At 41.6% G+C, this 243,793-nt stretch overlaps 1 protein-coding gene and 1 pseudogene across 2 annotated transcripts; one reads left to right on the top strand and one right to left on the bottom strand.

Moving 5' to 3' along the window:
* Positions 1-235: 235 nt before the first annotated feature.
* kcnh4b (potassium voltage-gated channel, subfamily H (eag-related), member 4b) lies at positions 236-220,006 on the top strand. 2 transcript variants are annotated; one of them, XM_073071488.1, is made up of 17 exons: positions 236-618; positions 85,614-85,847; positions 95,000-95,131; positions 104,908-105,038; positions 113,060-113,089; positions 115,936-116,179; positions 122,862-123,019; positions 128,538-128,745; positions 132,518-132,712; positions 133,053-133,252; positions 143,096-143,345; positions 154,185-154,399; positions 164,642-164,680; positions 169,712-170,073; positions 178,815-178,921; positions 205,102-205,178; positions 216,947-220,006. In XM_073071488.1, the coding sequence occupies exons 1-17, from the start codon at positions 543-545 to the stop codon at positions 217,919-217,921; spliced, it is 3,633 nt and encodes a 1,210-aa protein (XP_072927589.1). In that variant the 5' UTR covers positions 236-542; the 3' UTR covers positions 217,922-220,006. The 2 variants fall into 2 exon arrangements, with proteins under 2 accessions (XP_072927589.1, XP_072927590.1); XM_073071489.1 differs by lacking the exon at positions 113,060-113,089.
* On the bottom strand, positions 138,230-139,604 carry LOC140741589 (eukaryotic translation initiation factor 4E transporter pseudogene; annotated as a pseudogene).
* Positions 220,007-243,793: the final 23,787 nt, after the last annotated feature.

Raw genomic sequence — 243,793 nt, 5'->3', positions numbered from 1 at the left:
AAATAACATTCAGCGTTAAGAAACTTAAAAAATGTCCTTTGTCTGAAAATAAATCTCCCTTGATTTTCTTTAATATTTCTCTTCATATGTTAAGTGTGGAAAGACTGGGGGAAGGAAGGGGAGGGGAAACGGCTCCGAATGGTGCAGCGTACCCCCAATAGGAGACGTGGTAGCATAGTCCCCAATGAGTCACATTGCCACCGTGCGATGTGTGTGCTTCGGGACTGCTGGAAGGAGTGCGAAAGGTTGCAGTTCTCTGATGGACCGAGACAAGTACTTCGTAGGCGATGCAGCTGTGACAGATGGATACTAGGAGGGCTTTAAATTGTTACGCCGAGGGGCAACAAATGATTAACTGCAACGGTGGATGTGGAAGAGCATGTGATGTGGTCCCACAGATGCACTGAGAGAGCTGTGCCCAGAAGACTGTGATAGCTTACGGCGTGGATCCACGGAAAGTTAGGCTGCCGATTCTGGCGAACTTCGCTCGCTTACAATGGCTTAGTTTTAAAGTGAAGAACTGCAATCACCGAGGGGGAAAAATGCCTATTATGAAAGGCTTGTTGGCGCCTCAGAATACCTTTTTGGACACCATAGCAACGCGGTTTGATGGAACACGTAAGTGCGAGATAGAAGCAAAAGGATTGTCCATCTTTGCGCTGTTTTGGGTATTAGTTTAACTTCGTAAAATGCAATGGAATTATCCCGACTGTGTAGCGAGGGGGGTGGGGGGGACTCGAGAACGGTCCTCATTTCCCAGGTTTTATTCCGTTCTTTGCTTGAAGTTTCGGGTGTTCATGTACATTAGGGTATCTGGTAACATGCAAATAGTATTATTTCAGATGGAATCTCGACTGTGTGTGTGTGTGTGTGTGTGTGTGTGTGTGTGTGTGTGTGTGTGTGTGTGTGTGTGTGTGTGTGTGTGTGTGTGTGTGTGTGTGTGTGTGTGTGTGTGTGTGTGTGTGTGTGTGTGTGTCTAAAATAACACACTGTCCTCAGAAAATGGAAAAAAAAATAAACTGTCTTTGTTTGTTAGTTGTTTTGCTCCCCGGGGAAGCAAGAGTACGGTAAACATCTCAAAGGTCTGGGCTCTGGGAGCGTGCGTTTCCTAAGTTACATTTTCTAGGGATCTTTCGCATTTAATCAAAACAAAACACCGGATAATTACAATCCCATCCCCCACAAAATATCACAGAACACTTAATGGGAGTGTTGGATTGAATCAATTATATCTCCCCACCACTAAGGATCTCCCCAACGGAGCTGCCAGTCGGGTGTGAGGGTCGAGGGAAGGCTGGCGTGTGCACAGGTAACTCCGTTCTTCACCAAGCTGTTCCTTGAGTTTGATCTTGCATCTTCAATCCACTATGGAGAGTTGAGCTATTTTTCAGTACCATGGACAACATAAACTCCTTATAAGGCATACAGAAGACCTGCCCCGTTTAAGCGCACACAAATAGCTTAATTAACTATAATACTCTATCTTAAATTACTCTCTATTTGCAAGAGTTGTGTTCCACATCCTCTTAATCTTATTTTAACACAATTAACCTCAACTCTCATTTTTACACAAGCATAATGAAAATTGCAATGACTCAAAAACTCCAATTAAAATCACTTAAACTAACAAGACCCCAGTTGTGGTAATATACAATAGTACAAAGAAGATATCAAAGATTATAACATGGATACAATAAAAGGCGCATAACGTTTTTTTTTTATTTCCCACATGACGAAATTTTGTGGTTCTACTCAGGACTTCTTGTACTTGAGAATATCGATGTTTGCATGGAAGAGGAAGACAGTGAGTGTTCCGAGCTGGTGAGGAAGTATTTAGCATAAATTAAATTTTACTCAGGCTTCGGACTGAAATAATTTATTTCCTCATTCCACGAAGGTTGACTCCAAATTAGGTTTTAGTTGTTGAGGGGGAGGCAGGGACGGTGGGGGGGTGGGTGGGGTGGTGGTGTTGGGTCAGGGGAGCTTCCTCCAGAATCCATTTGGATTAGGGATTATTTTTAGGCAGATTCGTAAACCTTCTGGAAATGATAGGACGGAGGAGATCTTTTGCCTCATTATGTTTTATTTCTGGAGCTCGTCTAATGGGTTCTCCTGGTATTCTTACTAAGAATTAACACATTGCTTTATTTCCCAGTTTTTCTCTCTCTCTCGACATTGGCTACATTTAGAATGTGGCTCTATTCATTTGAACTGCTCCTTGGGATCCACAAGGAGTGGGTTCAGGCTTTTTTTGGGAACACCATTACTAGCAAAGCCTCATTGACTTGATTTTATTGGCTTAGCCATGTTATGATAACCAAGCATCTTGTAAATTAAATAACATAGTCTCGAATATTTTATAAACCGAGAATCCATTTCAAGTGCCATTTGGGAAGATCTTGGTGGCTTCAGAATTAATAGTAACACTATCATAGAATGGTTATACATGTGCTCATACCTATGTGTACTTAATTTTTTTCCCTTGCATGTACTTAGTTAAACATCTGGAAAGAAAAATATGGAGCTCCATACAGGTAGGGGTGCGGGTGTATGCAGGAAGAGAGGGCTACCTGTTGGTCAATGTACTTTGGACAAAGGGCAAAGGTGTGGAATCAGGGAATGAATATGATCTAACTGAATAGTGCAAGCTAGAACTGATTGTAGATATCAGAAAGGGTAAGACAAGAGAACATACACCAATCTTCATTGAGAGATCAGAAGTGGAGAGAGTGAGCAATTTCAAGTTACTGGGTGTCAATATCACTGAGGATCTAATCTGGAGCAAACATATAATGCAGCTACAAAGAAGGCACAACAGCAGCTATATTTCATTAGGAGTATGAGGAGGTTTGGTTTTTCAGCAAAAGCACTCGCAAACTTTTACAGATGTACCATGGGGAGCTCTAACTGGCTGCATCACCATCTGGAATGGGGTCGGGGGCGGGGGGACTACTGCACAGAATTGAAATAAGCGGCAGAGGTTTGTAAACTTAGTCAGCACCATCATGGGCACTAGCCTCCATAGTATCCAGGACAACATCAAGGAATAATCCTTCAAAAAGGCGGTGGCCATCATTAAGGACCCCCCGCCCCCCATCACCCAGGTCATGTCTTGCTCTGATTGCGACCATCAGGAAGGAGGTACAGGAGCATGAAGACACACACTCAACAATTCAGGAGCTGCTTCTTCCCCTCTGCCATCCAATTTCTGAATAGGCACTGAACCCATGAACAATACTTCGCTACTTTTTATTTCTATTTTTGTACTACTTACTTAATTTACCTATTTTAAATTCATATATACTTACTGTAATTCACAGTGTTTTTATATTAATATGCAGTGCTGCCACAAGGACAACACATTTCACGATATTTGCTAGTGATATTAAATCTGATTCTGAAATGTTCTTTATTTGGTCATTTTCAAAATAATGCTGAACTACGCAACATGGTTTACTAAAGGTCCAACCACTGAGACAGGTTGGGTTCTTCAGCCGTCTGTTCAGTTACATTCTAGAGTTTTTGAGTTCTTTTACTCGCCAGTCAATGACAGGACACAGTAGTTAAATTATATGACCTGCACTGAAGTCATAAAGTACCATCCTTCATAGTCACTGAATAGTATGGTGCACCTTGATGTGGGTAAGTACTTATCCAAATATAGAGCTTGTAACAGCAGAGAAATAGATTAGAACTGGAGTTAATTACATCAATGTATTTAAAGTCACTCTGGGCACACAGTCTTACCTTTATCATTGTGCATTGTATTTCAGAAAGTTGACTTGGATAATTAGAATAGACAGACCCTAGAAAATTAATTAAAATATTATCAAATTGTCCTTTAAATTTCACTTACTGAATAGGTACGCTCTCCCATTTTGCAGTAGAATTTTCACAGGCTCTGAAAAACGAAGTGTCAATTACGTGAGGCAATTTATCAAAAGAACAATAGGAGATCTTGTTAACATTTAACGTGAAAATAACCCAGATTAGTCTGTCAATGTACTTCCCACTGCATCAAAATAAAGATATTTTTATTGTTCATTCAGTGACCATTTCATAATTTAACTATTTACCTCAGAACTGATTCCCATACAATCCCATTACCTTTGATAGAAATCACTTGAACAAGATACACAGAAAGGTAGTACAGACATAAATATAGCCAGTAGATTGGAAAGCAGATGATTGGCTTTTAACCTGCTAGTGTGGCATTTTCAGTACAGTACAGGCCCTGTGACCCACAGTGTTGTGCCAACCTTTGAAACCTATTCCAAGATCAATCTGGCCTTTCTGTCCCACATAGCCCTCCATTTTTCTTTCATCCAAGTGCCTATTTAGGAGTCTCGTAAATCCCCCTAATTATCTGCCTTTATCACCACCCCTGACAGCACATTCCATGCACTTACCACTTTGTGTAAAAGCAAACCTACCCAATCACACTTATAGGAACTACTGATTTACATTAAGCAATGGTTACCCTAAATCTCAAACTTTACCAACTTCCATTTCTTCACCTTGAAAATCCTCAATTTTAAATCCTAACCTACCAAACCTATGCAATATTTTATAGTCCAAAATCCAATACATGGTCTCAGCTCTACACTCCCTTGTGTTCCTTTCTTTCCTTAACCCCAGCTCCATTCTGCTAACAGCACCACAGACCATCAGCACTGTTCCTTTGTTTCCCCAGTATTCTCCATTTTATTATTCCTTAGCTATATATCCACATTTCTGTTAACTTCTCAATCTCCTACCACTTATAGTTTGCTTTCCCAACAACAACAACAACAACAGGTATTTAACACATTTAACATTGTTAAACAGCCCAGGGTGTTTTGTGGGAGTAATGTTTAACACAGCACAACCTAGGGGGGGATATATGTACTGGCGACCAAATGCTTTGTCAAAATGTAGGTATTAAAGAGCATCTTGTAGAGAAGGGAATTTGAAAGTGTAGGTCTCAGGCAGCTGCAAGTACAGAGGAAGTGGAATCCAAAGCTGGAAGTAAATTTATTATCAAAGTACATATATGCCACCATATACTACCTTGACATTCATTTTCTTGCAGGCATTCACAGTAGAACAAATAAATATAATAGAATCAACAAAAAAACTACACTCCAAATCATTCAAGAAATGACAATATTATCCTCTCGGAAGTGTGCGGTGTGGCTCAGGCTGAGAATTTACAAACTTCAAAAAAAAATTCAACTCTTTATGAGACTCATTGATAATTACAGTTAGGCTTATCAATAGCAAAGCTCTTGTTATTCAGTTGAAGGTAGCTCTGCAAATCAATGTGTAAAAGAATAGGGCAGTCTTTATACTGATGATGTAAGAAGCTTACCAGTGCTCAATACTGGGATACCACAATGTTCTTAAGTGATGGCTCAGTCACTTTGCACCCAAAATCTTTGGACTCAGGCAAGTGAGTTTTCCTATGAGAAGAGCATATACATACCCAATTGGGGCAGCATGGTGGCTCAGCTGTTAGAGCCATTGTCTCAGAGCTCGAGTGATTCAGGTTCAATCCTGACCTCCGGTGCCGTCTGTGTGGAATTCGTATGTTCTCCCGGTGACTCTATGGGTTTCCTCCAGATGCTCTGATTTCTTCCCATAACCCAAAGAGCTTTAGGTTGGGAACTTAATTGGCAATTGTAAATTGTCCCTAGTGTGTGAGTCAGTGCTAGAATCTAGACAGAACTGATCGGAATGTGGAGAGAATAAAATGGGTTTACTATAGTTGGGTCATGTGCTGAAGGGTCTATTTTCAAGCTGTGTGACTGACTCCATGGACTAAATAAACAAATCATATTATAACTAGGATCGCAAATTCACACAAAGTATTGAGCTGAATTTTCTGTTCAGTTGTAAAGGTTTGGCACTACATACTGATATGCAAGAAAAAGATGATTGAGCAAAATACTTTTTATCATGGTAAATACAATAATATATTATTTGAAAGCAAGAATATGTTATATTTCTTACAGTGGCATAAATACTAATTGGGCTTTCCCAGACTGACATAGGTTCAGTACTTTTAATAGTGGGCCTGTGATTTCTTGCAACAGAGGGGCCATCAAACTGATTAAGCTGCCAGTTAGGTGAAAAATTGACTCTGACAACAATGAAGAAAGTAAAAAATAATGCTATTTTTACATTTTTTAATATTTTACAGACATGAAAAATGTTACATCATAACTGGAATTAAGTTAAAAGCTTAAATAACAAAATCAATTTAAAGCATGGAAATCTGAAAATTAACCCTATGGGAATGGCCATCTTTTAAAAAAGAAATTGAGGCATAAATGTTGTTAGATATGATCACCAGTAATCATGTCCATTGCATCTCAAAAAGCAAGCATTGACATTAATAAGTCTGTAATAAGGGAAAAATTAAAATTCATGTCAAATTGCTGTTTGTTGATCAATTCTGCAGAAGGTGCTGGGGTTATTCTATGGTCAAGCAAGATATCGCAATGAGTAAATTAAGGATTTAACTGCTCATGCAGATGCCAATAATAGGGTTTTCAGTTTCAGAAAATAATGATGATGAATGCTGATTATTTTACCACTATCAAAATTGTCAATTCTGGATGTTAGGTTTCCATGATTCAGAATCAGAATAACAAAAATTAAGTTTCTTTCCCTTGTGTCTAACCTCCAATATTGATCTTCCTATTACTTGTATAATCTCTTTTTGCTGTACTGTTGCAGGGAAACCTTTTACAACGTTGTAGTGTGATCACATCTTCTGACCATGTTAAATTACAAAAAAGCGTAGCTTAACTTTCTATCTCTTCATAAGGTTATAATTACTTTTCTGTAATTTGACAACAAAGCAGTACAGGGAAGGTTAAGGTCAATAGTGCAGGTATATCCCATGCCACTGGTCCGTTAATGACCCAGTAGACAGGTGTACACCTCTGCTACCTCAAATCATGTTTTTTCCTTGACAACAACTTGATAAATATGCAGTAAAATGAACAGAAGCTACAATTAGTAAGAAAATACAGTAAATGTGACATGTCAGATCAGTTGTTTACTGTCAGAACTAGTTATTATTTGAATCAGAACTGACTGTACTTCCTATTATGTTTTGCTCATCAATAGATACAGAGTTGCCTTCTAACTAAACAATGTATTGTAAAAGCTCTTTAATTCTTTCTTAGAACGAGAAATTTAATTTATTTCAGCCTTTAATAACATAATTGGATTTCTTTTGCTGAAAAATACTTTGCTCAGTAGAGGGTCAGCCTAATTCAAATGCCTGTCTTTTTCAAGGCTGTGGGACACAATGGCAAAACGAAATAGAATGAACTTACCTTGGTCACAAGCACGAAACAGTCACTGTGGTATTGATCCCCTGGTATTCAATACTACTAAACACTTTACATCCCATTTTTGAGGAAGTTGGTGACACTATAATTCTCGTTTAGGTTCATCAACCAAACATAAATTTCTAATTACATTGTATCCATAAGACAATAAGATATAGGAGCAGAATCAGGCCATTGAGTTTGCTCTGCATTCCATCACGGCTGATCATTTTTCAACCCCATTCTCCTATCTTTTCTTGAAAACCCTTAACCCGCCTACCAATCAAAGAATTAACAAAATTTTCCTTAAATACACCCAGTCCACTCTGGCAATGTACTTTTAATGTCCAGGTTCATCACACTCAAGCTGAAGAAATTCTTCCTTATTCAAAGTAACGTCCCTTTATTCTGAGATCCCTCAGATCTTGGGCTCTCTAATAGAAAACATAGAAAAACACAGAAAACCTACAACTCAATACAGGCCTTTCGGCCCCCAAAGTTGAGCTGAACATGTCCCTACCTTAGAAATTACTAGGCTTACCTATAGCATTCTATTTTACTAAGCTCCATTTACCTATCTAAAAGCCTCTTAAAAGAACCTATCGCATCTGCCTCTACGACCATTGCCGGCAGTCCATTCCATGCACTCACCACGCTCTGAGTAAAAAACGTACCCCTGACATCTCCTCTGTACCTACTCCCCAGCACCTTAAACCTGTGTCCTCTTGTGGCAACCATTTCAGCCCTGGGAAAAAGCCTCTGACTATCCACATGATCAATGCCTCTCATCATCTTGTACACCTCTATCAGGTCACCTCTCATCCTCCGTCACTCCAAGGAGAAAAGGCCGAGTTCACTCAACCTATTCTCATAAGGCATGCTCCCCAATCCAGGCAACATCCTTGTAAATCTCCTCTGCACCCTTTCTATGGTTTCCACATCCTTCCTGTAGTGAGGCGACCAGAACTGAGCACAGTACTCCAAGTGGGGTCTGACCAGGGTCTTATATAGCTGCAACATTACTTCTCAGCTCATAAATTCAATTCCACGATTGATGAAGGTCAATGCACCGTATGCCTTCTTAACCACAGAGTCAACTTGCGCAGTTGCTTTGCATGTCCTATGGACTCAGACCCCAGGATCCCTCTGATCCTCCACACTGCCAAGAATCTTACCATTAATACTATATTCTATCATCATATTTGACCTACCAAAATGAACCACTTCACACTTATCTGGGTTGAACTCCATCTGCCACTTCTCAGCCCAGTTTTGCATCCTATCAATGTCCCGCTGTAACCTCTGACAGCCCTTCACACTATCCACAACACCTCTGACCTTTGCGTCATCAGCAAACTTACTAACCCATCCCTCCACTTCCTCATCCAGGTCATTTATAAAAATCACGAAGAGTAAGGGTCCCAGAACAGATCCCTGAGGCACTCCACTGGTGACCGACCTCCATGCAGAATATGACCCGTCTACAACCACTCTTTGCCTTCTGTGGGCAAGCCAGTTCTGGATCCACAAAGCAATGTCTCCTTGGATCCCATGCCTCCTTACTTTCTTAGTAAGCCTTGCATGGTGTACCTTATCAAATGCCTTGCTATAATCCATATACACTACATCTACTGCTCTTCCTTCATAATGGAAACTTCCTCTCTATGTCCACACTACCTAGGGCTTTCTGTATCTGGTAGGTTTCACTGAGATCAAGATGAAAGTGGAATTTACAGATCCTGTATAGTCACAATTGCCTAGAATTTGGACGACTTATTGCTTAATAAATTCAGCACCAAACGATCAAATTCCATCTTATAAATTGTGTTAGAGATCATTTCTCGGTGAAATCACATCAGTCATAAAATTGGCAAGTCATTTGTGTTTGCAATCTGTGCTAGCTTGCCTGACCTTTACATGGAATTTGATGTACTCCTCGTGATGTTATTGTTCATGCAATGCCTGCTTCTGCTGGTACCAACACAGATAGCAACTCATAGCTCCACACAATGACAATTGTGTAGCAGTTGCAGTAAAATCAGGAGCCCTCAGGTTCCACTTTGCAATTCTTCTTGATAACTCATTGGTGAAGGAATCCCTGATCCAGGTATTGAAATGGTTTGGTACAACTGTTTTTAACATCTTGCGGTTAATCCTGGCATATCTTCTTCTTCAAGTAATGTTTAATGGCGGTTGGCAGACTGATGTAAGGTGCAGTACCGCCACCCACTGAGCATCATTCAAGCACACCAAATACTTTTCCAAAAATTCTTCCACCGCCATCCCTTTCACATTTGTGTCAGTACAACCCCACATAGTACTATGAGCATTAAAATTCCCTGACCATTTGCTAACAAACTTCTTTCATTCCACTGTAGGATTTTAAAGAAGAAAAGAGAATGAAAAAGAAAGAACAAAACCATTAACAACCCTTCACTGATCGTTAGCTAACAAACTTTGAGCACTTCATTGTAGGGAAAAAAAGAAAAGACGAAATAAGGAAAAGAAAAAACATTAACAATCCTTTGATGCCTAAATATTATTTACCCCCTCATTGTAAAGCATCATTAATAACTTCAATCCACCAGTATGTTATCTGTTCTTACTTCACCATGAAGACCTTTTAAATGTTTAACATCCACAACTACCCCCCAACTAAACTACTTTTAACTTGGTCCATGGATACACTTAGAGGCACTTCTGTGATTACTCCACTGTCATTTAATGTAATTCCATTGTGTTACTTTCATTCCTCACACAGCTTTTAATCCCAAATGTTGCTTATGTCGCTTACTACCTTTACAAAACACTAAAAGTGTCCCATCTTTTAAAGATTTTGTGCCCACAATATCTGCTAATGCTTTATTCAAATTCTTAGTTCATCTAATTGGATTGAAATCAGAAACAGGTCCACGTTCAAAGCTAAGCAATACCTTAAGCTTCTCCTTCCGTCTTTTATTTAAATCCTGTCTACTGCCTTCGTCACTGGACGATAAGCCACTGCAATCCTCAATCAGATAATTATTTTTCCATTTCCCAGAAACCTGCCATTCACCTTCCTCTGTACAACTCTTAACACCCAATACCACTTCCTGTTTCCCACGTCTGTCTTCTCTGTCACTTCCTGCCATTTCGACCCACCCACCTGAGGGAAAACTCCGAACAGCAGGCACAGTCCTTTTCTTGATGGACCCTGATGTATCTTTTGAGGATAGGAAATTTATTTTTGCATTGCTCTATTGTGTGGTGATTTTCACACATAATGGAGACAAATGGAGTCACTTCCTGTTAGGCTGTTCTTAAAGTGACTATGGCTACCTTAGCACACAAACTTCCCTCTTCTCTCCTCATATTTATCTCCTTGATAAAGACTTTTGTATCTTTGAGTAATACTGGAATTCTCTCCCAATGCCCTGCAGGCTCCCTCTCACCCACTTCCAGTTGCAAAGGAGAGTGTGCCTTTAAGGGTCTGCTTTAGCGGATGCCTCTGGTAGTAAATCAAATAACACCATTTCAAGGTTCTTTATGACCAATTTTCCAGTATTTTTTTTGCAAGGGTCACAATTCAATATTAGATCTTCACAGAATAGCAGCTTAGCACACCAAAAATAGTTAAAACTCAATTTTGATGCCGTTTCTGATGCAGCTTGGCAATCAATCTGTGCTGAGGTTACAGTAAGATGAGTCCACTGTTCAGATTCTATTAAGGAAACGGCAGAGGTTATCCAGAGGTGTGTAGCTCCTTGCAGAATGCGCCAAGAGATATGATTTCCATTTCTGTGAAAGAAACACAAATGGTAAAATGTTATAGATCTTGTCAGTGCTGAAAAGAGCAAATTAAGAGCGTGCAAATAATAAAGCAATGATTGAGTGACACCGAGTTTGAATCTGAATCAGGTTTAATATCATTGGCATATGTCGTGAAATTTGTTGTCTTTGTGGCAGCAGAACAACGAAATACATAATAGAAAATAACTGAATTACAGTAAGTCTATATATTAAATAGTTAAGTTAAATAAGTAGTGCAAAAATAGAAAACAAAAGTAGTGAGATAGTGTTCATGAGTTCAAAGTCCATTTAGGAATTGGATGGCAGAGGGGAAGAAGCTGTTCCTGAATTGCTGAGTGTGTGCCTTCAGGCTTCTGTACCTCTTCCCTGATGGTAACAGTGAGAAGAGGGCATGTCCTGGGTGATGTAGGTCCTTAATGATGGACACCTCCTTGTTAAGGCATCTCTCCTTAAATATGTCCTGGATACTATGGAGACCAGTGCCCATAATGGAGCTAACTAAGTTCATAACTCTCTGTAGCTTATTTTGATCCTGTGCAGAAGCTCCCCTCCCCCCCAATCCCATGCCAGTTGGTGATGCAGTCAGTTATAGCTCACCATGGTACTTCTATAGAAATTTGCAAGAGTTTTACTTGACAAACCAAATTTCCTCAAACTCCTAATAAAATTTAGCTGCTGTTGTGCCTTCTTTGTTGCTGCATCAATATGTTTGCTCCAGGCTAGATCCTCAGAGATGTTGACACCCAGGAACTTGAAATTGTTCACTCTCTCCACTTCTGACCCCTCTCTGAGGACTGGTGCGTGTTCCCTCATCTTACCCTTTCTGAAGTCCACAATCAATTCTTTGGTCTTACTGATGTTGAGCGCAAGTTGTTGATGCAACACCACTCAACAAGCTGATATATCTTGCTCCTGTACGCCCTCTCGTCACCATCTGAACTTCTGCCAACAATAGTTGCATCATCAGCAAATTTATAGATGGCATTTTGAGCTGTGCCTAGCCACACAATCATGGGTGTAGAGAGAGTAGAGCAGTGGGCTAAGCACACATCCTGTGGTGCACCAGTGTTGATCGTCAGAGAGGTGAAGATATTATTTCCGATCCTCATAGATTGTGGTCTTCCGGTTAGGAAGTCATGGATCCAGTTGCTGAGACAAGTACAGATGCCCAGGTTCAGGATCTTTTAGTTCAGAACTGTAGGAATTATTGTGTTAAACACTGAGCTGTAGTTAATAAACAACATTCTGACATAGGTATTATAAAATGAATGATGGCAGGAAAAAGACGTCTCCATTTTAGGAACTTTGGTAAAAGATTGAATTTCAATAGGATAATTTTAAAGCACCCAGTGTGAGGAAGAACAGGGACTTATTGTGTTAGTAAGTTGTAATATACAGTAGATAACACAATCTTGCTGCAGGTGTTGCAAAATAAAGTGAACACCTGGTTTTAATTAGAGCCTTGGAGATTAAGCAGAAAAAGTAAGTTAAAATGGAGTTGAATTTAGGAAACTGCTAATTATCAATCGTGTGTAATTGAGATTTTAAGAAGAGAAGATATAAAGAATGTTTCCAATAGCTGAAGGATCAATAATTAGAGGGTAGAGGTTTCATATGATTGATGAGCAAGGAAAAACAGTTTTTCCTGGTAAGGGGTCAAGAATGAATGGCAATTCTTGATGACTGATATATATTTAAATATAGCCTTCAAAGAGGAATAAGATGATTATTTGCAAGGAGTTATCAGGAAAGAATACTGATAACTAGAATTGCCCACTGTGTTGTTCTTATTCATTATTCTGAGTTTAATTTAAGTCATAAATTCATACTTCCATCATAGCATAGAAGAAAGTCACTTGGTTCATTGAGTCCTTGTTAGCCTTCTGTAGAGTAATGAAATCCATCCATATTTTCAGCTCTGTCTGTGTAACTTTGCAAGTCTGTTTCTCTCAAGTGTCTATCCAAAAATATTAAACTAGATGCACATTGAGAAGGTTCAATATGAAGTTGTAAGAGACAACCTTGCAGTTGTGATAAAACTTATGCAATATTCAAAATAGAAGTCAACAAGCAGAAAAATGAAGTGTTTTTCTGTCAATATAAGAAGCAGCATAAAGAGATTGTAATCAAGAATTCACAACAAGTTACTGAAGAATGGGTAGTTGCAATGAACAGAATCTATTTCAGGCCAATAACATTTCATTATTTCTGAAGAAAGGACTTTAAGCTAAAGCCTGAACATTGGTTTATCCTCCTCAATTGCTTCCTGACTTGCTGTACATTTTAAGTATCTTCTATTTTGATTTCAAATTTTCAATATCAACAGCAGTGGATATAATTGGATGGAAGATCTAGTAGAATACAGACGTTAGATGGGAAGTGTGGCTCAATGAGTAACTACACCATCTGTTATGGCTCTGAGCCCAGCAAATGAGGAGGTCCCATATTCAGTGCCAACGTGGTGATAATGGATTATAATTAATCTCAATAACATGGGAAATGAAGGGGAAAAAATAAACAGCCTCTGATCACTATTCAGTGACACCCCCCCCCCAAAAGTATGGATGTGAAAATTACAGTCATTTCCCCCGCTGCTCCTTTGCACTGCTTGCACTTATTTTACAGGCCAAAGCATGAAAAATAATAATGCAATGGAAGCAGGCAGCTTGTACCTTATCCTGAATTATTACCAATTAGTCAAAATAAGTGAAAGAGAAATTTAAAATGAAGGTGAAAGTGTAGTTAACAAAGAAAGCTACAGAAAATATTACTTCAAATGTTCTGAGCCAAATGGAAGGCTGTTGCTGGGGATTATTAATTACCAGGAATGGGTGTTGAACAACTGAACTAAGACTGAAATGAATGTGTAATTAATAGTCTATATAAAAAGTGCATTAGCAGAAGAGGATGATAATTACAGAGGGATTTTAGTAAGGCTGAGATAAAATACAAAATAGGAGCAAATAATTCCATGGAACTAATGTGTGGTTCCCAAGAGGACAGAGACTAGAGAGAACAAGAGGACTTAACATTTTGCAATCGGTCCAAGGAAATGAGGAATTGTAGATGTGAGGAGAAGATTCAATTGTCAGGAATTATAAGGCAATTAGATCTAATTTTGCTATGTATATCCAGACCACCAGCATTCTCAGCTGGTTGGGTAACTTTTAGGCAGGCTAGCAGTGTATTGCAGCTGGATCTGCCCCTGTAATTGTCTTGTGGTGGCAGCTTGTACAGTCGCAGGGGCTGAAACTTCAGAGGGGGGACCTCCAGCATGAACCACGGTCTGAAGCTGGTTGTGTTTCCTCCCGTAGTGCTGTGGATCACTGAGCATGGACTGTGAAGCATGTCTGGAGTTTTCGAACTGTCGTCGTCAATCATAAAATAAAATAAATATCGAAACTAACTTAGCCCAGAACACACTCTTACTACTCAAGCATTTCTTTTACTTTACTTGTGTACAAGGAGAACAGCATGGCCACCCACACCATTCTGACATCTGAATAGAACAGAATTGGCTTATCAGTTACGGATATTGCCTATCTGGTAAGTTGTATATGTTTGAATTCCTTATTTGCAAGATCAATCGCCATACACAATTGAGGTGTTAAAAGTCAATCAGAATGTCAAGCTGACAACCGATGATATTTTGAAGTTAGTAAAGTAATTGTCCCTTAGTCTTTGGGTATATTTCACATCCTTCCATTATTCCTATCTCCAGCACCCCTACTGTACACGTATAAAGGGAAGCTGTGTTCTTCTAGTTTGATTACACACTGCCACAGTCATTCTCACTTATCTGTCTGCAATGGGCAAGATTGACTCCAGCAGTCTCATTTCAAAAGATTCCCCCTTGTTTGGGTTTGACTGCACATCACCCCAGTCATTCTTCTTTGGATGCTGTCTTTAATCCTTACTGTAACTTCCACACTCCCTTCTCTTTGTCGTTTGCAGGACAACATAAATTTTCCTGAATTTCAACAGTGCAGGGTCTCTGAAGCTCCATGACAGTTTCATCAGGGATAATTGGCTGTTGACATCAGGAACATACGGGTAACACTCTTGGCTAATAATGGCACAAGAAACCACTTGTTTTAGACAACAGAAAGTCTAGTGGTGGTTGATTTTGAAAAGCCAGCATTTCAGCAGCAGTGTCATTGATGGCCTGGCTCGTATCATGTAGCATTAAGAGGCTGTGTTAGTAGCCAGTTTCTCCAGCATTGCTGAGGCCATGTTAATGCTTTTATGAGCCAGCCTGGCAGGTTCCCAGAACAGGAACACTACAATACAGAAACACTCAGTCTCCATGGTACTTTGATGCCAGCCCCACACAGTACGCTGTAGGTAGAGAAGGAGAGAGAGAGAGAGAGGGCAGGCGGTACATCTATGGTACTACATAGTCCAGATAACAACAACCCCTTTGGTTCAGGTGAAAGATCCCATTTCAGAAGGGGGGCCCTGTCAGCCAGTGTTAGGGCTGACAACCATGTACCCAGTAAGTATTGTTAATGGGAATCAGCTGGTCACCAGTAGTATACACATGGCATGTACTGTTACCCCAGTCTAGTCCCATCCCTTGATGGATACAGTAACATACTTCGCTCCTCACCTCATGAAGCAACTTTGGAGCGGTGGTGGGGGTGGAGGGAAAGTGCTTATGCAACTGTAGGTTGATACCATCCCTCAAAACAGTTGCATTGGCGAGTCATTCCTATGGAGAGTGCAGTCCCGTGGCTCCCTTTACAGTTCTAATTTTGCTAACAAAGTACGCCACAAAATCAAATTCATTACGGTTCAGGGGTAGAATCACATTGTCAAACCACCTTCTGAATGTGTAGGCCCTCTCTTGAGCAGACACAATAACCTGACCAATTAGTATGTGACACATATTCATTAGTAAGGGGAAGAAAAGTGTGAACGGTAGTGGTGTGTGAGATACTTCTGCATTTAGGTGGAAAATAGATGTCCACATTACCCCAAATTTATAATGCATAGTGATTACTTAAGGTGGTAAATAGCAAAGATCAAGAGTTCAGTCCATCAGTCCTTATCATAAAAGTTCTTCTGGCCATCTGTTCCTCTCCGGTGGCATTAATGTCTACATGTGAGGCGTGTCTCCACGTTGGCTTTACTTTGACCTTTAAAACAGTTTATGTAATCAATAATACTTGGAACGGGCCTTCCCAGAGGGGCTGCAGACAGTTCTCTTGTCAGTAGGCTCTCACTCGTGGTGGGTCTGACACTCTGCAGCAAGCATGATCTGTTGAGCATCAAATACCTGTTGATTGAAACGTTAAGAGCTTATGTTAGTGCTACACAATAATGCAACGTGCTTTCACTCATAATGTGAGCGTCCATCAGTTTAATTAAAGAGGGAGGGGTGGCTGGTAAGAGCACAGGACATTCCAAAACTATCTCATGTGGAGAGAGGCCTGTTATGCATTTCAGAGTGCAGCGCTTTGTCCTGAGGGCCAGTGGAAGCAGCTCTGGTCATTTGAGCTTGGTTTAGTTGTGCAGTTTAGTTAACTGCACTTCAGGCCCCCGTTCTGTCTTTCAGCTGCCCCGTAAGACTGAGGGTGGTAAGGGCAGGTGAAGTGAGGCTTTCGTCAACTCATATGACTTTACCTGTAAAGTGAGGACCGATATCACTTGAGATTGTCTTGGGGATCCCAAACCTAGGAATAAATTCTCGTAATAAAAATTATCAACAGTTACGGCATCATTTCTCTGAGTTGGATAAACTTTTACCCATGGAGGTAAAGAACAAAATAACAAGTGCGTAATCACAACCCATACATTTCAGTAGCTGCATAAAGTCCATTGGAGATGCACAAGTAACCTCCAAAGGGAGGGCTCAGCATTGGCAGATACCGGCAGAGTCCTTCGGGATCAGGTCTCTGGCAGATCATACAGTTGCTGCTACTTTTCTTGCTATGGCCGAGGATCGCTCATTTTCAATTGCACCCAGCCTCCTCTATACTGTAGTTTAGCACATAGTGTGCTTTAGTCCATAAAGTTCTTTCAGCTTCTGACACACACTGGTCCATCAGAACAATTTGGAAAGCATTGGCTGCCTGGTCACACAGGAGTGCTACGTGGCCATAAAGCTCTGCTGTTGCTGCCTTGGCAAAGGAGTCAGCTCCTTTCTTCTGTCTAGTTATTTCATCCTTCCTGTTAATATGAGCCACGTAGTTTATAACAGCAATTGCAGTAAGTAACTTAAAAGCATAAAAAGGTTGATATTTAGTTCTCCATGTTTTATCGAAGTTCCGGTGACAAACCCATGTAGGTTCCTTAATTCTCCATTGTCAGGAGCTACTCCTAAGGTATAATGAGATACAATCTAATTCTTTACAGCATCACTGGCTGCATGGATGTGGGCTTTTGTGAAGTTAAAAAGGTTCAGCTGCCTGAGCAGGACGGAAGGGATGATGGTAGCTGGGCCGCCTCAGCTGTTGTATGAGATGCACACAACACATTTCCACCAGGATTTTCCACTAAAGTGTTTCCCAGTATCAGACTGGGAGGAAAAACCATCAAAGAAAAAATATTACATGCAGGTTTACAACAGGCAGAATTAAAACTGTACAAGTTCTTAAGTACAGTCCTGGAACGGATTGTTTAAACTGCGTAGTCTATGGAGCTGCTGACAGTGGAGGCAGAAACTTAACAAAGTTGCCTTGGCCCGAGGGCATCTTCAAGCCCAGTGGTCAGGCTGTCCGCAAACACAAACATACCCCTCACGGACATCCCCATGTTTACCCCTACCATGTCCACCATCCCAGTTCCATGTTTGTTGGATCAAAGAACTAGAACCTATATGTTCAGAACATCATTATCTAAACAATTACGCTGTTCAAAAGATGAATTACCAGTTACAAGTGGGTCACATGAGCAACATGTGTATAAAGCAGGTAATGTTAAAACCGAAGTTTACAGTGAAATTTTAAGCAGAAGTTAACCAAACTGTGGTCTAGTCAATTTGGTTAAATATAAAACAAACAGAACAGCTATTGCAATACCTTTAAAACAATGTACAGTATTATCCAGAGGCTATAGTGGAGCAGCCGGAATGTCTCAGACAAGTATTGTCCCAATTCCACTTAACACCTTTAACCCTTTGATGTTGTAATTGCTTTTGGCAATATTGCAAAATATTCGCAATTTTATTTAACTCTCTCAGCTCACACAAGTAACTACATACTTTTCTTTAAGCCAGGTTGTGATTCATTTATAATAGCATTTACTAAGATATGCATCCCTGCTTCTAGAAGCAATTCAGAATACTTTTGAAAACATTTACACATGCGTTCTACATATTTATTAACATCAGTCTCCTGTCCAACACTGCATTCTATGCCAATGTACAGTGCGAGGGAAACATTTTCTTAAGGGCTCCTACTAGATCAGTTCAAGGTATATTTAAATCAATATTTCACTCATCCACCCTGTCTCCCATCTCCTGTAGTGCAATTGGGAACACACGTCTGTGTCTGTGGCACCGGCTGACACTGAGATTCAAGAGGTTTGAGCCTTGTTGAAACCGTGCCTTGGGAAGGCAGGGGTACAGCATCTGGTTCATCATCAGACTCTGGTGCCAATTGTTACCTTTCAAACTCTGAGATAGACTGCATTATCCTTTGTCAGTTCTTTCTGTGTCTTTTCCTTTAACTTTTGCTCACTTTCCCTGCATTTTACAGGATTCGTTTGACTGCTTTTGCATTTCCCATCTCTAGTGAACAATCACAGGCTCCTGACATTTTCCTTTCTCTAACAACATCTGCACACACTCACTTAGTCCCTTCCACTCATACAATATACTTCTCAAACGCTTAATGCTTTCTGGTACAAGCATGCATGCTACTGGAGAATTTCAGAAGTCCAGGACAAGGAACTTTCAGACTACCATTCGTGCATGCACACACACAGACACACAGGCAGACACACACTTTTCAGAATTCCTTTTTTTAACAACACACTTACTGAATTTTCCTGTACTTTATGCGGGAGTCAACCCAGACCACTGCAACACCTCATGCAGAACATCTCCCAGACTACGGCAACACCTCAAATGGGACACCACCCAGACCTTGTAAACCTTGTGCGGGACACGATCTGGACCATGGCAACGCTGCAACTTTCCTATGTTAGTGACTAAGGTGTTGGTGACATTTGTGATCCAGCAACAGACTCCGTTCCTTGCTCAAAAATGAGCAGCCTAGGATTCAGGACTGATTGGCTACTGGGGCTGAATTCCTTTCTCTCATTTAACAAAGTCAAGGGTTAGCCAACTTGGTGGTATCTCCAATTAACTGTTGTCACTGATAATAAATAAAATAACTAAACTAACGGGGCCTGAAACGGACACACACTCTTACAACTCAAACATTCTTTTTATTTTACTTGCGCACAAGGAGACCAGCATGGCCCCTGTCACCCACACTGTTCTGACACCTGAATAGAAAACTGCTATTGTTATACAGAATTAACTCATTAGTTACAGATATTGACCATTTGGTAAATTGTATATACTTAAATTCCTTACTTGCACAATCGATTGCCATTCACAATAGAGGTGTTACAGTTAATCAAAACTTCCATCTGACAACAGACTATATTTTGAAGTTAGTAAAGCAAGTTCCTTACTTGTTGGGTGTGTTTCACATCTTTCCGTTATTTCCCTATCTCATCTGTCTCCTGCACCCCCTGTTGTATAAAGGGTTGCTATGTTTGAGGAAGACCTTTCTAGAGAAGTCTCACTACAGAAGCCTCACGCATCTGCCACAGTCACCCCAGCCTATCTCATCTGTAGTAAGCAGAGGTGCCTCCGGTGGTCTCCTTTCAAAGGTCTCATTTGATTTCAACTGCCCCAAGCTATGAATGCCTGGCTGTTGCCTTTAAACCTTGCCTTACCTCAACTTCCACACCGGAGGTCTTTCCTCCCATGGTGCTATGATTGAGAATTGATCACTGATCAATCTAGGGCTTTCCCCATCTGCGTGATTCAGCCCCTGAGTGAGTGAAATATTTACCCTGTCTTCCCACACCAATCCTTGTAACACAGGGACAGCAATCCCTTGGTCTTGATAATTTTCAGCTTATTCAAGCACTAATTAAAAAACGTCTGTGGTGTTTACATGCAACTTGATGTTGACACAATGAAGCCCATAATTGTTAATATTTATCTTAGATAAATATTTTTGTTGTCACACTCACATGACAGTGATGTGTGATATGGCATTCACATTATTAAGCTGATGTGTAAAAGAAAGGGAAGGTTTGACAAACTTACTTACACAAATTCAAGACATTAATAAATTTAATGTGCCAATTAAATGGTTATTTCCACTGGTCGGTGATCAGGCACTTTGTGGGTGTGACTTTAAACTGGAGCAGACAACAATTAATGGTGTTTGCCTCATACACCTGGGTTCTCCTCTAGGGATAATTGTAATACACATGAGAATGAGTCCACTTTGTGTGTGTGTTGTTTTCTTTTTCTAAACAAATCCTGGTTCAATGATTATTCCCTTGTCCCTTCTCACCTCTCCACTCTCATGGAACACATTTTGACATACTTGGAAAGTAACACTGTTATTACGCAGTTGCTGTGCGAGACTTTCCATTTGAGGGAACACCTCTGACAAGGGGAGGGGCAGATGGGATTTGCTGAGGAAGGAAGAGAAAATGATGTTCAGTTCAGCACATGGATCCTCCCAAACTCTGGCTCACCTTCTTCCCTAAAGTGAACCCCAGCTATCCACAATCTGAAATAGCTGCACAGGAGATGAAAATTGACTCTGCAGTGCATGAGAAACTGATGATCCTTAGAAAATAGAACAATGCAGCACCCTTCAGTCCTGATGTTGTGCAGTCCTTTTAAACTACACCAAAATCAATCTAAACCTCCATTTTTCTTTCATCCATGTGCCAATCTAAAAGTCTCTTTAATGTGTCTCTACCACAGCACATTCCAGGCACCCAGCACTCTGTGTAAAAAAAACCCTATCTCTGACATCCCCTCCCTATGCTTTCCTCCAAGTACCTTAAAATTGCCCCCTCGTATAAGCGATGTTTTACCCGGGGAAAAGAACTGCTGTCCACTCAATCATCTTGTCACCTCTCACCCTCCTTCACTAGAAAGAGAAAAGCTTCAGCTCACTCAACCTTTCCTATAAGACAGTGGTGAACTACATATACCTGTCTGGACACGCCCCCCCCCCCCCCCCTGCTGACTGCTCCTGTGGCTCCTCCCACAAAGGCGATTGGGGCCTGAGCCCTGGCCTCAGTCTCCAGGATGTAGCATGGTGGTCAATTGCTGCTTGTTCTTTCTTCCAGTCAATAAAAGCCTATATCTCGCCTCACGTCTCAGAGAGTTATTGATGGTGCATCAAAGACATGCTCTCATGCAGGCAGCATCCTGGCAAATCTCCGCGTCCTCTCTTCCGATCCTGCTTCTGATCCCCGTGAGCATGCACGATCTGCAAGTAAATAGCAGGCTCTTGTTTAATGTACATGTAATTTATGTTCATGTCCTGTCCCCTGCATCCCTGAACAAGGCTCCTGGTGTCTAGCACTGAATTAAGAAAAATGATTATTTTGATATGTGTACGCATATGGGCATATTTTTATGTAGAATAATAGAATTGTTATGGCACAGCAGGAGCCCACTGAATCTATGCCAACCTTCCTAGAAGAGCCTATTTAATCCCATTCTCCAGTTGTTCCCCATAACCAGGTAGATTATTTTCCTTCAAGCATTCACCCAGTTCTCTTTAAGCTTTTCTTGAATACTTTTCCACCAAGCTTACAGCCAGTGAGTCCTAGATCATCACCACTTTCAGCATTACAAAGGAACTTCAGAAAAAGTAATTATATACTTTCCCACCAAAGATGGGGATTTCTGGGGATGGGTGTCAATGTGTGTGGGGCGGGGGTATTTCCTTAAGTTGTTAACAATTAAAAAGAAATCTACAGATGCTGGAAATCTGAAATAAAACAAAATGCTGGAAACATTCAGCAGATCAGGCAGCATTTCTGGAAGGAAAAATAGAGGTAATTTTTTGACTTAAGAACCAGGGAGGAGAGAGAATAACTTAGTTACAAGCTAATGGAGATTTTTAAAACTTGGAAGGTTTTGATAATGTTTTGATGAAGGTGCTGGTGCCACAGCCTCACAGTGTGAGAGACCCAGGTATGTGGAGTTTGCACATTCTCCCTTTGACTGCATGGTTTTTGTCCGGGTGCCCTGGTTTCCTCCCACATCCCAAAGACAAGCAAGCTGATCTGTTAATTGAACACTGCAGTTGCCCCTAACGTGCAGGTGAGTGGTAAAGTCTAGGGGGATCTGTTGGGGATATAGGGGGATTTAAAAAAAGTAGAATGTAGTATTGCTGTAAAATTGATAGTTGATGGTTAGCACAGATTCAATGGGCTAAAGGGCCTGATTCCATACTGTATTTCTGTATGACTCAGTGAGATGTTGCCTTACCTGCTGAATGTTTCCAGCATTTTCTGTTTTTATCTTTTAGCTATTTTTTGCTGGCCCCATTCCAACTACCGCATAGCCGTTAGGAAACTTCTGGTTAAAAGCCAGAAGGATTTCAGGATCCTTGTCCTTGGTTGCTCTTTGGATGTATAATGGCTTGCTATGGCAACTGCTCTGCCTGTGACCACAAGAAACTGCAGAGAGTTGTGGACATGGCTCAGCACATCGCAGGAATCTAAGGTTTCTTCTCCACTCTCCAATCACACAGAAGATGCAGAAGTCTGAAAGCATGTACCACATGTCTCAAGGACAGATTCTATCCCATTATTATCAGACTCCTGAACAGACCTTTTGTACAATAAGATGGACTCCTGGCCTTATGATCTACCCCGTTATGATCTTGCACTTTATTTTTACCGGTTCTGCGCGTTTTCAGTAGCTTTTACACTCAATTCTGCATTATTATTGTTTTACCTTGTTCTAGCTCAATGCACTGTGTAATGACTTGATCTGTATGAGCAGCATGATAAACTTTTCACTGTATCTTGGTACATGTGACAATAATAAACCAACACCTTGATTACTGCTGTTAAAAATGTGCATGATTATCAGCCACCAGTTGTATTCATGTCTGCACTTTTGGCTCCAGTAACGTAGCTCAGTGGCCAACAATACACATGCATATAGAGCTGGCAAAAAGGTGACGTTTCTACTGAGTTATTGCCTTTAATCGCCAACCAAGGGCTTGAATGCCCTTCAGCTAAAAGGGACACTTTCCATTGCCATTAGTTACATTAAAAGAAGAACCTTTTTAATTCTACTTCCTATTCCCATTCCGACAATTTGGTCTGTAGCCTCCTTTACTGCCTCAATGAGGCCACTCTCAAGTTGGAGCAGCAACACCTCATATTCCATCTGGATAAGCATCTAACCTGAGAATTGATTGCTTTAACTTTTGATTATTTCTCCTCTGTCCCCTTTCTCTCTTTTTCCATTCCCCAGTCTGGCTCTCCACCACCCCTTCTCTTTTCCTTACCTGCCCATCACCTCACTCTGGTGCCCCTCCTCCTTCCCTTTCTCCCATGGTCCACTCTCCTCTCCTATCAGATTCCTTCTTTTTCAGTCCTTTACCTCTTCCATCTATCACCTCCCAGCTTCTTCTTCCTTCCTTTCCAATCCTGATGAAGAGCCTCGGTCCAAAATATCTACTGCTCCATAGATGCTGTCTGATCTGTTGAGTTCCTCCCATTGGAGAACAAATTATTCTCAAAATTACCTACTGAATTTATTGAGAAAAGGTGAAAATAGCCAAAACGTGTTATTAATTCAAAGATGACCGTTCACTGTTATTGACTGTGTGCCCCTCTGGTTTTATGCTTTTGACTTATTCTGGACTGCCACTAATGGCATTAGCCATTAACTCCAGTGAACTGCCCCTTCAATCCTAAAGCAAGCGGAGCATTGCATAGATACTCTGAGACTTAAGAGAATTGCTTGTGATAAAGAGCTGCATAATTTGCAGAGGTGCAGGTGATTATAGATTACGTGCATTTAGCCCTCATGAAGCTGCAGTGCCCATGTGACCCAAAGACTCTGTGAACTTTCAGGCCACTTGTACCATCAATCCTGGATGGTTCAACGAAGTAACCACTTCGCTACCTGTTCTCCAGGTGGCTGTAATGTATTCGATAGTTTGTTATCCAGCCGTCTTTGTTCCACAAAGACAGGTATCAATTATATGTCTTGAATTATTGTTTCTGGGTTATAGCATCTCATCCAATTACTGGATGAAAACTGAGTACACCCAAATAATAATACATGATGCCACAGGTGTTAGTTTGGTATGTATGCAGCAATGTAAAGTCCAGCGTTTTCCTAAGTTTGGATATTATTTTAAACATAAAGTCTTTTTCTGAGTTTGGATAGCCATTTTGTGGCTTCTGGCGATGTTTCATGGACCTCTGTACTATTTTTTGTACAGGAACAGAATGTCTGAATTGTTTCTCTGATTTTACGCTTGAAGCTCTCCACCAGTTTGCAGATGTGTAGATCCATCCTGGGACATCCTACTGAGGATTGTTGGCCACACTGTAGCTCTAATGAGACAGAAGACTGGGAACAACGCACAAGTGTCTACTTTATAGAGGACTTGGAATCTTGAGGGAAGTGGCAGCAGAGATTGTGATATGTTATAACCTACCAAAATTCCCTGGATTCTGGAGAAGTGACAGAAGGTTGAAAGTTACAAGTTACAATTTGAGAACAAAGGAAAGTGGAAAGCAGGAAGCTAAGCCAATTAAAATACCGTAATATCCAAACGTAGGAAAAGTGCCGGACCATTATTAAGGAGATAACCACAGGGGATTTATAAAATCAAGTGGAGTTTTATGAAACAGAAATAATATCTGAAAATTTGGTAGAGTTCTTTGTGGATATAACAACCAAGGTTGATAAAGGAGAATCAGTAGATGAAGTATATTTGAATTTCCAGAAAATATTTGCCTCAGTGCCAGATAAGCAGTTACTACAAAAGAGCCACAGGGTAAGGGGCGTAGATAATGTATTGGTCAATTAACAGAAAATAGTAAGACAGGAAAATAATACATTTTTGCACTGGCAAACAGTAATTGAAAGGGTGCCATAGTGTCCATGCTGTCTCCATAACTTACTAACAATCCATATTAATAACATGGATGGAGGAGCTGATTAGACCCTAACCAAATTTGCTCATGATACTGTGGGTTAAAGATCTGTGAGGCGGATACAAAGAGCTTGCAAAGGGATATAGATAAAGAGAGAGGTAAGAATTAAGCAGATGGAGTTTAAATCCATGAAAATGTGAGGGCTTTACTTTGAAAGGATGAATGGAAAAAAATATTGTTTAAATAGAGTGCATGAAACCCAAATACCATAAGCAATTGGAAACCTAATAAACAGACCTATGAAGTATAACAATAGGGACACTCTGGTGTAACTTTAGAGGGCTGTGATTAGTCTGTACCTGCAGTACTTTTGTCTTCATATTTAAGAAATGATATACATAGGAAGAGAAGCTAAGGAGGTTGGGCCTATCTTATTCTAGCTTTACAGAAGGAGAGGAGGTCTTACTGGAAGTGAGTGCTGGGAGGTTACTTTCCATAAGTGGGGATATCTTGAATTACACAGCATAGTTATAGGATAAGGAGCTGCCCATTATGACAGGTTCAAGGAAGAAATTCCTCTCTCAGATGATTGCTACTTCTTAGAATTCTCTATCCGAAAGATTTGTGGAATTGTGGCTGAGATATTTGAAGCACAAGAGTCAAAGCGTATAGAGAGCAAGCGAGAAAGTGATGTTGAGGTCATGGCTGGAGGAGCCATGATCTCAGCACACCAGACTCGAGGAGCTGATTTCCACTTTCTGCTCCTGTTCTTACGACTTCCCAAGGCAGATTCTCAGCATCTTTATGTCACAGGTGCTGAAAAAGCTTGTTCTACATGAATAGATTATAGGTGGCTTCTGTGCAAAAGGAAAGAACTTGGATCAGCTTTATTTGTCACGTACAGCATATTAAAACATCGAAACATACTGTACAGTGAAATGTGTGATAATCAGCGCAGTCCAAGAATGTGCTGGGGGCAGCCCACAAATAATGCCGTGCTTTCAGCACCGACATAGCATGCCCACAACTTACTAACCCGTACGTCTTTAGAATGTGGGAGGAAGAAACTGGAACGCCCGAAGGAAACCATATGGTCATGGGGAGAACGTACAAACTTCTTCCAGACAGCATTGTGATCCCAGAATAACAAAAAACTTATATGAAGTCTCCCACTTATTTTTTTAAGTCAGAACAAACTACACCAGCACATGGCTCTGTGCAATCCAGTTTCTAGGCACTCAATTTGTCATTGGTTCATTTGTTTTCCCTTGGTTGCCATGAATTAGCTTGCAAAGTGTTCAGTGGAGGTGCCTGAAACTTTGACAGATGTCTCCTCACTTTTTTCTCTACACCAGGATTGTGCTGAGAAATTGCTACTAGTTTGACAATGCGATGCTGTCATTACAGCTGTAAAGTGCAGGTCAGTAAGAGGGTTTGACAGGAAGGATGCCGAGAGGCCCTTTCCCTGAACTTGAGCCTAGGAGCGGAGGCACTGCCCCGGGTAAAGGACTGGCTGCTGAAGATGAAGAAAGGAAAAAAAAATCTTCGTAAAGAGATCTGTAAGTCTTTGGCATTCCCCACCATGAAGGACACAGGATATTCAGTTGTAGAGTACGTTACTTAGGGAATCATAAGAAATAATGGTTGAGGAGGATGGTGATGTGGTTGAGAATCAGTTGCAATCTTGTTGAATGATGGAACAGGCTAGAAGTACAATGTAATCTACTCCATTATAGTCTACTGCTTCCTCCTTCAAATTCAGCAGGGCACTTGTCTATTTTGCATTCATAAAGCTAATCCCAGAAATAGATCCGGGGCTTGAAGCATAAAAGCACTGATCAGGCTCCTGGCACGACGTGAAGAGTAACCCCACAAGTTATGCCACATTAACAAGTAACCATGGTAGCAAATACAGCAGAGTTTGAGTTCGGCTTCAAAAAATAAATTGGTTCAGGAAGTCTAAAAATGCTATAAAGATCATCACAATTCATTGAAATACTTAGGATTCTACATGAAACAGTTAGTCCACTGCTTACAATGTTATATCTTTGGGGCTGAAAAGTACCCTAAAACATTTCACCCAAGTGGAACGGCATATTCCTGTTTCTGTTTATAGTCCTAAGTAGTGTGCTGTATAAGTGTCAGCATCATGACTGCTGTTGCTGCCTTAACGTTCCACAAACAATAGATCATACTCTCACAATACTGTGCTCTTAAATCACATCTATCTAAAGAATAATGGCAGAAAACATCAAAGCAGAATTACCCACCAAAACAATACCATGCATAAATCAACTAATGTGTAATAGTAAGCTTTTGATTTCTCACAGGTGCTGGTGCCTTCATCTGACATGGTAAGTAGTTGCTATCTGTGTGCCTCTGATCCTGGTAACGTTTAGCATCCCTGACACACTCTCCCTCTGCAGGTCTGGAAAAGCAACAGGAGTTGCGCTGCCAAAATGTTATTTTTAAATATGGGTCTCATCTGCAAGTGCTGGGAACCTGAATAAATCTGAGTAGAGTACTGAGAACCTGAAAGTTCACTGTGTCGGGCAAAGTAGGGGGGAGGGGGCCTCCGTTAATGATGGAGGGAAGAAGGGCCTTCCAACATGGTGCATAATTGAAGTCCCACTTGAGACAATAATGGTGAGCTTCCGAGCCCTGCTGCCGCCTGTCTCCAAGCAGAATTTGCACTGCTTGGTTATATTTAGCTTTCTGAGCATTAGGTAATGATAGAACACTTTGTGTCGCATGAGAATTTCTTCTAAATTGTGTGTTTCAGTCTGGAATTTTCACTGGTAGGAAGTAAATATTGGTAATTTGAAAGTGACTCCCAGCGGGCTTTAATAGCTTTAAGACATTTCAGAAAACAGCAGCCTGCTCTGTTGGGGGCTGTAGAGGTCGTGGACTTGGCTCTTCAATTTTAACCAGCACAGTATGCTGAGTGTGTTAACAAATGACTGAATCTGAATGGTACACTGATTCCAGTAAGCATATGTCACAAATACTACAAGGTATCTGTGTAAGATGTTGAAGCTGACCTTAAACCTAGAGTCAAATGGTCAGCATGGACGATTAGATGTAACAAAATCCTACTTAGATTAAGACTAAATTATCATTTTGTTAAATTTTTTGAGCCACAATTACCCCATTTTTAATTAACAAGGTCCATAAAAATTATAGGTTATAGGTTGAGTTGCTTTTTTCACTAAAAGATGTAACATGACATCAAAGGTTGACTTGACTCTTTCCAGCCTCCTCCACGTCGTCTATCAAGTGAAAGAATATCACAGGAATACAACAGATAATAAAAAAAAATCTTCACAATATCACAGTGACACTCTAAATACCCCTTTTAAGGATAGCATTATCACAGCGGACAAATTTCAAACTGAATTGCGGCAATTATCTTTCCCTCCATAGATCTGCTTTCCAGCATCATCAAAGCGTCTTGCTCATAATTAGTGCCATGCGTTAATTGTTGCAATTGTTGATACTGTGCCGGCCATAGAGAAGTTTTCAGTGAGCTCCACACAGAGCAAAAAGCAATCGCTGGGTCAAAGCCCCAGCAAGGGTTTTGACCTCCTGTGTGTGAATCTTATTACAGTGGGGAGAACTAAAAGCATTTTATTTTGATGGAGTTGAGAAGGTCAGACATATCTCCACGATTTTTAGGTGTTGATTCAGACCACATTTTATCAGAATAATTGGGGGCATTTTGTATAGATATATTTAACTGTTTCACAACTGAGTGGTTTTAATGGACGCAACAGAAGATAGCTGAGGTGAGAAACTATGTTTCCTATTCTGAATAGCAAGGCTTATAAGTGTTGCTAATTCTAACCAATGAAGAATTAACAATGCATTTTGAAAGAGGAATTTAAAGAGAACAATCATGATTTATTTAAAAAAACACACATCTGAGCGAATTTTCTAATCCATTAGTGAGCACATCAATGCATCTATATATTTTTGACAATGCCTTTTTATGTGTATTTTAGAAATTTAAACATTAATATTTTGTGCCAAAGTGTTTAAAGTATTCAATGCAGTAACTAAGATGCGTTTTAAAAGATAAATTCCAATAATTCATAATAGAGCTCTACAGTTTAGCGATTAAGAAGCTTTGTACTCCACTCATTTCAATTGTATTTAACAGAAACCTTGTATGGTCATGTGAAATGGGGATCCCAATTAAATTCACCCAAGTGCAATGATAATATTATTAGAATGAAACAATAAACAAGTTTTCCAGGTATTTATTTGGCTTATCTCTAAGAGAGGTTATAAAGAAACTCTGGAATGCTTCTTACCAGAAGGTTAACTGGCAGGGACAGAATCCTTAACAGATAAACTGGAAGGATAATGGCCCTACCAGTGCATGTGGTATTAATGCTTCACTTGAGCTTCCTCTTACCTTTCTTCATCTAAATATACTAACGTATCTTCTATTACCCTCTCTGTCATGTTGTTGTCCAACCTTCCTTTAATTACTTTACAACTGTTTTTCTCAGCACTCCCCGTTTTGTTGCGTTCCACATTCTTGACCATAAGACACAGGAGCAGTATGAGGCCATTCAGCCCATCGAGTCTGCTCCGCCATTCCATCGTGGTTTATTTATTATTCCCTTCAACACTATTCTCCTACCTATTCCATATAACCTTTGACACCCTTACTAATCAAGAACCTATCAACCTCCGCTTTAAATAGTCCCAATGACTTGGCCTCCACAGCCATCTGTGGAAATGATTTCCACAGATTCACCAGTCTCTGGCTAAAGAACTTCTTCCTCTATTCTAAAGGTGTGTCCTTGTATTCTGAGGCTGTGCCCTCTGGTCTGAGATTCACATTCATATAGGAAACATCTTCTCCACATCCTCTCTGTCTAGGCCTTTCTGTATTATCATTCTTTGAATTACCATTAGATTACCTTGCTATCTATTTTATTATTGTGCTCTTTGGTTATACTGCTCCTCATGTGCAGAACCATTCTATTTGCATCTACTTTGTCAAAAGCTTCCATAGTTTTAAAGACCTCTATACACTTGATATTTGGTTTTCTTTCCTACCCTGTTCTGATGAAGAGCCTTTAATTTTGAACATTAACTCTGCAGTTTTTTTAAATTTTCACATGTATTATAGAGTCATAGCCACAGAAACAGCATAATTAGGCTTTACAATTCAACTGCCAGGACTTAAGAACTTTTTTTTTTTTTTAAAGCTATTATTAATGCTTTTTGAGTTAGTGATTTAGATGCATATCATATTATTACTGAGTTAAGTATTGTATGTAATGAGTTTTTGCTACAACAAGTGTATGGGACATTGGAAAAAATGTTGAATTTCCCCATGGGGATGAATAAAGTATCTATCTATCTATCTATCTATCTATCTATCTATCTATCTATCTAATTAGGCCTTGCATAGCCCTTGCCCATTACCATACAGCACAGACATGGGCTCTACAGCCCAAATTGTTCACGCTGACCAAATTATCTACTTTAGCTAGTTCTATTTCCCTGTATTTGACCCATATCTCTTTAAGCCTTTCCTATCCATGTACCTGTCCAAACACACCAATCTCTATGTAAAACCATTGCCCCTTAGCCTCCTTCTAAACCTTACACTTCACACTTTAAATCTGCACACTCTAGTTTCATATTCCTCCATCCTTGGAAAAGACTGTGACCATAGCTTTATCTATGCCCTTCATAATTTTATTAACTTCTGTAAGGTCACCCCACAGTCTCCTACGCTCCTGGGAGAAAAGTCCCAGACTATCCAGTCTCTCGTATTGGCACAAGCAGTCCCAGTAATAGTTCACTCATCAGCCTTCTTTTCTCAAGAGAAGAGGTACTCAAATCACTTCCTCCGTCCCTGATAAACTTGTCCTCACCTTTTTGGTATAATCTTTGCAAATCCTCTCTGCACTCCCTTTGATGTCTCATTATCCTTTCCATAATGTGATAAATAGAACTGTGTCAGCAATTTAAGCACAGTTTGATCAAGTTTTTATACCATAACTTCCTTTGCTTTAAGTTCTGTCCTTCCAGACATAAATCTGAGTGTTTGTCTGAATCTTTTTTTAAACAACTTTTCTAATCTACGACAAGACTTTTGGTGATGAGTTGATAGCACACGGATATAAAAAGAATGTGTTTAAATGATTGACTGACCTTTATTCTTATCTGCATTCTTAGATGCAGGCCTATTCAATGTACCTAAATATGCAGAATCTTCCAAATCTCCACATAATAATGTGAGCAAATGGGCTGCTACATTTTACATTCATTTTCTTGAAAAAAAAATCATCATAAACATGCCTTTAGGGAAAACTGTGCCATATTACTCGACAGATCATTTTTTATTCTCACCTATTGCAAGAGGCTAAGAGAAACAAAAACTTGATTTACTTTTAGTATAAATGCAAAACGGTTAGTATTTAGCTGGAGGTTTGCATAACCCATAAAGTGGGCAAAATTATGGAAACCAGATTATTGAATGGATGATATATTTAGTCTGAATCTGTAGTGAAAATTTGGGAGCTTGGAATCCAGTTGGCGAGCTGAGGGTCACTACATTTTCCTCGCTTTGAAGAAAAGGTCATGAAGTTCATCGGTACACCTGGCTCCTTGAATATTTCCATCAACCAAGTAACCATTAAATTTCTTTTTCAATCTAGGATTATCGTTGTCAGGATGGTGAGTAGTTAATGCATTTTCCAACAAAGTTGTTTTTTATTGGCTATTCTCAGCTATACTGCTTGTGAATACCAGCTACATTGCTGTCAGGTTTTGGCCAGGCTTGAAAACTGAACCTTAACACCTTATGCCATAAGCTTGGAGTTTCAAAGTTCAAAGTGCATTTTTATCAAAGTATGTGCACATTATATACAACTTACAAGCAGCCACGAAACAAAGAAACCCAATAGAACCCATAAAAAAGAAGACCATCAAACACTCAATGTGCAGAGAAAAAAGACAAATCATGCAAATGATAAACGCAAGCATTCTGAACTGCAGTGCACAGAGACTCCGTCCCCAGACCCCTAGTTCAGCGCAGAGCCGAGCCGCGAGCTGAACTGGTCCGTCCCTCGCCTTGGGCCCGGATGTCCTGACCTTTTCAATCTTTATAGTCACTGAATAACTTCAGCATGCAAGGAGGTAATCTGGTCCATCAAACATTAGACCAGTAACACCAAGGTACAGGACCACAATCTGTAAGGTCTGGCATCTCCCCTAACAAAATGCTGGAGAAACTCAGCAGGTCAGGCAGCATCTATGGAGAGGAATAAACAGTCGATGTTTTGAGCCAAGACCCTTCATCAGAGCTGGAGAGGTGGGGGAAGAGGCCAGAATATGGTGGGGGAGGGGAAAGAGTACAAGATGAGGGGTAAGCTGGATGGGTGAGGGAGGGGGGTATGAAGTGAGAGGTTGGGAGGCAATAGTGGAAGAGGTAAAAGACTGAAGAAGAAAGAATCTGATAGGAGAAGACAGTGAACCATGGGAGTAAGGGAAGGAGGAGGGGCACCAGAAGAGCAGGTGAGGAGAAGAGAAGGGGTCAGAATGAGGAATGGAAGAAGAGAGAAGGGGTGAGGGAGAAATTACCAGATTAATGTAATTGATGTACATGCCATCAAGTTGGAGGCAACCCAGATATTGCTCCTCCAAACTGAGAGTTGTCTCATTCTGACCGCAGAGGAAGCCATGGACCGACGTGTTTGGACAGGGAATGGGAAATAGAATTAAAATGAGTGACCACCTGGGAAATCCTGCCTTTTTTTTGGCAGACAGAGTGAAGGTGCTCAACAAAGTGGTCCCCCAGTCTACGTTGGGTCTCACCGATGTAGAGGGGGCACCCCAGGAGCTCCGGATACAATAGATAACCCTGACAGACTCACAGGTAAAGTGTCGCCTCCCCTGGAGGAACAGTTTGGGGCCTGAATTCTGGTGAGGAAGGAGGTGTAGGAGCAGGATTCCCCCCCCCCCCCCCACCGTGCCATGACTGGCAAGCCAGGGAATCATCCTGTTTTCAAAGAGGCTTACAAGAAGGACACTCAGGCATTTGTGAAAATGAATTGCCAGGCCAATAAAGTTGCAACACAGGATCACATGTGTGCTGACAGTGAAAACAAGCGGGATGCAATAAACAGTGAAGCAATCTCCCGATCAATGGATCAGATTGAAGCTCTGTGGTCATGGTTGGGGGTAATTAAACAGCTAATGGGAAGAGGAAGCACTGAGTATATTTCCATCCTCAACATCTGTGACTCATAAAAATAAGGGTGAAACATCCTTAATGGACAGGGCCCTGAAGAGTATTGTGGAACAGTGAGACCTTGGGATGTAGATACATGGTTCCCAGAAAGTGGTGTTGCAGGCAGACAAGATCGTGAAGAAGTGTATCGCACGCTTGGTTTCATCAGTTGTGCCACTGCATGCAAGAGTTGGGAAATTGTGTTCCGGTTTACGAGATGTTAGTGAGACCGTACTTTGTGTCCCCGTACTATAGGAAGGATACGATTTAGCTGAAGTCGATCTGCTCTCAGTCATCAGCAAGTAGCGAAACGTGTGACTGACAATGCAGTCCGGCAGCAAGTGCTCACTTATATGCCCAGTTGGAGTTCTGCCAGGGACACCTTATCACAGCTTGGTCCAAATATGAATCAAAGAGCTAGATTCCAGAGGTGCGATCAAAGTGATTGCTTTTGACATCAAGGCAACATTTAACCAGCACGGTTGCATAGCGGCTAATGTAACGCTTTACTGCACCAGCATGACTGGGGTTTGATTCCTGCCGCTGTCTATAAGGAAATTATATATTCTCCCTCTGACTGAATGGGCTTTGCCCCGGGTGTTCCGGTTTCCTCCCACCTTCCAAAAAGACATACGGTTAGGGTTCATGAGTTGTGGGCTTGCTATGTTGGCGCCTTAAGTGTGGCGACACTTGTGGGCTGTCCCAGCGCAATCCTCGGACTGCGTCGGTCATTGACTCAAACGACATATTTCTCTGTATGTTTCAATGTAGTTGTGACAAAGAAAGCGAATCCTTAAAACCAAGTGAGGCATCAGGGCTCCTTGATAAATTGAAGTCAATTGGGAACACAGGGAAAACGTCTCAGTGGTTGGAGTCATATCTTGCTCACTGTAGTTGACCAGGTCATCAGTCAAGGAGTTCTTCAGAGTGGCATGCAAAGCCCAACTAGTTCAGCTGTGTCAACAAAATTCCTCCTTCCACCCTAGCGTTTAGTAATGGTGATCTGAGGATAACTGATCTCTCATGAACATAATGTAGTATAGTCACTACCAATCTGCATCCCAGAATGTCTCACACACCTTCCAGCTTGTACTCCTTCCCCTCCCCCCACTTTCTTACTCTGGATACTTCCTGATGAAGGGTCTCGGCCCGAAATGTCGACTCTTTATTTCTCCCCATGGATGCTGCCTGAACTGCTTAGTTCCTCCTGCATTTTGTGTGAGTTGCTCTGCATTTCCAGCATCTCCAGAATCTCTTGTGTCTTTGAATTGAAACTGCCCTTGTATTCCATAGCAAGAGGTTCAGGTCTTCTTATACAGCAAATGGTTAGAGTCAGGAATGCTGTGCTTCGGTAGTAGGTTCTACTGAAGCATTTAAAGGGGAGGTGAATAAGTGTCTGAAAGGAGGAAAAAGCTTGCAGGTCTACAGGGAGGGAATATCTGGATTGAGCAGAACAGCCTACAATAAATAGAGAATGCAGCCCAGTCCATCACAGGAAAAGCCCTCCCACCATTGAGCACATCTACATGGAGTGCTGTCACAGGAAAGCAGCATCCATCATCAAGGAGCCCCACTATCCTGGTCATGTTCTCTTCTCACTGCTGCCATTGGGAGGAGGCACAGGAACCTTAGATCCCACATCACCAGGTTCAGGAACGGTTATTACCCTTCAACCATCAGGCTCATAAACAAGCAAGGATAACTTCACTCACCTCAACACTCACTTCATTCATTTAAATTCCACAACCTATGAACTCACCTTCAGGACTATGCAACTCATATGTTCAGTATTTATTATTATTATTTATGTGTTGTATTTGCACAGCTTGTCTTTTGCACAATAGTTGTTTGTATGTGTTTGTGTGTAGTTTTTCTTTGATGCAAATATCGTTCTTTGTATCTACTGAAAATGCCCGCAAGAAAAAAGAATCTCAGGCTAGTATATGGTGACATATATGTACATTGCTAATAAATATACTTTGAACTTGAACTTTAGATTGTTCTCGCAAATTCTACAATTTGTGCTCCACTTCCAAAATCCACTTCTACTAACTTCAATTGAAAATGCAATGAACAGTCCATTGAATTCTAAAGGCAGGTTTCAATGTGTAAATGCCACTGTATCACATATTTAGCACTGCTAACAGAGACACCTTGCCACACAGGAAGAGATCATTTGGTGCATTGAGCTAATTACTGTTACAGCTTGTTCTTACACTATTGCAAGGTAGTGGTGTGCTTACTATGTCAAATTAAAGACTGGAGGTATATGTTTGCTTGTATGCTCTCGTTTTAATTCTCTTTTTCTTGGCATGTCCCTATTTCATTTAAGTAGTTTTACAATTTATGACTTTCATTTTGGTTGATAAATGAATTGCATTTCTTTCAATCGACCAGGGAAAATATCCTCATTTAAAGAGGACTACTGTTCAAGGAATGTAGGAGATTGGGGGGTGACGTTATGGAGGTGCATAAAATCATGGACAGGGTGAACACACACAGTTTTACCCCAGGGGAAGGGGACCAAACAATAGAGGGCATAGGGTGAAGATGAGAGAGGAAAGATTTTAAAGAGTCCTGAGGGACAAGCTCTTCACACAGAGAGTGATACATATCTGAAACAAGCTACCAAAGCAAGTAGCTAAGGTGGCTACAATAACAATATTTAGAAGACAGTTGGATAATTATATGGATAGGAAAGATTTAAAGGGATATGGGCCAAATGTGGATAAATGAGACAAGTTCGGGTGGTCATCTTGGTTGGCAATAATGAATTGGACTGAAAGATCCGTTTCTGTGCTGTAAACTCAATGACTCTATGGCACTAACTACAGTTGAAAAGGATAATATGCTTGCAGGCAGGATCTCATAAGCAGGTAAACAACAGTTTACAATAAAGTTGTTTAATATATTGATAGTTTTGCACTCACTGCAGCCTTAAGTGTAAACAATTTTACCCACTGGCATTTAAGCCAATGTTAAACTGATAAAAGCCATGCCTGACATGACGCCACCAATTTAAGTGAATTGATTTCATTAGTGGGAGAGCGCTTGGTTGCCTCAGTCAGCAAGGGTTATTTTGTTTCATGTGTGCTTATCTGGCAGGTGAGCATGGAAAGTATTGACTGGAAATTTTTATTGCTCGTACGCTTTATCTCAGAGCTTCCATTCCATTACTATGATAAATTAATGTGCTGGATATTGGCATGAAATTTAACATCAATGTTCAGGCAGCGTAGCGAAGTTATAGGCTACTAAAGCAGCACTATTGAAGAGACCACACAACCAGTGCAAAATAAATTAGAGAATCAATCATTTATTTGCACTGTACTCTGAGCTTTGAATGTTGCCTTACCTGGATGCAGATACTCACTGGAACTTAGAAGATTGAGGGGAGATCTTATTGAAATGTATAAAATTCTAAAGGGATTGGACAGGCTAGATGCAGGAAGATTGTTTCCAATGTTGGGGAAGTCCAGAATGAGGGGTCACAGTTTGAGGATAAAGGGGAAGCCTTTTAGGACCGAGATGAGGAAAAACTTCTTCACACAGAGAGTGGTGAATCTGTGGAATTCTCTGCCACAGGAAACAGTTGAGGCCAGTTCATTGGCTATATTTAAGAGGAAGATAGATATGGCCCTTGTGGCTAAAGGGATCAGGGGGTATGGAGAGAAAGCAGGCACAGGGTTCTGAGTTGGATGACCAGCCATGATCATACTGAATGGTGGTGCAGGCTCAAAGGGCCAAATGGCCTACTCCTGCACCTATTTTCTATGTTTCTATGTTTCTACCTGCTGAGCAAATACATACATGCATATGGCCTAAACACGCTGACAGAAGTGAAGGAGAAACAACAGAAGGAAATGTCCATTACTCTAGGCAACCTGACCTGCGTACTTGTCCCTGTTACCAATATACTCAACTGGATTAGTTAATGCCATGGCTAAAGTAACCCAGGCATTGTAAAGTATACTGACCGAAAAAAGGACTATCAAACTAAGATTCAGTCACTGGCCCGATTTGCGCTAAGATCTGACATTGAAGAGTTGCTATGGAAGAAGAAGGCAAAATGCTTCTTCCAAAGATGTCTTCTAACATGTTACTGCCTCCAATAATTCAGGTGCATAAGGAACTTTGTCGAAAGATCCCTAACAAAGGTACTATTCTGCACGGTTGATGTTTCTGTTCAAGGCTCAGTAGCAGGACTTGATCTGAATGCCAACTATCCTTTTGCCCCCGTGAATACTGTCTAACCTGTTTCTTCAGAAGTTTACATTTTTGCTTTAGATTCCAGCATCTCCAATCTCTTCTGTACCCATACTATTTGCATCTTTGGCCAGCTGGTTCTTAATGAAGTTCATTACAGACCAATTTGGTATAACTATGGAATATTCAAATTTCTCATAATTGTTTTATCTGTCAAAATGGTATTGCATATTGTATTTTCATCACCCATAATTATTAAAATACATGAAAATTAAATGGCTGCTCTGGGTTTTAAGTCGAACATATGCCATTTCTGTCATGGTGTAAGTCAGTGTCCTAGATAATGGAAGTAGTCAAGCAGCAAAACTGCTATACATTGATTTTATTTAAAATTAGTTGCATTTATGATTGTGAATGATAAGCAATTGTGTCTTTTGAACATTAGTGCCAGGGTTCAATGAGGTTCAGCAGGTCAATCAACAGCTGTGGAGAGAAAAACAAAGTTAATGTGTCGATGGCCTTGCATCAGGATTATCGAAGATCGTTAACCTGAAGCATTAACTCGGCCTCTGCTTCAAAAATATTGACTAACTTGTTGACTTTTCTTTTTTTCATAGTTTTCTGTAATAGTTTACTCTGGGAGTATGTGACTTATGGTCTGTTACTAGCTGCGCTGGTGTTGGGGGAGTTTCTTCTGCTTGATGGAGATGAAATTGTTCCCAGTGAGCAGCAGCAATTCAACACAATGGGAAACTCTTCAACCTTTGTTGTTTGATTCACCAGGGTGTATAAAGGAATGGGCTTTATAGAGTCATAGAACACTACAGTGCAGAAACAGGCCTCTAGGCCTATCTTGTCCATGCCAAAACTATTAATCTGCCTAATCTCACCGACCTGCACTTGGACTATAGCCCTCCCATCCATGTACCTATCTAAATTTCACGCAAATGTTGAAATCGAACCTGCATCCACCACTTCTGTTGGCAGCACATTCTGCACTCACCACCCTCTGAGAGAAGAAGCTCCTTTCCTTTCATGTTCCCCTTAAACATTTCACTTTTCACCCTTAACCCATATCTAGTTCTAGTCTCTCCCAGCCTCAGTGGAAATAAACCTGCTTGCACTTACCCTATCTACAGTGTACCTCTCATAATTTTGTATACCACTATCAGATCTCCCCTCATTCTCCTATACACTCCTGGGAATAAAGTCCTAATCTATTCAACCTTTCCCTATACTCAGGTTCTCAAGTCCTGGTAATATCCTTGTAAATTTTCTGAACACTCTTTCAATCTTATTAACATCTTTCCTGTAGGTAGGTGAGCGAAACTGCACAAAATACTCCAAATTAGGCCTCACCAATAGCCATCTCCTGTACTCAATACTTTAATTTATGAAGGTCAATGCGCCAAAAGCTTTCTTCCAAGTTCAAGTGCAAGTTGAGGTTCAGTTTATTATTCAGCTGTACACATGAAACAAAGTTCCTCCAGACAACGGTGCAAAACACAGTACATATAACTCACACACAACACGTAAAGTAATATTACCACATATATGATGCAAGTTTAAAAGTAAACATTATAACACTACTAGTGCTTCATACATGATGCGACTTGGCTGCAGCAGGGAGCTCAGTAGTCTCATGGTTGGGGGGAAAGACTGTTTCCCATCCTAACAGTCCTTGTCCTACTGCTATGATACCTCATGCTTGATGGTAGGGGTCAAAGAGATTGCTGGACAGATGGGAGGGATCATTGACAATGCCAAAGGGCGCATATATGCAGTGCATCTGATAAATGTCTCTAATGGGTGGAGAAGAGATCTCAATGATCCACTCAACAGTCCTTGCAATTCTTTGTAGGGACTTTTGGTCACATGCCTTGCAATTCTCATACCAGACAGTGATGCACTCTCGATGGGGCACCTGTAAAAGTTGTTTAAAATGAGGAGGGGAGGGGGCCTCACTTGTGCCAGCCACTCTTGTGTCATCAGTGACACCACTTTCAAGGAATTATGGTTCTGTGTTCCCAGATCCCTCTGTTCAACCACACTCCTCAGTGCCCTACCACTCACCATGTAGGTCCTACCCTGGTTCGTCCTCCCAAAGTGTGTGCATTAAATTCTATCTGCCACTTTTCAGTCCATTTTTCCAGTTAGTCCAAATCCTGCTGCAAGCTAAAGATCCTCTGCCAAGAGGCTTCTCCTGCACAACAACTGTTGACAATGACGATCCATAAGGAAACCTTGAAAAGTGTGGATTCCTTTCCATATCTTAGGATGCAGTTCTCTCTGCGGGGACTAAGTTCACCAAGGTTGAGGTGTACAAGATAATACGAGGCATAGATCGAGTGGAAAGACTTATTCCCAGGGAAGAAAGGGCTAATGCAAGGACGCATAATATTAAGTTGATCAGAGAAAATTATAGAAGGGATGTCAAAGATAATTTATTTTTACACAGAGAGTGGTGGGTGTGTGGAATGCACTGCCAGAGATGATGATAGAGGCAGGTACATTCGGAACCTTTAAGAGACTCTTGATAGGCACAGAAAATAGAGGGGTATGTAGGAAGGAAGGTTTAGATTGATCTTTAGAGATTATCACTTCCTTCCAGCTGGGTGGCATTTGTGCCTTTTTTAGAGCCCAGTTCAGTGTGGGGAGTAAGACAGGAATTAACTCATTTTTGAATTCTTTGTACCACTCTGCCGTATACCCATCTAATCCTGGTGACTTGCTTAATTTAAGCCTACTAATTGCCTACTTGTACATAGTTTTCTCCTTTTGCTTGTTCTTTCTTTCCTCTCTTTTCTATAAGTGTTTACCTCAGATAAATATTATGTGGAGATTTGTGGCATATATGACTATATGATATATATGTGCAATATCTGAAATACATCTTATGGAAATGTTTGTTTGATGATGAACTTCGATAAAAAATAAATTACAAAAAAAATAGATTGATCTTAGAGTAGGTTAAAAGATCGACACAAAATTGTGGGCCAAAGGACCTGCACTGTGCTCTAATTTTCTATGTTCTAACACCTTCATTGTAACAATGCTGATCAGCCAAATGAAGACAAATTTGTTCAATGACAAGACTTCAAACCCAACACAAAGCTCATGGTCTACCAAGGAATCCCTGTCTTCTGTATGCTTAAGAGCCATGGACAACTGGCAACAGGACCTCAAGGCAATGGGGAGCTACCATCAGTGCTAGTTTTGCAAACCCCTTCAAATTTGTTAGAGGAATAAGGAGACCAGCATACCCGAATTGAAACTCTGATGTCTCTGGTCGCACTCAACCAGTCCGTAGCTCATTCAATCATCCATGTGCCTGACAGTAATCTCACGCAACAGCAGCTTTACTGGTGGCAGGAGTGGTCCAGCTGAACCAAATTAAAAATCTGCAAGTATGTTCTCAAAGCTTCCTTGAAAAATGGCAGCATCCTTATTAACTCATGGGAATCCATGGTACATAACTGCACAAAGTAGACAAGGAGCACCCAGGAAAGTCCCAGACAACAACTTTGGAAGAAAGCAGAGGCCAAGTGAACTCAGTGAAAGGAGCACAGAGCCTTCAGAATAATCCCCCCTCTGGCCTATCTTCTCCTTCGAGCCCCTCCAACCCCATCCATGACAGAACTTGCAGACCTTGCATTGGACTCACCAGCCACTTCACAACCCACAGATTTGGAAGGCAAGTAAATTATCCTCAAACCCACAGAAGAGGAGGAGGAGGAGGAGGAGGAGGAGATGAAGAAGGAGTACTACTACTTGGTGATGTTTCAGTGCAAAAGTACAGCAGTAGCGCTGAGTTAACAGGGAAGGGTGAGACACTAAAGAGACATTTCTATTAACCATACAACAGGTAGTAATAAGAAATATTAGGTTTATTTGTCAAATGTACATTGGAACATACAGTTCTGGGTGCAGTGTCACCATGCTCCTGATGCCCACAACTTACTAACCCTTACTAACCTGTATGTCTTTGGAATGTGGGAAGCAACTGGAGCAGCTGGAGGAAGCTCATGTGGTCATGGGAGAACGTAAAAACTCCTTTACATGGTGGGAATTGAACCCCAATCACTGGTGCTGTAAAGCATTACGCTAGCTGCTATGCTACCATGCCACCTCATGTAGGGAAATGCTGATTGGATGTTAGTAGTAATCACTCAACCACTGTGATTCATTTATTTGCAATTTTTTTGAAAAATCTGAATATTATTTTCATCCTGCTAATATTTTACACATCGACACATTCTGGTACTCAAGTAATTCATTTTGAGCTTCTCTGGCACAACTAGCCTTTATCGTCTATTCCCAACTGTCCTTCAGAAGGTAGTGGTAAGCCACTGTAGTACTGCAGTGAAAGTGCTCCTACATTGCTGATGGATAGGGAATCCCAAGATTTAGTGAAGGTACAGCAATTAGGAAAGTTTGTGACTTTGAAAGAAACTGGGAGCCATCGGCATCGTCCTTCTTAGTGGAAATGTTATATTAAAGGGTATTCTTGAAGTAACTTTGGCGTCTAATTGCAGTACATTCTGTACATGGTCCATTTTGTAGTCATGCTGAACTGGTGTTGGGAAGGCAGTGAATTCTGATGGAATCATGGACTACCGATAAGATTCTGGATATACAAAGTCCTCCAAATACACTAGAAGGATAAGCAAACTTAGTTCTCTTATCCAACAAACTGTCTACCTACATCTTTGATAAAGCAACTAATTCCCTAAGCTACCTTGGAGATACTTCTTCCCACCCTGTCTCCTGTAAAAATGCTATTCCATTTTCTCAGTTCCTACATCCCCACTGCATCTGTTCCCAGGATGAGGCTTTCCTTTCCAGGATATCTCCTCCTTCAAAGAATAGGGTTTCCCTTCCTCCAAAATTGATGGTGCCCTCACTGCATCTCTTCCATTTCCGGATAGCCACGCTCACTCCATCCTCCCGCCATTGTAACAGGGATAGAGTTCCTCTTGTCCTCACCTATCACCCCATGAGTTTCCACATCATCCTCCATCTTCAATGGGATCCTACCACCAAACACATCTTTAACACCTCCCCGCCCCCCACTCTCCACTTTCTGCAAGGATCCCTCCCTCCTTGATCACCTTGTCTATTCGTCCCTCCCCACTAATCTCCCTCCTGGCACGTATCCCCGCAAGCAACCAAAGTGCTACAGCTGCCCATTCGCCTCCTCCCTCACCTCCATTCAGGGCACCAAACAGTCCTTCCGAGTGAGGTAGCACTGCATCTGTGAATCTGTTCGGGTCATCTATTGTATCCAGTGCTCCTAATGTGGCCTCCTCTACACTGATGAGACCCGTCGTAAATTGGTGGAACGCTTTGTCAAGCACCTCCACTCCATCTGCCAAAAGCATGATTTCCTGGTGGCCAACCATTTTAATTCCCATCCCCATTCCCAATTTGACACGTTAGTCTATGGCCTCCTTTTTTGCCATGATGAGGCCACTTTTTAAAGATGGAGGAGCAACACCTCATATTCCGTATAAGTAACCTCCAACCTGATGGCATGAATATCACTTTCTCCTTCCAATTATTTTTTTTGTTCCCTCCCCCTTTCCCTCTTCTATTTCCCACTCTGGTCTCTTACCGCTGCTTCTCACCTACCTATCACCTCCCTCGGTGCCCTTCCTTCTTCCCTTTCTCCTATGGTCCACTCTGCTCTCCTATCAGATTCCTTCTTCTCCAGCCCTTTACCTTTCCCATCCACCTGGCCTCACCTATCACCTTCCAGCTACTCGTCCTCCCCCCCCGCCCCCACCTTTTTATTCTGGTGTCTTCCCCCTTCCTTTCCAATCCTGAAGAAGGGTCTCCGCCTGAAACTTCGACTCTTTATTCAGTTCCATAGATGCTGCCTGACCTGAGTTGCTCCAGCATCTTGTGTGTGTTGCTCCGGATTTCCAGCATCTGCAGAATCTCTTGTGTTTATAATCTCTCTCCTTTGCCAGGTCATTATTCCCCCACTGAGGTCCTTGCTACATCCAACTGATTTTATAGGGTCATATTATCTGCATGCCTGATGACGGACTCCCCAGATCAGCACACAGTTCCGAGCTCTGTCACAGGAAGAAACTACTGGCTAGACAGGCGAAAAGGTTCACGGATATACACAAAGTTTCCCTGCAAAGAATGAGCATCTTCATTGACTTGATGCATGACCGCTCAAAGAGCAAGACGAAGCACGAGAGGTGGGATTGACCATCTCAAGTCCTTTTATCAAGAGGACACAGAAGCCCTGGATAAAACAGTGGAGGAAGAGCACCCTACCTCAAACTACCCAGCCACTCTCTCAGCTAGCTATCATTTACCCTATTTGTGGAATAATCCGTGACTCTCATATTGGCCATCTCAGAATGCTAAAACTAGATGGGACTGAGAGACTGTCTAAGAAAGAGGATTGGAAAAGCAGGTTATTTAGCTCAAAAAGGAGATATTTGAGAAAAGTCTGAGTTTTTTTAAAATCTCCCATATTCCTTCTTTCCCCAAGCTTCACCCATGAAGAACCAAGAGATTGGGCAGGTGTAATAAATATTGTCACTATGGATTATAAGCATTCTGCTGTTAGATTTCTGTACTCTTATGCAACTTCACACTGGCTATTGGCTTTATTGTTTTGGAGGCAAGCATCTCATTACCATATGAGATAATTTCACAGCTCTGTAATGAGCTGTGCAATTACTGGAGAAAAAAATGCCGCAATGTTTTTCAAAATAGCTGCAGCTACTTTCAAATTTGTTACAATTGCATTGAAGCAGCTATAAAAATCTTAGCAATTTAGTGAACAGATTGTGTGGATCATTGCAGATACAGACTAGCAGGTGTGTGGGTGGACAGTTTGCTGTGTTATTTTCTTTATCTGGGTCAGAACACTGTTTATTAGGGCAAAAATTATTCTCACGTAATAACTTCACAAGCAGTGAATCTAAAGTTTAACGTTAGATATCCAATAACCACATAAAATTAACATTCTTCCTTCATTTTAAAGAGATGATACACTTTTGCAAGGCAATATCAGGAAAGACAATTTCCAGACAATTTAGCAAAACTGGCACATCAGCGCAAGGCCTCCTCTATTGCCGCGATGAGGCCACACTCAGTTTGGTGGAGCAATACATAATATTACATCTGGGTAGCCTCCAACCTGATGGCGAGAACATTGATTTCTCAAACTTCCAGTAATTGCACCCCCGCCCACCTTCACCATTCACCATTCCCTATTCCCTCTCTCACTTTATCTCCATATCTGCCCATCACCTTCCCTCTGGTGTTCCTCCCCCTTCCCTTTCTTCCATGGTCTTCTACCGTCTTCTTTCAGATTCCCCCTTCTCCAGCCCTTTATCTCTTTCACCAATCAACTTTCCTGCTCTTTACTTCACACCCTCCTCCTCTCCGGGTTTCACCTGTCACCTACTACCTTGTACTCTTCCTCCACTTCCCCCCTCCACCTTCTTATTCTAACTTCTCATTTTTTTTGTAGTCCTAATGTAGGGTCTCGGCCTGAACTGTGACTGTCTACTCATTTCCACAGATGCTGCCTGGCCTGCTGAGTTCCTCCAGCATATTGTGTGTGGCTTGGTTTACCAACATCTGCAGATTCTCTCCTGTTAGCAAATATCTGTTGCATTGCTAAGTAACTAACAACTACACCCTCATTTGATTTCAATTAGACCTTAACTGCAGAAGTGTAATGTTTCAATCTTCTCAGAATCCAGGCTGCTTTTTTGAGAAGTGAGAAATGAGAACCCACACTGAAGGAAACTGAGGATTTGAGTCACAACAATGCACAGTGATTAGGAGATTAATGAGATACAAGGCTGTCAGTTAAAGGGAAAACTGAGAGAAGCAAAGAAGATAAGAAACAGGACTAGCTGTAGTCCAGGATGTTCCCTTGTCAACCAATATCATGGCTGCTCAGATTGCTGGCCTTAACAGTTCGCTGCTTGGGTCCTTAACTCTTGATATTCTTGTCATTCCAAAAACGAACTATCTCACTCTTAATGAGAACGGAAAATGTGGGAAACAGCAGGTCAGGCAGCATAGGAGGGAGGAGAAACAGAGCAGGTTCTGACGAAGATTCTCCAAGCTGAAACGTTGCTTGTGTTTCTCTTCCTACAGATGCTGCCTGACCTGAGTGCATCCAGCGTTTTCTGTTTTTGTTTCAGATTCCAGCATCTGCAGTTTTTTTTTCATTTGCTGTTCTAATGATTCAGCATCCACTGCTCTCTGGGGTAGAGAATTCAAAAAATTTACAGCTCTCCGGGAGATGAAATTCCTCCTCCCTTCAATCTAAAATGGATATAAATTGATCTTGAAACTATATCCCCTAATTCTTATTTCTCCCACAGTGGAAAACATCCTCACAGTATCCTCCCTATCAGAATAGTTATCGTTTTGGTGAGATTACCTCTCATTCTTCTAAACTTCAGATTTAAGCTTTCTCAGCCACTGCTTGTAAGACCTGCTTCCTTCATCCCAGGAATCAGTCTGATGATTTTTTTTAAATGCAAGAGATTCTGAAGTTGCTAAAAATTTTGAGGAACACACATAACGTATTGGAGAAACTCAGCAAGTCAGGCAATATCTATGGAGGGGAATAAACAGTAAACATTTCAGGCCGAGACCATTCTTCAGGACTGGAAATGAAGGGGGCAGAAGGCGGAATAAGAAGATTGGGGGTGGTGAAGGGGTCTGGCAGGTGTTAGGTGAAACCAGGTGAGGGGGGATGGTGTGTGGGTGAGTTGGGGAGAGGGAGCTAAAGTAAGAAGCTGGGAGGTAACAGATGGAAGAGGTGAAGGGCTGAAGGACTTTGATTTCACTGCAAATATATCCTTATTTAAGTTATAAGAGCTTACCAAGCAGCATCCATTTATGACCTTGTACAGCTGTAGCTGTAGCAAGACTTCCTTCCTTTTAGCACAGAAACAAACCGATTGACCCACTGAGTCTACACCAACCTATCTCCACCAATCCCATTTTATTCTCTCCACATTCCTATCAACTCTCCTGAAACGTTGCCACTACATGCTAGGGATAATTGATAAGGGCCAATTAACCCACACATCTTTGGCATGTGTGAGCACCTGGGAGAAAATGCAAACTCTACTAATGCACTGCTGGAAGGCAGGATCAAACCCAACTCACTGGTAGCAGCTCTGTTGCTCTCCTGCAAGGGACAAAATAATGTTAAGGAGGCTGCAGAATTGCTGTGATTTTCATGAAATTTATCTAAGATGTAGAAAAGCACAGTAGATACTGTTCAAATTAATGCATTTTTTGACCTTTAAATAATTTCTAATAACCCTGTGCAAGAAATGTCAGGTCACTTTGTTTAGACACCTTCAAATAATTCAGAAAGTCAGACTGAAGATCAAAAAGAAATGCAGATACTGGAAATCTAAGATTTAAAAAACAGAAAATGTTGGAACTACTCAGCAGATCAGGCAAACACAAGGAAATCTGCAGATGCTGGAAATTCAAGCAACACACACAAAATGCCGGTGGAACGCAGCAGGTCAGGCAGCATCTATAGGGAGAAGCGCTGTCGACGTTTCGGGCCGAGACCCTTCGTCAGGACTAACTGAAAGAAAAGATAGTAAGAGATTTGAATGTATTCAAATGGGAGTTGAAGGACTGCAGATTTAGAAAAAAGGAAATTAAGTTGTTCTTTCAAATCTCTTACTAACTTTCCTTTCAGTTAGTCCTGACGAAGGGTCTCGGCCCGAAACGTCGACAGCACTTCTCCCTATAGATGCTGCCAGACCTGCTGCGTTCCACTGGCATTTTGTGTGTGTTGTCAGCAGATCAGACCACATTTGTCAGATGAGAAACAGAGTGAAGGTTTCAGGCTGAAGGTCCTCCATTGTCTTCTGTTTAGGAGAGGAGGGGGATCAGATGGGCAGTTATAATGAGGAACATGTATTTTTTAAGAGAATTAATTAATGGCCACACGATCAAGATAATATTCATCTAGCAGACTGAAACCTCATCTTTTATCAGGTGTGTTATTTTCTCATTAAGTTGAGGAATCAGAAGTAAAGTGATATTAACAAAAGAAAGCATGAGAAGTGATAATTAATCAGTAATGTATTTCCATAGATTGATTTGTGTCATTTATAGTACTGTGGGTGAAGTAAGTGCGTGAAAGATTCAGGTGTCCTAATTATTCATTAATCGGGAAGTGGATGTGCAAACCCACTTCCCCTGTTACTCCCTCATCATGAAAGCAGGGAAGATTCAGGGAGGCAGCAAAATAACAAAAATCGGGACCAGCTATTAAGTTTGTCCTTCTGTGTAAGTTTATTTGATTGTGGTCATTTTTGCATTGCAGTTTATGCCCATCGAACTGATAAATGAAAGCTGAACCCCGCTGAAGATACGTGATGATGATGATAGTGGAAAGCAATGGAGAGGATAAGTGTGACTCAAGAGATCTGATCTGAGAATATGAGGGTTTTGTCACCAACTAAGAGGTTGAGTGTAATATCAGGAGAAATTTAAGATGCATCTAATCTTCATGAAGCAATTGGCTATCTTCCATAGATGTTTATAAATGTAGACAAATAAAATAAATATAATGACGTTCCTTATAAGCCATAACTTAATGCCTTTGAACGGAAAATCCTACAAAAGATAGTGGATTCAGCCAACCATTAAGCATATCTACATGAAATGCTGGCGTAGAAAAGCAGCATCCATTATCTAAGATCATCACCACCCACGCCATGCTCTTTTCTCACTGCTGCCATGAGGTAGAAGGTACAGGAGCCTCAGGACTCACACCACCAGGCTCAAGAACAGTAACTACCCCTCAACCAACAGGCTCTTGAACAAAAGGGAATAGCTACACTCACTTAAGGACTCTTTTATCTTGTTATTATTTATTTTTATTTTTTATTATCTGCTTTTACAGTTTGTTTGTAGTTTAGTTACAGATTCTGTTTACAGTTACTCTTCTATAGATTTGCTAAGTATGTCTGCAGAAAAAGAACCTCAGGGCTGTATGAGGTGACATGGATATACTCTGATAATAAATTTTATTTTAAACTTTGAACTTTAATGTACGAAGTGCATTTTGAAATGTTATATGTCTGTGGGAGAGTGTGCAATTCCCACATTATCCTCCTTCAAAACCCACATCAAAAACCATACGCTTTTGAGCCTGAGGGGCTACCTAGGTTAAAGAAATGTACAAAAATCCCATCTGTCTCTTTGGGTAGCTCCCTTGGCACAACACAACAATTGTAGCACAGGATACATTTAACATAAATCACTTCAAAGAAGGCTGCAACATCTTATTGCTATAACACACTGTGCGCAAATTGCCTGCTACATTTCCCTATGTTAATTCTAGCATGTGCATAGCACATGCATGTAATGGTCAATAGTCTTTTTGAGGAACTGTTTGATCTTCACTTTTTAGTTTTAACATTGTGTGAGTGCAGTTTAGATTTAGTTCTCGAGCTTAACAATCCATCCCAACACTACAAAAGAGCCAGGAAATGACTCGAGAGCTCTTGAATCTGTAAAAGATACAATGCAAATACAATTATTATGTTTTAGCTTATTAGTTTTTTATAGTGCATCCACCACTGTGAAGAGGTGGAGTTTTTCACTATAAATAGGGCAGGATATTTTCACCTTTGTTAATGGCCCACTGATAAATCCTATTGATATTTGAGGTAACCATCTATGGAAAGGTTAGTGGGAATAATGAATTGAGAGCTTTTGGTGAATTAATTTCTATATCTGATATCTGCATTTGCTATAATTACTTGCATCCTCTTTAATTGTAATAAAAGCAGAAAATGTCAGATCAGACAGCATCTATGGAGAGAGAAATAGAGTTAATATTTCAGGTTGATAGTAATCCTTAAGGCTTTAAGTATTCCATTTTCAATCATTGTTACACATAGTGGATGATCAAATATAACTGCAAAATTCTGCTAAATTAATTCGTCATGACACCAAAAATAATCTTCACAAGGTTTATGTTAGCACAGCAATCCTGAGATCTGGACAATGATGCAAGGGTAGGGGCTCCAATCCCACCATGACAACTGGAGTACTGAAGTACAATTAAATAAATAATCCATCTCTACAGTGAACGTTATGAAATCATCAGATTGCCCTAAAACCTTCTGACTACACTTCTTGCTGCCAATGTAATCAAAGACCCCACCCACTCCAGCCATTCCCAATTCTCCCACCTATTGTTATGTTTTGTAACTCCAAAACATAAAAATAATTTACTTTAATGAGGGTCGTGGTGGCATGATGACATATGCCATTCATGTACTTTTACATATAACCCACAATGCATTAATATTTAATGAAGTATGCTTAATCAAGCAATTTATTTACAATATTACTCAAATATTACTGAAATATTAAATACACAACACTCTTCCCTGCTTAACTATAAACTCCAACTCAATATAGAAGGCATTTCAACTCAAATATGAAATGTATTGCTCTCTAGTTACTAGAGCTGTATATACACAGTATTGACTCATCAGGCCTAAAGTTTAATCGCCGTGGAGAATTTTTTACTCTTGTGGGATTGTGGTGAACTACATATACCTGTCTGGACACGCCCCCTGCTGACTGCTCCTGTGGCCCCTCCCACTGACTGTGGCTCCTCCCACAGACCCCGGTATAAAGGCGATTGAGGCCTGAGCCCTGCCCTCAGTCTCCAGGATGTAGTATGGTGGTCAACTACTGCTTGTTCTTTCTTCCAGTCAATAAAAACCAATATCTCGCCTCACGTCTCAGAGAGTTATTGATGGTGCATCAGGGATAACATCTTTCCTGACAATGGGGCTCACTCTGCTTGGCAGGTGAGACTTGTAGCTGTGAAACAATCTCAGGTTCTGGAGCCTCCTCCGTGGTGATTATCGGAGTTGATTCTGGGACTGCAAGAAGTGGTTCTAACAGCTCTGACCACCTTTCCTCTCTAACAATTGACTTCTCTCCTCAACTCATCTCCAGATGACATCAAACACAATCTCCACTGTGTAGGAAAGTGGTCCAGTTCTGTCTTTAATCTTTCCAAGTACCCACTTTTGATCAACTCTGTAGTCCCTCATGAGGTCTGCTTGCACAAGAGTGCAACATCGAACCTCCTTGTCTGAGGAGACTACAATTTGACTCAGCTGTTTGTCCTGCATACTCTTTCTGAATTTGAGGAGACCCAAGTGTAAATGTAAGGAACAACCCAGGAACTTCATAGCTGGTGAGTTATTGCTCGTGGACTGTGCTGATTTGCAATATGCAAGGGAAAAAATGGCAAGCTTCAGATTCAGTGTCAGTGTAGTGTGTTCTGCCGACATTGCTCACAGTGTGTTCTTCAGACTCTGAACAAACCTTTCTGCCAAGTCATTTCTAACTGGGTAGCACGGTGCAGATGTCTTATTGCATTCAGTTTCAGGAATGACTGAAACTCTTCCACAACAAACTGTAGTCCATTGTCACTGACTAAGTGTTCTGGAACACCAGTCCTTGAGGAGAGGCTTCTCAACACACCGTCAGTGTGTGAGGCTGTAATGGAGGCTATTGAGAACACTTCTGGCCACTTTGTAGCTGCATCCACTACTACCAAGAAACCCATGCCCATAAACAATCTGGCAAAGTCCATATGAATCCTCAGCCGGGCTATGCAGGACCTTCTCAGGGATGGAGAGGCACTGCTCTTGGCACGTTCTGGACATGCACGGCAAACTGATTGATCTACTGATCTATCCCAGACCACCAGACAAAGCTTCAAACAATGCTTTCATTTTGACCACACCTGGATGACCAGTAGGCATCTCCTCCAACACTTCAGCTCCCAGTTTAGATGGTACAACAACTCTCAGTCCCCACATATAGGGCAACCCCCATCAAGGGCAAGTTCATCCTGGCTCCGGTAAAAATGGGGGAACTGGAATTTCTGCTGCACATTCCAGCCACTTTGGGTGGCCATGTGGACCTGAGACAGTGTGGGGTCTTTTCTGGTTTCCCTTTGGATCATCTCTGCCGTAAAAGGGAGACTTTCGATTTGTGTTAGGGAGAATAAATCAAGAGGAGTGCCCTCTTTTGTAAATTTTTCGGGTATTTCCTTTTCCAAGGGTAAACAGGACAATCCATCAGCATTTCTATGATTAGTTGTCCTCTTAAATTTGATCTTGTAGTTGTGTTCTCCAAGGAACAGAGCCCATCTCTGCTGCTGCTGTTAGTGGAACACCCTTCTGTGGATTGAAAACGGACACTAGTGGTTGACTATCGGTAATGAACATAAGCTGTCTCCCACACAAGTACTTGTTGAAATGTTTTATGCGCCAACCAGACTCAAGGCCTCTCTATTAATCTGTGCATAATTTTACTCTTCAATGGTAAGGGAACATGATGCAACAACTATGGGGTGTTCACTTCTGTCACTCATAACATGTGACGTGAATGCGCCTACACCATAAGGCACCTATGCCATCACATGCAAACTTCACTGATCAATGTGGATCATAATGTGTGAGTACAATATCTGCCATCACCATTTCCTTTGCCTTTTGGAAAGCAACCTCACACTGTTTTGTCCATTGCCATTTCTTCCCAATCTGTAGTAATGAATTCAAGGGGTGGAGCACCGTAGCCAAGTTTGGCAGGAACCTGCTATAGTAATTGACAAATCCTAAAAAGATCTACAACTGTGACATGTCCTTTGGCCTTGGGGCATTCGCCACTACTTGAATTTTCTCAGCACACTTGTGTAAATCTTGTGCATCAATGGTGTGACCACAGTAAGTGATGCTTGGATTAAAGAATTCACACTTGTTGTGTCATAATCTTCTAATCATTTAGCACTATCTTGACAATTAGGAGATGTTCCTTGTCACTCTTACCAGTAACAATGATGTCATCCAGGTAACACTGAGTGCCTGGGCAACGTTGTAGCACCTGGTCCTTAGCTTTCTACCAGAACGCAGGTGCAGATGCTACTCCAAAATAAACCTAATACAGCAATAAAGCTCTTTGTGAGTGTTTATGGTGAGAAACACTTTGGACTCTTCTTCCATCTCAATCTGTAGGTAGGTCTCAGCTAAGTCCACTTTGCTGAAGTGTTTTCCTAAAGAAAGGTTTGCAAAGGTATACTCTATCTTGGGCAGAGGGTATTGATCTACTTTCAGTACTGTGTTGATGATGACCTTAAAATAACCACAGAGCCTGACGGACCCATTCTTCTTTGATACTGGGACCACTGGTGTTGTCCATAGTCTCCTCTAAACCTTGCAAATAATTCCTTGAGCCTCTGCGTGATTTAATTCACTGGCTATTTTATCACAGATAGTATAAGGAGCTGGACAGGCTTTGTAAAACTTGAGTGTGGCAATTTCATTTAACATTATTTTACTTTTGATATGTTTGAGTTTTCCAATGCCATCCTTGAGCACTGCTGTGGCATCATCCAGTACCTTTCTTAATCCACTTTCAGTTGACTCTGTTGCAGGGGATATGGCATGCAAATGGTGAATGAATCTTCAATCAACTTGTAGTTGTTTTAGCCAGTCACATACCCACAATGCTGGCCTTCTTGTGTTTACCACATACAAGCCCAATGTGGCTTGTTGGTTGTAGCATTTGACTGTTTTTTTATGAGGCCAAGTTAGTAGCTCAACACTCAGCCCAACAGGGATGATGCGTGCAAGGAGCCAGTTGGATTTGAACTCGGGACCATTTGCCTCAAAGTCCACTTCACCACCAACTGACTGAAACAGTTATGATTATCTTTCTTTTTCAGTCTTTTTATTAATATCAACATGATAAGATTAGAACATAGATAATGGGATTACAAACTTACAAAATTAAAATGAACATAAAAGGATACAAAAGCAATAAGTACAATATAGTTAAGTCTTCCCAAATCAAGAATGATACAAATGTCATATAAACGAAACAAAAAAAAAACTAGGTAAATCATGTTGAAAAAAAACAGAAAAGAGAAAAAGAAAAAAAAATTAATACCCTAAGAAAAACTAAACTAACAAACTAACCACTAACTATTAAAGAAAAAAAAAGAAAGAAGAAAAAAAAAAGGGCTGTTTATAGTATCTGTAAAAAAAATTACAAAATCATCAGTGTCCCCAACTCTGATCCTCTCAACATATATATATAATCAAAACCGGAAAATCAAATAGGATTGGAACAGGGTCAAATTACATCATGTGAAAATATTGAATAAATGGCCTCCAAATCTTTTCAAATTTAATGGAAGGGTCATATACGACACTTCTAATTTTCTCCAAATTTAGACATAACATAGTTTGAGAAAACCAATGAAATACGGTAGGGGGATTAATTTCTTTCCAATTCAACAAAATAGATCTTCTAGCCATTAATGTAAGAAATGCAATCATCTGACAAGCAGAAGAAGATAAATGGATTGACTCCATCATTGGTAAACCAAAGATTGCAGTAATAGGATGATTATCAATAAACTTTGCCTTTGACACTCACATCCTATATTTAAGTGAATTCTCCTACCCAATCAATATTAGAGGAAAACTGAAACTCAAATTCATAATTGTACTAGAATTATCATCCATGGCATTTTAATGTGCATATGGGAAGTGATTTTAAAACATTATCATCGGGACTGTTGGCAACCATACAGTGCATTGCTACAGTTGGCAAAATGAGATTACATATGTTCCTGTTTTGTTCCCTGTTACTGGGGCAGATAGTGATGTTTGCTTTGGAGATAACTGACAGTTTAGTAATTGGATAGTGAGAGCTGTGAGAACATAGAGGGGATAAATTGAAAATATTCTGCTGTGATTACAAACTGAGTTACTTCCATGACCTTTGGGTTACTTGTGTAGCCTGGGTAATGCAGACCAAGCTTTACAGTACCCTTTGCCTGAAATAGATCTAATCAAGACATGCTATATGCAATGGAGTGCAAGATGATTGGAGTACTGTGCAGATGCTACAGGAGAATTCCCACGCAGGTCCGACAAAGAGCTTGAAAAAGCAGCAAGTTTTTCAACGGGAGTCATTGTTTGGAGTACTGCGTAGATACAACAGGAGTGTTTCCACGTAGGTCCAATGAAGATTTTTGACGGGAAGCCCAGTCTCTATAAAAGAGAGATACCACCTAGCGGAGTGGTCATCGTCAGAGTAGTCGGAGGCAGACTAGGAAGGCTTTGGCTCAAACAAGGCTTCACCGAGAACAGGCAGAGGTTAGGTAAGTTCATTCCTTATTTTTTATTCAACTCTAGAGAGAATAGCGGGTATGTCTACAGAGCCGGTGTTCTGCTCTGGGTGTCAGATGTGGGGATTTCCAGGAGACTCCCAGCCTTCCCGATGGCCACACCTGCACCAGGTGCATCGAGCTGCAGCTCCTTAGAGACCGAGATAGGGAACTGGGGCTGCAGCTCGATGACCTTCGGCTTCTTAGGGAGAGTGAGGAGGTGATAGACAGGAGTTACAGGGAGGTAGTCACCCCAAGGCTACAGGAGACAGGTAAATGGATGACTGTCAGGAGAGGGAAGGAGGAATGTCAGATAGTGGAGAGCACCCCTGTGGCCGTCCCCCTCAACGATAAGTAATCCATTTTATGTACTGTTGCGGGGGGGGGACCTACCTGGGGGAAGCAACAGCAGCCATACCTCAGGCTCTGAGTCTGGCCCTGTGGCTCAGAAGGGTAGGGAACTGAAGAAAGTTGGCAGCAGTAATAGGAGACTTTATAGCTGGGGAACAAACAAAAAGGAAACAGGGATAGTAGTTTGCCTCCCAGGTACCAGGGTCCGAGATGTTTCTGGACATGTCCACAATATCCTGAAAAGGGAGGGTGAGCAGCCAGAAGTTATGGTACATATTGGTACCAATGACAAAGGACGAAAAAGGGAGGTGATCCTGAAAAAAGAAAATAGGGAGTTGGGAAGGAAGCTGAGAAGCAGGACCTCAAGGATAGTAATCTGCCTGTGCTATGTGACAGTGAGGGTAGTAACAGAATGAGGTGGCATATAATTGTGTGACTAAAGAATTGGAAAACGGGGGCAGGGATTCAGATTTCTGGATAAATGGGACCTCTTCTGGGGCAAGTGTGACCTGTACAAAAGGGTCGGGTTGCACTTGAATCAAAGAGGGTCCAATATTCTTGTGGCCATGTTTGCTAAAGCTGTTGGGAGTGGTTTAAACTAATATGGCAGATGGGAACCAGTATGATAGAGCTGAAAATAAGCCAGCAGGTTTACAAGTAGATGATAGATGTAACAAGAATGTAAGGTAGGACAAGACAATGATTGGGTACAAATGCAGACAGAGCGAAGAGTTAAATTGTACCACCGAGGCAAAATTCAAAAGGGTGAGGAATGCATGACTAAAGGTGCTACTTTTAAACGTGCGTAGCATTCGGAATAAGGTGGACAAACTCGTGGCACAGTTAGACATTGGTCAGTATGACATTGTGGGCATCACTGAGTTGTGGCTGAAAGAAGGCCATAGTTGGGAGCTTAACATCAAAGGATATACTTTGCATTGAAAGGACAGGCAGGAAAGCATAGGCGGTGGTGTGGCTCTGTTAGTAAGAGATGGAATTACATTTTTAGAAAGAGGTGACATAGGGTCAGAGAATGTTGAATCTTTATGGGTGGAGTTAAGAAATTGCAAGGGTGAAAAAAACATATTGGAATCATATATAGGCCTCCAAATAGCAGCCAAGTTGTGAGCTTGAGTTTGCAAAGGGAACTGGAAAAGGCATGTAATAAGGGTAATGACACAATTGTAATGGGGGATTTCAATATGCAAAGGGATTGGGAAAATCAAGTTGATGTCAAATCGCAAGAGAGGGTATTTGTTGAATGCCTATGAGATGGTTTTTTAGAGCAGCTTGTGCTTGAGTCTACTCAGGGAAAGGCTATCTTAGGTTGGGTGTTGTGTAATAACCCAGATCTTATTAGGGAGCTTAATGTAAAGGAACCCTTAGGAGGCAGTGATCTTAATATGATTGAATTCATACTGAAATTTGAGAGGGAGAAGCTTAACTCACATGTATCACAATGGAATAAAGGGAATGACAGAGGCATGAGAGAGGAGCTTGCCCAGGTGCATTGGAAAAGGATACTGGCGGGGATGACGGCAGAGTAAAGATGGCTGAGGTTTCTGGAATGGTTCACAAGGCACAGTTGATATTGGACCACTGGAAAATGATGCTGGTGTGGTAGTAATGGAGGACAAAGAAATGCAGATGAACTTAATGGGTACTTTGCATCTGTCTTCACTGTGGAAGACACTAGCAGTGTGACAAAGGTCCGTGAGTGTCAGGGAGCAGGAGTGAGTGCAATTGCTATTACAAAGGAGAAAGTGCTAGGCAAACTCAAAGGTCTTGAGGTGGATAAGTCACCTGGGCCAGATGGACGACATCCCAGAGTCCTGAGAGAGATTGCTGATGAGATAACGGATGCATTGGTCATGACTTTTCAACAATCACTTGATTCTGGCATGGTCCCAGAGGACTGGAAGATTGCAAATGTCACTCCACTCTTTAAGAAGGGACGAAGGCAAAAGAAAGGAAATTATAGGCCAGTTAGCCTAACCTCAGTGGTTGGGAAAGTGTTGGAGTCTATTATTATGGATGAGGTTTCGAGGTACTTGGAGACTAATGATAAAATAAGTCAAAGTCAGCATGGTTTTTGTAAAGGGAAATCTTGCCTGACAAATCTGTTAGAGTTCTTTGAGGAAGTAACAAGCAGGGTGGACAAAGGAGAGGCAGTGGATGTCATTTACTTGTATTTTCAGAAGGCGTTTGATAAGGTGCCACACATGAGGCTGTTTAACAAGATAAAATCCTATGGAATTACAGAAAGATACTGGCATGGATAGAGAAATGGCTGACAGGCAGGAGGCAGCGAGTGGGAATAAAAGGGGCCTTTTGGTTGGCCGCCAGTAACTAGTGTTCATCAGAGGTCAGTTTTGGGATTGCTGCTTATCACATTGTTTATCAATGATTTAGATAATGGAATTGATGGCTTTGTGGCAAAGTTTGCAGATGATACGAAGATAGGAGGAGGGGTAGGTAGTGCTGAGGAAGCAATGCGATTGTAGCAGGACTTAGACAAATTGGAAGCATGGGCAAAAAAGTGGCAGATGGAATACAGTGTTAGGAAATGTATGATAATGCATTTTGTTGAAAGGAACAATAGTGTGGACTATTATCCAAATGGGGAGAAGGTTCAAACATCAGAGATGCAGAGGGAATTAGTAGTCCTTGTACAAGACTCCCAGAAGGTTAATTTACAGGTTGAGTCTGTGGTAAAGAAGGCAAATACAAGATCGGCATTTATTTCAAGGGGAATAGAATATAAAAGCAAGGAGATAATGCTGAGCCTTTATAAGACACTAATCAAGCCGCACTTAGAGTGTTATCAACAGTTTTGGGCCCCTTATCTCAGAAAGGATGTGTTCTCATTGGAGAGAGTCCAGAGGAGCGTCATGAGGATGATTCTGGGAATGAAGGGGTTAACATGTGAGAAGTGTTTGGCGGCTTTGAACTTGTACTCGCTGGAATTTAGAAGAATGCATGGGGATCACATTGAAACCTACCGAATGTTGAAAAGATGAGATAGGGTGAATGTGGAGAGGACGTTTCCTATGGTGGAGGTATCCAGAACTAGAGGGCACAGCCTCAAAATTGAGGGGCGATCCTTTAGTAAGGAGGAATTTTTTTTAGCCAGAGAGCGGTAAATCTGTGGAATGCTCTGCGGTGGAGGCCAAGTCTGTGGGTATATTTAAGGCGGAAGTTGATAGTTTCCTGATTGGTCAGGGCATCAAAGAATATGGCGAGAAGGCAGGTGTATGGGGTTGAGTGGGATCTGGGATCAGCCAGGATGGAATGGCAGAGCAGACTTGATGGGCTGAATGGCCTAATTCTGCTCCTATGTCCTATGGTCTTATGATTGATTAATATATTTCCCAGAGCTCCTCTTTTCCTATCCTAACCAAACCTGCAAAAGCAAAGCACATTTAAGATGTTTTCTAAATATATACCAATCACAGTAACAGCCATACCGTTGCCAGAAGTAGGCTTTCTTCATTCATGGATGTTGGAATTTTGTTGACATATAAGAACAGTTTAAGTAACCAGACATCAAAAATAAACATATCGAGTGCTAATCAGCTTAAAGAAATTGCCCAAAACTAACTTCTGTGGCTGCTTTGACAGATAACAGTCCAAATAATCTACGCCAGGTCATAAACAAGAGAAAATCTGCAGATGCTGGAAATCTGAGCAACACACACAAAATGCTGCCTGGCCTACTGAGTTCCTCCAGCATTTTGTGCGTGTTATTGCAGGCCATGATCTCTTGGTGGCCAGCCACTTCGCATTCCCACACTGACAGGTCTCTCTACTGCCAAGTTGAAGCTAGATGCAAATTAGAAGAATGGCACCTCATAAAAAGGGACCACTCCGTCCCTTGTTTTTCCTTTCTCTTTTCCCACCAGCCCTCATCACTCCATCTTTTTCTCCTCCCCTGCCCAACGTCTGCATATTCCTCCCACCGGTTCGCCTCCTCGCCCTTTATCCCATGGGGCGCTGTCCTCCCATGTCAGATTCCATCTTCTTCAACTCTTTGTCTTTTCCACCTTTCACTTCTCCACTATCTTCCTTCACAAACACAAAAGATTCTGCAGATGCTGGAAATCCTAAGCAATGCGTGCAAAATGCTGGTGTAACTCGACAGACCAGGCAAATCTATGGAGCGGAATAAAGAGTTGACGCTTTGGGCTGAGACCCTTCAGCAGCACCCCTTCCCCTACCTTTATATCACCTCCTTCTTTCCAGTCCTGATGAAGGATACATTTTCTTTCACACATGCAAGTTTTGAGTGTAAGATTCACTGGGGCAGATGAATCTGAAGGATAAAGTATGGTTTTTGTTCAAAAATATATTTGCTTATCTTTAAATACTAAACCAACTCCCTATTCTGAAGTGTAGCCAGTGGAGAAGGAATTCAATATAATTGCAATTTGCTCCATATGGTTGAACACTGTTCATTATGAAGAAATGAAGAACATCAATAAGGGCCATGAAACCTCGGGTGGATGAAAAGGTTTGTACTTCTTGCATGACCCTGGAAATAATGTGCAATCACTGCGAGGAGAAAAATAATAGGCCAGTGTATATCATGTTTACATCTATGGTAATTTTCTCAAACCACACATGATCTTAGTCCACTAGCTTCGAATAGTATTCTCTAAGACATCACTGCTCCCTTGATTGACATGTAAGATATCCAATTTATGATGTTACCCTCTCCCTCTTGGCCCAGACTCAAGAGGAGGCATTTTATGATGAATTGAGAGAAAGGCCATGGAAATACGACCCTTGGGTCACTGGCTCCATATGGAGAATTTTCAGACCTTTTATTTCCTATTTAGAGATGCTTATTAAAGGAGGTTGGTCAAGATCACGGGATGTTATGTTAAATTTGGTGAGGCCAAATTTGGAGTACTTATGTGCAGTTCTGGTTACCTACAAGAAAGATTGCAATAAGTTTGAAAGAGTACAGAGAAAATTTACAAGGATGTTGCCGGGTTTTGGGGACTTGAGATTATAAGGAAAGGTTGAATAGGTTAGGATTTTTTTATCTGGAGCGGAGAAGAATGAAGGGAGGCTTGATAGATGTTTACAAAATAATAAGGGGTATGGATAGGTTAAATGCAAGCAGGCTTTTCACACTGAGGTTGGGTGAGGCTAGAACTGGAGGTCATAGTTTAAGGGTGAAAAGTGAAATATTTGAGGGGAACCTGAGGGGGAATGTCTTCACTCAGAGGGTGGTGTGAGTGTGGAATGAGCTGTCAGAGGATGTGGTGGGTGTAATATTTAAGAGAAGTTTGGCTAAGTACATGGATGGGAGGGTTATGGAGGGTTATGGTCCAGGTGTGGCTCAATAGGACTAGGCAGAATAACAGTTCGGCATGGCCTAGATGGGCTGAATAGTCTGTTTCTGTGCTGTAGTGCTCTATGACTCTATCATGAAAGAAAGAATAGCCCATGCAGTGAAAAACAAATTAGAATACTTTTTATTATTATTTATTAATGGGATGTGGATGCTTTTGGTGTGGCCAGTATTTTACATGCAAACATAATTAAGAAGGTCAGAGGGAGGCATCTTTGTGAAGTTTCTCACACACACACACACACACACTGAAGTTGTTCAAGAGAGAGACTCATCACCACCCTCTTGGGGTTAACTAGGGATGAGCAATAAATAAGGTAGAGTTTTGAAAAATCTTCCATTGCACTTCCATTGGGTACCTTCTGTTGGTTGCATAACTGTGTCACAATTAGTAAGAAGGATATTAAAGATTAGTTAATACAGTTTGCTGAAGCTGAGGTATAATTGTGAGTTACATGTAAAGCCTTTAATGTCTTTCTTCTTGATTTTACATGAAACATTACTTTGCAGAGAGTCTGCTTGTTAATGGAACTGGTTATAGACAATAGACAATAGACAATAGGTGCAGAAGTAGACCATTCGGCCCTTTGAGCCTGCACCGCCATTCTTAGATCATGGCTGATCATCTACTATCAATACCCGGTTCCTGCCTTGTCCCCATATCCCTTGATTCCCCTATCCATAAGATACCTATCTAGCTCCTTCTTGAAAGCATCCAGAGAATTGGCCTCCACTGCCTTCCGAGGCAGTGCATTCCAGACCCCCACAACTCTCTGGGAGAAGAAGTTTTTCCTTAACTCTGTCTTAAATGACCTACCCCTTATTCTCAAACCATGCCCTCTGGTACTGGACTCTCCCAGCATCTGGAACATATTTCCTGCCTCTATCTTGTCCAATCCCTTAATAATCTTATATGTTGCAATCAGATCCCCTCTCAATCTCCTTAATTCCAGCGTGTACAAGCCCAGTCTCTCTAATCTCTCTGTGTAAGACAGTCCGGACATCCCAGGAATTAACCTTGTGAATCTATGCTGCACTTCCTCTACAGCCAGGATGTCCTTCCTTAACCCTGGAGACCAAAACTGTACACAATACTCCAGGTGTGTTCTCACCAGGGCCCTATACAAATGCAAGAGGATTTCCTTGCTCTTGTACTCAATTCCCTTTGTAATAAAGGCCAACATTCCATTAGCCTTCTTCACTGCCTGCTGCACTTGCTCATTCACCTTCAGTGACTGATGAACAAGGACTCCTAGATCTCTTTGTATTTCTCCCTTACCTAACTCTACACCATTCAGATAATAATCTGCCTTCCTGTTCTTACTCCCAAAGTGGATAACCTCACACTTATTCACATTAAACGTCATCTGCCAAGTATCTGCCCACTCACTCAGCCTATCCAAGTCACCCGGAATTCTCCTAACATCCTGATCACATGTCACACTGCCACCCAGCTTAGTATCATCAGCAAACTTGCTGATGTTATTCTCAATGCCTTCATCTAAATCGTTGATGTAAATCATAAACAGCTGTGGTCCCAATACTGAGCCCTGTGGCACCCCACTAGTCACCACCTGCCATTCCGAGAAACACCCATTCACCGTTACCCTTTGCTTTCTATCTGCCAACCAGTTTTCTATCCATGTCAATATCTTCCCCCCAATGCCATGAGCTCTGATTTTACCCACCAATCTCCTATGTGGGACCTTATCAAATGCCTTCTGAAAATTGAGGTACACTACATCCACTGGATCTCCCTTGTCTAACTTCCTGGTTACATCCTCGAAAAACTCCAATAGATTAGTCAAGCATGATTTGCCCTTGGTAAATCCATGCTGGCTCGGCCCAATCCTATCACTGCTATCTAGATATACCACTATTTCATCTTTAATAATGGACTCTAGCATCTTCCCCACTACTGATGTTAGGCTGACAGGATGATAGTTCTCTGTTTTCTCCCTCCCTCCTTTCTTAAAAAGTGGGATAACATTAGCCATTCTCCAATCCTCAGGAACTGATCCTGAATCTAAGGAACATTGGAAAATGATTACCAATGCATCCGCAATTTCCAGGGCCACCTCCTTTAGTACCCTAGGGTGCAGACCATCTGGACCTGGGGATTTGTCAGCCTTCAGTCCCATCAGTCTACTCATCACCTTTTCCTTCCTAATGTCAATCTGTTTCATTTCCTCTGTTACCCTATGTCCTTGGCCCATCCATACATCTGGGAGATTGCTTGTGTCTTCCCTAGTGAAGACAGATCTACTCATTAAATTCTTCTGCCATTTCTCTGTTTTCCATAACAATTTCACCCAATTCATTCTTCAAGGGCCCAACATTGTTCCTAACTATCTTCTTTCTCTTCACATACCTAAAAAAGCTTTTGCTATCCTCCTTTATATTCCTGGCTAGCTTGCGTTCGTACCTCATTTTTTCTCCCCGTATTGCCTTTTTAGTTAAGTTCTGTTGTTCCTTAAAAATTTCCCAATCATCTGTCCTCCCACTCACCTTAGCTCTGTCATACTTCCTTTTTTTTAATGCTATGTAATCTCTGACTTCCTTTGTCAACCACTGTGGCCCCTTTCCCCCCTTTGAATCCTTCCTTCTCCGGGGGATGAACTGATTTTGCACCTTGTGCATTATTCCCAAGAATACCTGCCATTGCTGTTCCACTGTCTTTTCTGCTAGGATATCCATCCAGTTAACTTTGGCCAGCTCCTCCCTCATGGCTCCATAGTCTCCTTTGTTCAACTGCAACACTGACACCTCCGAGCTGCCCTTATCCTTCTCAAATTGCAGATAAAAACTTATCATATTATGATCACTACCTCCTAATGGCTCCTTTACTTCAAGATCGCTTATCAAATCCTGTTTGTTACATAACACTAAATCCAGAATAGCCTTGTCCCTGGTCGGCTCTCATACAAGCTGTTCCAAGAATGCATCCAGTAGGCACTCTACAAACTCCCTATCCTGGGGTCCAGCACCAACCTGATTCTCCCAGTTCATCTGCATGTTGAAATCCCCCATAACTACTGTGACATTACCTTTGCCACATGCCAATGTTAACTCCCTATTCAACTTGCACCCAATATCCATGCTACTGTTTGGTGGCCTGTAGACAACACCCATTTGGGTCCTTTTGCCCTTACTGTTCCTCAGTTCTATCCACACAGACTCTACTTCTCCTGATCCTATGTCCCCCCTTGCAAAGGACTGAATCTCATTCCTCACCAACAGGGCCACCCCACCCTCTCTGCCCACATTTCTGTCCCTACGATAGCACGTATACCCTTGTACTTTCATTTCCTAGGTCTGATCTCCCTGCAGCCATGTCTCCGTTATTCCAACAACATCATAGTTACCCATTTGCACCTGAGCTTCAAGCTCATCCGCCTTATTTCTGACACTTCGTGCATTCAGATATAGAATTTTTAGCCCATTTCTCCTCTCTCTGTTTAAATCGCTGCCTATTGTGCTTAACCCAGCTCCCCGAACTCCCATCGGGCTATATGCCCCTTGAATTTTGTTGTCCTTCCTAAATTTACTTATTCTTTCTGCACATTTAACTCCATGTTCCGTCAGACCATCCCTCTGTACATGTGTCCTCCTTATCACTTGTTCCGCCTCACCTTTCTCTACTACGCACTTAATATTCCGGAACCGTGTAGTCCCCACCTGTCCTTTATTCTTCATCTCACTATTCTCTCTCGCATTCTGGATCCCTGCCCCCTGCAAATTTAGTTTAACCCCCCCCCCCCCCCACCCCCCAGCAGCACTAGCAAACTTTCCTGCAAGAATGTTAGTACCACTCCAGTTCAGGTGTAAACCGTCCCATCGGAACAGATCCCACCTTCCCTGGAACAAAGCCCAATTATCTAAAAACCTGAAGCCCTCCCTCCTGCACCATCCTCTCAGCCACGTATTAATCTGTATAATCCTTCTGTTCCTTGCCTCACTCGCACATGGCACAGGTAGCAATCCTGAGATTGTTACCCTGGAGGTCCTGCCCTTCAGCTTCGCACCTAACTCCCTGAACTCACTATGCAGGATCCCCTCACTCATCCTACCCATGTCGTTGGTCCCTACATGGACCACAACATCTGGGTTCTTGCCCTCCCTCTCGAGAATAACCTGCACCCAATCTGAGATGTCCCGGACCCCGGCACCAGGGAGGCAACATACCATCCGAGACTCCCGATCTTCCCCACAAAATCTCCTATCCGCCCCCCTGACTATAGAATCCCCTATCACTACCGCTCTCTTCTCTTCCCTCCTCCCCTTCCTAGTCGAGGGTCCAACCTCAGTGCCAGAGACAGGACCACTGCAACTTGTTCCTGGTAGGTTATCCCCACCAACAGTATCCAAAACGGTATACTTATTATTGATGGGAATGGCCACAGGGGTGCTCAGCTCTCTCTGTCTGCTCCCCCAGCCTCTCTTGACTGTCACCCATTTGCCTACCTCCTGTCTTTTCAGTGTGACTACCTCCCGATAACTCATCTATCTCTGTCTCTGCCTCCCGAATGATCCGTAGTTCATCCAGCTCCTGCTCCAATTCCCTAACTTGGTCTGATAGGAGCTGCAGCTGATAGGTTACTCAGGCAAATACGTTTAAAACAGAATTGAAGGAGTACTTTGAATGGAAACATAGTAGAAATAAGTACCAATGGACTAGATGGATATTTAGAACGCGTGTTTGCTCTTCATTGTTCTGATATAATAATTTGTTGGGCTCAAGTACTTATAGCAAGTCTAGCCATACTGCCTCCAATTTTATGACCATTAGGCTTGATATAAAAATGATAAAAGGCTTGCTGCCAGGACTTTTGTTAAGACCCAGGTACCAGTAACAGCAGGACAAAAATCATGCAACATTGTACCTGTAGAATTTTTATATTTGTTAACTTAAAATGTCTTCTTGGAAACCATGTGTACAAGACACCCCTCCATTATGTGGGCCAGAATGAAGAATTCTCCAAAGCTGTCCATCCTTTCTGAAAAAAAGCATGTTGAAGCGTTCCTAATTAATGCATTATCCTGATAAGTCACAATGTCTCATGTATTCTACATTAATCCTGATTTCTCTGTCAATCAAGTAATAGAAAGCAGGAACACTGATAACGTTCCCTCAGTGTTACATACAATAATTTGGAAAAGCAGTGCTATGGAGTTATTTAGTTGCATTATTGCAAAACCTTATTTTCAGAGGAATACGATGGCAGTATATTAAAGAAAGACTTTAACTAATTTTTTGCCAGAAAACAAAAAAAGTCATGGTTAACAATCACAAAGGAAAAAAACGGCAGAAGTGGGAAATCTTTGAAATAAGAACCTAAATTGTTGAAAATACTCAGCAGGTCAGGTGACATCTGTGAAGAAAGAGTTAATATTTCAGGTTGATAGTATTTCATAATAGGCCATTGATGTGAAGAACTAATGTTCAGCTTCTTAAAATCTGTCCTTTCGGTTACATAATTTGTATCATAGTGTGACACACGTGATCGTGTAGGTCTTTAAATCTACTAGAGAGTGTTGTCTAAGGAAAACCTAGTACAGCAATACACTCTGTCATATTCTCAGTCAGGAAGAAGACGTGCTTTTCCCAGAAATATCTTTAATCATAATGGCTTGAATTGTTTACATGGAGCCACAGGGGAGACCATCCATTTGGCTGAGTACTGTAGTGCAGGAGCAGGATGCATGCCCAGCCCAATAAAACACATTCCCAGCATCTTCAGATAATCAGACCCGATGATGAATAGAGACAAGAACATAAAAGTTCAAAGTAACTTTATTATCAATGTACATATATGTCATCATATATAACCCTGAGATTCATTTTCTTGTGGGCATACTCAATAAATCTATAGAATAATAACCATAACAGAATCAATGAAAGACCACCCATTTAGGGCATTCAACCAGAGTACAGAAAGCAACAAACTCTGCAAAGACAAAAAGATGAAATAATAATAATAATAATAATAAATAATTAAGATCCTTTGCCCCTGTGCTTGCAAGACCCTGTTGGATATTGGTAATACAAATTACTGTAAGTCCAGTTCATTGAAGAGACCGATGGCGGGGGAACTGTGTGGCCTTGGTTGTTGTGCAGACCCCTCATGACATGGAATTGCCTGTTACAATCACCTGGGGTGAGACAGGGACACTGGAATCTGTGCTGGGTTGGAGGTTCACTTTCCCATCAGTGCTGCTCTCTGGTTTTCACTCCCTAGAAGGTAAATTGGATTGCCTTCATCTGCGGCTGACCCAGCGTGAGATGTGAAACTGCTGTGTGCTTGTTCTTACAGAAACGTGGTTCCAGGACAACATTACATGCACCATCTATCTTCAGGCCATTCTATTCAGGGACTTGTGCTAATATTATTTTGTGACTGTATGTGATATCTGCATGTGCTGTACTCACTGTGGTACTGTATGTACTGTGTTTTGCACCTTGCCACTGGAGGAATAATATCTCGTTTAGCTCTACACATGTGTATGGTTGAATGACAATTAAACTTGAACTTAAACTTCAAGAAATAGGAGCAGGAATAAGCCCTACAGCCCATTGAGCTTGTTCCCCCGTTCAATAAAACCACATAGTCTGCTCCTCCTACCAGGAAAAATGAGGGATCAGTCACACCACATGCCATAGAACGTGGCCTAACTTTTGGTGGGTTCACTTCTCTCTCAAAATCTATTTAATCTAATCACTAATGCTCCCAGTCTCCATGCTTGGGTACCTGAGTGCTTCCACAGCTGGGGATTGTCACCTTGGTCATGCACGCATCCTTCTTGCAGCTTTGGCGAAGGCTTAATTCAAAACAGAAACGTGACACAGGAGAGAGTATTGTCTGGTGCCAGTGGTAGGTGCTCCAGATGCCATGTATTAACATAGACTGTGCTACTGTTCTTTGTGCAGAGCACTCAAATCTAATTGTGGATTCCCTCCCAGAACCCCAATTTTAAGAGTATGTCCATCATGCTCTGGTGCAATATTCAGTCAAAGGCCTTGTCCTGGTCCAAGCTGACAGAGTCAGCTCTCCCTTTCAATTCTCCTCAGCTACTGTACTAATGAGACATCTTATCAGGCTGCCATTGTTCAAAACAAAACCATCTTGGAAATGGCACAAATTACATACTATCTTTCAGATGACAATAATCAGCTAAATCAGTTTTGAAGAATTAAAAAGTAATTTAGACAGATTTTCCCAATATTTCCTCGCAAAGTAGAAGAGGCCATTTTGGTCCATCGAGTCTATCTAACTTCAGAACAATCCAATTCTCCACAGATTTCCCTAATATCTATGTGCCTCACATTTTCATCAACTTTTCCAAACTCTTGGCCAGTAGGCCTATTTCTCTTTCTTGGTTATTGGCTAATCTTGCTTTCTAAACCTAGTACAGTATCTGCCACTTGTAAGATCTCAAACAAATGTAAGTAAACTTCCAACTAACGATTATTTGACTTCTGGTTGTAATGGGGGGTCAGTCTTCAGTTCTTGAAATGTAAATGCCAAGCACTAATCACCTTGAGGTTAAAACAGGTATTGGCTAAAGACCAGCTTTTCAAACCCATTTTGTGAATAGTAGACATTCTGTCTGGGTTTAGCTCACAATACCTGCTTTATTACTGCTCAAGATGCAGTATAAGACACCAGGTTGTTTAATTGAGATTATTTGAAACAGATAAGCTGACTCTTAAGATGCTTGGTTCTAAGAAGCTTGCAGAACAGATGGATAATATTATATAGCATATCAGTAACTATGATGTGTTTACAGTTGGAAGGTTTATGTGCTCAGGGAAGTTAACTTCACAGCTTTACAGCATTAATGGTAGGTAGCTGAAGAATTATGTCTCCAAAATGCTTTTAGACTGTTTGTGTTGAAAGAACATCTGAGAAAATATCATATACTGTATGTGTGAAGTCACCCAATTGTTTGAAAATGGTTATAAATGTAGAGAGCAGTTCAGGCTTATTAGAAGTAGTTGAAGAACATCAAGAAGAATAATAGGAAGACAGAGTGAATAGAATCCATCCCTCTAGCTTTAGTTTCTGCAATGGACAACTCGCTCGTCCGCATCGTGGTATGTCTTTTTTAGTTTATAGGAATCATATGTGTGTTTTGGAAATCCATTGAATTTAAGAAATGTTTTTGTTTTAGAAATAGTTTGTAATTGGGAAATAAATGTTTAAGATAGAAATCCTCTGTGAGTTGTAAATGTGTTTTAAGAATGTGTGGATTCAAATGTGTATCACTGAAAATAAATGAACTGTGTTTTAAATATTGTTAGCGGAAGTATCTTCTCCTGGGTAGGGAGGAGGGACCCAACACTCAAATTGTGGGTGTTGGCAGCTAACACTTGCCATGGAGAATAAACAGGCAAGTAAACTAGCCTTTGAAGTTTCTGTATTTACAGTATAATCTCCCTTTAATGAGAGAATTCATGGCTATTTATATCCAATAGGGCTTAAGGTCTTTGTTTGAATTTAGAACTTTCACAGTCAGCAAACCCAATACCACCACAATTCAGATCACCGCATGCTTGATTCTGCTAAATGAGTCCTTCTGAATTTGACCTTTGGTTTGTAAGAGGAGGAGATTAAGACAAAGGCATTGTCTTGAATTATTGCACCAAACTTTGCTGTTGATATTTTCTGGCTTATTCCCAAGAGCTAACAAGCAACTATGCTGTTTGAGAATGGTTCATTGTCCGCAACAGGAGAGAAGCCTAAAGCTTCTTGGTGATCATGAAGCAGTATTGCAAGTCAAGGTGGCAGCTGGAAACACTGAAAATCCTGCACGGTATAGTGGGGTGGGGGTTATTAAGAAAAGTTTGCTCATTGTCAATCTGGTGCAATTCAAAAACAGAGCAGGGCAGAGTGAGATTACTACCCAGGATAGCGTCAGTGCATCTCTTGTTCTGATTACATGCGTTGTCAGATGGCAGTGTTGGGGTAATTCATTATTGTAATATTTTTAGCTTGTTCTGCTGAATTTAGGACAATGCTGAGCTTCAGAGACCAGCCAGCCAACACGTTACTTAACATGATCTGGCTGATACCTTGTTGGCTGAAGCTTAGCACTGTCCTAAATTCAGCTGGAAAAAGCTAAGAATATTACAGTAATCAATTACTCAAAAGCTGTCACTTGAAACTAAACTTGTACAACATTTCCCTATGGTATTACGATTTATTTTTGGTACCTGTTGGTTTCCAAAAAATGCACAATGAAATAAATAGTTTTTTAAAAGTTTATGAACTAAAGGGTAGCACTTTTGTCTTAGTCAGAGATGCATAATTTTAAACACCAGTGCAAAACCATTACACGTGGTTTAGATTGGCACCTTATTGGAGAGTTCACTGCTGAGTTTAATGGAATGGATGGAATGGAGATATGAATGGTGACCAGTGTTGTTACCTGCACTTGGCATTTCTTCTTTCGTTCATCCAATGTAGAAAGACAACTATAATTTTACATTTAGGTAGTGAGGTAGGTAAACGTGTGAGGACTAGCTGTATGTATCACTCTCACACTTTCTTCATATATTTGAACTGGCTCTTGAGTTGTTATGTGCTCTATGGTCATTTCTGGGTAACCACAACCACACAATAGAGGTTTTTTTTACAATAATATGCACAACTCCACGGCTTACAATGTCAGATCCAGTGTGTTCCTCAAAGCACTGGATAAAAAGGTGAGTTTAAGCATCGAGTAATTTCTTTTAATATAGAAAAGGATTAGATGCTATGTGTTGATTTTATCTTAAAATTTTAATGGAAAAATTCAATCTTAGTAAAAATAAACTGTTGCATTTTTCGCAGTGTGTTTTTATGGAAGGATTTCACTTTGGGGATATTTAAGACCCCCACCCCAAACACACACTCTTCAATCACTGAGCAAATAAACAGCATATATATTCCAAGTGCACCAAGCAGATCTAGTTTTAATGCTTTATGTGTGTTGATCTGCTGCTCTCAAACATGACAGTTCTGGGAATACTGGTCAATCTATCGTAAGATTAGAGAAAGGAAATTTTATTGACAGCTCATTAACCTTCGTGCTTCCAAAGGTGATATTGTGGAGGTTGAAAAACAAGTTGGAGTTTTTGAAACGTCAAAGTGATATGATATGTGAGTTTAAAAAGGTAATATGCTTCATAGACACTGGGCCAAAAGAATATAACACACTAACTGATCTTCTCACACCTTGTAAGGCAAAGGATTCCTAATTCAAAGATGTTTTGCAGAAGTTAAAAGGTAACTTTAATCTCAGGCCTCGAGACTAAGGTAAAGACTATCAGTTTGATACAAGGATCCATAAGCAGTCTGAGACAGTGAGTATATTAATTGCTCGACCTTATCTTTTGACTCTCATCACACTGCTACTTTAGATCATTTCTTGCACAATAGGCTTGTTTGTGGTAAATGAAAAAATTCAATCAAACCCATTGACAATGGAATTTGACATTGTTAAATTCCCGTGTTAATGGAAATTACATCTACTAGAATGCTGGAGAACATTGTCTGCTTTTGCTGCAGTTCAGAGCCAGAGAACAGTGGCAGAATCTAAGACAAATTTGGGATTGAAAGTACGATTTAATCAGTCAGTTAATATCATTGCAGTGGTATCATTCACTATAATCTTATCAGCTTGGAGCAGCCAGGTATTTCAGTTGCTTAGCAAAATGTCTTGTTTTGACTCTGTACCGGGAATAGGCATGCAGCAACAGTGATTCATAAGAAAAAAGGACTTCATAGTTTAGGAATTACTTCAGGCAATGGAGGAGCTAGGTTTGCATGGCATCAGTGCCACCGATATTAATAGGAACAAAACAATTTTGTGGTAAAGATATTAAAAGTATTGATGTGTAGAATGATACCTGGATCTCTGGAGATTCTATAGACATTAGGGCCAATGTAATGTCTGGTACAAGACAAATATACACTTAACAAATCCATCCTGTACCTAATATAGTGGCCACTGAGTGTATGTTCATGGTCTTCTACTGCCATATTCCATCCACTTCAAGTTCACCATGTTCCGCATTCAGAGATGTTCTTCTGCGCACCACAGTTGTAATGTGTAGTTATTTGAGTTACTGTCGCCTTCCTGTCAGCTTGAACCAGTCTGGTCATTCCCCTCTGATCTCTCAACATGAGATAACAAACTATTAGCCATTATCTCAGGTGTCGCAGTTGCACTTGGATTAAACAGGAAAATGATGTTTCTTGGGGAAGGAAATGATCTACAATACAAGCACTATCACTACATCCAGGTGTGATTATTGGTTATTGGCTCTATTCAACTTGGACATTTTGGTTCCATTGGAACATAGCAACACAGCATAGTACAGCACAGCAACAGGCCCCTTGTCTCACTATATTGTATCAAGCCAATTAAATTAGTAACCAAATTACCAACTAAATTAATCTCTTCTGCTTACACAATGTTCGTATCCTTCAATTTCACCACATTAATGTGCCGATCTAAACATCTCTTAAAAGACTCTAACGTTTCTCCCTCTACCACCATCCCAGGCAGCGCATTCCAAGCACCCACCACTCTCTGTGTAAAAAAACGCCCCTCACATCTCCTTTGAAATTACCCCCTCTCACTTAAATGCATGCCCTCTGGTATTTGAAATTTCAACCCTGGGAAAAGGGTACTGTTTATCTTCTCTATCTATGCCTCTCATAATATTATAAATCTCTATCAGATTGCCCGTCAGCCTCCTTCACTCCAGAAAAAAACAATCCAAGTTTGTCCAACCTCTTGTTATAACTCATGTCCTCTAATCCAAGCAGCATCCCAGTAAACCTCTTCTGCACCCTCCACATGTCGAATGTGGACTTGTCCCTGTTCCCAATTAACTCTTCCAAGCTCCTGCCTAATGCTCTTGTAATTTGCCCTGCTTCAGTTTAATGTTCTCTTGCAAGGTCCAGTTTATCCTTATCTATGGCTATCTTAAAACAAGGAATTGTAGTCACTCTCCCCCAACTGTTCACCCACTGAATGGTCAGTCACCTGTCTAAGCTTATTACCCAACACCAGGTCCAGTACAGCCCCTCCTCCTGATGGACTATCTACATATTGACTTAAGAACCCCTCCTGGATGCACCTAACCAATTCTGCCCCATCTAATCCACTTGCAGTAAGGAGGTCCTAGTTTGTATTATGGAAGTTGAAGTCTCCCATGACAGTAACCATATTGTTTATACACCTTTCCTTAATCTGCCTGTATATCTGTTCCTCGATGTCCTGGTGGCTATTGGTGGTCTGTAAAATGACCCTTCCTGTTTTTGAGTTCTAACGATACAAATAGTAGATGGTTCTTCCATTATGCCCCCTCTGAGTGCAGCTGTGATATTGTCACTGATTAGTAGTGCAAATCTTTCCCCCACCCCCAACCCCCTTACCTATGTTTTCCAAAACTCTGTTTTCTAAAATATCAAAACCCTGGGACATTAAGCATCCATTCCTGTCCCTCTCTCAACTAAGTCTCTGTAATGGGCACTACATCATAGTTCCATGTACTGATCCATGCTCTAAGTTCATCACCTTTACCCATAATGTTTGTAGCATCAAACTACACTCACTTCAAACGATCTGTCCCATCGTATCTATTACTTTGCTCCTGTCTGTTTTTACTGTCTTGACGTCTACCTTCTTCTGCATCCTTTCAGTTCTGACTTGGTGCTCTGGTTCCCATCCTCCTGCCAATCTATTTTAAACCCTCCCGAGTAGCACTAACGAACATCCCGGCAAGAATATTGGTTCTCCTCCAGTTTAGCTGCAACCTGTCCCTCTTATACATTTAACTCCTGCCCCAGAAGAGGTTCCAATGATCAAGAACCTGAAACCCTGACCCCTACACCAGTTCCTCAGCCACTCATTCATCAGGTCAAGTCAAGTCACTTTTTATTGTCATTTCGACCATAACTGCTGGTACAGTACATAGTAAAAACGAGACAATGTTTTTCAGGACCGTGGTGCTATATGAAACAATACAAAAACTACACTGAACTACGTGAAAACAACACAGAAAAAACTACACTAAGACTACAGACCTACCCAGGACTGCATAAAATGCACAAAACAGTGCAGGCAGTACAATAAATAATAAACAAGACAATAGGCACAGTAGAGGGCAGTAAGTTAGTGTCAGTCCAGGCTCTGGGTATTGAGGGCTTTGATAGCTTGGGGGAAGAAACTGTTACATAGTCTGGTTGTGAGAACCCGAATGCTCCGGTGCCTTTTCCCAGACGGCAGGAGGGAGAAGAGTTTGTATGAGGGGTGCGTAGGGTCTTTCATAATACTGTTTGCTTTGCGGATGCAGCAAGTACTATCATCCAGTTCCTGCCCTGACCAGCACAGTACAGACTATCTCTGTTCACTCAAGCATACAGTCTCTTCATTCGGTACAGCAGATTCAGCTGGGGGAAATGAACTGTCAACGTTTTTCGTTGAGACACTTCATCTGAATGATATATTTTAGGTCAAGATACCTCATCTGGACTAGCTCACTCCAGATGAAGGGCTTGACTATCTCAAAACACTAAGTATAATTTTCCTCCTAAGCCTTATGTGCTGAGGTCTTCTAGTATCTTGTTTGTTGATCCAACTCAACATGGGGACTTTTACTGGCTTAGCTTTGCAATCACAGCAAGACTTGCACACATAAAAATGCTGGAGGAACTCAGCAGGTCAGGCAGCATCTATGGAGAGGAATAAAAAGTTAACATCTTGGGCTAAGACCCTTTCGAGCATCCGCAAAATCTCTTGTGTTTGACACCTACACTCTAGGTCTTCGAGATCTTTACCTATTCCACACCAAGATATAAAACTTACAATTCCTTCTGTGATCACAATACCAAAATTGCTTGACATAACAACTCATATTCATTCATAGCATTTATAATCAGCTGTAGAATGGTCTTGTGTCTACACCTGGATCCAACGGCCAGGAACGTGATTCAGCAAAGCTTCATGGAGAGTGAAAGTCATGATGAGGGACAAAAGAAGTCGTGGTCATCCACTACAACCAAGGAAGACCCCAGTTGTTATGACTACTCGTGCCACTGAAGCCAAACTTCCCAAGCCAGGAGAGTGGAAATGCCCCAGTGCAATGTCTAATCCATTTTAAAAACTCTCCTGCACAGGTTTCCTTTCAATATTTCTAATGCAGAGAATTATTTTCACTGTGAAAATTATGCATTTGCACCCTGCGTGCAAATTCACATTTGGCAATCGTGACATCTCATCTGCAATAGCATTTTTGTTTTAAACTTACATATTTGATTCTCATATTGAGGTAAGAGAAAAGCCAGACTTTACATTCTCAATGCAACCATTAATGATATTGCCGATTTAGGTCCAAGATTGCTAAGAAAGGCTTATGGTCTGTAACTAAAGTAAAAGGTTTGCCCAATAGGGACTGATGAAATTTCTTCACTGCAGAGATTATTCCTAATATATCTTTCTCAATCTGACCACAGCTACTTTCAATCTTCATCACTGCACATGGTGGAACTTGAATTTTTTTTAATGTTACATATTACATGACTGGAAACAGTACCAAATCCATAATTCAGAGTGAAACAATAGGCTCACTCACTGAGCTTCCTTTAAATTGTATGTATTTGTTATTGTTTTGCTTCAATTCTATTTTTTATCATTCTTCATTAGCAAGGTTTGTCAAAAGTCCAGCTTAATACCATACAATGCTGAGGGAAAATCTAAGTCATGTAATGTTCTCAGTTGTCTGGCCTTCACATTTTCTTCCACTTTTTCTTTGTCTGGTTACAATCCATTTCATCCTTTCATCCAAGAAAAGTGACTTCTTCATGAACATACACTTCCTTCTTTTTATTGTGTTCATATAACCAATTGAACATTTATAATATTCAAAATGTATTCCCTTGGTACTTGCAGGTATTAGACAATAATTTGGATTGCATAGTCTGTGATCTATCCCTTGTAATATCTCCTTCACAGTGGCTTGTAAGATCTTTGATGTTTGACAGATCCGGTTTGTCACGTATGTCTGATGTTTAAGAATGTGTTTGCCTTAACCACAAATGTGACAGACTTAGTTTGATGAAAGCTTGTCAAACTTGGCTCCTGTCAGCTCTGCAAATAAATCCTGTGCAGCTGGCAATTGGTACCGCATGTCCTCAGCTTCTTGGTTTAATGTCATAGAACATAGATCAGTATGGTCCTCTGGTCCACGATGTTGTGCTGATCTTTATAAATTACTCCTTGATGAATCGAACCCTCCCCTCCCTACATAACCCATAACCTTCCATTTGGGGCAACCAGGTTAGCAGCATTTCCAATTAATGAGCTCCAGGGATGACTGTGCCTTGCACAGATGAGAGCAGCTTCTTTCATGACTCCTTAAATTATACACAGCTACTGTGGGCAACCACAAGTAACAGATGAGGAAATTTCCACGAATACACACACCTTTTGCACCAATGAAGATCAGTCTCTATGCCTTCAGATAGATTGGCAAGGTTCCAGTGGAGAACACTATTACACCATTGTATTTTCATGCAAAGCACAATTGTTATCCCCTACAATGCTTGGACATCACAAATGCTTTATAACTAACAAAGTGTTGATACTTGAGTCTTGTGTTGAAAGGTGTTAATGTTCCAACTGTTAGGGAGGAAAGAAAAACTGGAATTTACAGACTTGCTGGAGTTGCTAAGATTCAGGATATTATTGCTCTGAGTTTGAGATATTGTTCTCAAAAATAATATGTATGTAATTAGTTTTGCTACAACAAGTGTATGGGACATTGGAAAAAAGTTGAATTTCCCCATGGGGATGAATAAAGTATCTATCTATCTATCTATCTATCTATCTATCTAATTAGTGGTAGAGTTATATTACAGTTTGTATTGAAAAAAAAGATAGGCTACTTTTAAAAATCAATAAAAATGCTGCTTTAACCAGCTTTGACTCAGAGGTTTAAAAACAACTGTGCAGGAATGTCATTCATTAATGTCAATATTAATGCAGGCAGCTGTGTATTATTCATTAGAAGGTCCTTGTACCGTCTATTTTTTGAACATTATCTCAAGCATCTGTCAAGGGAGGTGTGCTGATGTTCTCCTGAGACCTCAGTGTGAGATTCAATTCTGAAAATCCGCTGCATTTGAGTTTTTCAACACGAGTCTCAGATGCTAAGAGTGCAGAGGTGTGAATGTTGCTCTATCAACTAATTGATGCTTCTACAGTTCCTTTTACAGTTCCTTTTCTAAGTACTTCGGCATTTCTGACGTGTGTTGTTGGACACTGTTGTTTTTCAATGATATGATCTCCCTGTGTGTTTTGTATTTTATTCCAGTTAATTTATTTTAACGAGGATATATCCACATGCATGGTGCACTTTGAGCTGTGCTGATGGGTTCTGGTTGGCGCATAAAATGCTGAAAAATATTAGAAGCGCGACTTCGATTTCCCTATTATTGATGACACCTACTTAGTACAAAAGGTTTAGATGGGGCAGTATTTGTTAGATGTGTCCAGGAAGGATCCTGACAGGCTGACTAGAGGAAAGTATCTGGTACTAGGCAATGAATATCTCCGGGTGACAGACTTCTCTGTGGAAAAGTATTTTGGAGATAGTGACCACAAGTCCCTGACCTTCAGCATAGTCATGGACAAGGATAGGACCAGATGATGTGGGAAAGTATTTAATTGGGGGAGGATTAATTACGGTGCGCAAACTGGGAAGCATAAATTGGGAACAGATGTTCTCAGGAAAATGCACAATGGAAACATGGACTTGGGGTTCTGGATAGATTTCTCCCACTGAGGTAGGGAAAGGGTGAAGGAACCATGGTTGACAAGAGAGATGGAACATTTAGTCAAGGGAATTGAGGAAGCATACTTAAGGTTTAGGAAGCCAAAACCAGGCAGAGCTCTTGAGAATTGCAAGGTAACCAGGAAGGAGCTTAAAAAGGAAATTAGGAGAGCTAGAAAGGGACATGAGAAGGCCTTCATGAATAGGAGTAAGGAAAACCTGAAAGCATACATGAAGAACAGCACGATGACAAGAGTGAGGGTAGGATTGTTTGGGGTTAAAGGAGAAACGTGTCTGGAGGTTGAGGAGGTAGGGGAGGTCCTTAGACAAAGGAGAATCAGTTGATGTTGTGTACCGGTACTTGGATTTTTAGAAGGCCACAATGAGGCTACTTAACAAGCTACAAGCCCGTGGTATTATGTACAGGAATAAAGCAGTGACCAATTGGCAGGAGGCAAAGCTTGGAAATAATGGGAGCTTTTTCTGGTTGACTGCTGGTGACAAGTGATGTTCCACAGGGGTCTGTGTGGGACCAATAATTTTTACATTATATGTCAATAATTCAGAAGATGGAATTGATGGCTTTGTTGCAAAGTTTGCAGTCAATATGAAGATAGGTGAGGGCAGGTAGTTTTGAGGAAGTAGAGAGGCTACAGATTAATTTAGATAGATTAGGAAAATGGGTAAAGAAATGTCATCTGGAATACAGTGTTGGGAAGTGTATGGTCATGTACTTTGGTAGAAGAAATGAAAGGGTTGACTATTTTCTAAATGGAGAGAAAATTCAAAAAACGGAGGTGCAAAGGGAGTTGGGAGTCCTTGTGCAGGATTCCCTAAAGGTTAATTTACAGGTTGAGTCTGTGCTGAGGAAGGCAAATGTGGTGTTAACATTCATTTCAAGAGGACGAGAATATAAAAGCAAGGATGTAATGTTGAGACTTTATAGAGCACTGGTGAGGCCTCACTTGGAGTTTTGTGAGCAATTTTGGGCTCCTTATCTTTGAAAGGATGTGCTGAAACTGGTTCAAAGATGGTTCACAAAAATGATTCCAGGATTGAATGGCTTGTCATATGAAGAGCGTTTGATGGTTCTGGGCCTATATTTGCTGGAATTGGGAAGAATGAGGGAAGAATGGGAAGATTGAGACCTATCGAATGGTGAAAGGCCTTGATAGCGTGAATGTGGGGAGGATGTTTCCTATGGTGGGAGAGTCTAAGATCAGAGGACACAGCCTCAGAATAGAGGGGCATCATTCTAGAATGGAGTTGAGGAGTAATTTCTTCAGCCAGAGAGTGGTGAATCTGTGGAGGCCAAGTCTTTATGTTTATTTAAGGTAGAGGTTGATAGATTCTTGATTGGTCAGGGCATGCAGGGATGTGGGGAGAAGGCAGGAGATGGGGGCTGAGAGGAAAATTGGATCCGCCATGATGAAATCGTGGATCATACTCGATAGGCCAAATAGCCTAATTCTGCTCCTATATCTTATGGTCTTAATAAATGTTTTGCTTTAGTGCTCACTAGTGAACGACTACAAGGTATAGGAGCAGAATTAGGCCATTTTGCCTATCGAGTATGCTCCACAAAAGGACCTTAATAAATCTGAGGTCAGCATAGAATAGGCTAATGTACTGGAATGTGTCGAGGTTAAGAAAGAGACAGTGTTGGCACTTCTGAAAAACATGAGGATGGATAAGTCACAGGGGCTGGATAAGTTAAGTATGGGTTACTTCAGGAAGTGAGGGAAGAGATTTCTGGGGCATTGACAATGATATTTGTGTCCTTCTTGGCCACAGGAGTGGTAACTGAGGATGGCAAATATGTTCCATTGTTCAGTAGGAACAATCTTGGGTATTATAGACTAGTGAGTCTTACGTCAGTGGTGGACAAAATAATGGAAAAGGATTCCTAGGGATAGGATTTACAAGCATTTGGAGAAGCAGTGTTATTAGGGATTGTCAACTTGGCTTTGTGAGGGCAGGCCTTGCTTCACAAGCCTAACTCAGTTTTCAAAGACATACCAAAGCAATTTGGTGAATAAAGGTAGAGTAGTGATGTGGTGTATATGGATTTTAGTAAGGCATTTGACAAGGTAGTCACATCCAAAGAGTCATGAGGCATGGATTCCATGAAGACTTGTTTGTGTGGATTTGGAATTGGCTTGCCCACAGAAGGCAAAGGGTGGTAATAGATGGAGAGCTTCTGCCTGGAGGTCGGTGACTGGTGGTATTCTGCAGGTATATGTTCTGGGGCCCCTGCTCTTTGTGATTTTTATAAATGATTTGGATCAGGAAGTGGAGGGGTACTGTAGCAAGTTTGCAGATGATATGAAAGTTGGAGGTATTGTGGATAGTATAGATGGTTGTCCTAGGTTACCACAGGATATAGACAGAATGAAGAATTGGGCACAGAAGTAGCAAATAGAGTTCGATCCAGAAAAGTGTGAGGCATTGCACTTTGAAAGATTAAACTTGAAGGCGGAGTACAAGACCATTAGCAGGATTCATAACACTGAAAGAACAAAAGGATCTTGTGGTCCACATCTATAGATCCCACAAAGTTGTTGCAGAAGATGATATGGTGGCTAGGAAGGCGTGTTGAGTGTTGGCCTTAGTTGTGAGGTTATGTTGCAGCTCTATATTGCTCTGGTTAGATCACACTGGGACTATTGTGTTCCTATCTGGTTGTCTCATTGTAGGAAGCTTTATAGGAGATTTACTAGGATGCTACCTAGATTAGAGGACGTCTTATGCGGAAAAGTTGAGGGAGATAGGGCTTTCCTCTTTAGAGCAATGGAGAATGAGATGGGACTTGATAGAGTTGTGTCAGATTATGACAGGCATAGAATGGACAGCCAGTGCCTTTTTCCCAGAGCAGCAATGGCCAACGCCAGAAGTCATGTGTTTCTGGTGAGTGGAGGAAAGTTTAGGGGAGATGCCAGACAACGCTGTGAATGTTTAGAATTAACTGCCAGGGTGGTGGTAGAGGTTGATATATCAGGGGCATTTAAGAGACTCTTAGTTAGGCACATGGATGTAAGAAAAATAGATGGTTATGGGCTGTGTAGGAAAGAATGGTTAGATTGATCATGAAGTATGTTTATATAGGTCAGCATAATGCAGTGGGCTGAAGGATCAAAACTGTGCTGTACTGTTCTATGTTCTATAAGTTTGGATTGCAATTCAAGTATTTGCAGTAATTGTATGTGGTAAACTAGGTTTTGGCCCAAGCAGCTTAGGCACTTGCCTGATCATTGGTTCTTTAGGTTCTAGACCTTGTTGCATCCACACAAAGTGTACATGGTCTAGAATCCTCTCCCACAAGGAGAGAACGGAAAATAATTGGTGAGGTCAGTCAAGCACACATGCTCAGTGTGAAATGCTCTTATCTCAGATATGACACAGCTGCTTCCAGCTTAACTCACTGCTCCATTAATTTAACATTTCAATTTCCCTGCTGTGGATTCACATCAGCTCAGATTGTCTTCCTACCGCCCAATTTCACACATGAGTCTTCACCATCAGAAAATAACTAAACAAATTTCATTCCCAACAAGAAGACTGCCAGCAAGGGATTATTTGAACTGGCACGTTCTGAGGTGCTAAATGGAGACCTTGTTCCTTTCTGGGCATAGACACTATTAATTTGTGTTCAGCATAAAAAGACAGTTTTAAAAACCTTAAGCATGCTTGTACATTGAGTAAGGTCAATAACATGCTGAAGGTTTAATGCCAGCCCATTGGACCTTTTTTTTTTCCTGAATTCACTCGAAGTATCCAGCCTTTTAGTTCACCACTGGTTGCGACTGACTTATGGGTTGCAGCCCTCCTTGTTCAAATGGGTGGTCAGCCTGGATGAAAAAAGGTGATAGTATCTGGTTAGTTTCTTTTTATTTTACCTAATTTATGTAAGTTACCAGCCTGCAGAAAGGAATGTGGATCTTTTTTCACAAGCCTGAATTTGCATTTTCCAGCATTGGGCCTCCTCTTCTGGGGCTTCTGAACTTGAGCTGCTCCTGCAGGGGATACTTCTGAGGAGAGTTTATCTCTGGAGCAGTCTGCTACACCTCCCGCTGGGTTAGTTGGCATCAGGAAAGGCTTGTCACCATGGTCAGTCTCAGGTGAATTTGCCAGGCCTAGAAAATGGTTGACAGCATCTTTATCGCTTTGTCAATTAGTACCACACAAGGCATGCCATCTGTGATCAGTGTGCTTCCAATGAACTCCCTGTCTAACAGTTGGTCGCATCCTTTAATGATGCCCAGCAGAATGTCTGCTGAAGCAGCAGGAGCCTTCACATGCCATGTGTGTCAAAGTGAGGCCTTTGCCCAGCTGTATTCCATTGGATTCCCTTCTCTCCAAACAAACCTTCTCTATGAATAAACTTAAGCCATAGAAATAGAGTCTTCAAACTTTCTAATGCATTATTTCAAGTGACATAAATAACATAACAAACATAAGAAATAAGAGGCCCATCAAGCCTGCTCTGCCATACAATATCAGGTATGTTTTTTATGTTTTCTAATATCAGGTCTCCGGTCTAACTACCTGCCTTTTCCCCACAATCTTTCATTCCCCTGCTATGCAAAAGATCTATCTAACGGTGTCTTTAATATATTTAACAAGGCACTCCTTCTCTGGGCAGAGAATTCCACGGATTCACTAGTCTCTGGGAAAAGAGGTTCCTCCCTACCTCAGTAGGGTAGGCCTTTAAAGTGGCTGTCCCAGTAACAAGTCTACCTGAGGTTCTGTTCCTGCCCAGGTTTCACTTGTATGCTGTGGCTTCAGTATCCATTATTGTTTGGGGCTAAGCAAGCATAACAACACTTTTTTACTGCCTTTGCAAGCACTAATGGCATCCAGACTATTTTGTGAGTTTCGGACTCCAGCCCCAGGTCTGTCCTGGAGTTTCAATAAAGAGTGATCAGCTGGTAAAAAAAAATTCCAGATCTTTATCATATCACAGAACTGTTGTTCTACAATGGCTAAGTGAGAAATGTGCTAATATTCTAAACGTTTCCTCCTGGAACTTCCCCCATAACAACATGTTTGATTTTTGAGGGAATTACACATATAAATCTGCCTCTCAGCATTACACTATCAGTAGTTTAAATTTATAAAACATTTTTACTATAGCAAAACATTCCAAGAACTATTATTAAAAAAGCAATAGGATAGATGTCTAAATCCATGGATAAAAGTCGCAAGTTTTAAAGCTCAGCTTAAAAGAGGAGTGCAATGTAAAATGAGGGAGAGATTGCTGGGGAGGAGGAATGGAGGAATCCTTGAAGTCACACTTTGGCATTGAAGATGTGTGCACAACACTAGAGGAACATTGGCATATTAGACATTTATAGTGTTAGAGAGGCTTAGAGTTGGGAAGGAGGCTTGAAATTATTCATTGCAAAGCATTGCTTAACAAGCAACAAACACAAGAGTAATGGATGATTGAGACTTTGTGCAAGTTAGGACATGGGCTGCAACGTTCCAAATGAGCTTAAGCTTATGATGCTTGGAAGAGGGAGCTCCATTCTCCATGCCTTTTATAGTTAAAGAACTGCATTGCAGTTTCCAGTTTCCAGTTCCATTTGGTATTTTTCTGCTTTCCTGACTTCCTGCCAAAACATTTGTGGGACACAACTTCCCGTTACATCATTGCATAGCCAATAACATTAATCTCCTACAGACTAACCTAGATCTTTCTTACATTAATATTTCCTATTGGATTTTGTTCAAATGATTTTAACCGAATGACCTTGACCTCGTTGGAGAAACCATTTGGAGGTTTTACTAAGCTCAGCTGTGTAAAGAGCATAGAAGTCATTTACCTGGAGTGTGTCAGCGGCACTTATTATTTTAACTGAGAGCATTTATTCAACTCCCACATACAGGGAGGCTGACTAACCAGAATCAGCTAGTTTCACATTTGTCAGTATTAATCATTATTCAAATGTTAAGATGCTGCTCAAAATGTTTTTAAAAAACCAGAAGAAATTTGCAATTATTAATTGTTCTCTCCTCATTTTGATATTTGATAGCTGAGCGAATGATATTTGGAATCGCCACTTCCACAAGACACGACTATTTTGTGACATGGCAGTACGATGAAGGCAGTAACTTATTACTGCTTTGCCATGTACCTCTCAGAAGGGTTTCAGACTTGGGAGGATTTTGGCAGAGTTGCAACCTGTGCAATATCAGCTGATCAGCGAGTGTGTTATCACTGATGGCCTTTTGCTGACCTGCGATCCCTGAGTCATTCTGCATGTGCAATCAGGTTTATTATCACCAAAATGTTTCACAAAATTTGTTGTTTTTTAGTAGCAGTATACTGAAATGCATTTAAAAATTGCTATAAATTACAAAAAGAAATATTAAAAATAAATAAGTAGTGCAAAAAATGAGGTAGTGTTCATGTTCCATTCACAAATCTGATGGCGGTGAGGAAGGAGGTGTTCCTAAAATGTTGAGTGTGCATCTTGAGACTCTTCTACCTCCTCCCTGGTGGTAGTATTGAGAAGGGGGCACGTCCTGGATGGTGAGATTCTTAATGATGGATGCCACCTTCTTGAGTAAAATTCACTGGGAGAATAGTAGAACTAATATCAGTCCAATATCCCCAGTATCGAGGCCCTATTACATTCAGTCAGCTACATCATGCAGACCACATTATACATTCCCAACCGTAGATTCCAGAGACAGACACTGTTCTGAGCTCTGCAGACACAAGCGACTGCAGCTGGTGAAACCTGGAACAACAATCAATCTGCTGGTAGAACTCAGCAAGTTGAGCAGTATCTGTGGGAGGGAATTGGTAGCATATTGGTAGCATATGCCCATGTAAGTGGCCGAAGGAACAATAATTTTGACCTATTAGGTGTAATCTAGTTGCCTATTCAAAGTGTTAAACTAGCTAAGACTCGAGACAACATATTGTGTACTAACTTCTAGTTGCCATGCATGCACTGTTTAGATTCGTTTTGGAGAGATCAAAAGAATCATGGTACTGTAACAAGTAAAAATGGCATACAGCTGTTTTCATCTTAGTCGAAATGAATAGCAAAGGAGAAATATATCTTGGTGATTTTAATATTTCTGACATCTCTTCAGACTAAACAGTATGGCAGAGTCAATATATAAGCACATTGGAAATTTGGTGTCTGGTTCAAGAACCTTTTATGAAGTAAATTAGTTAATTCCTGCACTAATCACAGCCGGTGCTTGGTGGTGGAAGGAGTGTGAAGAAATCTTTCATCCCAATGACGTGGGGTAGGTTTGACACATCAGTTGGTTTTCCTCTTCTCATTTAGTTTAATTCATTCATAAGCTGAATCTTGTGGATGGTGAAAATATTCAACAATTCAGGCAGCATCCATGAGGAGAGAAACAAAGGTAATGTATCTAGTTATTGTGATGAATAGTCAACAGATTTTTGTTCCACCAATACCATCTATCCAGTTGAGTGTTTCCAATGTTTTCTGTTTTAATTTCCTATGGACATGGGTGGAGTAAAATCAAAATCCATTTACTCTCACTGATGTATTTGTGAAATGTGTTGTTTTGCAGCAACAGGACAGTGCAAGGCGTTAAAATTACTATAAGTTACAAAAATAGTGCAAAAAACAAATCATGAGGCATTGTTTTTGGGTTGAAGGACCATTCGGTTGATGGAGAGGCAGAAGTTGTTCTTAAAACATTGTGGGTGGATCTTCAGGCTCCTGTACTGTCCAATGGCAGTAACATGATGAGGGCATGTCCCTCTTACTCTGCTTTCTGAGGTGAAAGGTCAGCCAAACAGCTGTGATCTTCAGATGGACCACTGACGTCTCTCAAAAATTGTACTTTTCTGGATGTATAGATAAGAGATGTTTACTATGAATGGATATTCTTCTGTACATTACATGCCAACAGATTCAGCATTATTTTCAAAGTTCACATTGAAAATCACTCATTGATGAAAATATCAGTATTACAGAGTCGTTTTCCCTTTTACCCCCTAATTTTGATGTAGCTGGCATTGAGTGAAAGCCTATCCATTAGCCAGACTCGTAATTTAAAAAATGTAAGTTGTCATTATCAAAAACATTCTTATTTCTAAAATTTTCAACTGGTTTCTCTCTCTGAATTTGCAGACAGCAACTTTATCCTTGCAAATGCTCAAGTGTACCGAGGCTTTCCTATTGTCTACTGCTCGGATGGATTCTGCGATCTCACTGGCTACGCCCGTACAGAAGTCATGCAGAAGAATTGTGGATGCCGGTTCCTTCATGGAGCAGAGACCAGTGCCCAGCTTTCCATTCAGATCGAGAAAGCACTCGACAGCAAGCAAGAGTTTCAAGGAGAAGTGCAGTTCTACAAGAAATCTGGTAGGATGCTGAAGGACACTGTGTGCTTATATGGACGTAGTCTACATCCTGTGATAGAAACATTCCATAATTTGGTTACTCACTAAAATGGTTGTTGGATGGTGAATACACATCTGTAAATTATAACTTAGAATTATGCGCAATGCAAAGAAACATCCTATTTTCACTTCATGTGTGTCCATAAGCTATAAATATGCAATGCGAAATGTGGTCGCGATCTAAATACTGTTCTTTAACGACAGACCCTGCCGATTTAAGCTGGACAACATTCTTTATATCTGTCTTGAGCTAAAGTCTTTTCACTTTACTAAAGATGACCAGTCCAATCTATTGTGTTCTTTCAAAGAAAAGAAGGTCCCACTTTGGTATATTAACATTCATAACAAGGCTTTGCTGCCAGTGGCATACTTTTTGGAGTTCAATCACTGTTCCGTTGTGGGAAATGCAGCAACCAATCTGAAAAGAGTGAGTTATCACAAACAATGTGGTGTTATCACCAGACAATTTGCATTGCTGCTGTTAATTGAGAGATGAGCATTGATTATGAACTCTGGTTCCAAACTCCCTGCCCTTCAGGACAGTGTTGTGGAATCTTTAGATCCATCTGAGAGAGCAAACAAAGCCTTAGTTTATTGTCACAACTAAAAAGACAGCTCCCCTGAGAGAGAGGCATTTAGTTATCAGATATTTTTATGCTCAACCCTCTGGAGTAGATCCATTAACCTGACTTGGAGATAACCAGCATACCAGTAAGCAAGCTGGGAATACACTATATAATTCATTCTTGCTCACTTGTGCAGATCATACAAAGTAAATGTAGGGTTTCAACCCAAAGCATCAACAGTTCCTACAGATGTTGCTCGACCTGCTGAGTTCCTCCAGCAGATTGGTTGTTGCTAATGCAGAGTAGAAGTGACTGAGGATAATAATCCTTTTCCAAAATTTGGTTCCATTGGCTTTATAGCAAGTGAATTTATGAAGCAGAGTACAAATGCTCCTCTGTTGTGCATTTAAGGGAAGCAATCAGTGCCAAGTTTCTGCTGACTTGAGGTTCATGCCTGGTTGGTAATATTAATTGTGCTTTATAATAGCATCAGCATATTGTACTCTGCCTTTGAGATTCATTCTGAGGAAGTGCTGCCAAGCAATAATTTTTCATCTTCTGTTTCTTTGAAAAAAATTATGTAGTTTCAACTTCCCTACAAACTTCAAACCCCTTTGCAGGAAATACAAATTCAGCCTTACAAAGTTGTCAGGTAACTTCAACTGAGTATCTTCTCTAAGTGCTAATTAAGTGAAAATAATAACCTTATCACTCTGAGATAATCCTAAAACCTTTGCATGCAAGTGAAGTATTCTGAGTTGGAGTGACCAAAACTATCTGATGCATCTATTCAAAACTGACCCCAGTCTCAGCATCTGTGGCCTTCCAACAGTTCTGTGCCCTCCAGGCACCTTTCCTTCTGTGTCTCAAATATAACAAACAAAGCAGTCCCATTCTCTGACAAATATGACATAGAAAATCAATTAAATACATAATGATTCTGCTGAATAATTATACTGATTTCAGTGCTCAATTCTTCTATCCATTTTAATCAAGGTTGGCAAGAATCCAACACAAAAGTACAAATGGGATTACAATCGGAGTTCTATGAAAGAACAAATCAGGCAGTTTAAATTAAAGCAAAATCTAACAACATCTCTTATATGCCTCACCACTCTGTGCTGCACAACAATCCTTATCCTTTCAATAAAGATAGGGGAATGCCAGACATCTAAATTTCTTCATTTGAGGGATCCAAGAACCTTTTATCCTTGAGTTTGGCAGTTGCATTTTGATAATGAGGCCATCAATACCTTGTGTAAAAGGATGTGGAGAGCATTCTGGCTTCAGCTGACATGGCAAGTAACATTGCTGCCATGCAGCAGGTAGATAACAGTCATTTCCAACAAGACAAGCTCTAACCATCTCCACAGCATTTGATATTGTATAGTAGCAACAATGGTTAAGGTATTTGTCCAACATCTAGTGGCCTAAGCCATTGATCCAGGAACATGATTTGAATTTCTCTGTTGATTTTAAATGAATGTAACTGAATAAATAAAGCTGGTGGTATCATGGTTGGTAACTATGAAACTAATGGTTTGAAGTAAAAATCCATTTTGCACTTCAAATATCCTTCAGAGAAGAATATCTTTTATCTTTTCTTGATCTAACTTATATGTGACTCCAGACTCACCAATACATTTGGCTTTTAAGTGCTTTAATTTTAGGTCAACTACTAATCGGCCATCTTTGCCAGTAAAAGCCTCAATCCATAAAAGATTGTTATTGCTGAATCACCTACCATTAATATCCTGGGGGTCACCCTTGACCAGAAATTACAGAGGCCAGAGCAGGTGAACGGCTCAATATCCTGTGGCAAAGTTCTGGTTGCCTCTTTATAGAAAGGATGTGGAAGCTATAGAGAAGATATAGAGGAGATTTACTAGGATGCTGCCAGGATTAGAGAACATGACTTTTGAGGAAAGGCTGAGCAAACTAAGGCTTTTCTCTTTGGAGTGAAGGAGGATGAGAGGTGACTTGATAGATGATAAGAGGCATAGATAGAGTACCTTGTTTCCATGGTAGAAATGGCTAATATGAGAGAACATAATTCTAAGGTGATTGGAGAAAAGTAAAGGCAAAATGTCAGAGGTAGGTTGTTTACACAGAGAGTGGTGAGTTCATGGGACGGGCTGCCAGGGTTGGTGGTAGAGGCAGATACATTAAGGGCATTTAAGAGGCTCATAGATTGGCGTATGGATGAAAGAAAAATGCAGGGCTTTGTGGGAAGGAAGGGTTAGACTGATCTTGGAGTAGGTTAAAAGGTCAGCACAAAATCATAGGCTGAAGGGGCCTGTATTGTGTTGCACTGTTCTCTGCCCTCAAAACCATTCCACCATTCCCAAATCACAATTCAGGAGTGTGGTGGAATCCACTTACAAGGATAATTGCAGTGACTCTTAAGTAGCTCAATACTATCCAAGGCTCGTTCCACACGGAACCACTCTCTGAAAAGATCCCCCTCAAATTTTCCTTAAATATTGTACTTTTCACCTTAAACCTCTCGTTCTAGCCTCACCCAACATGAGGGGAAGAAGCCTGCATGTATTCACCCTACCTATACCCCTCATAATTTTGTATACCTCTGTCAAATCTCCCTTAATTACCCTATGCTCTAGGGATTAAAGTCCTAACCTATTCAAACTTCCCCCAAGAAACTCAGTCATCTGAAGATAAAAGTTCACCTTGTTTTGAAGGTATATTTGCCATTATTCAGTGACAGGTACTGCTACAGTAGAGTGCCAAATTATTTGTAAGGTAGAATTTCCTTCCAACAGAGGCAAAGTAAACAATCACTCTACTGTGGGCTCATCATTTGGAAATTCAACAGCGCCTGAGGCCCGATGCCTCAAGCAGTACAAGGTCAGTGTTACACCTATGAAGGACTTCCCTTTACACACTGCATCAGAGCAGAATGTGTAGAGCATGTCAGTTAAACCTAGAGCTGAGTCTGGACTAATGTCAGAGATGTGCAGAGGGTGACAGGGTCATAGATTGGAATGAGCGAGAGTCCGAGCTGGGGTTTTTACTGCTGAAGGTTAATGCTGCGGAAATGGAATACAGAAACTGCTGGTAATTAGGTGACTATACTGTATTTGTAGATGATGCACACTACAGTTTCAATGTTCTGGTGGTGAAGTGAATGAATATTTAGGATGATGAACTGGGTGCAAATCGACTGAGCTGCTTTGCCTTGGATAAAGATTGTAAGCACTGGGCGTTGGATAGGTTGGTATGATGTGCAGGGAATAAGAGAGAGAAGGAAAGTTGAAGGAGAACAGCAGATAACTTCAGGATGACTCACTTGGGGCTGGTTCCCGGCAGCAGCACAGAATCTGCTTGTAGAATTTGCACATCATAGATTGAGCATTAACACCTAAAGAAAAACATTCCTCACAGTTATTGCTGAAAGTCATAATTCCAAGCCCCCAGTGAGGTGTATAAGACTCTGAAACACCACTTTGTTGGTTACAGCTACACTACACACATGTAGAAAGAGCTTAACACATTGATTGGCAATAAGGGTTCTAGCATAGCAGAACAACACTTAAATGACTAAATCTAGCCAACTGCAAATCATTTAAATATTTTTTTCCCTTAAAAAATAAACATGTCATTCGGAAAATGTAAGAAAGAGATTTATGCATGGAGAATTTATGCTTAAAAGTTTTATTCTTAATATCAGATACTCAATTTTTTAAAGCTGACTTAAATTGCCTCTTCATAAAAGAACACTAGCATTTTTTAAATGCAGAAAATAATCACAAAGACCTAGCAATTCAGTCACTTTCTGCTTGTGTTTCAATGCTCTACATTTGAAAATCATTTATTTTTGGAGTGGAGCTCAATTGTAACCATTTCAACTTGAACAGCATCACATTTAGAAGCTTGGAAGCCATTTCCGATATTCTGAGATTTATGTGATTATTGGACTGTGAATTGGCGTCCTTCAGTTTTTTGCTGTTTTCGGGTCGAGGATAGTTGTTGTCACTGTTTTTTTATCTGTGGGTGAGGGGGTCAGGGATTGTTACTGTTGCTTTCTGCAGGGGAGGGTGTCAGGGATTGTTATTGTCTCTGTTTCTTTCTATGAGCAAAGTGGTTTTGTTTCCTTTCTGTTTGGTGCCGTGGGGCGGGGGGGGGGGGGGTGTTGATGTCTCTTCTTTCATCAACTCCAGTGGTCTTTCTGGAAATCATGGCAATCTGGAGAAGACAAATATCAGAGCTATGTTGAACATGCATACTTTGACAATAAAATGAACAATTGAACCTTTGGTGGGGTCCTTCCAGTCAGGATTCATTCCTACACACCTGGTACCACTCCAGCATATGAATTGTGTGGGATGAATTCGTTTCCCGTGCCTTTGGAACCTTGCTATGGAATTCTGGTCAAGCTGACTTGAGGGTAACAATCATTGGACAGCTAGGTCTTCATAACATACCACTGGATTAAATCCCCTCTGAGTTAGCTGCATTTTAGCTTTATTTCACATGTATTTGATACTGTATGTACTTTGAAACATTGGAACATACTTCTCGACCGACACAGTCAGAGGATTGTGCTGGGGGGCAGCCTGCAAGTGTTGCCGCACTTCTGGTGCCAACATAGCATGCCCGTAGCTAACTAACACTTTGAGATGTGGGTGAAAACGTGCCCACACGGAGGAAACCCACTTGGTCACGAGGAGAGCATACAGACTCCTTAGTGGGAATTCAATCCTGATCGGTGATGGTTGGCACTGTAAAGTGATTGCGCTAACCGCTACACTACCATGTCACCCTTTATCCCTCAGCTTGTTCCAATATCTCACCACTCATGCACTGCCCTCTCCAATATGTCCACTGCCAAATCCAACAATATCCCGACCATCTTTTGAGGTCTACAACTTTCCCAATAGCCAAGTCCCACCACTCCCTGAACACAGGTTCATAGAGTAATAAAGAAACTGTAGAGCATGCTTCCTTGTCATTATTTGGAGCACTGTATAGAAGTGGGAAGTAATGTTGCAACTGCGTAAAACTTTGCTTAAGCCATAATAGGTACACTGTGTACTGTTCTAATCACCACACTATAGGAAGAATGTGGGGGCTCAAAGACGTTGGTTTAAGGAGAGAGGGGGAAAGTTTAAATAAGAGTTGCAAGGTGATTTTTTTTCCACAAAAGAACAGTCGGTGCCAGGAATGCTTTACCAGAGGAGGTGGTAGCAGTTATGTTCTATGCTCTAATCAGATATGATAGCAACACTTAAGAAGTGTTTAGACAGACACATCAGCAGGCAGGGAATAGAGGGATATGGATGCTGTGTGGGCGAGTGAGATTAGTTAATTTAGTATTAGTACCTATGCTACAGTGGCACAGTCAGTAGAGTTGTTGCCTCATAACACCAGAGACCCATGTTCAACGCTGACCTTCGGTGCTGTCTCTGTGTAGTTTGCATATTCTCCCAGTGACCGTGTGGCTTTCCTCCAATTGCTCTACTTTCTTCCAACATAATCAAAGACATGTTAGTTGGTAGGTTAATTGGCCATTGTTAATTGCTCCTAGTCATAGAGTCAGAGGGCACTACAGCACAGAAGTAGGCCCTTCGCCCATCCAGTCTGTGCCAACCTGTTTCTCTGCCTAGTCCCATCTACCCACATCGGGACCATAGCCCTCCATACTTCTCCCATCCATATACCTAAACAAACTTCTCTTAAATGTTACATTTGTAAACACACATCCACTAGTTCCACTGGCAGCTCGTTCCACACTTGCACCACTTTCTGAGTGAAGAAGATCTCCTTAAATATTTCACCTTTCACTCTAAGTCTATAATCATTAGTTCTAGTTTCAACCAACCTCAGGGGCAAAAGCCTGCATGTATTTACCCTAACAATACTCCACATAATTTTGTATACCTCTATCAAATCTCCTCTCATTCTCTTACATTTCAGGAAATAAAGTCCTAACCTATTCAACCCTTCCCTATGACTCAGGTCCTCAGTTCCAATAACATCCTTGTAAATCTTCTCCGTACTCTTTCAAGCTTATTGAAATCTTTCCTGTGGGTAGGTGACCAGAACTTCACACAATACTCCAAATACACCCTTATCAATACATTTTAACATAACATCCCAACTCTTGTATGCAATACTTTGATCCTTGAAGACCAATGTGCCAAAAGCTCTCTTTATGACCCTGTCTACCTGTGACACCACTTACAAAGAATTACAGATCTGTATTCCCAGATCCCTTTGTTCTACCGCACTTCTAGCTCAACATGTTGAGCTATACAAAAATTATGAAGAGTATAAATAGGGTAAATGCAAGCAGGCTTTTCCCACTGAGGTTGGGAGGTCATGGCTTAAGGGTGAAAGGTGAGAAGTTTGGACAGGTACATGAATAGTACAGATATGGAGAGCTATGGTCCAGGTGCAGGTCGATGGGAGTAAGCAGTCTAAATGGTTTTGGCATGGACTAGATGGGCTGAACAACCTGTTTCTGTGCTGTAGTTCTCCATGACTCTATGGCTGTATGACCTCAGTGCCCTACTGCTCACTGTGGATGTTCTTCCCTGGATTGTCCTGCCAAAGTGCATCATCTCACAGTTGTCTGCATTAAATTCTATTTGCCATTTCTCAGCCCATTTTTCCACATTTTTAATGTGTAGGTGAATGGTGGAATCTGCTGACAGTTGGTGTGAATGCTGGGAGAATAAAAATTAGGATTAACGTTTTATGATTAGTGTAAATGGATGGTTGATTGTTGGTGCAGACTTAATGGGCTGAAGAGTCTATTTCTCTGCTACATCTCTGTCTGAAAATATGGTCCTAATTCTGGTTATCAAGCATCTATCAACCTCAAATTAAAAGGCAACACATGATCTGAGATCAATCATTATTTTCATAAGAGAATTCTAAATTTATATCATTGGAAGAATCATAGAGATGTGGTCATAGAGTTATGAAACCCTAGCTCTATTAGACTAATCCTAATATCTTAGATGAAGATTGGTCAAGATTGGTATACTTAGATTTTCAAAAGGCTTTTGACAAGGTCCCACACAGGAGATTAGTGTGCAAACTTAAAGCACACGGTATTGGGGGTATGGTATTGATGTGGATAGAGAATTGGTTGGCAGACAGAAAGCAAAGAGTGGGAGTAAACGGGACCTTTTCAGAATGGCAGGCAGTGACTTGTGGGGTACCGCAAGGCTCAGTGCTGGGACCCCAGCTATTTACAATATATATTAATGATTTAGATGAGGGAATTAAATGCAGCATCTCCAAGTTTGCGGATGACACGAAGCTGGGCGGCGGTGTTAGCTGTGAGGAGGATGCTAAGAGGATGCAGGGTGACTTGGATAGGTTAGGTGAGTGGGCAAATTCATGGCAGATGCAATTTAATGTGGATAAATCTGAGGTTATCCACTTTGGTTGCAAGAACAGGAAAACAGATTATTATCTGAATGGTGGCCGATTAGGAAAAGGGGAGGTGCAATGAAACCTGGGTGTCATTGTACACCAGTCATTGAAGGTGGGCATGCAGGTACAGCAGGCGGTGAAAAAGGCAAATGGTATGTTGGCATTCATAGCAAAAGGATTTGAGTACAGGAGCAGGGAGGTTCTACTGCAGTTGTACAAGGCCTTGGTGAGACCGCACCTAGAGTATTGTGTGCAGTTTTGGTCCCCTAATCTGAGGAAAGACATTCTTGCCATAGAGGGAGTACAAAGAAGGTTCACCAGATTGATTCCTGGAATGGCAGGACTTTCATATGAAGAAAGACTGGATCGACTAGGCTTATACTCACTGGAATTTAGAAGATTGAGGGGGGATCTTATTGAAACGTATAAAATTCTAAAGGGATTGGACAGGCTAGATGCAGAAAGATTGTTTCTGATGTTGGGGAAGTCCAGAATGAGGGGTCACAGTTTAAGGATAAAAGGGAAGCCTTTTAGGACCGAGATGAGGAAAAACTTCTTCACACAGAGAGTGGTGAATCTGTGGAATTCTCTGCCACAGGAAACAGTTGAGGCCGGTTCATTGGCTATATTTAAGAGGAAGTTAGATATGACCCTTGTGGCTAAAGGGATCAGGGGGTATGGAGAGAAAGCAGGTACAGGGTTCTGAGTTGGATGATCAGCCATGATCATACTGACTGGCGGTGCAGGCTCAAAGGGCCGAATGGCCTACTCCTGCACCTATTTTCTATGTTTCTATGAATCCTAATTAATTGACTCTGTAATCCTATGCCCCACCTGAAAGAAATAGTCATAACTAGTTAAGTTTCTTTAGGAGGCTGTGATATCTATGGGTGATTTCCTGTGGAATGTCATTGATCTGAATTAGGCTGTCAATCAATTCAGCATTTGGAGTCATATATTTGTGTATTCTACACTAAGCCATTTCACGCACTATAAAAGGTCAATGATAAATAACAGTCATGAAAGGAATTTCTGTAAGCACAATACATTAATGTTTGTTTGTGATGGAACCCTCAATGAGATTACTGAATCGTTTTGCTCCACTAACCTTTTCAACGTGAACCTTTCTGTTCTTCACTCACAGGAGCTGCATTCTGGTGTTTACTCGACATCGTCCCAATTAAGAATGAGAAAGGGGAAGTTGTACTGTTCCTAGTCTCTTTTAAGGATATCACAGATAACAGGAGCAAAATTCATCAGGGAGAGGGTAAGGAAGGTAGGAGCATCAATGGACTATGCTATTTCAATGATGTTATACAAATATTGTCACTTCTACTCAGTTCAAACCAGTCACCTCAGGCACAGATTTGATTTGCCACGTGGTTTAGCAGAATACATTCTTCGTGTCCTGTTCAGGTCTTTTGAGGCTGGTGAATCCCAGAGAAATTTACCATTGGCCCTTGAATGTCTCCCTTGCAATGTCTGCTGATTATAATTTATGATAATAGAATAGCAAATCAATACTGTACTCTGTTATTTGGGAATGTTCTTGTGATTACAATTTATGCTATCAGTGTAAGTTATAAGCAGCAGACATCAATAGGAGTTCAGTAGCACAGAAAACAGAGCTTTTGTGTCACACTCCAGTGATCCATCTTCAATCCTGACCTCTGTTGCTGTCACTGTGGAGTGTGCATGGTCTTCGTATGACTGCTTTGGTTTCCTCTGGGTGCTCCAGTTTTTCCAGCTTTCTAAAAATGTGCTTTTGATCTTTGAGTTAAACTCTCTCTCTCCAAAATGGCCAAAGCCTTGAAAATCTCAAATTTAATTATGAATGCTACTTCAGTCATTTGTACAAAATAGAGATTGTATTGACTGGCATTTACAGTGATAGGCAACCCAACACACCTTCATATTAACTATGATGTAGTCATATTCACAAGTTTGTAATATTGCTACAGCTCCTACCTGTTGGAATTAATGGTTTACTTCAATATCTCCTGCATGCCAAAGTACAATTGAGAATTTCTCCCACTTTGCCACTTTGTGATTGTAAAACATTTATAATAATACTCTTTATAAAATTCATCTTCTTGGTAATTTTTATTCTTTTCTACACCAATCTGAATCTTTAATTGTGCTGCAATTAATTAAAACCAAAATGCCTGAAGTCTGTTTCTTCTAAGGCAATGCTTGCAGACTGAAAAATCATAGCACAAAATCAATTTTGCCCAATGTGACACTAAAGCTCCTGACAATTGGTTTCATGCTGTAATGTGTCAGCATATACCTACATATTGGCTTAGATGCTCTAACGGCTATAGAGCACTGTCTAAAATCTAATAAGTTTTTTAATGAATCCCTTAATATTTCTTTATCATTGACTTCATGGGGTTTGTAAAACTGCTTTAGAATGTTAACATTTGAAAATGCTATGATTTCACAATAGTTATTCACTATTGTAATCTGTTTTAAAATACAATTTCTGGTAAAGAAATTTAATATGATTATAATTTACTAATATTGTAAGAAATAGTTAATCGTATTGGAGGTTATATACATATATACTGTACATACATTTCCCATAATGGTGCAGGAGTTCACTGTGAGTGGAATTTCAACATCATTTTGCTCTTTTAGAACGGCCAAGAGTGGAATCTAGTCTTCAACCCATTCTACCCATAGGAAGTACTGAGGCAGGTGTGGAGCACATTCATAACAATATTTAAACAAGATGGCAATAATATAGAGATGTAATGAGTCCTATGTTCTTAAGCCAGATTCTGTTCTCCATTTGACAATCCTTCAACATTGACAACAGCAATCAACAAGCCAGAAGTTCTGTACAAGTGTCACACCCAAATTTGAATTCTCCAGGCCTACAATAAAAAGATTGATCTGCACAGTGAATCAATGTTTTTCCAGAAATGAGCCATATTCTGCAGTACACGCAACATGCAGCACCTATGGAAAAGAGTAAACAGTTGACGTTTCAGTCCGAGACCCTACCTCCACAAAGATGGACCCGAGAGGATGAGGGGTGAAGTAAAGACCTGTGAAGTTGATTGGTGAAAGAGATACAGGGCTGGAGAAGTGGGAATCCAATAGGAGAGGACAGAAGGCCATGGAAGAAAGGAAGGGGAGGAGCGCCAGGGGGAGGTGATGGGCAGGTAAAGAGATAAGGTGAGAGAGGGAAAAAGGAATGAGGAATGGTAAAGGAGGAGGGGTGGGGAGCATTACTGGAAGTCTGAGAAATCGATGTTCGTGTCATCAGGTTGGAGGCTACCCAGACAGAATATAAAGTGTTGTTCCTCCAAGCTGATGGCATGAACATTGATTTCTCGAATTTATGGTAATTCTCCCCCCGCCCTTCATCATTCCCATTCACATTTCCCTCTCACCTTATCTCCCTGACTGCCCATCCCCTCCCTCTGGTACTCCTCCCACTTCCCTTTCTACCATAGTCTTCAACCCTTTTCTATCAGATTCCTGCTTCTCCAGCCCTTTATCTCTTTCATCAGTCAACCCCATCTCTTTATTTCACCCCTCCCATCCCATTTTCACCTATCACCCACATATTCACCTGTACTTCTTCCTGTCCCCCCCTCCCCCGCATGTTCTCTCTGTTCAGTATCCCTCAGCTTCTCCAGTTTCTCCCACTTCCCAAACATATGTGGGTTGGTTAATGAATTGTAGGTTGCTTTCAGTGTGCAGGTAGGTAGTGGAATCTGGAGGGAGTTGTTGGGAAAGTTGATTGAATGAGAATTAAATGGGATTAACATAAATATGTGCTTGATGGTCAGTGTGGACTCAGCAAAAGGGATTGTTTCTATGCTGCCAGTATTTATGACTATTTAAAGAAGTGTTATTCATTGTGAACGATTCTGAAAAATAACTCCCCACCCTCTATCTTCAAATCATTTTTTAAAAAGAGTTTATTGTTTTCCACTTGATTCCAGATCTCCAGTATCCCCTGTGGAGAGCTTTTTTACTAATTACATATATCCTTCCACTTTTCATTTGCTTACCTCCTCAATGAGGTTTGTACCCAGAAACATGAGTACAATTTTTCCAATGTAGCAGTTAATCTAACTAACCAGTTCTCACTATAAGTTGGTGGATATGCACAGAAAATAATTTAAATGGCTGATGAAATCTTTGACTTTATCTCAAGAGTGCTGGAAGCAAAGAGCTGGAAATTATATTACAGCTGGACAGAGCTCTTCCAGGATCCTGTCTTCACATCTGCAGGATACAGTACGTTGAGCATTGAAGTGATTAAATCAAAGAACACATTGCACTAATTACTTCTACATCCCTTTGAACACTAATGAATTGTCTATTTGAGGTGTGTAAGATGACTAAAGAATTGACAGGGGAGAGAAGTATAATCTATTTCCTTTCACAGGAAATGGAAATTAAGGGGTTATCTCCTTAAAACTAGAACCATAATGGCATTGAGAAGAATTATTCTGCACAAAGGCCAGGCCTATGAAAATGTTATAATTGGAATAGATGTCTCCTTTTTGGGGCAATGTTAATAGAATTGCTGGGTGGATTGATGTAAGATACCAATCAGATAAGAATCAGTAACTGAATGGCAGAATGGGCTCTGGAGCTTGAGTGGTCAGTTCCTCTAATGTTCCCAATTAACTGTACTAATTTTGAATCTCTTTCAAGAATCAATATCTATTGGCAATATTGCTTTGGGCAATGAGCTGGAGTTGGTGGGAGTTGAATGATTATCATTAGTCTGCTGTGTAGCAAAATTGATTTATTTAGTAAACACTTCTGGTAGGAACAGAGGAAGCAGTAGTTTCTCCCTAGAAGAGAAGGGTAATTCCTTCAGAAAATGCAATGAGTGGAGGATTGTTACATTTGAAATGTGGTGCAAAAGATCATGCTCAAAAACTTAACTAGTTACCATTGAGCTTGGTTGTCTGGAGGTTCACTCGTTTATCTTTCACCCTGATTTGCAACTAGGCACAATCTTCAAAAACTATTTGTTTTCCAATTTCTTAACATTCATCCACTCAGTAGAGTTGCCTGTTGTATAATTTCCATTGAGTCTGCAGTTGTTCCTTTAATTTCACTTAGCTGATCTAACATAAATAAAATTTCCTTCCAGTTCATCTCATTTTAATTCTTATCATTCCAAGCTGTATCACACCCAAACTAATATCTATCATTATAACAATGATTGGCTACATCCTCATCGTTAACACATTTCAACAATTCAGCTTTACTGGTATAATCTGTAAATTCATTTTGACATTTTTCCCTCTCATGGCCCTTCTTGAATTTCCTCATTCCAGCCAACTCCACTCCTTAGGGATTTTCTTGTTATTTTAACAATCTGCAAACATCTTCTGTTGGTTTCTGGGTGTCTTCAATTATTGATGACATCCTGAGAACATACTTGTTCTGAAGATGTACATTCACTATTAATAAAGAAATCCCTCCTATTGACCTGCTCTGCTGAGTGAAGTTCCAGCTTTATGGCCAAGTTGATTATGTCCTCAGTCTGTGCTGATGGGTGACAAGTAACGATTCTGCTGTGCAGGAGCCAGACAATGTCCAGGTCCACAAAGATGGACCCTATTACTTTTAAATAACATTGCCACAATTGGGTCCTCAACCATCAGAGTCACCTCTCACCAGAAACTTAACGGGACTGACCATTGAAAAGACAGGCCATAGTTTTGGTATTCTCCAATGAGTGACTTACCAATGAATACCAGAAAGTTGTTTGACTACCAAGAGAGATAAGAGTATGATGGAATGCTACTCACCCTGATTTACCTAATCTGGATAAGTATAATTCCAACAACACTCCGAACACTCAAACACAAGGCAGCCTACTTGATTAGCATCCAATCCATAATGATAAGCATGGATTCCCTCTACTGCGACTGCACCGATGAATAAAATGTGCTTCAGCAACTCACCAAGCTTCGTTTGGCAGTATGTCTCAAGTCTATGATCTCCAGTATCTGTAAAGGCCCTCAGCAAGGACACAGTCATCTACAAGTTCTGCAAGTTCCCCTTTATGTATTTTTTTTGGTATTCTTACAACATTCATGAGCCTAGTCAAATAAATAATCCTGGCTTGGAAGTATACCTCTGCTCCTTCACCACCGCTACATCAAAACCCTAGAACTCCATACTCCTAAGTATCTCCACCGCACTGATTTCAGTGGATCACCACCACCATTGTAAAGGATCTTGAGGATGGGATGTAAGTGCTGGCCTTTCCACCATTGCCCACATCCAGTAAACCAATAAAAAAACAGTTCTCTGAAAAGACTGCAAATTAATAAGAGCAATTAGCAAATGAAAAATATAAACAAATTTGCAGAATTAATAGGTAAACAAAAGATGTTGAAACATAAGGGCATCTCTGGTTTTCTCAAGTGTGTATAGAGATCCTGAGTCATTGAGTCAATTTGTCGTTGAGTCATAGATCGTGTAGCAGGAAAACAGATCCCGCAGTCCACCAACTCCATGCTAACCATAAAGCAAAGACTGTTGACATTAATCTGACCTTATTCTCTCTCATGGATTCTACCACTCGCCTACACACCAGGGGCAACCCACAGCGGCCAATTAACCAACTGACTTGCGTGCCTTTGGGGTACTGGAACACCTGCAAACACCACATGGGCAATGCCAGAGGTCAGGATTCAACCCAGTCAATGGGGCTGCAAGGCAGCAAGTCTGTGAGCTGTACCAATGTGCTGAACTTCAGCTGTCAGGCTGTTCCTTGGGAGGGTTCATAACAGTGCAGCACCTGGGACCTCATTACACCTGACCAGGTTGGAGGGTCAGCTCAGTCAGCACCTCCACATCCAACTGAGGTAGTATGGATGTGAGGGGGTGGGGAGGATACACACAGCAGGCCAAATCTGGCTCAGTTATGCAGAGTATCTATAGGGTGGAAATGTTTCCTTGGAATGAACATCAGTAATAAATGTCACATTCAAATTTGTTGACGATTTTAAACTTCGTTCACACTGTGATATGAATATTTATGTCTGATTTCCTCTAATAATTATTCTGTTTTTATTACCCTGAGATATAAATATTATAGAAAGTTCATCACTGGCAAGCATATGGCAAACTTAGCATCAATTATCATTTGAAAAGGCAACTAAAGAACGAACTTCAGGCCGATGAGAATGCTTAGTATTACAAAATGTCCCATGAGACACTGTAGAATAAAATGATGTGGAGCTACATAAGAACATATTAAGAAAGATGAGATAAAACTAGTTCAAATATGCATGTTTTCAGAAGTTTTTTTTAAAGGATGAAAAGGAAGAGGCTTATGGAGGGAAATCCAAAGCCTTGGACCTTTGTAGTGTAAGTTTCCTTCAGGTTCTCCGGTTTCCTGCTACATCTCAAAGACATGTGGACTGATAGGTTAATTGGTAACTAAATTCCTCCTCGTGTGGAAGTGAGTTGCAAAGTTTGGGGGGAATAGATGAGAATGTGGGGAGAATAGTGTAGGGGTAGTGTAAACAGGTTGGTGTAGACTCGATAGGCCGAAGGGCTTGTTTCCATACAACCTCTCTCTCTGACTTTATAATACAGTTGTCATTGGAGTTATCAAAATCAGGAATGATCAGGTAGCCAGGATTGGAATGCTGGTACAGAGGGTTGGAGGGCTGGAGGATTAGATTAGATTAGACAGATACTTCATTTTTTTTAATAAATTTTTTAAATTGAATTTTCAAATGGTTACAAAAGGAAAAAAAAATTATCAACCCTTCTCCCCTCCCCTTAACCCCTCCCCCCTAACATATCCCTGGAGAAAGAGAAAAAAAGAAGAAAAAAAAGAAAGAAAGAAAGAATGCCTGGATATCGGAAGATCCCCACATGCTCCATGGAGTTCATAATAGCTTTAGTATATATATTTATTTCTTTCCCCAAATAACCAATAATGTTATCTTCGGAGCACCTATATATTTAATCCTATCTTTTGTAAATAAGGGCGCCAAATTTTCAGAAATATTTCGTATTTATCTCTTAAATTATAAGTAATTTTTTCAAATGGAATGCAGCTAAAAGCTATATTTATTTTCATTTTCTTAATGTATGTTAAAATTATTTTTCTTTTCACCGGTCCATTAAGCCCATTAACATTAAAACTTTAAAAATTCAGTAAATTAGTCATTATTTTTAACAGGGTTACTCCAGTCTATAGTAATACCTAACTTTTCAACTTTCGTAGTGCCTTGGGGAATCTTTTTAAAATTCTCTGTGTTGCTATGTGTCTCCCCCCCCCCCCCCGATTGTCCAGGCAAAGAAAGAAAGATTAAAGAAAAATGGATTATAAAGAAAAGAATAACAAAATACCCCCCTACTAATGTTGTGAATAAAAAAAACACAACATAACCCCCCTCCGTTGTACGGGTCATGGCAATCGCCATGATTACACACGTGAATCCCCGTAGCAATCGATCCGAAGTTCCCCCAGCCCCACCGTAACATAAAAAAGCATATATAAGAGAAGAAAAAATAATATCACTACTCTCGATTAATATTTCTCAAATTTTTACCTTTCTCCCCTGTATCATATAATTAAGAATATATTTAAATATTCTTCTGTCCTTAAATATCCATCAACTCCATTCACTGTCCCTGTCTTCATCTTTAATCCATTTCACTTTTAAATCTTTGGCTATGGTTAGCGAATATTTGGGAGTTCTTGTGCAAATTCTTCTGCATCCCGATAATCAGTAAAAGATCTTCTTTTTCCGTCATCCAAAAAAATTATCAGAGTTGCCGGGTGGCGCAATATAAATTTATAACCCTTTTCCCATAAAACTTTTTTCGCTAGGTTAAATTTCTTCTTTCTCTTCAAAAGGTCATAACTTATATCAGGGTAGAAAAGAACTGTTTTCCCTTCTATCATCAATGGCCAGTTTCTCTTTCTGGCACGTTGGGCAGCCGCCTTCAGGATCTTTTCTTTATCTTGATATCTTAAGCATTTTATCAAGATTGATCGTGGGTTTTGATCAACTTGAGGTCTTGATCTTAAGGCTCTGTGAGCCCTTTCAATTTCAATTAACTGGGTTCCTTCTTCCATTTCCAAAACTTCCGGAATCCAGTTTTGAAAAAAATATATTGGATCCTCTCCCTCTATACCTTCTTTAAGTCCAACAATCTTAATATTATTTTGTCTGTTAAAATTTTCAAGTACATCCACTTTTTCCAACACCGTTTTCTTTCTGATGTCTAGGCAGAAATATTATCTTCCATTTTATTCACTCTATCAATGGTGCCTCCCGTTATTTCTTACAAGTTTTTAATTTTCTTGTCCATTTTGTCCTGTCTTTTCATCATTTTATCAAACATAATCTTCATATTTTTAATATCTTTTTTATTACTTTTAATGCTTTTAATTCATTCATCATTTGCACCAAAGATTTTTTATGTCTCCAATATCACCTCCAACCTCTTCCTGTTGCTCTTCTTTGTTTGTCTCTTCATCTTCGTCTGATTTATCCAGAGAATCAGATTCCACCTCATATTCACTTTCACTTTCAGTTCCAATCATAACTGGGATTTGTAGTTTGGGTTGCTCGTGTTTGCGCATGCCCCTTCCTTCACACATGCGCAATTCCTGTTGCTCATTTGTTTTGGAAACGGTTGATGTTGCCGCAGTTTCCTGTTCTGTATCGCCGGAGGTAAAATGCACTTGAGCCCGAGGCTCTTTCATGGCTGCCGGCCTTGATTCTTTTCCAACTTGTGTTGTCTTCAAAGTAGTGGTTTTCTTCTGCTTCTGTTTCGGAGACATATCTTAAGACAATCCTGAGTAGTTTATAAGTAATTTTTTAAAAGTATTTACTAACTTTTCTTCACTTAAACATTATTTTACTGGTTTTTTACGGGAGAGCTGGATTTCCACGTCTTGATCCTACGTCATCACGTGACGACCCCGACAGATACTTCATTGATCCCAAAGGAAGCTACAGTGTCACCGTAGCATTACAAGTGCAAAGATATACAAATATTAGAAGAGAAATAAGAAAGAATAAAAAAATAAGTTACCTCAAACAGTCTAACAGGAGGCGTTCATCACTTCCTCAGCTATAGGCTGACTCACTATAGAGTCTAATGGCCGAGGGCTAGAGTAACCTCATATAGTGCTCTTTGGAGCAGCTATATACAGGATGATACAGGAGATAACAAGACCATGAATAGAAGAAAGCAAGGATGTGGATATTTAAGTTAGGACACTAATTAATTGACAGGTGACATAACAGGATGTAGAAGTGAAGTACAGTAATAAACGCCCCACAAAATGACAGTTCAGATCAGTAACGGGTAACTTTAGATCTGGAGTCAAGAAGCACAATGTCATTAAGATTTGCAATGACTGAACTCACCTAAGAACTCTTAAACATCATGATGAGGATCTTATGGGCCCATAGAAATGTTGTTGAACAGGAGTCCATTTAGCCCATCACTGCTGTGCCAGTGCAATCCTTTCAGTTCCACGTCACCATTCTAACTCAGACTCTGCAGGATGCGGTATCTCATGTTCCTTTTCAAAAGGCCTCCTTACTTGCCTCCAGTTTTCTTGTAATTCCAGATCTTTGAAAAAGCATTCTCCTGATTTCCTGCCCAGCACTTTAAATTCATGCCCTGACTCCTGCACCATCTGGCTATTTCTAAACTCACTGCAATCATGGTCACCTCCATCAAATCTCCCAGTATTCTTTCCCACGCAGGTCAAGAGAAAAACATGCCTTCAAGGAAAGCAACCTCAATTTCAGCAGTTTAGTCATAATTTCTTCTTTGAGATCTGCAGAGTTCTTCTGAAAGACTAAGTTGCTGTTCATCCATAACTTCTTTATAAATCTGCAGCATTTCCTCAGTCCTTTCCAGATCAGCTCTCAGAAGGCAGTCAGCAACTAGAATAATCCTGCTGCTGCTGTCCATTTAGAGTGGCTAGGGACTCTCAACAATCCCCCGTCCCCCCACCGCCTAACTCTGTGCAGCCTGGTGTTCGTTAACACTCTCTCCTTCTGTTCTTCCCCTCAGAGGAGAAGCACAAAAGCAAAAAGGGAGGTGGGTCCCACTTCAGCGCCGCACGTAGGCAGGGCCGGACAGTCCTCTACCATCTGACCAGCCACCTTCAGAAACGAGACAAAAATAAAGTTGCTTTGAATAATGTGAGTATGCCCCTTCTCTGTGTATATAACAATTTTATTGCTCTGTTATGAGAACGAATGGCACAAATCCTTTATTTCCTGGCATGTAAACCATGGTTTGAAACCTTGTGCTTTTGTTTATTTTACAATCGTTCTGCTCCTGTTTGCATTGAACAACTTTGTTGAAAGAGGTAAGGAATTGCCGAGAGCCTTAAGGCAGTGTCGGGTGATTGACGTGCTGGTGAATTTTAATTAAATGACACCAGGCTTCTTCAGGATGAGGGCCTGCCAAGCATTCAGCACCAGCCCACTAATTCAACGGACCAAGGGCCTGTGGAGGAGCCACAGTTGACATTGAATATTCGTAGGTCATGGAGTGACACTCAGCTCTGCAAAATCAGGGAAATGAATCTATGCCTCTCCTGAATGCACACTGTAAGCCCTAGATCACCAAACAGCAGTAAAGTAGCTAATGAGTCACTTGTGAATAATAGGAACACGTGCAGAACACAATTTGATTTCCCATTCTGAGCAGTAGGGTGAGCCAACTATCATGTTTTGCTGAGAAATTATACCTTACGTTCCTGTTGTGGCATGTGTTTAACTATAATCAACTCTCCCCTAAATGTTCTTGCTAATCCTCTATTCATCCCTACATGTCCGTCCTTTGCTGTCATCTTTACTGGGTTGCAATTAGGGTTCATTGCCCTCCCTTACTCCAACCCATCAGTATGCATTAAACATAATGAAACTGTTCCATCTCTGACTCATAGCCAGATTTCTATATTTGTTACAGGAGAAATTTTGGAGAATCAGGGAGGTATTTCAGGTCCTTTTTGCCTATTTTCTTGTGTCATGCTCTGCTGGAAGTGTGACTACTGTCAGAGTCACAGATGGTGGTTTTTAAGCATTGTATATGCAAGTTGGCTCCAAAACAAGATACCTTTAAGGACCAAAGGATACTATTTAAAGACTGACAGAAATCTTTTAGTGGTTGCAATCAATATACTCGAGAGGAACGAGAACCGTCTCCTGATTCGCAAAGGGCAAATAGCTTCTGGCAGCCGCTGAGCCAACGAGGGACGGCACGGTAGCGTAGCAGTTTGCGTAACACTATTACAGTCCCAGCCGCCAGCAATCGGGGTTCAAATCCCGCTGCTATTCGTAAGGTGTTTGCGTGTTCTCCTCGTGACCATGGGGGTTTCCTCCAGGTGCTCTGGCTTCTTCTCACAGTCCAAAAACGTACAGATTAGGTTTAGTAGTGTGTGGGCTTGCTATGTTGGCGCCAGAAGCGCGGTGACATTTGCAGGCTGCCCCCCCAGCACAAATTGGGACTGTGTTGGTCATTGACGCAAGCAACACACTTCATTGTAGGTTTCGGTAATTCGATGTACATGTGACAAATAAAGCTAATCTTGATATGCCATCCTCTGCTTTAATCCTGTGCACACCATTTCTGTAGGTTTTGAGGAGGCTCATGTGGATGCCACAGGTGAGGCAGAAGGCCCACCTTCCACCGTTTATGCTGGGCTGGATGCTCTCAACAAATGAGCATGCCTTTCTCAGTAACGCGAGAGCTTCTGCAGATGTTGGAAATCCTGAGCAACACTCAAGATGCAGGAAGAACTCAGCAGGTCAGGCAGCATCTATGGAAGGGAATAAACAGTCGGGCTAAGACTATTCATTAGCCAACGTCTCTCAGTGCCCTTCAAAATGCTCCTCCATTTCAAATAGCCACAGACCTCTCTGGAAGTGGGGTGTAAGACTTTCTCAAAGAGGCATTGAGAAGCCAAAATCTATCTCAGGGCAGTACAGACGTTACCAATTGTTCAGTGCACTTGGAAAATTATGAGGCACTGACTGGGAAAAGTTATTATTATGTGGTTCATGAGACCTTCAGCGTTAACTTCCATGTACCAAAGTTTCTGTGGATCTTGGGTTTAGACTGATAGACATAAGGGAGCAGATTAGGCATTTGTCAGTCCACATCATTGGTATTGTCATGGTACCAGTGATACAGATTTTGTTACAATCTCCCCCTCAGGGAATTACATAATCTAGGTGCTCATGCCTGGAATAGTGTGTTGTCATGAGTTCTTGTGCCTTTCTCTCTGTCAAAACTGAGTTATGTTAAGTCCATGCTCCCAAGGAATTGGTCAAAATGAGGAATTAGCTTTCCCTTCTCCCCTTATTCCCAAACAAGGTTTTGCTAGAGAATTGTATCTTTTCCTGGCATTGAAATCACCCAAGATGACCAATTGGTCTCCCTTTCAGATGAGTCTTTCCAGGATCAAAGAGACAACCTTGTTGGCCACATTCCGTGGTTGCGGTATTTGTGCTCATGGCCATAGGAAACTCATTCCACACTGCAATGAATCAGAATCAGAATTAGGTTTAATATCACTGGCATATGTTGTGAAGTTTGTTAACTATATGGAAGCAATACAATGAAATACATGATAAATAAATGTAGGAAAAAAATGCAGAATTACATTAAGTATATATATGTCTATGAAATAGTTAAGTTAAAATAAATAGTGCAAATTAACAGAAATAAAAAAGTAGTGAGGTAGTGTTCATGCGTTCAATGTCCTTTTAGGAATCAGATGGCAGAGGGTAAGAAGCTGTTCCTGTATCGCAGAATGTGTGTCTTCAGGTTTGATGAGCAAAGGATTATGGCATGTTCACATTTCCCACAAGGAGAGTCACTGAGCCACCAACCCAGCTCATTCCTAACTCTAAGACCCACCCCATGAAAATTGCATTTCTCCTTTTGTTTGCCCTACCGCCTTGTTCATTCAGCTGCCTATTTCTTGCCCACCATGTTTCACAAGGGCAGTGTTGTCAAAATACAAAGCATCTCAGTTCCTGGGCAATGATAACGGATCTTCTGGGACGATCTGGGAGGGTCCTGTGACGCTAAAAGGGGTTGAGTGAAGTGAAGGAGAGCTGAAGGGAAGGGGGCCTCCAGCTTCGTTGGTCCTCTAGGGGACTTTATCCCCCATCCTGCTGTGCACAGCAACATCCTGCAGTTCGTAATAATGTCAAGTTTTGCACCATTTCCTGTTCTGTATCCCAGCCCCACCACCGCTGAGGGAATGCAGTTCAGGGGCATAAAGTGCACCCTCTGTTTCCAAGGAAACAACTTCAGCCAATTCCTCTCAACTAAGCCTCCAACACCCTATTCGAACTTTACAAATTCCATTGTAGTTTATCTAGTGCCAGCACACTCTTTCTGGCAAAGAATTGAATGTCTTTATTCTTCCAGGTCAGTCCCCTAACAGAAAGTAGAACCACCAGCAATTTTTTTTAAACCCACTCTGTCCGAAGCAAAGTGAAATTGGCAGGCAGCTCTCACACAGATCCTACATGAATGTATAATCCCAATATATTAACCTTTCTAAAAAATAATAAAATCAATAGTAATGAACTTGCCTGTAAAATAAAGAAGTTAACATGTTTGAAATTTATCAGTTTCAGAACAGCACTTCCTATTTTCCTAAGGGGCTGCCTGAAACCCCCCCCAAGGGTGAAATCTCCTCTTTAAGCCCTGCAGTAAAGAGGGTTGCAGTGAAATCAGCTGTAGTGTAACACAAGAAAGCAAGACCACTCTGTGAAATGCAAAATAAACTGCCTTGTATTGGCACAAAAGCTTTGCCAACTGCACATCCCCCCATTAACCTTAATCAAACTTCCCTTTGCTGGAAGGATTTCTGTGGCTTTGACAGCACATCACTTTATGCTGAGTTCATTTCTGTCACACTTTGACAGATTGCATTAGTACTTTGTAGAACAAAGTATAATTCTCCATCAACTTCAATCAGACAGAACCAACTTGAAGCAGACACTGTGTGGTTAAAAGAAACCCATTTCATTAACAGCCTGACGATTGAATGTTCTCCTTTGCCACAGCTTAAAGTCTACTTGAACTACATTTCTGTGATATGAATGCACTTTACACGTCCAGTTTTCTAATAATCTCCTCAGATTTTCAGTATTTCAGGAAAGAATGTGATTTCAATACAAAGATGTGATATTCAAAAAAATAGAGCTTATTTTGTCAATGTAAAAATAAGTAGTGCAGTTAATAAACAGCCTTCCTAACTTTCTTGATGATCTTTCCAACTAAGGTCATGCACAGACAAGGTATATATCATTTTATTTATCAAAATTTTGGATTAATCTTTCTCTTCCTGTTTAATGAAATAGATTCAAGCAGAAAATGCCTAAACAATATGTACTTCAGTAATGCAGTATATCTACTGATTCCACTGTGCAGACAATAATATGATGTTGCCCTCCATCACCGATTAAGTCACAGTATTATCTCTGTCTGACTTTTTAGTCATGTTTACCATCATAATAGGTACAAATAGAGATTCAGCAGCTGTTGGGCAGATGCATCCAGGAGTCAGGTGGACATAGGTTTGGCTCTGATTGTTACCCCCCTGTTGATACTTAAGTAAAGGGAATTTAACCTTGCTGGATTGAATGGTAATTTAAATTCTAATCAAATGCTGATCTCTACAGACTTTAGTGGAGAACAAAGTCAGGTGGGGTTGTGAAACCAGTGTGTGCACGATCATGTTGATTTTCTAATGGATTGGTTAGATTAGAATTGTTTTCCTTGTTCTCTAAATTCAATCTGTAGATAATGGCTTTGACAAGGAGACCAGGACTGCAAATCAAACCCACCCTGACAAGCAACAAGTGAGTGTCGTGGGGAGAAAAAAAGAGAACATTTTAAAAGGAAGATAATGTTCACTGTATTTCTCTCCTCAGCTGGACAATCCTTAGTGTACAAATTGTTATCAGCTTCCAAAACTTGGCTTCACTGAAGTCGAGGAACCAAGTTTTGCAAGAGGAATTCACCTACATTGACCCAACTATATCAAAGGTTTAGCACAGCACCAGATAGTGAATGGCAATTTTTTAAATTCATTGGAAACTAAACCCTACAAAGAGAAATACATATTATTAACCATGTGTAGCAAATTTTATCTAAAGGCTACACTATAAACTGTATATAGTCACCCTTATGTATTAGTTCCTTGTGATCAGACCTCAGACTCTGTGCATTTTAAATAGATTTATTATGTATTATTTGTTAGAATATATCTTAAACTCCCTGATCTGGCTTTGAAGTCCTAAGAATTTTACTTTGCTGTGATTTCCATGTAAATAATTGTCAGAAGTATTTTAACAGACTAAAAAAATGACCAGTTGTCAGTAGTTAGTTATTCTGGTTAAGAGATAGTCCCCATCCTAAAGGTCAGATATCATCTATGGAGCGAAATAAAGAGTCAACGTCTCGGGCTGAGACCCTTCATCTCCATATATTGAAAGGTTATTGAGGACACTACTGGAGAACGTCCATAAAAAACAAAGAAAAATCCTGCAATAATCCTGCATTTCCATGAGAGGAGAAATGCAAAGAAGAGACTTAAGCATCCTTACTAGAGCCAGCGTTCCTATTTGTTTGCCAGGCAATTGCTTTCATTATAAGTGGAATTAGAGATAATGCAGGCTACCACTGACAAAGCGACAGCTAATGTCTGCAAATGCACACTGAACACTCTTGTCCATTTAACTGTCACTCACTGTGATGGAGGGGTTTGGAAGGCACAGCATGCCTGTCAAATGTGATTCATTTATTTGAATTGGCTGAATTGTGAAAACACTTTATGCCTTCACTTGCCTTTTGCAAGCTTCATGATGCAACTCAGTTAGACCATAAGACATAAGACCAGAATTAGACTATTCTGCCCAGTGATTATGGCTGATTTATTATCCCTTTCAACTCCATCTCCTGCCTTCTCCCCATAACCTTTGACATCCTTGCTAATCAAGAACCTGTCAACCTCCGCTTTAAGTATACCCAATGACTTGGCCTCCACAGCCGTCTGTGGCAATAAATTCACAGATTCACCACTCTCTGGCTAAAGAAATTCCTCCTCATCTCTGTTCCAAAGGGCACCCCTCTATTCTGAAGATACACCCACTGGTCCTGGACTCTCCCATTTTTGGAAACATCCTTTCAACATCCATCCTGTCTGGACCTTTCAATATTTGACAGGTTTCAATGAGATTCCCCAGTATTCTTCTAAACTCCAGCAAGTACATGCCAGAGCCATTAGTTACTCGGCATATATTAACCCTTTCATTCCCAAACCATTCTCTTAAATGTTGGTAACCTTCTTGCTGAACAGTCAGAGGTTCAAGTTCCAACCAACAACTTCAAGCATTAAGTTCTAGATTGATGTAGTGGAACACTGTTGGAGCTGTTGCCTTTTGATAAGATGTTAATCCAAAATCCTGTCTGCCCCTTTGGGTGGCTATAAACAATCACACAGACCAATTTCAGAGGACTAATTGGTAACTGTTTATTATTGTTACATGCACTGAGAACCAGTGAAAAGCTTTGTTTGCATTCAGACAGTTTATTCCGTTAAAAAGCATATCAGGGTAGTTACAGTAAAAGTGCAGTGTTTTTTTGTGTGTGCCATACTCTGCCAGAGCCTCAGTGACCACTTTTTTCACAGTGGTTGTCTTGGAGGAAAGATTCTGTGAGTGGTCCCCCACATCCTTCTCACAGCGCAGTGTTCTTTTTTTTACGAGGCCGAGTTGCGAGCTCGACACTCAACCCGGCACAGATGGAAAGCGTGTCTGGGAGCGGCCCAACTGGACTCAAACTCGGAAACCTTCGCTCCGGAGTCTGGCGCTGATGTCACTGTGCCACCAGCTGGTAAAAAGTGCAGTGCAGGTAGTCAATTAAGGTGCAATGATTGAGTTGGCCTCAATGTCCCGACCAAAGTCTTCTACTTGTCAACATCGCCATCACAAATTACCCAGCCATTGTTATATCAGAGTGAAAGCTTGTTTTGCACAAACTTTCCAATATTGCAGCAATGACTACAATTCATTGGTTGTAAAGCAGTTTGATATATTTGAAAAGAACATGAAAATCAGTGCACAAATATCAGTTTTTGTGTCCTGAAAAAAGGCATACCTTACTTGAACAAGAAAACCCTCGTGGTGGAATAAACACAAGAGATTCTGCAGATGCTGCAATTCTTGAGCAACACATACAAAATGCTGAAAGAAGTTGTCCTGATGAAGGGTCTTGGCCCAAAACACCTACTGTTTATTCCCCTCCATAGATGCTACCTGACTTGCTGAGTTCCTGCAGCATTTTACATGTGTTGTGGTGGAGTAAGGCTAGAGAAAAAAAAAATTCCTTTTAAGTGGTATAGCTGTTGGAAATCTAAAGTGCACGGACAGAAAATGCTGATAAATCTCAATCTGTCGATCAGTCCCTGTGGAGTCAATACGCAAGTTCTCGCTTCAGGCACGGACCTTTCAAGGGACCTTCGAGGGATCATCAAGGGACCTGAATCACTCACTCTGCAGGGATTGACTGACCTGCTGCTTCCAGCAGTTCCTCTCTTCCTGGAAAACATTTACATTAATTTCACCCATCAGTCACACTGAAGTAAAACTGAATTACAGGTCTCCACAGTTCAAAGCTCTTATCTGCCATGAGTTGTTGATAGAAGGAAAGGGGTAATTTCACTTACCCACACTTTCTGGAGGTAATAAGATGACATTTCTGTAGGCTGAAGTTTTCTAGACTTGGATATTCTCAGGTAAGGTAAAGTGAGGTACAACTTTCAGAAAGTATTTCTTCAGAATCAATACCAAATTGCTGTCTTTTCCTTGATGTTGAAAAAGAACTGCCTAATTGTGTGTTGTCATCCCTAAGTAAAATTAAATGAACTTTCTAGCACTATTATTCTATTGACTTCTATAGTTTGAAGTTAATTGGAAGGAGATTCAGTTTTTCATTGTTCCATTAATCTCTGAGATAAGCCTGGTATGTATCATCTTGTATGAACAAATAATGTCTGTGGATCCTCGTAAATACTGTATGTCTTGTTTACATGTCTTTCTCTGCCCTGTATGTTGCTGTGAGTGACTCCTGTTGATGTTGGTTCCTTACTCTCTCTTTATTGTTACTCCATTTGCATGTACTCAATGGACAGGAAACTGAAAGCTCCCAGTCGGGAATGTTTGTAAGTAAAACCTGATCATGTATCGATAAGCCCCTAATTGCTGCTATTGACACACTGGTGCACAGACCATGCTGTTATACCCAGAAAGCATTTAAATAATCTCAAAATGTGGCACTTGCAATGGAACTGAATGCAAGAAACAGAACCTGATTAATAATTAGGTTGGCTACAAGTATGACATTAGATTTACATTAGACAGAAAAAGAAGCCACATGACAGAAATACAGTTTATTAGAGGCCCCTGGGTATAATTTGCTTCTCATTTGGGACTCTGCATTTGCAGCAATTTCTTTCATCGATTCAAGGTTTACAATGCAACAATTTGCCAAGACTTAATTGCCCGCACAAAATGGTTTCAATTTCGTCATAACAATTAAGTTGTAGCATAATGCCAGAGTTGGTAGTTCATTGTTAGAGGCCCTTGAAGTAAACAGATGGACTTGGCATGTTGATAATCTAGAAGATCTGAGCATCACAAGCAAGGCCAACATTTAACACTCATCCATATGCTCCCTTGAGGAGGTGATAATGAACATCTCCTTGTTCCACTGTAGTGAAGATAGTCCCACAGCGCTTTTGGGGGGGGAGTTTCCAGCTTTTAAAGCAAGTGACGGTGAAGCAATGGAAAAATGCTGAAGTCAAGACCGTAGAGAGAACTCCTAAATAATGGGATTCCTACACACCTGCTTCCCTTGTTCTCAGAGGTAGAGATGCAGATGGAGGAGATATTGCCTAACAGAAGCCTGTTTTTTGCTGGTATTTGTGATGCTACAACTAGAGACACAGTGTGCTAGTTTAGGACAAAGTAAATGAACTGGATGAAGGGCATATCCTCGGCAATTCATTAAGTTTACCTCAATTTAAGTGTTCAAAGGCAAGTCTCTTCTACCCCTTTCTAAAATGATCCTGATTATAACCTTTGGAGGGGAGTTTCATACATGACTGCTTACATGCATTCTCTGGACAGGTGAATTGCAGTTCGTTAGATGCCATACATGAGGTAATACCTAAGCTAGTTTGTGACTAGAATTTTTAATTTAATCCCAATTTTCTGTTCTTTTTTTCTGGGCCTGTACTTTCCCACACCACAACTGTTTATCTAATTCCATCTTGAACATTATGCTTCACAGTAGCAATCCCTTGTTAGATAACATTCAAAAATTGAAGGCACTTAATGGGATTTTAATTTTAAGAATGTCATATGTCCTGCTTGTATACTAACTTAGAGCAGAAGTCTGAACCATCAAAAATCCAAACTTAATGAAACAAGTTATCTTCAAGATGTACTAATTAATACAAACAAGCCAAATGAATATAATAGGCAATTTATGTAGTTTTATATTGTGCTATGGTATAATAGTATTTATTTACTCATAAAGCATAAAATAAGTAGAATGGCATTTAAAAATATATCAAGTGCATAAAATCTGATTTTACCCATAACCTGAATACCAAGGAATTTCAGTCAGAACTTCTTTTGCTTAACAGTGTACTTTGGAATTGATGTATTATTGTCACATACAGTGAAAAGCTGTAAGAATGTGACAATAATCTGAGCCACCAATTTAGTGCAGCACTGAGGGAATGCTGTGCTGTTGGAGGCACCATCTTTCAGATGAAGCATTAAACTGACGTTCTGTTTGTTTCTGAGAAGTGTCCCAGAACAGTAACCTCTCCATTGGGCACCAAGAATATTCAATGTACCTCCTCTTCCATGCTTGTCAAAATGTCAGTTCAGACCGTGTCAGTGGACTGTTGCTGGTTGAGGAGATAGTGTTCAATAAAATAGGCTAAAATATGTGAGTTGTTTATTTTAGGAATAACCCTCAATCTTTCTTTATAAAGTGCAGGAATTAAATAGTCATCAAAGCAATTAATTCAACAATAAAAGAAGACTTAGACCCAGACAAAATAAGATTTCTGTAAATAAACCTGCTGCTTAAAAGTCTGTGTGTTGTTTACGCAAAGTGAAGTGGTGGAGGAATTTTATTCCAACTTCTTTTAATTAAATAGAGATGAGGTTTGGCACATCTTCATACTCTGACAGAATTGGGCAGTTCGCGGAGCACAATGAGCTGAAGTTTCTAACATCGGTCTCGCTATAACATTGCTCCCTGGAACAGTAATTACTACATTTTTACCTTGTTCGAGCTGCCCTACTCCTACATTCCTGCACTTCAAATGAAAAAAATTATCAAACTTGGAAACCTGTAGAATTAGGAGAGAAAAATTACAAGTTGCACAAACCTTAGATGTGCAGAAGCCGGAAATACACCAAACAGCACTGAAATGGCAAAATATGTGTTTGAAATGAGGTAGGTGGTGATGCACCAGCATCAGTTTATAAACCTGCAGATTAGGAGGAAATGAAGCATATTTTCTCTAGCAAGGGGGATAAAAAGGAAATTAAGTAGGTTCCAGTTGGAATTAAAATCATTTCTGCAGAAGGAAGGAAACTAGATTTTTTTTGATGAATGTGGTATTTTAAGAGGTGAATTTGTTAGATTCAATTAATCTTTTCTTCCTTAAAAATACTTGCATTTTATTTCTGTGCAATTCCACATAGAATCCTACCGCTCTAGTTCCATTCTTTTCTTGATATCCTTTCATGCTAACGTACAAATAGAAACGTAGAAAGTAGTAAATCCCATCGGGTAACCAGCTGTTGAAAAGGAATCATGCCCAAATGTACCCCATTATGCCAGATATGTATCTCATTGTGTTGATTTAGATGGATTTACCTATTGATTAGAACTAAATGTCTAGGTGTAAACTGTATTATATAGCTGAAAACCTGTGGAACAATTTATAGTTTCATTAAACTACTTGAATTTCTTTTTTGGTAGAACATGTTTGAAAATAAGCCCTCTCTACCCGAGTACAAAGTGGCATCAGTCCAGAAATCCCGCTTCATCCTCCTGCACTACAGTACCTTCAAAGCGGGCTGGGACTGGCTTATCTTGCTGGCCACGTTTTATGTCGCGGTGACTGTTCCGTACAACGTTTGCTTCACGGAGACCGAGGACAGCTCCTCCGCTTCCCGCAGCACCACTGTGAGTGACGTCGCTGTGGAAATGCTCTTCATCTTCGGTAAGGCAAACTTGTAGTTCATTATTTCGGCACCACAGAACATGATAGAACAGAACTTTTTCAGGCAAAAAAGGGCTGCAGTCGCTTAGTTTTCTTCAATAGTTTTTGATACATGTATCACATTAATCTAATTGCTCATTTTACCCATTTAATAATGCTTTTCTACCTTTTCAGACTGTCAAATTCTAATACTCCACTTTTTTTCACAATTCTAAGACTCCACAATGTTTCCTCCACTTAGATCAGTCATTTCCATTCAGTTGCCTTTTCAGTATTCATCTTATTCATTTCCCTCTAAATCTGTTCTCCAAGTATTTTTACCAAATTACTGATATTACTCTGATCAGCAGGTGGCAATTTCAATTAATAGTGAATTAAAGTAATACCAATGGTTGTACTATACTGCATGATTATTGTAAATTGCTTGAAATTCAATAATAAAATGTAGGGTCATAAACTGCCATGAAAAACTAGGCTTAGTCTAAGTCACTTACAGGCATCAATCATTCCATGCAATCCTGAGTTGCAGTTCTTACTACTGCGGGCTCACATACTTTTGTATTGGGTATCGGGGACATCGTTAAAAGGTGAAGCCTCAGGAAGGCAAGGACCTCCATCATCTAGGACGTGCCCTCTTCTCATTGTTACCATCAGGGAGGAGGTACAGGAGCCTGACACATTCAATGTTTTAGGACAGCTTCTTCCCCGCCGCCATCGGATTTCTAAACGGATAATGATGCTGGTGATAGAATTTTACAGAAAGAGGAACCTTCTTGGGAAGGAGCAATACTGGTGCTCTTCTTAGGGAATGAGGCAGGACAAGTCACTGAAATGTCAGTTGTGGAGACTTTGGAGAGACAGTGACCACAATTCTATTAGTTTTAAAATAGTTGTGGAAAACGATAGAGCAGGTCCACAGGTTAAGGTCCTGAATTTGAGCAGGGCCAGCCTTGAGGACATTAGGCAGGATTAGGGAAAGGCTGGCTATGCTGGATCTTTATTCCCTGGAGCACAGGGGAATGAGAGGTGACCTCACAGAAGTTTCTCAAATCGTGATGGCTATGAAATAAGGTGGACGGTCATAGTCTTTCCACCAGAACTGTGGAGTCAAAAGTGAGAGGGCACGGATACAAGAGGGGAGAGATTTAAAAGAGACCTGAGAGACAACTTCTTTACACAGAGGGTAGGGAATACCTGGAGTGACCTGCCAGAGGAAGTGATCAAGGCATGTACAATTTCAACATTTAAGAGGCATTTGGATAGGCACATGGAACGAAAGGGCTTCAAGGGTAATGGCTGAATGCAGTCAACTGGAACTAACAGGGAGGATGCTGTGGTTGTCATGGACTGGTTGAGTCTAAGGGCCTTTTTCCATTCTGTATTACTCTATGATAGGAGAAAGGCCAACGGTGGGTTACTGGCACCTTAAAGCCATTCATTTCAGGCAGATGGGGCTCGTCAGCTCATCTGATCTCAAACCTCCACTGCCTTACGGTATACTCACTCATGGGGAAGGCTTCAGGTGTAAACCCCAAGAGAAACATCTGGAGCTGGAGTCCAACAGGCAATCCGATGTCGAGTTCAGTGACTGGAGACTCCTGCAACACTGCTGGTCCCAAACTGTATCAGTGTCTGCCGTTCCTTTGCGTTCATCATTTGCGTGGGGGGTGGGGATTACGGGAGAGATTGCTACATGGGGAACAGCTTGCTCTCCATATCATACTACCTAGACTTGTGTATCTGGGCAAGTAGGCTGCAATATCCATGGTCAACTCTAACCAGCAGAAGCCCTCACCTCACCATTACTCTATGACCCTATGACAGCTGTACGACTCTCCTTGTAACTTCATCAATATTGTGTGGCTGACTTCAGAGGCATGTGGTACCTGCTCCTTGTGCCACGATCACCGTCAGCATGCAGCACATTCCATTAGCATTGAATCTTACTTGGAAAGAAAAATGAGTTATTACATTTTCAAATTTGATTTTCTGTCCTTTGTTAGCTTTCCAAACTTCCTGACTCTAAATTGAAAATGAAAAATAAATGCTAATTAATTTTTAAATGCAGATTTGTGCCTGAGAGGAATAAAAGATATATTGAATTACATAAAAGTTCTAAAGACTGTTCCAACTGGAAATCTGTGAACTATTTGTCTTTGAGTTTAATTCTCAGCTGTGTAATATCTGTGTGGTTTTGCCAACCCTGTTGCTCTTGATTTGTTGTTTGGAGTAGTAGGTGACACATAGCTGTGGTCAGGGCTGGTTTATGTTGTTCAACCACTTTCGTGCTATCACTACAGCAGCGTGGTAGGTGGCTGGCAGGAACTGGAAAAGTATTGGTCTACATTCAGTGATAGAGCAATATTGCTCACAGCTGACCACAGGGAAAGTTGCCCCACAAAGCACTTCAGAGACAGTAGAGTTTCTTCAGATGCTGGAAATCTTGAGCAATGCACACAAAATTACTGGAGGAACTCAGCAGGTCAGGAAGCGTTTATAGAAGGGAATAAACAGTTGATGTTTCAAGCCAAGATCGTTCCTGATGAATTCCTTCAGTGTTTTGTGTGTTCCACAATGCAGTTGCAGTCTCTGTGGTGTGAGTTTCCCTCTTCTGATGTTGATTACTGTCAGGTCTCAGTATGATTGCTGGCATTCACTGCTTGTGAGGATATCAGGCTCAGCACATAGCTAAAATATTCTCAAAGACCATAAACATAATAAATGGCTACAGGAGTGGGCCATACAACCCCTTGTGCCTGCTCTGCCAGATCATGGCTTATCAAACCATCCAAGTGGTTTTATACATTCTTCTCCATCTCCCATGACTTTGCCCTTTTCATTATCCTATCTATATCCCTCTGTAGCTTCTCTGCATCCTCCTCACAACACACAATGCCATCTATCTGTGACTCTTTGGCAGACTTGAATGCCTCATACCTGATGGAGAGTGGGAACAGTTGGAACTCCAGCAAAAAATGCCTGCAACAACCTACTGGTCACTAACTGTCAGCCCAAAATGACTCATTTATTGACTTTCTCTGCTTCTGTCCATTAATGAATGCCCACTCTAAGCCAGTATATGTTCAATAATGCTATGCACTCTAATTTTCTTTTAAAATATTTTGTATTGCATCTTATTAAGGGCCTTCTCAAACTTCCACTGCGCTATATCAACTGGTTTTCCCTTTTCTGTTTTACCAGTGACAGCCTCAGAAAAGTCCCTTTCCTAAAACCATGATAAATCTGCCTGTTCCTATTACTGTTTTGCAACTACTCTACTTTGCAACCAGCTTCTTAATAGTAGATTCCTTTCCACTACAGATTAAGAAGCAAAAAGCACAAGTTTTACTGAATATTTTAAGTACTTCAGAGTGTAATTTGAAGATTGATGTACAGTACATATGTTCAATAAAGGTAGCGAAAATATGCCATAAAAGTATTAAATAATGAAATACTCCAAATCCGTTATATTATACAGTGGATTCCAGTTAATTGGGCTATTGGTTAATCAGGGCAGCTGCTATTTGGGACAACTCTTAAGAACAAAAACTAATTGAAAAAATAGTCACTGTTCCCTTCATTTATTGGGGATGCTATGACAGGAGATTGTTTCTAGCCAGTGTTGGTTGTGAGCACTTGTGACTCTACATCCTGCTTAGAGCGAACAGTTTCTAAATAGCGTCAAATGTGTGTGTTTGTGTCCAAAAAGCAGTGAATTTTGACACTAATAGTTGGTGAGAAATAAGCAGTAAGACAATTCAGAACTGTAATGCTAACTGCGGTTTCAGGCATTCAGGCTTAAAGATGCCAGAAACAGCCAGGAGTGAAAGTGAAACAATTGCACTACTTGAACAGGTTAGGAACTACAAAGAATTTGAAGGTATCAACAATCATCTTGAACGTTACAATGAAACTGAAGATTTGGAGGATGCAATCGTTGAAAGCATTTTATGAAGGCAGTCCATTATCTGAACTGTGTCTGCGCTGATTTTATTTATTTGCAGTTCAGCTAAAACATGGCAGCTGATTAGCGAATTGCTGCTGAAAGCCTATGAAGGTCTGATTTGCCCTGTCAGGTGGGCCCAAGGTGCCACAAGCCTGGCAGGAGTTCCAGGTAGCATGTTGCTGACTTTACACATGCAATTTCTGTACTGGCAGTTAATGAGTTGTCCCCAAAAGTCTTTATGGATGAATTCCTCTGTCAATAACTATTAGGAACTAATGCACAGTTTTATAGTAATATAATAGAATTGGTAGTTTTCTCATTTGTTCTGGATTTCATTTAAACACATAATTTGCTACTCAGTTAAACAGTAGTTTGTCTTTTTTTTATAACTTTTTACCTATTTCCATGAAACTTTAGCTAATTGGAGCAGCTGCTTAATTGGACTAAAATGTACTGGTCACGATGTGTCCCAATTAAATGCAATCCACTGTATTTATGCAAGGAAATTTCCATTTATTACCTGATATTTTAAGTATTTTAACGAGTGTGAAATAAAAATTGAATTACATCTGTATGATTATGATAAAAGTGTAAGTATTGTGGAGTAATTTTGTTAAAAATCTTTAAAAATATATTTTTACATATTAATTCAAAGGAATTATGATCACATACATAAAAAAGTATACAAGTATATAGGGCTCTGAGACTTAGCTAACCAGCAGTTATGGCTTAGTATGCTACTAAAAACTCAATTGATCCTTGAAGTTATTTGAAGAGTGTTTTACAGCAAGCATCATTTTTAAATACATAAAGTTCTTGTCAGTTCAACTGACGTCTCCGACTGTTTTAGAACAGGGGTCGGCAACCTTTTTGCCTCTGTGGGCCGGATTGCGTATTAATGAGCAGACAGTGGGCCAGATAAATGCCATAAAAAAACTTGAAATATGGGAGTTGTCCATTTAAGTACACTTAGTTATGTATTGCCCCAAATTAATGAATAACGCATGCTAGAAAATCATTTGTGCCTAAGGTTGCCTACCCCTGTTTTAGAATGTTATGCCAAACACTACAGAAAGGGTGAAACAACAGAAGAAACTCACATTAAATTGTCCATGCACAGAAATCCTAGTTTATGTTGCCTTCAGGATATAATTACAATGAAAGTAGATTAGATTCTTTTTTATTAATTTTATGGGACGTGGGTATCACTGTTCTGGCCAGCATTTATTGCCCAATTCTAATTGCATTTGAGAAGTTCCGAGTGAGCTGCCTCCATGAACAGCTCCATTACTTCTGATGAGGCTGCTACCAGGCTGGACCCAGCAACAATGAAGGAAGAGCAATGTTCTGCAGAGTCAGGGTGACTTGCCACTTGATCTGCTACCCTTGTCCTTCTGGTGCCAGAGGTTGCAGGAATGGGCCGAATGCTTAAGTTGGTAGAATCTGAATCAGGTTTATTATCTGTTGTGAAAATTGTTGTTTTGCAGCAGCAGTAGAGTGCAATACATAAAATATACTATAAGTTACAATAAGTAATATAAAAATTAAGTAAGTATTGCACGTAGAGAGCAAAATAGCAAGGCAGTTTTCTACAGGTGTGCCGTGGAGAGCATCACCATCTGGTATGGAGGAGCCACCCCACAGGATCAGTAAAAGCTGTAGTGGGTTGTAAGGAGCCAGCTCCATCATGGGCACAATCTTCCCTACCATTGAGGGTAATGCCTCAAGAAGGCAGCATCTATCATGAAGGACCATCACCATCCAGGACATCCTTCTTCACATTACTACTATCAGGGAGGAGGTACAGGAACCTGAAGACACACACTTGACATTTTAGGAGTAGCTTCATCCTCTCTGCCATCAGATTTCTGAATGTACCATGAACACTACCTCACTGTTTTTCCTTAACTATTTTGCTCTCTTTTTGCACTACTTCTTTACCTGTCTTTCTATCTATTTACTTATCTGTTTATTTTTATATATTTTTAATTGTAACATAGTGATTTTTATATATTGCACTGTACTGCTACTGCAAAACAACAAATTTCACGACATATGTCAGTGATGATAAACCTGATTCTGATTCTGAATTTTAAGTTCTGCAGGGTAGAATTCTCATGCGGAGGATGGTCGTTGTCTGGTACGAGCTGCCAGAGGAGGTAGTGGAGGCAGATACAATGACATTGAAATGCATGTGAACAGGTACTTTGGTGGGAAAAGCAAAGAGGATACAGGTCTAATGCAGGCAAATGGGATTAGCATTGGCAGCATTTTGGTCAGCGTGGACAAGATGGGCTAAAGAGTCCCACTTCTGTGCTGTATCATCATATGATTCCTCAGGGTGTCATAACTGATTTCCAACTTATTCTTATTTAAGCCCCTCACAAATAGACTTTGCAATGCAAATTAATGTAGGTGAGCAGCTGTGCGAGTGTGGGCTGGTTTATCAGTCACTCCCAAGCTCAACATTGCTGCAGTCATTGGACATTAGCAAACTGTTTATAGAGCTGAATCTTCCCTAGTTTTATGACTCAACATCCCATCATTTAATACACTTACAAACAGCAGGCAATGGAAGAGAAGTTTGAACTAAAGCTGTCCTGAAATATCTAATTACTGCTCATTTTACATATAATATTATTGGTGTCAATGTGCAAACTTCCATTAAGTTTCTTGATATTATGAACACCATTATTTTCTCCATTAATACATTGCTTTATTTTCTTTATCCAACAGATATTATCCTGAACTTTCGGACTACCTATGTTAGTCAGTCAGGTCAAGTGGTTTATGAACCTCGATCCATCTGCATCCATTATGGAACCACATGGTTTATTGTGGATTTAATAGCTGCATTACCATTTGACCTTCTCTATGCCTTTAACATAACTGTGGTAAGTTACGCTTTACCTTTTGCCAGTGTCCATAGGTGCAATGCAGTTATTCCTAGATGAGGATTAAGGTTTTTCTGAATGGATAATACTTTTTGGGAAGTCATATAGGATAGGATGTATATCATAAATGGTAGGCACTAAGGAATATTGATAAACAGAGGAATCTTGGGTATTTTGGTTAATATAGGTAAATAGGATGGTGAAGACATATTGCATGTTTGCTGTCAATGCTTAGGGCGTAGAATATAACAGTGGAATATCATGTTTGCAACTTTACAAAACACTAGTTAAAATGCACTTGAAATACTGTGTGCACTTCTGGTTGCCTCACTATCAGAAAACTGTGGTTGTGCTGGGGAAAGCGCAGAGGGGATTTACCAGGATGGTGCCTGGATTGTAGAACTTTAGTTATGGGTAGGTTGGGCTTGTTTTCCCTGGAGTGAAGGAGGCTGAGGGGTGACTTGTTAAAGGTGTATAAAATCAGAAGAGGCATAGATAGATGGTCAGAACTATTTTCCCATTGCAGATGCATCAAAAACAAGAGGCTTTAGGTTTAAGATGAGAGATGTTTACACAGAGAATGGTTAATATCTGGAACTTGATGTGGAAGACACAGGAAAATGGGATTAGTAGGTCAACATTGAGGTAGTAGGCTAAGGGCCTGTTTTCACGTTGTACAGCTCTATGACTGTATCACTACATGAGAGACAGGAGGCACTAAAGATTTGTGCAATGTGCCCAGGAGCAGATACAATGGCCACTTAATATCAGTAATTTCACTACCCATACAACTCAAAATGATAATTCACTTGTGAAAGCATTTCTCCAGAATTCATAGTAAAAGATATTGATAACTTTACAGTGAGTATATCAATGATGGTGAAGTCCATTGAAATGTGAGGATATTTGCAACAGCAGCACTTCTGATCACTCTCCGAGTTAGAAATGTTCAGTTTATTAAACTTTCACTTAGTTAATAGATTGTTTTTAATGGCAATGACAAGAAAATCCATTGCTCTTCCAATGTATTTAAAACATCACAAGGCATCCATTGAAAACACTGACAAGCAAAAGTTTAGCAAGGACATCTTAGGACAGGTGATCAAAGGCTTTGTCAGAGAGGTACGTTTTAGGAGAGGTGTTAAGGGAAAGTTGAGATGCAGTGAGTTTTGTTTTGGGAGGACAGAGGGCATGATATTGTGGTGAGAATTCCAAAACATAGAGCCTGGGCAACTGAAGGTATTTCTGCTGATGATACAGGAATTAATATTAGGGGTACCAAAAAAAAAACTGAAGTTGGGGGATCTATGGGTTTTAAAGCTGAAATAGATTATAGAATTGGATGGAAGTACTTGGAGAGGTTTGAAGACAATGAAAAAAGTTTCAAAACTGAGGCATTGTCAGTGTGGGAGCCAGCACAGGTCAACAAACAAAGCCGACACTGGAGGTGAGACTTGGACCAAGTTAAAATATGGTATGGTTTTAGGTGAACAATTTATGTAGGGTAGAATAATGGATGTGGTGGCCTGAGGTAAAGATCATAGGCAGTGGCATAGATCATAGACCATGGCTTCTGCCTTCCCCGGCTTTAGATGTGGACAATTTCTGTTCATTCTGTCTTGAATATCAGACGAATACTGTGACAAGCTAAGGCAGTAGACTGGCCTAAGGAGATCGTAGTGCGGTGGAGCCGAGCAGCGAAACATCCATTTGAAACTAACAGCAGATTTGAATGATCCTACCCAGGGGTTCGCAAAGCAAATGACTCTTCTCCTTATCAGAATTGAATAAAACTAGAGGGCACAGACTTAAGGTAGGGGTAAAAGAAGTAGAGGGGATCTGAAAGGGAGGGGTGAGTATCTGGAATGCCCTGCCTGGGAGAGTAGTGGAAGAAAACGTTCCGACAGCATTTAAGAAATATCTGGATAAGCACTTGAATTGCAAGGCAGTGCCAAGTGCCAAGCGCTGACAGATGGGATTAATACAGATGGGTGCTCAGCATGCATACGCTGGGCGAAGTGGCCTATTTCCATGCTGTATATTCTATGACTCTATGCAGATGGAAAATGGGAGAGAGTCAAGGAAATATCCTTGCGGGACTCCAAAGTTAACCGTGCAGGAATAGCAAAAAAAAAACAATATGACTATAAATTAACAAATAAGATTTGAACCAACAGGAATAATTCCACCCAGCTGGGAACAGGAGAAATACTGGAGGAACTGTGTAGTGTAGGTGAGATAGTTTGGCGTCATCATGTGTGGAAGACACGTAATTTAAATGAGGATCACTCAGGTGAAGTGGGGGGGGGGGGGGGGGACTGAGTGAATGGAAATTCCCAAAACAACTGGTGTGAGAACCTGGGGTGGGGGTGGAGAGGGGTGCTCTCATCATTGTCCAGCGCCAATCCTTAAAGAAAGTGCATTCTTTAATCACATCTGCTTTGGTCTAGTCCTTATGAACTATCTGGTAGTTAATACCCAATTGATTTGTTTCAATTAGATGATGGAACTAACTGTTATGAATCTGTTTTGCTGACAGGCATATAATTAAAAAAAAATTCTGTATAATCATTCCATAACCACCCACTCACAAATTAAACGGAGAAGCCTGGATTGTTTTTCTAAATTCTCTTAGGCCAGCAGTTACTAGGCAAGTGCCTCTCTGGTGTGACAATACATATGGATTAATAAAGATTTGGATGTTTTCTCAAGTTAGTCTGAAAACTTGCAAATGGGTAATGCAAGGGGCTGCTTTGTCACTTTGCCCTTGTGGGACATCCACTTGAGGGCAGGGTTTCCTTCTTGAGGGAAACTTGGAATGTTTTCCAGAGCTGAGGCAAAAGCAGAGATGAGTGATGTCATACAGTTGGCTATGTAGCTGCACTCAGCTGTGTCAAACCCAGTGAGGTTTAGGTGGTTCCCTGGGGTCGGACACCATGGTAGTGTAGCAGTTAGCGGGACACTATTACAGCTCGGAGATCGGAGTTCATTTCCTGTGTCGTCTGTAAGTGTTTGTACATTTTCCCCGTGACTGCATGGGTTTCCTCCAGGTGCCCCGGTTTCCTCCCGCAGAGCAAAGTCATGCCAGTTAGTAGGTTAATCGGTCATTGTAAAATAAATTGTCCTGTGATTAGGTTAGTGTTAAATAGGTGCAATGCATTTCATCGGGTCTGTTCTGTGCTGTATCTAAATAAAAATAGAAGAAGATAAAAAAAATCAAAGGTTTTTCTTGTAAAAGTCAGGTGAGTTAGGTGAATGGTGGAGGGTATCAGGAAGTTAATCAGAGAGAGCTGAGTGTCATCAGGATTCATTTTTAACCTGATAAATTATATTGACATGATATCACCAAATTCCATGGGTCAGATCATTTGCCAGGTAATCCTTGGGTTTGAGGGGAATTACAGCTGTATATGACCTCAGTTCAACCCACTTGGAGTACTGTGTTCAGTTCTGGTCACCTCACTACTGGAAGGATGTGGATACTATAGAGAGAGTGCAGAGGAGATTTACAAGGATGTTTCCTGGATTGGGGAGCATGCCTTATGAGAATAGGTTGAGTGAACTTGGCCTTTTCTCCTTGGAGCGTAAGAGGCTGAGAGGTGACCTGATAGAGGTGTACAAGATGATGAGGGGCATTGATCATGTGGATAGCCAGAGGCTTTTTCCCAGGGCTGAAATGGCTAACATGAGGGGTGCACAGTTTTAAGGTGCTTGGAAGTAGGTACAGAGGAGATGTCAGAGGTACGTTTTTCACACAGAGAGTGATGAGTGCATGGAATGCACTGCTAGCGACAGTGGTGGAGGCGGATACAATCGGGTCTTTAAAGAGGCTCTTAGATAAGTACATGGAGCTTAGTAAAATAGAAGGCTATGTGGTAGGGAAATTCTGGGCAGTTCTAGAGTAGGTTACGTGGCTGGCACAACATTGTGGGCCAAAGGTCCTGTAATGTGCCGTAGATTTAAAAATAAATAAATAAATAAATAAATAGCATGGTGCTTCAGCATTGCTGTACGTAATGGATGTATGATCCAGACCCTGCTCCTTTGCTGCAACATTCACCCAATCTATCTTCCAATTCATCTGATAATCAAAGACAGGTCATGGCCTACAGACCTGATAGATGGGTCAAGAGAGGAAAGACGAAGTAAAGCCTTAGACCATAAGATACAGGAGCAGAAGTAGGCCATTCAACCCATTGAGTCTGCTCTGCCATTCAATCAGGGACTGATCCAATTCTTCCAGTCATCCCCACTCCCCTGCCTTTTCCCCATACCCTTTGATGCCCTGGCCAATCAAGAACCTATCTATCTCTGCCTTAAATACACCCAATGACTTGGCCTCCACAGCTGCTCGTGGCAACAAATTCCACAGATTTACCATCCTCTGACCAAAGTAATTTCTCTGCATTCCTGTTCTAAATGGATGTCCTTCACTCCTGAAGTCATGCCCTCTTGTCCTAGACTCCCCTACCATGGGAAATAACTTTGCCATATCTAATCCAGCCATTCAACATTTGGAATGTTTCAATGAGATTCCCCCCCTCCCCCCCATTCTCCTGAACTCCAGGGAATACCTTCATTCTAATGTGGCCGCATCGAGCTGTGCACAGTGCCTGAGCTTGCAATCTGAGTGTCACTGGTGACAAGGTTCTGCTGGGTTTGACCTGTTCTACATAGCATTGTGAAGGATGGGCCTGGCCACGTTAGCTTGGAATATTCCTTCAGATAAACTGCCAAAGCACCTGTCTGCTGGTGTAGCATTTCTGCAGCAAACCTTTGTTACCCATCAGTCACCTGAAAGCCCTGCCAGTGAAGGAGGTGGTGGATCCTATTGGGTGGTTCTCTAAGCAGACTCAAAATCATTTGACCAGAATTTCCAAACAAGCTAAAAGACCTTGCTTGGCTGCTGATGAGAGGGGACCCCTCACAAGATCCATTATACACAGCCAGGTTCAGTCCCAGCGCATTCTGTCCTCGAGTGGCTGTGATGTGGCGAGATGTCACACGTTACAACGGTGGTGTGCAGAGAGCATCTCTGAATGCACAACACATCGAACCTTGAAGTGGATGGGCTACAGCAGAAGACCACAAACATACACTTAGTGGCCACTTTATTAGGTACAGGAGGCTGATTTATTCTCTTGAAGGACAGGAGTGAAGCAACTGGTGTTTTAATACAATCCAATAGTTTCATGCTTGTAATTACAAAGACACAGTTTCTATTAATTATTTTAATTATGTGAATTTAAACTACCCAGCTCCCTGCTGGACTTCAGACTCATGTGCCAGACCTCTAGCTGCCAATTTGTAAATTAAACACTTTGCTGTTGTGTCCATTATGGGAAAATAATAGGATAAATATTCCAAGGAGATGGCTCAAAGAAACATCACGAGACACCATTTGGGAATTCTTACCCCCTCCTTGATGTTCTATTTTAAGGCATCAATGTTTATGTTTTAGTGATTGGATTAGCTATCATCTGAAATTAAACATTAGCTGCTCTGACGTATTTTCCAGACCTCCCTGGTTCACTTGTTGAAGACCGTACGCCTGTTGCGGCTGCTGCGATTGTTACAAAAACTTGACCGGTATTCCCAGTACAGTGCCATGGTCCTAACTCTTCTAATGTCAATGTTTGCACTACTTGCACATTGGATGGCCTGCATCTGGTACGTGATTGGCAGGAGGGAAATGGAAATGAATGATCCGCACACATGGGATATTGGTAAGACTAAACTAAGGTTTGATTCATAAAGTGTGGCTTTGTCTAAATATTTATTGGCTGGAAATATTGATCTCACTATCCAATCCTCACTGTTAAATGCTGTTTATTTATTTACTTAGAAATACAGCACAGTAACAGACCCTTCTGGCCCATACCACCAATTACACCCGTGTGACCAATCGACCTACTAATCCATACATCTTTGAGATGTGGGAGGAAACCCATACAGTCCCAGGGAGAACATACAATCTCCTTATGAGCAGTGGCAGGAATTGAACCCGGGCCACTGGTGCTGTAAAGCTTTACAGTAGGACTAAGTTGATTTTCAAGATGGTGGCAACAAACAATGACACCAACAGTGACGTCCTACAGACAGTTCACAAAACTATTTCTTTTTCTTCTTCTTTCAAATGTGATTCTACTACTGAGCTGCGTGTGATTGGAACTTTTTATTTACATTTCGTTGGTCACAAGCCCATGATCGACTCTATCGCTTCTCTCCGATTGAGGCATCAAGCAAGGTTGAAGCCGATAAGGATGAGAGCGGCGTGCGGGGAGTGGGGGGGGGGGGGTGTTGCTCAGCACCATCTGCCTGCATTTGACTGGTCTTCCTCTCCCTCTGACTAGCTGCTGTCGGAGGAAAGCAGAGGAGTCTTGGGATCCACTTTGCAAGGGTTGATCGGCAATGCCGTGGACTTGTTTTGGAGGGTTTTGAGTTTCATGTTGCATGTGTTGCTGGGTTCTGGTTTTTTTTGCTGTTTTTGAGTGAGATGATCAGGGTGATCGATGCAGACTGGGGCACTTTGGCGTGGAATGTCTCTGCAGCCTGCAATGGGCTAGCAGCACAACGTTGAACTGAAATAAACTAAATACTACTGGACTCCTGGTCTTATATTTGATATTTGATGTGTTGTTCGCTCACGTTTTGCCGTTAGCGTGATTTGTTTTTTTGTCGCGCGTTGGGTGTTTGATGTTTTCTTGAATGGGTTCCATGGTGTTTCTTTGTTTCATAGCAAGGATGAATCTCAGAATTGTATTCTGTATACATACTTTGAAGATAAATGTACTTTGAATCTTTGAATATAACCAAGGAATACAGTGTTGTGTAACATAAATTAATTATTTATTAGTTAAGTTGTAGTTGTATGTCTAAGTTAAGATGTCCAGTGTCTTCCTAAGATCAATTAGAGTCTTAGAAGTCAACAAGAGCTGAAACTTCTCTCCTATCTTAAAACAATAACTGTTACACAAAAGTTTGCTTGCACAGTACCTGCCTTGACACTATTGGTAGTGAAATTCAGATTTTGTTCTTTTTGCAAATTATGTCAGCAGATAATCTACAAATGCACATCTAATTAATATTCATTAGCAGCATCCTACAGGATCAATGTACCCTCGTTCCAATCTGGAGAGGTTTTGTGGAACTGTTAGGATCCTAACTGAAAGAAGATTGATCCAAGTGCCAAATTAAAGCTATTCTGAGCCACAGCATAGCACTGCCAAGGCTTTTACCAACAACCTACCTCTTCTAGTGATCATCCAGTATTTATTGAAGCATTTGACTGCCAATAACTCTTAGTATTTAACATTCTGAAATTCATCATCCTTCACCCTTCCTTGGTCCACCAATCACCTACTGGCCCCAATCTCACCACTTCCTTTCTCTTCTTTATACTGCCTTGTCTTCTCTCGGTACTTTTAGTTCTGATGCTAGGTTCTGACCCAAAACATTGACATTTCCTCTCCCCCCACAGATGCTGTTCAACCCATTTCTCCAGCAAATTGTTGCTCCAGGTTCCAGCACCTACTGTCTCCTCTCTCTCCATGCTGGTTTCCTTATTGACTAAGAAATCCACAGTCACCTTGCAAACTCCAAATTCTCACATCAGGCAGTGATCAATTTCTGGCCTTGGTTCCAATCAGTTTGATTTCTTCACTAGATAGTCTGACCAGCATCCTGAAAGGAGTCGACTAGATCAGCAGTTTTTCATCCTACCTCAGGCCTCAGGAAACTCAGCAGCTGGTTAAATCTAGACAACAGCAGTAACTTGACTAAGGAAAGTTTTCCAGTGATTAAAGATTAGCTTTATTTGTCACATGTGCATTGAAGCATACGGTGAAATACATCATTATGTCGATGACCAACACGGTCTGAAGACATGCTGGGGGCAGCCTGCAAGTATTGCCATGCTTCTGGTGTCAACATAGCATGCCCACAGCTTACTAACCCTAACCCAAGTGTCCTTTGGAGTGTGGGAGGAACCAAGTGGCACAGACATGTACAACTCTTGAAGCTCCAAATAGTTAGTGTTCATTTTCCAGATCATTTTTGGAATGTGGTTGTTGCCTGAAAGACCAGCAGTTATTGCTCTCTCCTACTGTCCTGCACTAAGAGTGTGATAAGCCATCTTCAATAGGCAGCTACTGGCCCCAATCTCACCATTCCCTCTCTCCCTCTTTATAATGCCCATCTTCTCTTGCCGCTCATAGTTTTGAAGCAGGGTTCTGACCCAAAACATTGACAATTCCTCTTCCATAGTAACAGCATACAAGTGCCGAGCAGGCATCACTGGACACAGGCTGAACACATCAAATTGTTTTGTGAACAATTATATCAATTTATACAGAGTTTTGACAATGGGTCTTCACCCTGAAATGTCAACTCTGTTTCTCTTCCCAACGATGTGGCTGCCCTACAAGCAATTGCAGCATTTTCTGTTTTTTATAGATTTCCAGCATCTGCATTTTTCTTTAGATTTTCACACTGATTACACGGATGCAGGCTAACCCAGCAAGGAAGTAACAGCATGGTACTTGGGTTACAGCACAATCCCTGTTGTAATTTTTAGATACAGTACTGTAGCTTTATTTTTCATCACAGAAACAAGCAATTAAAGCACAATATAGAAAATCCTAGATCTGCAATCTAGATGAATCTTTTATAACTATTCTTCCTCGAAAATCACATATTCGCCCCAATTAAAATTATTAATTCTCTAAAGTAGGTATCAGTTTTCCTGCTATATATCTACAAACAAACAGCTACTGCTGGCAGTGATTTTACTGAGAACTTCAGCAATGTCTTGTAGTGGTCTATAATCCTGAGCTTCACTCATAGTGATTCCACCTGCTACTTTCTTATACATTGCATTTACGACTGACAGTATAATCGAAGCTAAACAGCAAACAAAAAGCTGGAAGAACCTTACAGGTCAAACAGCATCTGTGGAGGTGGAAGGTGTTAAACTGACGTTTTGGTCGGGATCCTGCATCAGGATTGTGAGCCGAGGAAAGAACGTAAGGAGAATTTGGAAGGAAGCAAGTTGGTATAGGTTGACCCTGATGGGGAGGGGATGATCAAAGTTGGGGATTATATTTGGAGGTGTCTCATTCATAGCAAAGTTAGTGTAAAAATGAACAATTTAGGTGAGTTTATTTCTGATTTTGTGTATCACTTAACCCAATGGATTTGTACTTGACAAATGCACACAAATGCTGAAGGAACTCAGCGTGTCAGGAAGCATCTATTGAGGGAAATAAACAGTCGATGTGATGAAAAGTCTCAGCCTGAAACATCAACTGTTTATTCCCCTCCATAGATGCTGGCTGGCCTACTGAGTTCCTTCAGCATCCTGGGTGTGTTGCTTGAGATTTTCGACAGCTACAGAATCTCTTGTGTCTCAGATTTCCACACAAATATACATTGGCGTGACAAGTTTTCACATGATTCAAAATTTAAACCCGTGATACCTAATTTCTTTTCTTCCCCCAGGTTGGTTGAATGAGCTTGGCAAACGGTTGGAGACTCCATACACAAATGACTCATTGGGAGGTCCTACCATTCGAAGTGCCTACATTGCTGCCCTCTACTTCACCCTGAGCAGCCTAACCAGCGTTGGCTTTGGAAATGTCTCTGCAAACACAGACGCAGAGAAGATCTTTTCGATCTGCACAATGCTAATTGGGGGTAGGTGGCATGAATGCGTTCATTATGAGCTAAGCTATTCTCACTCCTCAGAATCTTTTAAGTTTTTTCACCCTGAAGCTTCACAGACCACCAGCTTCAGGCTCTAGTTTGCATATATGCAGCCTTAACTGCTAAACCCTTAACACATCTTAACCAGCAAAGCAACCGAAGCGTCTGAATGGACTCTAATGGTTATTTTGAAGGCATCTGATTCAGGAAAGCAATGGGGAAGGGAAAAGCCAAAAATGCCATGAACCAATAAAAGTTTAAGTAGTTCATCAGAAAGCCAGGTCTTGACTTCCTTTTCTCATGGTTTCATCTATTCCATCTTCTCTTCCAGCCTTGATGCACGCCGTTGTCTTTGGGAATGTCACAGCCATCATCCAACGTATGTACTCAAGGCGATCACTCTACCACACTCGCATGAAGGACCTGAAAGACTTTATTCGAGTTCACCACCTTCCACAGAATCTCAAGCAACGGATGCTTGAATATTTCCAGACCACCTGGTCAGTGAATAACGGGATCGATGCCAATGAGGTAAAATAGCTTACCTGCATCTTATTTGATTTGCAAACCAGATGTCTCTTTGCCACATAAGAGGGGAAGTTAGGGTTCTGATGAACTGATGGAGGCATAGAGATCTACAGCAGCAAAACAGGCCCTTCTGCCCATCTAGTCCATACTGAACTATTATTTTGCCTACTCCCATTGACCTGCACCTGGACCATTGCACTCCATACCCCTCCCATCCTTGTGCTTATCCAAATGTCTCTTAGATTTTGAAATTGAGACCGCATCCACTGGCAGCTCATTTCACACTCTCTCCACCTTCATGTTCCCCTTAAACATTTCACCTTTCCCCACTGATGCACCATCAATAACTCACGCTGAGACTTAGGAAGTGAGATATCAGCTTTTATTGACTGAAGAACAACACTACATCCTGGGAAAATGAGGGAGAGCAGCAGACCACAGTCGCCTTTATACAGGGGTCTGTGGGAGGAGCCACAGGAGCAGTCAGCAGGGTCTGTGGGAGGAGCCACAGGAGCAGTCAGACAGGTATATCTAGTTCACCACACCCACTTAACCCATGATCTCTAATTGTTGTCCCACCCAACCTCAGTGGAAAATGCCTGCTTGCATTTACCCTCTCTATACCCCTCATTATCTGTCCTGAAGCAGTCTACGTTATTCAAGATGCAAATTAGATCAGACCATCCCCACTTACATCCAAAATACCACCTTAGCAACAATCCCAGTGTACCATTTCAATGCACAGTCCCTGTAGGGTGCATCAGAATCTGAGGAGGATGAAGCTATTGCAATATCATCCAACTGGAATTGGAAGGTGGACTTTCAGCATTTTAGTGGGAATATTCCCAAGGAAACACCAGATAGATCTTGTGAATGGGAGGGGCTCAGGTAGGTCATGGGGAAAATGAGTGATATATGATTCTACCTAAGGATGAGGGTAAGAAGGTGTTTAACCAGGGTAAAAGTGAAATCAGCTGAAAGGATATTGTCAACTTTAGAAAGAGCAACGTCCTTGAGGATGGGCGGTGAGAGCTGATGCAGAAAGGAAGGTTTGAAGAATGAAGTCAGCATTATCTCTGCACTTCAGCAGAATCAGAATCAGGTTTATTGTCACTGGCATGTGTCATGAAATTTGTTAACAGCAGCAGTTCAATGCAATAGATGATAATATAGAAAGAAGAAAATAAATAATAAATAAATCAATTACAGTATATGTATAATGAATAGATTAAAAGATGTACAAAAACAGAAGTAATATATATTTAAAAAGTGAGGTAGTGTTCACGGGTTCAATGTCCATTTAGGAATCGGATGGCAGAAGGGAAGAAGCTGTTCCTGAATCACTGAGTGTGTGTCTTCAGGCTTCTGTACCTCCTACCTGATGGTAACAGTGAGAAAAGGGCATGCCCTGGGTGCTGGAGGTTCTTAAAAATGGACGCTGCCTTTCTGAGACACCACTCACTGAAAACATCCTGGGTACTTTGTAGGCTAGTGCCCAAGATGGAGCTGATGAGATTTACCACCCTCTGCAGCTTCTTTCGGTCCTATGCAGTAGCCCCTCCATACCAGACAGTGATGCAGCCTGTCAGAATGCTCTCTATGGTACATCTATAGAAGTTTTTGAGTGTTTCCGTTGACATACTAAATCTCTCTAAACTCCTAATGAAGTATAGATCTTAGAGCAATGAGAGTCAGAGCCTCATCCTTTGCCCCATCCAGAACTAGTGTTCAGCAGTTAGTAGTTGGACCTTTGATTGAACTCAGGCTAAGTACTACCCAGCATACTAACACTTGAATAAAGACCAGTGTTGCCTCCTGCACCGGTATATCTCCTGTTCTCACACAATAATTATGGAGACAGAACTGGAAAAGAATTATTGAAAAATCTGCACATTAGAGATTAGCAAAACTTTGTCATTAATTTGTTGGCACTGAGAAAAATGCATTTGATCTGTGGTCCACATCAAAAGAAAATAAGTTTGTCTAGACCGGACTCAAATTTAGATCTCTGAGGTAATAGAGTGGAGCGCATAGTCTTCATTCTTTGTTGATTGCTTTACTGCTCTAATGGGAAGAGGTGGCAAGCACAATTTTGCCTTAACAGAGATAATTTCAAAGAAAGTCATATCTCTTTCCTGTAATGATTAAGTTCTTAATTGAAAACTGTCTGATCCATTTAGCTTTTTAAAATCCAATAGCTTTTCTGACTAGGTGGTTCATTTGTCCTTATCCTGTAATGACACAAGGCCAGGCATGCAGTAACCAGGGGGAATAGGTCAGGCAGACAATCTGCAGTAACGATGTTCACCCCCTTTACCCTTGCAGCAGCATGTAGGCTGCTCCTAACATTTCTCCACGGAGTCCTGGGGCTCTGGAAGTTGTAGGGATAACTGGGTGGGACAGTGATTCGGCTACTAATGCTGCTTCCTCACAGCTTCAGAAAGCTGGGTTCAATCGTGACCTCCTGTGCTGTCTGTGTGGAGTTTGCAAGTTCTCCTTGTGATCGCAGGTATTTCCTCTGGGTGCTCTGGTTTCCTCCCATGTCCCAATGACATGGTTCTTAGGTTTTGACACCAAGTATAAGTGAGTGGTAGAATCAGAGAGAATGTATGGGAATGTGGGGAGAATAAAATTCAAAGTCAATGTAAATTTATTATCAAAATATGTATGTGTCACCATGTACTACTTTGAGATTCATTTTCTTGTAGACATTAACAGGAAAATAAATACAATAGATTTGATGAAAAACTATACACAAAGACTGACAAACAACTAATGTGCAAAAGAAGACATATAGTGCAAACAACAAAATTAAATAAATAATACTGAGAACATGAGTTGTAGAGTCCTTGAAAGTGAGTCCATAGGTTGTGGAGTCAGTTCAGTGTTGAGGCGAGTGAAGTTATCCCCTCTGGTTCAGGAACCTGATGACTGTAGGCTAATGATTGTTCTTGAACCTGGTAGTGTGGGACCTAAGGCCCCTATACATCTTACTCCTGTAAAATGGGATTAGTTTAAGAAAAATACTGGGCTCTTGATAGCTAGCCTGGACAAAGTGAGCCGAAGGGCCGGTTTCCATGATGTACAACTCTATAACAATAATGCTAGATCTACGTTTCCCACTTTCTGATGCTGCACAGCAGCGATCTAACTTGAGCACAGCAGGATCATTATATGTAGGTCCCTTTAATTTTTTTTCTTTGTAAACCAATTAAAGAATAACAGTATTTAGTGTCCTGGGACCATTCTGCATTGATGTCAGTTGGTTATGAAAGGCAGAAGAAAAGACCAGGGGTTATAAAGGCACAACTATCAGTCAAGAACCAGTTTGTTAGAGGATCCACCACATAATTTCGATGCACAAAGGTCACGTGCCTCCAGTCCTGGACAGGGCTCACATACTTGTGACTTGTTACTTTGCCCTCTCCACCATTGTGTAGTGGTTATGTTTGTGGTACTGGGAAGCCGGGTGGCTGTGAATAACACAAACAAGAGACAGAGAGGTGAGGAACAAATGTGTATCTGTTTATTTTGCTTGTAAGTCATCTACCCAGAATGCCCTCACACATTACATTCAGTATGTAACACACAGGGAAGCTTGATGACAATCTGTAACAGTCAAAATAGACATGAATACATAACATTTACCCCCTCCCTTACTTTAAAGCTTTCTCCCCCTTCCCATACACAGACCTAGTAACATTCAATGAAGTAATCATCAAATTCAACCAACAACAAACAACCAATGTTTTCTAAACTAGGGAAAGAGGGTATCCGCCTCTATTCCCAGACATAACCCTAGGGATTATTCTGCCCCATGTGCTGAGGGTTAGTCACTAGAGATAGAATCTGTTTGGAGGCCACCTGGTCCTGTGAGGGTACCAACAACTTCGGGATGAAGTCATTTTCAAATCAAATCAAGTTTACTTACCATTCAAACCTTACATAGATACAGCTGAATGAGACAGTGTTCCTCTGGGGCCAAGGTGCATTTAAAATAGCATGTAAATGTTCAAAAATAGCAAGTAACATAATTCAAAATATTGAGCAAAGAAGCATATTCACTTGAAAAGAAAACATATATAGTCCCAGACCCTGAGCAACAATGTCCAGCAATTGATGTTACAGTCTCCAGGCAGTGTGCAGACGCACGCAATCCAGTCTGTTATTCCACTGTTTGAACACTGGAGGGCAGCACCAACAGGAGAGGCCAGGCCCCAGCCGAGCTCAACCACGCTGTAAAGCTTCCGCGTCTCTCACCTGGTCTGCAGCAGCAGGCAAGCCCGAAACTTGAGGCTTAGTTCTTGCTACATCTGAGGCTACACAGCTCCCATGTCGCCTGTCCCTCCACCAGACAAGGGTAACAGGTCTGCAGCAACGTACATTGTCATTGTCCAACAGAGACTTGCAATCACAAGTGAAAGGTCCGAGATAACTCCCACAGTTATACTGCACCAACTCTGATGCTTCCGATTAGTGGCAGCAGCACAGTCTGCAGGCAGGTCAGCCCCTCCGAACCCAAACCGGCTCCTCCGATACATCCTGTTGGGCTTCTCCAATATCCCGACGGGCTTCTCCGATATCCCGACCAGCTCCTTCGACATCTCAGCCAGCTCCACCATTAACACCAGTCCAGCTAAGCCGATCAACGACCAGCTCATTGATGGAGTATCCCTGCTGTACCCAATGTTCCTGGAGTAGAATTTTCTTGGGATCATTAAAAACATACTTTACAAAGAAAAAAGCACCTTTGGCTGGCCTCTAAGAGGCTGTTGCATTCACACCCTCTGCCATCTTATCGGAAGTCTCTTGGTGGTGCATGTACAGTACAGATCTTGGCTTGGGTACTGCATTGTCAGTAGCAGGCACCTCAGAAAGCACGGGTGATAGGGGACAAATGGCCTTGCTGATTAAGGACCCACGTGTGATGATTCTGACTACCAAGCAGGTCACCTGGAATATCTGAGGATGGAGACCTCATTACAGGGTGCGGTAGAATTGAAGGGGTTTTGATTGCAAAGGCATGTTTCCACTTGCCTTCATACTGTTAACTAGCTTATTGAAAGCAGTCATATTGGTGTCATTTTTTTGTACTTGTTTCACCATGAATGGGGTGGCAAGCTTCCTCTCAGATTCCACTTTGAGACCTTTCAGTTCAGCTTCCACAGACAAAACCACTCAGTCTGTGAACTCTCCCTTAGTTTCTCCTTGTTGACAGTGAGACTGGACAGCAGTGGTTTCGTATCCACATTTGCTTTTTGCAGTATTTCTAAAATATCAACCTTTTATTAATCTCCTTATTATCTTCTTGTGATGCAATGGGAGCAAGGTAGTTTCCAGACCGTGAAACAGGAGTTGGGACCCCCTGCTCCAGACCAGCAAGTCTCTTAAGTTCTTCATGTGGAGTAGACCGCAGGCTACTGGAGCGATGACCTGATCCACTTAAGTAGCTTGACAACCATCGACAGAGCCGCCTGGATAACTGATCCTTCACCAAGCAACTCTACAATTATCGACGCTGGTCCAGGTACACTTTTCTCCATGTTGAAGAACTCAATAGAGTCGAAGTTCCCAAATGGACTGCTTCCTGGGGAACTTCTTGGATGCAGAAACAGTAGGTATCTCCACTTGGACAGCACCATGGCATTCTACACCTTCTTTAAGGGTTTCTGGTCAATTCCTCCACCTCTTTGCCCATCTTGGATCCTCCAATAGCATTTTATCATCAAAGCCCATCAGCTTTATTGTCTCTGATTGACTAGTGGGGTCAGCAGAAAACTTCCTCTTCAGTTTAGGAATCACGTTGCCTCCGCTCACTAAAACATATTTGCCATCCCCGAACTCTCGCCTGAAGCACTTTACCTTCCTTCCTTCTCTAGCATCTCTGTCACGCAAGTCTTTCTCTCTGCCTTTACGATCAAAGGTTCTTGACGTTATTATGCACCCACTTTCAATTCTCCACTGGCAACCCAACCCCCAAACATTTTAATTCTCTTTATTTCCCATAGGCTTCCAGATTGTCGAATATTGGAGGTATTGGCCACATGACAGCCACCACCTAAGCTTCAGCGCTGAGGACTGAGTGCAACATCAAGATCGTCTTCTTTTATTCTCTCTCGTGGATCTGCCATTATTAACTTGAGAACTGCTCTCTCCAAGTCTGAAGCAGAATCCTTCTTAGTTCCATCCAGTGGCGAACTCCTGTCAGAACAAGGATAGCATAGTTCATGCCACTATTTAGGGTCCCAGATGTCTTCACTGTCATGTTTTCCCAAAAGACATGCTGGTCTCTGCTTCGCATATGAGTACTCTTTGATTTCAGCTTTTCCTTGGAATATCTATACGGTTTCTTCATACCACATATTTTTATTGTATCATTTAATTCATCTTTTTCTTCTATCTATTATTTTTTATCCATGCTGCCACTGAGGCTCAACAGTCACCTCCACTAAGAACCCAGACTTAACAGCCAGCTTAACAATGATTCCTTTCATACTGCCCCGTTCTCCACTGAATGCTTCTGCATATTTCTTCAATACTTCTGGCAGACAGCACTCCCACCACTCAGGTGCTCTTGTGCCAGTTGAGTTTGAGTTGCTCTAACCACGAGTGGCCCAGAAACACTGGATAATGATCTTTAACAACGTACAATGGACGTTTCTTTCTCTGCTCATTAATCTCCACTGTAACGTGTACCACTCCCCTCACTGGAACAGCCTCACCAGTGAAAGTCTTTAAAGTCAACCTTGCCCCTTCTGGGGTGAGATCCTGCAATTTCTCCTTGTAAACTGTATGACACCAGTGATACTGCAGCACTTGTGTCCCCCTGTATCCTCACTGTGGCCACATCCAACCGCAGGGTCACCCAAAAAACGTTGTCGTGCCCTGAAACAGATAAAACATGCAAAGCCTTTTCAACCACAGAGTGAGAGCCACTCAGTCCATCCTCAGTACGCTCCATCTTGTTCACATTTTGCTCTTTGTTTTTCCAAAAGTCAGTTTTCTTTATTAGTGTTTTTGGTTGACTGTCTTTTTACTTTTACAGGTGTGTTCAATATGTCGTTTTCTTTTCTCGCCACAGTTTTGACAATCTAAATCCTTATACCAGCATTCTTTGCTGAATGTCCAGTTTTATGTCAGTAGAAACTTTATGAACTTGGGAAGATGCGCTTAATAGCTGTGCTTCTTTAGCTGCCATCTCTGCAAATGTACTGACCTCAATTGCCATCTCCATGTCTGTCTTCTGTAAGCAAACATTTCTGAATAGCCTCACTAAGCAGACAATGTATGAGTCTGTCATAAAACATGTCATTCAGTGACTGCCTGAAATCACAGTGTTCGATTGCTTCAGCACTGCCACAAACTGTGAAACAGACTCACCTTCCTCTTGATTCCTTTTATGAAATCAAAACCTCTCAGCAATAATCGAAGATTTAGGTGAATAGTGGTCCTTTAATTATGTCCTCATAAGGCTTATCACCAGGCTTAGCTGGTTGCACTGTACTGCGTAATAAGTTAACTGTTCTTGCACCATCACAGTTAGAAAAGTTGGAACATGACTATCATCTGGCATTTCATTTGCCAGTGCAAAATATTCAAATCTTTCAGTATATGAACTCTATTGCTGTCATTTCATTATACGGTCCCCATACTTCCAAACATGTTGGCATTTTCAAATGCAATCACGTTCCAGAAAAGTTAACTAGTCTTCTCTATCTCTCTCTCGCTCTCCCTCTCTTATTGGTTTCATTTAACTGTCCTGTTCTTATTCCCCTCGGATTCTTTACTCACCACACTTCCTGCGACCGTCTTCTTTTTGCTCACCCACATCACACACCGACTTTTCATGCTGAAGGGAACAAAACAACAAATGTCACCTCATCACCAGTTGTTGTTTGTGGTACTGGGAAGCCGGGTGTCTGTGAATAACACACACGAGAGACAGAAAGATGAGGAACAAATGTGTATCTGTTTATTTTACTGGTAGGTCATCTACCCAGAATGCCCACACACATTACATTATGTAACACACAGGGAAACTTGTCAGCAACCTGTAAGGGTCAAAATATACCTAAATACATAACGGTAACGAGGGCAATAAATCAAGTCAGTTCAAGGCCAGGCCAGGGAAGAGAACCCATATTGCATGGGAGAGAATTCAGGCATTGTGGAGGAGTGGACAGTCAAGGAATCTGAACAGGATGGGTACTGGGCCGAATGGATAGGCGACGAGCTCAGAACTAGAGTTGGGGTTCAGTGAACAGTGGGGTAGGATCAGAGGCAGGAGAGTAGGATTGGCAGACAAAGAATAGGAATAGAGGTTGGCAGAGAAATATTGCTATCTTTGGGCTGTGGTTGCTATTCAGTGTTGGCTGTTGTTTGGGATGACTGATCTTGTTAAATCAGCAGGTCTGGGGTTGGGGTGGGTGGAGCGCAGAGGTGGCCAAGGGTTGTGAGCTTTCAGGAGGGCATTATGATTGCTCTAGGATATGGGAGGGTGGTGGTGGGAGTCCAAAGGAAGCTGCCCGAGGACCTATCTTAAAGCAAAACCACCCTATGTCTGGGACCTGCCCCTTTAATTTGGACAGAAACAGAATCCAGAAGTGCTGTAGCAGTCTATTTCCGCATAACTCTCCCATACAAGTCACAGCAAGGCACAGACTCCACGCCATTAGTGCACTGCGTGTCTCCAGCTGCTCTGTACACTGAGCACTCCGATACATCTGTTGTACCTAGAAGAGACATCACAGCCTTTCATCAATTCTTAGTCTCCAGTTTGGAATAGCATTTTATTCTTCACTGAAGTTGAATGGCCACAATGCAGAACCATTTGGTCCTACGTGGTCCAGCGTGTAGGACCATGCCTTTGATGGACATGGTTGAGCTGGAACATGTATCAAAACAACAGCAAATAAAAACTGCTGGAGGACCTTAATGGGTCAGGCAGCAGTTTGCTGCTCCAGATTCTAGCATCTGTGGCCCCTTGTGCCTCTGTGTATCAAAAAGGTACCAGCTTCAGAATAGAGTTATTTCACTTTATTCATTTAGAGATACAGCATGGTAACAGGCCTTTCTAACCTAACCAGCCCACTCCGTCCAATTACACCCATGTGACCAATTAACCTACAAAATCATACGGCTTTGGAATGTGGTCACGGAGAGAACGTACAAACTCCCTGTAGTGGAAATCAAACCCAGGTTGCTGGTACTGTAAAGTATTGCGCTAACCACTACACTACCATGCCACCTTTTCTACCTTTAGCGATAGGTCCTACTGAAGTCTTGGCCCTCCCACCCTACACCCCACTTCATTGTTTCTCATCTATAACACTATCATCACTGTTGAGTCCTGATGAAGGGTCTCAGCCTGAAACGTAAACTGTGCCATCTCCAAGAGTTATATAGCACCTAAAATAGTGCTTCAGTCCACCGAGTCCAGACCGACTACCAAGCACCCTTTTACACCAATCTCATTTTTTCATTTATTCTCCAGTCACATCAACTCTCCCTAGATTCTACCATCCTCACACACAAACACGTGCACGCATGTCAATGTACAGTGGACCATTAACCAACCATCATGCACGACTTTAGGATGTGGGATGAACCCAAAGCCGACCCAGAGCACCTGGAGAAATGAACGCAGTCACAAGGAGAAAATGAATACGCCACACAGGCAGAGGCCTGACGGTCAGGGTCAAACAGGGACGGCAGGAACTGCGAGGCAACAGTTCCACTATCTGCACCACGGTGCCTTCCAAGTGTTGCCTTCAGTTTTAACCACAAGGCTTTGTAATAAAACATATCCTGAAAATGACATTCACATTTTTTCTTTATGTGCTGCAGCTTTTACGAGATTTCCCAGACGAGCTCCGCGCTGACATCGCCATGCATCTTCACAAGGAAATTCTGCAGTTACCCCTCTTTGTATCGGCCAGTCGTGGATGCTTGAGGTCGCTGTCTCTCCACATCAAAACCACTTTCTGTGCCCCGGGAGAGTACCTCATCAGACAGGGGGATGCCTTGCAGGCAAACTACTTTGTGTGCTCCGGCTCCATGGAAGTTCTGAAGGACAACATGGTGTTGGCAATTCTCGGTAAGACCTGCTGAGCTTAGCTTGGTTTTTCAGAATCACAGAACACTACAGCACAGAAACAGGCCCTTTGGCCCATCTAGTCCATATCAAACCATTTATCTGCTTAGGCCCATCGACCTGCACCCGGACAATAGCCATCCAAACCTTTCCCTTCCATGTACCTGTCCAAATTTCTCTTAAATGTTGAAATTGAACCAGCATCAACCACTTGCACTGGCAGCTTGTTCCACACACTCACCACCCTCTCAGTGAAGAAGTCCCCCCTCATGTTATCCTTAAACATCTCACCTTTCAACCTTAACCCATGACCTCTGGTTCTAGTCTCACCTAACCTCAGTGGAAAAAGCCTGCTTGCATTTAACCTATCTATCCCACTGATAATTTTGATTACCTCTATCAAATCTCCCCTCATTCTCCTATCCTCTACGGAATAAAGTCCTAATCTATTCAACCTTTCCCTATAAATCAGGCCCTCAATTCCTGCCAACATCCCTGTAAATTTTTTCTGCACCCTTTCAACCTTATTGATTTCTTTCCTGTATGTAGGTGACCAGAACTGCACACTATACTCCAAATCAGGCCTCACTGACTTCTTATACAATTTCAGCATAACATTCCATCTCCCGTACTCAATTCATTGAATTTTGAAGGCCAATGTGCCAAAAGCTTTCTTTACAACCCTATCTACCTGTGACGCTATTTTCAAAGAATTATGGATCTGTATTCCCAGATCCCTCTGTTCTACCACACTCCTCAGTGCCCTACCACTCACTGTGTAAGACCTACCCTGGTTGGTCATCCAAAGTGCATCACCTCACACTTGTCAGCATTAAATTCAATCTGCCATTTTTCAGCCCATTTTTCCAGCTGGTCCAGATCCCACTGCAAGCTCTGATAGTCTTCCTCGCTGCCCACTACACCCCCAATCTTGGAGTTATCTGCAAATTTGCTGATCCAGTTTACCACATTATCATTCAGATCATTAATATAGATGACTAACCCAGCACCGATCCCTGAGGCACCACACTAGTCATAGACCATTTACTACCACTCCTACAAAGCCAAACTCTAACCAGTTTACTACCTCATCAGGAATGCCAAATGACTGAACCTTTTTGACCAGCCTCCCATGCGGGACCTTGTCAAATGCCTTGCTAAAGTTGATTTAGACAACATCCACTACCTTGCCTTTATCAACTTTCCTCATAACTTCCTCAGATAACTCTATGAAGGTTGATTAGACATGTCCTACCATGCACAAAACCCTGTTGACTATCCCTAATAAGACCCTGACTATCCAAATACCTATACATCCGGTCCCTTAAAATACCTTCCAATAACTTCCCACAACCAATGTAATCTGTAGAGGATCCATAAACTTGCTGCTGCTTTGCCTCACTTCTATAGACTCTCTTTAACATGGTCATACCTTTCTTATTGTCATTTCTACCCATAAAGCCTCACTAGACAAGCTTTTCAGTCTGTCCTGACTGAGCACTGCCATGACATTTTCCCTAACTAGTAATACTACCCCTCCCCTTTAATCCTTCCCAATCTGTCACGTCTAAAACAACAAAACCCTGGAATCCTGCCCCTCCTGCAGCCAAGTCTCATTGATGGCTACAATATCATAATTCCACATGTTGATCCATGCCCTAAGTTGATCCAGATTTCCTACAATACTCCTAGCATTGAAATATATGCAGCTCAGAACATTAGTCCCACCATATTCGACCTTTGGATTCCTGACTTTGTATATAGCCTTAATATCTTTCTCCACAGCCACTCCACTGGTTCCCATTCCCCTGCAACTCTAGTTTAAATCCCCCATGCAGTACTAACAAACCTTCTTGCTAGGATTAGTCCCCCCTCCTGTTCAAGTGCATACCATTCCTTCTGTACAGGTCCCACCTTCCATAGAAGAGAACTGAATGGCCCAAAAATCTGAAGCCTCAATGAGCCAAAGACTCAACTCCCCACTCTAACATTGGTCCACTTACATAATGGATGCTCCACTTAAACTTAATTTATTTTTTATTGGTCCTTGCCAAGTGCCTACTTATGAGCAATCTAAGGTCTCCTTGGGGACAGTGGCCTGCAAAATGTGCCGACTATCACTGCTCGCTTCTTTTAAACTCTCTTCCCTTACGCAATGAAATATTTCCTCGGGAACTATAGTGCACAAAATGCGCCAACTGCCCCCGCTCGCTTCTTTTAAACTTTGTCTCCCTCTACGCAATGATATTCCTCCTCAGGAGCGCAAGATATTCCAGCTTTCTCCGCTCATTTCCTTTAAACTCTCTCCCTTCAAGTAAGCAATATCTACTCAGGAACTGTGGCGCACAAAATGTAACTGCCCCTGTTCGGTTCTTTCAAACTCTCTCTCACTTACGCAATTAAATATCTCCTTGGGAACTGAGATGCACAAAATGAGCTGGCTGCCCCCGCCCGCTTACTTTAAATTCTCTTCCTTACGCAATCCAATGGCTCCTCGGGAACTGCGGTGCGCAAAATGTGCCAACTACCCGCCCCCTGCCCCTCACACTTCTTTTAAACTCCCTTTCCCTCCATGCAATTTAATGTGTCCTCAGGAACCGTGACGCGCAAAATATGCTGACTGACCCTGCACGCTTCTTTTAAACTCTCTCCCTCCTCAAAAACTATGATGTGCAAAATGTGCTGACTGCCCTGTGTGCTTCTTTTAAACTCTCTCTCTTCCTTTACGAGTGAGTTTACGCAATCCAATGTCTCCTTAGGAACTGAGGTGCGCTAAAAGTGCTGACTATCCCCACTCGCTTCTTTTAAACTCGCCCTTATGCGATCCAGTATCTTCTCAGGAACTGTAGCACGCAAAGTGTGCCAAGTTCATCGGCTCATTTCTTTTAAATTCTCTCCCTCTATTCAATCCAAAGTCTCCTCAGGAACTGTGCTGCACAAAATCTGCCAACGGCCACTGTTTGCTTCTTTTTAAACTCTCTCTCTCCTGCTACGCAATCAAGTATCTCCGCAGAAACAGTAGCGCTCAAAATGTGCCGACTGCCCCCGCTCAGTCTTTTAAACTCTCTCCTTCCATGCAATCAATATCTCCTCAGGGACTGTGGCGCGCAAAATCTGCTGACTGCCCCTGCTCGCTTCTTTTAATCTCTCTCTCCCTCTACTCAATCAAATATTTCCTTGGGAAATGAGGCGCACAAAATGTGCCGACTGCACCCACACGCTTCTATTAAACTCTCCCTCGATGCAATTCAATGTCTTCTCTGGAACTGAGGCGCGCAAAATGTGTCGACTGCTCCCGCACGCTTCTTTTAAACTCTCTCTCTCTCTCTACGCAATCCCATCTCCTCAGGAAATGTGGCGCACAAAATGTTATAATAACATTACATGTTGCGCATCTTTGCTTAGATAGGGTTGGTTAAAAGGATAGGATTTCAGGAGTATTTTTAAAAGAGAAAGTGAAGTTATAAGATAATTCCAGAACCAAGAAGGTTAGGAAGAAACAAAAACTAATGGACATCATATGGTCCCTTGAACCATTCAATAAAATCCTCAATGGTTGATCTTGTGCCACTTTAGAGCCCAGTTTCCATATTCTCTTACAGAAAACAATCCACTGGAGGAATTCAACACAGAACATAGAACAGCAGTATACTTACAGGCCTTTTGGCCCACGATGCTGTGCTGACCTTTTAATCTACTCCAAGATCAATCTAATGCTTCTCTCCCACGTAGCCTCCATTTTTCTTCATCCATGGGCCTATCTAAAATTTCCTTACTGTATCTCTGTGTAAAAAAAACTGCCTCAGACATCCCCCCAATCCACCATTCTTTCAAACAACTATACAAACAATTTACAATTTTGGCCTCTCATGTTAGTCACTTACATCCTTTTTTTCATCTACACGTATAGGAGGAAAGAAATTGTCAAAGTTTTGCATCAAACCCTGTATCCAGAGAGGTCTAGGTTTTCAATCAGATTGATTCGATTTGATCAGTGTCCTCCAGCAAACAGTTCGTTGCTACAGAATGCAGTCTCTTGTGTATCCCTCAATGTTCAAAAATCAATCTGTCTATCCATAGGTCCTCCCTGGATCTTTCAGATCAGCCTGAATGCGCAACAGCGTAACTGTGAGTGCTTGCCTGAATTTGCCAGTCCACAATACAGGCCCAAATCATGAAGTGTGACTTCCACTAGCTTCTAACTTCAAAGCAACGCTGCTAACTTAGTTAAACTGAAATTTCTTTTTGAGAGACACAGCTCGGTAACAGGCCCCTCCAGCGCAATTACTGTACACCCATTTGACCAATTAACCTACTCTCCCATGCAACTTTGGAATGGGGAAGGAAACTGGAGCACCAGGAGGAAACCACGGGGTGACGAAGACAATGTACAGACTCCTTACAGACAGCGGCGCGAAGGTCGCTGGCATTGTAATAGCAATGTGAGAAAAAACTATTTTAACCTCCAAATTCAAATCCACGAGTTTGCAAGGAAAAATAAACACATTTTAAACACATTTCATTAGTGGTACAAACATTGGCAGACATTTCCAGCTTATCCTGTTTGTCTGTTGTTTTCCAATTCAGATTTTTTTTGGTGTCTTAATAATCAGGTACAAAGTGCATTCTCCTTGATTAAAAATTGCCGTCTGATTTTAAACAACAATGGCCCTGAAGTAGGTTAAAATTTTTGCCAAAACACCAATCAGTTTATTTTGTTGATCCACTGTTTTGTGGCACTGTGAAAATCCACATTGATAATGCTGCAGTTGCTAGGCTACAAGTTTATATAATGTGAGTAGGAGGGAGTTCTTTCACTGAGACTTACTTATGTAATAGGTGCTGCAAACTGAGAACAGCTTGCAAATTTTTTTTTATGAACTACTAGACAATCCTCTCCTGCAATTCAAATTCAATTGTTAAACTAGCTCACTCTTGCCTTTCATCTTTTAATGTCATCATTGAATAGCAGGGCCATCAGTGAATTAGAAAGGGGATCTGGATTATTCTCACTTGTCTGAAGCAGCTCCCGATGATTCAGGAACTCATGATGCCCCGAGTGATTTTACAGCAATCAGGGAAAAAAATTGAGGTGCTGTAAAATATTCTTATCGCATTCTCATTTGTAATTCACAGAGGTGATGGGCTCTCTGAAAAATTCTTTGTTCAATCACATTTGTTAATTCTTCACACCAGCATAAGAACCTTTTCAAGTTCAAGTTCAAGTTTATTGATATTCAACCATAATAACGTTCCTCCAGACCAAGTGCATAACACAGTACATATAATTCACACACACCACACATAAAGTAATATTACCATGAATAAATTTACAAGTAATAATCATCTTTGGAAACTTCAGACTACAAGGACATTAAACTGATTCACAAAAAATGAATCTGTTAGTAGAAAGGGAGCTAGGTGGCCCTTAGCTTCAGTGGGAAATCAAATATTCAGTATTTCAGAAGAAAATTGTGCTGCTGCAAAAGATCATGGTATGTGTATGAAAATAAACTTGATCTTCAATTTCAAACAAGAGAAAATCTGCAGACGCTGGAAATCCGAGCAACACACACAAAATGCTGGAAGAGCTCAGCAGGCCAGGCAGCATCTATGGAAAAGAGTACAGTCGATGTTTCAGCCTGAGACCCTTCATCAGAACTGATGAGGGGTACTGGGAAAGTCCTGACAGACCCAACCCTAACGAAGGGTCTCGGCCTGAAACATTAACTATATGTACTCTTTTCCATAGTTACTGCCTGGCTTGCTGAGTTCCTCCAGCATTTTGTGTGTTGCTTGATCTTCAATTTGATATATAATGCTAAACCAATCGGTTTCAACCAACATCTTAAAGGATTTGCAAGAGCAATAGAAAATGCTGGAAGTATTTGGTAAGTCATGCTGCATCTAGGAGAAAGCGGCAGAGCCAACAATCTGGAATGATCAGCTTTCACCAGAACAATTCTCACAAAAGGTGAAAATAAATAAAACATAAAACTGCCCTCTGAAATGGCCAAGGTCTTTAGATTAAAGACGCTCAGGAATGAACAATAAATGCCTGACTTGTCAGCAACATTCACATTCTAATAAAAGTAAAGAATGAAATATATAAATTCAGGCAAATATTCACTCATTTGCTGGCTCAAGACCAGGTTCAGAGAACTGCATGACCAACTCCTAGTATGACTTATGTTTGTACTGTAGAGACATATCTCCTTCACTCCGTGGAATGGGCAGGTAACCTTTCAGTACCTATGTATTAGCAAGGCTAACTGGAATTTCACTCCATCAGAGTCACGTTTATTATTACTGGCATGAAGTTTGTTGTTTTGCGGCAGCAGAACAGTGCAATATATTTTTAAAGCTATAAATGACTAAAAGATGTATGTGTTATTGAAATTTATGTAATAATATATATCCCGCTGCTGCCTGTAAGGAGTTTGTACGTTCTCACCGTAACCACGTGAGTTTCCTCCGGGTGCTCCAGTTTCCTGCCGCAGTCCAAAGACATACGGATGGGTAGGTTAATTGGTCGTTGTAAATTGTCCCATGATTAAGCTCGGGTTAAATCAGGCCTGAAGGCCGGAAAGGCCTATTCCACGCTGTATCGCAATAAATACATATATATATACACACATCATATTTATATCATATAAATTAAATTAAAGAAGTAGTGCAAAAAGGGAGCAAAAAAAGAGTGAGGTAGTGTTCATGAGCTGGTTCATTGTCTGTTCAGAAATCTGATAGCGGAAGGGAAGAAGCTGTTCATAAAATATTGAATGTATATCTTCAGGCTCCTGTACCTCCTAAACATCAGAAGATCTGCAGATGCTGGAAATCCAAAGCAACACACACAAAATACTGGAGGAACTCAGCAGGCCAGGCAGCATCTATGGAAAGAGTAAATAGTCGACGTTTCGGGCCAAGACACTTCAAGGGTCTCAGCTCGAAACGTCAGCTGTTTAATCTTTTCCACAGATGCTGCACAGCCAGCTGAATTCCTCCAGCATTTAGTGTGTGTTACCCTGTACCTCCTCCCTGATGATAGCAATGAGAAGAGGGTCCTGGGTGATGGGGGTCCTTAATGATAGATGCCATCTTTCTGAGCTACTGCCTTCTTGAAGTGTCCTTGATGCTTGTGCCCATGATGGAGTTGGCTGAATTTGCAACTTTCTGCAGCTTTTTCTGATCCTGTGCAGTGGTCCCTCCATACTAGACAGTGATGCAACCAGTCAGAATGCTCTACAAGACATATCTGTAGAAATTTGTGAGTGTCTTTGGTGACATACCAAATTTCCTCAAACTCCTAATGAAATAAAGCCACTGTCGTGCATCATTATGCTGGGCCCAGGAGAGATTTTGAGAGACGTTGACACCCAGGAGCTTGAAGCTGCTCACCCTTTCCACTGCTGACCCCTCAATGAGGACTAGTGTGTATTCCCTTGATTTCCCCTTCCTGAAATCCACAATCAATTCCTTGGTCTTACTGACACCAGTCAGCCAACAGATCTGTCAGACTCCTGTACACCTCCTCATCACCATTTGAGATTCTGCCAACAATAGTGTCATCAGCAAACTGAAAGATGGCACTTGAGCTGTGCCTAGCCACACAATTGTGGGTGTAGAGAGCAGAGAAGTGGACTGAGCACACATCCTTAAGGTGCACCAGTGTTGATTGTCAGCGAGGAGGAGATGTTATTTCCAATCCACACAGATTATGTTCTCCCGATGAGGAAGTCAAGGATACAGTTGCAAAGGGTGGTACAGGGGCCCAGGTTCTGAAGATTGTTGGTTAGTACTGAGGGTATGATAGTGTTGAACATTGAGCTGTAATCAATAAACAGCAGCCTGACATAGGGATTGCTGTTGGTTGTGGGGTCCAAGGCCAAGCAAGGCTGTGTGTAGAGCCAGTGAGATCACATCCGCTGTAGACCTACTGTGGCAATAGGCAAGTTGCAGTGGGTCTAGGTCCCTGCTTAGGCAGGAGTTGATTCTAGCCATGACCAACCTCTCAAAGAACCTCATCCCAGAAGATGTGAATGCAACTGGGCGACAGTCGTTGAGGCAGCTCACTCTGCTCTTCTTGGGTACTGGTATGATTGTCACCCTTTTGAAGCAGGTGAGAATCTCTGACTGCAGCAATGAAAGATTAAAGATGTTCTTGAACACTCCTGCCAGTTGGTTGGCACAGGTTTTCAGTGCCCTACTAGGTATGTCATTGGGGCCTGATGCCTTGCAAGGGTTCACCCTCTTGCAAGATGGTCTCATGTTGGCCTCTGAGACAGAGATCACAGGGTCATCAGATGCTGCAGGAATTCTCACAAGTGTAGCTCTTTTCTCTGAAGTATCACTGCCATTTGTAGGAAGTAATGGCCTGTAAGCTCTGTCAGAGGTAATGTGCATTCAATTCCTTCTCTAACTTCAATTGGAATTGTTCCTTCTCTCTTAGGATACCCTTTGGTAGGTCTTACCTGGACTTCTTGTACAGGGGGTGTGGAGAGATCATTGGTCCTGTACTTTGATTTGGTGTTCAAGCTAATAAGTAGCATAATGGAGTAAAAACACAAGAAATTCTGTGGATGCTGGAAATCCAGAGTAATACACACAAAATGCTGGAGGAACTCAACAGGTCAGGCAACATCTATGGAGGGGAATAAACAGTCAAAGCTTTGGGCCAAGACCAAAATGGTAGGGGGAGGGAAAGGAGGATAACTAGAAGGTCATAGGTGAAGCTAGGTTGGGAGGTAAGGTAAGGGGCTGGAGAGGAAGGAATCTGATAGGACAGAAGAGTGGAGCATAGGAGAAAGGGAAGGAGGAGGGGACCCAGGGGGAAGTGATATGCAGGTGAGAAGAGGTAAGAGGCTGGAATGGGAAAAAGAAGAAGAGAGGAGGAGGAGTGAAAAGTCTTTTACCAGAAGGAGAAATTGATATTCATGCCATCAGGTTGGAGGCTACCGAGATGGAACATAAAGTGTTGCTCCTCCACCCTGAAGATGGCCTCATCGTGGCAAAGAGGAGGCTACGGATCGGAATGGGAATCGGAATTAAAATGTTTGCCCACCAGGAAATTCCACTTTAGGTGGATGGAGCAGAGCTGCTCAAAGAAGCATTCGCCCAATTAACAACGGGTCTCACCTATGTGGGAGAGGTTGCATTGGGAGCACCGGACACAATGTATGACCCCAATAGATTCGCATGTGGAGTGTTGCCTCAACTGTAAGGACTTTTGTGGCCTTGAATGTAGGTGAGGGAGGATGGGAATGGGCAGGTGTAGCACTTCGGCCATTTGCAGGGTTAAGCATTGGGAGGGAGATTAGTGGGGAGGGGCGAATGGACAAGGGAATCACAGAGGGAGCAATCGCTGCGGAAAGTGGAGGGGGGGTTCAAAGTTAAAGTAAACTTATTATCAAAGTACACGTGTCACCATATATAGTCCTGAGATTCATTTTCTTGTGGGCATACTCAATAGATCCATTAAAATAATAACCATAATAGAATCACTGAAAGACCACACCAACTTGGGCATTCAACCAGAGTGTAAAAGACAACAAACTGTGTATATACAAAAATAAATAAATAATAATAAATAAATAAGCAATAAATATTAAGAACATGAGATGTAGAGTCCTTGAAAGTGAGTCCATTAGTTATGGAAACATTTCAATGAAGGGGCAAGTGAAGTTGAGTAAAATTATCCCCTCTGGTTCAAGAGCCTGAAGGTTGAAGAGTAATAACTGTTCCTGAACCTGGTGGTGTGAGTCCTGAGGCTCCTGTACCTTCTTCCTGATGGCAGCAATGAGAAGAGAGCATGGCCTGGGTGGCGGGGGTTCCTGATGATGGAAAGATATTTTTGATGGTAGGATCCCTTTGGAGGTGGCAGAAGTTGCGGAGGATGATGTGTTGGATGCAGAGGCTCATGGCGTGATAGGTGAGGACAAGAGGAACTCTATCCCTGTTAAGTCGGCGGGAAGGTGCAGGGAGCATAGATTTTTGGGAAAGCAGATGAGGGCAGCATCAATGGTGGGGGAAGGGAAGCCCCATTCTTTGAAGGAGGACATCTCTGATGAAAGGAAAACCTCTTTCTGGGAACAAATGCAGCAGAGACAAAGGAACTGAGAAAAGGGAATAGTATTTTTAAGGTGGGAAGAGGTATAGTCAAGATAGCCTTGGGAATCAGTAGGTTTATAAAAGAAGTCGGTTGACAGTTTGTCTCCAGAGATGGAGACAGAGATATCAAGAAAGGGGAAGGAGGTGTCAGAAATAGATCAAGTGAATTTAAGGGCAGGGTGGAAATTGGAGGCAAATTAACGAATTTGACAAGCTCAACATGAGTGCATACTGGAATATATCTCCTGAACACCAAATTGTGGAGAAGTTTCAATGGGTCGAATAGCCTAATTGTGCCCTTATGATCTTAATAAAAATGATTTAGATGAAGATGAATAAACTTTGAACTTTGACTAAGATTGAATGGTAAATATAGACAGGAATTTTTAAAATTCATATCCAGTACTCTATTTCTTTGATGTCAATTGATAACTATATTTTAATTACAAACATTGACTGAATGGCAGGAAGGAACCATTTGGACCGACTGGCCTTTCCAGTTGCTTTTTATCCATCTGAGTTTCCTCCCATGCTGTTTTATCCAGCACGTCTTTCTAATGTAATTCTGGTTCATGAAGAAAGCACATTCCCAGTCCTTTTTAGATCACGGTACATTCCATGTCAAACTCTGGTCAATATTATTTTCCCCAAAGAACATCCTACAAAAATATTTGAATCTAAAGTTAATTGATGTTTAAGGTACCTAACGATTTTCTGAACTGTTTTCCATTGCAGGCAAAGGAGATTTGATTGGCGCAGATCTTTCAACCAAGGGCCAAGTGATTAAAACAAATGCTGATGTGAAAGCATTAACTTATTGTGACCTGCAGTACATCAGTCTGAGGGGCTTATATGAGGTGTTGGAGCTCTACCCTGAGTATTCAAGCAAATTCCTATCTAACATCCACCGTGACCTGACCTTCAACCTTGAAGAAGGACGTGAAGCACTGGTAAGAGCAGACCTTTGAAAATATTTCACTTCTATGTATAAGCTTTAATACATTGGTTGCCTTAATTTGCAAACAAATAGTTTAAAGGGTCTCTGGATTCTGGGAGTAAATTCATTGAGCTACTTTACTCTCAAGTTTTCTCCTTCTTTCTTGGCTACCCATGAAGCTCTGTGTCCATGTAATTGCGTTCCAGGAAGATGAACATATACCCAACGGACAAGTTCAACTATCCTCAATTGCAATTAGAGGAGAAAGTCAATTTTTTTCATGTTTTATTGTGGTTCCTTTATATTGATCATTGAGAGCCACTGAAACTATATTTTGAGTCTTTGAATGCATTGAATGATATAAACAATGATGTTTAAATATTTTCTTTGATTATAGGCTTCCAAATGTGCTGTGACTGATGTGTATGAATGATGGATAAAAATGTTTAGTTCTGTAGTTTCATTGTTTCTTGTTAGTTTATTCTGCTTTCTACATCCATTTGAAAATGATGCATATTCTAAGACTGATTTGTGCGTATTTGGACTGCTTATACCCTACCATTTATTTTGTGAATGCACGCCCATGCAAATGTTCTGTTGCTATTTCATTACTGTAGGATCTTTCTAAGCAGGTTGCAAGAAAGAATTAAAATCATTTTTTTTAAACTGCCAGAGCTGGTAATCTGCAATAAAAACCAAGAATGCTGGAAACACTCAGCAGGTCAGGCAGAAAGAAAAACAATGTTTCAGTCATGTCCGTCTTTGAAAAAATATTGGAAAGATATCTTCGATATTATTTCAACGGTATTGAGTATTGATTTACAACCTCACCCTATCACTGCAATTTTTGGTTTACCAATGATAGAGCCAATTCATTTATCTCCTTCAGCTCGCTGGATGATTGCATTTGTTACATTAATGGCTAAAAGATCTATTTTGTTGAATTGGAAAGAGATTAATTCCCCTACCACATTTCATTGGTTTTCTCAAACTATGTTATGTTTAAATTTGGAAAAAATTAGAAGCGTCATATATGATCTTTCTATTAAATTTGAAAAGACTTGGAGGCCATTTATTTATTCAATATTTTCATATGATGTAATTTGACCTTTTTCCAAATCTATTTTTTGCTGTTTCTGATTATATACATGTAGAGAGGATCGGAGTTGATGACACTTATAATTCTTTTTCTTTTCTCAGATATTATAAACAGCTCATGTTTCTTTTACTTTCTCTTTTTTTTTAGTTACTGGTTAGCTTGATAGAGTAGTTTTTGTTTTGTTTGGGGTATATAATTTTTTCTCTTCTTTTTCTGTTTTTTTTGTATATTCTTATACCTAGTTTTCTTGTCTTGTACACATTATATTTGTATCATGTATGATTTTGGGAGACTTAATTTTCTTGTACCTATTGTTTATATATCCATCTATATTAACTTTTAATTTTGTAATCCCAATAATTATGTATCAATATTTGTTATCTTAATATGTTGATATTAATAAAAAGATTGAAAAAGAACGAAACACAATGTTTTAGGCCCATGACCAAGGTGGGGATGGCGGGGAAGAACACTTAAAGTTTTACCTTCATGGCAGAACAGCTGTTTGTCACAGCATTATATCCACTTTTCCACTAGCAGTACAAATTCCAGGTGAGAAGATTATTGTATTAAGAACCTGCACAAATCCTTTTTAGAAGATATGTGTTGGTGGATTTCTGTTAAAGAGCTGCAGGCACTCCGTGCCCTACGTCCTTCTTTCAATAACAGGGATCAGATTCACACTGGAAACCCTTTATTGAGGAGTAATCTCATTGGTATACTGACCCATAATATAGACAATAGACAATAGACAATAGGTGCAGAAGTAGACCATTCGGCCCTTCGAGCCTGCACCGCCATTTTGAGATCATGGCTGATCAATTCCTATCAATACCCAGTTCCTGCCTTGTCCCCATATCCCTTGATTCCCCTATCCATAAGATACCTATCTAGCTCCTTCTTGAAAGCATCCAGAGAATTGGCCTCCACTACCTTCCGAGGCAGTGCATTCCAGACCCCCACAACTCTCTGGGAGAAGAAGTTTTTCCTTAACTCTGTCCTAAATGACCTACCCCTTATTCTCAAACCATGCCCTCTGGTACTGGACTCTCCCAGCATCTGGAACATATTTCCTGCCTCTATCTTGTCCAATCCCTTAATAATCTTATATGTTGCAATCAGATCCCCTCTCAATCTCCTTAATTCCAGTGTGTACAAGCCCAGTCTCTCTAATCTCTCTGCGTAAGACAGTCCGGACATCCCAGGAATTAACCTTGTGAATCTACGTTGCACTTCCTCTACAGCCAGGATATCCTTCCTTAACCCTGGAGACCAAAACTGTACACAATACTCCAGGTGTGGTCTCACCAGGGCTCTGTACAAATGCAAGAGGATTTCCTTGCTCTTGTACTCAATTCCTTTTGTAATAAAGGCCAACATTCCATTAGCCTTCTTCACTGCCTGCTGCACTTGCTCATTCACCTTCAGTGACTGATGAACAAGGACTCCGAGATCTCTTTGTATTTCTCCCTTACCCAACTCTACACCGTTCAGATAATAATCTGCCTTCCTGTTCTTACTCCCAAAGTGGATAACCTCACACTTATTCACATTAAACGTCATCTGCCAAGTATCTGCCCACTCACCCAGCCTATCCAAGTCACCCTGAATTCTCCTAACATCCTCATCACATGTCACACTGCAACCCAGCTTAGTATCATCAGCAAATTTGCTGATGTTATTTTCTATGCCTTCATCCAAATCATTAACGTAAATGGTAAACAGCTGTGGTCCCAATACCGAGCCCTGTGGCACCCCACTAGTCACCATCTGCCATTCCGAGAAACACCCATTCACCGCTACCCTTTGCTTTCTATCTGCCAACCAGTTTTCTATCCATGTCAATGCCTTCCCCCCGATGCCCTGAGCTTTGATTTTACCCACCAATCTCTTATGTGGGACCTTATCAAATGCCTTCTGAAAATCGAGGTACACTACATCCACTGGATCTCCCCCGTCTAACTTCCTGGTTACATCCTCAAAAAACTCCAACAGATTAGTCAAGCATGATTTACCCTTGGTAAATCCATGCTGGCTTGGCCCAATCCTATCACTGCTATCTAGATATGCCACTATTTCATCCTTAATAATGGACTCTAGCATCTTTCCCACCACCGATGTCAGGCTGACAGGTCGATAGTTCTCTGTTTTCTCCCTCCCTCCTTTCTTAAAAAGTGGGATAACATTAGCCATTCTCCAATCCTCAGGAACTGATCCTGAATCTAAGGAACATTGGAAAATGATTACCAATGCATCCGCAATTTCCAGGGCCACCTCCTTTAGTACCCTAGGGTGCAGACCATCTAGACCTGGGGATTTGTCAGCCTTCAGTCCCATCAGTCTTCTCATCACCGTTTCCTTCCGAATGTCAATCTGTTTCATTTCCTCTGTTACCCTATGTCCTTGGCCCATCCATACATCTGGGAGATTGCTTGTGTCTTCCTTCGTGAAAACAGATCTAAAGTACTCATTAAATTCTTCTGCCATTTCTCTGTTTCCCATAACAATTTCACCCAATTCATTCTTCAAGGGCCCAACATTGTTCTTAACTATCTTCTTTCTCTTCACATACCTAAAAAAGCTTTTGCTATCTTCCTTTATATTCCTGGCTAGCTTGCGTTCGTACCTCATTTTTTCTCCCCGTATTGTCTTTTTAGTTAAGTTCTGTCATTCCTTAAAGACTTCCCAATCATCTGTCCTCCCACTCACCTTAGCTCTGTCTTATTTCCTTTTTTTTAATGCTATGCAGTCTCTGACTTCCTTTGTCAACCACTGAGGCCCCTTTCCCCCCTTTGAATCCTTCCTTCTCTGGGGGATGAACTGATTTTGCACCTTGTGCATTATTCCCAAGAATACCTGCCATTGCTGTTCCACTGTCTTTTCTGCTAGGCTATCCGTCCAGTCAACTTTGGCCAGCTCCTCCCTCATGGCTCCATAGTTTCCCCTGTTCATCTGCAACACTGACACCTCCGAGCTGCCCTTATCCTTCTCAAATTGCAGATAAAAGCTTATCATATTGTGATCACTACCTCCTAATGGCTCCTTTACTGCAAGATTGCTTATCAAATCCTGTTCATTACATAACACTAAATCCAGAATAGTCTTGTCCCTGGTCAGCTCTCGTACAAGTTGTTCCAAGAATGCATCCCGTAGGCACTGTACAAACTCCCTATCCTGTGGTCCAGCACCAACCTGATTCTCCCAGTTCACCTGCATGTTGAAATCCCCCATAACTACTGCGACATTACCTTTGCCACATGCCAATGTTAACTCCCTATTCAACTTGCACCCAATATCCAAGCTACTGTTTGGTGGCCTGTAGACAACACCCATTTGGGTCCTTTTGCCCTTACTGTTCCTCAGTTCTATCCACACAGACTCTACTTCTCCTGACCCTATGTCCCCCCTTGCAAAGGACTGAATCTCATTCCTCACCAACAGGGCCACCCCACCCCCTCTGCCCACATCTCTGTCCCTACGATAGCACGTATACCCTTGTACATTCATTTCCCAGGTCTGATCTCCCTGCAGCCATGTTTCCGTTATCCCAACAACAACACCTGAGCTTCAAGCTCATCCGCCTTATTCCTGACACTTTGTGCATTCAGATATAGAATTTTTAACCCATTTCTCCTCTCTCTGTTTGAATCGCTGCCTATTGTGCTTAACTCAGCTCCCCGAACTCCCATCAGGCTATACGCCCCTAGAATTTTGTTGTCCTTCCTACATTTACTTGTTCTTTCAACACATTTAACTTCATGTTCCGTCAGACCATCCCTCTGTACACGAGTCCTCCTTATCACTTGTTCCGCCCCACCTTCCTCTACTACACACTTAATATTCCGGAACCGTGTAGTCCCCACCTGTCCTTTATTCTTCCTCTCGCTATCCTCCCTCACATTCTGGATCCCCGCCCCCTTCAAATTTAGTTTAACAAATATACTTTGTTATCATGACCAGGACTGCTAACGAGTGACATGTGAGTACAGGGTAGAAGGCCAATCAGAGTAGAGGCAAAGAGCAGAAAAGCAGGGTACCTTTATAAAACATAGTGAGGTTACAGCCTGAATATTGCATCTATTTCTAGTCTTTGCACTTTAGGAAGGGTATGAAAGTCCTAAAGAGGGTCCAGAGCAAAGCTACTAGAATGATTCCAGGGAGAAAGGATTCAATTTTGAAGGTAGGCAACAGTTTCTGGAGTTTTGCTCCTTGGAGCAGGGAATGTTGAGGGTAGATTAGACAAAGCTTTATATCAAAATCTTTATATCAGGTCAATGGTGGGAAGCTGTAGCCATTTAAGATCTGGTATGCATGTATAGAAGTGTTGGGGATGCACATTTGTTTGTGGTTTTGTTTGTGGAAATTGATAAATTAATAAAGCAATGGAAGTTTGGGGAAATAAGCTGCCTGCATCACTTTGCAAAGAACCAGAAGTCAGTTGATGGACCTAATAGCCTGTTTCTATGATATAATAGAGATTATAAGGAAAGGCTGGATATGGTTTGAGTTAAAAGGAGACGCTGGATAGGCTGGGACTTTTTTTTTCCCTGGAGTGCAGGGCACTAAGGGGTGCCTTGTGGCAAATTATAAAATCATGTGGGGCATAGATAAAGTGAATGCCCAAAGACTTCTCTATGGAAAGGTGAGTCGAAAGCTAAAGGGCATAGGTTTAAAGTGGGAGGGAAAGAGTTAAAAGAGACCTTAAAGGTAACTATCCCATACAAATGGTAGTGGGCATATGGAACAAGCTACCAGAGGAAACAGTAGAAGTGGGTACAATTACAACATTAAAAAATCATTTGGACAGGTACAGAGATGGGACGGTTGGATATGAACCCTTTAAACCTGCAGCACTTTGGAGGGACATGGACCTATGGTAGATGGGAGTCTCTCGGCTAGGCAGCTTGGTTAGTGTGGATGAGCTGTGCTTATTAGAATGTAAAAGCAATTGCCGAACTTAATCCAGAATTTGAGAATATACTCTGATAACACAAATAGATTTAAAGTCATTGCTTTATTAGAGAAGACACAAACACTCCATTAACCAAACTCAGAAATTTTATTTGTGGTATCTTGCTTTCATGGTCTGAAGTCATTGTTATGCTTTTCAATTCCAATATTGGCTCAATGCCTGGATTACTAACAGGGTACCCCAGCATAATGGTTTAGCAGTCAGAGGTCTGAAGTGCTAATCCAAATACATGAGTTCAAATTCCACAATGGCAGTTGGGACGGTTAAATTCAAGGAGTTAAATAAATGCAAATTAAACAGTAGCCAGAAGAGTTTTAGATTGTTTTTTTGAAAACCCATCCCTTTTACTAGTATGGATCAGTGCCCTCTTAGAGCAACACACACACACACACACACACACACACACACACACACACACACACACACACACACACACACACACACACACACACACACACACACACACACACACACACACACACACACACACACACACACTGGAGGAACTCAGCAGATCAGGCAGCATCTATGGAGGGAAATGAACAGTAGACATTTTGTGTCAAGGGCCTTCATCCAATCCTGATGAAGGGTCTCAGCCCGAAACTTCTGTCCCATAAATCTTTACAAAAGGTAACATGTGACAAGTCTGATGCATGCTAATACACTACACTCAACAGATATATTCCTCTGAATTGTTCAGGATGTTCCACTGAAGGCTGGAAAATGTTGGAACATTAGATGCAGTGATTATTCTCTGCCCAGTATCAGTAACACACATTATTTCTTCTGATGGGATTAAATGTACTCACCAACAATCATAATTCCTCTGGGCTTGTAGATAAGAGCTAGCAGCCTGTTGCACTTGAGGAGATTACATTAATCAGACACAGGATGGGGTAAAGTACCTCCTTTCACGACTTGCCTGTTAAAAATTGTGGCGACAGAGAAGCAGCTGTCCTCAGTATAAAACACAGTGAAGTGAAAGCATTCGTAAACATTTAGGAACACAAGAGATTTTGCAGATGCTGGGAATCCAGAGTAACACACAGATTGCTGGAGTGTCTATGGAAATTAATAAGCAGTCGACATTTTAGCCTGGAACCCTTCATCAGGACTGGAAAGGAAGGGGGAAGATGCAAGAATGGGGGGGGGGGGGAGAAGGAGTACAAGCTGGAAAGTGATAGGTGAAACCAGGTGGGTGGGGGGGTGGGGAATGAAGTAAGAAGCTGGGTGGTGATAAGTAGAAAAGGTAAAGGGCTGGAGAAGAAGGAATCTGATAGGAGAGGGGAGAATGGACCATGAGAGAAAGGGAAGAAGGAGGGGCACCAGGGGGAAGTGATAGGCAGGTGAGGAGAAGAGGTAGGCGTAGGGCCAGCATCCCCCTCATCAGGTCTCACCTATCGCCTTGTCAGCTTGTACTCCTTCTGCTCCTCCATCTTCTTATTCTGGCTTCTTCCCCCTTCCTTTCCAGTCCTGATGAAGGGTTGTGGCCCAAAACGTCGACTGCTTATTCATTTCCATAGATACTGCCTGACCTGCTGAGTTCCTCCAGCACTTTGTGTGTGTTGCTCTGGAAGCATTTATGAATTCCTTCTCAGGACAGCACATAGCATAGCAGTCAGTATAACGCTTTACAGTGCCAGTTGTAAGATTGAGGTTCAATTCCCGTCACTGTCGGTAAGGAATTTGTACGCTCTCCCTATGACCAAGTGGTTTTCCTCTGGATGCTCCAATCTCCTCCCACATTCCAAGCACAAACGGGTTAGTATGTTATGGACAGGCTTTGCTGGTGCTGGAAGCACGGCAACATTTGTGGGCTAGCCCCCAGCACATCCTCGAACTGTGTTGGTCGTGAATGCAAATACATTTCACTGTATGTTTTGATATATATGTGACAAATGAAGCTAATTTTTTATCTCTCAACAGCCTGTAAGAAGTATTTGAGATGTTTAAATTTCCTCTCAATGTGATAAATTAATGCATGCCCTATTTTAACACAGTTGTTAATTGAAATTAAATTTCAGATCACTTTCACACTGTAGCAATGATAAGCGTTACAATAGCAAGTAATGAAAATTTGGAGTAGTGTGTGAATGGAGTGGTGTTAGGTAACTGGTCTGATCACTGATGTTTAGTTATATGCTTCCCACAATTCAATATGCTCCCATTTCCCCAGTAAAGGAAGTGGCCTGACATGTTGGGAGTCAGCAAACATGAGAGACTGCAAATGCTGGAATCTGGAGCAACAAATCATATATGCTGAAGGAACTCAGCAGGTCGAGCAGTATCTGTAGTGGTGGGGGTGGTGGGGCCGGGGGAAGAATTCTCGATGTTTCAGATTAAAACCCCACATCAGGGCTTCAAGTAAAGAAGCAGGATGGCCAGTATAGAGAGGAGAAAGGGACTGGTGAGATAGGAGTTTGAAGTGATTAGTGGACTGAGGAGGGGTGTAAGGTGGCAGGAAGGTTACGTTAGATCAGGAAGAGGAATTGGGAGACAATGAGACATGATGGCAGACAGAGAGAGAAAATAATGAGAGGCAGATGGATCTAGGGAAGCACGAAGGTTGGAGACACCCTTCCTACCAGGACACTGTGGATCGTGAAATGTTGACACATAATTTTATCCAGGTTGTCTCGGAAGATGAATAATGTTGTCTGGTGAATTCTGTTGCCCCTCTGCCATTTCAATATCCATGTTTTATGAAATCGTATTGATAATGAGTTTGCCCTTTGAATCACACTCAGGTGGTGGATTTAGACTAACCAGGAGCAATTCACTAATTTCTTCGACATCGAAACAAAATCTTTCTGCCATCCTTTTTCTTTTATGTGCTAACTGGACCAGATGCATAACTGGATCAGTCACACGTGTCAGGTGACCAAATTGGAGGTGGTGACTCCCCTTAAGATTGTCCTGCAGTTACCAGGCCCAAGTCAATTGTATATTGTGAGAACAAAATTGTTACGGGAATGGCATTGATCCGACTAGTCTGAGAGGTGAATGGTCTCTGGCCTCTGTCTATGTTGTGAGCAAATATAAGAAATCAGAGAGAAGGTACAGGAACCTGAAGACACACACTCAACGGTTTAGGAACAGCTTCTTCTCCTCTACCATCAGCTATCTGAACGGTTCATGAACCATGAAAACCACCTCACTCTTGCTCTCTTTTTGCACTGATTTATTTTTATACGTTCCTGATTGTAACTTACAGTAATTTTTTTGTATTGCTCTGTACTGCTGCCGCAAAATAACAAATTCCACAACATATATCAGTGATAATAAACCCGAGTCTTATTCTGAAATAACAGACTGTATTTCCCTTGTCTGGATGTGTGCAGCTCCATTAACACCCCAGAGCCTCAACAACTGTTCAGAATAAAGGCAACCACATGACTGGCACCAAATTCACCTACAACATTTAAAAATATAGATTAATGCATTTCTGGGTATTAGCATAATTGGATATGGGTGCAGGGCAGAAGATCAGCCCCGATCTTATTGAATGGCAGAACAAGTCTGAGAGTCAGAAGGGCCTAGTCTTCCTCCAGTTCCTTGTATTCATACGTTCTACACAGTCACTCCCACAATCTACCTGCAGTGTGTAGATCTTCTTTGAGGCATCTCCTACCTAATGACCTCCACCATCAGGAAAGATAATTAACATACCCATCACCAAATGCAAACATCCCTCCAAGTTACACACCATCTTGTCTTGAAAATATATGTTCCTTTATCATTGCTCAGTCAGTATCTTGGACCTCAGCCATGAACGTTGCTGAGAGAAAACCTTAACAGCATGGACAACAGCAGTTCAAGAAGGGGCTCACCATCACCTTCTCTAGGTCAACTGGCATGGACAATAATTGTTGGCTTGGCCAGCAAATCCTACGCTTCATAAATTAATTGAAAAAATGTGAATCCATGTCCTGCAGGCAAATTGATTGGATGGCACCAGCCTCTTAGAGTTGCTATCCAGTCTTTTAAAGTCAATGATTATGGCTATAGACAACACCATCTTGAAAGCCACACTCAGCTGCCTGCAGATTCCTAGCAGCACTAACTGGTTGTACTGTGAATAGGATTACATTCAACAGATTGTACTGCATATAAATTCAGATGTAACTCAGTGTGGCCTGCTCCAGCTAATTGCATGGTATAAACTCCATCTATTGTATTCACAGGGAATCTCAAAATGCTCCAAGTCTCCAAGACTCCCTCAGGTACGTTGGCTAATTTATTCAGAACGTAGTGTATTATAACTTGTGATGGTAACTAGCAATAAACCAAAATGGGAGAATGAAAATCATTGATAATAAGGGTACAATTCTGTGAAATTTCATTCATATCAGAGCTGTTGTTCTGAGACTGACAGTTCTGGAATTGGATCTAACCAGGCAAGATCTCATTAGTGCTAAATGACATCAATTACAATTTTATCTCAGAGTGTATTCTCAGTATTTATGACTCCCTGTGTGCACAAACCTCCACTGATCTATTAGTATTAATTAGCTTCATTAACATAAAAAAGATTTCTTGTAAACTCCAAATAGCTTTAACACTTAAACTCCAGGGGTCCCCTTAACTCTTTATATCCCTGATTTGACAGCACAGAGGAATTTCACTCCATATAATGCCAAACTAAACTAGTCAAACTAAACCAATCGGTTTAGGACGGATCCCTCGGAGGGTCAGGAACAGAATCTAATGTTGGCCTGGTCTTGCAACTCAAAGCCCTCACCTTTTTCTCTTACTCTGGGCAACTGGGCTGGACTAAAGAATGGGAGCAGGTTGTAGTGCTTGTTAAAAGGCAGGAAAGGCTAGACCACACTTTGAATATTGTGTTCATTTCTGGTCGCCTCATTACGGAAAAGATGTGGAAGCTTTAGAGAGGGTGCGGAGGAGATTTACCAGGATGCTGAGAATTACTGGGATGCTGCCTGGATTAGAGAACATTTCTAGTCCTGACGAAGGGTCTCGGCCCGAAACGTCGAAGTGCTTTTTCCTATAGATGCTGCCTGGCCTGCTGTGTTTCACCAGCGTTTTGTGTGTGTTGCTGGAATTTCCAGCATCTGCAGATTTCCTCGTATTAGAGAACATTTCGTATGAGGAAAGGTTGAGTGAGCTAGGGCTTTTCTCTTCTTTAAAATTTTTATTGAGATACAGTACCGAGTACAGAGTAGGCCCTTCCGACCACGCCGCCCTGCAACTCCCATGATTTAATCCTCACCTAATTACAGGACAATTTACAATGGCATTCAACCTACCAACCGGTACATCTTTGGACTGTGGGAGGAAACCGGAGCACCCAGAGGGAACCCACGTGGTTACGGGGAGAACATCCAAATTCCTTACAGGCAGCAGCAAGAATTGAACCTCTGATGCCTGGATTGTAAAGCATTGTGCTACCCACTATGCTACTGTGCCACTCTTTGGAGTGAAGGAGGATGAGAGGTGACTTGATGGAGGTGTACAAGATGATAAGGGGCAGAGACTTTTTCCCAAGGTGGAAATGGCTAAAACAAGAGGGCATAATTTTAGGTGATAAGAGGAAAGTAGTGTTTTTACATAGAGACTGTTGGGTCCATGGAACACACTGCCTGGAGTGGTGGTCAGATACACTAGGGACATTTAAAAGATTCATAGACTGACACGTGGATGAGAGAAAAATGGAGGGCCATGTGGGAGGGAAAGATTAGCTTGATCTTAGAGTAGGTTAAAAGGTCGGCCCAATATTGTGGGCTGAAGGGCCTGTAATATGCAGTGCTGATCTAGGTTCGATGTAGTGCTATTGAAAAACGGTTGCTCAGAGAATGTCCAGCATCACACACACATCAGAACAACATGACCTGATTTCCTGGTCGGTGCTGTGCAGGAGAATTACAAAGGAAATGACACAAGTCATCAATGCAAAAAAACTGGTTCAGTTTTAGAAATGCCGTAATTTGAGCTCAAATCCCTGTCCACTTTGGAAATAATTTTATACACTGAGAGCTAGACATTTACAAAACCTACATGAACTAATTTCAAGCCATTGTGTTATTTTTGTTAGCCCCAGTCATCCAGGAAACCTAGACCTTTGCTGTATGTGAAACCACCAACTTCACGCCTCCTGAGTTGTGGCTGTTACATTCTTCTACTTGTCAGAGTGATGAAATTATTATGACCACAGACTTCTCTGTGCATGTAACAATGAGTGATGTGTCCTGCATTGTTGCATCCCATGAAGCCTCTGTGGCTTTCAGACTGTCTTTTAAATGCATTTGAAACAACATTGCAATTCTTATTTTCCAGCACAGACCTCTTAGGAGTTTCATATTTTGGATAAACACACAGCATTTCATAGAAATGGGTGAAACTTGAAAGGAAAGGCTTAAAAAATGGTAGAAACCAGCAGTGAGTTCTCTTTGTTCTGTTCTAGCCCACACTGCACAGGCAATGAATGTCTATTTTAATGTACTTCCTGTATATGGTCAGTAAATTGGACCAGGTTAATTCAATCTCAGAGTGGAATTGAGAGTGGAACAGAGTGGACCATCCAGATAAGAAGTGATATTAGTATTGCACAGGGGATCCACAATAGCAGGGTGTGGTAAACAGAACTAAACAGAGTTTAAACAGAAGATAATAACAGTATAACTGAAGGGGGTCATCACTTCCCTGGCTATAGGTTGACTCATCATAAAGCCTAATGGCCAAGGGTAAGAATGACTTTAATTACCGCTCTTTAAAGCAGGTCTATTACTGAAAGTGCTCCTCTGTTCTGAAAGGTCCTAACCACATCCATGTCCTCTCCATCAATAGTAACAGGGAGCAGTGCAGGCTTAGTCTTCCTAAAGTCCATCACCATCTCCTTTGTCTTACTGATGTTGAGCTGTTGATGATTCAGCTTGCACCATTTGACAAAGTCCTCCACCAGGGCCCTGTATTCATCCTCCCGTCTTCCCTTTATACACCCAACTATTGCTAAGTCATCAGAGAATTTCTGCGGATGACATGACTCAGTGTTGTATCTAAAGTCTGAGGTATACAGGGTAAACAGGAAGGGAGCCAATACAGTCCCCTGTAGGGTCCCAGTGCTGCTTATCGCCATGTCTGACACACAGCTCTGAAGCTGCACAAACTGTGGTCTGCCAGTCAGATAGACCATTATCCAGGATACAATGGAAGTGACAACCTGTGTTGAACAGAGCTTTTCCCCCAGCAATGAGGCCTGTGTTGTATTGAAGGCATTTGGGAAATCTAAAAGCACAAACCTCACGGTGCTGCCCTGCTTATCCAAATGGGGGTAGGCTCTGCTCAGCAGGTAGATGAGTGCATCATCGACTCCAATGTGCTCCAGGTAGGCAAACTGCAGGGGATCGAGGGCTGATCTGACCAGGGGTCGGAGGTGAGTCAGGACCAGTAGAGATAGTTTAAAGGGAAATGTAACAACAGTGGGTGGCATGGAAACGTGGTGGTTAGTACTATGCTATTACAGTACCAGCGACACGGGTTCAATTCCCGGCACTGCCTGTAAGGAGCCCCGTGACTGTGTGGGTTTCCTCTAGGTGCTCTGGTTTCCTTCCACAGTCCAAAGACGTATGGGTTAGTAGTTTAATTGGTCACATGGGTGTAATTAGGAGGTATAGGCTCTTTGGGCCAGAAGGGCTATTACCATGCTGTATCTATAATTAAAGTTTTTAAAAAGCATGCAGAAAATATTATTATTGTTACAGATAAAGTGCAGTCAGGTTGAGAAATAAAGATTAAGGACCATTACAATGTAGATTGAGAGGTTAACAGTTCAGGAGTTTTATAGCTGTGGGATAAAAGCGATTCTTGTTCCTGGTGGTGCATGTTTTAAAGCTTTTCTATTTTATACCAGATGGAAGGAAAGAGAAGAGAGAATGACTGGGTGGGAGAGGACCTGAATTATGTTAACTGCACTCCCAAGGCAACAGGAATGGTAGAGAGAGTCTATGGAGGAAAGACTAGTTTGAACTGGGCTGTCTTCACTTGGGTTTCATTCCAATTAAACAACAAATTAATTCATATAAAACATCTTAATGTAGCAAAGACTCCCCAATGGACCTCACAGGAGTGTTAGAAAGCAAAAGAAAAGCTAACATGGAGGCAAATGTGTGGAAGCCAAGGAAAGCAGACAGATTACATCCCAGTAACTTGTTTTCAATCTGAGGCAGTGTAGAACAGATGCTTTCTGGAGTCCAGCATACAATAAGAACCAAGGGACTTCGCCTCACCATCAGTGCAAAAAAGGAGGGAAGAAAGTAGATGATTAGATGTGCTTTCATAGCTTTACCTAACAGAACAGATCTCATGCAGGGCTGGGGATATAGACTTGTTCCTGCATTGCAATAGAAAGGAAGATTTCATGTTATTTTTTTCTTGCAACTTAGAAAGAACCCATTCAACACATCAAGAGATTTCAGGCTCTTAAATAAATCCCATCAATTCCCCCACTTGCTTGCCTATATGCTCTTGACAGATGCTCAAAACTCCCCAGTTCTCCCATCACATTAGAGATAATTTGCAGTAGTCAGATCATCTACCAACATGCCTTTGGGATGCGGTAGGAAACCTGAGCACCCAAAAGACCCAAGGTCCCCCACCATCCGGGCCATGATCTCTTCCCACTGCTGCCCTTGGGAAGGAGGTACAGGAGCCTCAGGGCCCACACACCAGATTCAGGACCAGTTATTACCCCTCAACTTCTCAGGCTCCTGAACCAGTGTGGATAACTTCACTCACCTCAAAACTGAACTGATTCCACAACCTATGAACTAACATTCAAGGACTATACAAACTCATGTTCTCAATATTATTTATTTATTATGATTTGTTTTGTTTTTTTCATATTTGCACAGTTTGTCTTGTTTTGAACATTGGTTGTCAGTTTTTGTAGTTCTTTGTTCTACTGTGAATGTCTGCAAGAAAATAAATCTCGGTAGTAGATACAGTAACATATATGTATTTTGATAATAAATGTACTTTGAATTTTTTTTGAAACCCATGTCATCACAGAGAATAAGAAACTCCGCATATACAGTACCAGAGGTCTGAATTGAACCCAGGTCGCTAGAACTGGCATATAGTGCATTTGGGGAAGGGCACTGTTTATAGATCACTATAGCCGACAAACTAATGGAAACTCATCGATAGGAGATCGATGGGGAAATTTTACAAAAAATTAAGGCTTGCTTTCTCTCCACAGGTCTCACTAAAACTAACAAAACTATTGCTTTACTTTTCAGAATAAATTGGACAGCAGTGACAATTCCAGTAAGAAACTTCCCTCCATTTTAGAAACTGAGGACGAACCAAATGAATATTCACATCTCTCACCAGCAACTAAAAGTCGCAGGAAACTCACACTGCCAGGATTGAACAGTCCGATTCGCCGAGGATCCCTGGGCAGTTTGCTGGGAGAGGAATTGAAGCATTACTCAGCGATACGACTCGGAAGTCGATCTCCAGGGAAGTGCAGGAGGGGGGAAAGTCCCCTACATAAAAAAGAAGATAGCACGTGCAGTGGTGGAAATTGCAATGTGCGAAAGCCAGCAAAGCTCCTTCTACCATCGCTGAACTGCTGTGGGCCCCCTGACCTAAGCCCTAGGTAATGATATCTACAGATACGTTATCCACAAGAGCTCAGCCTGTTGACACTCAATTATGCTGTAAATCTAAGGAATAAGAATTACACAAAGAATGAGCACTACACATCACTAGTGTATTCCCAACAGCCTTATCTACATGAAGGCAAAATAGTTAGTGATACTGTACATTCCTTCAGCATTTTGTCTGGTAATAAATTTATCTGTTTACCAGCTTTCCTACTTTCTGGATAATCCTTCTTTGTACAGCTGATGTTCCGTAAAAAATCCAGAAGAATTTTACATATAGACAGTTGAGTCAAACAACTGAGTCAACAGTGATGAGATCATACAGTATATTGTTAAAATGTTGGTGTATTGAGCTGTTAAATGTTTCATGCTCTGTTGTGGGTGCTCTTAAAGGCAGACTGTAGAAATCATAATTTTCTGTTTGTCCGTTGAATGATCACAGATTCCATAGTTTGTATGGATTTCGATCAGGGAGGCCCAGGAACAAAGTCAGGGATCTTCTGCATTAAATTTATCACATATAATGTCACAACACAGAAAGAGGACATTTTGTCGAACATAAGATCATAAGGCACAGGGGCAGAATTGGGCCATTCGGCCCATCAAGTTTGCTCTGCTATTCTATAACAGCTGATTTATTATCCCTCTCAACCCCATTCTTCTGCCTTCTCCCCATAAACTTTGATGTCCTTACTAATCAAGAAACTATCAACCTCTCCTTTAAATATACCTAATGACGGCCTCCACAGCCATTTGTGGCAATGAATTCCACAGATTTTTTACCCTCTGGCTAAAGAAATTCCTCCTCATCTCTCTACTAAAAGAACGCCCTTCTGTTCTGGGGCTGTGCCCTCTAGTAATAGACTCACCCGCAAAAGGAAACATCCTCTCCACATCCATTCTACCTCGGCCATTCAATATTCGATATGTTTCAATGATCTCCCCCCTCGTTCTTCTAAACTCAAGGGAGTACAGGCCTAGAGACATCAGATGTTCCTCATATATTAACCTTTCATTCCCAGGATCATTCTCATGAACCTCCTCTGGACCCTCTCCAATGTCAGCACATCTTTTCTTAGATAAATGGCCCAAAACTGCTTACAATACTCCAAGTGCAGTCTGATGAAGATCTTATAAAGCCTTAGCATTACATCCTTACTTTTCTATTCTAGTTCTTTTGAAATAAATGCTAACATAGCATTTGCCTTCCTTATCAGCGACTCACCTGCAAGTTAACCTTTAGGGAATCCCAAGTCCTTTTTCACCTCTGATTTTTGGATTTTTTTCCCATTTAGAAAAGGGTCTACACCTTTATTCCTTCTACTAAAGTGCATGACCATACACTACCCTACACTGTGTTCCATCTGCCACCTTTTTGCCCATTCTCCCAATCTGTCAAAGTCCTTCTGCAGACTCCCTGCTTCCCCAACATTACCTGCCCCTCCACCTATCTTCGTATCATCCGCAAACATGGCCACAAAACCATCATGACCATGACATCATAAATGGAACACGAGTGAATCTGCAGATGCTGGAAATAAATAAAAACACAAAATGCTGGCAGAACTCAGCAGGCCAGACAGCATCTATGGGAGGAGGTAGTGACGACGTTTCGGGCTGAAACCCTTCATCGGGAGACATCAGAAATAGATTTCATTTGTTCATTTACTTGTGAATGCTATTCAGCTTTCCAGTCTTTGTCAGGGTTCATGTTGCATCATGGAAGGTTAAGCATACAAATTAAAAAGATATTGTGCAACATTACGTGATGGTGCAGGGTCATTGTTGAAGTCCTGACTGATGGGAACCCAGCAAAAAGCTAGCAAAAAAAGATCTTTTTTTTCTCCAGTCCTGATTAAGTGTTTCGGCCCGAAACATTGGCTGTTTACTCTTTTCCATCGATGCTGCCTGGCCTGCTGAGTTCCTCCAGCATTTTGTGTGTGTTGATGGGAACCCATTTGTATCCCTTAATCCTCTGGACTTCCCTTAATGTCACTGCTTCATGTGGAACGGGTGATGTAATAGACTGGCACCATCTTGAAGGTGCTACAATGCACCATTCTGCTGTATTTAGGTTGATGTCAACAATTATGACTGTATAGCTTCTGTGGACTATTCGATAGCCATTTGTAGGACACAAAATTCACTCATACAAATTGAGTAATCAAACTTGTATACTGTGGTCTTCCAAAATTCACAATGTTGTCAAATGATGGAATTTGCATATCTTGGTTTTTGGCAGACTTTGGCCAATGGGCTTTGCACACTGAGCAGACAAATAGGAGGAAATAAAATCAATTAGGATGTGAAATTTATTTCTATAAAAATATAGGAAGGTGAAATGATTAAATGTATAATTCACAGCCACTATTGGAATTATAACAATGCACAGCCTCAAGAAAATAGCTTCTGAGGTGACTTCACTTATGAGTCACCAGTGGAGAAAGAATAATTCCAATACCTAAAACTTATCCCCCGTCAGGACTGCTAAACTTATTATGTTAGTGACAATGTGTCATCATTTGCCTCCAAAGTTAAGTTCCATTGGCATCATTGACTGACAGAAAATTAAATTCTAGATATTTGTTTTTAAAAGAGGAATTTCACATTCCCATTGGTCAGGCTGATGCTTATATCTTTCCAGATAGAGCAACAGCCAGTGTGATTAATAGAGCTAATTGTCTAGTGAAAAAAATAGAAAATTATTTTGCACAGATTTTTCCAGTAGATCTATTGATTCTCTGAAAAGAGATACAATGGCAGGGACTGCAACATTCTTACTTTGAATCAATCTTATCAACTGCAACTGGACCTTGATTTCCTGTAGCATGGATGATGACTCAATACTTCTTCTAGGTGATATACACTTCTCTGACTAACTTCATGAAAGATTGCTTGTAGAATGCTCAATGTTGTGCTCTGAAAGGGTAAAATTAGGCATGAAGTGTATGTTATACTTCATTTTCCCATTCCGATATGTCAATCCATGGCCTCCTCTATTGTCGTGATGAGGCCACATTCAGGTTGGAGGAACAACACCTTACATTCCGTCTGGGTAGCCTCCAACCTGATGGCATGAACATCGATTTCTCAAACTTCTAGTAATGCCCCCCCCACCTTACCTTCACTATCCTCCTCCCCCCTTTTCTTTCTTCCATTGCCTTTGGTCCTCTTCTATTAGATTCCCTCTTCTCCAGCCTTTATCTCTTTCACCAATTAACTTTCCAGCTCTTCCTTCACTCCTCCCTCTCCTGGTTTCACCCACCTGCTTGTGTTTCTCCCCCCCCCCCCACCTCCCCCCAGCTTTTAAACCTACTCCTCATCTTTTTTTCTCTGTCGAAGGGTCTCGGCCCAAAATGCCGCCTGTACTTTTACTGAGTTCCTCCAGCGTTTTGTGTGTGATGCTATGCTAGACCTGTTTCATAGTCAGGCCAATTAATCTACTATTCTGTACCTCTTTGGAATGTGGGAGGAATCTTGAAAGCTGTTTACTTATCAGACTTTTTGGAAACTTCCACTTTTATAAGTCTTTACACAACCTCGTGACACTTATAATTACCTTACAGCTCAAGTGGTGTTTTTCCTGTTGTAATCATTGTGGTAATGTGTGAAACACAGCAACCGATTTCTGGATAGCAAGGCCCCTACGATCAAATGATGATAATTACAGAAAATCTGTTCTGGTGATATTAAGCGAGCGAGAAGAGTTGGGCATGAAACCATGGATAAGTTCTCGAGTTTTTTTTTTAATAGACTCATGGGATCTTTTATGTTCAGTTGAATCAGCCCAAGTTAACGACTCGAGTTAGCGCTTGCTAAGAAGGACTGTTGCTCTTAAATTGCCTCTGGAGTGAGACTTCAATTCACAGCCTCCACTGGTGGCTCAGCTGAGATGCTTTGCACTCGTGTAACTGGAGTAGGACTTGGAGACGAGAATGATCTCCATTCCCCAGACAGGTAGAGATGGTCAATCTTACACAACTTATGTTAGAAATAAATAAGATGTCTGGAAGCTTAGTCAGGGAAAAGTACGACACTAAGATGGTTAGTTCAGGCAGTGACTGGAGATTGTGATGGAATCAATGAGGAAGCCCAGCTATCGAAATATCTGAGTGTAACTTCTGTCAATTCGTGATGCTTTCGCTTTATCTTCGATACCTTTCAGGACATTTCCTAACATCATTTGACCTCTGTACTTTCTGAAAGTCTGCATTCCTAATCTGCTATGTAGCAAAACATGTGCCATGAACCTGACATCCCAGAGCAATGTAATTACGTATTTATTGTAAACAGCACTTACTATAAGCATGAAATCATCTGGAGATGGGAAAGGACATGAGACCCACAGCAAGCAGTCAGTCATACATCAGTCACAATCAACTTATTCAGCAAATAACTTATTTAAAAAGCATAGGAAATAAACTACAGCATCCTCCCCTGGCAGGGCAGGTTCTCTGAACAAAATGCTGTTGTGGCAGTTAAAATTATGTGCATAAAATCAATCAAAGTGATCAACCCTCTCGATTGTCAGAGGAATTATCTCCAACATGCCTGGCTATAGCATTGTTCTATATGCAGCCTACGAGCAATATCTGATCTGTAGACAGGACAGAACATACCGTTCCCCTGGACTATTGGAGCATAGCAGCATCATTCCTACTGGGGAGAGGTAGTCTACACTCTCAATGAGATCTCCTCTGCCTCTTCACTGTAAAAGCAATCAGATCCTTCATGATTTCTTGCCATTTTGCACTGCCACAAGAAAGTAGCATTTATGATCAAGAACCCCACCATCCAGGCCAGGCTCTCTGCTTGATGCTGCCATCAGGAAGATGTTACAGGAGCCTTAGGTCCCACACCACCAGGCTCAGGAACAGTTATTACCCTTCAATCACCAGGCTCCTGAACCAGTGTGGATAACTTCACTCACCTCTGATTCCACAACCTACAGACTCACTTTGAATAACCCTACACCTCATGTTCACAATACTATTTTTTATTATTTGCACAAATTTGTCTTCTTTTGCATATTGGTTATTTATCAGTCTTTTTATATATAGGTTTTCATAAATTCTATTGTATTTCTTTAATTTTTTGTAAATGACTACAAGAAAATGAATCTCAAGGTAGTATATGGTAACATTTGCATACGTTGATAATAAATTTTACTTTTGATCCTGACTTTGACTTTGGACACTTCAAACAAACCCCATTATTTCATGGTGAACTCAATAATTGATGATTTTCCTATCTAAGTGCTACCTAATTGCTGAAATGAGCTTCACCTAATGACCCATCTATCACCAGGTGGTTTGAACTGAAGCTCAGGAGCAGCGCAGAAATGCTGTTGGCCAGATGAGAGATTTAGATCTCTCAGGGAGCTATGATCAAAGGCTTCAATAATTTGTCACTTTGCCCGCCAATTTAATGACATTCTGCACTTAAATGCATCACTTCCCGCACAGTAAGAAACCTGGAACACAACAGAGGATTATGAACTCAACATGTTTTTTTTTCAGAATACACAGTCTAACTGCCACTCACCCAATGTGACAGTCATGCACAAATGTACCTATTTTGATGAGTTTTACTGGAAAAACAAGAACAATTTGATTTATTTAATCAATATTGTGATCTGTGTCACTTTTACTAATCATAAATCCTACCAATGTTGTCAAGTCTAAAAATACAAAGATCCTGCAGTCCAACGAGAGGCTCCCACAAGGCTCCTCCTGCAACCCGAAAGGGAAAGAAGCTGCAGTGCTTTATCTTAGAAAAGGGAAGAGGGAGGCTCTGGGGAAATCTGCCCTTTGATGTTTGTTTTGCATGTACTGAACTTGGCATGGAAGGCGGGTTAGGAGTCCGTGTGTGACAATGTCAGAGGAAGGTGGAAACGTGAAATAAGCAAGCTAATAATTATATTTAATTATCTGGTGGCTAAGTTGCAAGGAAATTGTAGGTGACACTGTAGACAAGGGCAGATATTAAAAAGTCTGTAAAAGTACAACTACTGACAGAAAGGTGTGAAATTTAAAAAGGATTGTTTGCTGTTCAGACAAGTCCTCTGGAATTGGATCACGTGTCTTCAGAGTGCAGCTTTGGTCTGACTCAACAATAATTTGCATTTGTTAAGCACCTTTAACATAGCAAAACTGTCTCGATGCCCTCCCTCACCGCACCAGAGCCACATGAAGTGATGCTGGGACAGATAGCTGAAGGCATAGATGAGAAGGCAGGTTGAAGGGGTATCTTAAAGAAGACTAAAAGAGGTAGTGAGGTTTAGGGAGGTGATTTGAAAGATCGTGGCCTCGGCAACTGAAGTCATTTGAAGGGGTTGTGTGGGGATTTTTTTTAGATAGAGAATGGTTAGTGCCTAGTGGTAGTGGAGGCAGATATGATAGAGGTATTTAGTAGGCACTTAGACAAGGAATGGAGGGATATGGACCATGTGTTGGCAGAGGGCATTGGTTTAATTAGGTGCCATTAGCTTAATTAGTTCAACACAACTAAATGGCCTGTTCTTATGCCGTACTGTTCTATATTGACAATGAAGGGGCAATGTAATTCAGTGATGATTGGGAGCCCGAAATTCTGGAGGTGTCATTCTATAAGAATAGAGTGGTCTAAGGACAGGGAGATTTTTTATCGAAAATGTTAAAAATTCCCACCAAAAAAACACTAGTTTAAACATTAGAAATGTTATACATGTGATCAATCTGGAGTGGTGTGGTTCTTGATGATAGAGAGTGATGTAAGTGTGGGGGGGAAGGGTGTCAAGTGGGAAGAGTACATCTCTAGGTGTTTGTTATAAATGAGGGTAGAGGGAGTAAAAATGAAAAAGGGCAACACAAAGAAGAATGTAAGAGAAGCATGTAAGCACATCAACGCCTCTACTTTCTTAGAAGTTTACAAAGATTTGGCATGTCATCTAAAGCTTTGACAAACTTCTGCAGATGAGCGGCAGAGAGTATATTGACTGGTTACATCACGGCCTCATACGGAAACACCAATGTCCTTGAACAGAAAATTCTATAATAAGTTCTGGATACAGCCCAGTCAACATTCCCTCTATTTTTTTAATGGCTGCACGGACCAACCATGGCTCCGAGCAGGAAATTTTTACTTGGTCTGAAACTGCACGGCACTTTTAAGTGTTTTTTTTGTAATGTGCATACTTTGAACATTTAGAGTGAAAATTGAAAAATCACACACTTTTGATTTTATTTATTAATTGAAGGGTATAATAAAATGCAGTACAACAAAGAAAATCATTCACGTTTCATAAACATTTTCTCATCTGTCTTTATTCCAGCTGCGCAGCAACAAAGGCTATGTGCGCGGGAGCATTTCAGTTACTGCGCGGTCGCGCACTCCGCGCAGCTCGGAGGGCACAGTGAGACCAGTCCATCACGAGTAATGCCCTCCCCACCACTGAGCACATCTACATGGAACGCTGTTGCAGGAGAGCAGCATCCATCATCAGGAACTCCCACCATCCAGACCCTGCCCTCTTCTCGCTGCTACCATCAGGAAGGAGGTACAGGAGCCTCAGGACCCACGTCACCAGATTCAGAAACAGTTATTACTCCTCAACCATCAGGCTCTTGAACCAGTGGGGATAACTTCATTCACACAACACCAACCTGTTCCCAACTTATTAGGTATCTCCTGTACCTAATAAAGGGGCTACTGAGTGTATGTTTGAGTTCTTCTGCTGCAGTAGCTCATCCACTTTGAGGTTCAACATGTTGTGCATGCAGAGGTGCTCTTCCACACACTGTTGTAACGTATGGTTATTTGAGTTATTCCTATCAGCTTGAACCATTCTGGCCATTCTCCTCTGACCTCCCTCATTAATAAGGCATTTTCGCCCACAGAACTGTCACTCACTGGATTTTTTTTGTTTTTCACACCATTCTCTGCAAACAATAGAGATTGTTGTGAAAATCCCAGGAAATCAACAGCTTCTGAGATACTCAAACCATCCCTTCTGGCACCATCAGTCTTCCATGGTCAAAGTCATTTAGATCACATTTCTTCCCCATTCTGTTGCTTCATCTGAATAATAACTATGTCTGAAGGCTTTTATGTATTGAGTTGCTGCCACATGATTGGCTGATTGGATATTTGCATTAACGAGTAGGTGTACAGCTGTACCTGATAAAGTAGCCACCGAGTTTTTAAATCATCAACTAACTTCATATAAACAACTAATATCATTATTTCATTGATATTTATAGGAATTTATTGCGCACAAGTTGACTGCTGCTATCAAATACACAATTATAATTTAAAAGTATTCTATTATTACATTCTATTATGCTATCTCAGCATTATTATTTTAAAATGCTATGGAACATTTCAAGATTGAGAAAGGCATTATACAAATTTAAGTTATTCTCTCACATTCTTTCCTTTTTTTCCCTCTTTCTCTTGGAATGACATCTTCGCGCCAATGTTGTGTTGCAGACATTAGTGCACTAAAGAAGGCAGAGGTTGATTGTCTCAAGGCTGATGTGATAGTGAGCAGGAATTAATGAATTGAAGCTGAAACTGTCTCTTAAGCCTTTTCAAGGTGTCAGCCAGTAACATTCCATCAAGTCAGCTCTCTACACAGTGAATTGGCAGTGTGCAGTCATGAGTAAGACCCTAAGCGTATTTGCATGACACATAGCGTTGATAATCATCAGAGTAATGAATAACTTACACTTGATTCTTTACATTATTGTCACAGGATTGTTGACGGGATTGAAGATGATGGGAAGAATTCCGAAACACAAACATTTCATTTCAACATTGATCAGAGTTTCCAGAAATCGACCAGATTATCTCCAAAGAAAGGTAATATACCTGAAATACATAAAGGGGCAAAGGGTGATTCAAAGAATGGAAAGAGTTGAGAAACAGCCATGAATATTCTAATTAGCAATGTAAACAGCTTGTCATAAGAATATCCAGGAAAGAAGTTTCACTGACTGGCATAAGGGAAAGAATGGTATTAAAGGGGGCCTTTTCTGGTTGGCTGCCATTGACTAGTGATGTCCCATAGTGGTGATTCCATTACTTTTCACATTATATGTTAATTATCTTGATGACAGAATTGATTGTTTTGTGACCAGGTTTATGGATGATACAAGGATAGATGGAGGGGCAGATAGTGGTGAGGAAGCAGGAGTCCTCAGAAGGACTTGGACAGATTAGAAGATTAGGGAAAAAGAGGTTGATGGGATACAGTATAGAGAAGCGTATGGACATGCACTTTGCTAGAAGGAATAAAGGCATAGACTATTTTCTAAAGGGGGAGCAAATTCAGAAATCAGAGGTGCAAAGGGATTTGGGAGTCCTAGTGCAGGATTCCCTAAAGGTTAACTTGCAGATTGAGTCTGTGGTAAGAAAGGCAAATGTAATGTTGCCTTCATTTCCAGAGAACTGGAATGTGAAAAAAAAATGTAATACTGAGGCTTTATAAAGCATTGGTCAGGCAGAACTTGGAGTATTTGTGAGCAATATTGGGTTTCTCATTTGGAGAAGGTCCAGAGGATGTTTATGAGAATGACCCCAAGAAGTAAAGTATTAAGGTATGAGGCACGTTTGATGGCTCTGCGCCTGTACATGCTGGAGTTTAGAAGAATGAGGGGGTATCTCCTTAAAACCTGCCAAATAATGTCAGGCCTAGATAGAGTGGACATGGAGATCATGTTCCCAATAGTGGAAAAATCTAGGACCAGAATGCATAGCCTCAGAATACAACAATGTCCCTTTTAGAATGGAGATGAGGAGGAAATTCTTTAGCCAGAGGCTGGTGAATCTGTGGAATTCATTGCCACTGACTGTTGTGGAGATCAAGTCATTGGTTCTTTTTAAAGCAGAAGTTGATAGGTTCCTGATTAGTAAGGGCATCAAAGCTTACAGAGAGAAGACAGGAGATTGTGGTTGAGAGGAATAATAAGTCAGCCATGATTGAATGGTAGAGCAGCTCAAAGGGCTGAATGGCCAAATTCCATTCTTATATCTTATGGTCTTATGGAAATGGTGACATGTTGATGAATATAACAGGATTGACATTCCTCAGTTTGAGGTCCTAGTGCCCACTAATGCCCTTTATTACCAGCGTTTGTAGAATTGTAGTTTGCTTACATCTGACCATTGTATCTTTGGTGTCCCTGCATCATGTAGCTTGAAAATCTGGCATTAAATCGTGAAAGCTTTTTATTGCTCTGGTCCCTGTGGTAGCCATGAAGGCCAATTTATATGTTAGTATATTTCCACAACCCCTGCCCATTTTTCCTCAATGATGTGGCTCGTTTCCCTTTCAAGGGTAGGCAAGGCAAGGGTAGGCAGCACACTGGCATGGCCTAGGTAGAATTTGTGTGTCCTCCCCACCACCACTTGCATTTCTACCAGGGCTTTCAGTTTCCTGCCACCTCTCTAAGATATGCTAGTGGTTAATTATTGAGTCATAGGGTCATACAGCACAGAAACAGGCTCCTTCAGCCCAACTGGTCTATGCTGACCAAGATTCTCATCTCGACTAGTCCCATTTGTCTGCATTTGGCCCAGAACCCTCTAAAGCTTTCCTATCCTATCCAAGTCCCTTTTAAATAATGTTAATATCAGTTGCCTACCACAAATTGCTATTGTAAATTGCTTCTTAGTTTAGGTGTGTGTCTTTGGAATCAAAGGAGAGTTGATGGACTTATAGAGAGAATAAGTTGTCGAACTACAGGGGAATAAGTAGTTAAGAAACCCATGTGGTCATGGGCAAAAAATACCGTTATAGTCAGAGTCAATAGCTTTGTGAATAAGTTGCGCAATCACACCTAGAGGCTCAGACCATTGCACAATCCAAAGTCCCATCATGGCAGAAACAGAATTTAAATTCAAATAAGTAAATAAATGAAAACTTATAAACTACTGGATTGGCATCAAAAGCTTAACTGATTTACTAATGTCCGTCATCCGCCATTCTCCCATTACAATGAAAGCTAACTGCCTCTTGGATAGAGTTCAATGGTAAATGACAGCATCCACATCTTGTAAATGGATTTGAAATAAAATCATCCCTTATCTTTAGACATGCAACCTGATTAATCCAATTTACCACCAACACAGTGAATACTCACTAAAGTAAATAAACCAACATTTACAGCAGTAAAGGTAATATGACTTAGAGATTTTTCAGAGCGAAACATTCATACTAGATGTAAATTCGTCAGTAATAAATATGGTGAGCTTTCTAAGTTTGGTAAAAGGCAGAGAGGTGAGAAGTATAATAATTTGTATTGCTGTAATGATTGTGAAACAGGTTATGAGTTAATATTGAATTTTAATGTCGGTTAAATGAAATTAAAGCTAGAAACCTGTTACGTATATAAATACAACCAAGAACTAATTCCCATTCTAATGAATAATGTAGCCTCCAACCACACTTTATTAAATAATTTTTAATATTTTACTTTGAAGAAATATTTCATCAAGGCCACAGATGCCCCTCATGTCATTATAGATATCATTCTAAAAAAGCAGCAGAATTAATCATTGTTTGTGTGTTATGTTCAATATTTCTCCCTCAACCAACTATAACATAACGATTATCTAGTGCGAGATCTTGTTTCAGCAAATTGATTCCATGTTTCGTACATTTTGATAGCAGCTGCACACATAATTCGCATTTCATTGCTGTTGTTAATGTTTGTGGTTTTTTAGGATCTCTGCTTACAAAGGCAAGTCTCAGAGGCAGACCACCTAGCAGAACATTTTTACTGAAGGCAATGAATGCAGCTAACAGCAGTGTCTGATACAATAGGCATGTGGCATGGTGCACTCACAACACTATACCACTTCTTTTTAAGAAGCCCATATAAAACATCAACTACCGTATTTACATCTATAAAATTAAAGAAATAACTATTGACAGGTTTGAAAATATACAATTAACAAGGTATTTATAGAGAATTGCATGATTCTAAATTAGATCATTTATAAATTCACTCAGATTTTTAGCCTTGTTATCTATAAAACTCTTCAGCATGGGCATCCACTCCACGTACTGATGATTGTAGATGATCACTCCTCCAGATTGGCATGTGCATCTGGACTCATAACCTGTTCTGCAATCATTACAGCAATATAATTGTCCTCATAACAATTATATTGCATATACTGCATATTCAAATCACCAAACAGTTCACAGAAAGTATAACACAGGACTAATAGCTCTCATCGACTACTGCATTGGTTACAATGATATACTATTTTTAGTACATTACTGAATAACATGAACTCATTAACGACAATCTCTGGTTTAATTGCTTTTTAAGGCTCTTCATTTTTGTAGCTCTGCTTTCATGCCATCTTAAATTTTGACTCCCAGTCTGACTGTTGACTGTCATCGACTGGTCTAGTTTTGGCATTTCGCTACACGATGCTTAATCAATCAAAGCTTGCACTTTATTGTCTCTGCACCAAAATCAACCTAAGATAAAAAGGCTATTGCAATTACTTGGAAATCAGATACATATTTAAGTATAGATTGTTGGAAAAAAGAAATCTATGGCTGTATTCCATTAGAAAAAATTACTTATAATTTAAGAGATAAATATGAAACATTTTTGAAAATTTGGGGCCCTTATTTACAAAAGACAGGATTAAATATATAGGTGCTCTGAAGATGAAATAATTGGCTACTTGGGGAAAGAAATAAATATATATACTAAAGTTATTAAGAACCCCATGGAGCATGTGGAGACCTTCCAACCACCAGGCACTCTTTCTTTCTTTTTTTTCTTTCTTAATTTTTCTTTTTCTATATAGGGAAGTTAGGGGGGAGGGGTTAAGGGGAGGGGGGAAGAGATATATACTTTTTTTTCCACACTTGTAATCATTTAAAAATGCAATTAAATAAAAATTTTTTAAAAAAGTATGTTGACCCCAGGCCAATAACCTAAACATGAATTCTATTGTTCCCTCTGTACCAATGCTCTCTCAGACTACTTCTCCAATTTATAACACTGAAACAGGGGATCTCACATTGGCCAAACAATTGATCCTTCTTTGCCCAGCTCCTGGCAAGGGGTTCTTCCTTGTGATAGTCCGGAGTTCTCACCACTTTGCATTCGAAGACCCTCATTCTTGTACTCTTTCCTTATCAGTTCAAACATTGCGTTTCAATCTTGCTGACTCTGGCCTAGCTGGCTAACATGTGTCAGCTTCCCATTGGCTCTCGTCCAAGCCAGCATCATCTGATTGCCCTTCTCAGAAGTAGCAATTTGTAATTAATGTTTCTTTATTCGGAATCAGCCAGTTACTTGGCGTGAGTTACCCAGGGCAGACATAGAATCCCTGTTCATAAACCGGTATGTATTATCTTACCGAAGAGCACCTTACAAATGACTTCTTATTTGGAAAAAAAAATCTCTAATTCAGCAGATTATCTGGAGCATTATTGTGTCAACTTTAAAGCACTTTGATAGAACTATTTCTGAGCAAAAACAGTTCACAAAATCAGCTCACAAAATGGAAGCTACAGAGCAGCTTCACAAAATGGCAGCCTCTATTCCTCCAAACACATGGCAAGATCAAAGACATTTGGTTTGTCCACTTCCACTGTCCTTAACCCATTTGAGTTTGGTGTTCTCTGCCATATTTCACTTCCTTTATGGCCAACATGACTTCATGTAGACACTGGACCTTTCCTCCTCCTTGTTGTTCCTTTAAAGGCATCATTGGGCCCAGAGACAATCCAGGAAGCAACGGGTTTTTGCCCTGAAAATTTAATTGTTTCTTTTTACACAGATGCTGTCTGACCTGCTGAATATTCCCGGCACTTACTGGTTTTATTTCAGATTTTCAGCATCTGTAGTTTTATTTTTAAATTTTTATTTACACAAGGAAATCTTTGTTTTACGTAGCAAGTAGTAAGGGTCTAGAGTGCACTTCCAGGAGTAGTAGTGGAGGCAGATTAAAATGCAACATGCTCAAGTTTTTCATTCTGCTGTAAGTCATCACTACAATCACCAAGATCCTTTTCCGTAGTGAATACTGAAGCAAGGTATTCATTAAGTATCTCTACTATTTCCTCCAGTTCCATACACACTTTTCCACTGTCACACTTGATTGGTCCTATTCTCTCATGACTTATCCTCTTGCTCTTCACATACTTGTAGAATGCCTTGGGGTTTTCTTTAATCCTGTCCGCCAAGGCTTTCTCATGGCCCCTTCTGGCTCTCCTAATTTCATTCTTAAGCTCCTTCCTGCTAGCCTTATAATCTTCTAAATCTCTATCATTACCTAGTTTTTTGAACCTTTCGTAAGCTCTTCTTTTCTTCTTGACTAGATTTACAACAGCCTTTGTACACCACAGTTCCTGTACCCTACCATCCTTTCCCTGTCTCACTGGAACGTACCTAAAGCAGAACTCCACGCAAATATCCCCTGAACATTTGCCACATTTCTTCCATACATTTCCCTGAGAACATCTATTCCCAATTTATGCTTCCAAAATCCTGCCTGATAGCCTCATATTTCCCCTTATTCCAATTAAACGCTTTCCTAACTTGTCTATTCCTATCCCTCTCCAATGCTATGGTAAAGGAGATAGAATTGTGATCATTATCTCCAAAATGCTCTCCCATTGAGAGATTTGACATTTGACCAGGTTCATTTCCCAATACCCGATAAGTACAGCCTCTCCTCTTGTAGGCTTATCTACATATTGTGTCAAGAAACCTTCCTGAACCCACCTAACAAACTCCACCCCACCTAAACCCCTTGCTCTGGGGAAATATCAATCAATATTTAGGAAATTAAAATCTCCCACCACAACAACACTCTTATTATTATACCTTTCCAGAATTGGTCTCCCTATCTGCTTCTCAATGTCCCTGTTATTGCTGGGTGGTCTATAAAAAACACCCAGTGGAGTTATTAACCCCTTCCTGTTCCTAACCTCCACCCACAGAGACTCCGTAGACAATCCCTCCGTGACTTTGTCGTTTTCTCCAGCCGTGACACTATTTCTGATCAATGGTGCCATGCCCCCACCTCTTTTGCCTCCCTCCCTGTTCTTTCTGAAACATCTAAAACTCAGCACTCAGTAGCCATTCCTGCTCCTGAGCCATCCAAGTCTCTGTAATGGCCACCACATCATATTTCCAAGTACTGATCCACACTCTAAGCTCATCCGCTTTATTCATAATACTCCTTGCATTAAAATAGACACATCTCAAACCATCAGTCTGAGCGCGTCCCTTCTCCATCACCTGCCTATCCTCCTTCTCGCTCTGCCTCCAAGCTTTCTCTATTTGTGAGCCTACCGTCCCTTCCTCCATCTCTTCAGTTTGGTTCCCAACCCCCAGCAAACCTAGTTTAAACTCTCCCCAATAGCCTTAGCAAACCTCCCCGCCAGGATATTGGTCCCCCGGGATACAAGTGCACCCCGTCCTTTTTGTACAGGTCACACCTGCCCCAAAAGAGGTTCCAATGATTCAGAAATCTGAATCCCTGCTCCCTGCTCCAAACCGTCAGCTACGCATTTATCCTCCACCTCATTCTATTCCTATTCTCACTGTTGTGTGGCGCAGGCAGTAATCCCGAGATGACTACCTTTGTGGTCCTGCTTCTCAACTTCCTTCCTAACTCTCTGTAGTCTGTTTTCAGGACCTCCTCCCTTTCCCTACCTATGTCGTTGGTACCAATATGTACCACGACCTCTGCCTGTTCTCCTTCCCACTTCAAGATATCGTGGACGCGATCAGAAACATCCCGGACCCTGGCACCTGGGAGGCAAACTACCATCCTTGTTTCTTTTCCTGCGTCAACAGAATCGCCTGTCTGACCCACCTAACTATAGAGTCCCCTATCACTGCTGCCATCCTCTTCCATTCCCTACCTTCTTTAAGCATCAACTTTTAAAGATGTCCTTGATGGTGGGGAAATTAGTGCCCATGATGGAGCTGTCTGACTTTACAACTCTCTACATGGGATGAGAGCAGAAGGGCAAGACTAGTTGGATTTCTCTTACATTGGGATGGTATAGATTTGATGGGCCAAATGGTTTTTCTCTAATGATTCCTTTCTGTGACTCTGGTGACACCTATCCATGGCCCATACAACAATGGACAACCGGACCCTTGCCTCCCCACTGGCAAATCAACAGTTCGCCTCTCCCCCAATTATTCACAGTGCCCTTCCCAAAATGTATCCAACATTGTTTTGCTTTGTAACATTGGAAATTTATAGTATAGCTACACACCCTGCCCAAATTGCCATGGCATCAATTTGTATAGATATTACTATGTTCTTATTCCAACCCCTTTGGATGTGCAATATGTACTGTTCAGTATTCCATTTTTACTTCCTAATTTTCTGATTCTGTAAGCGTATAGTCCCCCAACAGGACTAGTCCAAAATTCTGCGTCCAAGGAAAATGGGGACTTCCATCTTTACCAATCGTTACTTCCAGCAGAGGTTTGCTCTACCCTGTGACAACTGTAGGAGGGTACAGTTTTTACCCTCACAACACATGGTGAGGCCTCCTGCCATTTGCAGCCACGTCACTTTTGTGTTCAAATTACCTACTGATTTCCCAGTGAATCCATTTCCAGCATCCTTGTGACTCAGCTTGAAGATGACCATGCCTTCATTGCCATTTCTATGGGTTTACTCCCTGCTGGCTTCTTAGAAATATGCCCCTAAGAATCCTTGTGAATTTTAAGTACCACCTTTGCACTTGCAGCTATATTGAATGGAGTTGTAGAGTACTACAGCATGGAAACAGGTCCTTCTGCTGAACTGATCTACCATCTACCTGCTCCCAGACCATATCCCTCCAAATTCTTCCCATCCGTGTACCTATTCAACCTTCCCTTAGATGTTATAATTGAACCCATATCAACCACTTCCATTGGCAGTTCATTCCACACTCACACCACCTTCTGAGTGAAGAAGATTCCCCTTCGGTATTTCACCTTTCACCCTAATCACCATGACCTCTAGTTTTAGTCTCACCCAACCTGAAGGGATAAGGACAGCAAGCATTCACCCTATCTATACTGCTCATAATCTTGTATGTCTCTATAAGATCTCCCCTCATTCCCCTGCGCTCCAGGGAATGAAGTCCTAACCTATTCAACCTTTCCCTATAAATTCAAGTCCCGGCAACATCCTTGTAAACTCTCACTGCACTTTCAAGTTTATTGATATCTTTCCTGTAGGTAGGTGACCAAAACTGAACATAATACTCTAAATTCAGCCCTGCCAATGCTTTATACAACATCAACATAACATGCCAACTCCGGTACTCAGTGCCCTGATTTATAGCTGCCAAGATGCAAAAGCTCTCCATGTCTTCATGTCAGGCTGCGGACTACATAATGACATCTATCACCAACATCTGTTCCAGCTAGAGAACATGTTCCTTATTTCCTTCACTTTAGATCGCTGTCCTGCAGCTGTGTCAACATCACCAGATTCAGCGCCAACACATTATCTATGGCAGGGGTGTCAAACTCATTTTAGGTCACGGGCCAGATTGAGCAAAATGCAGCTTCATGCGGGCCGGATCAGTCGGATGCGTGCGAACGCAGCTTTCGTTGCCTCCGTTTTTTCAGCCTGCTCTCATGTGTCTCAGTCTCTGCTATCACTACAAAGTGTTTCACTTTACAAATTCCGTTTCTTATGAAGAAGACTGACGAGCAAGACTGCCGAATAAACACTAAAAACCCTGAAAACCTGGTACCTGAATAAACTCAGCATTAGCCATATCATACGCCATAGGCCCTTCGATTACTGGGGCCAGCTTTAATAGTAATTAGATATTATCTCGCGGGCCAAAGATAATTCCACCGCAGGCCGGATTTGGCCCGCGGGCCTTGAGTTTGACATATATGATCTATGGGTTCGTTAGTGCTTCAGTTTGCAAAGTCAAAAAACAAAGATAGAGATGTTAGTACAACACTTCAAGTGTTCACCTGATGCTGTGTCTGTATTAATGTCATATCACATGGTACAATTAGTTCTTGAGGCTACATTTACCCTTAAGGGTACTCTAGCTCTAAACGGTTTAGCAATATCCAGAGATTGCGAAAGGCTTTATATAAATACAAGTCTTCATTTCTTTTCTTTACACTAAACAATGTAGATTGAGTTTCCATGCCTCATTTTCACTCTATCAAACAAGAAGATACACAAAGAGTGACATGAAGTATGCAGTTATGGCCCAAGTGCCAAGAGCGAGGCACTGAAGCGAATCAACAGTTCACTGACTTTAATAGGAACTGTATGGAAATAAAGAAAAAAGCAATAAATGCTAGGCCAACGGGCCATTAATTAAAAGGTTCACACTAAAGCTAATGCAGAAAGAGCAGCTCGGCAGTATTAGCTTAATACTAAAGAATACTGCTCACTAACAGCTTCAGTCTAAATGGTAGCGTTCTTTCCCAGAGTCAGGATAACAGTAAGCAGGGAGCGTTGACATTGCTCCACTTTTGGTCAAGTCTTGACAAGACTGACGTGAGAGGAAGGGAGTTAAATACCTCCACAATGAAACACTAATTGGCTGGAACGTGCATATTCACGAGCGTGATTGGCGAACCTCTTCCGTAGTTCATCTGCGAGGGTGCAGAGGCCCCATGGTACAGTCCATGGTTGGCCCTTGTCCCGAGGTGCCAGAGAGATGTACCCGCTGGAAGTCCCAGATGACAGACTTGTCCAGGGTGTCAGGGGCCAGAACTCAAAAATGTTCCTCAGGGCCGTAGTTCTCCCAATCATCAAAGTACTGGATCTGCCCCGTACCCTGCGAGGTGCCAGGGACCCATCCACCAAGTGGGGAGGAGGAGGAGGGGGAGTGACTGGAGTCAGGAGTGGTAGTAGTCACCAGCTTGAGCCGGGAAACATGGAATACTGGATGGATCTTCATTGATGATTGTAGGTGCAATCTATATGAGACCTTCTTGATAGCCTTCTCCACTATGAATATTCCCATGTAGTGTGGGGCCTATGTGTGGCAGGAACTCCCACATCCATCTCTTGGGCAGGGAAGAGTGGTGGCTTGAATCTCTTCTGGCATTCAGAGGGGGGACATGCCAGTGGAGGGTGACTGGAGGTTGTTGTGGGCAGTCTCTGCCCAAACCAGTTGGGAGTCCAGGACGTGGGGTTGGAAGAGACAAGGCAGCTCAGGGTTGTCTCCAACTCCTGGTTCACTCTCTCAGTCTGGCCATTAGATTGGGAGTGGAAACCAGACAGCAGACAAACCAGAGAACAGAGAGCCTCCCAAAACCAGGATGTGAACTGTGGTCCATGATCAAACAGTATGTCCTACCTCAAAAAAATTCATTATTCAGTTCTCAATTCGGATTTAAAGTTCCATAAGATCTGGGGGCCTTTTATCGAGTACTTTCATAACCTTCCTCTTGACTAGGGGTTTTTTTTCTTTTCGGTCCCTTGCTTTCAGCTCCCTTTTTTTTTCTGGTAGTAGGCATTATTATCCTCTGTTGCTAAGTGTATTCACAGTCTGGGAGTTTGACTGTCCGGACTTATACTCTCTATATTGTGTTGTGGTTGGTCTGGAGTTGTTGTTGTTTTTTCTTGTGTTGTGGGGTTTGGGGAGGACACTAAGCTCACTTGTCTTTAATTTAGGTGCTTTTTTGTTAAATTCTCTTCCTTTGTAGCATATTGTTATTGTATGCTTAACCTTGTTCTGTATTAATGCTCCTCATTGGGATTTGGGGTTTTTAATTTTGTAAAATGTTTTGAAAAACTAATAAAAAAATTTAATAAAAAAAAACAGTATGTCCTGAGGGAGGCTGTGCAGCCTGAACACATGCTGAACTATGATGGTGGCAGTCTCACAAGACAACGGGAGCTTGGGGAGAGCAGTGAAGTGGACAGCCTTGGAGAATAAGTTCACAACTCCCAGAATGGTAGTGTTTCCATTAGACAGGGACAGAATCCAACAAGAGGTGGGACCAAGGGCGGTGAGCCTAGGCAGAACTGTAGGGTGCTGGTGTGGCATCTTGTTGTGGGCACAAGTGGGACGGGCAGAGACAAAGTCATGGACACCCTGGAACATAGATGGCCACCAAAATCATCTCTTAATAAATTCAAGGGTCGCTTGAATTCTTGGATGTCCAAGAAGATAGGAGGAAGACCTCACTCCAGCACTCTGGGGTGCACAGAGGCAGGGACAAACAGCCAGTTGACAGGTCTCCCACCTGTGCCTGGATATGACTATCAGGCGTCCCTCGCTTCCACCTCTATTCTCCAAATCACTGGAGCAGCAATGCACGAGCGAGGACCAATGGGTTCTAGATTGATGTCCTCAAACATGTTGAGCTACCAGGAGAGAGCATCGGCCCTGGTATCCTTGCTGCTAGGACGGTAGATGAGGGTGAAATTAAACCGGGTGAAGAAGAGAGCCCAATGGGCTTGATGGGAGTTGGGTTTCTTGGTGGCCCAAATGGAGAAGAGGCTCTTGTGATCCGTCCATCCCAAAAAGGGATGCTCTACCCCCTGCAGCTAGTGTCACCATGCTTCCAGAGCCTCCTTGACAGCCAGAAGATCTCGATTCCTGACATCGTGATTACATTTGGCAGATGTCAAATGACGGGAAAGAAAGGCACAGGGGTGCAGCCGGCACTGGGAGAACACAGCTCCAATGCAAACATCTGATGTATCCACCTCGACGATGAGTGGACAGGATGGGTCTGGACGTTGCAGCACTGGGGCAGTGGTGAAGCGTTGCTTTAGCTCCAAGAATTCTTGGTCTGCTTTACTTGTTCAAAGGAATCCTGCAGCAGTCTTCTTCGTTGAGAGCATTTATGGGGTCTGCAAATAGAACTGAATTTTTGGATGAAGTGTCGATAAAAGTTTGCAAACCCCATGAAGCACTGCATCTGTTTCACCATAGATGGTTTGGGCCACTCTGTGACTGCCTGAACTTTACATGGATCCATTTGTCCCTCACTGTCCCTCTACTTTGGTGCTGGTCCTGGAGTCAGTGGGCAGCTTCCGAACCCCATACTGGAAGATCAGAAACACACTTGAACTCTGGAATGACAGAGCTATGGGGAACCTTGTTCCCAGAGAGCATTGAACAGGCAAGTGAGAGACTGTCTAAGAGGTTCACCATATACACCAGTTTATAGCATCATCAGCGAACCGACCAGGCAGGGCTTCAAAAATCAGCTCACATTGGATAATAAAGTTCCTGCAGTCATCAGGGCCACCAGAGTATCTGCCTAGTTGAGGAATATTTGGTTCTGGTCCAGACACTGTTATGGCAGTCTGGGCATTAATGAGGTTGTTGAAGAGGGGGACCTGGGAAATGCTTGGAGTGGGACTGACATGGCTAAAGGCTGCTGAATTGTGTCAGCAAAGAGTGGTAATCACTGCCACTTGATTCCGACCGGCTGCAGTGAACCGTCGCTGCCAGGGCTGACACCTGTTCTTCCAGATGGGACTGGGCTTGCCACTCTGATAGTAGCCCTGCAAGAGACACATTGTCCAACCCAACTTTGACTGATTTTAGTTTCTCCTCCATGAACTTCAGTCTGGGTTGGACTTGTCAGACTGAGAGTATCTGTCACACTGCTTGTGTCACTTCTCCCAACACAGTTTCAACTGACTGTAACTTTTCTCCTATCCAGCCAATGAATGTTAGAGCCAAGGTCAGCTGATCTCTCTCTGCTGAGTCTATTTTCTTTGCTCGAGACTTGCTGACACCAGCTGTGTGGTTATGTCCCAAGTGCCGAGAGAGAGGGGCACAGAAGGATCAACAGTTCACTGACTTTAATAGGAATTGTGCAGAAATACAGGAAATACAATAAATGCTAGGCCAACTAGCTGTTAACTAGAACTTTCAAACTAAAGCTTATGCCAAACAGCAACTCAGCAGTAGTAACTTAATATTAAATGAATATTGCTCACTAATAGCTTCATTCGAAATGGTAGCCTTCTTTCCCAGAACCAGGACAACAACAAGCATTGGCATTGCTCCACTTTTGGTCAAGGCCCGATAAAACTGAAACGAAAGGAAGGAAGTTAAATACCACCACAATGAAACACTAATTGGCTGGAATGTGAATATTCACGAGAGTGATTGCTTGTCCTAGGGGAAAGATTAATAGGGCAGTTTCCTGAACTCTCCCCAGCAATTCCTCTTGGAAAGTGGATGCAGGAAGTTGCGTGAGAAGATTAGGTTTTGTTATTTTGTTGCAGTCATTTATAGCGTTGCATACCTCACAAGCTCTTGTAACCTGGCTTTACCTGGTTGATTGGTGAGGATTAAGTTGTCTGTGTGCAGTTGGAGATAGCATGGATCACGGCCTTGAAAGGAGGAACAGAGAAATGGGAGGTGCGATGGACAAACTACAAATGTTGAAACAGGAGAATCACACTTTTTAATTGGAGTTTATAAAATAGGTTTCTAGCCTGTGATTAAAGAGTTAGCTGTATGGTGAAGGGTTCCTTTGAGCACTAGATGTAGCAAAATCATTAATTCATTCATGAAAGGGCAGTTTATTATTTTGCTACACTGGGCAACTGGAAGCAAAGCTTCCCCTCTATTTAATGAGCAAAATCAACATGAAAAACATGGAATTTTCAGGTTTCTACATAATCATTGCAAAGAGCAGGGCAATTCAATGTAAAGAGCTACTAACTACTTCAAGAGCTAATTCTCTGCAAAAATGGATATATTTACAGAGAGAAAAATCCACTTTGAAACTTGTTAGCAGGGTTGAGATGATGTGGCAAATTTAACCTGCGTGGGAAAGCAGATAATGGGAGTGTGTATTGTGCGTGAAACAGAAATTAGGTAGAACTTAGAGATTTCTTTGATATAATTAATTGTTGAATGAAAGGGAATTGTGCTGACCACATTACACTCTTTTTTGAAGTTTGGAATATGTTCAATGTTTTAAAGCATTCATGAACTATGTTTAGTATAGGTAATCTTAAGTCGGCATGAGGCTTAGTCTGTAGCCAGACCATTTCTGCTGCAGCTGTGAAACCTTGAGTGATGCAATATTAATACACCGGATCTCTCTTCAAAGCCATTCATCAGCGACTGCTGCTTATATCTGCTGAGTTTATGGTAGGTGTAGGATAAAACTACTGTAGTCCAGGATTTCAGTATAAGTTCCCAGTGAATTTATAATTTTGACTGAGAGTAATGACGCCAGGTTCATGAGAGCTTAATGTCACCAATCACAATCACCTACTTCAGCCCAAATGAAAGTTTTATTTTAATAGTGACTTGAAAAGCTTTAAGAAAGAAATTGGTCTGTTACTCTGGATCTGATGCAGCATAAAAAAAACAATAATCATAAAGAACACAATAAAAAAACAAAAAATACACAATAAATATAAATATAAAAGCAATCCTATAAAATACAATGCACAAGTAACTTTTATACACACAGACTGACATAAAGTGACACTAGGGGTTGTGTATGAAGTGGTGATGGGGGTCCATCCATGTGCCTAAAAGTCTCTTAAATGTCTCTAACGTATCTGCCTCTACCATCACCCTGACAGCACATCCCATGCACCCACCACACTGTGCGTAAAAAAAATTCTATCTCTGACATTCAACACCCCCCCCCCCGCATTCTTTCCTCACAACACTTTAAAGGTGTGTTAACCATAAACAAGTTTGCAAAAACAATGGCCATTTAATTGAATTCTGGCAATTCAGCATTCCAGTAAACTGATGAGCCCTACAGTGTGAAAGGACCAAACAAGATCGTCCTCTTCAGCACAAATGAAAGTCTCTATGGTAATGCCAATATTGGTGATTAGTATTAGAGGAGATTTACAAGGATGTTGCCTGGATTGGAGAGCATGCCTTATGAGGATAGGTTGAGTGAACTCGGCCTTTTCTCCTTGGAGTGAAGGAGGATGAGAGGTGACCTGATAGAGGTGTATAAGATGATGAGAGGCATTGATCATGTGGATAGTCAGAGGCTTTTTCCCAGGGCTGAAATGGTTGCCACAAGAGGACACAGGTTTAAGGTGCTGGGGAGTAGGTACAGAGGAGATGTCAGGGGTAAGTTTTTTACGCAGAGAGTGGTGAGTGCATGGAATGGGCTGCTGGCAACGGTGGTGGAGGTGGATACGATAGGGTCTTTTAAGAGACTCCTGGATAGGTACATGGAGCTTAGAAAAACAGAGGGCTATGGGTAACCCAAGTAATTTCTAAGGTAGGGACATGTTCAGCATAACTTTGTGGGCCGAAGGGCCTGTATTGTGCTGTAGGTTTTCTATGTTTCTATGGTCATTTTTAAGGCTGCAAAAAGTCCATAAAAGAAAGTGCTGGTGCAGACTGGCATCCCTCTCTATCCCTCTCTATCCCTCTCACCTCTTTCTACAGTGCATTTACGAAAGATCTTTTTACCCAGATTTTCCTCTCTTCTGCTGACCTCTGCTGCTTTGGTTCAATGGCACTTTTTCCTCAGTTATGCTTGGGCAGAGTATCTCAAATCATTTTATCTCACTAAAATATATATAATATATATATTTAAAATACAAAATGTATCAAAGCAAGTTGTTGCTGCTCATGGTCTCTGAAGTAGCCCAACCGTTTTGTACGATGCACAGTTGAATTTAGTTAACATCCTGTTTTGTTTTGTCATCCAGAAGCCCCAGGGCATGTGTGCAGTGCATGTTCTGATGTCACAAAGAAAACAGGCACATACGACAAAGTCTGCTTCAGCGCTGGAACTCCACAATAGCAGTGCAAGTCATTCCAAAGCATCTACAAGTAGATTCTCCTTTAAGTATTTGCCTTACTATTTACTCTGTCCTCCCCCTCACTGCTGATGTGCACAGGGCCCTGTTCATGTATCCTAGCCCCAATTAATTGTTTTTCTAACCAGTCACAATACTCACCCTCCCACCTCAACTCCACCATCCAAACCGACCAGTATTCTGTACCAAGGTAGGAGCTGTATCCCATAGACGCCCGGCCAGGAGTGGTTAAGAGACAGGAGTGGAGATGGTCGTGTGGTTTGCAAGTGTCCATTTCAGATGTAGTGACAATGGTTTGGGGGTGAACAGGGAAGATTGCTCAGCCATGAGCTGTGTTTCTTGTATGGTATCTTGCAAATTTGCCTTGAGGCCAAGATCAGGCATTGACATCTGCCACTGGGAAAGATATAAGGGACATCAGCTGGGCTTGAATTGTGTTTTCTGGATGTCACTGTCCATCTTGGCTTGGTGCTGGTGCCACTGTGATATTCAGCAACAACACAGACCTGTGTCCAAGCAACAAAATGGACTTAAGCCAGTGTCTACCAATAGACAGACAGACAGACATACTTTATTGATCCCGAGGGAAATTGGGTTTCGTTACAGTCGAACCTACCAAGAATAATGTAGAAATATAGCAATATAAAACCATAAATAATTAAATAATAATAAGAAAATTATGCCAAGTGGAAATAAGTCCAGGACCAGCCTATTGGCTCAGGGTGTCTGACACTCCGAGGGAGGAGTTGTAAAGTTTGATGGCCACAGGTAGGAATGACTTCCTATGACGCTCAGTGTTGCATCTCGGTGGAATGAGTCTCTGGCTGAATGTACTCCTGTGCCTAACCAGTACATTATGGAGTGGATGGGAGTCATTGTCCAAGATGGCATGCAACTTGGACAGCATCCTCTTTTCAGACACCACTGTCAGAGAGTCCAGTTCCACCCCCACAACATCACTGGCCTTACGAATGAGTTTGTTGATTCTGTTGGTGTCTGCTACCCTCAGCCTGCTGCCCCAGCACACAACAGCAAACATGATAGCACTGGCCACCACAGCCTCGTAGAACGTCCTCAGCATCGTCCGACAGATGTTAAAGGACCTCAGTCTCCTCAGGAAGTAGAGACGGCTCTGACCCTTCTTGTAGACAGCCTCAGTGTTCTTTGACCAGTCCAGTTTATTGTCCATTCGTATCCCCAGGTATTTGTAATCCTCCACTATGTCCACACTGACCCTTTGGATGGAAACAGGGGTCACCGGTGCCTTAGCCCTCCTGAGGTCCACCACCAGCTCCTTAGTCTTTTTCACATTAAGCTGCAGATGATTCTGCTCGCACCATGTGACAAAGTTTCCCACCATAGCCCTGTACTCAGCCTCATCTCCCTTGCTGATGCATCCAACTATGGCAGAGTCATCAGAAAACTTCTGAAGATGGCAAGACTCTGTGCAGTAGTTGAAGTCCGAGGTGTAGATCTGAGTTCCCAGCCTATCTGATTTCATTTGTGTGAGGATCCAATTAAAAGTCCTGTTCTAGCATGCCTGATCATTGGAATCTCGGCACAGGCTCCTTGAGTATTGTTTCAGCATATAGAACACCTCAGCTCTGTGTCTCTGTCCTTTATTCCTGAAAATAAGACAGGACATTAAATATTTTATAATATCAATCAAGTCAATTGAGATTTAACATTTATGGAATTGATATGATCAATTAATTTAGCATTACAGTTACAATGACATAAAGACTCAAATACAGATTATTTACCCAGCTACACAATTACCCTGATAGCATTAAATAACGGCTATGAAAGATGAATGCAATAACATAATTGGGTTTCAAAACTGTCTGATCTCATGTTACTATTTATTGTTAAGCACCGGACAAGAGTGCCAAGACCATAAATGCTAATGGATGGAGGAAAACTTACTTGTAGTGAGAACACAATATTTTGTTTCCTAGGTGATTGCTGTACGACACAAAAGAATTGATCCAAAATACATTGCACTGCTCCTTGTCCACAAGTTAAGCAAGTGTGTTCATTTATTATAAATTCTATTTTACATTAAACTACAAGGAGAAATAACTGACTGGAGGAATAATGCACATGTCAGATATAACAGTCAGTGCTATCATGTCAGATCCAGTTGACTAATCTTCATTGTTTTACTTGTTTGAAGCCTTTACATTCCAACATTCCTGAAAGCAACACTCAACTAAAATTAATTGTCTGAAGTCAAAATCTGAAGTGAGGCAAACATTCACAAACAAGAGAAAATCTGCAGATGTCCAAAATCCAAGCGACACACACAAAATGCTGGGGGAACGGAGCAGTCGACGTTTCGGGCCGAAACCCTTCGGCAGCAAACTTCCATTTATTGACACACAAAATGCTGCAGGAACTCAGCGGGTCAAGCAGTATCTTTCGAGCAAAATGGGCAGCCACCATTCCAGGCCAGATCCTTCATCTAGACTGGGTTAGTGTTAGTCTGGTCTCGACCCGAAACATCGACTGACCATTTCCCTTCATAGGACCTGCTGAATTCTTCCAGCATTTTATGTGTGTTGCTCCAGCTTCCAGAACCTGTAGTGTCTTGTGTCTCTCATTTATAAGTGGTTGTCATTTTGTGCAGTATGGTAACACTACATTTCATTATTTGATTGAGAAGCTTCTCTCTCATCCCTGAAAATGAGGTAAAATTACAGGTCCTTCAGCCTGACCTGTTTTTGCCAGAAATTTTGCTCCAAGGAAGTCTCCTTCCAGTCTAATCATCAGCATAACCCTCTGACCCCTCTTATTCATATGACTGACTGTCTTAAACAATGCAGAAACTGCTAGGGGAATAATGAGAGCCTGTCAGGTTTTCCTCTACATTTTCTTCTCCTGCTTGACACCTGCTCCACTCTACACCTCCTCCCAACAGTTGAACTGAATTTAGGAACCTACAATGCCTGGAGTCTTAACCTTTCATTAAGTGCTATTTCCATTTCCCCATCTCTATTAAACATTTCCACAAGTAATGATAGACAGAAAGATCGCTGGTTAAGCTGTTTTTGTGACCGCACAATGTTGTAGCAGGCAAAGAATTTCCTCCTCTTAATGAGGAGTTTTCTAAAGATGCAGTGTGAACAGATTTAACATGTCTGTACGTTCTTCAAATGTTTACTTTGCCTCAAAACAGCTCTCTTTAAAGTTAGGAAAGCGCTATTGCTCTCAATTTTTTGGCCAGATCATTACATCTCCTTAACTTGCAGGTCATGTTTTTTCACTAAGTCTCTTCAATAAATTTTTACCTCTGTATTTTCCTTCTAAAACTATCAGCGATTGACCAATAATTTAAATGGACCAGCCACATACAATCTGTGTTTTCTGGGTTTTCTGCGAAGAGTCACTCACTTCTTTGACTCCCCAAAGCCACAAGCTAGGAGTGCAATGGAACACCCTCCATAACACTTGTGATGTTGCACCTCATCTTCAACGCACCATGTCCACTACCTTAAATATTCACTCCATTCTTCTAGCAAGGCAACTTGCACCATTTACAAGATGCAATAACACAACCTGTCCAGAATCCTTTGGCAACGTCCTTGTTGACCTTGTTCCACTTCGAGGAACACAGGTAGCTGGCACATGGAAACTCTGTCAGCTGCATATTCCCTTCCAGCTTGTACACCAGCTCGACTTGAAAATATTTCACCCCTTCATGACTACTAACCAAAGTTTGGAAATCCCCTTCTAATAACACTCTGGGAATTCCCGCAGTTCTGATTGCACTGAAAGCAGCAATCTTTGAAAGACGGTCAGTGACGTGCAATCTGACTGGCAATGGTCACAGCCTGAGAGGAAAGAAATAAGGTTAAAAAAAAGAGGCCAAATTGCACTAAAACTTATACTGAAGCTTCAGGTCAAAACCCTGCATCGGGACTGCAAGTGGAGAGGGGTGATCGCCAATTTCAAGAGGAGAGGGCAAAGGTCAAGACAGGTGATTGGTGGACTGGGAAGGGGTGAAAGATGACAGGTGGGGCAGGGGACCAGTAGATGATAGAGGGAGGCAGGCAAAAAGGGATAGGTAGCTGGAGTGAGGTGGGCAGAGGGAGATAGACAGGAACAGAAAGGTTATCAGTGCTGGAGTCTGAATAAGTAAAGGAGGTGACAATGAGAATCACATCCAAACATGAGGAGGAAGAACCTATGAGTGAACACGCTGTGCAGTGGATGAATGGAACCTGGAAGGGGAGCCAACAAATATGCATGATGCAGAGCTGTGGGGGTGGAAAAATTGGGAGTTTGATTGGAAATGGAGGTGGACACACTGGAAGGAAGCATTAAGTAATCTTTCCCTTCAGCTGCTGTGTCTAACTCCATCCTTCCCTCCCCACATTTTGTACTGCCTATCTCCCCTCTCCTCTCTCAGTACTGATATAGGATTTGGACCATAAGATATAGGAGCAGAAGTAGGCCAATCGGCCCATCGAGTCTGCCCCACCATTCATTCATGGGCTGATCCAATTCTTCCAGTCATCCCCACTCCCCTGCCTTCTCCCCATACCCTTTGATGCCCTGGCTAGTCAAGAACCTATCTTTCTCTGCCTTAAATGCACCCAATTACTTGGCCTCCACAGCCGCTCGTGGCAACAAATTCCACGGATTTACCACCCTCTGACTAAAGTAATTTCTCCGCATCCCTGTTCTAAATAGACGTCCTTCAATCTTGAAGTCGTGCCCTCTTGTCCTAGACTCCCCTATCATGGGAAATAACTTTGCCATATCTAATCTGTTCAGGCCTTTTAACATTCAGAATGTTTCTATGAGATCCCCCCCTCATTCTCCTGAACTCCAGGGAATATAGCCCAAGAGCTGCCAGATGTTCCTCATACAGGAACTCTTTAATTCCTGAAATCATTCTTGTGAATTTTCTCTGAACCCTCTCCAATGTCAGTATATCCTTTCTAAAATAAGGAGCCCAAAACTGCACACAGTACTCGAAGTGTGGTCTCACGAGTGCCTTATAGAACCTCAACATCACATCCCTGCTCTGATATTTTATACCTCAAGAAATGAATGCCAACATTGCATTCACCTTCTTCTCCACCAACACAACCTGGAGGTTAACCTTTAGGGTATCCTGCACAAGGACTCCCAAGTCCCTTTGCATCTCTGCATTTTGAATTCTCTTCCCATCTAAATAATAGTCTGCCTGTTTATTTCTTCCACCAAAGTGCATGACCATACACTTTCCAACATTGTATTTCATTTGCCACTTCTTTGCCCATTCCCCTAAATGATCTAAGTCTCTCTGCAGACTTTCTGTTCCTCAACACTACCCACTCAACCACCTATCTTTGTATCATCAGCAAATTTAGCCACAAATCCATTAATTCCATAGTCCATATCATTGACATCCATTGTGAAAAGCAGTGGTCCCAACACTGACCCCTGTGGAACTCCACTGGTAACTGGCAGCCAGCCAGAATAGGATCCCTTTATTCCCACTCTCTGTTTTCTGCCAATCAGCCAGTGCTCCACCCATGTTAGTAACTTCCCTGTAATTCCATGGGCTCTTATCTTGATAAGTAGCCTCATGAGTGGCAGCTTATCCAAGGCCTTTTGGAACTCAAAGTACACTCCATCTACTGCATCTCCTTTCTCTACCCTGCTTGTAATTTCCTCAAAAAATTGCAGTAGGTTATTCAGGCAGGATTTTCCTTTCAGGAAACCATGCTGGCTTTGGCCTATCTTGTCATGTGCCTCCAGGTACTCCGTAATCTCATCCCTAACTATCGATTCCAACAACTTCCCAACCACTGATGTCAGGCTAACAGTTTCCTTTCTGCTGCCTCCCACCCTTCTTAAATAGCAGAGTAACATACAATACAAATAATACAAATACAAATACTTTATTGTCACCAAACAAGAGCGTACAATCATCACAGTGATATTTGTTTCTGCGCTTCGTGCTCCCTGAAGTACAAATCGAAGTAAACATAATAAAAATTTAAATTATAAATCATAATTAGAAAATAGAAAATGGAAAGTACGGTAGTGCAAGTCTGGTCCGGATATTTGGAAGGTACGGCCCAGATCCGGGTCAGGATCTGTTCAGCTGTCTTATCACAATCGGAAAGAAGCTGTTCCTAAATCTGGCCGTATGAATCTTCAAGCTCCTGAACCTTCTCCCGGAGGGAAGAGGGACAAAAAGTGTGTTGGCTGAGTGGGACTTATCCTTGAATATCCTGGCAGCACTGCTCTGACAGCGTGTGGTGTAAAGTGAGTCCAAGGATGGAAGATTGGTTTGTGTGATGTGCTGGGCTGGGTTCACGATCTTCTGCAATTGGCAATCATTGGCAATTTTCCAGTCATCCAGTACAATGCCAAAATCTACCAATTCATGAAAGATCATTGTTAATGCCTCTGCAATCTCTCCAGCTACTTCCTTCAGAACCAGAGGGTGCATTCCATCAGGTCCAGGAGATTTATCCACCCTCAGACCATTAAGCTTCCTGAGCACCTTCTCAGTCATAATTTTCACTGCACAAACTTCACATCCCTGACATTCTTGAATGTCTGGTATACTGCAGATGTCTTCCACTGTGAAGACTGATGCAAAATATGCGTTCAGTTCCTCTGCCGTCTCTGCATCTCTCGTTACAATATCTCCAGTGTCATTTTCTGTTGGTCCTATATCTACCCTTGACCTCCTTTACCTTTTATATTCTTAAAAAAGCTTAAAAAAGCTTTTTTGATATTACTTGCCAGCTTCCTTTCATAATTCATCTTTTCCTTCCTAATGACCTTCTTAGGTTCCTTCTGCAAGTTTTTAAAAGCTTCACAATCCTTTATCTTCCCACTAGCTCTGGCTTCCTTGCATGCCCTCTCTTTTGCTTTTACTTTGACCCTGACTTCACTTGTCAGCCACAGTAGTGTCCTTCTTCCATTTGAAAATTTCTTCTTATTTGGAATATATCTGTCTTGCACTTCTCTCATTTTTCGCAGGAACTCCAGCCATTACTGCTCTGCTGTCCTTCTGCTAGTGTCCCTTTCCAGTCAACTTTGGCCAGTTCCCCTCTCATGCCATTGTAATTTCTTTTATTCCACTGAAATACCAACACATTGGAATTTAGTTTTCCCTTCTCAAATTTCAAAGTGAACTCGATCATATTGTGATCCCTGTTCCCTAAGTGTTCCTTAACCTCAAGCTTTCTTATCACCTCCAGATCATTGCACAACACCCAATCCAGCACAGCCAATCCCCTCGTGAGCTAAACAACAAGCTGTTCTAAAAAGCCATCCCTTAGACATTCTACAAATTCTCTCTCTTGAGGTCCACTACTGGCCTGGTTTTCCCAATCCACTTTCATGTTAAAATCCCCAACGATTATCATGGCATTGCCTTTCTGACACACCTTTTCTGTTTCCTGCTGTAATTTGTAATCCACATCCCTGTTGCTGCTTGGAGGCCTGTATACAACTCCCATTTAACTTTACCATTTCTTAACTCAACACATAGAGACTCTACACCTTCTGATCCTATGTCATCCCTTACTAATGATTTAATATTATTTCTTATACACAGGGCCACACCACCCCCACTGCCTACTAACCTATCTTTTCGATACACCATATATCCTTGGATGTTCAGCTCCCAATGGCAGCCATCCCTAAGCCACAACGTCATACTTGCCAATCTGTAGCTGAATTTCAAGATGGTCCATTTTATTTCATATGCTGCATGCATTCAAATATTACACTTTCAGGTCAGTATTTGTTGATTTCTGTTTTAACTGCACCACGCCTCTATTGCCCTGTAACTCATCCCACTGGCTGTGATTATGCCTCATCTCCTGCTTGTCCTTTCTATCATCTCTGTTGCATGCTATCTTTGATTTACTTCTGTTTTCCCCTTCCTCAGCCCTATCACCCCGGTTCCCATCACCCTGCCAAATTAGTTTAAACCCTCTCTAACAGCTCTATTAAATGTGCCCGCTAGGATATTGGACCCCTTTGGGTTCAGGTGTAACCCGTCCTTTTTGGACAGGTTGTACCTCCCCCAGAAGAGTCCCCAATGATCCAGGAATCTGAAGCCCTGCCCCCTACACCAGTCTCCCAGCCATGCATTAATATGCCTGATCATGCTATTCTTGCACTCGTTAGCATGTGGCACAGGCAGCAATCCTGAGATTACTACTCTGGAGGTCCTGCTTTTCAGCTTCCTACCCAACTCCCTGAATTCTCTCTTCAGGACCTCCTCCCTTTTTCTACCTATGTCATTGTTACCAATGTGTACCAAGACTTCTGGCTGTTCACCCTCTCCCTTCAGAATACTCTGCACCCGATCCGAGACATCCCGTACCCTGGCACCTGGGAGGCAACACACCATGTGGGTATCTCTATCAGGCTGGCAGAACCTCCTGTCTGTTACCCTCACTATGGAATCCCCTATGACTACCACATTCCTCATCTTCCTCTTTCCCTTCTGCACCACGGAACCAGACTCCGTGCTAGAGTGATCACCGTGGTCATCCTCTGTCAGGTCAAAATATCCACAATTCCTCCCCAAAACCCTGAACAGATGTTGATTGATCAACAGAGTTCCTCCAGTAGATGATGTGTTTCTACAAATGCATTAGTTTTCTGATTGTTGTCGGAACTACATTCTAGGTCTTCATTCATTCTTCTAGGTTAGCATTCAGCCAGTGGTTTCCAGAAATCTAAAATTCTCTATCTATGCTCCAGTAAAGTGACTTGGCTCAGGTGGCACTAACTAGGCAATGTCTCTTGTCCTACTTGTTAACTGCACCAATTTTTAATGTTACTAGTGGTTGGAGAAGAGGGAAGTCCTCGCCTATCCTTTTCTATGGTTCATCGCATGAGACTAACGGGACTAATGGGAGACTGCTTCGCCGAGAATCTTCATTCCGTTCGCCACAAAAGGCGGGATCTCTCGGTGGCCACCCATTCCAATTCTACTTCCCATTCCCATTCCAACATGTTAGTCCATGGCCTCCTCTACTACCACGATGAGGCTACACTCAGGTTGGAGAAGCAACACCTTATATTCCGTCCGGGTAGCCTCCAACCTGATGGCATAAACATCAATTTCTCAAACTTCTAGTGATTTCCCCTTCTCCTTCACCATTCCCTATTCCCATTTCCCTCTCTCACCTTATCTCCTCACCAGCCCATCACCTCCCTCTGGTGTCCCTCCCCCTTTTCTTTCTTCCATGGCCTTCTGTCCTCTCCTCTCAGATTCCCTCTTCTCCAGCCCTGTATCTCTTTCACCAATCGATCTCCCAGCTCTTTACTTTATCCCTCCCCTCTCCCGGTTTCACCTCTCACCTGCCACCTCGTATTTCTCCCTCCCCTTCCCCCACCTTCTTATTGTGATTTCTCCCCTTCCTTTCCAGTCCTGATGAACGGTCTTGGCCCAAAACGTCGACTCTTTACTCTTTTCCACAGATGCTGCTTGGCCTGCTGAGTTCCTCCAGCTTTGTGTGTGTTGCTTCTGATTTCCAGCATCTGCAGTTTTTCCTCCTGTTTGTTTCTAATAGGATAATGTTGCCTGGCAGGAACCCTTGGCAGTTCCCTAGCTCTCCCTTCCAAACCTCCGTTATCTTTTGAGATCAAGCTTGGAGTTTGGAATAGCCCAATCCTACTGGAACATCAATTCAAAATGTTTATCCATATTAAAATATTGAAATAAAGAAAACCTACTTAATAACTATAAATTAAGTACTTCTACATAGTTGGAAGTACATCTAACTGGAACAATGACACAGGAGGCTATATGGAAACTATAATACAGTATGATCACTTTAATCCAATAATTTACCTTTCCTGCAGAAAATCACCTGGAAGTTTTTCAGAATTTATAAAGTTAAAGATTGGCTTTATTTGTCACATGTACATTGAAACATTGAAAGATAGAGTGGAATGTTTTGTTTTGCATCAACAATCAACACACTCCAAGGATGTGCTGGGGCGACCTGCAAGTATCACGCCAACATAGCATGCCCACACCTTACTAACCCTTTACTAACCTGAATGTTGGAGGAAACTGGAGCACCTGGAGGAAACGTATGTGGACACGGGGAGAACGTACAAACCTTTCAACACTTCTGGTGATAATCTCAATTTCTGTCACAGGCAACCATATTAAACCTACCTTCTGTTGGCTCACTCTGATTTGTTTTCTCTGTTCTCCCCAACATCGCACCCCCCCCCCCCCCGCCATTTCTTTGCCCTAGGTACCTTTTAACAATACTGTCTTTTGTTGACAGCTTTATCTCAGGGGAATTCCACTGCAGCAGCTGAGGCACAGGAAATAAAGCTGAACATCTGCCGACTTAATCAGGAGGTAAAGTATGTGGGGAAACTCTCAAGTAATTCATGTTATATCAGGACTGAGCTGCCATTGGAAGCAGGCTATTCAGAGTTCCAACATTGATATCCTGGTCATAACAAGAGGTACAGCATGGACAGAAGCAATGTGTTGGGAACTTGTCTTCTGATTACTCCCTCATCATCTAGGTACTGCATGAAATCTGAACGCACTTCATCTCCTTGTGGCATAATATTAGGGAACACTCATTGAGGAATTGTTGCAATTACTGAAATTATCAGTAATCTTGGGAAACTGCTGACTGGATAGTTTTCATTGTCACAAGCAATTCCCGGATTGCCATTCAGAGCTGTAGCAGTAAACACTGTGTGGGAAGCGTCTTGCAGCTTCTGCCTGAAGCATTGTTAGTTCCTCCTGTCCATCTTGCACCTGCTAGCTTGAGGGTTTGGTAGCACGGAGGCAAAGTTACTGCACCAGCATGCAGAGATCTAGTCATAATAAGACATGAGTTCAAATCCCACTGTGACAGCTGGAGAGTTTAAAATCAAGTAATAAAATAAACCCAGGATTAAAAAAAAGTCGTCTCCATGGTGACCAAGAAACAGCCAGCTTGTTGTTAGTAGTCTATTTTGTTATAGTCATAGAACACTACAGCACAGAAACAGGCCCTTCAGCCCATCTAGTCCATGCCAAACCCCATCGACCTGAACTCGGTCCATAGGCCTCCATACCCCACCCATCCATGTACCAATCCAAATTTATCTTAAATGTTGAAATTGAACCTGCATCCGTCACTTCCACTGGCAGCTCATTCCACACTCCCATCACCTTCAGAGTGAAGAAGTTCCCCCTTGTGTTCCCCTTAAACATTTCACCTTTCACCCTTAACCCATGACCTCCAGTTCTAGTGGAAAAAAGCCTGCTTGCATTTACCCTATCTATACCCCTCATAATGTGTATACCACTATCAAATCTCCCCTCAATCTTTCATATTTTAGGGGATAAAGTCCTAACCTGTTCAATTTTTCCCTATAACTCAGGTCCTCAAGACACAGCAATATCCTTATAAATTTTTTCTGCATTCTTTCAATCTTATTTACATCTTTCCTGTTAGGTTGGTGACCAAAACTGCACACAATACTCCAAATTAAGCTTCACCAATGTCTTATACAATTTCAACATAACATCTCAACTCCTGTACTCACTATGTTGATTTATGATGTGCCAAAAGCTTTCTTTTATGACTCTATCTACCTGTGACACCATTTTCAAGGAACTATGGATCTGTATTCCCAGATCCCTCTGTTCTACCCCACTCCTCAGTGTCCTACCACTTACTATATAAGACCTACTCTGGTTGGGTTTTCCAAAGTGTAATTAATGTCTGCATTAAATTCCATCCGCCACTTTTGAGCCCATTTTTCCAGCTGGTCCAGATCCTTTGATAGTCTTCCTCGCTGTCCACTACCATTCCCCAGACTCGGTGTCATCCACAAATTTGTTGATCTAGTTAATCACATTATCATCCAGATCATTGATATAGGTGACAAACAACAATGGACCCAGCACCAATCCCTGTGGCACATGACTAGCAACAGACCTCTACCATCTACTACCACTCTCTGGCTTCTCTCGTGAAGCTAATATCTAATCCAACTTATCCAATTTACCTCATCTTCAATGCCAAACGAGTGAATCTTCTTGAACAATTTCCCATGTGGGACCTTGTTAAAGGCCTTGCTGAAGTCCATGAAGACAACATCCACTGCCTTGCCTTCATCTACATTCTTGGTAACTTCCTCAAAAAACACTATAGGATTCGTTCGACACGACCTACCAAGCATGAAGCCATATTGACTATCCCTAATTAGTCCATGTCTATCCAAATACTCAAATATCTGGTACCTTAGAACACCTTCCAATAACTTGCCCACTACTGATGTCAGGCTCACTGGCCTACAATTTTCTAGCTTATTCTTAGAGCCTTTCTTAAACAACGGAGCATTACAAGCTATCCTCAAATCCTCCAGTACCTCACCATGGCTAAAGATGTTTTAAATATCTCTGCTAGCTCTCGTGCAATTTCTGCACTTACCTCACACGGGGTCTGAAGGAACACCTTGTCAGGCCATGAGAGTTTTTACACCCTAATTTTCCTGAAGACAGCAAACACCTCCTCCTCTGAAATCTGTTTAGGGTCCATGACCTCTCTGCTGCTTTGCCTCACTAAGAGAGACTCTGTGTCTGTCTCACAAGTAAATACAGATACAAAAAACATCCATTTAAGATCTCCCCCATCTCTTTTGGCTCCACACATAGATTACCATTCTAATCTATCAGAGGACCAGTTTTGTCCCCTGCAACCCTATCCTCTTAATATATCTGTAGAATCCCTTAGGATACTCCTTCGCCTTGTCTGCTAGAGCAATCTCGTGTCTTCTTTTAGGCCCTCCTGATTTCTTTCTTCAGTGTATCTTGCATTTCTTACACTCCTCAAGTACCTCACTTGTTCCTACCTGCCTATACCTGCTATGCATTTCCTTCCTTTTGTTAACCAGGGCCTCAATATCACCTGAAAACCAATATTCCCTCAACCTGTTACCCTTGCCTTTTATTCTGACAGGAACATACAAACTCTGTACTCTCAAAACTTTCACTTTTGAAGGGCTCTCATTTACTAAGCACTCTTTTGCCAGAAAACAGCCTGTCCCAATCAACACTTGCCAGATCATTTCCGATACCATCAAAATTGGACTTCCTCCAATTTAGAATCTCAATTTGAGGACTAGACCTATTCTTTTCCATAATTACCTTGAAACTAATGGCATTATGATCATTAGATCCAAAGTGTTCCCTTACACAAACTTCCATCACCTGCCCTGTCTGATTCCCTAATAGGAGATCTAGTATCACAGACTCTCTGGTTGGGATTTCTATGTATTGATTAAGGAAACTTTACTGAACACATTTGACAAACTCTTTCCATCCAGCCCTTTTAAAATATGGGATTCCCAGTCAATATGTGGAAAGTTAAAATCACCGATTATTACAAACTTATGTTTCTTGCAACAGTCTGCAATCTCTCTACAAATTTGCTCCTCTAAATCCGGTGCACTGTTGGGTGGTCTATAATATAATAACTTTGTCATACCTTTCTTATTCTTCAGTTCTACCCATAAAGCCCCACTGGACAAGCTCTCAGTCTGGACAGACTAGACAGAGCACTGCCGTGACATTTTCCCTGACTAGTGATGACACCCCTCCTCCTTTAATCCCTTCTGCTCTATCACATTTAAAATAACGGAACCCTGGAATGTTGAGCTGCCAGTCCTGCCTCTCATGGAACCAAGTCTCAGTAATGGCTACAATATTATAATTCCAGGTGCTGATCCATGCTCTAAGCTTTTCCTACAATACTCCTTGCATTGAAATATGCACAGCTCACAACATTAGTCCCACCATGCTCAAGCTTTCGATTTCTGACTTTGTATGTAGATTTAACAGCATCTTTCTCCACAGTCTCTCCACTATCTGTTCTGGCACTCTGGTTCCCATTCCCCTGCAACCCTAGTTTACCCCGTCCCGTGTGCAGCACCAGAAACCCTTCCCACAAGGATATTAGTCCCCCTCCAGTTCAGGTGCAAACCTTCTCTTTTGTTCAGGCCCCACCTTCCCTGGGAGAGAACCCGATGATCCAAAAATCTGAAGCTCTCCCTCCTACACTATCTCCTTAGCCACGTGCTAAGCTGTATGATCTTCCTACTTCTGCCCTCACTATCATATGGCACAGGTAGCAATCCTGAGATCACAACCCTGGAGGTCACGTCCTTTAACTTAGCACCTAACTCCCTGAACCCACTTTGCAGGACCTTGTCACCCTTCCTGCCCATGTCATTGGTACCGAAGTGGACCATGGCCTCTGGCTGTTCACCCTCCCACTTAAGAGTGCTGTGGATTTGATCTGAGATGTCCCAGACCATGGCACCCAGGAGGCAACATGTCATTTGTGAATCTCGCTCCCGTCCGCTGAACCTTTCTTTCTGTTCCCCTAACCAGTCCCCTATCATTACAGCTTGCTTCTTCTCCATTCTTCCCTTCAGAGCCACAGAGCCAGAGACCTGACCGCTGTGGCCTTCCTCTGCTAGGCCACTCCTCCAAACAGAATCCAAAGCAGTATGCCTGTTGCTGAGGGGAACAACCACACGGGTACTCTGCACTGACTACCTATCCCCTTTCCCCCTCATGACGATCACTAAGTTACCTGTGTCCTGCACTTCGGGTGTAACTACCTCCCTGTATGTCCTGTTCATCAACCGCTCAGCCACCCAAATGATCCAGAGTTTGTCCACTTCCAGCTCCAACTCCTTCACGTGGAGTGTTAGAAGCTGCAGCTGGATGCACTTCTCGCAGTTGTAGTTGTCAGGGACACTGGAGGTCTCCCTGCCTTCCCACATCCTGCAAGAGGAGCATTTCACTATCCTGCCTGACATCCCCACTGCTTCAAGTGTGCAGTAAGAAAGAAACAAAAAAAAGAAAAAAATTTACCTACCTCCTATGCCTCTCCTCACTGAAGCTTCAATGAGCTAAAGACCCAACTCCCAACTATACCCTGGCCACTGTCACAATGGCCGCTCCGCCTAAACCGAACTTCTCTTTATTGGACCTTGCCAAGTGCCTGATTATGCACAACTCAATGTCTCCTCTGGAACAGTGGCATGCTAAATGTGCTGACTGCCCCTGCTCGCTTCTTTTGAACTCTCTCTCTCCCTCTGTGCAATCCAATGTCTCCTCAGGGACTGTGGAGCACCAAAAAGTGCCAACTTTCATTAACATCCTTTAAGAAAGAAAATTTACCATGTTACCCAAGCTGGTCACATGTGACTCTGGACTCATTAATCTAGCTAGTACCTTCTGGCATAGGCTTCTGAGGTCAGGTAGGGGTGAAGCGTAAATACCTGCTTACCAGTCCCATCACAATCCTATAAGCAAATGTTTAAAAAAAACTTATGAATTGACTGCATTTTATAACAGTTTATAAGCCCTTCATTAACGTGTATCATGTGACCAGATGAAGGGTCTTGGCCCAAGATGTCGACTCTTTATTCCTCTCCATAGATGCAGCCTGGGTTCCTCCAACATTTTGTGTGTGTTGCTTTGGATTTCCAGCAGCTGCTCTAAGGGGCACGCTGTCCACTGACAGCTCATGCATGGAAGCCGTAAAGACCCATGTTTAATTTCTGAAGTTGCTGGCAATTATGGGCATACTGAGAAGTGGACAGATGGATTTGACCATCATGGATCACTGATGGATTCCTGTACAGAGCTGCATCGTGAAACACCAAACCCATTAAGAATAAAAACATACAATCATAGGAATAGAAACAAAAGCCAGTGCACCCATCATGTTTCCTCTGTCTTGCAATCAGATTCTGGATGAGCTTTTACCTCAGTGCCACTGTCCTGCACTAATCACACATGCCTTGATTCCCTTAATGTCTCTTTCTTGCCATACACTCAGCAACCAAGTCTCCACAATCTCTGGGTGAAGAAATTTCTTCTCGCCTCTTTCCTGACAGGCCCGTCCTTTATTTTGAGACTGGGACTCTCTTGTTCGGAATTCCTGCATCAAGACAAATAGTCTCTTTGCATCAAAGTCTGTTAATAATTATAAATATTCCAATGAAACACAAGTCAATACAATTTAGCCTGACAAAACCCCTCAGCTTGGGAATCAATGTGATAAAGCTCCACTGCATTAAGTATAATGCTCCTTAGGGAGGCAGACCAGCCACGTCCGCAATAATCTATGTGTGATCTTACATTTGAAGCAAACCACCTTTTTTTGCGAGAGAGCCTTTGCCTTTCCAAATACTTGCTGAAACTCAACAAATTGTGTACAAAGACACCCAAGTCCTTCTGAACACCAACACCTTTCAACCTCACTATTTTCCTACTTTAAGATTTTCTAATGCAGTGAAACATTTTGGATTTTTTTTTATATCTTATCTAATTTAGAATAGGAACAGGTTCATCAGTGTTATCTTCCTTGGTTAACCAGACAAAATGTAGGGATAAATTACTTTTGGAGGAAAAGGGAAGAAATTGCACTGTTCAACTGGGGAATAATCAGCTTTTTATTATACTGTAATATCTATTCACATAAAACAATCAAACAGTCATGATTCACCTAAACTTGGATTTCATACTCACTAGCTGATAAAGAATCTCCCTTGGTCCAGTCCCTTCCCACCTACATCCGCAATACTTCTCACACTCTCAATCTCCTCAACAACTTTCAATTCCCTGGCCGTGACCTCCTCATTTTCACCATGGATGTTCAGTCCCTATACACTTCTATCCTCCATCAAGAAGGCCTCAAAGCTCTCCGCTTCTTTCTCAATGAGAGAACCAACCAGTTCCCCTCCACCATCACCCTCCTCCATCTAGCAGATCTGGTCCTCACCCTCAGCAAATTTTCCTTTGGTTCCTCCCAATTTCTCCAGACGCGAGGGGTAGCCATGGGCACTCGCATGGGCTCGAGCTGTGCCTGCCTTTTTGTTGGCTATGTAGAACAGTCCATGTTCCAAGCCTGCCCCAGTAATGCTGCCCAGCCTTTTCTCCGCTACATGCACCCATGCTGAGCTCATCAACTTAACCAACTTTGCTTCTAACTTCCACCCTGCCCTTAAATTCACTTGGCCCATTTCTGACACCTCCCTCTCTGGAGGCAAAGTGTCAACCGACATCTTTTATAAACCTACCAATTCCCATGGTTATATTGACTATACCTCTTCCTACACTGTCTCCTGTAAAATTGATACATAGTTCACTCATAAATGATAATAGTTCCCTCATCTACGCCTCACCTGTTCCCAGGATATGGCTTTCCTTTCCAGGGCATCAGGGATGTCCTCTTTCTTCAAAGAATAGGGTTTCCCTCCCTCCACTATTAATGCCGCCCCCACCCACATCTCATCCATTTCCTGAATGTCCACACTCACCTTATCTTCCCACCACCTTAATAGTGATAGAGTTCCTTTTGTTCTTACCTACCACCCCATGAGCCTCCACATCTAACACATCATCCTCCACAACCTCCGCCATCTCCAAAGGGATCCTACCAGGAAACTAATCTTTACATGCCCACCACCCCACCCCCCCCAACTTTTCACAGGGATTGCTCCCTCTGTGATTCCCTTGTCCATTCGTCCCTCCCACTAATCTGCACCTGCCCATTAACTTCCTCCCTCACTTCCATTCAGGGTCCTAAACAACTGTCTGTTGTGTCCGGCGCTCCTGATGCAGCCTCCTCTCCGTTGGTAACACCCATCATAAGATGGGGAACTGCTTCATCAAGCATCTCCACTCCCATCACCAAAGCAGAACTTCCTGGTGGCCAAACGTTTTAATTACGATTCCCATTCCCACTCTGACATGTCAGTCCATTGCCTCCTCTTGTACCAGATGAGACCACAATCAGAACAGAGGAACAATGCCTTATATTCTGTCTGGGTAGCCCCCAACCTAATGACATGAATATCAATTTCTTCTTCTGGTAAAAAAATATTTTTCCCTCCCTCTTTCCTCTTCTTGTATTCACCACTTTGACCTCTTACCTCTCCTCACCTGCCTATCACCTCGCCCTGGTGCCCCTCCTCCTTCCCTTTCTCCTATGGTCCACTCTCCTCTCCTAGCAGATTCCTTCCGCTCCAGCCCTTTATCTTTCCCACCCACCTGGCTCCACCCATCACCTTCCAGCTCTCCTCATTCCTCTCCCCCCACTTTTTTTTATTCTGGTATCCTCCCCCTCTCCCCCTTCCTTTTCAGCTCCAAAGAAGGGTCTCGGCCCGAAACATCGACTGTTTATTCATTTCCATAGGTGCTGCCTGACCTGCTGAGTTCCTCCAGCATTTTGTGTGTGTTGCAAAGAATAACTAAAACCCCTTCACTTTCCAGAGCTTAATCACTGTAAGGTTCATCAAAAAGTCAGAAAGAATATTTTTCTCACCAATGTACTGTTACGTACCCCGTAACTGGGTCACTTACCAGCAAAGATAGAGAGGTCCGTTGAAGTCTGATGGTACTATTTTTAACAGTATTTATTGATAAAAATACACAAAATAATATCAAGGCAAACTTACAGATAATATACGTTGTCAATACTAAATCTAAAAGCGCGGGTCTAATAGTAATCAATAAGAAATAGCTCTGTCGTTGTCTAGGGGATAATGTATTGTCCGATGGAAATATAAAAGTCACTCAGTTCATTCAAGCTGCAGCTTTTGGGTTGGAGAGAAAGACGGGTTAAAACTTGCCCATTCCTTTTATGATGTCAATCCTTCGAGAGTCGTTGGGAGTTGATTTCCCCGTTGTTAGCTAAAAACCGTTCTGCCGTGGTACAGGGCCCACCGATTCCGGGGCAAACGGAAAAGGACACATGTGGCCTTCCACGGGGTTTTGCTATTACGGGATCGTTAGCGTTCCTTCTGGTGCATCTGAGGGGCTGTTCCCACAGACCCTCTTTTTATCCTGACTCACAGGGTCTCAGGTGTCAATCAGGTTGGGGATGATGCAAACCCTCCACCAACCTCCTCCTTGGTTCATTGCCTGGGGCTTTGATGCATAGTACAGGATGCAATACACAAGTCCGTCTCCAAGAGACAATAGCCGGTATCAATGGGTCCGCCTTTCGGAGGCCAGGACACAGTCCAACCCTTTTGTGGATTCTGCATGTCTTTCTCTCATTTCCTGGGTCTCCTGAACTGACTTAATAGTGATCTTGTAATTCTCACAAAGGAGCGGGCTACCCCGCACCCTTCGGCCCCTCAGAGCTGTGGCACATTCGTAACAGTACAATTAATTTACATAATTTATATAGCATAGGCTTTTCTTTGTTCCAAAGGTTAAATACTATCTTTATTTACAATATGCACATTGAAACATACAGTGAAATGTGTCATTTGTGTCTGATTGTGTGCAATAGCATAATGCTGACCACTATGCTACCATGTTGCCCACATCGTTCTCTACTGTTGATCTTCCCAATATATAAATAAAACACAATTTAACACAGTTCCTTCTCTTCATACTCCAGATAAGGTTTTTCCAAAACTAGAAATTAGTTTTAGTTTTAAAATAAAGCCATTACAATTGATGGCATGTATATAAACACAAAAAAACCATATAAAACAAGAGCTCTAACCAGGGAAAACTAAGGAACATTAGAAGAAAAATACTGCCTATGTTGGAAATACAACAAAAACTGAAAATGGAGAAGCACTCAGCAGGTCAGGTAGCATCAGTGGGAGAGAGCTTTGAGATCTTGTGGTGAATTATTCCAGACCTTAGTCAGTACACTACACCCTTGGTCTGAAATTCTGAAGCAGACTACATTGCACCTAAGTACATATCTACTACTACTTATTGGGAAATAAATCCCTAGGCAGATTATTTTTCCAGCAACAAGAACCAAAGTGTGTGCACCAGCAGTTTCCTATATATTCCTATCCTTTAAGTCAAGAGTTCTGACATCAAATACATAACACAGCCAAACCACATTACAATTCTGAAGGAGGGCTGAATTGTCAGTGGTGTCATCCTTCAGAAGAGAAAAGGAACTGACACACCTGGTTAAATAGATATTTGAGAAAGATCCTATAATGCAATTTAATAAAATGTGGACAGTTTTACTCCTCCGCCATCACTCCCTTTTACCATTCTCATCGGTATTTTTGTGTTCTGCATACGTCACTCTGCAATAGCGTGTCAAAGCAGAAGATGTTCAAAACACTCCACACAGCAGCAGACATCCATGAAGGGGAAATGCAGTTAATGTTTCAAATCAATAATCTTTTGTTAGTACGTTCTTGGTTGGTTGATTTGTTAAGGCAGAGGTTTGGTCCAGAACAATTTCTTTGTTTTGAACCATGCATGATTGGAGAAAAATTAATTTCATTAGAGTGCAAATATAAAAGTTGGTTTCATTTTCCAACATATTTTTTATATAATGTCTTCTTACTAATTTACTCCTGAAGGCATTGACTCCTAACTGGATACAGTTCCACAGGAACTAATTGAGCTCTACTACCTTATTCAGGTATGTTTGAGCACATATTGTGAACGTCACCCGGCTCCTCTTTGATTCGTTTATTGGATGTGGGATTCTCTGGCTGGGCCAACACTTACTTCCCATCCTAAATTAACATTGAGTTGCTTGTTGAGCCATTTCAGAAGTCAATTGAGAGTCAGTACATTACGCTATGGGTTTGGAGACACAGGGTGATAACAGTAAATTCTTTTCTCAAGAGAATACGAGAAATCTTGTGCGGCTTTAATGACAATCTAATGGTTATAAAATCATCAATAACTTTGAGTTCCAAATTTAATTTACTGAATTTAAATTTCCCAGCTGACAAGATGAGATTTGAAGTCATGTCTCAAGTTAGTAATGCAGCTCCTGGTTAATTGATCCACTGACATTACCACAGCGCTCCTGTTCTTCATTAAGTTACACCAGTAGGACAGTTACACAGTCATTGAGTCATGATGAGGACTGCCTGGTATTTTTTTGTTTCCTCAGAATTAAATTTGTGACATGTTCTTTTCATTTGTTTATTAAAATCTGCTAATATCACAAAGATCAATGATCAACCATTCTGTACGATATGCTTTGTCTACATGGTTTAGGTATGGCATTAGATTAATGAGCCTAAGTAACGGCGAAGGCTGTACTTCATCTTCCAGGATGCAGTGCAAAAAACTTCACTTGCATGGGTGGTTATTTTGCAAACTCCGACACAAGGCATTCAGCCAGCATTTGCCCCAGAGCGATGCTCATTCATGGCAATGTTAACAGGCAGATTGCCTCAAAGCAAAAAGAAGATGAACAGAACTTAATGAGTAAGATTGCTTGAGTGTCTGGTTTATTGCGCTAATTATATTTAACAATTTCACCCACACAGCAGAAAGAAGTCGAAAAGTTGACATTTTCCACTTGTTTGATGGCAGCTTCACATATGAAGTCCCATGGAGAAATCATTAGTACTGTTCACACAGCAGAGCATGCCATGGAAGATGCTTCAGAATTCTAGAAATATGAACTATTAGTTCAACATATGCCACTTTTTTGAGTAGGGAAGAGATTATTCACAGAAGTTTCTTAATGATTTTGGACAATATCTCTGCTGCCTACTTACACCAAATAAAAATTGAATTTATGTGAAGTAGCAGAAATATTGCAGATTTATTATCCTATTCCACTAATTTTCTGTTCTCCATTTCCAATGATGTTCATTTATTATTGAAAAACACTCCCACAAGTACTGTTCATCCTCACTAGGTCATTATAGAGCAGGGGTGTGGTCAGCCTATTATAATTGAACCTGGTGCCAAATTGTGCTGCAGTTTCTAATTCTTCCACATTGTTCTGATGAAAAGCAAGAAGATGAAGAAAACAAACTTAAATCAGTTGATATGGTGGCTTATCATCATCTATATTTTGAATTTATTGTGCATTTTATTGTATTTGTGCAACACCATCTGTGGCACATTGTTTAAGCCTATAATTGTATAATCCAAAATCTAGACATGTTAATACTTCATACCTATTGTATAAATAGGTACTACTTTGTGGTAAATTAATTTAGTATTGTCTTTTTATCATTTATCAGCTTTGTTTTTTTGTTAAATGTGGATCTACATTATAATTTCTACAATAACTACTTGAAATAAATACAACAGAACCATTCAGCTGACAAGAACATGACTTGTTTATTTATTTGCAGATGAATAATCTAAATCAGGAGGTATCTCATCTCGCCAAGGAGCTTCATCATATGATGCACCTTCTTCAAAGGCAAATGTCTGCTCAGCAGTACACACCTGCAATGGCCTACGCACCATATGGTGTCTCCATGGCTTCTTCTTCATCTCCTTCTACTGATAGCAGTGGGAATGAGTGGCAACCAAGATGCTCACATTCTTTACAGCAGTCTACTCTTCGTGTGCAGTCTGGACCATTTCCTATGGCTCAGCTCAGCCGAAGCACAGAGGTTCCCAGCTCATGGAATTACAACAGCCATTCAGCTGCATGCTATCCTGGAAGCTCTGTGAGGGCAACAGTGTCATGCCAAAGGACAGCAGATGTGGAGCTTCATCCAGTGCTGGACTGCTTCCATGCAGTCTCAAGTCCGGTGGCATCCTTTCATTATCAGGTGACTGTGGGAGATCAAAGAGAGAGCCCAGTGACTCTCACAGACATAAATCGAAATCTTACTCAGTCAGTTGCTGCCTCTCCAAACGTTGCTCGGCCAGTCTCGCTGCCAGTGAGCAGTGGCTCCAAACCTGGACGACAAACACCAGTCTCACAAAAGCCCACTTTTTCAACATCACCAAGCCCTTGTCACTCTCTCTGTCTTCCTTCAAGTTCACACAACTCTCCTCTGATCACTGCAAGTCCAGGTCGATCCGTACCGAGAACTTCAGGTGCCATGCAACCCACAGAGAACTCTTCGCATGCTGTCACAATCTCTCCCTCTACCAGCCCACTTATTTCTATCATTCCAATGCCTTGCCAGTCTGAAAATGTCTCTCTAAATGTTGGCCAGTCCTTCTCAGTGATTCCCAATCCCAATCACAACATTTTTGGTTCACCAAGCTCCAATCAGTGTTTTCCCACTTCCACAGTTACTGGCTTGAGCTCTATGGAGGATCTGATGGATATGAACTCGGGAGGTACAAACGATGAATGTATATCTTGAGGTCAAGTAGTTTCGGAATTGATTCAGGGACTCTGAGAATACATTGCAAAGGAGCCATATGCTCTGGAGGAAATTTCCTTAATCTTGTGTTACTCATATCTGTTGAGCAAATGACATGTTTAGGGAAATGAGTTTTAAACTGATTATTTGGGCTCACAAGTTGTTGAGTTTCATGGCTGGCTATCCTTGGGCATGAAGTAATTTATATTGGGTTGCATTCACCAAGATACAATTCAAAGGTAATGAATGACAGGAACAGAGAATCAGGAGTATCAAACTGCAAATCAATTTGCCCTTTCCTAGTCCGATGTAATAGAACACAATGTTAGGCTATTGACAAGAGTAATTTGCATTTGAATAAGGAAGCATTTTGCAGAGATAATGTTGCAACAACCTGAGAAATTAGTTTAATTTACAGTGGAGGTTCACAGAAGAAGGATTTAACTTCTTCTGATCTTGAACAATATCTAGAATCAGAAATATCTGAAGAAAAACTATTTGATTTGACAAAAAAGAAAGGCACTTGAAGGTGAACTGGTGCCACAGGACAGGAAAACTGTAGCTATGAAGAAAGGTTGGATAAAGTTGTGCTTTCTTTGGAACAGAGTGGGCTGAAGAGAGACTATAAATAAACTGTATAAAATTCTGAGTGGTCTACAGTATAGACTAAATAGGGAGGACTGACTTCCATTTAGCATAGTTATCGAAAAATGAGACTGCAATTGGTAGAAGGATGAGAGGGGAATTGGGAAAAGCATTTTTCACCCTAAAGGTGAATGGCCTGAGAAAGCAACTGTGACTGAAATCCTTGAAGAGACCTCACCTATAGGGCTAATAACCAAATGCTAAGAAGTGGATTTACACCGGGTGGCTGTTTTTGACCAACACTGACATGAGGTGCTGAATGGCCTTGTTCTGCTTTGTAAGTTTTCCATCATTCTCAGAAACAATGCGTCACTGAGTGGCAGAACATTCCAACAGGGTAGCCAGGTGCTGTACCAAGAACACTCAGTAATCGAGAGTAGACCAGGGAGGATATGCCAGCCTAAACCACTCTTACCAGCTGATCATAGTCAGTAGAGAATTGAGACAGAGTATCTGCTTCTATTATTTTGAAAATTGTACAGGTTAGCCAGAGAAAAAAATATATATATATAGTGAGAGTTCCACATAACACCTTTCTGGAAGAGGTGAGCAGGCTAAAATCAGGAACATCTGAATCTCAGGGTTCGTGCGTTAGTTTATTTGAACCCATATGATAAATAAAACCTGGTTAATATATTTTCCATATCTAAACCTATATTCAGTTCATGTTGGTTGCTGGTTTCTGTATTGGCTGGCATTCAGACACAGCCAGCTACTACAGATAGATCAGCCAAACCTTACACATGCTGGTGAAGAAAGGAAGGACAAGTCCGACGACACCCGAGAACCCAAGGTGGGAAGGCCGAGGAGCGTCAGTATCTAGTTAATTTGAATATGTGGTAATCCAGAAACTCTGGCTTCACACATTGGCACATATGTACTATGGTCGGACTCCACCTCTAAACCAAAGGAATCACGTAACATTTTCTGTGTAGCCAGTCCAGAGAGCAATCAGGATACAACTACTCTGAAAAAATATTAAACACTGAAGAGGCAACAATGCAAAGCTTTCTTTCATGTTAAAGAAGACAATTGAATGTAAATTATGATGCATTTTTAAATGTACCCAGCGTGTTTTTTATGTGTTATATTCACCTTCCCATAAGTGCAAAGACCGAGGGATTCTTCCCTTCAGACTGCAGGGATGAACAGCACATTGTCTTAATGTCACCATTTTACTTGCATGTTAATATAGAGACAGCTGTCTTGTTAAACTTCTAACTATTGTATTCTACACAAGGTTATATTTCTACTCAACCCTTTGAAGTTCAACTTGTGTTTCTTGCTATAAGCAGAAAATTAAGAAGTCGACATTCTTATCTTGATAAATACATTTCCTTTGTGTTGGTAATTTCACATCTATATTAATTTACAATGAAAGCATTCTTGTTGTTATGAAGAAAGGAATTTTATTAATGCTGTCACACTGAAAAATAAAGTTTGTGCTCACTGGGTTAAAGGAGCTGACTTGTCATTAGAGTAATGTTTATAAGGAGGCTAAATTTCCAAAGAATGTCCATGTAATTGACGAGTGATTCTAGCGTAGTCAAAATGCTGGTTCTAGATCAGTGGTTCCCAAACTTTTTTGGGTTACCACCCTCTTGGCTCCCAGACCACATCCCCAATGCCCCCCCCCTTTCCCTTTCCAGCCACTACATAAAGACCATAAAGAATTTTGATTTACAACACATAGTGAAAGAAAATAGGAACTACAAATTCAAAGCAGTGACAAATAATTGCAAAATTATTCAAATCTATTTAAAGCTACAAATAAAATTGTTTCTATAATTACAGTAAAAGCAATTTTCATCAACAATTTTAGAGCATATATTAGTAGTCCAACTACTTCATTGCTTTTTCACCTTTCAATGAGACGGACGGGCTTGGTGCAGTGATATCAGCTTCTCAACATCAGGCTGAATGTCACTCAGAAGGAGTCTCAGATCCCCATGTTCGATAATTTGCACTCTGTTTCATTGCTTTGAAAGAAGTTTGGAGACTTCACTGAAACCGCGCTCCACTAAATATAATGTTGGAGAGGGAATAAAGAACATCTTGACCTTTTTCCATAGTGCAAGATAGCGTTCAGAGATTAATTTCTGCAACCAAAAGTCTTGATATGATTTTTTGAACCTTGGCTTCAGCTCAAAGTCATTTTGTAGCAAGATCAGTTCTTCTCTATCCTCCCTGTTAATTCTTCATTACAAATGTTCAGGAATGCATTTATTACCCAATCTGGGATTTGGATCAGGAGAAGATCCTGAAATCTCTCTGACATGTCTTTATGCTGTTCACCCAGATGGACACAGTATACTTGAAGACCATCATCTAGTATTTTTTTCTTTCACTTCCAAGTCAGAGAGGTTCAGAAATTGGAAAAGGTCATGACAGCCAATGCTGCACTTAAATAGGTTTAACGTAGACAGTAATATGGAGATAACTGATTTGACTTTGATAAGATTCATTGCCTTGCAATTGAAGATTGATTTCATTAAACTTTACAAATAATTTTGACAAATGAGCAATGTCATTCCTAATATTCTTGAGTTTGATTTATTTAGAGATAGAATGTGGAGTCAGCTCTTCCGACTCTTTGAGATGCACCACCCAGCAACCTTTGATTTAACCCTAACCTAATCATGGGACAATTTATAATGACCAATTAACCTTCTAATCTATACATCTTTGGACTGTGGGAGGAAACTGGAACACCCAGAGAAAACCCACACATTCCACAGGGAGAATGTATAAACACCCTACAGAGGATGCCAGGATTGAAATCCGAACTCCTCGAGCTGTAATAGCACACGCTGACCGCCATGCTACAGTTGATTATTGAATGAAACATTCAAAACTTCAAAGAATTTTACCACAGTTTCAAAAAGTGCACTAAAGCATTTCAGGCAGTTTCCTTTTGAGAGCCATCGGACTTTTGTGTGCAACAGCAAACATTCAAACTCTTCATTTTTCTCAATACAAAGTTCTCAAAAAAAGTCGAGAATTGAAGGCATGGGACTTGATTTTATTTAGCACTGAGATAACAGAATTGAATGATTTGTGCAGCTGATCACATGTTTTTTTTGTGGCAAGATATTGCCTGAGAATTACACAGGGAATGGTAAATCCTGTAGTTACAACTTGTTTCAAGAAAGTAATAACCCCATGGTGGCATCCTGTCATTGATGGTGCCCCATATGTGGCATAAGACCATAAGATAAAGGAAAAGAATTAGGCCATTTGGCCCATCGAGTCTGCTCCACCATTTCATCATGGCTGATCCATTTCCCTCTCAGCCCTAATCTCCTGCCTTCTCCCCGTAACCTTCATACTCTGACCAATCATGAATCTATCAACCTCTACCTTAAACTTAGAACACAAAACAGTACAGCACAGGAACAGGCCATTCGGCCCACAATGTTGTGCTGAACCAGCTAAAAGCAAATCAAAAGAACCCAAACACTAATCCCTCCTACCTACACCATGTCCACATCCCTCCATCTGCCTTACATCCATGTGCCTATCCAAACGTCTCTTAAAAGCCTCTGATATATTTGCCTCTCCCACAATGCCAGACAGAGCATTCCAGGCATCTCCAACTCTCTGAGGAAAAAACTTACCCCTCACGTCCCCCTTGAACCTAACCCCTCTCACCTTCAATGCATGCCCTCTGGTATTAGACATTTCAACCCTGGGAAACAGGTACTCTCCATCCATTCTATCCATGCCTCTCATAATCTTGTAAACCTCTATCAGATCTCTGCTCAGCCTCCGGCACTCCAGAAAAAGCAATCCAAGTTTATTGTATCTATCTATCTATCTATCTATTCAGGCTCTTGTGATAGCCTGTACCCTCTAAACCAGGCAGCATCCTGGTAAACCTCTTCCACACCCTCTCCAAAGCCTCAATGTCCTTCCTATAATGGGGCAACCAGAACTGTATGCAATACTCCAGAAGTGGCCTAAACAGAGTTTTATAAAGTTGCAACGTAACCTCCTGACTTTTGAACTCAATGCCTCAACTCATAAAAGCAAGCATTCTATAAGCCTTCGTAACCATCTTATCAACCTGTTCAGCCACTTTCAAGGGGTTATAAACTTAGATCCCAAGATCTCTCTGCTCAGCAACACTGTTAAGGATCTTGCCCTTAGTAGTATACTGTCTCCTTGCATTTGTCCTACCAAGGTGCAACACTCACATTTATCTGGGTTAAACTCCATCTGCCATTTCTTAGCCTATATTTGCAACTGATCAATATCACATTGTATTCTTTGCCAGTCTTCTACACTATCCACAATTCCACCAGTCTTAACATCATCCACAAATTTACCAACCCACCCACCTATAGTTTCATCCAAGTCATTTATATAATTCACAAACAACAGAGATCTTAGTGCAGATCCCTGCAGAATACCACTAATTACTGATCTTCAGCTCAAATTAGTCCCTTCAACCACTACTCTGTCCTCTAATGGCAAGCCATTTCTGAACCCAAACAGCCAATTTGCTGCGGACTCAATACATCTTAATCTTCTGGATTAGCCTCCCATGAGGGACTTTGTCAAACACCTTACTAAAATCCATGTAGGCAACATCCACTTCCCTAGACAACATCCACTTCCCTACCCTCATCAATCAAAAAACTCAATCAAGTTAGAGAGACACAGCCTTCTACTCACAAAGCCATACTGGCTCTCCCTCCCATGGGTTTCCAAATGCTCATATATCCCATCCCTAAGAATTTTCTCCAGTAATTTCCCCACAACTGACGTGAGACTCTCCGATCTATAGTTTCGAGAATTTTCCCTTGTTCCCTTTTTAAAATAGAAGTACAACATTTGCCATTTGCCGGTCCTCAGGGGCCTTGCCTGTGGCCAGAGAGGACACAAATATACTGGTCAAGGGCCCAACAATGTCATCTCTTGCCTCCTTCAATAACATGGAGTGAATCTCATCAGGGTCTGGGGACTTATTCATCTTAATACTTATAAAGAGGCCCAACACTTCCTCTTCCTTGACCTCTAAATGCCCTAAAGCATTTAAACATCCAGCAATAATCTCCTGGTCCTACATATATTTTTTCTTGGTAAATACTGAAGCAAAGTACTCAAGAAGTACCTCACTCACATTCTCTGCATCCAAGCAAATGTTCCCTCCTTTATCCTTGTGTGATCCCACCCTCTCCTTAGTTAACCTCTTGCTCTTGATATGTATAAAATGCCTTAGGAATTGCCTTGATCCCACTTGCCAAGGACTTTTCATGGTCCTTCCTGGCCTTCCTAATTCCCCTCTTTAGTTCTTTTCTGTTTTCTTTATACTCCTCATGTGCTTCGTTTGATCATAACTTCTAAAGTTTTACATACTTTTCCTTTCTCTTCTTGACTAAATTCATCACCTCTCTGGACATCCAAGGTTCTCTTATCTTTCCACCTCCATCCTTCCTTCTAACAGGAACATACCTTTCCTGTACTCTGTGCATTTGATCTTTAAACCCTTTACACATGTCTGATGTGGACTTGCCAGAGAGAAGGTGTTCCCAATTAATGCTTCTTAGTTCCTGTCTAATGCCCTTGTAATTTGTCCTACTCCTATTTAAGACTTTCCCACAAGAACCATACCTGTTGCTATCTATAGTTATGCTGGAGGTTAAGGAGTTATGGTCACTGTACACCCCCTGAAAGATCAGTCACCTGGCCAGGCTCATTACCCAACACCTGGTCCAATACAACCCCTTCTCTCATTGGGCTGTCCACATATTCATTTAAGAAACTCTCCAGGATACACTGAACAAATTCTGCCCCATCTCACCCCCTTGCACTAAGAATGTCCCAATTTATATTAGGGAAGTTGAAATCCCCTATGACAACAACCCTATTAATTTTACATATTTCCTCAATCTGTTTACATATCTGTTTCTTAATGTCCCGGTGACTATTAGGGGTCTGCAGTACAATCCCAGCAGTGTGATTGCACCTTTTCTATTCTTAAGTTCTACCCAAATGGTCTCTGTATCTGCACCCTTCACGATATCTCTCTTGAGTGCAGCTGTGATATTCTCCCTGATTAGTCATGCAATTCCACCACCCCCACCACCAGCCCACTTTTACCTCCTTCTCTATCTTTTCTAAAACTTCAAAAATCTGGTACATTTATCACCCATTCCTGCCCCTCTCTCAAACAAGTTTCATTAATGGCCACAACATCGTAGTTCCATATACTGATCCATGCTCTAGGTTCATCACCCTTACCCATAATACTCCTAGCATTAAAATATACACACTTCAAACTATCTGACCCATCATACTTGTTATTTCAATTTTGCCTTTCAATACTTTCCCTGGCATCTACCTTCCTGTATGATCCTTCCCTTACTGACCTGGGGCTCTGGTTCCCAGCCCCCTGAAAAACTAGTTTAAACTCTCTAGCATAGCATCAGCAAAATAGACAATAGACAATAGGTGCAGAAGTAGACCATTCGGCCCCTCGAGCCTGCACCGCCATTTTGAGATCATGGCTGATCAACTACTATCAATACCCGGTTCCTGCCTTGTCCCCATATCCCTTGATTCCCCTATCCATAAGATACCTATCTAGCTCCTTCTTGAAAGCATCCAGAGAATTGGCCTCCACTGCCTTCTGAGGCAGTGCATTCCAGACCCCCACAACTCACTGGGAGAAGAAGTTTTTCCTTAACTCTGTCCTAAATGACCTACCCCTTATTCTCAAACCATGCCCTCTGGTACTGGACTCTCCCAGCATCTGGAACATATTTCCTGTCTCTATCTTGTCCAATCCCTTAATAATCTTATATGCTTCGATCAGATCCCCTCTCAATCTCCTTAATTCCAGCATGTACAAGCCCAGTCTCTCTAATCTCTCTGCGTAAGACAGTCCGGACATCCCGGGAATTAACCTCGTGAATCTAAGCTGCACTTCCTCTACAGCCAGGATGTCCTTCCTTAACCCTGGAGACCAAAACTGTACACAATACTCCAGGTGTGGTCTCACCAGGGCTCTGTACAAATGCAAGAGGATTTCCTTGCTCTTGTACTCAATTCCCTTTGTAATAAAGGTCAACATTCCATTAGCCATCTTCACTGCCTGCTGCACTTGCTCATTCACCTTCAGTGACTGATGAACAAGGACTCCTAGATCTCTTTGTATTTCTCCCTTACCTAACTCTACACCGTTCAGATAATAATCTGCCTTCCTGTTCTTACTCCCAAAGTGGATAACCTCACACTTATTCACATTAAACGTCATCTGCCAAGTATCTGCCCACTCACCCAGCCTATCCAAGTCACCCTGAATTCTCCTAACATCCTCATCACATGTCCCGCCAGGATATTGGTTCCCCTCCAGGTGTAACCCATCCCTCGTGTACAGGTCACCCTTTCCCCAGAAAATGTTTCAATGATCCAAGTACTTGAAACTCTGTCCCTTGCACCATCTCCACAGCCACTCATTCATCCATGCTACCATTCCATTCTTACCTGCAATGAATTCCACAGATTCACCACTCTCTAACTAAAGAAATCCTCCTCATCTCTGTTCTAAATGGACATCCCTCTATTCTGAGGCTGAGCCCTCTGGTCCTAGACTCCCCATCATAGGAAACATCCTCACCAAATCTACTCTATTGAGGCCTTTCAACATTTGATACGTTTCAGTGAGATCCCCCACTTATTCTTCTGAGTTCCTTTTGAGATTGGGCCCAGAGCTTCTAATATGATCATCCTTTCAATCTCAGAATCATATAGTGAACCTTCTCCAATGCCAGCAAATCCCTTCAAAGATAAGAGGCCCAAAGACATCCACCAATTCTCCTTTGTCTGTCCTGCTTGTTATTTCTTCAAAGAATTCCAACAGATTTGTCAGGCAAGGTTTTCCCTAAAGGAAACCATGCTGACTATGGCCTACACCTGCTGAAGGGTCTCGGCCCGAAACGTTGACTGGCTTGCTGAGTTCCTCCAGCATTTTGTGTGTGTGACTACTGCCTATTTTATCATGTGCCTCCAAGTACCGCAAAATCACATCTTAACAATTGACTCCAACATCTTCAGACTAACTACCCTGCAATTTTCCCTCTTCTGTCTCTCTCTTTTCCTGAAGAGTGGAGTGAAATTTGCAAATTTCCACTCTTTCAGGACCATGCCAGAATCCATTGATTCTTGAACGATCATTACTAATGCCTTCACAATCTCTTCAATCACCTCCTTCAGAACACAAGGAAAAATGTTGGTCAGCGGAATGTCCTTCTCTTTGTAAAATTGCTCAATAACCTGAAATATTGACTCCCCCTTCCTATCTGTTTCTAGTTCTCTTACAAATAACAACTCTTGAACCATATTTTCATCTTTTATGGAGCAAGTATAACCACGAAGCAAAGATTCATTGCCTGGCAAAGTTGACTCAACCAAATCAGATTCAGATTCAGATTCAGTTTATTGTCATTTATAAACCACAAATACAATGCAGTTAAAAAATGAGACAACGTTCTCCGGAATGATATCACGAAAAAGCACAAAACAGACCGCACAAGAAAAACCACATAACATTTGGTAATCCCCAATCCAGAGTCCAGAGAGGCTTCTGCGTGTCAATATCGCGCTACCGTCTTAGCACGTTCCCCGGAAAGGAACTACAAACCCATCAGACAAAACTAAAGCTACAAGACCTGCACAAAATGTAAAGCAACTTCTGCTGTTCTAAGTATGTTGTACACAGTGTTTTTCCACATTCTCAGATGTATGATTTATTCATCTTTAATAGCATTGCCGCTGAGCGGCATCACTTTCATTATTTGGTCTGGTGACTTACGCAAAATCGAACCTCCCTTACTACTGGAAGAGCCAGTTCTTCTCCAATTGTGTGGGACTTTACAGATTTAACAATGAACAATGATGTTACATGAAGCTTGTAAGCCATCACTGTTTTGTTGTGAAATGCTGGTAAACTTGTTTTGAAGTGTTTTTCTGTTTCTGAAAGTTTTCTCAAAGTGACTGAAAATAAGTTCTTGTTTGCTTTATCAGACAGTATTCACTTCAAATGTTCAAGGAGCATTCAAATGCATTCAAGACTATTTGAAAGGGCAGATTCTGAACTTTACCCCCATTGAATTCCAAACCCTAATTTGCAGGAATTGCGTCACTGTGTGATTAGAGTATGGGAATCGTACTAGCTAACACTGTATCACAGGAGTGAACAGCAATAACATGCAGGCCGAGCTCGGAAATAACATGATTTCTCATGTTATGTCAAATACAGAAGAGTTGCTTTTCAACAACTATAATGCGCCTCGAGCGAAGTCTCAGAGAACAGTGGGTTAGCAAGAGATGATTATGTGATCATTGTAATCAATTATGAGGCACTGAGGATCAAATGCTTATAAAAATATTTAATTTCTTAAATTAAGCCTGCAATCTCTCAGCTCCTCCCCTTGCTAGTGAGCACCCCTGACCACCCACTTTATCTTTATCACCCCCTTAGATACCTCCATTGGTCGCCGGGGGGGGGGGGCGATATCGTCCACTTTGGGAACCACTGTTCTAGATGGACAGACACAGCAGTGGAAGGCCAGTGTCTTAGGTGCAATTGAAAGAGAGTGAGATATTTATAGTTGGAGATAGAGAGAACAGTGGCCAATGGCCAAAGATTGGGGCCCAAGGGTCACATTGGGGTTTAGAATGGGAAAGTGTGATCTCCAAGCAAAGTTGTGTGGGCTGGAAATTAAGTAAGTGAATGGGGTGGAGACTGGAAGCTCCGGGAGACTAACGATTGGCCAGAGGGGAGTGCAGGGCACCATGCTAGTGTAGCAGTTAGCACGCCACACATATAGCTCGGGCTGTCAGAGTTTGGAATTCAATTCCAACATTATTTTTAAGGAGTTTATACATCCTCCATGTGGAAGGCATGGGTTTCCTCCGGGTCCTCCAGTTTCCTCCCACAGTCCAAAGACATACTGGGTAGGTTAATTGCCCATGATTAGATTAGAGTTGAATCAGGGTGGTTGGGGGTTACTGGGTGGTGGGGCTCAAAGGGCCAGAAGGGTCGATTCCGCGTGGTAACTCTAAATAAAATAAAAAATAAAATAAATAAAGAGATCAAGGCCCTTGTTGTTGTCTAGGCCTTGGAAGATTAGGGATGAATTCAGAGGAACATGTCAAGGGCTTTTGGATGGCAAGGGGTGATATTGGGAGTAAGATTGGAGAGTCAGAAAGTGGACCTTGGATGATTGAAGGCAGGATCTGGTGGTCACAGTAACAATACTAGGGACTGGTTTGGGGGACTGGAGAGAAAAAGCCAAGCGCAGGGATTTTTTACTTATTTTACTTAGGGATACTGAACAGTAACAGGCCTTTCCGGCCCAATGAGCCTGCGCTGCCCAATTACTCCCTTGTGGCCAAATTACCTACTAACCCATGTCTTCGGACTGTGGCAGGAAACTGGAGCACCCAAAGGAATCCACGTGATCAAGGAGGGAATGTATGAACTCCTTACAGTCAGCGGCGGTGAAGGGCGAGGGGGGACAACGCTGTGTTCAGAAGAGTTTTGTGACACAATTAGAGATCAGGGGGATCCCAATCCACCTGAATTGGGGGCATTCATTTGATCTTGATATGCTCCATGATGACCATCCCAAGGACCCAGACCTTCTTCTCCCAAGCGCTCCAAAAGGAGGTTGGCACAGAGAGCATCGTGTCCTTAGCACACCTGTGTCAGGAAATGTAGAGAAGTTTTGACCCAAGCACAGAGCAGCAGAGACAATTCAGCTGTGGGTAATAACCTTAATAATAAACTGCAAAATAACAAGCCACAAGGGGCCACAAAACAAGAGAGAAAAGATACTTAACACAAGGTAACTGAAGGCTAGGAGCAACTAGTTGAGGCTAGCTAGTTCATATGAGTGAACAAGGACTGTAGATGAGAGCTGGGTTTAAATAGGCTGCAGGTGATGAGTTGGAAATGAGTGGCAGATGATTCCTGTTAGCTGGGTGGAGACTGGGAGGCGCCTCCCTGTGCAGACTTAACAGGACACCCCTAGTACAGGTGCCACCCAATAACCCAGGATGATCCAGATGGGTCCAGTGCAAGTCCTCAATGAGAGATGGATCCAAGATGAGAGAAGCGTCGATAAGGTGGAATTGGGTGGGCTCAGAGTGCCCTCTGATGCTCATGCCCACTAGCCATGTGCACGTTCTGACTATCCCAGACCCCAAGGATGTCCGTCAATGCAGAAGGGCTGAGAGATATTTTCAGTAGGAAATCCAAGTTGCACATACAAAGTCCAGTCCAGAAAGTTGCCTGCTGTGCCAGAATCCATCAGAATCCACTAGAACCCACATGTGTGTAGAGCCATTAGGGTGTGGGGGGAAGACAGAGAAAGTTAGTCAGGCTATGGTGCTGGAACGAGAGGCTGGGGGTGTTTGCTAATAGAAAGCCCCTCGTCTCTACCTGGTGGTGCCATATTACAAACATAGCAACATGGAAAACCTATAGCACAATACAGGCCCTTCAGCCCACAAAACTATGCCGAACATGTCCTCACCTTAAAAATTATCTAGGGGTACCCGTAACCCTCTATTTTTCTGAGCTCCATGTACCTCTCCAGGAGTCTCTTAAAAGACCCTATCGTATCCGCCTCCACCACCGTCGCCGGCAGCCCATTCCATGCACTCACCGCTCTCTGTGTAAAAAACTTACCCCTGACATCTCCTCTGTACCTACTCCCCAGCACCTTAAACCTGTGTCTGCTTGTGCTAGCCATTTCAGACCTAGGAAATAGCCTCTGACTATCCACACGATCAATGCCTCTCATCATCTTATACACCTCTATCAGGTCACCTCTCATCTTCCGTCGCTCCAAGGAGAAAAGGCCGAGTTCACTCAACCTATTCTCATAAGGCAAGCTCCCCAATCCAGGCAAAAAATCCTTGTAAATCTCCTCTGCACCCTTTCTATGGTTTCCACATCCTTCCTATAGTGAGGCAACCAGAACTGAGCACAGTACTCCAAGTGGGGTCTGACCAGGGTCCTATATAGCTGCAACATTACTTCTCGGCTCCTAAACTCAATCCCATGATTGATGAAGGCTATAGACCGTATGCTCTCTTAACCACAGAGTCAACCTGCGCAGCTGATTTGAGTGTCCTATGGACTCGGACCCCAAGATCCCTCTGATCCTCCACACTGCCAAGAGTCTTACCATTAATGCTATATTCTGCCATCATATTTGACCTACCAAAATGAACCACTTCACACTTATCTGTGTTGAACTCCATCTGCCACTTCTCAGCCCAGTTTTGCATCCTAGCAATGTCCCACTGTAACCTCTGACAGCCCTCCACACTATCCACAACACCCCCAATCTTTGTGTTATCAGCAAATTTACTAACCCATCCCTCCACTTCCTCATCCAGGTCATTTATAAAAATCACAAAGAGTAGGGGTCCCAGAACAGATCCCTGAGGCACACCACTGGTCGCCGACCTCCATGCAGAATATGACCTGTCTACAACCACCCTTTGCTTTCTGTGGGCAAGCCAGTTCTGGATCCACAAAACAATGTCCCCTTGGATCCCATGCCTCCTTACTTTCTCAATTAGCCTTGCATGGGGTACCTTATCAAATACCTTGCTGAAATCCATATACACTATATCTACTGCTCTACCTTCATCAATGTGTTTAGTCACATCCTCAAAAAATTCAATCAGGCTTGTAAGGCATGACCTGCCTTTGACAAAGCCATGCTGACTATTCCTAATCATTTTATGCCTCTCTAAATGTTCATAAATCCTGCCTCTCAGGATCTTCTCCATCAACTTACCAACCATTGAAGTAAGACTCACTAGTCTATAATTTCCTGGGCTATCTCTACTCCCTTTCTTGAATAAGAGAACAACATCCGCAACCCTCCAATCTTCCAGAACCTCTCCTGTCCCCATTGATCATGCAAAAATCATTGCCAGAGGCTCAGCAATCTCCTCCCTCACCTCCCACAGTAGCCTGGGGTACATCTCATTGAGTCCCGGTGACTTATCCAACTTGATGCTTTCCAAAAGTTCCAGCACATCCTCATTCTTAATATCTACATGCTCAAGCTTTTCAGTCCACTGTAAGTCATCCCTACAATCGCCAAGATCCTTTTCCGTAGTGAATACAGAAGCAAAGTATTCATTAAGTACCTTTGCTATCTCCTCTGGCTCCATACACTCTTTCCCACTGTCACACTTGATTGGTCCTATTCTCTCACATCTTATCCACTTGCTCTTCACATACTTGTAGAATACCATAGGGTTTTCCTTTATCCTGTCCACCAAGACCTTCTCACAGCCCCTTCTGGCTCTCCTAATTTCATTCTTAAGCTCCTTCCTGCTAACCTTATAATCTTCTAGATCTCTATCATTACCTAGTTTTTTGAACCTTTCGTAAGCTTTTATTTTCTTCTTGACTAGATTTACAACATCCTTTGTACACCACAATTCTTGTATCCTACCATCCTTTCACTGTCTCATTGGAACGTACCTATGCAGAACTCCCAATTTATGCTTCCAAGTTCCTGCCTGATAGCCTCATATTTCCGCTTACTCCAATTAAACGCTTTCCTAACTTGTCTGTTCCTATCCCTCTCTAATACTATGGTAAAGGAGATAGAATTGTGATCACTGCCTCCAAAATGCTCTCCCACTGAGAGATCTGACACCTGACCAGGTTCATTTCCCAATACCAGATCAAGTATAGCCTCTCCTCTTGTAGGCTTATCTACATATCGTGTCAAGAAACCTTCCTGAACACGCCTAACAAACTCCACCCCATCTAAACTCCTCACTCTCGGGAGATGCCAATCAATATTTGGGAAATTAAAATCTCCCACAATGACAACCCTGTTATTATTACACCTTTCCAGGATCTGTCTCCCTATCTGCTCCTCGATGTCCCTGTTACTATTGGGTGGTCTATAAAAAACACCCAGTAGAGTTATTGAGCCCTTCCTGTTACTAACTTCCACCCACAGAGACTCAGTAGACAATCCCTCCATGACTTCCTCCATTTCTGCAGCTGTGGCACTCTGATCAGCAGTGCCACGCCCCCACCTCTTTTGCCTCCCTCCTTGTCCTTTCTGAAACATTTAAAGCCTGGCACTCTAAGTAGCCATTCCTGCCCCTGAGCCAAGTCTCTGTAATGGCCACAACATCATAGCTCCAAGTACTGATCCGCCCTCTAAGCTCATCCGCTTTGTTCATGATACTCCTTGCATTAAAATAGACACATCTCAAACTATCAGTCTGAGCTCATCCCTTCTCTGTCACCTGCTTACCCTCCCTCTCACATGGTCTACAAGCTTTCTCGATTTGTGAGCCAACCACCCCTTCCTCCATCTCTTCAGTTCGGTTCCCACCCCCCAGCAATTCTAGTTTAAACTCTCCCCAACAGCCTTAGCAAACCTCCCTGCCAGGATATTGGTCCCCCTGTGATTCAAGTGCAACCCATCCTTTCTGTACAGGTCACTCCTACCGCAAAAGAGGTCCCATTGATCCAGAAATCTGAATCCCTGCCTCCTGCTCCAATCCCTCAGCCACACATTTATCCTCCACCTCACTCTATTCCTATATTCACTGTCGCGTTGCACAGGCAGTAATCCTGCAATTACAACCTTTGAGGTACTGCTTCTCAACTTCCTTCCTAACTCCCTGTAGTCTGTTTTCAGGACCTCCTCCCTTTTCCTACCTATGTCGTTGGTACCAATATGTACCACGACCTCCAGCTGTTCACCTTCTCACTTCAGAATGTTGTGGACGTGATCAGAAACATCCCGGACCTTGGCACCTGGGAGACAAACTACCATCCGTGTTTCTTTTTCACGTCCACAAAAACTCCTGTTTGACCCCCTAACTATAGAGTCCCCATATCACTACTGCCTTCCTCTTCCTTTCCCTACCCTGCTGAGCCTCAGGGCCAGACTCTGTGTCAGAGGCGCGACCACTGTTGCTTCCCCCAGGTAGGCCATCCCCCCCCCAACAGTACTCAAACAGGAGTACATTGTTAAGGGGGACAGCCACTGGGATACTCTCTAGTACTTGACTCCTGCCCTTCTCTCTCCTGACTGTTACCCACTTGTTTGTCTCCTCAGGCCCCGACTCAGTGGGTATTTGATGAGTGGGTGATCGGTGACTCCACAGTAAGCACACAAATTGTTTCCCCACTGAAGCTCACGCTCTTGGGGAGGGGGGGGCGGGGGTTAAAGGAGCTGTCCCTAGCTGCATGGGCTCTGGAGAAGTTACTGAACTGGGATTCTGGCTGGTGATCTGGAGGATGCTTGTCAATTCGGAAGGCCAGAGTTTTGAGGCTTTCAAGGTTGGTGGGCATCTCCTGGGTAGACAGCTCATCTTTCAAGCACTCCGAGAGACTGTGATGGTAATGGGCCGGTAGTGCTTCTGCATTCTAGCCACACTCTGGCATGAGGGTCCTGAATTCTACAGTGTAATCCAGCACCAAGCATGAGCCTTGATGCAGGCGAAGTATCTGATGTGCTGCCACCCCCCTGTCCACTTCCCAAATGATCAAAAACCTGGCATATCTCAGCAGCGAAATCCTTATGCTTATTGAAAATGGTGGCTTTATTGTTCCAGTTAGCAGCAGCCCAGTTTAGAGCTCACCCAGTCAAGAGAGAAATGACGAAGTCAATCTTGGCTCGCTCCATAACATACAGAGATCGCTGGAGCTCAAATTGTAAGATGCCCTGGACAGGAAGTTGCGGTGTTGGGTTGGAAATCTATTGAAGAGTTTGGGCACTGGAATCCAGGGCTCAGAGGGCAGACGTTTCCTGTCACAGGGTTGCTGTATCAAGTTGAAGAGTTGCTTGAGAGTGAGCAGATGGTCAATGGTTTCCTGCTGCTTCTGGATCACGTATTCATGCCAATGGACAACTTCCTTCAGGTGAGCAAACTTTGCTGGGAAAGTCACTGGTTCACCCGTCCAGTCAGGCAATGTAAAGGAGAATTATCCCAAATGCAGAGCATTGTAGATGATTTAGTGGTGAGTTTTAGTAACAAGCTGCAAAATAACAAGCCACGTGGGGTCACAAAAAAAGAGAACAGATACTTAGCACAATAAGATTAATAAAGGCTAGGAGCAACTGGTTGAGGCTGGCTGGTTCATATAAGTGAACAAAGATTGTGGATGGGAGCTGGGTTTAAATAGGCTGCAGGTGATGAGTTGGAAACGAGTGAGAGGTGATGCCTGTCAGCTGGGTGGAAGCTGGGAGATGCCTGCCTGTGCAGGCCCGCCAACCTGATCCACATTGAAGGCTTGAGAGAACAGATGCATTGTACATACCATGGTGTGATGTTAACCGTGTGAAAGTGTACAGACTCACAGTGAGCATTACCACTGGCAATTTTATTCATGATTCCAAAGGTAATGTGGTAAAAATCTAAGAAGCCAGGACAAACTGCTGAAGGCACTGGCCAAAGATAAAATGGTTACAAGCAGAACAATGGAAGAGTTTGAGGCAAAGATGTCCTTTCTCTCATTCCATCGGCTGATGGATAATGTGAGGAAATGGAAAAAAGTGAGAGTGAATGACCTTGAATAAATATATCATTCCAAGATGCACATACTTTGCACAACCAGTCAAGGAACTGGATGAATCACAGAATGAAAGGAGCTGGGAAAGATGGGCAAGTGGGATAGGAATGCCATAAGCACAAGATCTTAAGGTGGTAGCTAAGGGTAATTAGGAAGGAATTTAAGAATAAACTAAAATAAAAACAGTAAATATAGGAAATACTCAGAAAGTCAAACAGCATCTAAAAGGGAGACAAAGTTAACATTTCAGATTGATGACCTTTATTCAGAACTGAGAAAGACTATTTTTGGGAATATTTGGGAAGACTAACAAATGGTGTGTCTCAACAATCCAAAAACAAGAGGAAAAACTTTTGAATGACAATTAATTTCACCATTACATGTATCCCTTTAATGATGTAAACAATCATAATTCAAAAGCCAAAAAAATGCAGATGCTGGAAATCTGAAATAAAAAATACAGTAAATGCTCAACTGTACAGGTATTCTCGGTGGAAAGAGGAGTTAATATTTCAAGTTGATAGTTTTTATTTAGGATGATAAAAATTTTGAAATCAAATGTTTACAGTTACAAACAAGTTGGAGGGTGGAGATAAAAACAATGGGAACATGTGATAGGCTGGAGACCAAGAGATTAAGTAGTGCCAGTTGAAAGAGAGTGGTGAAGATGATCAGCTTCGAAGAGAAGCTATAGAACAAAACAAGTGACAAGAGAAAAGAGAGGGAAAAGGAGAAAACAATGTGTTGGTTATTTTACATCTTGAATCATTTATATTTATACCTCTGGTCCAGTCCTTTCCATACGCATCCATACCACATCTGCCTCTTTAATGGTTTCCAATTACCTAGTTAATTACCCAACCAGATCAGTTTTTCATTGACACACCAAGGGCCCGTCACTGCTTATTTGACAGAAACACAACTAGTTCCCATTCATAAATAGACTCATTTCCTTGTGTGAGCTCATCTTTACACTGAACAACTTCTCCTTTAGCTATTCTACTTCATCAAAATCCAACATGTATTTATGGGAACTCTCAAGCTATGCCTGTTTTCTTTGTCAGCTATGTGGAACAGTTTTTTTTTAAGTTCTACTCTAGCCCTCTGTCTCAATTCTTTCTAGTGGCACATCTCCAAGTCAACTGGTTCTGCTTCCTGTACTAATGCAGAGCTTGAAAATCTCGTTATTTTTGTTGCCAATTTCCATTGTGTTCTCACATTCACATAATCCAGCTGACTATTCCCTTCTCTTTCTGACTATCTCCACTTCCATCTTAGGGGGATAGGCGAGTCATAAACATTCATTGCTATCTCAACTATATTTCTTTCAACGCAGCCTCTGTAAGGACTCCATTCCATTTTCCCAGTTCCACTATCTCTGACATACTTGCTCCAACGACTAGACTTTCCACACAGGTGCTTCTGTGGTGATTTTCTTTTTTTCTGAACTGTGACTTTTCCTCCATCACACCTGAGAGAATCTCATCTATTTCCTACATCTCTGCTCCCAACCCAGGGGAGAGAAAAGATAGAGTTCTCTGGTTTTCACCTTCCACCCCAACAAAATCTTAATCCACAACTTAATCCAACAAATTACCCTTCACAATTTCCACCATTACACATAAGCCCCTTTACTTTTGATGGGGCTATACCTTTCATGACTCTGATTCACTCTTCTGTCCCCACCAATCACTCCCTTTCCAATACTTCCCACTACAACTGCAGGAGATGCCACACCTGTCCTTTTCCCTCTTCGCACTATCCAGTAACACAAACAGACCATCCAATTCATAGAAAATAGAACAGTACAGTATAAGGCCCTTCAGCCCACAATGTTGTGCCAACCTTTTAACATAATCCAAGATCAATCTAACACTTCCCTGCTGCATAGCTCTCCATTTTTCATTCATTCATGTGCTTGGCTAAGAGTATCTTAAATGTCTCTAATGTATCAGCTTCTACCACCACCTCTGGCAGCATGTTGCATGCACCCACCACTTTCTGTGTAAAAAGAATACCTCTGACATCACCCCTACACTTTCCTCCAATCTCCTTAAATGTCACCCTCTCACATTAGCTATTTCTGCCCTGGGAAAAAGGCGTGAGCTGTCCACTCTATTAACGCCTCTTACCATCTTACACACCTCTGAATTATTACCCTTCAACCATCAGGTTACTGAACCAGGATAGATAACTTCACTCACCTCAACACTGAACTGATTCCACAACCTAGGGCATATATGTCAAACTCAAGGCCCGCGGGCCAAATCCGGCCCACGGTGGAATTATCTTTGGCCCGCGAGATAATATCTAATTACTATTAAAGCTGGCCCCAGTAATCGAAGCGCCTATGGCGTATGATATGGCTAATGCTGAGTTTATTCAGGTACCAGGTTTTCAGGGTTTTTAGTGTTTATTCGGCAGTCTTGCTCAGCAGTCTTCTTCATAAGAAACGGAATTTGTAAAGTGAAACACTTTGTAGTTATAGCAGAGACTGAGACACATGAGAGCAGGCTGAAAAAACGGAGGCAACGAAAGCTGCGTTCGCACGCGTCCAACTGATCCGGCCCGCATGAAGCTGCATTTTGCTCAATCCGGCCCGTGACTTAAAATGAGTTTGACACCCCTGACCTAGGGACTCACTTTCAAGGACTCTACAATGCATGTTCTCAATACACAATATTATTTATTTATTTATTTTCATTTGCACAATTTGTCTCCATTTGCACATTGGTTGCTTGTCAGTCTTTCTGTGTAGTTTTTCATTGATTCAATTGTGTTTCTTAGCTCCACTCTGAATGCCTGCAAGAAAATAAATCGCAGGGCAGTAGTATATGGTGATACACAGTACACGTGCTTTGATAATAAACTTACTTTAAACTTCAAACACGTCACTTCTAATCGACCTTCACTCCAAAGAGAAAAGCCCCTGCTCATTCAGACTTTCTGTTACACGAGCGTGGCGGTGGACGAACCCAAGTGCAGAACACAGGCGTGGAGGCAGAGTCGGGAGGCATTATTAACGTAGCGAGCATGGAGTCGGTATCCAGGAGCGATGCTTGACCTAGAACTGGTAGTCCTAAGATCCTTGAAACAAGGTTACTCACACCGGAGTCAACCAACAAACTGTCAGCTCCTTGTTGTGATCACAGGGTCTTTATCCTGCATTTCCTGATGGAAAGCAGATGTTTGTAGTTCGTGGAACCTGGGAATGATTGGAAACTAAGCGAGGGGACTGAGGCCCAATTCCTGAGGTAAATAGCCAAGTGGGGGATTGCAGAAGGGGCCATGACACTTTCCTCATAAGACATGCTCTCCAGCCCAGGCAGTATCTTGGTAAATTTCCTCTGCACCCTCTCTAAAGCTTCCACATCCTTCCTACAATGGTGACCAGAACTGTATACAATGCTCCAAGTGTTAACCAGAGTTTTGTAGAGCTGCAGCACTACCTCACTGGTTTTCAACACATTTTGATGATTTTCATTTTTATACTTAAACCCCTCTTGTTAAACTAGTTTCACAGCAAGGCAGGTTTCCCTATGATAATTTCCACACATTTCTGAAGAGCCTTGACAGGGACAGAGATGAAAGCAGCAACTATGGGGGAAGCTGGGACACAGCAACATCATGGAAACACACAAATTCATGGAGAGGATTTGGGAGACTGGTTGAATGTGTACGGAGAACAGCCAAAAATGTTACCTTTCTACACTGTTGGCCAGAGATGTTACAAATACAAACTCTCACAATAGGTTCTTGATAAATTTCCAGCAACAGATAGTGTTAATAAGGTGTTAGCAATCATGCCATTGTACAAACTCCATTCAGAGGCTGCTTTGTCCTGCAAGATTCAGCCCTAAATGACAATTCCTTTTAATTATTGCTTCTGTGTTTTACAATTTAAGCATTGTCCTTTTCATAATTACAATTTAGGTAACAAGAATAAATCTGTGATTTATTTCAATTAGTATTTATAGCCAAACAGTCCACTTATCTTGAATTAACTAATTAATGGGCATTAGTTGGATGATTATTATGGCTACAGGGAACATGCATTGCGACTAGACTGCTTCCTGTAATTCAAATATGCATTGAAAATTACAGAACAATAAACTGACCATAAATGTTCTTTTCATCTTCTTTAACATTTCAGACATTAAGTGGTACTCACCTCATAGTGACCCATACTATAGTTGACCGAGGAGCACAGAAAGGAATTGTTAGTTCCACTGTTCCAAAACTGATCGTCTTGTGATAGACAACAGTGCTGGTCATGTTTTTAAGAAACAGCTTCTCCCACCACCATAAAGAGGGTAGTAAAGAGCCCATTTTTTATCAATGCTATATGTTCTCTCATATTGGTGTTCTCCAGGAAGGCAGTAACACAATGGCAATCAAGGAATTTGTCTAGTTATCAAAGTACAAACAGTTCCCCATGCTATGACAGGGTTCCACTCCTAACAACTGTTAGTAAGTTAGAAGTGAACAAAAGGTGTGAGGGACAGGATCACAGAAACAGCTGGGATGGGAGAGGAGGCAGGCGTGGGAAGAGTGGCCAGCTGCCAACCTCACTGACTCAGCGGGTGAGCAAGTCTGCTCAGCACTCCCAGTTCTGGTGCAGAAGTGCAGAAATCGCAGGGTCCCTAGGAGATATATTTAAAACATTCTTAGCCGTGGATAAGATGCCAAAGGATTGGAGGATATCTAATGGTGTTCAAAATAGGCTCTGAGAAAAAGCAGGGAAATCAGAGGCCAGTGAGCCTGACATCAGTGGTGAGTAAGTTATTGGAAGGTATTCTAAGGGATGGGATATATAAGTATTTGAATAGACATGGACTGACTAAGGATAGTTAGCATGGTAGGTCATGTCTAACCAATCTTATAGAGTTTTTCGAAGAAGTTAACAGGAAAGTTGATGAAGGCAAAGCAATGGATGTTGTCTACATGGACTTTGACATGGTCCCACATGGGTGGTTGGTCAAGAGGATCAGTCGCTCGGCATCCAGGATGAGGCAATAAATTGGATTAGACATTGGCTTTGTGGGAGAAGCCAGAGAGTGGTAGTAGATGGTTGCCTTTCTGTCTGGAGTCCTGTGAATAGAGATGTGCCACAGGAATCATTGCTGGGTCCATTGTTGTTTGTCATCTATGTCAAACTGGATGATAATGTGGTAAACTGGATTAGCAAATTTGTGGATGATACCAAGATTGGGGGCAGAGTGGACAATGAAGAAAGCAATTAAAGCTTGTAGCGGGATCTGGACCAGCTGGAAAAATAGGCTGAAAAATGATATATGGAATGTAATTTGGAGTTGTTGCACTTTGGGAGGACAAACCAAGGTAGGACTTACACAATGAATGGTAGGATACTGAGGAGTGGGGTAGAACAGAGGGATCTGGGAATACAGATCCATAATTCCTTGAAATTAGTGTCACAGGTAGATAGGGCCGTAAAGAAAGCTATTGGCACACTGGCACATTGAGTGCTAGAGTTGGGATGTTATGTTGAAGTTGTATAAGACATTGGTGGGGCCTAATTTGGAGTATAGTATGCAGTTCTAGTCACATACCTTATGGAAAGATATCAATAAAATTAATGAGCGAAAATTTACAAGGATGTGGCCGGGACTTGAGGACCTGAGTTACAGGGAAAGGTTGAATAGGTTAGGACTTTATTTCCTAGAATGTAGGTGAATGGGACAAAATTTGATAAAGGTATACAAAATTATGAGGGGTATAGATAAGGTAGCAGACTTTTTCCACTGGGGTTGTGAAAGACTAGAACGAGAGGTCATGGGCTAAGGGTGAAAGGTGAAATGTTTAAGGGGAACATGAGGGGGAGCTTTTTCACTCAGAGGGTGGTGAGAGTAGAACGAGCTGCCAGCCAAAGTGGTGGATGCAGGCTTAATTTCAACATTTAAGAGAAATTTGGAGGTACATGGATGGGAGGGGTATGGACGTTGATGGGACTAGGCAGATTACTAGCTTGGCATAGACGAGATGGGCCAAAGGGCTTGTTTTAGTGCTGTGTTAACTTTGCCCCCTATTGTTGTGGATTGGGGGGAGGAATGGGAATGGAAAACATGTGGAAATGCCCCATTCCCACCCAGCAGCCCCTGCAGCAACCAAATCCATCACCATCCATCTCACAGAGCTGCCAGATATTGTTCTTATGTACAGTGTGTTTGCAAGTCAAGTGTTCGGAAATCAGGGTAGGACCTGTACGTGCAGAACTATGAAGTCATTGTAATTGGAGATTTATAGTAATTTTTATAGTGATTTTATTTCTTTTACTGTACTTCTGCTGCAAAGCAAATTCCACATTGTGTAAGACAGCATTAAAAGCCTGAGAATCACACACAAAATGCTGGAGAAACTCAGCAGGTCAGGATGCATCGATGGAAAAGAAAAAAGAGGTGACATTTTGGGCCAAGGCCCTTCATCAGGACTGGAAAGGAAGGGGGAAGAGGCCAGAATAAGAAGGAAGGGGGAGGGGAAGGATTACAAGCTGGAAGGCGATAGGTGAAACCAGGTGGGGGGAAGGTAGGTGGATGGGGGAAGGGGGATGAAGTGAAAAGCTGGGAGGTAATAGATGGAAAATGTACAGGGCTGAAGAAGATGGAATATGATAGGAGTCTGTAGAATCTCCTGTTGATAATAAACTTGATTCTGATTCTCATTTGTGGGTCCACAGTAAAAGGGATAGAGAGGTAGTGGACCCTATATGATTTTTGGAGTTGCATACCCACCAATTGCAACTGTAGTAATTCTCCTATACTTATGAAAGAACTATAGTGACATTACTTGCTACGTACAGAAAATGATTTCGTAATCATTTCCTTTCTAAATTTTCATCCCTAATCTTCATCCCTTCACTTATCTTTGTATATTGGTGGAAAACTGTGACCCGTAGAACAGGATGTGATCAGGTGGAAAGTCAATTGAGAGACAAGTTCAGTCAGAAAACAGTGATCAAGAACGGGGATTCAAACGCCAGGGATGCTTCAGCAAAGTGAGACAGGAGGAGTATGACTTCAAAGCACTGCGGATGCAAGGAGAAAAATGAAAACTGACATATTGTATCATATTTGTTCATGTTAAGTGCCAAGTGGAATGTTTACATCGAATACTTGATATATAGACGTTCTAAAAATAGATACTGTACCCAACTTTCTTCATAACACAAAAGGCTATTCACTCAAATTTGGTGACAAATGGTACAATATGCAACATGACAAATAAAAGACATACTGTAGACTGAAAATGTACCGACTGAAAAAGACTGATTAAAGCAATGCATTGTGAGAGGGCCATGCCAATGAAGCACTTGAGTTGTATGATATCCTATCTGGAGTAGGATATTTTTTTGAATGGTCAAATTAAATACACAGAGACACATGAATACATATATTTTGTTTACATCTGTGAGGATTACCCCCCATCCCCACTACCTGTCTTCCTCACCTTTACATGTCCAAGCTGATGCTAGTTGGGAGGAAAGAGGCTGTCAATTTGACTGAGGATCAATGAGGATCTTGGGTAGATGACAATGAAGGATGGATGAGAATACCAGCAGAATGGGTGGGTAAATATCAGCAGAACAGATGGATGATTGAGAATACCGACAGGAGGGAGTTGTGGGCACCAGGTTTTTTGACGGGGTGGTGTAAACAATGTTGAAGGTAGCCGCAACCAAAAACAGGATTGATGGACTGTGCGGCAGCAAAACCAAAACAAAACCAAAGCCAAAGCAATTGCTATTGCCTGTGACCCTGCAGATTTGTCATACTTGCATGACCCAGACCTCAGCTCCAATGATTGCTCCAAAAGTCCTTCATTCGATCCTTTATTAGCAATTAGCAAACATACAATCTTGAAGTGATGAAACTTAAGCATTCTGCGAGGGGTGACTGATAAGTTCATGGCCTAAGGTAGAAGGAGTCAATTTTAGAAAAACTAGAACATTTATTTTCAACATAGTCCCCTCCTACATTTACACACACAGTCCAGCGGTTGTGGAGCATACGGATTTTGGACCTGCAGAAAGTGTCCACAGATGGGTGATTGATAAGTTCATGGCCTAAGGTAGAAGGAGATGAGTTATACAGCTCTTGTTAGGTGCACATGCAGTTCAACTCTTTGAGTGATTATGCAGAAAGTTTGAAGTTAATAACTCATCTCTGGGTCAGGTCTCACCAATATATTGGAGTCTACACCGGGAGCACCGGATTCTGCAGATGATCCCTATAGGCTCACAGGTGAAGTGTCGCCTCACCTGGAAGGACTGTTTGGGGCCCTGAATGGTAGTGAGGGAGGAGGTGCAGGGGCAGGTGTAGCACTTGTTCCACTTGCAAGGATAAGTGCCAGGATGGAGATCAGTGGGGAAGGACAAATGGACAAGGGAGTTGAGTAGGGAGTGATCCCTGCGGAAAGCAGAAAGTTGGGGGATAAGAGAAAGATGTGCTTGGTGGTGGGATCCTGTTGGAGATGGCAGAAGTTACAGAGAATTATGTGTTGGATGCGGAGGCTGGTGGGATGGTAGGTGAGGACAAGAGGAACCCTATTGCTGGTAGGGTGTCAGGAGGATGCGGTGAGGGCAGACATGCACGAAATGGAAGAGATGCGGTTGAGGGCAGCGTTGA

Source organism: Hemitrygon akajei, chromosome 18, assembly GCF_048418815.1.
Source record: "Hemitrygon akajei chromosome 18, sHemAka1.3, whole genome shotgun sequence".
Classification (NCBI taxonomy): domain Eukaryota; kingdom Metazoa; phylum Chordata; class Chondrichthyes; order Myliobatiformes; family Dasyatidae; genus Hemitrygon; species Hemitrygon akajei.
Note: the sequence above shows the minus strand (reverse complement) of the source record. Positions and strands in the feature narration are given on the sequence as shown.

Coding starts and splice junctions, on each gene's coding strand:
- kcnh4b (XM_073071488.1), top strand. CDS start 543: ATGCCTATTATGAAAGGCTTGTTGGCGCCTCAGAATACCTTTTTGGAC. Junction 123,020..128,537: donor ATGCCTTTAACATAACTGTG/GTAAGTTACGCT, acceptor CGTATTTTCCAG/ACCTCCCTGGTTCACTTGTT. Junction 133,253..143,095: donor ACGGGATCGATGCCAATGAG/GTAAAATAGCTT, acceptor TATGTGCTGCAG/CTTTTACGAGATTTCCCAGA.